The 288,358-nt window shown below is 37.1% G+C and overlaps 9 protein-coding genes and 2 long non-coding RNA genes across 35 annotated transcripts in view; 3 read left to right on the top strand and 8 right to left on the bottom strand.

Annotated features, from left to right (window-relative positions):
* Positions 1-9,737, bottom strand: part of LOC116248338 (uncharacterized) — a 20,466-nt gene extending 10,729 nt beyond the window's left edge. For 6 of the 16 annotated variants that reach the window (XR_007572383.1, XR_007572378.1, XR_007572384.1 and 3 more), the window contains exons 1-7: positions 9,406-9,737; positions 8,133-8,294; positions 7,454-8,010; positions 4,108-4,195; positions 3,911-4,006; positions 2,560-2,651; positions 1-1,987 (exon numbers count right to left, since the gene is read on the bottom strand). The exon at positions 1-1,987 is cut by the window's left edge. This is a non-coding gene — a long non-coding RNA (uncharacterized LOC116248338). Of the gene's footprint in view, positions 1,988-2,559; positions 2,652-3,910; positions 4,007-4,107; positions 4,196-7,453; positions 8,029-8,132; positions 8,295-9,405 lie in introns of all 16 variants that reach the window. The other 10 variants (XR_007572386.1, XR_007572380.1, XR_007572390.1 and 7 more) reach the window with 9 other exon arrangements.
* A 111,794-nt stretch (positions 9,738-121,531) lies between these two features.
* On the bottom strand, positions 121,532-126,221 carry LOC116247931 (squamosa promoter-binding-like protein 16). Of its 3 annotated transcripts, XM_031620392.2 has the most exons (5): positions 125,697-126,221; positions 125,470-125,629; positions 124,870-125,322; positions 122,578-122,705; positions 121,532-122,319 (listed from the first exon to the last, which is right to left on the bottom strand). In XM_031620392.2, exons 3-5 carry the CDS (start codon positions 125,310-125,312, stop codon positions 121,646-121,648), a joined length of 1,245 nt encoding a protein of 414 aa, XP_031476252.1. In that variant the 5' UTR covers positions 125,313-125,322; positions 125,470-125,629; positions 125,697-126,221; the 3' UTR covers positions 121,532-121,645. The 3 variants fall into 3 exon arrangements, with proteins under 3 accessions (XP_031476252.1, XP_049932062.1, XP_049932063.1); XM_050076105.1 differs by having other exon boundaries at positions 125,470-126,221; XM_050076106.1 differs by having other exon boundaries at positions 124,870-125,230; positions 125,470-126,221.
* Positions 126,222-151,493: 25,272 nt separating this feature from the next.
* On the bottom strand, positions 151,494-159,275 carry LOC116248265 (probable DNA primase large subunit). 3 transcript variants are annotated; one of them, XM_031620952.2, is made up of 19 exons: positions 159,076-159,275; positions 158,800-158,861; positions 158,597-158,700; positions 158,415-158,496; positions 158,249-158,308; positions 157,039-157,096; positions 156,258-156,280; positions 156,060-156,143; positions 155,878-155,942; positions 154,952-155,000; positions 154,827-154,874; positions 154,632-154,721; positions 154,483-154,542; positions 154,006-154,065; positions 153,746-153,820; positions 153,579-153,664; positions 152,838-152,931; positions 151,816-151,990; positions 151,494-151,711 (listed from the first exon to the last, which is right to left on the bottom strand). In XM_031620952.2, exons 1-18 carry the CDS (start codon positions 159,206-159,208, stop codon positions 151,859-151,861), a joined length of 1,365 nt encoding a protein of 454 aa, XP_031476812.1. In that variant the 5' UTR covers positions 159,209-159,275; the 3' UTR covers positions 151,494-151,711; positions 151,816-151,858. The 3 variants fall into 3 exon arrangements, with proteins under 3 accessions (XP_031476812.1, XP_031476811.1, XP_031476813.1); XM_031620951.2 differs by having other exon boundaries at positions 151,494-151,990; XM_031620953.2 differs by having other exon boundaries at positions 151,494-151,990; positions 156,258-156,277.
* A 1,993-nt stretch (positions 159,276-161,268) lies between these two features.
* LOC116248498 (SUMO-activating enzyme subunit 1A-like) lies at positions 161,269-171,659 on the top strand. 5 transcript variants are annotated; one of them, XM_031621324.2, is made up of 11 exons: positions 161,269-161,324; positions 161,693-161,781; positions 161,887-161,938; positions 162,270-162,465; positions 162,680-162,759; positions 163,316-163,432; positions 164,161-164,211; positions 169,359-169,425; positions 170,207-170,310; positions 170,394-170,498; positions 171,076-171,659. In XM_031621324.2, exons 2-11 carry the CDS (start codon positions 161,699-161,701, stop codon positions 171,187-171,189), a joined length of 969 nt encoding a protein of 322 aa, XP_031477184.1. In that variant the 5' UTR covers positions 161,269-161,324; positions 161,693-161,698; the 3' UTR covers positions 171,190-171,659. The 5 variants fall into 5 exon arrangements, with proteins under 5 accessions (XP_031477184.1, XP_031477183.1, XP_031477181.1 ...); XM_031621323.2 differs by having other exon boundaries at positions 161,290-161,361; XM_031621321.2 differs by lacking the exon at positions 161,269-161,324 and having other exon boundaries at positions 161,368-161,781; positions 171,076-171,223; positions 171,297-171,659.
* A 19,998-nt stretch (positions 171,660-191,657) lies between these two features.
* LOC116246665 (uncharacterized) lies at positions 191,658-201,085 on the bottom strand. Its single transcript, XM_031618479.2, has 14 exons — positions 200,811-201,085; positions 200,285-200,358; positions 199,524-199,598; positions 197,956-198,034; positions 197,066-197,133; positions 196,117-196,218; positions 193,114-193,203; positions 192,951-193,025; positions 192,810-192,842; positions 192,639-192,719; positions 192,371-192,436; positions 192,214-192,282; positions 192,097-192,141; positions 191,658-192,024 (listed from the first exon to the last, which is right to left on the bottom strand). Exons 1-14 carry the CDS (start codon positions 201,016-201,018, stop codon positions 191,833-191,835), a joined length of 1,257 nt encoding a protein of 418 aa, XP_031474339.1. The 5' UTR covers positions 201,019-201,085; the 3' UTR covers positions 191,658-191,832.
* Positions 201,086-206,692: 5,607 nt separating this feature from the next.
* LOC126409758 (uncharacterized) lies at positions 206,693-209,274 on the top strand. Its single transcript, XM_050075890.1, has 3 exons — positions 206,693-206,748; positions 208,143-208,352; positions 208,944-209,274. The coding sequence occupies exons 1-3, from the start codon at positions 206,693-206,695 to the stop codon at positions 209,044-209,046; spliced, it is 369 nt and encodes a 122-aa protein (XP_049931847.1). The 3' UTR covers positions 209,047-209,274.
* An 11,429-nt stretch (positions 209,275-220,703) lies between these two features.
* Positions 220,704-224,013, bottom strand: LOC116247019 (probable WRKY transcription factor 75). The gene is made up of 2 exons (XM_031618962.2): positions 223,453-224,013; positions 220,704-221,021 (listed from the first exon to the last, which is right to left on the bottom strand). Exons 1-2 carry the CDS (start codon positions 223,947-223,949, stop codon positions 220,844-220,846), a joined length of 675 nt encoding a protein of 224 aa, XP_031474822.1. The 5' UTR covers positions 223,950-224,013; the 3' UTR covers positions 220,704-220,843.
* A 4,627-nt stretch (positions 224,014-228,640) lies between these two features.
* LOC126409833 (uncharacterized) lies at positions 228,641-229,245 on the bottom strand. Of its 2 annotated transcripts, none has more exons than XR_007572642.1 (2): positions 229,001-229,245; positions 228,641-228,900 (listed from the first exon to the last, which is right to left on the bottom strand). It is a non-coding gene; the product is annotated as an uncharacterized LOC126409833 (long non-coding RNA). The 2 variants fall into 2 exon arrangements; XR_007572641.1 differs by having other exon boundaries at positions 228,641-228,897.
* A 19,021-nt stretch (positions 229,246-248,266) lies between these two features.
* Positions 248,267-252,558, bottom strand: LOC116248747 (uncharacterized). The gene is made up of 4 exons (XM_031621709.2): positions 252,355-252,558; positions 251,983-252,182; positions 250,046-250,275; positions 248,267-248,667 (listed from the first exon to the last, which is right to left on the bottom strand). The coding sequence occupies exons 1-4, from the start codon at positions 252,444-252,446 to the stop codon at positions 248,392-248,394; spliced, it is 798 nt and encodes a 265-aa protein (XP_031477569.1). The 5' UTR covers positions 252,447-252,558; the 3' UTR covers positions 248,267-248,391.
* Positions 252,559-253,574: 1,016 nt separating this feature from the next.
* LOC116249107 (sphingosine-1-phosphate lyase) lies at positions 253,575-273,498 on the top strand. The gene is made up of 16 exons (XM_050075889.1): positions 253,575-253,668; positions 259,292-259,601; positions 259,673-259,718; positions 259,825-259,976; positions 260,063-260,122; positions 261,276-261,500; positions 261,583-261,724; positions 261,835-261,885; positions 262,026-262,117; positions 263,295-263,421; positions 271,866-271,881; positions 272,294-272,401; positions 272,576-272,630; positions 272,727-272,873; positions 273,060-273,138; positions 273,233-273,498. The coding sequence occupies exons 1-16, from the start codon at positions 253,575-253,577 to the stop codon at positions 273,353-273,355; spliced, it is 1,827 nt and encodes a 608-aa protein (XP_049931846.1). The 3' UTR covers positions 273,356-273,498.
* Positions 273,499-282,713: 9,215 nt separating this feature from the next.
* LOC116248378 (protein LAZY 1-like) lies at positions 282,714-286,327 on the bottom strand. The gene is made up of 5 exons (XM_031621131.2): positions 286,206-286,327; positions 286,027-286,066; positions 284,792-285,468; positions 283,068-283,371; positions 282,714-282,889 (listed from the first exon to the last, which is right to left on the bottom strand). Exons 1-5 carry the CDS (start codon positions 286,209-286,211, stop codon positions 282,870-282,872), a joined length of 1,047 nt encoding a protein of 348 aa, XP_031476991.1. The 5' UTR covers positions 286,212-286,327; the 3' UTR covers positions 282,714-282,869.
* Positions 286,328-288,358: the final 2,031 nt, after the last annotated feature.

The raw sequence follows: 288,358 nt of genomic DNA, 5'->3' as shown, positions 1-288,358 counted from the left end.
TTACTGATAGGAACCCCTTTGGAAAGTTGAGCTCACCCGATATAATGGTGGGAAGAGTAACATCTCCAAAGGTAGCGGCTTTCTCCTCTAGATGGTTTCACTCGATACAATGGTGGGTAGAGTAACATCTCCAAAGGTGGCGGCTTTCACCCGATACAATGCATAGGCATCTTATACTTGGATCTTGCAGTGTTTTATCTTCCCCTTCTCCGAAGCCATAACAATGTCCACATATCTCGAAAAAATTTGAAAAACAGCGGGAATCAGCAATTGGAAGGGCAATAGTCACTTGTGGAAAGGATATTTTATACTAACTTTAGGGAAAAAATAAATAGGAACTATTCACTATTCAACATCAACAACAAAATAGAAAAAGAAGAACTCATAATATAGTTATGCAAAAGCAGGAAGAATTTTAGTGGAGAAGGAACATTGACAATGATAAAGCGGCACATCTTTGTGGACAAGAAGAGGAAGCTGCGAACATCAATTAATGATGAGATTGAGCAGCAAGTCTTTGTCCAGGAGAAGAGAAAGGAGCAAATGATAGTGCCGAACAATATTAACATAGAGAGGGAAAAGAGGAACTGAGATATGCTGCCTATTGCTTTCAATTGTTTTTTCTCTTCCACTTTCTTAGAGAGAGAGAGAGAGAAAGAAAGAGAAAGAGAAGAAAGAAACTATAGATGCAGACGACAGGACAACGCCGATGCAGGTAAAGGAGAGAAGAGAAGACAATGGAGAAGAAACTATTTGAGAAGAAGATGAAACCTTGGACCTGTCGAACAAGAAAAGCAATGAGATAAGTTGGAAGATGACGAAAACCGAGAAAGGAAACATGAGAGAGAGAAGAAGTAGGGATGGAACACTTACCTCTTCCCCGCACCAATACTGCTTGCCTGGCAGCCACTCTTCCCCGCGTTGAAGCTGCTTTAATATCGACCTCTGTAAACCTCCTTCTCAAGCTTAAACTTCTCCTCCCACAAAATGTAAAATGTACTGTCGAAAGGGGGAAACCTCCCACAAAATAAACTTAAATCCAATAAAAGATCTCCACTTTTATAAATTTCATAAATCCTGGTTACCATGCTCTTACTTATGGGGTAAACACGAGCCGAGTCGAGCCCGAGTTCAGTCAGCTCGAACTCGGCTCAACTAAAGGAAAGCTCGAGCTCGAGAATAGCTCGACCACAACAGCTCGACTCGACTCGGCAGTCATGTGTTGAGCTCGAGCTCGACTCGATTAAGGCTCGACAAACTTGTTTGATACTCACAGTTGCTTGTTGAGCTCGAGCTCGATTCGATTAAGGCTCGACAAACTCGTTTGATACTCATCGTATAACTATATTATGTCATCATGGTGGGGATTTATTTTTTTCCCTTCTTAATCTTCAACTTTTGCTAATCACGTTAAGTCACGGATATGTTATATTCTTGGGGATGCTTCTTTAATATAAAATTTCGCTATATATATATATATATATATATATATATATATATATATATATATATATATATATATGCTTACTGATAGGAACCCCTTCGCAAAGTTGAGCTCACCCGATACAATGGTGGGAAGAGTAACATCTCCAAAGGTGGCGGCTTTTTCCTCTAGAGGCCAGAGGGCCTAGCTGCTTTGTCATTGGACCTTATAAAGGTGCTGGAGATGATCCAACAGTAGAAGACATCAGCTGGATTCCTCGTTTTCCCTTTCAACTGGAAAATGATACTATGACACAAAATTCACCCGTCTTCTCTTCTAAATTAACCTAGCAAACAATTCTCTTCCTACCAACGAATAAAATATTTAAATGCAATTTCTTTTGCACAGAACATCAACTTAGTGGGTATAATAGTGTCTTCGAGCCATACTTCCCACCCACATGTAGATATTTCAGTGTTTCTGTGCTAAGCAAGTTCACCATAAACATAGGCTCTTCTTTTATGCCTCAGCTGGCTTCCACTTGAGACTCCACCTGGAGATAATCTGTTCAGAAAAAACAAAGAGAAAGGCTGATAACAGGAAACAAATAAAGAGACATCAAGAAATGTTGAGATATGAAAATTTGTTGCCTAGATTCATGAGCCCTCAGATTCTGCAAGGAAAACATAATGCTTAGGGACTTCCTAAGTAACAGAAGATATTGTTAAGACCACCAAAGTCCATGAGTCTCAACCTCAGTCCTTGCAGTCAAGACATCCTTAAACTGCTTCTCAAAGGGTGCTGACCAAGCACAGCCATGCATTCCGATAGAAAGTTCAGAAAAAATGCAGGCCCAGCCCTTAGTAGGCTAGAGCTACCCTGCTTTACCAGCATATGCCTGTTCAATTCTGTTACCAAGCCAGGGCCAAAGGCTTGATTGCCAATCAGTCTGAGAGATAGAGAGAGAGAGAACTACATACATGCACACACACAGAAGTTCTTCATGGAATTCAGGGTACGTACATGCATGCACACAAAAGCTCTTCACACAATCATGAAGATTGGACATTAACTGACATTTTTCTTCAACAAACAGATTGAGGAAACAAGTGCTATGGTAAGAAAAAAAGACTCACCAACAGAATCAGATGCCTTTCTTTGGCCACTTGGTCGAGCGCCCTTTGAGAGTGTTGACTCCACTAACTTAAGAACTTCCTTGCCTATAGTACTGCAAACATGTTTAGTTGCAAACTATGTCACATAGGTACGGGTACGGATGCAAGTACGGGTGCCGGTGCACGTACGGGTACGGACTATTTTTAAAAAACTTGAGTGCAGGGTACGTCCGTACACACACATGCACATACATATATAGAAGTTAAAATGAAGAAAAAAGAGGGAAGTGGCACATTAAAATGAGGGTTTCGAAAATTTTAACGTTAAAATGGTTTAAGTTAAACTGTAAAAATCGTTAACATTAAAATCGGACAAATTTGGACTTAGTCAAGTTTGACCAAGTCTGAAAAAGGTAAAAAAAGACCTTGGTTGCGTTGACCGCACCCGGTACGGTCAATGCAGTACCTTGCCATACCCAGGGCCGTAGTACCCGTGCCGTGTGGAGTACCCGTGTGACAGAGGTTGCAATCTAAGTACACTAAAAATAACAGGTTGATTATCCCAACTAAAACAATTGCTCAAATACAAATTTATTTGTTGCTGCATGAACAAATAAGCCTAGACAAAATAGTTGGAATCTTTGAAAGAATCTTTGCAATGAGAAATTAACTAAAAAAGTAGAAAACATAGATGACCAAAAATAAAGTTTATCACAAATGCCTAATTCAAGCATCGGATGCCAGCACATAATGGTTTGTCAACTTCCATATCTGATGTCCACCTAGATTTTGAATCCAATTCAAGCACACAAACCTGTCAAAACTGAGCCTAAATACCTGAAACATTTCATTCCCTGATTGGCAATCTCGCACACACACACACATAGAGAGACAAAAGAGAGAAACAAAGGAGAAAGCAAGAAAGAAAGAGACGGAGTATTGGAATGCAATAGAAATTAGCAGAGATCATTCAATATGCAGACAAAGAAGAAAAGAAACCTTCATCATCCTCTTACCTGCTTGGCCCCTTGCATATATACAGAGGTAGTTTCTATAACATGAACTTGCTTCTTCGGAACTTATGAAATACCTTACTGCTGATTAGAACTTAAATTCTATATCAAATAGAAGTGTGATGAATGACCAAACAGATTCTGACCCACAAAAGACAACATTAGGCTTTTCTATTTTGTTAATCCACACTCTTAAAAAGGAAAATCTCTCCCCGTCTCATACTTGCACATTTACAAATGATCACCAACAGAATATACATCTATCCGCACACATGTACAAACAGTACACCAGAAAAGCACTAGGCTGAATAAAATGCAGAAAGAAAGGAAGAGAGAGAGAGAGAGAAAGAACTACATACATGCACGCAGGAAACTTGCCCTCTTTGCTGTAGGCAGGAACCTTGAAGGCTGAAGTAGAGCTGCCGACTACGATAGGAACCTTGAAGACTGAACATCTATCCGCACACATGTACAAACAGTACGCCAAAAAAGCACTGGGCTGAATAAAATACAGAAAGAAAGCAAGAGAGAGAGAGAGAGAGAGAGAACTACATACATGCAAGCAGGAAACTTGCCCTCTTTGCTGCAGGCAGGAACCTTGTAGGCTGAAGTGGAGCTACCAGCTGCGACAAAAACCTTCAAGGCTGAAGGGGGCAGAGGATTTAGGAGTTAGGTTAGGGTTTGCATTTGGGCACAAAAAGTTTCAAAACGAGAGAGGGAGAACAAGGCACAAAGTTTCAAAACAAGAGAGGGAGAACAAAAAGGAACACTGAAAAGTGAAAAGCAAGTTTCCCACCTGAGACATTTTCGAAAACTGGTTTTTCAATTAAAAAATGAGTCGGTCACATTTTCGAGCCAAGTTGAGCTTTAACCGTTCAAGTTCAGTGAACTCAAACTCGACTCGATTAGTTGAACGAGTCGACTAATAAACTCGAGCTCAACTCGTTCAACAAATGATGTAGCTCGAACTCGCTTACGAGTCAAGTTTAAACGAGTCAAGTTCGAGTAGCTCGACTCGTTCTTCACCCCTGGCCATAGGCCAACATTGTTACAGTGAGAAGACACTATGCAAAGTATTTAACATTATCAAACAAAATTTTCACAACAAAAGGAATGTCATTATTGTTGAAAATAATGTTATGACCTACATGGTAACGATATCTGTGGAGGTAAAGTCACAAACAAAAATAATAATGTTATTATTATCAACAAGGAGGGTCATCAGCTTGGTATTACAAAAAAATTCGTTCGAAATTTCTGTTGGTCTTCCCAATTTGGTCTCTTAAGTTTGAGGGAGGATGGAAATGGAAAGCATTATGCATAATATGAAACATTATTAAACAAAATCTTGCCAACAAATGAAGGTTATTATTGTTTATAAAGATAATGCCGCAACCTATAAAGAAATTATATCTGTAGTGGTAAAAAAACAATTAAAATAATAATAGCATTGCTATCAATAAGGAGGGTCATTGATATGGGGTTGCAAAATAAATAAGGAAAATTATTATAAAAAGAGAGTATAAATATCAGGTCTTGCACTATTGATCCTTGAGGCCAATGGTGGTCTTCCGTAGTGGAAAACCAAGTTAGATCTTCTACTTTTGTTATTTTTTTATTTTATAAGAGCATCCAAAGTGTTGCAGGTAGGTTTTCTTTGTTTTTTTTTAAGCCAAAAAAAAAAACCTTGACTAGTCAATGAAAGTGACATGCCAGCAAAAATGTACTAAATTGCTAGCCACTAGCTTACTTAAGTAGATTTTGACCATGTTGCCTATGCTTTCTAATGCAAACCTACTAGGAAAGAGTTCCCATGCCATTTTATTAAGAGCAAATTAAAAAATAATGTAACTCACTCAGCAGACTCCTCACACAGGCCTATAACAATCAGGCCAGAGAATCCCAATTCTCAGGTAGAGAATTTCAGCAAAGGGGCAAGGATCCTAAATTCTCACGTATATCATATGTATCATATTAGTATTCCCAGTTCAACAATATCATATTAGCATTCCCAATACCACAAGGCTACGATCCTAAATTTTCACTAGGCACCATGGCACTACCACTATGCCAAAAATGTCTTTTAAGGAGACATTCTTGCCGACATGACATGGGCACTATATATTTAGAGAACTTCTTGTAAGGGGGCTGCTATATTGCCAGTTGTTACTATATATCATATCAGCTACCAAATTCATAGAGGATGGTGTCCATCTGTGTCCAAGTCTAATTTCCCCAATCCAAAGGCTAAGGCCAGATCAAATGGTTAAAATTTGCAAGATTGAAGTCTCTAGCTCTTACAATGTCAAGTACCGACTTTAAGAAATCTAGGTAGAGAGAGGTGCTACTTCACAAAATTATTGATCAGATTAAATTGATTCTAAACATGGCAGGAAGCAACTTACCCTAAAAGCACAGCCCACAGCATAGGCATGAAAGCAATCCTAATTAAAGAAAAATACACAAAAAAAGCCTGGTTCCAATTATGGTTTAAGTTTAACTAGGATGCAATGCATAAGAATCATAGATTTCTTTGCAATAAGCAAATGTCCAATATTGCACTGAAAATGTTTGCTGCAAACAGTTTTATATGTACTGAAAATGGTCACAAGAACAAACCTTATTAACACACAGAATGCTGCATTAATAAGAAAATGCACATTAGTGTACATACTGTACATCATTAAGAAAAACAATGATGCTTCTGATTTTACTTCGAGTGGCCTGTGGTTTGATGCCATTTGATTATGTAATGCTTCAAGTATCTTCATTGTTCAGAATAACCTCATATTTTTCCCTTTCTGTTAAGAGTTTGTGGTGGCTATTAAGATGATAATCTAATTTATTGCCTAGTAGAACATGTTATCTTCATTGTGCAGGTTTAGATGATAATCTAATTTGAAATGTACAATAATGTGAATTTTAAATCCCTGTGTTCCTAATTCAAGAATATGCTTGCACGCGTGCACGTGTGTGTGTGTGTGTGGATGGACACTTCTGTACTGCACAACTCTTCAACTAATTTATTGAATAATCATGCGTGGTTCCAGCCTAGAAATATTCACATTTCACAACTTAAGATATGCAAATGCAGCTAAAAACGACAATGAATGTAGATAACAAGGCAAGCCTTTGATTTGAGCCAATGCCCCAAACCTCCCACCACACCATTTTGGTGAATGGTTAATGGGCAGAGATGGCTACTGAGGTTTGGGTATTTCCTTTTCCATCGAAAAAAGCCGTTGGGAGTGTCTGTTGGCAGTGCAACTGCCTTATCCTCCCACTGGAATTTCGAATTTTTTTGGCAACAATGGTGACCGTTGGCAGTGCCACCTACTTTCTGGTTAGTAGTATGCTTTGCTGTCATCAAGTAATTAGGACATTAAAGGCCAATCAAAAGGAGCCACAATTGTGTGGGCCCCATAGCCAAAGGCAGCCATCTCATAAAAAATGTTTTGCAATGATATGTATATGCAGGATTGTTGAATTCTACCGACCAATCATCTATCCAGATGTCTTATACGTGTAGAATGTGCCTCCAATGGACGGGTTGCCAAATGTGTGTATATATATATATGTGTGTGTGTGTGTGTGTACATATATGTATATATATATCCACTGCAAAAGATTTTCTGCTAGGTCAGGAAAGAGTGACAAGGAGGTCATTCATTTATATGCTGATGTGGGCAGATTTTTCCCAACAATTTTGTCTAAAAAACGGAAAAGGTCGGCCAATAAATGTATGGGTTTTGTTACTTGTGTATGTCATATGTGCATATGATGTCCAAAGGTAAGGCAGAGTCATGTCAGGTGGCTAGGTCTCGACCCACAACATATAAATTAGCATACGTGCAACAAAGAAAAGCACCTCAAATTAAATGCTTACGCTACCTAATACTTACTCTGTCTAATATGTCATGCTCATGATTGAAAGAAGCTTGGCGATGGGCTTTCAGTTTTTTCGATTTTTCTTCTGTGCATTCCAGGCGTGGATAAATTTCCATCATATCCATTTGAATTTGTTCTTAAAATTCAACCGTCTGCCTCTTCTATCTCCATAAAAACTTGACATTTTCAAGTATACAGCTAGCCGCTGCTTTGGTTAATCAAACGCCCAAACTCAACTGGAAGCATACACAATCAGTAGCATATGCACCCACAAAGTTGCAAAGCAGGATATTGAATACTAAAAAGCAAGATTTCCCCAAATGAAATGGAAAGGAAAGTCTCTACACTCCGAGTGCCCCATCAATGAAAGTAGACTCAACTACACATATTAAAAGCAATTACCGTGTCCTAGTCCTTTTTAGGTGAAATGCTTTTGATAGTGGACGCTCCTTCCTTCCCCCCTAGAACATCTTCTCTTGTTTCTGCCCTGTACTTAAAGATTCATAGGCTCAATATTGAACTCGAAACCTCCTTCATTCGAGACCCCTTTCATTTTGAGAAGCCAAACCACCTATGCGGGCACGAAGATCTATCATACGTACTGATGATTTCATTCACCATTGTGAAGAAGAGAAAAACAGGAAAAACTCACAACAAAAGCAGAGTGAAAAACGGTGGACCATTTCAAGGTACCTGGTGGCGGTGGCGGTGGCAACAGAGGTGGAGAAAGAACGCTGCCAGATGATATGGAAAAAAGGATGGCTTCTTGAATTTCCACCTTGTCACCGTTACTGAGTTAGCAAAACTGCAAATCTTCTGCCTGATACAAGCCTTTCACCTCGCTCAAGCTTCTGCCTGATACAACACCGATAAAACAACCGTGTTACTGCTGCTATCTCACAAAGCAGACATGGAGGACTTGTATAGCGGGAGTAGTGGGAATCGGAAGACCGAATCGCCCTTTCATGTTGGTAGTCGTTGGGTATTCTCAAATGATAGATTTTCCCTCGAAAGGAGTGTTGAATAAGGCTCGGCACCAGGCCAGCCGCCGCCAGGTACGGGCTCGGGCTGTGCGGCCTGAGAAAAAGGTATTTGGGCTGGCCCGACTCTTGGGCCGGATCATATGGGCCCAATAAGCTCCATTCGAGTTCGGTAATTTATTTTTTTAATTTTTTAATTAATTTATATATATATATACAATATTTTATTATCATTAATTATATTTATGTATTATTTTATATTAAAAAAATATTTTTAAATTTAATCTAGTCGAGCTCAAGTCATAGTCAAGCTTAGATTTTCTGAGTCAGGTCGAGCCTGATTTTTAGATGTAGGGCTTGCCTAATGCCGAGGCTTAGTGTTGATAATGCCGAGGCTTAGTGTTGAGGACGCAAGTAGCTCGCAGTTCCGATCTGTTGGTCTCCTAAACCACAAACCTTTTCTGATTTAGGCCCTCTTAAATGGATCGGACAACACTAGATCCGGTTCATTTAGAAGATTTGGTAGCGGTGGAACTCATACACTAGAATCAGTTTTCTTTGGGCACGAGGACCCTATTTAATAAAATTACATGGCTGTGTTTGTTATTTCCTAAAAAAAGATAGGTACTCATAAAAAAGTGTTTCATCGAATGGAGAAGAGGAAATGAAAAGCCTTTTGCGCCATTTCCTTTTTCTGGAACATGGTCGGCTCCTTTTTCCATTTCACGGTCTTTCCGTGAGGGAGAAGAGCTGGGTACTACTGATTAAGTTTCAAAATATATGTTGATTAAGTTATTACGATCATGATTGTTATATTATGTTTCATAGTTGAAATTCCTCTCCAATCGCCCTTCCCAACCCTCTGCACCCCAAGAAGAAAGAGCCTGTGCTCTTCTTCTGTACAATAGGAAATCATACCCAAGAAACATCGGTCTAGTTTCATGTCATTAACATCAGAAAAAAGAAACACCATGATGAATCTGTACCTCGCTTTCTTTCCGGAGATCTGTTGGAGGCATGTCCGCTTTCTGCTACTGCTGCGGCTGATCCACGTGCTCGTACTGCGATAGGTTGCTTATGGTGATACTTTTGCAAAAGATCTGCAGTCACCACACACACCCCGAAGAGCATGAACCCATTTTCAATGCATGTTCAGCAGTTGTGCCCATCGTTCAGACTAACAACTGTGAGAAGACACTGGTGGTAGAAGCAGCAGCCGCCACAATGCAAACAATGCAGAGAGAATGAGGGAGGTCTAGAGCTTTTTATGTCGATGGTCCTTCCTGTGCTTTTTCTTTTTGTCCTGCCTTTTCTTTTCCCCAAGTTGGCTGCGCGATCGGAAAGGGTGGTTGAGTCTTCTTCACAATAACGATTGCCAAAAAAAAAAAGAAAGCTGATTTGTCATCGTTATCTTAACAACTTGGGAAAAAGACCAAATAGACCCTTTCCCATCGCTGCAGCCAACTTGGGAAAAGAAAAGGCAGGACAAAAGGAAGAAGTAGAGGAAGAAGCCACTCCCTCCCACCATCGTCACATAAAAGCTCTAGACCTCCCTCATTCTCTCTGATTGTTTGCATTGTGGCGGCTACCGCTTCTACCACCAATGTCTTCTCATAGTTGTTAGTCTGGGAACGATGGGCACAACTCCTGAACAGGCATTGAAAATGGGTTCATGCCCTTTGGGGTGTGTGTGGTGACCGCGGATCGTTCCGCAAAAGTGTCACCATGAGCAACCCATTGCACTACGAGCACTTGGATCAGCCGTAGTAGAACGTGGACATGCCTCCAATAGATCTCAGGGAAGAAAGAGAGGTACAGATTCATCATGGTGTTTCCTTTTTCACCTTTTCTTTGTCTAGATATAGATATATGTGGATGTTAATGGCATGGAACTAGAACTATGTTTCGTGGGTATGATTTCGTATTGTAGGTGTACCTTGGACAGAAGATGAGCACAGGCTCTTTCTTCTTGGGGTGCAGAAGGTTGGGAAGGGCGATTGGAGAGGAATTTCAGCTATGAAACATAATATAAAAACCATGATCGTAATAACCTAATCAACATATATCTCATACCCTTTGAAACTTAATCAGGAGTACCAACTTTTTCTCCCTCAGGGAAAGACCGTGAAATGGAAAAAATGAGCCGAGCATGTGCCCCAAAAAGGAAATCCCACAAAAGGTTTTTCATTTCCTCTTCGCCATTCGATGAAACATTTTCTATGAGTACCTATTTCTTTTAGGAAATACCAAACACAGCCATATAATTTTATGAAAGACAGGCCTCTCTAAAGAAAACCGATTCTAGTGTAGTGGGCTGGTGTGAGCAGTGGCTAAGCCTGGGAACCGGGCCAGGCAGATGCCGGGTACCCAGTACCCGGCCTGGTTCGGGCCGAAGCCTGGGCTTGGAAAAATTAGTTATCAGGCTCATTTTATCGGGCTCGGCCCGGCCCGTTACTTTAACGGGTCAGGTTCGGGCTTGAACCTGTTACCGTCGTTGGCCTGATGAACATGACTACCTAAAAAAAAAAAAATAGAGGTCAGATCAAAGGCGGTAGAGAAGGAAGGTTGTGGGGAGGGAGAGGAAGTGGAGGTTTCGGGGGATGAGGAGTCCGCCATAGCCAGCAGAGGTTGGTGGTGCGAAGTGGCAGGTGAAGAGGACGCCGGCGGAGTGGAGGTTGTAGGGGATGAGGAGTGCACTCTGTTCGGATTGGGGTTGGGGTTGGGATTAGGGTTTGGGTTTTTAGAAACTTGTTGTTTTGTGGGTCACAATCCCTTCGGCTGTTTCCTCTGGTGAGTCCTTTGATGATGACTCTGCTTCTTCATCTAACTTTCTCCTCCTTTTATCTCCCATCTTTCTAACAACCAAGAAAAGGGGAAAAGAACCAAGAACACAGAGGGAGAGAGAGGTATGTCTCCCTTCCATCTCTTCTACTTCTATCAAACTACAACAGAAGTAGTGAGTCTCACTCTCAACCGCCAAGGTAGACAACATCCTGCTTTTGTTGTCTGTCTTGCACAACAACCTCACATTGCAACCATATGGCCAACAAGAAACCATGGAGTGTTCACTTTCAAATGAAAAGCGGGGGAGGAAAGAACAACGGAAAAAGAAGGGAGAAAGGTTTGAAAGTGAGACCCTTCACGGCACGGCAGCAGCAGGAGGCCCTTCACGGCAATAGCAGGAGGGAAGCCCTGGCGTGGCCGGACACCAGGCCCATCAATAATCGGGCCGCTCGGCCCGGCCCGGTTAGAAATGGGCTAGGTCTCAGGCTGGCTCGATAGTGTTAAGTGGCCCACGCCAGCCCATTAAAGCTCCCCTTGAAATCCCCTTGAAAAGGAGCTCCATTCAAGGTCAATGGCATGGGTTGCCCATGCCAGACTTCGGCCGAGCCCATACAAGTCTCGAGCCGCACAACGAACAGCACAATTAGCAGCTTCAGCCTCCAGCCGTTTATTATGGCAGTTACGAAAAGCATCCTTTCCCTCTGCCGCGGTTGCCATCGCTTCATCGCTCCATCATTCATCAGGGATTCAGAGACCGGCCGACTCCGACATTGTTTCTCCCACAGCTATGCCACTGAGCCGGGTGAATGTTTGCCCCCATGCCCCAAATGTCGCTGTGCTGCGGTGGTGAGATGTGAGTGCTTCCTCTTCTTCTTCTGCTTCTTTTTGAATCTTGAGTTCATAATACAGTCTCATAGACAATTTCACAAGAGCCAAAGGGTGATGGCCAATGGCCCAATGAATGCTCAGTATGGCTCTCTCCCTCAGTCTCATCTCTCTTCTTCTTCTTCTTAGTTCTTCGTATGATAATTTTGATTTGGACGTTTCTATTTAAACTTTTTGCTTATTGTTTTGGGAGTTTAATTTGCCCCTTTTATTACTAATTTTGGGGTTTGTGGGCACTTGGCAGTGAAATCAAAGGACGGCTAATAATTCTTGCAAACAGAGATTTGATTCTGGCTAACTTCATAGGTTTGTTGCTTTAGTTTGATATAACTAGGTAGCAGAGCAGGTCCTCTTGCTGATTTGTAGTTTGCTGCTTGCTAAAATCTTTTCCGTATGGAAATGTGTAGGGGAGTTACAGACCGTATTGTTGGCCGTTGCCATTATCGAAGCATATCAGCAGAAATAGAGTTCATTTTGAAATCTCTAAATTATCCATTTTTTCTTCAAATTGACTGAAATGTCCCTTACATTAGGTTGGTATATATGGGTGCAGTTGAAGATTTTGCACTACTCTATCCCATAGTAATGGACATAGTCAATCTTTAGTATCTAAGCAAAATTTTTTCACATACTAGTACCCCACGGTCAAAAATTTCTGGCTCCACCATGGGTGCTGTCCAATCCATTTAGGGGGCTAAATCATAAAAGGCTAGTAGTTTAGGAGACGAACTGATTCGAACTATGAGCTACTTGATTCGCCTTGCATCCTCAACACTCCCTTCGAGGGCAATGATTGAGCGAGGTGAAAGGCTTCTATCGAGCATAAGATTGAGCAAGGTGAAAGGCTAGTACCGGGCAGAAGATTTGCAGTTTTGCTAAAATTGATGTTGGATTGATACTATAGAGAGGAGTAGTGGAGGAAAGGGAGGCAGAGTTTGAGAGAGCAGATAAGGTCTCTCTCAGTGACAGTGACAAGCCGGAAATTCAAGAAGCCATCCTTTTTTCCATATCATCTGGCAGCCTTCTTTCTCCACCTCTGTTGCCACCACAGCCGCCACCAGGTACCTTGAAATGGTCCACCGTTTTTCACTCTACTTTTGTTGTGAGTTTTTCCTATTTTTCTCTTCTTTGCACGATAAGAGTAAATCAGCAGGAGACGTAAAATCAGCAGGAGACGTTAAAAATAAGAACGTCTCAGCAATCACGTTCCTTGATGAGAGTAAATCAGTTGGAAACATTAAAAATAAAAACGTGTCAACAAGACGAGAATTTAGGAACTAGATTGTTGGAAGCGTTAAGGTTGGTGACAACAAAGATAAGAATGTGCTAGAAATTAAGGAAATTGCTGGAGACGTTAAGAATGGTGATATTAACAACAAGAACGTTTCAGCAAGACGTGATTTTAGGAATGTGCTGGAAATTAAAAAAATCATTGAAGATGCTGATAACACTGAAATTGCTAAAATAACTTAAAGAGAGATACGGTAGTTTTTCCTTCATCCATTCCACAAATTGTGGATCTTGTAAATATCTTTCTGTATATATACGTGTAACCACTCATTGTAAAAAGTAGTGAGAAAACATTCTCCCTCAGCTATCAATTTTTTACATGGTATTAGAGCGCCGCGATTCTATGGCCTCACAATGCTCGCAGACTGCCTCACTCAAATACCCATATCCTTTCAACCTAAATGTCGCCAATTCCGTATCCATCAAACTGACCCAGTCTAATTTTCTCTTATGGCAGACCCAGGTGCTAGGATTAATCGAAATTCAAGATATGTCAGGCTTTTATCAATGGAGAAACTCCCATGCCTGATAGATATCTTCCTAGCAACAACCACAATGCAAGAAATATTACTTCAGCTGAACAAGGTTTGAATCCAGACTTCAACGCCTGGCAAAGATCAGATCGGTTGCTGTGTGGATGGATCACAGGAACCCTATCAGAAGAAATATTGGGGCTAGTAGTTGGTTTGAAAACCTCCAAACAGGTATGGGATACTTTAAATCGAAAATTTGCTTATGAGTCACAGTAGCAAGAAATGCTCCTTATGCAAAGACTTCAGATGAATCGAAAAGGTAATCTAAGTATTGCTGAATACACCAAAAATTTCAAAATTCTATATAACGAACTTACTGTCATCAGAAAACTAGTTTCAGATCAATCTAAAGTGTTTTGGTTATTGACTGGTCTCGAACATGAATATAAGTCCTTTAGAATGACTTATATGTGTCCACCAACTCCACCATACTTGGAAGTCCTTGCCTTGCTTGAAAGTCATGAGATGGTAAGAAATATGCTTGGAGATATTTCAGGTACTCAGGTGGCTTTTATGAACTAGCGTCTTCAAAATGCAAGGTATAAGGGACATAAAAATCAAACATTCAATTCGAAGGGATGAGAGTTTCGCCAAGCCAGCCAAGGTACTCCATTTAACAGCAACAAAAGAGAAAATCATAATCGGTCCGATGCCTCTCAAAAGGGAGTCGTGACTCGTGTGCCAAATTTGCAACAAGAGAAACCATTTTGCACTTAATTGTTGGCATCGCTTTAATCAAACATTTCAGCCCAAACAAGTTCCTCAAGCACTAGCTGCATTGAAGATTGCGGATGGTTAGGATCAACCATGGTTCCCGGATATTGGAGCAACTGCCCACGTCACATCGGAAGTAGGTAATCGCAATGTCTCAACTAAATATTATGGATCAGTAAAGATAATGGTTGGCAATGGTCACAAACTTAACATCACACATATCACACATGTGGGAAATGCTATAGTTAACGATGGGCAAAATTCTATTCGTCTCAAGGATGGGCAAAATTCGATTTGTCTCAAGGATGGGCAAAATTTTATTCGACTCAATAATGTTTTGGTGGTTCCAGAAATTAAAAAGAATTTAATTTCAGTCAGTCAATTAACAGTAGGAGATGCCTAATTTAGTCATCTCACAACCTACCAATGTGATGACAAAAGAAGTAAACCAGTTTTTTTTTTAAACAAGGCACACAAATATATGTCATTCTCATGTGCACATGTGCAAGTACATAAAAATAGATATGTCATATAAATATTGTATATAAGTGTACAAGTGCAGAAATTACCACTTCAAACAAAGGCCACTAATGCTTCTCAAGTACAAGGTGAAATACTATTCAAATGATAAGGAAACTGGTGTGCTTTTACCAAACCCTACTCTTGCTTTTCTCAACTGCTAATCTTCGTCACATTAACTATGCTACATTTGTGTTGTAGTAATTATTTTATTACTTTTGCTTTTTATTTCAGGTTCCAGCTGAAGATCTTGTTGTTAGAGTTTTGTTTCTTCTCTTGTCAAACAGCAGCTTAAAGTCACAACAGTTGCATGGAAGAAAATCCAGCAACTGTTGTATCTGCTCGTCTAGCAAAATCAGTCCTGAACGTGCTAAGATCCGGCCTCCAGGGCATGATGAAGAAGGGCAAGAACGTAGGAAAATCTGTCGAAAACTTCATCACATGCCACTGCCGCTCCTGTAGCATTAACCACGTGCCATATGCTCCCAGTGACTATGGGTACAGCTGCAATAGCACCCCAAACTACACCTTCGCTTTCAAAAATAGGAAGCGCACACGCCATCACAACTACCGCCATCGCCACCGGCAGCACCACCCTCAGTCTTCAAACGGCGATTATTGGGAGGTTGCCTTCCATAAAGCACTTGAAATGCTGAATTCTGGCAGCAGGGAAACATCATCTTCAGTGGATTGTGATTGCGTTGGCAAGGAACCGAGTAATTCATCACCAGATTTCACGAGCATCTGCGATTGGAATTATGCACAATAGATGATTTGTGAGAAAAACATATGGTGGGATGCAAACAATGGTTCAATGACAAGAATGACTAAAGATCACGACGTACGCAGGGCAGAAGATGACAAGTTCCATATCCGATATTGATATATATATATATATATATATATATATATATATATATATATATATATGTATATTATGAGTGTGTGTGTGTGTGTACATCCTAGTTTTGGTTATATATATAAATGATGCATATATTAAGATCTAAACTCATGTAATTGGATCCAAAAAATCCACTTCTTGTTCACATGGATAGATCCATGGTCCGTCCCTTCCTTTTATATAAAGGGACGTGGGTATCATTTGCAGAGGAGTGTCGATGAAGAAATTATAATTTCAGTGGTTTCGTAGTCCTTTCTGTTCATTTAAGTTGAGTTTCAGTTAATTTTAGAATTAGTTTTAGTAGATCCTAGATTAGTTGTTCAAACCTGCAAGATTGGGATCTGATCACCTTAAGCTTCCATCAAAGCCATATTTCTCTAATGCTTTCTAATGCATATAAAATATAGAAAAAAAGGGAAATTCGTTGATGATAAACCTAAGTTCAGTTGGATCTAGCAAGGTTAAGTCAATATCTGATTTCACAACAAAGCATGTTTTTAGCGGCAGTTAAAACTGTTGCTAAGAACCACAACAAGCCGCTAGTGTTTGGATCTAGATTTGGGTCTGCATCTAGTAAGTTTCATGGTATCAAAGTCTGTGGCCATTAAATGTTGAGTGGCTGGCTGGATGGTTGCTGTAGCATATTCCAAGTCCAGACTTATGGCATTTGATGCTGTGTTCTCCTGAACATATCCAGTTGTTATTCCAAATCTTGGCAGCTTTCTGTCTTGCTGTTCTGTTTAGTTTTGCTGGACCATGAATCTTCAAATGTCCGAATTTGGAAAGACACTGTTTCTCAAGACTTATACAACAAGCTGATATTTCAAGGGAAAGTGGTGGTCAAAGCTAGTTATCCAATTGCTTTTGTGTGTATATATAGCTAGACCACTTGGGCAAGAGATAAGAACCGGACCCATTAAAATTAATTATTAAAATAATTTGTTTGCAATCTAACCTTACAAATATGATCTTCAAGAGTGATTTGGTGAGAAACATATATTAAGTTAGTGTCTTTCTACTTAAACAATATTCTTTAATAACAAAAAATGAACAGATATATATTATACCCTTACAACAGTTTTTTCACCGATTGATTGCATTTTTTTTCTCATTATTTTTATTTTTTAACAATTTAACATTTAAGTTATTTATTTCTAACATTATTAAAACATTATTTTATTAATTTATCTAACTATTTTTTATATTTTCATGTTATTTTTTGTTTATTTTAGTTTTTCCAAATTTTGAAGTTTTTTTCCTAAAAAATTGGTGATTTTTTGCTGAATTGTTTTTCCAAGATTTTCAGCTTTGCTAAAAACTACATGAAAAAAACCTCACCATTTAAAGCATATTTATGATTTATCGTTCGTTATAGTTTTCATTCTTTCTTTTGAGTTTTGCCGCTGCATCTGTATAAATAGGGAGTATTTGTCCCTCTTTAGCTTGTGGTATTCTTTGAAGCGTCTGTGAAATATATTCAGTCGTGTTGTATTTATTATCGCATGATAAAGCACTGTGTATTCCCTCTAGCTCTTTTTATGTACAAATGCTGGCTATTGTCAGGTCATTGTAAAATTCATATATTTACCTTACACTTTAGGTTATTCAGATAAACTTCAGCAGGCCTTCATGTTCCACCTTCCCACTTCTCAGATCTCAACCAATCAAATTCATATTTATACAAAAGGCAAAAATAATTAACTAAAAAAAATGTTTTAAAAAGGTCTGAGGCATTTATTTATTAGTGGAATCATTCTTAAGCTCCGTTGCTCATTTTATTACTTTTGCACGAATTACCAATGTGATGTCGCAACAAAAGTATTTGGTTCCTTTTTAGAGCTTGTTTGGTTAGCTTATATATTTAGAAAAATACTGAAACTTGAAATTCGCGAATCTGATCATGACGGTTGATGTTTGTATAAAACAAAGAGGGAAAATGTTATTTATGGAAAAATTAAAAAGCCAAAAAACTAAAAACGTAATGTCGGTTTCTCAAAATTCAGAAAAAATATAGGTTTTGAAAGTTTGAAACCCTGAATCTGACTCTCTTTCCTCTCCATTTCTCTCGTCTCTCGCCTGTGCTTCTCGTCCACCTATCGTTTTCTCCATGGACAAATTCCAGCATCTTGTTACTCCTCAATTTCCTCAGTGGACTTATCCCCTTCTCCTGCGACAAAACTCCAATCTCTTCTCAATCCTCAACTACATCGTTCTCAGTGGACACTTCCTAAAATTTTTGAAGGTAGCTTGCATCTTAATTTTGCTTTCCATATGGTTTCACATCTATATATACAGACGAGGTGGTACTAATAAATGAATGTTTACAATGCATTTTAACATGCTTTCTCACTTTAGGCGACCTAGAAATGCAAGTTGGAGTTTGGTTGCCTACTACTATTTCTTTTCCTTCTTCAATTTTATTTTCTTAGCGACCTAACTTTAGGCAAACCTCCAAGGAAAGGTATGGAGAATTACCTCTGATTTGATAGTTTCAGGGTCCTATCAGATGCACAGGTTTCTGGTCTAGCAATTTCACAGATTTATAAAATCTATTGCCTATATTATATCATATGTAACACCATACCAGCATCCTCAGAGCTTGAATATTTTAAGTAACTTTAGACATTGATTTTTACTATGTAAACCCCAAAATAAAGGAAAAAAAATAGAGCACAATGATATTGGTGATCAGGATCAGTTACTAAGCTCAAGCTTAAAGCATTGGCATTTTTTAATAGTTTTACTATTGCTGAAGAAAACACAGATTAAAAAGTAAATATTAAGCCAAAAATAGGCTATATATGTTCCCAGGGTGTACCAACTTCCCAGCCCTAGGAGGTGTTGTATTTCAGGTGTTGCAGAAATCTAATATTTGAGTAGGACAAGAAGCACTCCCTCTTTCACTTGATGGACTTTGTGACTAGATCAATTTTTGGATATGAAGCAAATTCATCATCACTTTCAATTGTTACCATGACGCATCAACAAGGGGAATCATTAGTACAATCAGATAAAAAGAAACAAAGAAAAAAGATGGTGTCTCAAAAGATGAAGCTGCACTACCATGGTCAGCCCTGAAACCTACTGCATTTCATTAAACTGCCCTCTTTTGTCATCAGCCGGAGCCAAGTCATTGAGAACAGATTCTTTAACAACATGGGTGTTCAAAAAGTCACAAGAAAATCATTTAGGTCTATCATTTCAAAATAAATATAATATGATATGGACTCAAAAAATGAAATAAAATAGCCAATAAACTAGTCTTCTTTTAGCATTGAAGACGAATCAAAGTATGTGAGTGGCGGTTTCCTAGTGAGTGGCAGTGGAAAGGGCACATGGACCAGAGTTAGTAAGTTCCAATGCCACCTAAAATATTGAATTTACTTGAGTTTTCTATTCACAATAATGGTATGGGTGCCACTAAAAACCAGGATTATTTTGTGGAGGATTTAATGCCTTCATAGTTGAATGAACTTCCCATGCTTTCTCAAAATCTATGACCGTTATCATAGAACATTGGAGAATGCTGAATTGAGACATTTGTACCTATTTAGATAGGAAAACAGCGACTCAAACATAGTCCAAGAACTCCATTGCTAGGTGAGATCCTTCAATGAATTGAAGAACCTTAGATACCATCTTCCTTTATATACTTGCCAGTGTAACAGTAAACAGAAAAACAAACATAATAGCCTGTGACTTGTTTATATTAACTGCATCAGTTTCTACCAAGCACGAGTGATCATTCAAAAGAGAAACAAACGAAGTGTGGTGTCCATACTTGCATCAAGTAGTATAGTGGCATCACTATTTTGAAGAGCACTAGCTAACAACCTATATCAAAATATTTTTCTATAAGCATCGAATTCTTTCTTTTTTTTTCCATGCACAAACACTAAATATGGAGCAGTACCAAACAAAATTAAGCAAACCATGAACTAGAATAATGATTTTCCAAATAAAAAAACTCTGGGAGACTTTGAACAAGTTCTGAGTCATCCAACTGCCTTCCTTAATTATTTTTCACTAACTACAATGAGTTACTTTGTCAACAAAAGAAAAAATGTAGCATGACATTTCGAGTGGTCATACTTTTGGGAGAAAATTCATAAGCAGTTGTGGAGCCATAAATTTTTTACAGGTGACCACTGAAACATTGCAAAATGAAAAAAGAAATAATATATATATATATATAAATCAAAGTTCTATAGTCACAAAAAACACATTATTTTCAATGTGACGTGAAAAACCATGCAAAAAATAAAATGCCAAAAAAAATGGGAAAAATATGAGTTTTTAAATTGAAAGAAACATGTTTTTTTCGTGTTTTTTTCAAAACGTGACAGCTTTGTTGGCGATGACGTCAACTGTAATTTTTGAAAATTTTAAATGCTAGATTTGAAAACAAATGAATAAAACTTAAAAACATAAGAAATTAAAACATTTTCTCGACAAGAGAGGGAAAACGAGTCGACATTCTTATGGATTAAGATTTTCTGATTTGGGGAACATTAAACCCAGGTGGTTTCTAATTTTCGGTGAGGTTTTCGACCTGAAACTCACTAGCAGAGAGCAATGGCGTGTCTTTGTTGGGTGACTTCTATCCAGTGGCAGCGAGCAGCCACATCAAGCCTCCGATGGAAAGGTGCATTTTCTGGCACTGTGCAGACCTCCAAACGCCACATCCTACCAGACAAGGTTTCTGTCAGATTTTTCAGTCCATTTGCATGTATGTTGGATTTTTTTTTTTTAGGTAAGTAATACTGAACCTATGTCAGATAGGTGCCGGCAGGCACGGGTATGAACCATTTTAAAAAAACTTGGGTACATGGGTACGACCGTATATACACACATACACGTGCGCACGCACACACACACACACATATATATATCGCAAAATTAGAATTCAAACAAACAGAATAGCATAGTCATAAACCACGAGACCACCCTCCAATGAAAAGTTCACAGTCTAAGGGAACCATTCAAGTAGAAAAATCAACTAATGCAACCATTCATTGAGGTAACATGGCGGAACCTGATTCATGACCCAGCAAGAACCATGACAGAAGCAAGAACCACGACAGAAATTAAGTATTTCCTTCTACACAAGATACCAATAATCACATATAACCACACTCAATATTTCCAGTCAAAGACATACAATCAAATGGATTCGTAACATTTTTACTAGTAATGTGTTGGTTATAGAGAAGCGCGGCAGCCTTCGGAACCCTTCCATGACAAAATTAGATCCACAAAAAATAGAAGAGGATCACTACAAAATACAAAGCCGGTGAGAAACAAGAATCATCATTAATGACATTGTCTGCTAGTTATGCATATTTTCATGAATGTCAGAGAAGGAAAGAGAAAATATTTAACAGGGCCAGTAAAACCACAAAATCGAGTCCTAATTCAGATGAAACCACAACGAAGAAAAGAAATGGGAACCAACTGGAAAAAAAGCTGAATTGAGCCCTAGTTCAAGTGAATCGAAAGATTGAGTAGGCAAAAAAGGCCCAAATGAAGCAGAAAAATTACCTCTGATAATCAAAGGATTAAGCAAAAAGTGCCAATTGATACAAAGAGAGAGACGATCGTGTCACCTGGAATCCTCGAGAGTCGAATAGAATCATCGACGATGCTATTGAACTTTCATTGAAGGGCCCTTTCTCTGTCGATAACCTATTTCCTCTCTAGGATTTTAATAGGACCAGACTCTTGCAATTTAGTGTGATACTATAAAGATTTATAGGTGTCGCCTTTCACTGGAGAAGTCATCGGTCATTGGAGAAGTCGCAATTTGCTATAGAAGTCATCGTTCGTGGCGTCGAGCTTGCTACTGTCGGTCATTGTCAGTGAAAGGTAGACACCGTCAGGGGTCTGCATTTTATCTTTAATGTCAAAAAAAAATGTAAACCCCAACCTGTGGATGTTTTTGGACTCCATCAACTTTGACCAAATTCAAATGTGGACGGATATGTACTTGGATTTGTGTCAACAAAATACCCATGGCATACCCGAGTGCATAACGGTACCGGTATCGTATCAATACGGTGCGGGTATTGCTTCGGAGTAGTGCTCGTGTTACATAGTACTGAATGAGTAGTTTTCTACTTTCTACTTTTTGTTTTCAGTCGATTTGCATATGTGTGTTACAAACTCTATGCTTAAAAAATTGTGCATTGGATTTTCTATGCCTACTGTTTTTTTCCTGTGCATTAGAAACTTAGACTTAAACTTCAAATATTCAAGTAGAATTAGTATACTAAATTCATATGTTTTGTTTATCAATTTTGATTTCTGCATAATGGGTTAATAATTAATATGTTCTATTTATTTTTGATTTGTAGTTAATATGTTCTCTTTATTATTTAGTTGTAGGTTAATAATACTATTAATAATTAAATACTTAATATGTTCTCTTTACTTATGATTCTTTTAAGTTTTTAACAATCTGATTCACAGACAAGTTGCTCTTTCTAAAAGAAGCTTCTTTGTTAGCATTATCATGTGTGCATGACCTGTTTAATATGAATAAGATCTTTTACTTTTGGTTCTATACCTTGGGGCACTTTTTGTTACACAGTGATGCCTTTTGGATTAAAAAATGCTAGAGCAACTTATCAAATGGTGGCTGCTATCTTCCATGACCAAATGCACAAAATCATGAATGCATATATCAATGATATATTAATTAAATATAAAGCAAGAAAAGATCACATTGAAACCCTTGCCTAGGTGTTTGAGAGCCTCTTATAGTACAAACTTCCATTTGAATCCTCAAGAATGTGTGTTAGGGGTTGAACTGTGTAAACTTTTGGGTTTCATGTTTAGTAAGAGAGAGATCGAGATAGATCTTACCAAAGCTAAAACAATCATTGATATGCTACCTCCTACCAATATCAGGGAACTGTAAAGTTTGCAAGAGCAAATCCAATCCATGAGATGATTCATTTCCAATCTAGCTATGAGATAAGAACCATTCAACCAGTTGCTGAGGAAAGGTGTGAAGTTTGAATGGGGTTTTGAACGCCAATAGTCATTTTAAAAGATTAAGAATTATTTTCTAAAGCCACCAATTCTAAAACCCCCAGTGTTGGGTAGACCAATACTGCTTTACATTACAGTGGCAGCTTTTTAACACAATATGAGGATGGAAGTTGCATCGAGCATGCAATTTATTATATTAGCAAAACGTTTGTCCAGTATGAAAAGAAGTACTCTCTCATGGAAAAAACTTGTCTAGTGTTGGTTTGGATGTATGAGAAACTGAGACATTATTTATTGGCTTGCAAGGTCAATATACTCTCCAAGCTAAATCTTCTTAAGTATATCTTGGAACAACCCATCCTTAATGGGTGCATCGCCAAATGACAAGTTTTGCTGATACAATATGATCTTGAATATGTGACCCAGAAGTCAATCAAAGAATAAGCAATTGCAGATTAGTTAGTAGACTTTCCCCAATATGAGAAAATCAGAACGAATGATGAGTTTCCAAACGAACATGTACTAAGATTGGAAGCGTTTCCAATAGGGAAAATGTACTTTGGTGGATCCAGAAATGTGTTGGGACCAGGTATAGACATTTTACTTATCACTATAGAAGATGAAATGATCTCATACTCTTTGAAACTCGACTTCCCATGTACCCATAACATGACTGAATATGAATCCCTCATACAAGGACTTTTTACTGAGTTTTCAAGTAAAAAGGGTGCATGCTTCTGGCAACTCTCAACTTATTGTCAATCAAGTGATCGAAGAATGGCAAGTCAAAGACGAAAAGTTTGTGTCATATTAAGAGATCGCCACCGCCTTGACCCATCAATTTAAAGAAGCACAACTGGCTCACATAAAAAAAGAAGGCAACTCTATTGTGGATGGCCTCGCGAGTCTAGGATCCACTATCTCCTTTTGAACTAACAATGCAATTCGTTCTTTTGAGATTGGAAAATTAGAATGTTTTGCTTTTGAAGCAGTGAAACATATTCATCACATCCAAGAAGGGAATACGACTTGGTATCATGACATCAAAAGACACATTGAGAGCGAAGAATTCATGACTAGAATGCTCAAAAGGGAACAAAAAGCAATTTAACGTATGTTAGCGATGTACTTTATTTTTATAGGAGTGTTATACAGATGTGGATTTAGTACCAAATACTCTCGGTGCTTTGATGATGATGAGGCAAAGGAAGTCATCAGAGTCACATTGAGAAAGCTATAGGGGTCATGTTGGTTATCAAACTTTCAATAAAACAAATAATTCGAGCAGGTTATTATTGGCCTAGTATGCAAAAAGATTGTTACCAATTCGTCAAAAGATGTAAAGAATGTCAACTGCATGGTCTAATGATCCATGCACCAGCCTCTCACTTGCATTCTGTAACATCTCCTTGGTCATTTTCAATGTGGGCATTTGACGTAGTTGGACCAATATCCCCTGCAACTTCAAATGGCCATAAGCATTTTCTTACTGCAACAGACTATTTTACGAAGTATGTAGATGTCGTCACGCTCAGAACAGTAGAAGAGCATTATGTAGTGTCCTTCATTCACAAACATATTCCTTGCAGATTTAGAGTTCCTCATGACATAGTATCTGATAATAGAACTCATTTAAAAAATGAAAAGATGAGGTAATGGTGCAGCCAATATCGTATCATGCATCATTTTCAGCTCCTTCTTACCCGTAAGGTAATGGGCAAGCAAAGGCCACCAATAAGATCATGATCCGCATCTTGGATGCAAACAATAGAAACTAGAAGAGACTAACATGAGAAGATGCATAATGGTCTGTGGGCATATTGCACCACTATGAGAACTCCAACAAATGCTACTCCAGTAGAGCTAGTCTACAGAACGTAAGTGGTTCTACCATTACATGTACTAAAACATGTTTTGAAGTTCGCTTCTCTCATACAGCTTCCTCTAAATCAATATCAGTAGAAGAGGCTAATGCAACTCGATTTGCTAGATGAAAAGAGACTAAAAGCAGCCGAGCACGTTGAAGCATATCGCCAACGGGTGGCTAGACAATTTACCAAGTCATTTATTGAGAGACATTGCAAAGTGAATGTCTTAGTCTTACGATCTGTGGTATACTTCAGAGGACAACCATGTGGTAAGTGGGCACCAAATTGGGAAGGCCCATATATTATTAAGGAAGCCTTGCCCTGAAACTCATACCGGTTAATTGATGCTGATGGGGTGAAACTTCCTGATCCTATTAACGCTCTTCACCTCAAGAAATTCTACACATAGTCCTCTTGTATTTACTTTCCAATCAATGACAAATATTTTCATTCTCCACATTCAATCTACTATTCATTTTGGATTCTTCTCAATCGTAAAACATAATGATTACACAAGGGCATTTTTTTTATTTTATTATTATTATCACTTAGAACTCGAGAGCAACTCATGCAGGTAAGGGGACGAAACCTGCAATACAAAACAACCCATGTAGGTAAAGGGTTAAACCTGCGATGCAAATCAACCCATGTAGGTAAGGGGTTAAAACCTGCAATGCAAAGCAACCTGCTCAGGTTAGGGGTCAAACCTGAACTCAATCTTATCCAAACCTGCTCATGTAAGGGGTCAAACCTGAACTCAGTCTAGCTCAAATAACCCATTAAAGTAAGGGGTTAAACTTGAAACATCACCCTAAACATGTTTTGTTTGAAAAATCCAGTGTGCTTATCTTTGTCACTAAGCACGACTAGTATCGGCTTAGTAACAAAGAGGGGCATCTGTTATCACCCCAAATTTTTTTGAAAAGACTGCATTTTCCAACCAAACACAAATCTAAAACTCAACTTTAAATGCGAGATTTAAATTCAAAATCCAACTCTCGAATTCAAATAAGATCCAAAATCCAAGACTAGACCTGAATTGGTTATTTTAAACTCAAAATCCAAAACCGAAATCAAGACAACAAAATTTAAATTTATGAGTGCCACGCACATGCACCGACCTTCCCTTTGTTTTATGTTTCTTTCTAAACCCAATCTGGATTTAAAACGAGTCTGGAGTCACTCAAAATGGAGTTGACCACCCTTTTGAAAGAAAAACCAAATTTATACATCTTTTAAATACAAAATGGTTTATGCTTTTATACAATTAGCCTTTTTTATTTATTTATTTACTCTATTTATCATACGTTATTTCATTTCATATTATTTTATTTTACAAAAATATAAAAAAAATTGCGATCACATTGATTGATCGCGTTGCGCGATGTTGCCGCACGCGGTTCACCAAGGCACTAGGCACTGTTGCGCTTGGCATGCAACAACGCCCAAACCAGGTGAGCATTAACCCTGCCTACTCCCCAAAGTGCAGGGCCAATGGCCAATCCAACTTATTCAAAGCCTATTTAGAAAAAAATTAAAATTATTCAAAAATACTTGAAATTCGCATGAAAATCTTGTTAAATTCAAAAGAAATTCAAATTTTTAGTTTTGGCTCCAAAACTCCCTATAAATACTCTCACAATCTTCCCACTTGAACATGGACTAACCCTTAGAGAACCTGTAATGCTCTCTAACTTGAAGATTTAGAGTTTTTTCTTAGCTCTTTTTCTCCATTTTTCTCTTCTTCTCTTCTTCTCCAACCTTGGGAGCAAGCTTTTTCAAGGTCCAACTCTTAAAGGGAGCACAAGAAGATCTCTTGGAGGCATATCTTCATCACCTTGGAGCTTCAGCCAAAACAACCCAAGGAACACCCGAAGTAAGAGATTCATCTTTTAAATCATTATCATTAGAAGTATGTAATCAATATCTCACTCCATTTCTTTTCAGTGCTTCCTCTTTTCTTCGTCTCTCCATGGTCATATAAGATAGCTCTCATAAATTCCTCTTCAGAGTTAAGAAGCTATTTTTTAGTGCACTAAGAGCATGAGAAGATGAAATAACATTTCATTTTAGGAATGAAACATGTTTCTTTCTTCCCTTGAATGTTGCTTTGTTTTGAGATATTATTCATGCATAGTTGATTGATTTTTCCCATTTATATATGAATGGAAAGTGATAATGAGTGTCTGGGTTGGATTTCTTCTCTATTATTATTTTGATTTTGAGATTCAGATTTGTCCAACCCGGGAAAGCCTTTACGAATGTGCATGTTAAAAATACATCTGCATGTCATTCTTACATTTACTTTCTTTCTTAATCACCTGATTAGTTACCCTAATGAGTGCTTTATTATGTTGTTTTACTTTCTCCCATACCCAATGGTGGGAGAAATATATTTTCTTGTAATAAACGAAATAATTGTGTTTTATGTTCATGTATGAAAATACTTGAAATCATGCTTTTCAAAATATTTTTGAAATCAAATACCCTCTCTATGAGGCTTGGAAACTTAGCCTACGCTCTTCCATGAGCCCATGTTCCTCTTCGACCCATATAAAAATCGAAGTTGGATATTTTCAAGTCATTTCTTGATTTCAACCCTCATGAAGACGTATATGTATATGCATGTTATATACGTATATGTGCACATAATCATCTTTCTTTGTCATTCACTCTCTATGGTCCAACGTATTATTTTATAAATGTTTATATACACAAGAATGCATATATATATATATATATATATATATATATATATATATATATATTTCTCTATCTCTTTTCCTCTAAAATCTCTTTCTCGTCAAGTCAATACCTCCTTTTTATAAACATTCATATACATGTATGTATGATAGTATGTACATGTATATGTGCATCTCTCTCTCTCTCTTTTTAAGATCGTCTTTTTTCTTTTAATAAACAGCTACCAAATCCATAGGGGATAGTGTCCATCTGTGTCCAAGTCTAATTTCCCCAACCCAAAGGCTAAGGCCAGATCAAATGGTTAAAATTTGCAAGATTGAAGTCTCTAGCTCTTACAATGTCAAGTACTAGCTTTAAGAAATCCAGGTAGAGTGAGGTGCAACTTCACAAAATTATTGATCAGATTAATTTGATTCTAAGCATGGCAGAAAGCAACTCATCCAAAAAGCACATCCCGCAGCATAGGCATGAAAGCAATCTAATTAAAGAAAAATACACAAAGAAAGCCTGGTTCATGTTATGGTTTAACCAGGATGCAATTTATAAGAAACACAGATATCTTTGTAAAAAGCAAATGTCCAACGTTGCATCTATCTATTTTCAATGATACGAATCCCGATTTAACATTATTAGATATTGTTACAACTAGCACTCCACGTAATACGTTTCATTTATGCATATATTTTTTTATGAAATGATTTTGAACTTACAAAATGATGAGAATATTCCTCTTAATATTAGACAGAGAGAGAGATTGTGTGTGCGTGTGAGTTGAAGTAGTTGTTACTTCGACCACCAGACATCAGCTTCCCGTGGCATCCTGCATGTTTTAAACTTCTTTTTGTATGTTTATTTAAGGAAAACTGTCTTCTTATGTCTTTATGCTAGAATGGCCTTTATCTATGACAGAAATGCCCTTTCTTTCTAGCCTTGGCTTTTTTGTCTTCCTTTCCTTTTTTCTCCCTTCTCTTTTGTGTAGACTGAGAAATTATCATGGCTGTGCTCGAAGCGACAGAGACGAGTCAATGATTGTCTGGTCCATTAATGGTTTTTAATGTGGCATGATCAACCTCTCTGAAAGAGAGACTGCCTTTAAACGTTTTCACTCGTCTAAGAATGAGTAGCTGTTAGGAAATGATATATTAGTCAGAGGCGACAACGTCTTAGTAATTTAGTTTCACAGAAGGATTGAGAGAAGTAACTTTTGGTTTAATATGGTTCACAAACTCCCTTGATTCACACACCTGAATTTTTTGATACGGCAAATGAGGAGGAAAAGCTGCAATGCACAAGAAGGAAATGCAGAGGTGCAGAAGAGAGTACGAGAGGGGCACAAAGAGAGAGAAAAGGGGACCACATGGCAGAGGCAAAAGAAACTTCTCTTCTTGTGGCCGTCACATTCACAACAGGTCGATGCAGCTATATAAAGAAAAACATTATAAAAAAAACAAAAAGCAAAACCTGATCCTCAAGAATAGCAACTTCTGGATCGTGCTTTCCCACGATCCCCTCCACTTTAACTTTTTTTTTACTCACCAACTTTTTTTACTCCCAAGATTTCCTCCACTTCAACTTTTTCACTCCCACTATTTTCTCCATTCCATTTAACTACCCACTATCTTTGAAATCGGTACACACACATGTTCTCCATGATCTCAATACGACAGGAGTAGAGTAACATTCTCCCCTCTAATCTTGGTGTGGCCCGACATCTCGAACACCCAAGAAGTGCCGCATTGTTTCCAACCTTGCCTCCGGCAATGCCTTTGTCAACAAATCCGCTCGTTGCTCATCTGTTAGCACAAAATCCACAATAATCTGTCCTCTTTCGACACATTTGTGTATGAAATGGAATCTTGTGTCAATATGTTTGTTGTGTCCATGGAAAACTGGGTTTTTCATTAATGCAATTGCGGACTTATTATCCACATACAACTTCACCGTTGATTCCTTTGAGGCAAAGTGCCTGACACACCGCCATGGTTGCTGTCCTTATGGATCCTTGTGTAACTACAACCTTGGTTCCATAGGGATTTTAGTGGAATTGCAATTGAACATGCCAAATAAAGTTAACATCTTCTTGGCATAGGCTGCCTGCTTGATCTGGATACCGTCTTCGCCTTGTGCCACCTCGATCCCAAGGTAATAGTTGAGCAGGCCGATATCGCTCGTCTTGAACTCAGCCATCATCTACTGCATGAATGCCACGATTGCCATTGAATCCTCCCCTATTACATATAGGTCATCAACATAAACTCCGACGATGACACCGGTGCGGTCTCTTCCCCTCGTATACATGGCTTGTTCCAGTGTGCATTTTTTGAACCCAAGGTGCTTCAGACTCCGGTCCAGCCGTGTGTTCCATGCCTACTGTGCTTGCCGAAGACCGTACAACGCCTTGGTTAATTTGAGTACCATATGCTCCTTATTCTTCACCATGAAACCCTTAAGCTGGGATACATAGACCTCCTCCTCAAGTTCGCCGTTGAGGATGCTGACTTGACATCGAGATGATGGACTTACCATCCAGGGCTGGCTGCGATGGCAAGGAAGACTCATACGGTGTCGAGCCTCGCAACTGGCGCAAACACTTCCTCGACTTGCTGCTATACATAGCCCTTCACGACTAATCTGGCCTTGTGCTTGGTCACCTCTCCATATGAGTTTTTCTTTAATTTGAAAACCCATTTGAGTCTGATTGCTTTGGTTCCAATCGGTAGGGTTGTCAGCGTCTAGGTCGAGTTTTTCTCAATGGATTCAATCTCCTTGGCCATAGCTTCTTCCCATGTTGGCTGGCAGGCTACCTCTTAGTAACACGATGCCTCCTTTGTTGCCACAAGCATGGCCTCTTCTTCGACGTCTTCATCATCAAGCTTGACGCACTAAGCGTCTCTCATGATGTCATTGATGTGTCTGTACCAAACAGGCCCGTCGTTGCTATCCTCCACCACTAAGGCCACGACAGCTTCGTTTGCCAGCAATCTCCAAGCCGGCGTCACCACCAGAGTGGTTGAGTTTGTCGAGGAGTTTGCTGCTGCGTGTGCTGCAGTCCATGCCGAGTCAGTGTTAAACTCCTCATCAACAATGAAATTCGACGGTTCACTACCTCCTGCATCCATGTTCCATTTCCACTTCAGATTTTCATTAAATTTAGCGTCACGACTTACATGGATTTTCTCACACCGTGGATTGAATAGTTAGTGCGCCTTGCAACCGTCCTCAATGCCAAGATACACCATTGGCTGGCTGCAATTATCGAGCTTCTATGTCATTTTCATGATCATTTCAACTCGTAAAGCTACATTTTTTTCATCTTTAAACTTCAGCAATGACCAAAACCAAATTGGTGGTAACTTAAAGAACTTGCACATACCTTTTTAGGAATAATGTCGGAATATGGTTAGTCATTAGTACCAAAATCTTGTAGCTTTTATAATGACTTTAAAAGAAACATCCAACAATAAGAAAACATCTCTCTCTTTTGGATAAACATCTCATGCAATAGTATTGGGAAAAAATAACAAGAAAATTCAAATGGATATGAAGGAAATGCGCAGAAGAAAAATCGAAAACTTTAACTTTTTGGCTGATGATGCTGTTTTAAGAGTGCACGACAGTTGGTGGTCAGATGAGTGCCTTCTTCTTCTTTTGAACTGTTCATTTTTTGGTCACCTTATCTACTAATATTTCAATTAGGTTGAGTAAATCAAGCATGGCTTTGTTTTGAGCACAGCTGCAGCTTGGTTCATGCAGGGTTGAACTTGAGCCCTGAAACATGCCATAAAAGCATAAAGACAAAACAAGACAGTTTTCCTTAAATAAACAGACAAAAAAAGAAGTTGAAAAAAATATGCAGGAAGCCATGGGAAGCTGATGTCCGTGGTGATCGAATTAACGACTGCTTCAACTCACACACACACACACACAATGTCTCTCTCTGACTGATATTAAGATGAATATTCTCATCATTGTGTAAGTTCAGAGTCATTTCATAAAAATTTATTCACAAATGAAACGTATTAGGTGGACTGCAAGTTGAAACAATATCTAATAATGCTAAATCGTGATTAATATCATTAAAATTTGCAGTGGATATATATATATACACACACATTTGACAACCTGTCCATTGAAGGTGCATTCTACATGTATAAGACATCTGGATAGATGAATGGTCGGTAGAATTCAACAATCCTGCATATACATATAATATAGGGAAACAATTTCGACGAGATGGCTGCCTTCGGCTATGGGGCCCACGAAACTGTGGCTCCTTTTGATTGGCCTTTAACGTCATAATTACTTGATGACAGCAAAGCATACTACTAAGCAGAAAGTGGGTGGCACTGCCGACGGCCACCATTGTTGCCAAAAAATTCGAAATTCCGGTGGGGGGATAAGGCAGTTGCCTCTTTTGATTGTTCCACTCCGTCGATGGAAAAGGAAATACCCAAACGTCACCAGCCATCTGCCCATTAAATGGTGTGGTGCAAGGTTTGGCGCATGGGCTCAAACCAAAGGCTGGTAACACTACTATAGAAATTAAAACATTCCCTGCTCCTTGGTGGGGCTGATCGCCAGCAACGTCTTCTTGAGTGGAAGGCTTTACAAAGGAGCCTGAGCTTTGATTGTTTGGGGTCGTCAACAACTGAATGAGACGCCAACCTGCTTCAGGTTATAAGGTAGCCCTTGCTTACAGGTGCAAGGCTTGCCTTGTTATCAACATTCGCTGTCATTTTTAGCTGTATTTGCATATCTTAAGCTGTGAAACGTGAATATCACTAGGCTGGAACCATGCATGATTATTCAATAAATTAGTTGAACAGTTATGCAGTACAGAAGTGGCCATCTACACACACACACACAACCATATTCTTGAAAATTTTGGGTCCATCTTCAGTAGCTATAGTACTCAAACTTGAATTAGGAATACTGGAATTTAAAATGCAGGTCTTATCTTTGAGTTTTCTTATTAATGCAGCATTCTGTGTTTTAATAAGGGTTTGTTTCGGTGGCCATTTTCAGTACATATGAAACTGTTTGCAGCAAACAGATAGAAGCAATGTTGGACATTTGCTTGTTACAAAAATATCTGTGTTTCTTATGCATTGCATCCTAGTTAAACCATAACATGAACCAGGCTTTCTTTGTGTATTTTTATCTAATTAGGATTGCTTTCATGCCTATGCTGCGGGATGTGCCTTTAGGGTAAGTTGCTTTCTGCCATGCTTAGAGTCGAATTAATCTGATCAATAATTTTATGAATTTGCACCTCTCTCTACCTGGATTTCTTAAAGCTGATACTTGACATTGTAAGAGCTAGAGACTTCAATCTTGCAAATTTTAACCATTTGATGCGGCCTTAGCCTTTGGGTTGGGGAAATTAGACTTGGACACAGATGGACACCATCCTCTATGGATTTGGTAGCTGATATGAGACTTTTGCTAGTCGTTCCCATGTAGGAGATGCCTAATTTAGTTATCTCACAACCGACCAATATGGCCACAAAAGAAGTAAAACATTTTTTTAAAAAAAATGAGGCACAGGAATATATGTTATCCTCATGTGTATATATGCAAGTACATACAAATAGATATGTTGTATAAATATTGTATATAAGTGTACAAGTGCACAAATTACCACTTCAAACAAAGGCCACTAATGCTTCTCAAGTATAAGGTGAAATACTGTTCAAATGATGAGGAAACTGGTGTGCTTTTACCAACCCCTAATCTTGCTTTTGTCAACTGCTAATCTTGGTCACATTAACTGTGCTACATTTGTGTTGTAGTAATTATTTTATTACTTTTGCTTTTTATTTCAGGTAAGCTGAGGATCTTGTTGTTATAGTTTTGTTCTTCTCTTGTCAAACAGCAGCTTAAAGTCGCAACTGTTGTATGGAAGAAAAGCCAGCAACTGTTGTATCTTCTCACGTAGCAAAGTCAGTCCTTAACATCCTAAGATCCGGCCTCGAGGGCATGATGAAGAAGGGCAAGCACGTAGGAAAATCCGTCGGATACTTCATCACATGCCATTGCTGCTCCAGTAGCGTCAACCACACGTCGTGTTCCCCTGGCGACTATGAGTACAACTGCAATAGCACCCCAACCTACACCTCCGCTTTCAGGATCTGGAAACCCACACGCCATCACAACTACCGCCATCGCCACCAGCAGCACCACCCTCATGCATGCTTGGCTTTTTACAGAATCAAATTCTGTGTCCGAACTAAATTGCGACAAACATTTTTCTGCTTAAAAACACATTTTAACCTAAAGTTTTGTGCTTTTGAGAGGAGAGAGAGGGACTAGGAGTTTAGTCCTAGATCAAAAATCTCAAGGGGGTAACCCCCTTCTCTCTCTCTCTCTCTCTCTCCTCTAATAGGGCTTCACCCCCCCCTCTCACCACACACTTTGAAATATTCGTTGAGAAGCTCAATGAGTTTGTAAAGTTTCAATTGGGTACTCAAAAAAGGGGTCCAGATCAAAACAAGTTAATTTAAATCGAGCTCAACTAGGGCACCAGCTTCAGGTAATTTCTTTTTTCTTTTTTTTAATTTACAATCTGGTTCTTTATGCATGTTTAGTTTAGTTTTTGCTTTTTAAGCATGTTTTGTTTAGTTTTCTTTTTGCTTTTAGCATGACTAGCTTAATTTATTTTTCTTAGTTGCTTTAATAATGTTGTAATTGAGAATGTTTTTTTTCTAGATTAAAATTTATTTTAATGTCTTTAGGGTAGACATAGGGTTTAGGTATGTTCCTCCATTGTCTATTTCTTTTAATTTCTTTGCATTTGTATACTTAGTTTTACTTAAAAGCAATCATATAGAATATAGTTTTCTTTCATGCTTCTTTAATCATGCATTGCACTTATATTTTTAACATGCGCTGAATCACATTACACCCACATGCATCCCATGTCTGAAACCAAATTGGGTAAGCGTAGTAGCATATCATGTGTGCATTAACTCAAATATGTGAAAACCTGAATCTAGCTTGGTCCTCATATAAGAACCATTTCAAAACATAATTTTCTTTATAATATTTCAAAATCAATATCTTTAAAATAATTTCAAAAACGCCTAAGCCATGTATGTGGGCTAGGTGTTTTAGCCAAGTTCAGGGGAGAATTTCAGTGAAACAGGATGATGCTACAGTTGATTTAGGCTGTCTGATCATGGAACATGCCCATGAGCCCAATGACTATTTTGCTGACTTCAATGTATAGACATAGTTTGGTGGCTATGGTTGATTTCATTTTTTTTGTGAAGGGTTGGGCCAATCCTTTGTTCTTTTACTGTTCAGGTCGCTTGGCCTTCCCTTGTACATATCCATTTTGTTGCAATAAAGGAAGGGGGCCTAACCCCCAAGCAAGCTTTTACTTCAAACCCAGCCCTATGTAGGTCTAAACCCAATGTAGGCAAGACTGAACCCAATTCTCTTGACCGATCCACCCCTAGCCTTGGATCTTGGATCTCAAATGAAGTTATCAAATTCAAACCAAGAGTCTTTCATGATCTAAACGGACTTCAAATTTCAAATATTGGATTTTAGATCTCAAATATTAGATTGTGGATCTTGGATCTAAAATTTAGGCTCTTAAATCTTAGATTTTGGATTTTGAATTACATTTCATGTATTGAGCCTTGAATCCTAAATCTTAGATAATGGATGACATATTATGGATTTTGGATATCAGATTTTGTATTCGAACCCTAAATTTTGGATCTGATGTCTCAGGTTCTGGATTTTGGATCAGATTTTACACTATGAACTTTAAATTGTCAATCTTAGATTAGTATTCACATAATCATACCCAAATACAAGATTCTTAAACTTGGTATTTATTATATTTGGATCTATCTTTTTAGAAGTTGGATCTTTAAAAGATGCAATCATGAATACAAGATCAGATTTATTGGAACTTTTAACTTGAATTTTGGATCATGAGAATTAATCACATGAATGATATTTTGGCTTTTATAACATCTCTATTTCGAATTTAAAACAAGAGTCCTTCAGATTTTAATCTTAATGTTGGGATTCAGATTAAAATCTTCCTACTGGGTCAATGTCCTATACACTAGTCTTAAGCCCGGGTACCAGGCCGGGCCGCCGCCAGGTACCCGGTACCCAGCCCGACTCGGGCCTTGGAAAAATGATTTTCGGGCTGTTAATTACCGGGCTCGGCCAGGCCCGGTAATTAACGGGTCGGGCTCGGGTCCGCCGTTGTGATCATCGGCAGCCCGAGAAGCCCGATATTTTTTTTTTTTCAAAAAAATGAAGTTAGGCCTTATGGTTTCATTAACGTAGGGTTCATTACGTTGATACTTCCCTGTTCGGTAGTCCCTCTCCTCGCCGTCGAGACTCAACACTCAAGAGTCCAAGACAGCTTCCTCGTCGCCCATCGGCTGCCTCCTCCGGTCGTCACCATCGTCATCGTCCATCGGCTGCCTCCTCTAGTGACCGGTCCTCCCAGTTGGTTGTCGTGGTCTCCATCGCTGTCGCCCATTGGCTGCCTCCTCCAGTCCTCACAGTAGGTCGTCCCCGTCGCCCATCAGCTGCCCCTCCGGTCATCCCATTTGGTCGTCGCCGTCACCCATCGGCTGTCTCCCCGCCCATCAGGTGCGCCACTTTTCCCCTTTCTCCCTGTCTGTCTCATTCCCCTGTTTCGCATCCTTTTTTTTTCTTCCCTATCAGAACTATTTGAGCATACTGTGATTGTTGGGGAATGTTGGTCTTACACGTCATCACGGCCTCAGCAGTCGTTCTTCAGACCTTAGACACGCAGAGATCTACTCGAGGGAATCGTCGCAAAACATGACATCTCTGGGTGATAGCTTCAGTAGCGGGGTGTACCAGACACCTGAGAGCAATAGCTTCAATAGCGTGATGTTTCAGAAGATGCAGACTTTAACTCTAATACCCATTATTGGTATATACTGAATACTAGGTTGCTTTCAGATGCAACAAAAGTTCCAGTTCCCATATGATATATACCATGATTTAGAACTTTTGTTCTGTTCTACATATTTTATTTTCATGTTTATTTGTGTATAAAAGTTTTCATGGTACATTTCTTGATGTAAAAAGAGGACTGGAAAGCAATAGCCCAAAAGATTTACCCAGCCTTCAGTTTCGACTGGTTTAGGTCGTAGTTTATTTCATAGGTGCCTAACGGCCCCAATCTTTCTTGCTTGTTGGCTTGTGACGCTGAACTTTTTTAAATAAATCATCTGTTTTCCTCCCTTTCAATAGCGATGGCTGCTGCATTATATGCCAGATTATGAACGATGGAACTGCAGAACAGAATAGTATTTGTGGCTTCCTCCAATGTTATGCTTCTTGACAAAAAACCATTTGGATCCTCAAACTTTGATGTCTCTTGCTCTGTCAACAACAGTAAACCATGAGAATCAACCCAAGGGATCCCAAGTAAGTCCAGTTTGATGCAGGACAGAAACTCAAAAAGATTCAAAAAGAATGAGAAGCTCATGGTTGAATGAACAAGCATATAATGAAAACCTAGTCTGGTAGTCCTTCATGCATGATACAATTTGAATTAATGTTTTACCTCTACAATGGAATACCACGCATAAAGTGACCTTAGAAATTTAATATTTAAGTGTTACTCTGCTCCCCAACCAGGAACTTCTAGCTCCTCCCGTGGCAAGTTTGTCTCATAAGTTAACTTCTAGCTTCTGTATTGTCTGTGTATCATTTCTTAATACTGAGAAATTTGTGTTTTTTGTCTGTCTATATAAAAAATTATCATCCCATTTGGCTTTATTAGGTATGCTGGTCTTCATGAATTTAATTCTGATGACATTGTAGGTCTTTGATTGTGCCAAAGCCAAGAGAGGAAACATTATCAAGGCACTCAATTCTTGGACCAGGTTGATTTAACTCCTAATTCTATTGACTTGCCAAGGTTACACACTTGACATTTATATATTGATATGGTTAATGGTACCACGTCTGTTTTAGTTGACATGCTTCTCTTTCAGGTCTGCACATAAAGATCATGTTTTCGTATGCTTGTTTCTTTCAACAAGTTGCAACTTATTCTGTCTTAGTCATTGTTTATCAACAGTTTCAATAATCCATTCCTATGATATTGTGCATCTTAATGGTAATTTTTATTGTTTTGGTTATTTACGTGTGTCATTTCAACTTATGTTAGTTATGTCGCCTCGTTCTTTTGATAAAGAATATTCTCCAACTTCTAATATGGAAACTGCTGAATCATCTACCGAGAGAGAAGTTGTCTCCAAGAGAAAAAGGACTTCAACAGTATGGATTGATTTTATATTGGTTACATATAAATGAGAAGAGTTTGCCAAATGCAAACATTGTGAAGAACGACTGAAAGCAAGCAGTGCTCATGGAACTAGCCATTTAAGTCGACATATAAAATCTTGTTTAAGTAGGCGAATAAATGAAGGAAAGCAAAGAACTTTATCACTTGCAGTTAGTGACTCTGGTGCAACTTCTGTATGTATACAAAAATTTGACATAGACTCTATAAGAAAGTTGATGTCAAAGTGTGTAATAGCACATGAGCTTTTGTTCAATTTGGCAGAATATAAATATCATAATAAACTTCTTCAAGCTTGCAACCATAAGTTCATTTCATTTTCTAGAAGAACTTTGAAAAGAAAAATTATGTCAATGTACAAGACTGAGAAAGCCCGACTTGAAGGATTTATAAATGATTCTATATAGCGAGTTTCATTGACATTTGATATGTGGACTTCACAGCAGACATTGGGTTATCTATGTGTGACAGAACAATATGTTGATAGATATTGGAAGTTGCATGCTCGTATGTTCAATTTTGTATATGTACCTCTGCCACATAATGCAAATAGTTTGTGTGAGGTTTTATTAGAATGCATCTCTAAATGGAACATTCAGTTAAAGTTATTTTCTGTTACTACTGACAATTGTCCGACGAATGATTGTGCAATAACTACACTGAAAATGAACTTAGGAAGAAGAAATCTTATTCCAATGCAAGGGAAACATTTGCATATTCGTTGTGGTGCACATATTCTAAATATTACGGTTCAAGATAGTATGCAGGATCTGCATGTTACAATTTCAAAAGTTCGTGAAAGTGTTAAATATGTAAAAGGATCACCAAAGCGGTTACATTCCTTTAAGGATTGTATAAGAACTGTGGACTTGATTGGTACAAAGAAATTAACTTATGTTGTTCCAACTCGATGGAACTCTACATATGTCCTGTTGAGAGATGCATTGTTCTACAAAGATGCATTTCAACATTTAGCTTCTGTAGATCCCAATTATATAAATTTACCTTCTGATGATGAATGGTCTTATGCAACTACCCTGTGCCAGTTTTTGAAGTTATTCTATAATGTTACAAATATCTTCTCTACCACTAGAAACGTAACAACTAATGTGGTTTTTGAAGAAATACAGAAGGTACACAACCATTTGCGTAAACATCAATTGGCAGACAATGATTATATAAAGTCATTAGCATACAAAATGCAAGAAAAGTTTGATAAATATTGGAAAAATGACTACATTGTCCTCTTTGGAATTGCATTTGTCTTAGATCCTAGGTCCAAACTAGGATATTTGAAGTATGTGCATGAGAGTCTAAATGAAATTGATGCAATGGTACAATATAAAAAAAATAGGGATCAATTTTCATGAATTGTATGCTGAGTACAAAAACGTGTATGGTACAACCAATGAAGAAAATGAAAATGCAAACAACGCCATTGTTGATTTTGAAGAAGAGAGGGCTTCAACTTTTCCAAAAGATGCCTTCTTCACATATTACATGAGTTTTGCATCTCCTGAAGTACCTCACACAGATCTGGAAGCATATTTAAATAGAACGATCTTGGCCTAATGAAGACTTCAATATATTATCTTGGTGGAAGGCAAATGAAAGTAAACATAGAGTTTTATCCAAAATGGCTCGAGATATCTTGGTAGTCCCTATATCCACAGTTGCATCTGAGTATGCATTCAGTACAGCTGGAAGAAACATTAATGATTATCGATGTTCAACCACTTCTGAAACTGCTGAAGCACTAGTTTGCACACAGAGTTGGAATTGTAATGAAGATATCTCATGTGAAAGTAAGATGTTTATTGTTTAATGTTGAATTTTAATCATTCATTTTGTTTTTCATTATATACTAACATTGTAGTTTGCTTGTGGTGATGTGTTTTTTGTAGTTTTGAAGATAAGGAAGAATCTTCTGGTGACGAATTAGCATGATTTATATTTCATTAGGGTAAAACATTTCCTTGACATTTTATAAAATCTCCTTGACACACATGCACACACAGGTTGGTTTCTTATCCTATAAACATAATGTTGCACCATATTAGATCAATCTTATTGTCTCTCTTTCTCTCTTTGCTTTCTCATGCAAATGCAATAGGTGTGGTTGTTACAGTGAAAACACAGATGAAGGAGAAGGATGTCACATAACAAAGCTTGATCAGATTTTGCTCAATGGGAAGACAACGTAGATGTTGCTCTTGTTTGCTCAGCCCTCCTAATATATATGGTGGACATAGAGGAGGACTGCAATCATGGTGTACATAAAGGGTTATTCATATTTGTTAGTGAAACATATGTAACCAGGCCACTGATTAAGTGATTTTCATTTGTCTATAGACCCCTTAAGAGGGTTATTCAGATTTGTTAGTGAAACATATGTATCCAGGCCCACTGATTAAGTGATTTTCATTATTCTATAGACCCAGAAAAGGGTTGTTCCTTGTTCATTGTTGTGTCTTATTTGAAGCTTTTTATTTCTATTACTGCTTGTTAAATCACATTGAACCGATGAATGATTTTATATTGCAATGGACTGAGGTGATCAATTCTTTACAGAATGGTGTGATATATGCTCTTTATTAGATTCAATCTCATATATTGCTGACATTTTTAATATATTCAGTTTTTATATAGATTTCATTGGCTAAATGTTGGTAATTTGTTGACAATTTATAGCTTTCATTGGCTAAATGTTGGTAATTCGTTGACATTGTATCAGTCAAGAAATAGGTGTGCCTGGGCCCTGCAACTTCTATTTTTTAAGGATGTGTTGTATCAAACGATAGTATTCTTATTATAGACCCTTGGTTAAGTTTATTAGTATAATTTCTTGCTTTTGTTATTCTCTTAAGTACACATGGTTGTTAAATCGTGTTCATTTCTTGAGTGAGCTAGAGGCTTACAGTGAAAGTCAAGTTTATCTTAGAGGTTGATGAGGACATAAGGAGATTGAAGGGCAGGCCTTGAGAATTCTTGAAGGTGGATCCTAGCAGAATTGCAAGATGAATATTGATTGACAAATGACATGTATCATTGGAGTAAGAAGGCATACCCGCCTCAAAGCCCGGCCCAGCCCACCCGGCCCATTAACAGTCGGGCTGGGCCGGGCCTTGGGCATAAACTGAAGCCCGAGGCCTGATATTACACGAGCCCGGCCCGGCCCATTTAGAAACAGGCCGGGCCTCGGGCGGGCCCGTTTCTAATGCCGGGCTTTGATTTTTAATTTTTATCGGGGCGGGCCAGCCCGGCCCGATGCCCAGCCCTAACTAGTCTTAGTAGAGACCAGACTACATGTCTATATGACTTATTTTTGCATGCCATCTTTGTGAAATTTCCAGTAAGTGAAATCCGACCCATGTAGTGCCTGTGATGCATACACTATCTGTGCGGCACTAGTATACAGTTATGTTAACATGCTATTTCAGATTGTAACTCTTGAATGTGAAAGCATGTTAGACTCTTCTAATCTAATGCATGAAGCATGCTAGTTCAAAATTTTTTTAAAGTTTCAGAGATCTGATATATCATGTTATGCAAAGTTCTATGGTTGTATCTGAGTCCCAAGGAGACAGAGGACAGGGTCGAACTCTAACCTAAGCATGCACAAACATCAAGTTTTCCTTTTTGAAAGAAGTTTTTCTAAAAGAAAATAAGAAAGATGTAATACGAATAAATATTAGAACACTCATCGAGGGTCTGGCATGGAAACACGCATAGTATGAGAGAGGGAGATTACATCTGCCGGTTTTCTCTTTTTGCTTAACTGGAGACCCTGCTCAAACCAAGCAGTAGTAGAAAGGGTTTTTTGTTTGCTTTCCGTCTAAGGCTGATGATTCGCCGCTGCTACCTTTTCCGGTGGATCCAACATATCTTCAGTCTTGACCTCTGTCACTGTTGACAGAGTCTATATTTGTAGACCTATGGCCCAGAGCAATGCGCAGGTAGTCGGATGACCGTGTTCGGCACTGCTCTTGGCAATTTTTTTTTGGCATTGACCCAGACCAAGTTGAGAGGGTTTGAGAATGTCTGTTGCTTAGCCGGACATCTTCCATGCCACAACAACAGATAGCTCCTCTTTTCTCAGAGGCGTTGGAGCTCACTGGTCGCACCTCCAGCAACACCCCAAACCCTTGCAGAGACTGTTTTGCAACACCTACTGCTAGCCGACCGGTGTCCAGTCGTCCTGCTCACGGTTGCAGCAGAGAGACACTCTCTGGTCTTCTTCCTCTTGGTGGTAGTAGAGGCCATCTCCCTCTCGCTGGTAGGAGCGTCTTCCTCGCGCCATAAAACGAGCTAGGCTGGTTGTAGAGGTAGCCGAGCAAAGAGGAAGATGGTCGGCCAAACCCTGGAAGAGCAAGGCTCTCGCAAAAGGAGAGAGAAGGTCTCAAGAAAAAAAAAACTCAGTTCGGGTGCATCTATACGCAATTTTAAAAATTACAAATTTAGTCCATTTTATTAGCAAAATGTTCAAGAACGCTGTCAAATTTTTTTAATGCCACAACATTTTTGTGAAAAACTTTTCAAAAAAAGGCTTGGGAAAGTTAATTTCAATGAAGACCTGAAATTTTATATGAAATTTCGTACAATTACCCTCAGACTTATTATAAATTGCTAAAAGGGGGATCCAAAAAAATTGTTTTGCAATTTCAGTTGAAAAGTGAGATTTTAAAATACAATTTTGTATAGGCACCCAGACTTATTATAAATTGCTAAAAGAGGGTTTTGAAAAATTATTATGCAATTTCAATGAAAAATGAGATTTTATATACAATATGCTCGTACTTATTGAAATTGCTATAAGGGGGTCACGAGTATAGTTTTGAAAATAAAGGACGAAATTCACGTTCAAAAATTTAAAGTTGAGATCTCCTTGCTTTCTAACTGATGTTTTAGAATATTATTGGAGATATCTTGATGTGATATTCTTTATGCTATCTTTCTTTTACATTTCTCTACTTGCCATTAAAATTCAAAATTTATAAATGACTAGTAGAGTGAGAGCCTAAGAACTGGCCAAGACCAGAAAACTAAGTGGTTAGCAACATTGTATTTTTGCTTATGCAATTGTATTATTTTGTGCATGCATGACCCAATGGCAGTATGAACCTAGTGTTTCTACACTAACTAAAATCTTATTTGGATATGGATATTATGTTGAAACACATTCATATTGTATTTGAATTTGATTTCTCTTCAATTATAAAAAGGCGAAACATATTCTTGAAGGAAAATATCCAAATATTTTGCCACATCTTGTGCTGCCATTGAATTGACTTAATGCATGAAGACATTGATAGTTTAGAAGATGTGGCAACTATCACTTGCAAAGCAAGCAGATTGTCAAGTTCATATATAATAAGCAACAAACTTTAGTATAATGAGAACTTATACATAGGTAGAGGAGTTAAGGAGGCCTAGTGTGTCTAGATTTGCCGTTCAATTTATTTTTTTGGGTTTTATCTTAAACTATGTCACAATATATATATATATATATATATATATATATATATATATATATATATATATATATATATGTGTGTGTGTGTGTGTGTGTGTGTGTGTGTGTGTGTGTGTGTGTTATTTGTTTGTATTTTTAAACTTTTTTTTTATCATGGTTACCTTGAATTGATATATCAATGAAAACTCGGCCAAAACATTTTTTAAAACGGCCAAAACTAATTTGATGTTGTGTTGGGCCGCACTAGCACCAGCACTACACCGATGCGGGTGTGCCACCATAGTTGGTGCACCCATGTGACTTAGATCTTGATCTTAAAGCAAAAAAGAGGGCCTATGTTTTATGGTTGTCTCCCATGAATGGAAACATATAGAAAACACTGAAAAGAATGATGCAAAAGAACTTATAAGTCCCAATCAAAATAAAGATTTTTGGAAAAATGAAAAAGAAATAAACATGCTTGTTGAACCATTAGTAAGAGTATTGAAGATGGTAGATGGAGAACTGGTCACTATGGGTTATTTATCTGAAGCACTTGATAGAGCTAAAGAAGCTATCAAGAATGCAAACAATGATAGGAAATAAAAATATATGCATGTTGCAATATTATTGATAACAGACGCAATCGTAATTTGCATAGTTGCAAATATGCAGCAACAGAAGTTATGGAAGGTTTGGACTTGCTAACAAAAAAAATAAATCTTCTTGCTCATGAGGATTATGCAAAAATGGGTCTTGAATTGATCAAATATCACAACAAAAATCCTTCATTATTTCATGATGGGTCAACCATGCGCATTATTGATATTTCTCATCCATGTAAGTGTCACTTTTGATAAATTTTTTATGATTAGTTAAATATTTCAATTACAAATTTACAATTGTATAATTTTCAATTTTGCTTGGTTGTTAACTTTAATACATGTTAGGCACTTGATGGGAGATATTTGGATCTTTTGTTCTTATGCTTCAAATTGTAGCAATTAAAATTTTAAGTCACCTAGTAAACTAGCTTGTGAAAGAAATTGGAATGCATTTGAAGTTGTTGATACGAAGAAGATAAATAATGTTTTACCATCTAGATTAATTGGTGTGGCATTCATTAGAATGAATATGCATTTGCAAAACATAACTACAGAACCACAGAAGATAAATGCAAATCCATCTATATTGATCATGTGAATTTATTTCCAGGAGAAGAAAATGTTGAGGTTAGGTTGTCTTCAAATTTAGAAGAAGAATAAGATAATGAAGCAGATGCAATAGAACAAATGAAAAAGATGACTATACTTCCTGAAATGAAGATTAAAGATTGATATGTTCTTTTTTTTTTTGGTTACTGGATGTTACTTATGTATTTCTTTGAGTACTCGTGACCATTTTTAAATTTTTTTTTTGTTACATACCTTTTTATGTTGTTTTACTAGTTTCTCATTTATTTTATTTTTTCCTAATTTTTATGATTTTTTAAGATTCTTCAAAACAATTTAAAAAATTAATATATATATTTTTTCTTTTTTTCTTTCTTTCTAGCTCACGGTATTATACCCATGAAAAAACTTGCCATTTAAAACTCCAAAACATTATTTATGACTATGAATCAAACTCCGTATAACATGAGAATGTTCGTATGAAATGAAAATGTCTTGAACATCAGGTAACAAAATTAGGAGAATAATAGTTATGCAAACAAATGATGAACCAACTGTTACATGTTGAATAAATCCAGCAAACAGAATTTCAAGGTAAATTCAAACCAAGAAATAAAGAAAAAGCTACTACAAATTGCCCTTTCTATTAAAATCCATATTTTATAATACCTATGCAGTCAAAATTCTTATTACTTAGTACTATCGAAACAGCCATATAGAATCGGCTTGTGCATCAGAATTTCCTTGCCTTATCCGCTAAAAACCAAAATTTTAATTGCCTTATTATAATATTATATAAGGATGCTGAATGGGCTGATCATGCTTAGTATTTGCAAAGTTATTGAAACACTCAGAATCAACCACATTAGACCAAAAGAAAAAATCAAGACACCTCAAAAGTAAAAAAGAAAAAGGCACATTAAAACCGTTGTACGCATTCATTTATGAGAACCTTTTTAGAACATCATTGACTCTTGATTCCAATAATTGACAACATTACCATGGAGAAGTTAATAACAATAATTATAATGAAACTAGTAAAGTATGAGAAACTAATTATTCCCACCACCATTAACTAAGGAACGTTGGCAGAAAATGAGTTACCTATGCTTCAAGTTTTCACAGTTTCTAATATGAGCACTTAATTAAAAGTTTCTGATCAATTTAATTTTAAGAATTTAATAATGTTAAAGAAACCAACTCATCTGACAAAGGCAATAACAACATTTAATAAAATATACATACAAGGCGGCTCCATGTGTCACGATAGAAAACCACCACAAAAACATATGTAACCAAGGATTTTACCATTGTTCTTATGAGGGTTAGGACTAGATTACCATATACTTCGTTCAAGAATCACAGCTTGCACGAGGTTCCACTTTCATACTTCCTTCACATCCAACTTCCGGGTCAAGAAATCTGTGGAATTTAAACAAGCAAGCAACGATGCTAAAAATTTTTGAAGACCAGCAAAAAGCAGGAAAGAACAAAAGGAAAAATTCTCCTTGCTATTTTTTCCCACATTTGCAATAAAAGTGGGTGACAAGTCTAACATAATACCTTGTTACACATTTAAGGCTCACTTTTTTTTTCTTGTTAGACTTCCATTTAAAAATATAAAGGAAAGGTTAGAGAAGCTGGACAAACACTAACAAAAACTGTAATGGTGTAAATTCTACTCATAAAAATCTTTCCCTTACCTTGGCTAAGCAGTCATATATCAGGAAATTAAAAAACAAATCACGAGGAAATCAACAACGAAAGCAGCAACTCTTATTGACAATTGCATAGGCATCTTATACTTGGATCTTGCAGTGTTTTATCTTCCCTTTCTCTGAAGCCAAAACAATGTCCACATATCTGGAAGAAATTTGGAAAACAACGAGAATCAGTAGTTGGAAAGACAATAGTCACTTGTGGAAAGGATATTTTATATTAAAAAAAATAAAATAAGAACTATTCATTATTCAACATCAACAAAAAAAACTTAAAAAGAAGGACTCATCAGATAGTTATGCAAAAGCATGCTCAATTTTAGTGGAGGAGGAAGATTGATGACGATAAAGCGGCACATCTTTGTGGACAAGAAGAGGAAGCTGCAAACATCAATTAATGATGAGATTGAGCAGCAACTCTTTGTCTAGGAGAAGAGAAAGGAGCAAATGATAGTGCCAGACAATATTAACATAGTGAGGGAAAAGGGGAACCGAGATATGCTGGAAATGTTGCCTATTGCTTTCAATTCTTTTTTTCTCTTCCACTTTCTTAGAGGGAGGGAGAGAGAGAGAGAGAGAGAGAGAGAGAGAGAGAGAGAGAGAGAGAGATAAAACTATAGATACAGACGACGGGACAACACAAATATACATGTAAAGGAGAGGAGAGAAGATAATAGAGAAGAAACTATGTGAGAAGAAGAGGAAACTCTAGACCAATCGAACAGCAATGAGATAAATTGGAAAATGATGAATCCCTAGAAAGGAAATGTGAGAGAGAGAAGAAGTAGGGATGGATCACTTACCTCTTCTGTGCACCGATACTACTCGCCTAGCAGCTAGTTTTCCCTGCGTTGAAACAGCTTTATGATCGACCTCCGTAAACCCTCCAAACTTCTCCTCGCACAAAATGTAAAATGCACTGCCGAAAATGGGAAACATACCACAAAATAAACTTAAATCCAATAAAAAATCTCCACTTTTATAAATTTCATAAGTCCTGGTTACCATGCTCTTACGTATGGCCATGGGCCATGGACATGGCCATAGGCCAACATTGTCGTAGTGAGAAGACACTGTGCAAAATATTTAACATTATCAAACAGTATTTTTACAACAAAAAGAATTCCATTAATGTTGAAAATAATGTTGTGACCTACATGGCAACGATATCTGTGGAGGTAAAGACACAAATAAAAATAATAATGGCAATATTATCAACAAGGAGGGTCATTGGCCTGGTATTACAAAAAAAATTGTTTGAAATTTCTGTTGGTCTTCCCAATTTTGTCTCTTAAGTTTCAGGGAGGATGGAAATGGAAAGCATTATGTATAGAATCTACATTATCAAAACAAAATCTTCCCAACAACTGAAGGTTATTATTGTTTATAAAGATAATGCTGCAACCTATGAAGAAATTATATCAGTAGCAGTAAAAAAACAATTAAAATAATAATAGCATTGCTGTCAATAAGGAGGGTCATTGATCTGGGGTCGCAAAATAAATAAGGAGAAACATGTCAAAATTATTATAACAAAAAGTATAAATATTAGGTCTCACACTATTGATCCTTGAGGCCAATGGTGCCCTTCCGTGGTGAAAAACCATGTTAGATCTACTTTTGTTATTTTTTTTATTTTATAAGAGCATCCAAAGAGAATTTAAGCAAAGGCCAGGATCCTAAATTCTCACGTATATCATATATATCATATTAGTATTCCCAGTTCAACAATATCATATTAGCATTCCCAATTCCACAACGCTAGGAATTAGGATCCTAAATTTTCACTAGTCACCATGGGTACTAGCACTACGCCAAAAATGTCTCGTAAGGATTCAGTTGCTGCCTTTTCATCCATACAACAGTTGCGACTTTAAGCTACTGTTTGACAAGAGAAGAAACAAAAATCTAACAACAAGATCTCCGGCTGGAACCTCAAAAGTAATAAAATAATTACGACGGCCTCCACTATTGATATTTAGAGAACTTGTTGTAAGGGTGGTGCTGTATTGCCAGTTGTTAGTAGCTACTTTAGAGATGTGTTTTTTGGCCAACCTCGTACATATTCAGTTACTTTTAATGGATCAGATTTTCCTATACTTCCATTCGGAAAAAGGATTGAATTGCAGTTAATATTTCATGCTCTTGAAATGGAAGTGGAAGAGCAAAAAAAGTTCTTAAATTTAATTTCATCCTTTTAATAACCTTCTTTTTCTACTTTTTTTCAAGATATATGTTAGTGTTTGGCTTTCCCCTTCCTCCTCACCCACCCACAAGAAATAAAGGCTCCGATTTTCTTTTTCCTATAAGGTAGGAGCTTAATCCTCATATTTGAAGACCATAAAATTCCTTATCCCCCTACTCTTCCTTGCAAAATTTTTTTGGGATCGGGTTGGGCCTGTCATAAGTGAACCCAAATCCAAACCCCAACATTTGCCTTTCTATAATGCCACATTTATTTAAACATAAATTTAGTTAGTCAAATGATCGCTAAGGTATTTCTAATGTGAACAACAATATATTATTTATTCAAGTACAATATTTACTGTTTTCACAACTCATAAGAGGCATTCACTGGGATGTCATTTCAGAGCATTCAATCACTTCATTCACTCCATTTTTTCATACTGTTTTTTCCTAAACACTTACATGCAAAATTAAGAAAAATAATATGCATTTCTGAAGCACGTGTTTGGGTGATACCCTTAGATGTTGTTTAATTTAGTGGCAAATATGTTTGTTTTGCCTTCAAAATGGCATTTAAGAATTTTCAAGCTCTCAATACAAAATATCGTATTGATCATGTTAAGCAAACTAATAAACCAAATTTTTTACAGGATCAGGTTTCCAAAAAACTAACATGTTTGAGGGTTAATCCAAACAAAACCTGCCGAGGTCCCTCTACATCACATCTAAGGGATTCATTATTCTAAAACTAGAACACAAACTATGCCAAGACAAAATGAGTTGGGACTATAACTCAGATGGAACCTAAAGCCTACTAAAATCAGAAAATATACTGAAAGTTTTGACGTGACAGACGGTCTAAACAAAGCTCAGAGTTATGTGAAACTCAGACCACAGCTTCTAGACATTAAAGAAACTAGAGAAGCAACAGATTCGACAAACCTCAATGATGTGATGCTACTGCCTTAGAAGCAACCATGCTTGAACAAAAATTGGAGAACTACAAGGTCACTCGTTTCATTAAAATTGTTATACGAAATTAACTAACTAAAGAGAAGGGAGCGAAGGAGGAGAGGAGAAGTTGGGATTCACATAGCGTGGTCTGGTCGCTTTCCGACCGACCTCGATCCCTCGACCTTTCCCCTCCTCCTCCCACTATCTTTATCCCCCACCTCCTCTCTTATTCTCTCTCCCTCTCTCTACTACTACTACTACTAATGTTTGTCCGAAGGGTTTCTTGGGCACCGTAAATAAGAAACTAAAATTAAAAACTAAAAAGGGGCGAGTTTTGCCCAACCTTCCTCTCTCTTTGCCAGGCCCTCCTGTCTCTCTCTTTCTCCTTGTTCTCTCAAGATCTCAGAATATAGAGAGATCCAACCAATTTTTTTCCAGTGGTCTACTTCTGCACTGCCTTTGCTTCTTCTCTCTTTTGGCTCCGTCCAATGGCGTCCTTCGCTTTCTTCGTAGCGTGTGGTTTTTAGTCTTGTCTCAAGAATCTGCTTGCTGTCAAGTTTGTTCTCCTTGCTTGGTGTGTATTTACGATGCTTGGTGCAGGAAACCCAGTGTGTCTATTCCCCCCCCCCCCTTCTGGCGATGTTTCTGGGTTGCCGCCAGATCCTTAGGTGGAAAATCAATATTGTGGAGCTAGGGTTCTTTGTGTGATAACTTTGGCGTTAGGGTTTTTCAGGTTGTCGATAATAGGTATGGGGGGATTTGGTGGTGCTGGTCTCTTTGAGAAAAACCAGAAAGATTTCAAAGCATTCCTTGGGGATTCCTTGGGTTTTCTTTCTTTCTCTCTCTCTCTCTCTCTCTCTCTCTCTCTATTTCTCTCTGTGTTAAACACATTGATGGTCTTCTTAGCTTGTAGCCATCCCTGTTACTATGCCTCCATGAGCATGAGAGAATTGTTTCATTGAATGTTTTTCCATTTTGTGCTCAGAGTTGGCTTTTCTATGTTAATCTTGTTTGATCATTGCATGCACGTCATATTACTGTAAGCCCTGTGGTTTATTGGAAATTTAGTTGTTCCACATGATTGGTATCACAGGGCTTACAGTAATATGACGTGCCATGCAACGATAAAACAAGATTAACATAGAGAAGCCAACTCCGAGCACAAAATGGAAAAACATTCAATGAAACAATTCTCTCATGCTCATGGAGGCATAGTAACAGGATGGCTACAAGCTAAGAAGACCATCAATGTGTTTAACACAGAGAGAAATAGAGAGAGAGAGAGAGAGAGAGAGAAAGGGAGAAAGAAAACCCAAGGAATCCCCAAGGAATGCTTTGAAATCTTTGTGGTTTTTCTCAAAGAGACCAGCACCACCAAATCCCCCCATACCTATTATCTACGACCTGGAAAACCCTAACGCCAAAGTTATCACACAAGGAACCCTAGCTCCACAATATTGATTTTTCAACTAAGGAGACATCAGGAGGCAACCCAGAAACATCGCCAGAAGGGAGGAAATAGACACACTGGGTTTCCTGCACCAAGCATCGTAAATACACACCAAGCAAGGAGAACAAACTTGATAGCAAGCAGATTCTTGAGACAAGACTAAAAACCACACGCTACGAAGAGAGCGAAGGACGCCATTGGACGGAGCCAAAAGAGAGAAGAAGCAAAGGCAGTGCAGAAGTAGACCACTGGAAAAAAATTGGTTGGATCTCTCTATATTCTGAGATCTTGAGAGAACAAGGAGAAAGAGAGAGACAGGGGGACCTGGCAAAGAGAGAGGAAGGTTGGGCAAAACTCGCCCCTTTTTAGTTTTTAATTTTAGTTTCTTATTTACGGTGGTACGGTGCCCAAGAAACCCTTCGGACAAACATTAGTAGTAGTAGTAGAGAGAGGGAGAGAGAATAAGAGAGGAGGTGGGGATAAAGATAGTGGGGGGAGGAGGGGAAAGGTGGAGGGATCGAGGTCGGTCGGAAAGCGACCAGACCACGCTATGTGAATCCCGACTTTTCCTCTCCTCCTTTGCTCGTTTCTTTTTAGTTAGTTAATTTTGTACAACAATTTTAATGAAACGAGTGACCTTGTAGTTCTACAATTTTTGCTCAAGCATGGTTGCTTCAATGGCAGTAGCATAATTGGTTCTATTGATTGCTTGATAATAAAAATCTTATCATTGGTTTGATTTCCATAAAGTGTTATTTTTACTACTGTAAATAGTAGCGACACTACTTTCCAATTGAAGTGACCAAAATTCACCATGATTCTTGGACAGCATCGATGTTTTCATTGCGCAAAAGTGTGAATGAGTTGGCTCTGGGTAGGTGCGTTTCCATGAGGAGCAACAACAACCAAACGCCTAATAATGCATGAGAGGATAAGGCACTAGCTCCAGCTCACAATATTTCTATAAAATCAGGAGCAACTGATAAAGGCAATAACAATGGAAAGCAGATCCGGACGTCGGTTTCTCCTATTCAACAACAAGGGAGAGATTTAAGGAAACAGATTTTTCGAAATTGTAAACCGATAGAATCGGAAAAAGGGGCACCTGATTTCAATTTGAATCTTTCTAAAACTTGCATAAATTCCATTTGAGAAAGGAAACCAGTCCATCTAGAAACAAGGACTAAGATCGTGGAAGTAGGATTATTCTGAACCACGTTAAAATTTTGCCTTTTTGATCCTCATCCTCTTTCGTTGTATCAGAGCTCTAAAGCTCTAGTCTGAGATTGGTTCTAGTTACTATAGTTTGTTTTGTCCATGACGACATCAACAACATCTTCAACAGCTAGGTAGCCCTATCCCTCCACTGTGAGTGTGGCCAATTTCCTTTCTATCAAACTTTCATACAAGAATTTCTTGTTGTAGATAACACAAATTCTTGGACTCATAGAGAGTCATGATTTTCTTGGGTTCATTGATGGGTCGATTCCCATGCCAACTTCTACCATTGAATCTGCAGAAAATGGTGAAGTCTGAGACGACCAAATCAAGATTTGTCTGCTTGGAAAAAATCAAATTGTCTTTTAAGGGGTTGGACAACTGGTTCTCTCACAGAAGAAGTCCTAGGACTAGTCGTGGGACATGATACCACTGCACAAGTATGAAAAACACTGACAGGAGCCTTTGCTCGATAATCAAAAGATTGAGAGATTATGTTGACGAGGTAATTACAACTCTTTCACAAACAAGACAAATTGGTCGGTGGGTATGTCATAGGCTTCAAAGCCATATGTGATGAACTTGCAGCTATAGGAAAGCCTCTGGTGGATGACGACAAAGTTTTCTGGCTGGTCAATGGACTTGGACCAGGATATGAGTCATTTGTGACTTCCATTCTCAAGCCTCCGGTACCATCTCACTTTGATGTTTTGTCCTTACTCCAAGGACATGAAACAATCAAAGACTTACATGCAAGAGAGACTAGATAGAACAGCCAAATGGCCTTTCTCATGCAACAGTCTAGCAGCCAAAACAAAAGAAAACATACAACAACAATTTGCAGAACAACAATAACAACAATATTTGATTCAATTCCAAAGGGCATGGGTTCAATCTGGCAACTCAGACACAAAATCCGCAAGGGCCTACCAATGGAAAGAACACTAATTCCAAGGTATTGTGTCAGATTTGTAGATTAAAAAATCATAATGCCTTCAAATGTTATCACAGGTTTGATCATGCCTATCAGCCTCGTGATATGCCACGAGCCTTTGCTACTGTGAAAGTCGCCGATCCTACTAATCAAGACTGGTTTCCCAATACCGGAGCAAGCTCTCATGTGAACGATGATCCATGTAAACTCAAAAGCTGCATTCCATATAATGGAACAGAAAAAATTATGGTAGAAAATGGTCAACATTTGATATTACGCATATTGGTGCTGCTGATATTCATGTGGGCAATCGTACACTCCCTCTAGACAATGTTCTTGTAGTGCTCGACATTAAGAAAAATCTTATTTCTGTCAAACAAATTACTTCTTCTGTCTTATGTGTTTGAATTCTCTTCAAATTGCTTCTCTATTAAGTTCAAGGAGACCAAGGAAATGATTGCAACACGGTCTAGAGAAGGCGACTTATATGCTTTCAAGCCAAAACCAAAGATTGTGTTCTTCTCAACAAAGTTCCATCAACTCCCTTTGCAGTTTGGCATAGACGACTTGGTCATCCACATCATAAAATATTATACTTTATGGCTACGAATAAGTTGATCACTATGACAAGTAACTCACCTGAATCTTTCATCTGTGCTAGTTTTCAAATGGGGAAGGCATGCAGACTTCCATTTATTTCTTTTGATGATAATTGTGATTCATTATTTGCTAAGGTTCATTGTGATTTATGGGGACCAACTTTTGTTACTTTTTGTTAGAATATCAAATTTTATGTCTTATTTATGGATCAATTTTCTAGATTATCTTGGATATATCTCCTAAAATGGAAGTCTGAATTTTTTGCTAAATTCCTTCAGTTTCACAAAATGATCTAAACTTAGTTTGATGCCAAAGCTAAAGGTATTTCAAAGTGATGAGGGAGGTGAGTTTAATAGTACGACCTTCATAGACTATTTAAAAGAAAATGGCATCAAACACCAAAAATCTTGCCCTAAGATGCCCGAGCAAAATGGAGTGGTGGAGCGCAAGCATAGATCTGTCACAGAATTGAGTTTTACTAGGTTGTTTCATAGCAATCTCCCAACTCAATTTTCGGTCGAGGCCATTTCTACTGTTGTCAATCATCTTCCTTCATAGGTTTTACATATGCAAAATTCATATGAGATTCTTCTTAAAAAAACGCCCGGAATATTCAAGTCTTTGTGCTTTTGGATCTGGATGCTATCCTTATATTTAGGGTTATACCAATCATAAGTTTCAACCAAAGTCTCTACCATGTGTGTTTGTTGGCTATAGCATTCATCATAAGGGGTATAGATGCCTTTATCTTCCCACTCGATGGGTATACATCTCTCGACCTGTTGTCTTTGATGAAGCCATTTTTCCCTACCAAACTCCCACGTCAACCCCTAGGGCCATCACCTCTAATGCTGATTTTGTCTTTTCAGACTTGTCCAAGGACCATCATCTGGAGTCCCAATGCCTAGCACAGATGCATAACTTCAAAGATCCATCTACTATGCATAATTTAGAAAACCCACCTACTACTCTTCCCATAGAGATACCAAACACCACTCCAAATCGCCCAACCTAGCCCATCTCCAGCTTTATCGACATCCTCCTCCTCATCCTATGACCACTTGTTCCAAAGCCGGAGTTATCATACCTAATCCCAAGTATGCCCTTACTACCACATCCATTCCAGAGGAACCATCCCACTACTCCCTTGATCATAAACACCCGGGTTGGCATCAAGCTATGAAAGATAAAATGACTACTTTACAGGCTAATCACACCTAGGATCTTGTGCCCCATACTTCAGACATGCATGTGGTTGGTAGCAGTTGGGTTTTAAAAACTAAAGTCAAAGGAGATGGGCAGCTTGAAAGACTCAAGGCACACCTTGTAGCGCAATGATATACTCAAATACAAGGTCTGGATTTCTTGGAAACCTTCTCACCAGTGGTAAAATTTGCTACTATATGGTTAGTACTCAGTCTGACACTTGCTTTTGATTGGCCTCTCAAACAATTAAACGTCAAAAATGCTTTCCTTAATGGTCATCTATGAGAGCTGGTTCATATTGAGCAACCTATTGGATTTAAAGATCCATCCAAGCTACATCATGTTTGTTGCCTAAATCGAGCTCTCTATGGAGGAAACAAGCACCCAGGGCTTGGTATAACAGATTTGCTCAATTCTTATCTTCTATGGAATTCCTTGCTAGCATGACTGATCCATCCCTCTTTGTTCAACGTCAAGGCAAAACAGTCACTATTTTACTACTGTATGTTGATGATATACTTCTTACAGGGAATTCTACTTCGTTTATAACATCATTTCTACCAACCGTCAGACAATAGTTTGCTATGACAATCTTGGGGATATCAAGTATTTCTTGGGGATTCAAGTTGATTGAACTTCATCTGGCTTATTTATGCATCGGTCCAAATATGCACAAGACATCATCTCTAGAGCACAAATGCAGATCTATAATACTACAAGCACACCTATTTCTGCAGTCTTAAATCTGATGATGGGCAAGATCAATCATATTCAAACTCTAGAGAATACCATAGCCTTGCAGGGGATCTTCAATATCTTACTCTCACTAGGTCTGATCTCTCTTATGCAGTCAATTTCGCATGCCAATTCATCATTCACCATGGTGAAGCATTTTCAACTTTTAAACTGGATTCTCAGATATGTTAGAAGCACTTCTCAATACGGAATTCAATTTTATAGATCCAAAGATTTGACTTTATGAGCTTTCTCTGATGCCGACTGGGCTGGCTGTCCAACTATGTGACGCTGCACGTCTAGATATTGTACATTCCTTGGTACCAATTGTATATCTTGGAGTTCTAGGAAGCAACCAACTATCGCTTGATCATCTTGTGAGGCTGAATACCGAGCGCTCGCTGGAGCTGCTGCATAAATTAAATGGATTACATTCATTTTATAAGTTATTGGTGTATATCTCTCCAAAGCTGCTATTTTACTTTGTGATAATATCTCTGCACTACATACTACCATCAAGCCTGTTTTTATTCTCACATGAAACACTCGGAACTTGATTATCACTTTATGCATGAACATGTAGCACTGGGCAACATGGAGACTCAATTTGTGACAACCAAAGGCCAGCTAGCTGATCTCTTTACCAAGCCACTACCGCAGCAGCGTCCCAACTTTCTAATTTGATGCCTTGGAATACGTCAGACACCTTTCCTTCAGTTGAGGGGGAATGATAACGCACAAGAGGATAAGGCACTAGCTCCAGATCACAATATTTCTATAAAATCAGGAGCAAGTGATAAAGATGATAACAATGGAAAGCATATCAGGACGTCAGTTTCTCCTATTCAACAACAAGGGAGAGATTTATAGAAACAGATTTTTCAAAATTGCAAACCGATAGAATCGAAAAAAGGGGCACCCAATTTGAATTTGAATCTTTCTAAAACTTGTATAAATTCCATTTGAGAAAGGAAACAAGTCCATCGAGAATCAAGGACTGAGATCATGGAAGTAGGATTATTCCGATCCACGTTAAAATTTCATCTTTTTGATCCTCATCCTCTTTCAAGGCTGTCCTCTGTTTCCCCTATCTCTCCCTCCTCCGTCTCATCAACAATGATAAGAAGCGGCTCTGAGGCTAAAACATCTGGGCGAGGGGAAATGGCCATGGCGGAGAAGCAAGAAAGCAAGACCGCCAAGCTCAACCTAGCGCTGCACTTCATGGGCTTCAAGGTCATCATCGTCTCCCAAGAAAAGGTCAGTGGCTAGTTGAAGGTCAAGGAGAACTTCTCACCAATTTTCAGCCCAAGGTCGATACATACCTCTTTTGCCTTCCAAAGTTGCCCGCCAGATCACAAATGCAGTTTTGCAAATTACAACACAGTTTTCTAATGCAACTTCAGCAGTGGTGTCTAGGTCAAAATCCAGCCATTGTTTTTTTATTCTATCACCTCAAGGTGTTAGTTTGATATGCCAAGATGTCGTCCATGCAATTTCTCATGACTTCAAAGTCATCAGGCTGTGTCTATCCTCCTCTGATATGCCTAGGCCCCAACTTCCACAACATCAATTTTGTTTTCTGCTGAGCTAGATATTTAATATTCATTTATTGCAACATAGAGGTTTGTCAAATCTGTTGCTTCTCTAGTTCCTTTAATGTCTAGAAGTTGGGGTCTCAGTTTCACATAATTCTGAGTTTTGTTTAGACCGTCTATCACGTCAAAACTTTCAGTATATTTTCTGATTTTAGCAAGCTTTAGGTTCCATCTGAATTCGAGTCCCAACTCATTTTGTCTTGGTATAGTTTGAGTTCTAGTTTTAGAATAATGAATCCCTTAGATGTAATGTAGAGGGACTTCAGCCAGTTTTGTTTGGATGAACCCTCAAACATGTTAGTTTTTTGGAAACCTGATTCTGTAAAAAATTTGGTTAATTAGTTTGCGTAACAAGATCAATAAGATATTTTGTATTAAGAGCTTGAAAATTCTTAAATGTTGTTTGAAGGCAAAACAAACATATTTGCCACTAAATTAAACAGCATCTATGGATATGATGCAGACCTTCCTACCGTGAGGCCAAGAACCAAGGCCAGCACAGCCGAGCGAGGCCAAGAGAGCCAATCGCCTTCGGCCAAATTTGCGGCCAGCATAATGGAAAGCATAGATGGGCTAAGGGAGGCAAATGCAGAACTTGAAGTTGATGCAGCGGGCGGTGTGGGTGGAGCATCATGAGCGGAAAGCGGGCAGCGGGCTGAAGACTTCAAGGCTGAGCAGGCACGGGAACTAGACCTAGATCCAGTTATAGCGAGTTCGAACCCTGAGTCTAGTCCTGACCCAGTCCACGTGTGGCAAGCCTAAGGCCGAACTTAGGCAGGTTATATGGCTGAACCCGTGAGGGAGAAGCCAAACTCACTGAACTTCCGAGACATCTTGTCTCGATTTCCCTTTCATGCATTTGCTTATAGTCGAGTCTTTATTTCAGCAAGTGTCCCGACCCAAGTAAGGGATCCGGTTCTATGTTTTAGTATTTAAACTCTTTGTAAGTTTGTTTTTCATTATGCAATCAAGAATCTAGTTTCAAATGTGAAATTGTCTCTCATCTCTCTCTTCCTCTCACCGGCGACCGGCGGTGATTGGAGTTCCAACCTTCAACCCATGGCTCTGGTTGAAGAACTATAGGCTGGAAGACGTTCCTTGAGGCCATCGGAAATCCTCTTGGAGCACCTTCATCCTATGCACCACATACCCCGACTGAATTGCAATTCTTCTATCGGTGCAATTCCTTCACTCACGAAAGGGATTGGAGGCTGAAGAAGAAAACCGGGAAGGCTTGGAGGAGAGCGACTCGTGGCTCTAGTCACCTAGTACCAAGCATGAGATTCCGGCTGCAAGAGAAGAGGTAGGTGCCGTTAAATCTCTCGGCTCCTTTCCTACTGAAGCAGAGCAAAGAACTGATTGAAATCATCCCTAGTAGGTCACTTGATCTCTGCCAAAAACAGAGAGAAAGAGAGCCAGAAGGGAGGATCGACACTAGCTCTTTAGAGGGCTGTGTTGAAATCCATTGGTAGACGGCCAATAGGATTTCAGTAAAATCGACCGGTTAATCTCCTTGGAAACTCGTCCACGGCAGCGGCAATCTAACTCAAATCAAACCGTGCTATTGCTGTTGAAATAGGTGTGCTTATTCCCATCGCCGAATCCAAAATCGAGCAAAAATCATGTTCACAGCGAGGCGGTAGAATTTCAGCAATCGGGTAGAAGAAACGAGTGAAATCTGAAGCAACTCAGGCCCTAATTCACTCTCTCGTCAATTCCATTAGCATCACCTAGATCTTAGCAAGCTAGTTGGCAATTCTCAGGTGATTCCATCCATCCACGGCGGAGAACCAGCGCTCAAATGGAATCCTGTCCACGGTACCGGAAATCAGCCCGCTGCTTCTTTTCCAGCGAAACCGATGGGGACCCAACAAATTCCGCCTTTTCCAAGTTTGCCCATGGTCAGAATTATTTGACATTAAGTTAAAATTAAATAGACAAGGGCACCTTCGTCATTCCACCTCCTAAGCGTATTAAGAAGAAAGTGCGAGCGGCGGGCATTACACTCGCCTTGCTCCCGTTGAGCTGCTCATCGTTAAAGAGGGAGTTACAAGTTCCCTTGGCACACTTCACCTCAGCCCTCCCTCATCCACGTGGCGTCGATCCTGCACTCCAACTCCCCTTCATCTCCAACACACGAGCCAGCACCTCCTTCACTTCATTGTGCACTGCACTTTGCCATCATTGAGGATTAAAGAGGTAAGTTACACTCTCATAGCTAGGAGGCTCTTCGCACTCCCTTGCCCCTTCCAATTCTTATAACTGATCCTAGTCCATTAACTCTAGCTTTAAACCCACTTAATCACTCCACCTCGATTATTACCAATCACCCTATGCCATTAGTGAACCCCTTCACTCGCATGACCCTTGGCTTAACCCATCCTCATAACCGACCATACTCATTGGGACCCACTTCTTGTCATTAGTAAGCCATCTCTCTTAGCCTTAATTCCACTCTCTCTCGCACAACCCTTCACCTATCTCTAAGCCATAACCAACCCTTAGCAATTAACCTCCATTTCCCAGCTTACCCAACCTAATCCTTTACTGAACCCCTTGACCGAGTCCACTCGAGCTCACATCTTACACCTAGTTCACCTTACCCATCTCATCTAGACCGAGCCTACCTAAACCTACACTGAGCTCACCTCCTTGCTCTGAGCTTGGCTTGACCCTTGGAGTCTAACAAGTTAGGTTCCAATTCCAAGGATTATCCGTGTTCAGTCTAACACCTCCACTACGGAAGGTCACATCTTCTTGCAGCCTCCCTTGCTGCAACCTTCACCCGAACATCGTCCCAAGCACCAAGGCGACCACGGCCAGGCAGACCGAGCCCCTGCCTCCATCCAGGTGCTCCTCCATCACGTTGCGGTCTCTCTTGGCCGTCCGAGGCCTCTAGCAACCACAGTCCAACCACCAGGCGTAGCCGGCAGCCCCAGTGCCATCCCCTTCCATTGCCCAGACACTCCATCTGTCTCGGCCAGCTTCCACCAGTCCACAAGCCGTCCTAGGCAAGGCGGGCCTAGCCTTCATTCTACCCCCTTGCTGAGATATCCGAGAGTGGCTTTGCCACTGGTTTTCTCTTGGGTCTATTGTTGTTTAAGTCGATCTCCAATCGGCTAGGTAACTTCTCAACATCCTATAGAAGGGGGTTATGGGTGTAATTGTTTTCTAAACCAGGTTCTTGCCAATTGCTAATGTCGACAGTCCCTCCAAGGCACCTTGCCAAGGACACGGCTGCGGGTAGCTAGACCACCAAAGGGAAAGGGCATGTTTTGGCCGTTCTAGGGATTGTATGAATGGTTTGTGAATGAATGTTGAATGAGTTGTGAGAGTTAAATTTGTATCGGTCATGTTTGTACAAGCCTTGATCCCCTTAGTGTTGTAGTAGGATTTAAACCATGGATCTTGGAAAACACACTTGTATCTTTTACCCAGGGTACTATTAAGCCGGGGTTGCTGTCCGGTGGGGATATATTTTGTAAATATAATTTGCTTAAGCATGGACTTTAGGCTCCCACGAGTTGATCCTGGAGTTGGGATCTATTCTCAAGCATAGAAATCGCTAGCCGGGTCTAGGTTCCCACTAGGATATCACCCAAACATGCTCTTTAGAAATGCATATTATTTTTCTTAATTTTGCATGTAAATAGGTGTTTAAGAAAAAACAGTATGAAAAAATGGAGTGAATGAGTAGAAGCATAACTGCCAATACCAAACCCTTTAATGTTTCTTTATTTTATATTTAACATTTTCAAATGTTTGTTCTATTATATACATAGTCCCCTTTTGGATATAAAAGTATGTGAAATAAGTGTTTATCCGAAATTTTTTCTGGTTTGATCACTGTGAATGAGTGTTGTTGACTACAGAGTTATTCATACTTTTGTTGTGAAGGAAGTGATTAAACATTGTGAAATGACATCCCAGTGAATGCCTCTTATGAGTCGTGAAAACAGTAAATATTGTACATGAAAAAAATAATATATTGTTGTTCACATTAGAAATACCTTAGCGATCATTTGGCTAAACTAAAATTATGTTTAAATAAATGTGACATTATAGAAAGGCAGATGTTGAGGTTTGGATTTGGGTTCACTTATGACAGGCCCAACCCGATCTCAAAAAAGTTTTGCATGGAAGAGTTGGGGGGATAAGGAATTTTATGGTCTTCAAATATGAGAAATATGCTCTTACCTTATAGGAAAAAGGAAATCATAGCCTTTAGTTATTGTGGGTGGGTGAAGAGGAAGGGGAAAGCCAAATACTCCTGAAGATCATATTATATATCTAAAAAAAAAGTATAAAAAGAAGCTCAATAAAATGATCTAAATGCAATAAAGAATTTTTTTTGCTCTTCCACTTCCATTTCAAGAGCATGAAATGTTAACTATGATTCGACCCTTATTCAGAATGGAGGTATAGGAAAATCCGATCCACTAAAAGTAACTTAATATGTACGACGTTGGGCAAAAAAAACATCTCTAAAGTAGCTAGTAACAACAGGCAATATAGAAACACCCTTACAAGAAGTTCTCTAAATATCAATAGTGGAGGCTTTCGTAATTATTTTATTACTTTTGCTTATTATTTCAGGTTCCAGCTGAAGCTCTTGTTGTTAGAGTTGTAAAGAGTCATCACCAACTCTCTTGGAAGAGTTGAGAAGACTCAAGAGGCTGTGAAAGGCGATGCTTAATGATTAAAGAAAAAAAATGTAGAATTCAGTGGATTCATCCACCACCGACTAGTCCTCCCTATAATGAGAGTGACTAGCCACTTTGTAAAGCATCAAGAGAGTTGGTGTGTGCTCACTTTGTGAGCTGGTGTGCGAGCTGGTGTGTGAGCATTGAGTGATTATGTGCAAAGGCATTGGGTGCAAAGGGCATGGAAGTGTTTGGGTGCGAAAGTTCACTATGTGAGATTAGGTGAGTTTTCTTGAGTCCTCTTTTGTAATGTTCATTTTGATGAATATAGTAGTTTACATTTTGAGATTATCAACTGTTGGGTTTTAGCTCATTTTGTGAGATATATTCGTTTAGTTATTTAGTTCTTGTTAAGTATACTTTGTCAAGGTTATTATTAAGAATTTTTTTGGACCGAGACTGTACCGCTTTTTCTTCACATAAATTCAGGTTTGGATCTAAGATATACCTATGGCCTAACATTTTCTCCTACAATTGGTATCAAAGCGAGGTTCAATCTATAGGCCGGTTTAATTGTGACATTAATTGGGCTAATTATTATCTGAAATTATGGTGGCATTAGCGGTTGCATTAAATAATATTGAAAAGCTTAATGATAGCCATTATGGCTATTGAAAATTTTGCATGCAAACATATTTTTAGGACATGAATTATTGGACATAGTATTGGGATCAGACACAAATATCCCTATCGACGAGGAAGCTAAGAAGAAATGGATGATCAAAGCATGGAAAGCTCTATTTCCAATTACGATAAAGGATTTATTAGAGCATATACGTGATGCTAAGACTCCTGAAGAAGCATGAGATGCTTTTGCAATGCTATTTTCTTGAGCTAATGACGTCTGCCTACAGCTGTTAGAAAATGATCTACATTAAGTCAAGGAAACATGTTGATAGCAGAATACTTTATGAAGGTTAAAAACATCTGTAGGGAGATTTCTCAAATTGACCATGAGTTTAAGATTAGTGAGGCCCAAAGAATTGTTGTTCGTGGACTTCGCCTAAAATTTAGTAATTTTATAATTGGTGTCCAAGGCTAGCCAGTTCAACCAACTTTGTTGGAGTTAGAGAATCTTTTGATCAATCAAGAAACATTATGAAGCAAATGGCTAGGATTTCACTCAAAATAATGAGGAAGCTTTGTTTAGTAAGGGTTAGCGATCACGATGGCCAACTAAGTCAGTCATTAGTTCTCCAAGTAAGAACATTGACAAAAAGAAAGAGAAAAATATAGAAAAGCAAATAAGAGAAACTACACAACAATGGAGACAAAGGAAGAAGTGTTTTAGATGTGAAAAATTTGATCATTTTACTCGTGACTGTAGAGTTAGAATAAATGAAGGAAATGCAATCATGACAAGTAAACAACATAGAGGAGCTAATGAGACTGTACAAAAAAAAATATTTTTGTACTCAACGGAGGTTATAGAGGATATTAAACAAGAAAGATGTAATTCAGCCTATATAAAACCTGTAAAAGAAAAAGAAGAGAAAATCAATTATCAAACTGATTAAATAATTGATTCTGCATATTCAAATCTTATGACTGGTGATGAGAGTAAATTTGTAAATATGAAAAAATATGACTGAAGTCGAGTTGTTATTTCTAAGAACCCAAAGCTTCGAGTGGCACATATTGGAGAAGCAGAGGTTGTAGCTAACCTTTGTAAAGACTAGATTTTACGAAACATTTATCATGTTTTAAGAATGATAAAGAACTTGTTGTCTATGATACAACTTATAGCTTTAAGTCACTATGTATTGTTCGGTCCAAATGATGTGAAAGTTTATGAAAATGTAGATGTCCAAGGAACTCCCATATTTGAATGAAGAAAAGTTGAGTCAATATATATCCTCTCAGCAGAAACAACATATATTGACAAAACAAAGAAGCATGACACTTTAGATATCTGGCATGAGAGACTTGCTCATGTTGGATATATCAAACTCTGGGAGATGTATAATAAAGAGCAGTTGATTGGACTGTCAAAGCTTGAGGTACGAACAGGCAAAGTATCCTCAGGATGTCAATATGGAAAGGCACACAAGAGGTCATTCAAAGAATCAAAGTATAGAGCTAAAGTGCCATTCGAACTTGTGCATTCAGATGTAATCAGAAAAGTACCAAACCTATCAGTTGAAAGCAAGTGGTATTTTAACACATTTATTGATGATTTTTCGAGATATACTTAGGTCTATTTCATGAAAGAAATGTCTGAAGCACTTGAAAAGTTTAAAAAGTTAGACCAAATGGTGAGAAAAGAACTTGGGTATACAATTCAGTGCCCATGTACAAATAATGGTGGCGAATATACATCTGACATGTTTATGGCATTTATGATGCAACATGGTATTCGAAGGAAATTTATATGTGCCTATACGCCTCAACAAAATGGAGTATAGAAAGAAAGAAACATCATATAGCAGAAACATGCCGAAGCATGATGCATGCAAAGAACATGCCACCAAGATTTTAGGCCAAGTGTGTTAGTGTCGCTGTACATGTAATTAATCTACTACCATTGCCAAGATTTGATTTTAAGTCTCCATACGAAATGCTCCATAAAAAGAAGCTGTCTGTGAGTTATTTTAGAATATTTGGTTGTATATGTTATGTTTTTTTATCTGAACAGCACAAGACTAAGTTCGACAAGAAGGCACTGAGATGTATCTTTGTCGGATATGATCCATATCAGAAGGGATGGAGATGTGCTAATCCTAGCACAAAACAAGTTGATGTTTCTTACGATGTTATCATCGATGAAGCATCATCTTGGTGGTCAGAATAGAAGAAGGTGCTTCCAGATTCTTCAGTTTTTGAGAGAGACATTCGAAACAAATACAATTTGAGATGAATAAAGGAGAACCTAAGCTAGAAGACACAAAATCAAGATGATCAGATAAACAAGTTCAAACACCTAAACATTGCCCAAGAATAGAAGAACAAGCAGATTCATGGAGAATAGGAGTTAGTTCTATTCAACAACGAAGTATAGATGAAGAAAAACCATCACAACTTGAAGAGTCAGAAGGAGCATCTATAATATTAAGAAGATCAACAAGAATACCAAAACCAAATTCCATGTATGCAAACACAGACTGTGCCATCATGGAGGATATCGAGCCAGCTTCTTTTGAAGAAGCAAAAGGTGTTGAAAAATGACAAGCTGCAATGAAAGATGAAATGAAGGCATTGCAGCATAACGAGACTTGGGAACTTGTACCAAAGTCTGTAGGAGTAAAGCTCATTACTCGTTAGCGGGTTTACAAAATAAAAAGAAATGTAGATGGCTTAGTCGATAGATATAAGGCTTGACTATTCATGAGAGGATTTTCACAGCAGTATAACATTGATTTTGAAGAAACTTTTAGTCCTGTTGCAAAGACCACATTTGTATATATTATGATAGCCATTGCTGCAAGCAAATCTTGGAAGCTATGGCAAGTGGATGTGAAAAATATTTTCTTATATGGAGATCTTGATCATGAAATCTATATGGAGCAGCCTGAACATAGAGGTGGAACATCATTTTATCAGAGAGAATGTACTCAAAGGAAAGATTCAGTTGCAGCCAATCGCTTAAGAAGATCAAGTTGCTGACATTTTTACCAAAAACTTGTCAGTACAAACATTCGCCAAGCTTAGAAGAATGTTAGAGGTCATGAGTAGAGAGTTGGTAATGAGGGGGAGATTGTAAAGAGTCAGCACCGACTATCTTGGAAGAGTCAAGAAGACTCAAGAGGTTGTGAAAGCCGGTGCTTAATGATTAAAGAAAAAAAAATGTAGAATTCATAGATTCATCCACCACTGACTAGTCCTCCCTATAAATAGGAGTGACTAGCCACTTTGTAAAGCATCAAGAGGGTTGAGTGTGTACTCACTTTCTGAGCTGGTGAGTGAGCATTGAGTGATTAAGTGCAAAGTTATTGGGTGCAAAGGACATCGAAGTGCTTGGGTGTGAAAGTTCACTATGTGAGATTAGGTGAGTTTTCTTGAGTCCTCATTAATGTTTATTTTGATGAATAAAGAAGTTTACATTTTGAGATTATCAACTGTTGGGCTTTAGCTTATTTTGTGAGCTACTTTCGTTTGGCTATTTAATTCTTATTAAGTATACTTTGTCAAATTTATTATTGATAATTATTTTGGACGTCGAGACTGTCGGTTTTTATCTGCATAGGTTCGGGTTTGGATCTAAGATATATCTACGGCCCAACATCTTCTCCTACAAGAGTTTTGTTTCTTCTGTTGTCAAAAGACAAGTTAAAGTCACAACTGTTGTATGGAAGAAAAGCCAACAACTGTTGTATCTGCTTGCAGAGCAAAATCAGTCCTTAATGTGCTAAGATCCAGCCTCTAGAGCGTGATGAAGAAGGGTGAGTACATAGGAAAATCTATTGAAAACTTCATCACATGCCATTGCTGCTCCGTTAGCATCAACCATGAGCCGTATGCCCGCAACGACTATGAGTATAGCTGCAATAGTGCCCCAGCCCACATCTTCGCTTTCATGAACAGGAAGCACACACGCCATCACAACTACTTCCATCGCCACTGGCAGCACCACCCTCAGTCTTCCAACGGTGATTATTGGGAGGTTGCCTTCCAGCAAGCACTCGACATGATGAATTCTGGCAGCAGGGAACATCGTCTTCAACGAACTATGATTGCATTGACAAGGAAACCAAGGAATTCATCACCAAATTCTATGAGTATCTGCGATCAGAATTATGCACAACACATGATTTGTGAGCAAAACATATGGTGGGATGCAAACAATGATTCAGTGACAAGAATGATAAAAGCTCACGACGTATGCAGAGCAGAAGATGACAAGATCCATATCTGATATTGCATATTGGGATCCTAGTTTGTTAGTTTTCTCTCTCTCTCTCTCTCTCTCTCTATATATATATATATATATATATATATATACACACACACATGCATATCCTAGTTTTGATTATATATATAAACGATGCATATATTAAGATCTAAACTCATGTAATTGGATCCAAAGATCCACTTCTTGTTCACATGGATCTGGATCCTTGGTCTGTCCCGTCCTTTTATATAAAGAGATGTGGGTATCATTTGTAGAGGAGTGTTGATGAAGAAATTATAATTTCAATCGTTTCATAGTCTTTTCTGTTCATTTAAGTTGAGTTTCAGTTAATTTTAGAATTAGTTTTAGTAGATCCTTGATTAGTTGTTCAAACCTGCAAGATTAGTATCTGATTACCCTAAGCTCCCATCAAAGCCTTATTTTTCTAATGCATTCTAATGCATATGAAATTTAGAAAAAAAAGGTAGGGGGGGAGATTCATTGATGCTAAACCTAAGTTCAGTTGGATTGGGTCTACTGAGGTTAAGTCAATATCTGATTTCACAACAACGCCTGTTTTTAGCGACAGTTAAAACTGTTGGTAGGAACCACAACAACCCGCTAGTGTTTGGGTCTGCATCTAGTAAGTTTCATGGTATCAAGGTCTGTGGCCATTAATTGTTGAGTGGCCGGCTGGATGCTTGATGTTGTGTTCTCCTGAACATATCCAGTTGTTATTCCAAATCTTGGCAGCTTTCTGTCTTGCTGTTCTGTTCTGTTTTGCTGGACCATGAATCTTCAAATGGCCGAATTTGAAAGACATTGTTTCTCAAGACTTATACAACAAGCTGATATTTCGAGGGAAAGTGGCAGTCAAAGCTAGATATCCAGTTGCTTGTGTGTATATATATATAACAAGACCACTTGGGCAAGAGATAAGAACCAGACCCATTAAAATTAGTTATTAAAATAATTTGTTTGCAATCTAACCTTACAAATATGACCTTCAAGATTGACTTGGTGGGAAACATATATTAAGTTAGTGTCTTTTTACTTAAACAATACTCTTTAATAACAAAAAATGAACATCTCTTAAAATATATATATATATATATATGTATGTTGTACCCTTACAACATTACTAAAACATTATTTATTAATTTATCTAACTATTTTTATGTTTTTGCTAAAAACCACCTGAAAAGAGCCTCACCATTTAAAACCTTTTAACCATATTTATGATTATCGTTCATTGTAGTTTTCATTCTTCCTTTTGAGTTTTACCACTGCATCTGTATAAATAGGGACTATTTGTCCCTCTTTAGCTTGTGATATTCTTTGAAGTGTCTGTGTAATGTATTCAGACTTGTTGTATTTATCACTAAGAGATAAAGTGCTCTATATTCCCTCTAGCAAATGTTGGCTATTGTGTGGACATTGTAAAACTCATATATTGACCTAACATTTTATGTTGCGGACTGGCTGTGTTAGCCCGGCTAAGCCATCAGTATAGGATGTTGCTTGGTCAGTTTAGGCATTGCTCGGGAAGCATGTAGGATCCGATCAGACGCTAAGTCAAGCAGAAAGCAATGCACATGAAATGTGCAGCGACAAACCATATAAGTGCATAATTGTCATCTATCCCTTGGAAGTGCAAGTCCATCATTCGGGAATCGGATGGGTTCCTCACACGTAGCATTTGGGTGCGCACGGAGTGCATGTGGGTTAGGGGCAATTCTTCCGGTGGACGCATATGTTGCGTCCACAACCACGTAGAGTCACGTGGGAGCAAATAAGTGAATGCTCGTCATCGAGTAGGGCGATGGTCGGCCGCCTTGCTTAATGACATAGAGTCATGAACTAGCTTGGGCTGGGACTTCCTCCCAAGGGAAGTCTACTCCCACCCAGATTTCATATGGAAGTAGATAGTCATATGAAGGAATGGCGATGTTCTGACAGGGCCTCATGGCCACGGCTTGCCGATGGTCTATATGTGGGATAATCCTGGGTGATGGTGTGCCGACTGCATAGCATTCATTGTCTAGTCCACAGTCCCAAAAGATTGATGAAAGCTTCGACTACATGGAGATTGAGTCAGGCTGACCGAAGGATTGGGAAACCTTCGGCGCCGCACGGGCCAAATAGGCTTGAAAAGGTCGGCCTGTGACACTTTAGGTTATGCGGATAAACTTCAGCAAGCCTTCATGTTCCACCTACCTACTTCTCATATCTCAACCAATCGAATTCGTATTTATACAAAAGGCAGAAATAATTAACTAGAAAAATGTTTTAAAATGGTATGAGACATTTATTTATTAGTGGAATCATTATTAAGCTTTGTTGCTCATTTTGTTACTTTTACACAAATTACCAATGTGGTGGTCTAAATTTAGAGCATGTTTGGTTAGCTTATATATTTATAAAAATACTGAAAATTGAAATTCGTGAATCTATCATGACGGTTGATGTTTGTATAAAACAAAGAAAGAAAACGTTCTTTTTGGAAAAATTGAAAAGAAAAAAAGCTAAAAAAATAATGTCGGTTTCTCAAAATTGAGAAAAAAATATAGGTTTTGAAAGTTTGAAACCCTGAAAACTGGATAAAGGTTGACACCTTTTTCTTCCAGCTCTCTTTCCTCTCCATTTCTCTCATCTCTCGCCTGTGCTTCTCTGTCCACCTATCGTTTTCTCCGCCGACAAATTCTGGCATCTTGTTACTCCTCAATTTCCTCAGCGGACTTATCCCCTTCTCCTACGACAAAACTCCAATCCCTTCTCAATCCTCAACTTTGTCGCTCTCAGTGGATGCTTCCTAAAATTTTTGAAGGTAGCTCGCATCTTAATTTTGCTTTCCTTACAGTTTCATGTCTATATATATATAGAGCTGGTACTAATAAATGAATGTTTACAATGCATTTTAACTTGCTTTCTCACTTTAGGCGACCTAGAAATGCAAGTTGGAGTTTGGTTGCCTACTACTATTTCTTTTTCTTCTTCAATTTTATTTTCTTAGCAACCTAACTTTAGGCAAAACTCCAAGGAAAGGTATGGAGAATTATACTCATAACCTCTGATTTGATGTCCTATCAGATGCACAGGTTTCTGGTTTTGCAATTTCATAGATTTATAAAATTTATTGGCTCTATTATATCATATGTCACGCCATACCAGCATCCTTTGAGCTTTAACATTCTAAGTAACTTTAGATATTGATTTTTAATGAGTGCAGACAGGGAAATGAGGAATTTGAAAGGGTGTCAAGACCAAGATCATGGTTGAAACATTGTTATTCCATTGTTTGAGCCTATAAGTTTCTAACCTTAAACCCCCAAATAAAAGAGGGGCGGGGGGGTGGGGGGTGGAAAGAGCACAATGATATTGGTGATCGGTATCAGTTACTAAGCTCAAGCTTAAAGCATTGGCCTTTTTTAATAGTTTTATGATTGCTGAAGAAAACAAGGATTAAAAAGTAAATATTATGCCAAGAATAGGCTATATAAGTTCCCAGGGTGTAAAAACTTTCCAGCCCTTGGATGTGTTGTATTTCAGGTGTTGCAGAAAACTAATATTTGAGTAGGAAGAGAAGCACTCCCTCTTTCACTTCATGGACTTTCTGACTAGATCAGTTCTTGGATATGAAGCAATTTGTCATCACTTTTCCTTGTTACCATGACGCATCAACAAGGAGGAATCATTAGTACAATCAGATAAAAAAAAAACAAAGAAAAAAAATGGTGTCTCAAAAGATGAAGCTGCACTACCATGTTCAGCCCTGAAACCTACTGTATTCCATTAAACTGCCCTCTTATGTCATCAGCCAGGGCAAACCATTGATAACAGATTCTTTAACAACATGGGTGTTCAAAAAGTCACAAAAAAATCATTTAGGTCTATCATTTCAAAATAAGTATAATATGATAGGGACTCAAAAAATGAAATAAAATAGCCAATAAACTAGTCTTATTTTAGCATTGAAGACGAATCAAGGTATGTGAGTGGCGCTTTCCTAGTGAGTGGCAGTGGAAAGGTTACATGGACCAGAGTTAGTAAATGCCAATGCCACCTAAAATGTTGAATTTTCTTGAGTTTTCTATTCACATTAATGGTATGGGTACCACTAAAAACCAGACTATTTTGTGGAGGATTTAATGCCTTCATAGATGAATGAACTTCCCATATCTTCTCAAAAGCTATGACACTTATCATAGAACATTGGAGAATGCTGAATTTAGACATTTGTATCCATTTAGATAGGAAAATATTTTAAAAACTCTCACATCGTCCAAGAACTCCATTTCTAGGTGAGATCCTTCAATGAATTGAAGAACCTTAGATATCATCTTCCTTTATATACTTGCGAGTGTAACAGTAAACAGAAAAACCAACATAATAGCCTGAGAATTGTTTATATTAACTGCATCAGTTTCTATCAAGCACGAGTGATCATTCAAAAGAGAAACAAACGAAGTCTAGTGTCCATACTTGTATCAAGTAGTCTAGTGGCATCACTACTTTGAAGAGCACTAGCTAACAGCCTACATCAAAATATTTTTCTGTAAGCATCGAATTCTTTCCTTTTTTTTCCATGCACAAACACAAAATATGGAGCAGTATCAAACAAAATTAAGCAAACCATGAACTAGAATAATAATTTTCCCAACAAAAAAACTCTGGGAGACTTTGAACAAGATCCGATTCATCCATTCACTAACTACAATGAGTCTCTCTATAATGAAGCTTTCACTTTGTCAACAAAAGAGGAAATGTAGCATTACATTTCAAGTGGTCATATTTTTTTTGAGGTATATTAAGTACTACATAGGATTTCGGTCAGATTTTTCAGTCCATTGCATGTATGTCGAACTTTTTTTTGAGGTACATAATATTGAACCTATGTTAGATAGTTGCCGCTGCGTACAGGTATGGACCATTTTTAAAAAACTTGGGTGCGGGAGTATGACTGTATACACACACACACACATATATATCACAAAATTATAATTCAAACAAACAGAATAGCATATTCATAAATCATGAGACCACCCCTCCAATGAAAAGTTCACAGTCTAAGGGAACCATTCAAGTAGAAAAATCAACTATAGCAACCATTCATTGAGGTAACATGGTGGAACCTGATTCATAACCTACCAAGAACCGTGACAGAAATTAAGTATTCCGTTCTACACAAGATACGAATGGTCACATATAACCACACTCAATATTTCCAGCCAACGACATACAATCAAATAGATTTGTAATGTTGCTATTAGTAATGTATTGGTTATAGAAAAGGGTCGCGGGCAGCGGAACCCTTCCATGACAAAATTAGATCCTCCAAAAAGAGAAGAGGATCACTACGAAATACAAAGCTGGTGAGAAACAAGAATCATCATTAACGACATTGTTCGATAGTTCTGCATATTTTCACGAACATCAAAGAAAGAAAGAGAAAATATTTAACAGGGCCAATAAAGCCGCAAAAATGAGTCCTAGTACAAATGACCTAGTGCATATTTAACAGGGCCTAATTCAGGTGCAACCACAACGAAAAAAAAAACAGAACCAACCGGAAAAAAAAAAGCGAAATTGAGCCCTAGTTCAAATGAATCATAAGATTGAGTAGGCAAAAAAGGCCCAAATAACGCAGAAAAATTACCTCAGATAGTTAAAGGATTGAGCAAAAAGTGCCAACTGATACAAAGAGAGAGACGATCATGTCACCTAGAATCCTTGAGAGTCGAATAGAATCGTCGACGAAGCTATTGAACTTTCGTTGAAGGGCCCTTTCTCTGTCGATAACTAATTTCCTCTCCAGGATTTTAATAGGACCGGACTATTGCAGTTCAGTGTGATACTATAAAGATTTATAGGTGTTGCCCTTCGCCGGAGAAGTCATCGGTCGTTGGAGAAGTCGCCATTTGCTGGAGAAGTCATCGTTCGCTGGAGTCAAGCTTGCTACCGTCGGTCGCTGTGGGTGAATCTGTGTTTTATGTTTAATGCTTTCTCTTTAATGTCAAAAAAACAAATTGTAAACCCAACCTGTGGATGTTTTTGGACTCTATCAACTTTGACCAAGTTCAAAGGTGGACGAATACGTACTCGGGTATGTGTCAACAAAATACCAATGGCATACCCAAGTGCGTACCGGTACCGATCTCGTATCGATACGGTGGGGGTAGTGTTCGGAGCAGTACCCATGTTAGATAGTACTGAGCGTGTAGTTTTCTGGTTTCTACTTCTTGTTTTCAGTCTATTTGCATACATGTGCTACAAACTCTATGTCTTAAAAACTTTGTGCATTGTATTTTCTATGCCTTCGATTTGTTTTTTCCTATGTATTAGAAACTTAGACTTAAACTTCAAATATACAAGTAGAATTAGTAGACAAAATTTATACGTTTTGTTTATCAATTGTGATTTCTGCATAATAGGTTAATAATTAATATGTTCTCTTTATTTCTGATTTGTAGTTAATATGTTTTCTTTATTTTTTATTTGTAGGTTAGCAATATTGTTAATAATTAAGTACTTAATATGTTCTCTTTATTTATGATTCTTTTAAGTTTTTAACAATTTAATTCACAGACAAGTTGCTCTTTCTAAAAGAAGCTTCTTCGTTAGCATTATCATGTGTGCATGACCTGTTTAATATGAATCAGATTTTTTACTTTTGGTTCTATAAGAGTTCTCCAATCTGTTATTGTAGACAATCAACTAAGGTCCGATTGTAGTTCTTTTTGTAAGTTTGTTTTACTTTTATCATTTATGTATGATTTGTTTTAAGATCAATCAGATTTAGATTTTATTGGTTAAGGACCTCAGGTGTTTGATACTTGATAGCTAGACTCAAGGGGGGGGATAAAATGCCTAGATCGAAGGATCCATCTTGGTCACATACAATTCAAAGTGATGAAGGGAAGCTGATTTGCAAATTTTGTTTTGAACATATAGGACGAATTACTTAGTTTGAGTATGATTTAGTTGGAATTCACATCAATGATGTTGTTGCATGTCGTAATAGGCCTGAAATATCAAGAAAGGGGCAACCAATGCTTGTAGAGTTATAGTGGAAAAAACCCATGAAGAAGGAGAAAATGCAAAATGGAAGTGGATCACATTTAAGTATATGTTCATCATGTCTGTTAGCAATATTTTTTATGGAACTTCGTCTGAAGGAGGAGTACAAGAAGGACAAAAACAAACTATTTCAGGAATGATCAATAAAGTAAAAAAGGAATTTGTTGATAAGCTCCTACTTAAAGCTATTGTAATGAATAACTTACTTTTTAACTTGCTTCAATCAATGAATTTTAAAAATTTTGTTGCTTTTGCTTCAAACTTTGGCTTAGGATATATTCTCTCAAGCAGTGAAACAACACAGAAAAAACTACTAGATGAACCAATTTGGAAAGACATGATTAAGGGTGGATCTTACATAAACTTATTGGTGAGCTGCCCAACGAGCATCATATTTTGGAAGGAAAATCATGCAGAAGAAGGTCATAAAAATGCAAAATTTATAATTAAGTTTTTATCTTCTGTTATATAAGAAACTGGGGAAAAAATGTCGTACAAGTTGCTACTCATAATGAAAGATATTATAGAAAGGCAAAATATATTCTTGAAGGATAATATTCCAAACATTTTTTCCACATCTTATGTTGCCATTGAATTGACTTAATGCATGAAGACATTGATAGTTTAGACGTTGTCACATAAAACACGTATCATTCGAAAAAAACATGTATGATATTCGAGAAATAAGTCAGCTGTATAAAATCGCAATTATACTCGTCTTTTTTAAAAAATACCAAAAAATAACAAAACATAAAAATATTATTTTTTTTATTATCTTTAGGATTTATTAAATGTTTTAAATTTTTTAAAAATTTGCTAGGATTTTCTCGAGATATACAATTTTACCGTATTATACCTGAAAATTCTCTTGCCACATAATTCCCATACATGATATATGTGACAAGGGTTTATAACAATATCTAATAATGCTAAATTGGGATTTGTATCATTGAAATTTGCAGTGGATATATATATGCATCTGGCAACCCATCCATTGAAAGCGCATTTTGCATGTATAAGATATCTGGATAGATGAATGGTCGGTAGAGTTCAACAATCCTGCTTATACATATAATAGGGAAACATGTTCGAAGAGATGGCTACCTTGGGCTTTGGAGCCCAAGCAATTGTGGCTCCTTTAGATTGGCCTTTAACGTCCTAGTTACTTGATGACAGCAAAGCATACTACTAACCGAAAAGTAGGTGGCACTGCCGACCGCCACCATTGTTGCCAAAAAATTCGAAATTCCTATTGCAGGATAAGGCAGCTGCCTCTTTCCATCCTTTTCAACTCCCAACAGCTTCTCTCGATGGAAAAGGAAATACCCAAACATCACCAGCCATCTGCCCATTAACCATTTGCCAAAATGGTGTGGTGGGAGGTTCGGCGCATTGGCTCAAATCAAAGGCTGGTAACACTACCACAGAAATTAAAACATTCCCTGCTGCTTGGTGGGGCTGATCGCAGCAACGTCTTCTTGAGTGGAAGACTTTACAAAGGAGCCTGAGCTTTGATTCCTTGGGGTCATCGACGATCGACTGGGACGCCGACCTGCTTCAGGTTACAAGGTAACCCTTGCTTACAGGTGCAAGGCTTGCCTTGTTATCTACATTCACTGTCGTTTTTAGCTGCATTTGCATATCTTAAGGTGTGAAATGTGAATATCTCAAGGCTGGAACCATGCATGATTATTCAAAATTGAAGAGTTATGCAGTACAGAAGTGGCCATCCACACACACACATACGCAAGCATATTCTTGAAAATTTTGGGTCCATCTTCAGTAGCTATAGTACTCAAATTTGAATTAGGAATACTGGAATGCAGCATTATGTGTGTTAATAAGGGTTTGTTTCTGCGACCATTTTCAATATATATGAACTCTTTGCAGCGAAAAGATAGATGCATTGTTGGACATTTGCTTATTACAAAGATATCTGTCTTTCTTATGCATTGCATCCTGGTCAAACCATAACACGAACCAGGCTTTCTTTGTGTTTTTTTCTTTAATTAAGATTCCTTTCATGCCTATGCTGCGGGATGTGCTTTTAGAGTAAGTTGCTTTCTGCCATGCTTAGAATCGAATTAATCTAATCAATAATTTTGTGAAGTTACACCTCTCTCTACCTGGATTTCTTAAAGCTGGTACTTGACATTGTAATAGCTAGAGACTTCTATCTTGCAAATTTTAACCATTTGATCTGGCCTTAGCCTTTGGATTGGGGAAATTAGACTTGGACACCATCCTCTATGGATTTGGTAGCTGATATGAGACTTTTGCTCGTCGTTCCCATGTAGGAGCTGCCTAATTTAGCCATCTCACAACTGACCAATGTGACCACAAAAGAAGTGAAACAATTTTTTTTTTTAATGAGGCACACGAATATATGTTATTTGCATGTGCATATGTGCAAGTACATACAAATAGATATGTTATATAAATATTGTATATAAGTGTACAAGTGCACAAATTACCACTTCAAAGAAAGGCCACTAATGCTTCTCAAGTATAAGGTGAAATACTATTCAAATGATGAGGAAACTGGTGTGCTTTTATGCCCTAATCTTGCTTTTGTCAATTGCTAATATTCGTCACATTAACTATGCTACATTTGTGTTGTAATTATTTTATTACTTTTGCTTTTTATTTCAGGTTCCAGCTGAAGACCTTGTTGTTAGAGCTTTGTTTCTTCTCTTGTCAAACAGCAGCTTAAAGTCGCAACTGTTGTATGGAAGAAAAGCCAGCAACTATTGTATATGCTCGCATAGCAAAGTCATTCCTTAATGTGCATCCGGCCTCCAGGGCATGATGAAGAAGGGCAAGCACGTAGGAAAATCCGTCGGAAACTTCATCACATGACTAGTGAAAATTTAGGATCCTAGCTTTGTGGAATTGGGAATGCTAATATGATATTGTTGAACTGGGAATACTAATATGATATATATGATATAAGTGAGAATTTAGGATCCTAGCCTTTGCTGAAATTCTCTTTGAATGCTCTTATAAAATGAAAAATAACAAAAGTAGAAGATCTAACGTGGTTCTTTACCATGGAAGGCCACCATTGGCCTCAAGGATCAATAGTGTGAGACCTGATATTTTACCTCTCTATTTATAATAATTTTCAGATGTTTCTTTTTATTTATTTTGTGACCCTGATCAATGGCCCTCCTTATTGATACCAATGCTATTATTATTTTAATTGTTTTTTTTTACTGTTATAGATATAATTTCTTTACAGGTTGCAGAATTATCTTTATAAACAATAATAACATTCATCTATTGGGAAGATTTTGTTTGATAATGTTAGATATTATGCATAATCCTCTATCGCACGGATATGTGGGTTTAGCCCACATACCCATATCCGATATGCTGACACATGTATCCAGATATGGGACACGGGTGGGACACGTCAAAAAAATAAACTATTAATTTAATGTTTTTTTTCATTTTATCATTTTTTTTGTGATGCATACAATTATTTCCATGAACAATCCTTTCAAATACTCAGTATTTTTGTGATAAAACAAACTTTCTTATGAGATTGGAAGAGTAAACTATTAATTTAATGTTTTTTTTCTTTTATCATTTTTTAGAATATAAAATTTGAGTATCTGCGTATCCAAAATTTCCAAAATTGTCGTGCCCATACCTGTATCGCCGTACCCGTACCCATATCGTACCAGCACCCATGTGACATAGGCATAACGCTTTCCATTTCCATCCACCCTCAAACTTAAGAGACAAAATTGGGAAGAGCAACAGAAATTTCAAACGATTTTTTTTGTAATACCAAGCCGATGACCCCCCTTGTTGATAATAATGCCATTATTATTTTTGTTTGTGTCTTTACCTCCACAAATATCGTTACCATGTAGGTCACAACATTGTTTTTAACAATAATGACATTCCTATTGTTGTGAAAACCTTGTTTGATAATGTTAAATACTTTGCATAGTGTCTTCCCACTACAACAATGTTGGCCTATGGCCATGGTCCACGGCCATAAGAGCATGTTAACCAGGATTTATGAAATTTATAAAAGTAGAGATTTTATTGGATTTAAGTTCATTTTGTGGGAGATTTCCCCTTTTCGGCATTACATTTTACATTTTGTGAGAGGAGAAGTTTAAGCATGAGAAGGAGAGTTTATGGAAGTCGATCTTAATGCAGCTTCAACGTGGGGAAGAGGTAAGTGATCCGTTCCTGCTTCTTCTCTCCCTCACACTTTCTTTTTAAGTTTTCGTCATCTTCCAACTTATCTCATTGCTTTTCTTGTTTGACTGGTCTAGCCTTTCCTCTTCTTCTCAGATAGTTTCTTCTTTATTGTCATCTCTCCTCTCCTCTACCTGCATCTGCATTGTCCCATCATCACCGTCTGTATCTCTATAGTTTCATCTCTCTCTCTCTCTCTCTCTCTCTCTCTCTCTCGCTAAGAAAGTTGAAGAGAAAAACCAATTGAAAGCAATAGGCAACATTTCCAGCATATCTCGGTTCCTCTTTTTCCTCACTATGTTAATATTGTCCGACACTTTCATTTGCTCTTTTCTCTTCTCCTGGACAAAGACTTGCTGCTCAATCTCATCATTAATTGATGTTTGCAGCTTCCTCTTCTTGTTAGTGTTCCTCCTCCACTAAAATTGTACCAGCTTTTGCATAACTATCTGATGGGTCCTTCTTTTTCTACTTTGTTGTTGATGTTGAATAATGAATAGTTCTTATTTATTTTCCCTGAAGTTAATATAAAATATCCTTTCCACAAGTGGCTATTACCTTTCTAATTGCTGATTCCTGTTGTTTTCCAAATTTCTTCCAGATATGTGGATATTGTTTTGGCTTTGGAGAAGGGAAAGATAAAACGCTGCAAGATCCAAGTATAATATGCCTATGCAATTGTCAATCATAGTTGTTGCTTTTATTGTTGATTTCCTCGTGATTTTTTTTTTTTAATCTCCTGATATATGACTGCTTAGTCAACATAAGGGAAAGAGTTTTATGAGTAGTATTTACACCATTATGATTTTTGTTAGTGTAGGTCAAGCTTATCTAATCTTTCCTTTATATTTTTAAAGGGAAGTCTAACAGGAAAAAAAAGTGAGCCTTAAATGTGTAATGAGGTATTATTTTAGATTTGTGAGTCACTTTTATTTCAAATGTAAAAAAAAATATCAAGGAGAATGTTTCTGTCTATTCTTGACTGCTCTTTGCTGGTCTTCAAAATTTTTTTAGCATCTTTGCCTGCTTGCTTAAATTCCATGGATTTCTTGACCCTGGAATTGGATGTGAAGGAAGTATAAAAGTGGAGCTTCGTGCAAGCTGTGATTGTCGAAAATAGTTCATGGTAATCTAGTCCTAACTCTCATAAGAACAATGGTTGAATCCTTGGTGACATGTTTTTGTGGTGGTTTTCTATCGTGACAAAGGGGGCAGCCTTGTATGGATATTTTAATAAATGTTGTTATAGCCATTGTTAGATGAGTTGGCTTCTTTAACATTATTAAATTGTTCAAATTAAACTGATCAGATACTTCTAATTAAGTGTCCATATTAGAAACTCTGAAAACTTGAAGCATAGGTAGCTCATTTTCTACCAATGTTCCTTAGTTAATAGTGGTGGCAATCATTAGTTTTTCATATTTTTTACTAGTTTCATTATAATTATTGTTGTCACTAACTTCTCCATTTTAATGTTGTCAATTATTAGAATCAAGAGGCAATGATGTGCTAAAAAGGTTCTCATAAATGAATGCGTACAATGGCTTTGAAGTGCCTTTTTCTTTTTTTACTTTTGAGGTGCCTTGATTTTTTCTTTTGGTTTGATGTGGTTGATTCTGAATGTTTCAGTAACTTTGCAAATAATAAGCATAATCAGCCCATTCAGTATCCTTGTATAATATTATAATAAGATAATTAAAATTTTTGGATTTTAGCATTTAAGGCAAGGAAATTTTAATGCACAAATTGATTCTATATGACTGTTTTGATAGTAGTAAATAATAAGAATTTTAACTGCACAGGAATTTATAAAATATGGATTTTAACAGAAAGGCCAATTTGTAGTAGCTTTTTCTTTATTTCATGGTTTGAATTTACCTTGAAATTCTGTTTGTTGGATTTATTCAACATGTAAGAGTTGGTTCGTCATTTGTTTCCATACCTGTTATTTCCCTAATTTTGTTTCTCGATCTTTATGACATTTTCATTTCATACTGTCTCATTTCGCACAGAGTTTGATTCATAGTCATAAATAATGTTTTGGAGTTTTAAGTGGCAAGCTTTTTGAGGGGTATAATACCGTGAGCTTGAAAGAAAGGGAAAAAATAAAAGAATATAGTAAATTTTTTAAAAATTTAAAAATCTTAAAAAATTATAAAAATGTGGAAAAAATAAAATAAATGAGAAGTTAATAAGACAACTTAAAAAAATACATGAAAAAAACAATAAGAAATGAACACAGGAACTCAAAGAAATACACAAGTAACGTCAAGTTTATAGCCCTCTTGGCTTTACAACACAATTCAAGTTATTCTTCACTACAAAAAAAAACATCAATCTTTAATCTTCATCTCATGAAGTATAGTCATCTTTTTCATTTGTTCTATTGTGTCTGCACTCTTCATTATCTTATTCCTCTTCTAAATTTGAAGACAACACAATCTCTGCTTTTTCTTCTCCTGGAAATAAATTCACATGGTCAATATAGATTGGATTTGCATTTATCTTCTTTAGTTCTGCAGTCATGCTTTGCAAATGCATATTCATTCTATTGAATACCACACCAATTAATCTAGATGGTAAAAGATTATTTCTTTTCTTTGTGTTAACAACTTCAAATGCATTCCAATTTCTTTCACAAGCTAGTGTACTGCATGGCTGACTTAAAATTCTGATTGCTACAACTTCAAGCGTAAGAACAAAAGATCCAAATGCCTAACATAAATTAAAGTTAACAACCAAACAAAATTGAAAATTGTACCTTTGTAAATTTGTAATTGAAATACTTCACTAATCATCAAAAATTTGTCAAAAGTGAGACACTTACATGGATGAGAAATTTCAATAATGTGCATGGTTAATCCATCATGAAATAAACCTTCCTAAACTTCTTCATCTATCTTTAAATTAAGAAGATTTAGATAAACTGCTGCTGCATGTTTGGGACTATGCAAATTATAATTGCATCTGTTATCAATTATATTCCAATATGGCATATATTTTGATTTCCTATCGTTGTTTGCACTTTGCATTCTTGATAGCTTCTTTAGTTCTATCAAGTGCTTCAGATAAATAACCCATAGTGATCTGTTCTACATGTACCATCTTCAGTACTCTTACTAATAGTTCAACAAGCTTGATTATTTCTTTTTCATTTTTCCAAAAATCTTCATTTTGAATGAGGCTTGTAAGTTTTTTGCATCATTCTTTTCAGTTTTTTTTTTCCACACCTCAACATTCATTGAAGACAACCATAAAACATAGGCCTTCTTTTTTGTTTTAAGTAGAACCCAAACAACTAAATTGAAAGACAAATCTAGTCATTCCAGGCCTCCTCAACTCCTCTGCCTTTGTATTAGTTCTCATTATACTAATGCTTTTTGCTTATTATATGTGAACTTGACAATATGCCTGCTTTGTCATGTCTTCTAAACTATCAATGTCTTCATGCATTAAGTCAGTTCAACGGCAACACAAGATGTGCAAAAGTGTTTGGATATTTTCCTTCAAGAATATGTTTCGCCTTTCTATAATTCTTCCATTATGTGTAACAACTTGTTCGACATTTTTGCTGGAGTTTCTTCTATAGCTGAAGATAAAAAGTCGATTATAAATTCTGCATTTTTAGGACCTTTTTCTGCATGATTTGTCTTCCAAAATATGACACCCGTTGGGCAGATCACCAATAAGTTTATGTAGGATCCACTCTTAATCATGTCTTTTCAAATATCAGACATAATTGTGCATCCACACTGTGTCCATGCTTTCTTCATTTCATCAACATATGATAGAACATCTTTCTTTGGTTCATCTAGTAGTTTTTTCCTTGTTGTTTCACTACTTGAGAGAATATATCCTAAGCCAAAGTTTGTAACTTCAACAACAAAATTCTTGAAATCTATTGATTGAAGCAAGTTGAAAGGTAAGTTGTTCATTACAATAGCTTTAAGTAGGAGCTTACCAGCAAATAGCCAGGTAATTGACCTATGCTCGCTGGTTTGGAGAAAAGCACATAGTTTCAGAGCTATAAAGCTAAAGGCATCATAAACTGTTGTATTAAAACTGTCGTTATTTATCCTATGGCAACTATTTTTTAGCATCAAATTTTTTATTTTTAACTTGAGCTGCTTCCCACTCTCAGTAGGGGGAGGAGCACAGCTATCAAACCAATTGACCAATAGAAACTGATAAGGAAGAATGAATTCATCAAGAGCAAAGGTGGGGGGTAGTGACATACCATGGTAGAAATCCAAAAGGCATGCATCAGTCCAAGTAGCCAACTGTTACCTCCCTTCCATATATATATATATATATATATATAGCCGAATAAGGTGATCATACAAAAGCATCTAGAGCAAAGGATAGTAAATAACTAGTAGAAAGGGAAAAAAATGTACTTGCCTATATATTTATAATTTATGTACATGTATGCATGTACTGAGTTTCCACAAATACCAACTTGCAGCAAACCTCTTTTAACCAAAAGCAATGGAAAAGATCTTTTTACACATTATAATTGTTCATTAAGTTGGTTAGAGTAGCACACGTTTGACAACATAGTTATATGCAAACTAGCTTTTTTTTCCAAAACTTTGTTTTCGAGCTTTGGATTTGCCTACTTTTGCTTCACATAGATCGCCTCCATCAATCTGTTTACTGCAGAGTGTTCTATTCCAACACTTTCCAAACCGAGCAAATTATTTTAGGAATCCCACTTGTGGCGTTCTGTTCTTTCTTATCAAGCATTTAGTGTATATGAAACATTTCTCTTTCTGGTTATTCTCCACATTTTACCTCAGCCTTTGTATGGTATACTGCAGCTTTTTTAGAATTCCAATAAAGCATATTTCCTGCACATGTATTCCACTTCTTGTTTGGGTTGTAGTTTATGAAATATAAAGTATTGCTAGTTTGTGGTCTTGAATTGTAAAAAAGGTTGTGAAGAGTACGGAGCGTCTCCATCCCATTTCTACTATTTGTCTTCTTGACAAAAGCCCACAAATCATAATATCTTTAAGATCAACAGCAAATTGGAGGGACAAGGTAACAAGGCTCAAAGTTTCCTGCATCAGTGCAGCATTGAGGTTGTACTGTAATTGCATCAACTTAGGCATGTTACAGCAAAATTTCCTGGAATACTCTTTGTTTGGAATTGCTCAAAACATCCTACCGAAAACCTTGATTACTGAAAATTAGTTGATCCCATGCATGTATGAAAAATATGGGTTCCATGATTCATGATCCAAAGAGAGATCAAGAGCTGGGACAAACCAAGCTTAGTAAATGTTCAACTATTTTAGACCATAAACTGCTAAAAGTAGAGCCATAATCGATCCAAAGATCAGATACATATGTGCAGGGTGCTAAACAGTATAATTTACAGTACGAATGACCAACTCAAACTTATTCACTCAAGAGAACAGATGGAACAAAAGTTTCCATATGCGAAAAGGAAAAAAACACAAAAAATTTGATTGATGGAATAGAACCTACTTGGCATCAGCAAAAAGACATAAAGGCAAAACGAATACAACCAAGCAACTGAATATTTGTCAAGTTTGTGAATTCTCAACAAGAACACATTCTGTTTCTGTATGAAGCCAAATGTTAACTTTGGTTTTGCTGGTCATTTTGCTGCTTGGCTAATGAAGGTTGTTGTTGGGGGTGTTTGATGGTAGGTTCGAATTTCAGAAGTGCTCATAAATGCACCCTTCATGCACAATCTTCCCTTTGATCACTACATAAACAATAGCAGTGAAGCCATGTGCTTCTTACAGCCAAGGACTAGTTGGCTGACTGGGACTAGATGACTAGTCGATGACTGAGACTAGATGACTAGTCGCCAGTTTAGGAACTAAAATTAGATCTAGATCAGGTCATTTTTCCCTTGAATAAACTTATTTCCAGTGCTCTCCCATACATGCAATCTAAAGGAACTCAGGCTAAGGATGCAATGCACTAAACACTCCACATTGTATCAGAACCTAATCTGAACAAAGAATACTAGCATCCTGCATCTACATCCAAACATTTGATAAGTTAAGCTAGTAAACAAACCAAGTTGGCCCTATCCAAGCTCATTTGTTTATGCTGAAACCTCATAAGCGGTCACCACAAAAACAAATTAGATGCATCAGAGCTTGAAATTATAACATGCTCTTAACAAGAACATGGACTAATGATAAACCTATGGGTGATTAATTCCACATTGAACCGATAAAATTGATGAAGTCCACCTGCTCTCAGTGGTACACCTACTTCTTGAACTTTATATAATAGCTCAGATAAGTTTCAGGTCACTTTGCCTATATGTTTATGTAGGAACAGGGTTTGTGTTCAATCACCAGGATAGAGCTCTGAACCTCCTGTCTCAGAGAAGCCTCCCAAGATGACATCCGACTGCTGGCTTTCATGGTGTTGTAGTTGTTGTTGCTTCACCAAATCAATAAGAGAGACCAAGGCCAAGGCCAAAAGATTAGGTCAGTTCGCAATATTTTTCGAGTCCTCTCTCAACAGTCAATCATCTTCTTGTTGCAGTGAAAAGAAGACTCAATGCAAAGAAAGAATATGGAACTAATGTACTAAACTCAACTATGTCATTGTCATCCCCCCTCTATTGCATTGAGATATACATTGCAATGGCAGAGAGGGGAAATGTGGGAAAAAGAGGAAGTAGAGAAGAAAGGAAATATGAGAGGAGGAGGAGGGTAAGAAGAAAAAGATGATTATGATGCTCATCTCTGGTGACTTTAGAAATAGATTGTCGATTTGGTTGGGTATGGTCATACTGATGAAGCAAATGGAGCCTCTACAGAAGCCATGCTGGAATGGGTAGGAAGGCTTTTCTGCAGAAGAATTCTCTAGAAAAGGGAAAACACAAGTTAGAGGAAGAATATCAAATGCGAAGGTAGAAAATCATTGGAGGAAGAAGAAAAAGGATGAAGAGGAACTTGAACTTACCATCTACAGAGATACCATCAAGGCCATAAAAAAATGCCATTTCAATGGTGCCGTGTGTGCGTCAGGTAATTCAACATTAACGGCGGGGTCCCACAAGTGCTGCATAAAATCTACCTCTATGGCATCATTTGGCCGACGCCATAAAAGGTCCTCCTGCAATGGTGTGCCGACATTGCTGTGCCACTAAACACAATCTCCTTTCTTTGTGTCGTGTTCGCTATAGATGATTTCACTTCTCTAGTTATCAAACAGGCTCTACAATATGATTTGGGAGAGAGACAGAGGAGAGGGGAGAAGACGGGGGATAAGAACGGGTCCACTTAATTTCATAATGGCACTCTTAATCTCAAGATCAACATTATTCCTCAATACCATCAGGATAACACCCTTTAAGAATCGAATTTAGGACATGGCTATAACATGCCACGCAACCCGACTAGTTGCACAGAGAGAAAGAGAGAGAAAAAAAGGAGAGAGAAAAGGGAGGGTGTTTGCAACCTCAAACTCAACCATCCTAAAAGCCTGGAGGAGCTCACCCTTAGCCCTTACCTCTCACACGGTAGTGTAACACCCTTAGGAATTAAACCTAAGATGTGCTGTTCATACACGGACAGTCCAATCAGCTATGTTATACATGTTTTGGTGAGATAGAGTAAAAAATGATAATAGTATAACGGTGTATAATGCAAAATAAGAGAAGTAACATAACTCATTTAAATTTAAAAGTTAGTTATGCAATGAATGAGCAACCCTATGACCCCACCAAGGCCCCCCAATGGGCAAAGAGAATAGATTTGACATTGAAGAGCATGTGTCATGCTATGATAATGCCAATTCAAAAAGATCCCTCTTGATAGATGTTCCGAATGTGCTACCAGGTGGCAAAGAGCGAAGTTATCCATAGAAACTGCCATGTCTTACTCTAGTGATAATGGGACCAAGCAACAAATCAAGAATAATAGAGGAGTCTGCTATGTCCATGGTGGGAGCCCGCCAATTTACATCAAAAAAAATCTCTTGCATAATTGGACATGTCCAGAACAAATGTGAAGATGTTTCCTCATGAAGGCAGCAAAGATCATATAAGCTGGCAGGTTGGAAGCCAGACCCTTTAAGGTTGTTTTGAACTTGAACTTCGTCATGAATAATGAAGCATGCAAGCAAAGAAGATCGGGTGGTTGGGCCTTGGACATGTATAGGGTCAAATGGAAGCAAGCCTACTCCCAATGGTTGAATAGAGTGGTAGATCTTGGTTACGGATGGGTTACTCTCATACTGCAGAGCAATAGGAGGAGTAATACTACCCAAATAGATGAACAAGTTGTGATCCAAGAACGCCAGAGGTGTGAATGTCTTCTTGATGAGCGTCAGGTTAGTAAGGAGGTCCCTTGCAAATATTTATGTCTAAGAACCGTGATGCAAAGAAAATATGAATGCTGAATGAAGAACCACCACTTTGAAACTAGTGCTGCATTCAATAGATGCAAATTAAGGACCCCAATACCAACTGTAGAAGTAAGTAGGGTGGCTGTGCTCCATGACAGTAGATGTTTCTAGTTTGATGGCTAAAAGTTAAGAATTTGTCAGTAAAAAACAAGAGAGATGATTCCAGTCAAGATGAAATTTGTCACTGTTGAATATTATTACTAAGACACACACAAACTCACACACACACACACACACAGAGAGAGAGAATATATATATATATATATATATATATATATATATATATATATATATATATATATATATATATATATATATATATACACACACACACACACCCCAATCGAGATGAAGTTTGAGGGACAAAATCATCATGATATATCCCCAGTGATAGTTGTTTCACACACACACACGCACAGACAGAGAGAGAGAGAGAGAGAGAATATATATATATATATACACACACACCCCAATCGAGATGAAGTTTCAGGGACAAAATCATCATGATATATCCCCAGTGATAGTTGTTAAGGAAAGTTTTGAATGAAGATCGATGAGCCTATAATTGTGGTTCTAATCAGCAAGAGATTGACAAGCCTATAATTGTGGATCTGATTAGCAAGAGATAAAAACATCAATCCTTCTAAAATATTGGATCTGATTTACGTTTTTATATCTTGCCTTTTTTATTGTTGTAACCTCTCATCAATTGTATTCTATATATACGTTGTATTCTCAATCATACATACAATAGAAAAGATTCCATCCTAAGCTCGTATCCTCTCTCTCTCTCTCACGATATTCTTTATTCCATCTTAAGCTCATGTTCTCTCTTTCTATCGCACGATATTCTTGCGGCTTTTCATGGTATCAGAGCCATCATCTTCTTCCTCTAGAAGTATTATGGCAAACTCATCGTCAACTCAATGGAATGCTATCGCTGCACTTGTCTCTATTAAACTTAACCGATGCAACTATTTGCTATGGAGCTCTCAGCTGAAATCGGTCATGGAGTCCCAAGAATTTGTATAGTTCATAGATGAGACATTCCCTGCTCTTCCAAAAACCATTGTGAAGATGACAAGATTGAAGTAAATCCAAAGTTCACTATTTGGAAGAGGTCTGATCGACTAGCACTAAGTTGGATCAAGGCCACCGTCTCCGAACCAGTTCTTAGACAAATCGTGGCCAGTAAATCAGCATTTGAGGCATGGAATATGCTGAAAAAGTCGTTTAGCTCTCAATCACCACTGAGAATAATGTTATTGCGAAAGGAGTTACATTTCATTCAAAAAGGCAATATGGATATGCAAACCAACTTGGAGTGAATCAAATTTCTTGTAGATATGGTAGCCACAGTTGGATTTGACACTATGGATGGTGATCTTGTACAGATCACATGAACTGCCTCAATTACGTTCTCTGAGTTTTTTGATCTTCTGCTCACACTAGAGAAGAAACTCGATATGTTCAAGTCAGCTATGGTCGATCCTCACAAAATTATCCAAGCATTACTGCAGGCTGAAAACCAGATTGCTTCCAACACTTTTCGAGGGCGCAGAAGAAGACGAGGTGGCTTCAGAGGTCGGCAAGGAGGTCGATTCCAAGGAAGAGGAAATCGACCACATATTCAAACTCAACCACAACAACATGGAGATTCAAAAACAACGTAGGAAATGGAAGTCATCCTCACACCATCATAACATGCTAATACTGTGGACGAAAGTGTCACTCGGCAAGGACATGCTATGATATTCCTATGTGTGCACTCTCGGCTTGAATATGCAAGAATCCACTAGCAAATATTGATATCCCGACTCGGGAGCAACCAATCATGTTATCAACAACGATGAGATGATGCACAACAAGATGGCATATGATAGATCAGACAATATCATGATTGGTAATGGTTCAAGTCTCTATATTAAGCATACAGGATGCAGGGACTTTGTTCATCTTAACAATGCCTTGCATGTGCCCAAAATGGCTCATAATCTTTTATCAGTGGGAAAATTTACATCTAAAAATGGTTGCATTTTTCAATTCTCACCACATGATTTTGTTATTAAGGATCTATGGTTGGGCAAGGTTCTAATTCAAGGACCAAAGATGCATAACGGGCTCTATCCCATTAAGGCTACGAGATCAAACATGTATCCATCAACAAAATTTCAGTATCTTTGAACTATGGCATTGGCGTCTTGATCATGCCAACAAGAAGATCGTCAGTTTTTTAAATTTCTATAGATTCATATCAATAAATTCTCCTATTCCAAAAGGAGTATGTCAGTCTTGTCTGTTGGGAAAGGCACATAAACAACCCTTTCCAACTTCTGATTTTCAAGTCTCACGACCTCTTGAAATGCTTCATATGGATGTATGGGGACCTGCCCCGATCACCTCTCAAGAGGGATTCAGGTTCTTTCTACTCATTATTCTAAATTTTCATGGTTGTTTCCTCTTAAAGCTAAATCTGAAGTTGTTCTATGTTTCAAGAATTTTAAGCCCTTGATTGAAAAGCAGTTAAATGCGCATGTATGCTCCGTTCATTCTTACAATGGCAAGGAATTTGTGAACTCTGACTTAGCTTCATTCTGTGATGAATATGAGATTTTGCATCAATTTTTCATCCTTACACTCTGGAACAAAATGGTATTGTTGAACGGAAAAATCGTCATGTCGTTGAAATGGGATTAAGTATGCTTTACGATGCTGGATTATCCTATAATTTCTAGGTTGATGCTTTTCGCACTGCCATTTATATTATCAATCGGTTACCAACTTTGAAGTTGCAGTGCAAATCGCCATTTTATACGCTGTTTCACAAGGATCAAGAATATTCCCACTTGAGGATTTTGAGAACCACATGCTATCCACTATTGATGCCTATGAATGATTCCAAATTTCAGCCCAAGACTACATGTATTTTCTTGGGTTATACTAGTCATCATAAAGGATATTTATGCTATGACAAGAAATATCATTGCATTCTTATATCTCGGCATGTTGTCTTTGATGAAACTCATATCGATGGGTCCGATTTTCATGAGGATTTCTCAGATGAACTAGTCTATTGTTGGCTGCCAAATACGACCTACGGCTCTCTCTGTAGTCTAGTCGATCCAATGTGTAATCCAACACAGTCCATGACAGCCTCCACTTACACTATGTTACCTCTTCCTATGGCTGAAACCTCTGCCATGACTTCACCTCCTGAGCACCTCAGTTTGTCGTTCAATGAGGCTGCAAATCCTACATCAGCACCGCCATCTGTTCTAGATGCACCAACAACGTCAAATTTGGCTATTGATGCTGCCACCATTAGTCTTGATCCTCTCACTCGATCTCATCCAATGTTGACCCGTTCCAAGACTTTCAGCCATCACAGCACAAGAAGAACCGGGGACTTTTAAAGAAGCCATTCAATCGGCGAGTTGGCATAATCCTACGCAAAATGAGTACTCAGCGTTACAAAAAAACAAAACCTGGCATCTTGTATCCACACAGCCAGATTTCCATGTTATCAGTTCCAAATGGGTTTACAAAATTAAACGTCACCCTGATGGTTCCATCAGACGGCAGAAAGCTCGACTTGTCGCTCGGGGTTTTCTTCAAACAGTTGGCATTGACTATCAAGTAACTTTTAGTCCCACTGTAAAACCCACCACTATCAGAGTGTTACTCTCTCTAGCTGCCCACTTTGGTTGGTCTTTACGGCAACTTGATTTTGACATTGTGTTTCTTAATGGGTATCTTTCTGAAGATGTCAATATGACTCAACCTGAAGGATTTCAAGATAGCACCTTTTCTTATTATGTTTGCTAATTAGATAAAGCACTATATGGGCTCATGCAGGCTCCACACGCACGGTATCATTGCCTGAGTTGCTTTCTTACTGATCTTGGATTTGTGGTGTCTCAATCTGATGCATCCTTGTTTATTTACTCCTGTGATGATCATCAGCTTTATCTTCTTGTTTACGTTGATAATTTGATCTTCACCGGGTTTGCACCAGCTCTCATTTCTCGTTTCATTACACAGTTTGGTTCCACTTTTTCGATTAAAGATCTTGGCCCTTTCACGTATTTTCTAGGCATTGAAGTCAAGCGACAACCCGGGAAGATATGCATGTGCCAACAAAGTTACATGCATAGCATTCTTCGCAAAGCTCAAATGGATAATGCTAAACCCACGACGTCTCCCATGGTGACTACCAAAAGTCTCACAGCCACTGAAGGATCCTTCATTCTGGACCCCAACCGCACGCTATATGGGAGCATGATTGGTGTGTTACAGTATGTTACACTGACACACCCTGATATTACATTTGCAATAAATTGTGTCTGTCAATTCATGCACTCCCCCAAAGTGGCTCATTAGACGATGGCTAAAAAATACTTCGGTATTTAAAAGGCACCAACCATTATGTTCTTCGCTTGACTCAATTACCTTCATTGCAATTGAGCATTTATGCTGATGCATACTGGGCTAGAAGTCTAGAAGATTGAAAGTCGACTGGTGGTTTTGTTGCTCTCTTAGGAAATAATGTTATCTCATGGGCTTCCAGAAAACAAAGGACAGTAGCTCGATCCAGCACTGAAGCTGAATACAAATCCCTAGCCTATGCTGGTGTAGAAATTCTATGGCTAAAGTCGCTTTTGAAAGAATTGAAGATCACCTCACAAGATACACCGGTTTTATGGTGCGATAATATAGGAGCTTTATACCTAGCAGCAAATCCAGTCTTTCATGCTCATACCAAACATGTTAAAATTGATTTTCACTTCGTTAGAGATCATGTCAATAAGGGAGAGATACAAGTGAACTTTCATCGAACCAAAGAGCAACTAGCAAATGGGATGACAAAGGCTCTTGAAGGAACGATGTTCACGATTTTCAGAAACAATCTCAATGTCGTGGAACCGCCGTTCAGATTGTAGGAGACTATTAAGGAAAGTTTTGAATGAAGATTGACAAGCTTATAATTGTGGATCTAATCTGCAAGAGATTGACAAGCCTATAATTGTGAATCTGATTAGCAAGAGATAAAAACATCAATCCTTCTAAAATATTGGATCTGATTTACGTTTTTATATCTTGCTTTTTTATTGTTGTAGCCTCCCATCAATTGTACTCTATATATATGTTGTATTCTCAATCATACATACAATTCAAAAGATTCCATCCTAAGCTCATGTCCTCTCTCTCTCTCTCTCACGATATTCCTTATTCCATCCTAAGGTCGTGTCCTCTCTTTCTCTCTCACAATATTCTTGAGGTTTTCAATAGTATTGATCATAACTGAAGCTAGGTGATATTGGCACGGCTGAATCAGATCAACCAGACGCAATCTGAACTCTAGAATTTATGGCCTGATTAAGCCACGCCTATATCACCTTGGAGCCCCCATTAAACTGTAATTGCAACAACCGATGTATAGGAAGAAGAACAAAAACAAGAAGGAAGGTTGATCGGCTCGATCATAAACCGGTGCAGAAATAAGGAAAGTCGGTATGAACATTGGTTTCTACGTCCTAATCTTCCCTCCCGCAAAGGCAAGAAACCAATAAGTATATTTTTTCTTCCAATTGGTAAGGAAAAAGAATTGAATAATAAAAAACAATATCCTATAATTTGAACCCATTGATTGGGAGAGATGGTTGAAAAGAAAGTAATTTCTAATGCATTATATTGTATTGTAGATTCCCTACATCGTAGCTCCACTAGGATTACATCACATCTTTTATAGAAGTTGCCTATGAAGAAACGCAGCCTGCAGAAGCCTTACATTTAGGTTTTGTGGATTCTTCTTATTGGGACAAAAACTTGGGTAGGTCAATCTGAAATCTGGATTTGGATTTAGATTCAAATTCAATATGATAAACCCAAAATTGGACCCGGATATAACTAACTTGAAATATGTAATTAAGTAACGAGTAAATTAAGCATGGATTTTGCCTTAATTTGGTTCTGTAAAGATGCATCAAACTTTGGATTAGTTTGACGTAGAAATTCCACCAAGAAATCGATCCTGTTACTACCCTTGGAGAACTGCTTTGTTAGTGAATCCCCTACACGGATTCGGATTAATTGGCTTACCTGCTAACAGGATCTGAATTACATAGAACGCTGGCCTGTGTGATGTTTCCTTCACTATCTTGGTTGAGCCAGATGGAACTGTGCAGCAGAAGATTCACATAGAGAGGAAATCACAAGTCATACTGAACCTTGCTCTTGTCCATGGATCCCTTAGGTAATCAAGCAGGGGCAGAGGTATAATTTTTTCATGAGGTGGGTCGAATTAATGTTTTTAAGTTTTGACTATGGCTGAAATATCATTTTTCAAAATTTTTATATAAAACAAGTGAATTCTTTTAAAAATTTACATGTAATTTTTTTAAAAAAAAATTGAGGTGGGGCGAGAGCCCATGCGTGCCAACCTTGACTTCGCCCCTGTAACCAAGGTCCTCTTTCGCTTAAGATTTTGACCTCTTGCTTTAATGAAAAACATTGAAAAACAGGAGCTTGGATTTTGAATCAATTCCTCACCAGTCTCTGGAAAGTAGGAACACTACTGCCCAAAACAAGACAAAATCAGGATCTGTGACATATGTACCACTTAGTTTACGGATAAAAAGCAGAAGCCTTAATTTCTTAATAGAACATACTCTTAAATTCTTATTAGAACATACTAATTAATTTAACATGAAACATGTCTTTATGAAGAATATTGATACTTGTTCTATTAAAATTTTAACATTATAAGAGACATTCATTTTGTGTTTACTAGAAAACATTTATTAAACTGAAAAAATTGATTAACTTATTATGCGTTTCTCATTGAAACATTGTTAAAATCATATTAATTTATACTGTTAGGTTGTAACAGAAAGGGCTTTTTCAATCGATATATTTTGAGGGTATGATTTTATCCCTGAAGTCCTGGAATCTTATATATATATATATATATATATAGATATATATATATATATATGAAGAAAAAAGGTGCGCTCCAGGTCTTCTTTCTACAAAAAAACAAAAGGAATTTTCCGCTCTTTTGTTGCATCGAAATAATAATTAGTTGCAGGTTTATCGGAACCTCTTTGAATTCATAAGAAAGAAGAGAAGTCCGACCCATTTAGTGATTATGTTCTCACTGAATCTGATATTTATAGCGGCAGTAAAAATGACATCCAATTTATGACCAGAGGACCAATTCCGACCCATTTAGATCCTGATTTCCTTGCATGGTTCGATTAAGCCATGCTTATACTAACAAATCTGTGTAGGTCTAAAAAGAATGCCTCTCACTTAATTCGAAGGTGCAAATATACGGTGGAAATTAAGCATAATGCATAAATTTTTCCCATCTCTTCCTCTCCCGTTTGAAACACTCTTTGAAGTAAATTCATGACATAATTTCTCATATATTATTCGTCATCATCATTGAAAGCGCTAGACTCCTTGGAAAAAGTATGAGAACCATGAATGCCATCATTATCACCTTTCACCTTTAAACATCTATCATAAATTAAAAAAATGGAAACCGATAATTGTTAGTCCATTGTTACATAAACTACATCGCATGTTGGTTGCCAGAGAATCTTTCTGAATGCATGTGGACAAGCATGCTCGTTCTCCATGGGAAGAGTTCAGTTCTAAGGATTAAAAGGTTTCAAATTAGTTGGTTGGATTCATTAACAAATGTGTTTCACCTTGTCTTGCAACAAATTTGTTGATGTACTTTCAGAGATTATAATATTCTAAATGCGGGAAGCTTCCATATTACGGGCATTTGTAACTCATTAATGTCATCTTCAGATCTTATGAGGAGCATATTTTATGACTTGTCAGGAGATTTTTTTTTTCATTTTTGAGGATTTTTTCATACAGGTTGGATTATATTTGTGCAACCAAATTCCCTAATCCCATTTTAAACTGTTAATATATGGTTGCAGTTCTCGGTAAACCTAGCATGCCTAGAAACTATATATATATAAAGCCTAGCCAATAGGTCAGGGACAAAAAGCAAACCCTTTAATTTTTTGCTAAGAAATTATTTGAAATAAAATATGAACATCAAACATTCTTTGAAGCAAGTTGTTTTATGAAAATTTTGATGTTATGGGAGCCATTCATTTTTGCTTATAACAAAGTGCTATTAAACACAAAAAATGATGAACTTAATATATATTTTACATCAACTTATATGTAAGATCATATTGGTAAGGTTAGATTTCAAAAAGAAAACACTTCAATTATTATATTTAAAAGCTCTGGTTTTTGTCATTGACCTATTGTTCTGGTTTTAACAACCACTATATATATATATATATAGGGAATCCCCTCTCAATCCATGTTTCCTCTTTCCTTTCTCACACTTAGGCCCTGTTTGGTTCGAGGGAAAGGGAGGGAATGAGCAATCTCTCCTTTGTTTGGTTGACTAATTAGAAAGGAGGGAAAGGGAGAAAGTGTGTTTGGCTGCAAGGGCAGGGAAAGGAAAGGAGAGTGTAGTGTAAATCCAATCCCTCCAAAATTGGAGGGGTTGGAAAGGAAATGAAAGGGAAGGAAGAGGAAGAGTCTTTTTCTGCCCACACTACCCCTTCCTTCCACCCACTTTTTTTTCTTCAACAAGCAAGGAAGAGGGAGGCCTCCTCCCCTGCGCAAGAAACAGGGCTCAATCCTGCTGCTTCTTCTCTTGTTCCAACACCGAGGAGTGAAGGGTCGAAGTTTTCTGAAACAAGGTGCATCTCTCGATCTCTCTCGTCTTCTTCTTCTTCTTCTTCTTTTCATTCTTGTTTTTTCTGTTTTTTTGGGGCCACCATTCTTCCGAAACCTCTCTCTCTCTCCTCTCCATAGGCCTTGTTTCTCCTCAGAGCAACACAGGGGAAGAAAAAAAAGGGAAACGAGAATGCATCTATCGACCTCCCTCCCCAATCACAAAGCCCTTTATCACCTTCCTCTCTCACCTTTCCTCCCCAGCAATTTCCCCTTCCAACAAGCCATCTTGATCTCCACAACCCCACGCTTTTCCACCTCTCTTAATGCTCCTCTTGTTTTACTTCTGTTATCAATACTCCTTTTCCTTTTTGCTTGCGAATTTCCATTTGTACAACTAAATGCTCTTTCAGTTTTACTCAATGCTTCAACAGATTGATTTTGTCATTGTGTTATTATTTCTATGTACCCTGCAGGTAAATATTACTGCAGAAGTGATATACGACCTTGTTGATCCAAGTGAAAACCGGATTTTTGGCACAATTATCGATCAATCACTAGGTGGACAAGTAAGTTGGTGACTCTTTCTCTGCTTTTACGCTACTAAAGAAACGGCATTTTCTTAAAAGAGAGCTATTGAGTCCATGATTCCTTGCACGATGACTACAAGTTCATTGACCCCATATGCGTTTTATTATACCAATGATATATGATAAAAACTTCAATTAATGATTGCCCACTGTAGATTCTTGAGAATTTATGTGAGAGGGAAGTTATGTTAGATTCTTGAATTCCTCCAGATTCAAGCAATTGATTGTTTGATGTTAACTTCTCTTTCATCCGACATTTTTCTAACATAGTTCCTCTAAAACATAGTGGCCTTGGGGTTGGTCATTGTTCTCTTTCCAAAACTAAGAAATACTTTGTAGAGTGGTTAGTTGTATTTTTTGATGAAATGGTTTTTCTAACATACTTAAGTGTGTGAGAGTACTGGTGACACAATAATGAAATGGTTTCTCAAAATCAAGCAGTATTAGAACCATTTATCAAGGGGATGAGTGTGAAGCCCAAGTTGAGTCCAACACAGGTTCATTGTTATAGCGTAAAAGGAGAAGAAGTGCAAATGAAGATGATTTAAAAGACATTGAAATAATGAAAGATGTCTTTGAGAGAGTTGTTAATGCAATTGAAAAAAGTAATGTCGTACCAGAGCCAAGACAGTCAAATAAATATTCTAAAGAAGACATATTTCCAGCATTTGAAGTTATTGGTCTTGAAGAAGAGTTACAAACCGAAGCATGTCTTCATCTTACTGATGATAAAGATAGGATGGAAACATTTTTTGCTGATCCTTCTTTTAAGTGAAAGAATGTTTTACTTAGGATGCTTAGCAGAGCTGCAATTATCTAAGACATGAATGTTATTTTTTATTTTGCTATGTAATTTTTTTGTCTTTAGACAATTATTTTGTTTACCAACATTTTGTTTGATTGATCAAAAGTTATTACTTAAAAGGATATTTCCCTGTTGTTCTTATGTTTTCACTCTCTTTTTATGTAAGTTTTTTATAACTATTGGTGACTATCTTACGTTAAAACCTCTCTCTCGCGAATATATATATATATATATATATATAGAGAGAGAGAGAGAGAGAGAGAGGGGCTTTCATTTTGGGACAATAGAGGATCCAAGCATCATTAGGGTGGGACAATAGAGGATCCAAGCTCTCAATTTTTTAAACATTTTGACTGTTATGGGTATTATTGTCAAGTATTATAAATTCTATCATTTCTTTTCCTTTATGTAGTCCAAACAAACATGATTTTAGTATTTCCTTTCTATCCAAACAAGCTTTTATAATGACCTCTTTCCTTTCCTTTTCATTTCATTCATTTCCCTTTCCTTTCTCTTTCCTTCCCTTTCCTTTCCCTCCCTTCCTTTCCCTCCCTTTCCCTCCGACCAAACAGGGCGTTAACTTTCTCCTTCCACCCGTCCCAACCGTGAAACCTCCTCCTCCCTATCAATAAATTTGATTTGGTTCTGATATCTGAGCAAACTACTTCCAAAAAAAAAATATCAGATATGGAGAGGATTTTAACACCTGATTAAAAAATTAGATTGGATTCAAATTTAAAAATGACATCAATGGGGTTCGGATTTTGATCCAAATAAATGTCTGATTAGATTCAGATTCAAACTTGGATTGGATTTAGTTTTAAATAAATATTCGATATGAAATGTTCATACATTTTAAACCCGGTTGTTTATGTATCGTAATGTGGTTTGGATTTGTTCAAAAGTCAGTTTCAGATCCAGATGTTAATTTAAAAACATTGAATCTGGATCCTGAAGTCAGGTTCAGATATGGCAGACTTTTTTTTTAAAATTTGTGTCAAACTATGAGTATATGGACATCTCAAAAAGTGAATATGATTAAAAGTACATCTGATTCAGATCTGCTTAGTTGTCATCCCAACTTAGCTTCCTCCCTCCAAAAACCTTTCCCTTGCTATTGTTTGTTTGTAATGGATGTAGGTCCAACTTGGAGGCAATGAGATGCAGGCAAAAAGTATATTCCCACGAAACTGTAAATGCACAAAGCCGTGTGTTTCCTTCGTGCTCTTGAAATTTCCAAAGAGATTGCTTGTAGCTTCCAAAATCTTAAGGCTTATTAACGTTTAAAAATTCAATGTGTATTAAATTCTTTTCCTTTCGAGAATTGGTTCTTATTATAAGATCTTCAACACTTTCTGGCAAAGGTCCAGAAAATCTAGATATGTTAATGGACAGTTTTGTTGACCCAGAAGTGTGTGAAGGGTATGCTGTCTTTTGCATTGTAGTTCAACTTCCATTGCGTGTGCAAGCAGAGTACAAAATACAAGGCAAAATACAACGTACAAAAGAATGAGTATTTAAATGTTCAAAAACTAAAAAAGAAAGATTGAAAGAGCGTACTTATTTTTTATTTTATTGAACAGCAGGTGTATCCCATTTACTTGATGATTGTGCACATCCATTTTATCTAAAGGATTCCATATACAAAAACAGGTGTTCTACAACCATATATGCAATATATCTCATCATATATGTGTTAAATAAACAAGGATTTTCATCGCGAAACAGTGACATAGTTACCACTGGTCTTAAGGGAGTTCGAGCTGGGCATTTCTTCCACCTTCGCTGTGAAAAAATTGCTGGCCACGGGCTTGGTTTTTGGCACTTGATTTTAATGTTCTTAAAATGTCTTATGCTTCAAGCATTGAAGAATTATCAACTGCACACCTAGGGATGTCAACAGATTGGATTCGGATCGGATATCCATTCAAATTGCTTTCAAAAATTCGGATATGGTAAGCAATTTAACATCCGATTGAGAAAATCTGATCGGATTCAGATTTCAGAAATAACATCCGATTGGACACGGATTCAGATTCGGTTTTAAATAAATATCCAATTGGATACTAACTATCTTAATGAGTATATTTGGATCTGAACTATAACTTGATATCCAAATCCGAACCGTAAGTTGATATCCGAACTTATAACCTAATATCCGAATCTGAACCATGAGTTGATATCTGAATCCGAATTATGTCTTGACATTCGAATCTGAGCCGGTGATATCTGAATCCTGTAGTCTAATATCAGAATCCGAACATATCCCAATCATGTAGCTTGTGTTGGTGACCCGGATCTAGCCAAACACACTAACTTAACATCATGACACAAAAAAAATATAAATATTTTATATAGGTATAATCTGATTAAAATCTAATGACTTTCATAGAGTTTCATATAATAATATCCCTATAGAAATCATATACACCATTTCACTTAAAATATTTAAAACTATATCCTATAAAACTAATTAATTAAATAAATAATACTGTGTTTAATTAAACATTTTTGTGTAATCAAGCAAACTATTATATTTAATGCATGAATTAAGCAGGATATCTTAAATAATATATTTACTTAATTAGAAATAATAAAAAAACTTCGATCAAAAAATTAAACAAAATGAGAATTATTAAAAATATGTAAAAGACGCTTTTAAAGCTATAAATTTTAATGCACTGTTACGACACATTGGTTCCAAGAATAGCTACATTATATATTTAAAAAATGGCTGGTGTCAAGAAAAAATATTGGCATGTGCGTCACGTATGAAAAAAGAGTTGATAGCAAAAAATATACTTTTTCTAAAACCAGGTTAAAAGAAAATATATTTTATAATAAATAAAAAATCTTAAACACATTATGGTATTCATTTTTAAGTTGAAAGCTTCTTCACAGTGCATAATCTCAAATAAATATATTTAATTGAAAAAAACTGTTGAACTCATAAAACTGTTTTATTTGTCAAATAAATTCTTGTATAATAATAATATAATTACTTATTTAATGAATCAAGTAAATTATTTTGTAAATTATATAATTTATCCAAAAGTCTTAGGTATTTGATATATAACACATAATTCCCAAATTTGAAAACAAAAACCTTTAACTAGTAGCAAAACAACAAATTGTTTGATTTAATAAATTATCTTATATATCATTGGATTAAAGATACAATTTTATGAAAAAAACACATATTGTAATAAAGGTAAGATGACTAATAAATTATCTGATATATCATTGAACACTCTTTGTAGTCGGTCATATTGGACTAGCCAGTTTGGGGTGCTGAAGAATTGAGTAGCCAAATTTGATGATTTGTGATGTTGGAGCTGGAAGTTGTACATTGAATTGTTTGAACTTTGAGACATGAATCTTGTGGCACTAGGCGAACCAGTGCATAAACTTGTTGGTCATTGTGATGTTTTTTTTTATGTCATTAAAATGTATACATTAGCATGCAAGAGAATCAAATTTGGCTGTTCAGACTTCTGAAAGCAAGGGACCTGGTTACTGAAAGCTGCTGCCTGGATTTTGGTTCATTTTGACTGCTTTTTATGTTGGCAATGACATCTCAATACATTCTTATTAGCAAGTAATCGAAAAGAAAATGTTTCAATTGTCTCATATACTAGCCATCTACTAAGAAAACCTAAATTATGCAATTGACATAACTTCTTTTCTTCCTACATTCTGCTTTCTGCTTCCTGTAGTAATTTTTTGTATGACAAATACTTCTAGTACTAGGTATGGTTGAAGAAATGAAGAAAGACATTTTCATGCATTTACTAGTTTAACCTTTTTATTTTAATTTCTCTAAGTTAATTGGAGCAAATTTTAATTTTTTGTATGACAATTACCACCAATCAAGTTTGAGCTAGTGTGATGAGAAGATTGGGTTTCATAGTTCATTTGGTGTTTACTATATATCTTTTTGTACATAAACCAAATTTGGATCAAATTTACATATGGCTTAAAAGTCATAAATCGGATTCAAATGGATTCGGATATAACTTAAAAGTCAGATTCGGTTCAGATTTGGATATAACTTAAAAGTCAGATTCGGATTGAATTCGGATATAACTTAAAAGTCAGATTCGGATTGAATTCGGATATAACTTAAAAATCGGGTTGGGATCACATTTAAATATAACTAAAAGATCGGATTCGGATATGGTATTAATTTTTTTCCATCCAAATTTAAATGTAAGTCCGAATCTGAATATATGAATATCCAAAAAATCAGATATGGTAAAAGGTATATTCAATCTGAATCTAATCCGTTGACATCACTATGCTCACCTTTGATTTCATAAGTCACCCTTTGTGTCTGTGATTTGTTTCTTCAGTTATTTTACCATGAACAATATGGTATTTAGGTAGAGCACAGGCCCCAATGAATTTTCAAAAAAGATGAATTGAAAGGTGAATATATATATATATATATATAAAGAGAGAGAGAGAGAGACACACACACACTCACATAAAACACACACAATTATATGTACACATGTATTAAAAACCAATAGCTAAAAGTAAAAACCGTAGCAAAAGCTTTTAGCAACTATATATATATAGACACACACACACGCTCTCACACAAAACACACACAATTATATGTACACATGTATTAAAAACCCATAGCTAAAAGTAAAAACCGTAGCAAAAAACTTTTAGCAACAGCAACAATAAGCATTGTTTTTAACATTTTTAGCAATGGTTTTAGCCATCATCAAAAAATGTATTTTCTACTTGCGCATATGGTCATTTAGATATTATTAAACAATAAAAACATGGTTTTGGTTTTACCCACATCACATGCAATGATGGGATTTGTGAATGTTATTTATATGGAAAGCAAGAACTTTATTTAATGTCCATGGAGACATCTTTTTACCAACGAAATCTGATCCCTTAGACAACATTAGATGTCTTTGTATTATTTATTAATGATTTTGCTTGTACAAATTGGGTATATTTCATGCCCAGAAGCTCTTGAAATTTTTCAAACGTTCAAATCTTTTTGTGGAAAGGTCAAAAGCTTGCACACAGTAGAGAGAGAATTTTTATTTAATGATTTTTGATATTTTTACAAAAAATAATGAAATTCATAGACAATTGATAGTAAGGAAGACACTCCAGCAAAATGTGTCGGTGAGCAAAGAATGATATTGTGGTGGAAATGTCTAAACATGCTCAGTGAAGTTCAACTTTCAAATGGTTTTTTTGGCAGAAGTAGTAGCTACTGCAACTCATCTATTCAACATCTCATCAATTAAGACAGAGCTAAATTGAACACCCTATGAGACTAAGTGGAAACGCAAACTTGGTGTAAGTAATTTGTGAATTTCTAAATGTATTTCTTGTATTTTAATTAATTCAAGTGAGTACTAAATTAGACAAGGAAGGTGAAAAATGTATATTTGTTAGATATTTGGAATGTTATAAGGGGATATCAATTTTATAATCCTGACACCAAAAAAAACCTTATTGTTCGACAATACGTTTTTTATGAAAGCAGCTTTTGAAAGTAAGATTCTATGTTTACCAATGCAAAATTAACAATAAATGATGCAATATGCAAACTGATGAGAAATTATTTTGAAGTTTTGTTTGAAAAATAATGTACTCACATAGACTCAGCAAGATATTATATTTTCAATTAGTTTGAACTCAAACTACACATGTATTGTCCATCAATATGTCATTTTGAAGGAGAAAATGAATCCTTTGTTACATCATAGCAACAACCAACTATGAGAGTTTGGTACCAATCTAATTCTGATTTTAAGCCAATTGACTTTTCTCATAGTTATTGAGCTGGTTTCGTAGATAACAGAAACAAACGTTAATGAATTTGTCTTTACCTTTGGCTTGGGGTTGCATAAGTGCATGCCAAAAAGACAAGAAACTATGGCTCTATCATCTTCTGAAGCGGAATATGTTCCAACTGCCATATATACATGTCAAGCTATTTGAATACGTAGAATTTCAGGTGACTTGCACCAAAAACGAATGAAGCAATCATACTTTTTTGTGATAATTAAGCGACAATTGCCACAACAAAAAATCCAGTATTCCACAAGAAAACTAAACACATTGAGTTGTGTCACCACCTTATCTGTAAAGTTGTCGCTGATAGAATGAAAATAATAAAAAATTATTCTACAAATGATCAATGTGTAGATGGATTTACGAAAGCACTTGACCATTCAAAGTTCATAAAATTCAGGTCATCGCTTAGAGTATCTAGCTTTAGAAAACATTAGAATATGATGCAAACTTTTGGTTTTACTAAATGTATGAAATAAATGAGTTGTCGGAGTTTTTTTTGCTTCAAAGCCATGTAGTTATGGCATGATAAATTAAGATGATCACCAGGAGTTTTTTATTTTTTCAATGTCAGGTGGTTTTAAAAAAGAAAGTCATGAAGCTTGCAACTAAATAGGCATTTACAAACTAAGGAAGTAAAACAATTAATGTTAAAAAAATCTGATTTGTACATTAGGTTGAAACCGTGGTTGGGATATAGGTATGGCGAGCGGGATGACGAAGATCCCATTGACGCCATTTGTAGGGATCCGAGTTATCTTCTACTCGAGCTTTGATAATGATACCATAAATGAAAAGCAAAAGCACAATATCTAACATGTTTGGTTCGGAGAACTTGTGTCCATGGAAATAAGAAGTTATTGTTGTTAGGTTTGGAGCATTGACGTCCTTTATGTATAACCTGTCATTGTTGTTTATAATATCACCTTAGAATGACTAGTGTTAATAGAAGGACTAATCGGTTAATTCTTTCATGGCCCCCTAAAAGTTTCGCAACTCAATCATGTATGACGGAATTATCAAAAGATTTATCTTATCTAACTCTGTCTATAACTCATACATTTCCTTTCTATTTAGATTGAGTTGTTCTTTTGATCGACTTTTTTTTTTATCTTTATCCACCATCTTGCCTTCTCTGGTAAAAATTGTTACTCTGTTTGCTAATTATTTCCATACCTTGCAACTTATTATTGTCTCATCTCTTTGTAAGTACTGTGTGGATGGTTCCTTACCTAGTACTACTTCTTGCATTCTTTTCCTTTTTCCTATTTTTTGCTATAATTTTTTTATCTTTGAATCAAATGAGAAGAGGCCCTACTTCCAGCTGAATCGTTTCGAAAAAGAAAATCATGAAATTTTGATTTCCAACTAAACAATTGGCTTTTACGAACTGAGGAAGGTAAACAATTAATGTTAAAACTCCTGCAAAATCTCATTTATACATTATATTTAAACCCGACCTGGACAAAAATAAACCAGACCACTTGCTAACATGATAATGATTATTAATTAAACACAAAAAAGCTTTAATTCAAGTTATTTTGACGGAAACATTGTTTTTCCTATTAGAAATTAACACTTTAGTGTTATAGAAGCTATTTCAAATTTTTACAAGTAAAATAGCAAATTAATACCTGAATATCAAACTCTTAAAACCATATATAAGGATAGATTGTGTAAAAATACATTAAATTATATATTTTAGGTAGTCTAATTAGAATATCAAACTCTTAAAACCATATATAAGGATAGATTGTGTAAAAATACATTAAATTATATATTTTAGGTAGTCTAATTAGGGGTCTATGATATATATATATATACATATATATATTACAGATTTTTTCTGCCATCCGGATGCCATTGCATCTCACATATGCAGCCCGATGCAATGGTGTACGTTTATCATTTAGGTCAGAGACAAAAGTAAAACCAATTAGTTCAGACAAATTATTAGTGTGGCAAGTTCATCATTTAGGTCAGAGACAAAAGTAAAACCAATTAGTTCAGACAAATTATTAGTGTGGCAAGTTCATGGTTAGAAATGTAGTACAAACATGTATTTAATTCAAGTTAGTTTTATGTAAATCTATCGATTTTTTTTTTTACTATCAAATTGTAGTATTATAGGAGCCGTTAATTTTTTATGATTACAACAACAAATTTAAAACTCACAAGTAACTAACTTAATATATGAAAATCATATTTATAAGGTTATATTGAAAAAAACCGGATAACAGTCCCATTTTAGAAGCTTTGAATCTCGCTCTGACCTATGTGCTTTGAGATCATGCGGACACGCAGATGTGCACACCTTGTGTATGCCTCATCATGTTTTGAAGGCATATGAAAAGACAAATTAAGATGGACAAAATATCATGAAATTGTTGTCATGACATTGTTAAGACTTGAAATGAAAAATGAAATGGACAAAATATCTCTTGGACTGAAAGCACGGGACAAAATGTTAAAACTTGAATTTCAATTGGGTCGGTTCTTTCTCACCATTAGATCTGGATCTGCCATGATCTTAAGGTGTACTTTACTCTCGCTCAGTATGCCTACAAAAAATTGAAATGAAAAAATGAACAAAAAAATTGCAAGTAAGAAGACTTGGAATGGAAGATTCCGTGACTTTCTTGAAAAACCAAGGCATAGTCGGGCAAAAAACCTTTAAAAATTTGCATAATTTGGGCAACCCAGAGTGTTAAACTTAGATCTATGGAAAACTTTAATCACCATAAAAAGCGATCGAAGCATGAAAAGGAACACTTTATAATGACACATCATGTCCATTATATTTGGAAGTTCATAGGACTTGTCATGTCACTTAAGTGAGAATCCCAAATATCAATATTTCAAAAGCCCAAGATCCGAGCCGAAAAGTCTTCTCGCCAAGAGAGCTCAGTTGTCCTTTCCTTACCACTTCGTTAAGAAGCCACGTCTCTCCTCTTACATGGTCAGACGTTATTAATTTGAGTTTTTACTTTGTTCATACTCGAGCTTTCACAGCCTCACCTCTTATGAGCTCACACGAAAATTGGTCCTTGGTAGAGTCAGACATTTTAGGGAATATTAATTGAAAAAATCTTACAGATTTAAAAGATATAATAAGGCGTTTGCGGGCACTAAGAATAAAAATGAGAGAGACCAATATCTGAAATTGTTGAAGACAACTAATATGTGAAATAAATTTTATGAGACTAGGTATGCACTTACTATACAAGCTCATATATGGCTCTGCTAGCATTTTAATTTTTGCAATAGTGAAAAGAGTGAAATTGAGATCAATTAAAAAGTTTCAGGGTTTGATCAAGGGAGATGTTTGATCAGGGAAAGGGCTGTTAAGAGAGGAACATGAATGGCGATGTGCTATTTGGGAGCATGAAATTATTGTCATCACATTATTAAGACTTGAAATGAAAAATGAAACGGACAAAATATCTCTTGAATTGAAAGCACGGAGCTGTCGAGTAGTATGTGGCATATTTTGGAGTTATTTGGGAGAACCCTCAATTGGGAGGATTGCTTGTCCGTGGAAGGAAGAGCTATTGGTTCATCACTAAAATTTCCGTCACTTCTAAGTCAGGCACTAACTTTCTGTTCCGAAGTTTGAGATCCAAAGGAAGCTTTTTAGATGTACCATCACCAATCAATTGCCATTGTCTTATACTGTTTAACCATTTTCTTATGTTTTATCTCAACGTCACAATTTTTCTCCTCTTTCAAGGCTAAGTTTTGATATGTTAATTTGTTAATATTTAAAATTGAGGTTGGTGTTGGGATGAGGGTTGATAGGCAGTCAATTTCCATCTCAAGTTTTTGAGGTATTGTGAGAATGCCTATTTGGAGACACTAAAAGCAGAGCTGTACCATGGGGGATGGGGAGAAAGGTGGGGCTTTCAGCGCTCATGTTGAGCGGTATGATGAAATACTCCTCTTCAACTGCCAGCTGAATATATTATTAATTGGATCTAACATCTAAACACTATCCAAATAAAGATAAATTTGAAATCATATTGGCAATCGGGTGTTAACAATTGCCAAAATAAAATAAATGAATAAATAGATGCTATATTCTAACATGGCATCTTGATAATCGTACGAGCTACGCCAAAAAAATAAAGCAGCCAATAATATCCCATCATCGCCAGTCATTTCAAAGACCGTGGCAGTTGTTCAACCCCATTCACAAAATGCTTGGATCAACTAATAATTTGACAGCTGAAAGAAACACCCAAAACCGACCAATAATCATCCTTGTTGACAACATTGGCCAGGCCCAACTAAGGTCACCATCGAATGAACTTGCATACGCAACAGGTTTTGTGACTTAATCACATGATAAACTTGCTAATTTGAAATTTCAATCCCTATTATCCTCCATTATTCAAAAAGAAAACACTTCAATTATTATATTTAAAAGGTCTGGTTTTTGTCTCTAACCAAATGTTGCAAAAAGCATAGCGTAAAGCTTATCGGTCGAGCCGACCTATATGCCGTATCGTAACGTATCATAAACGTACTGTAGCGTATCGTAAAATTAATTTTTTTTATTTTAAAAAATATTTAAAAATCTAAAAAATCCGAAAAAAACTAGCAAAAATCAGAAAAAAAAAAAACAAGAAAAATATATTTAAAGGAACATTCATGTATACGAACAACACATTCCAAAATAAGAAATCAGATATTCAAAATAACATAACAAGCACCAGTCTTAGCCTCTTAGCATGCCGCAGAGAATTAGATTGCATAACAATTCATAAGTTCAAAACATATAGTTATCATCTTTCATGATTCAACGATAATCTTCGTCATCTGCATCATCGTCTTCATTTTCTTCATTAATTGCTTCTATCCCCTCTGTTGGAACGTCACCAACATTGCTCCTTCAATGTTCAAAAAAATCAGAATCGTCCTTATCAAGGATTGCAGATGGTTCTTCTTCAACCCAAGAATCTTGAGAGGATCATATTGATTGTGAAGCTTCCTCGTAGATGCTGCTTCTATCTGCCTAAAGTGTAACAAGAGAAAAATTAACAAATTATTAAAAATTAAAATATATATTAGAATTGGGTATTTTGCATAACAAATGTATTTAATTTGCCTTTGTCTGACTTCGTATTATAAAAAACGTAAACAAAGTCATTCAACCTTTTATGTTCCGGCCCATTCTTCTTTTTACTGTGGATGTGTTGAAATACACTCTAATTTCTTTCACATCCAGTTGCATTATATGTTTGGCTGAGGATTCTAATTGCAAACTTCTTTAATTTTGAGCAATCAAGCCCAAACTTGTTCTACCACAAATCTAATAACAGATGGAAAGTAAATACGAAATAGTATAAATATATGAGAAGGTAGAATCAACAAATAAAATAACAACCAAAAAGTATAAAGTCCCTTTTTCTAATACTTGGACGCAAAGATGGCCTGCATCGAATTGTTGTGTCTCTCCCCATGCTACCAGAACAAGTATCATATTTGTTGATCGACACATGGATAGCTTCTTGTTCTCTATAATCACTTACTAGTATCTCAATACAATCTAACATCTCATACTCGACCTATTTGTCATTTTTAAAAGTGGGAAGAAATCTAATAGTAGGATTTAGGTAGTAGGCTGCTGCATGAAGTAGGCAATGAAGTTGTCCTGACCACCTTTCATCTATAATTTTTCATATAGGCATGTACAACTTCTTTTTTCCCTTTATATTATCTCTAATGGCCTCTTTTGTTTTGTCTATAGCATCATATAAGTATTCAATAGAAGGTCTATCTTCACTGCCAACTTATCTGAGGACTTTCACTAGAGGTACACAAATCTTCAATAAGTTCACACATGATATCCAAAAGTCAGCATTGAATATGGTATCCACAATTTTCATGGCCTTTCTTTTATAGGCATATGAATATGCAGCCCAATCATCACTTGAAAACATCTGCCTGAGAGGATTTCTTTGCTTGACTATACCCTACACATTCAAAACATTTCTAGCAACCATGTTTGTGTAGGTCGAATCAATTCAGCCCTAATTGTGAATTTTCTCATCAAATTCAAGACATACACATGATCATAAATAAATTTCATGATTTTTTGACATCTTTGAACTGTCCACTTCATATCATCTTTTTCACCAAAATCCTGAAGCATTAGATTTACACAGTGAGCAGCACATGGGCTCCATGCTGCTAACATTTCACATGCAGCATTATAATTTGCTGCATTATTAGTGATAAATTGCATGACATTTTGAGGCCCAACTTCTTGTATAACTTTATCAAAATCTCGCACAAAACATCAGCAGTCTTAAGAGTATCAAACAATCAACAGATTTTAAGAACATTGTACCTAAAGGGCAATATACATGAAAGTTTAGCAATATTCTATTCTTGATGTTTGTCCACCCATCTGCCATTACACTGCATCATGTCTCTTTCTAGCTCAATTTCAGTTCATCACAATATGCCTTAAATTTTTAACTATATTATTAACAATTTTACCTCGCAATTTATGACAAGAGGGCATTTTGTACCCTTGGCCTATAGAAGCAATCACATCTGCTATAGCCTGAAAATGAAAAGAGTTTGCTGCATTAAAGGAAATGGATGCGTCATAGAATCACCTTCCTATGGTTTCATCTGCTGCTTCAACAATATTCTTTGAACATATGGTTGTACAAATCTCAGGTTGAGAACAAGCAACAGTATAATTGGAAAAAGAATTCTTGATCGAATCAGGCACAATACTCGACCTCATAGTAGGTACTCTACCAATACCAGTTCCAATAGTACCTCTATCACTCCTGCCATGTCCTCATAAAATTGTACTTGCACTTGCACCTCTTCATTTTCTGGTTGCAATTGAAGAAGAACCACCTTTATGCGTGATGTCCTTCCCTTTAGTTGTTCCCAAACTGACACCAACATCTTCTTCTTCGAGCTCAACATCTTCACATTTGCTTCCTTCCTCTTCATATGGGTCCTCATATCCTCATTTGCATCTTGCAATTCCTTTTCAATCTTATTTGCTTTCATGGCATTAATAAACTCCAAACATTGGTGCTTGACATACGGTGGCAATGGGTTCTCTTGGGAGCCAGTGCATTGAGTCATATCATTATGTGTACCAACTATATGGTGTTTAAAGTGAGAGACCCCTCCTTATATGATTTTCATACAAAAAATACACTTAACTTTGAACCTATCTTTGGGATTCACCCTTGTACACCACTATCATGCAGGGCCTGACATTATACCTTCACAAAACAAGTAAAAACATGCAATTAACTATAAGAAATAAGAGAAATGAACGGTTCAACGATGAAAATGAGTTACTTTTTACCTTCTTGGTGTCATAAACCAAAACACCCTCTTTCTCCAAGCTTCTCTTCTCACCGTTCTGTTCCCATTACGAGAAAGCTTCTTCACCAGCTACTAGACTCTCCCAAATCGATGAATCCTTAGTGATTTTTTATGAAAATGGGCAAAATCTCTCCCTCCCACGTCTCTTGCAGCAATTAGAAACAAGAAAAGAGAGAGAGGGGAGCGTTGTCGTTAAAACATAACGTAAAAAGGGGGTCCTCAGGCCCCTTTTAAATTTTTTCCCCATAATGGTACGATACGGGTGTGTATTGTCGTATCGTACGATACAGACGATACGCTTATGATACGCGAGCATATCATGTATCCTAAGTGTATCGTATAGGTTTTTAAAACCTATACGATATGTATCATACGATACATGTGCATATCATACATTATGTGTGTGTATCGTATGATACAGATAACATTACTCTGACCTACCCCCTCTCTCTCCATGTTTCCTCTTTCCTTTCTCACACTTAAATTTCTCCTTCCACCCCTCCCAACCGTGAACCTTCCTCCTCTCTATCAATAAATTTGATTTGGATCTGATATCTGACTAAACTACTTCAAAAAAAAAATCCGATATGGAGAAGATTTTAACATTTGATTAAAAAATCAGATTGGCTTCAAATTTAAAAATCACATCAACGGGGTTCAGATTTTGATACAAATAAATGTCTGATCAGATTCAGATTCGAACTTGGATTGGATTTAGTTTTAAATAAATATTCGATATGAAATGTTCATACATTTAAAACCCAGTTCTTTATGTATCATAATGTGGTTTGGATTTGGATCAAAGGTCAGTTTCAGATCTAGATGTTAATTTTAAAAAATTGAATCTGGATCGTGAAGTCAGGTTCAGATATGGCAGACTTTTTTTTTAATCTGTATCAAACTATGAGTATATGGACATCTGAAAAAGTAAATATGATTAAAAGTACATCGGATTTGGATATGATTAGTTGCCATCCTTAGTCCGCTTCCTCCCTCCAAAAACCTTGCCATTGCTACTGTCTGTTTGTAATGAATGTAGGTCCAACTTGGAGGCAATGAGATGCAGGCAAAAAAGTTTGGGCGAGGGAGACGGAGGAGGAGGGTGAGGGAGAGGGGGAGTGGGAGCAGAGAGGGAGAGGGAGAGGGGGAGAGGAGGAGTGGAGAGGGAGAGGGAGAGGGGGAGCAGAGAGGGAGACGGGCAGGGAGAGGGAGAGCGGGAGCGGAGAGGGAGAGCGGGAGCGGAGAGGAGGAGGGAGAGGGAGAGGGGGAGCGGGAGAGGGACAGAGGGCGGCAGTCGGGCCGGGCCGGCCTATTGGGCCCGGCCAGGGCCAGGTTTTTCCCGGCCCAGATCCGGGCCGGGCCGGGCCAGCCCAGAGGTGGCCAGGCCCGATGCCCAGGCTTAACTTTCATTGAGTGTGCAAGCGGAGTACAAAATCCAAGGCGATATACAAACGGACAAAAGAATGAGTATTTATATGTTCAAAAACTAAAAAAAAAAAAGATAGAAAGAGCACACTTATTTTTTATTTTTTTCAAGAGCAGGAGTATCCCATTTACTAGATGATTGCACATATCCATTTTATCTAAAGGATTCCACATGCAAATATAGGTGTTCTACAATGATATATGCAATATATCTCATCATATATGTGTTAAATAAACAAGGATTTTCAACGCGAAACAGTGAGATAGTTACCACTAGTTTTATGGGAGTTCGAGCTGGGCATTTCTTCCAACTTAAGGCTGCGTTTGATTGCAGGGGGGAAATTGGAGGGGCGGGTGGAAAGTGTACGAGCAGTTGAAATTTCTACCGCCGTGACATGAGAGCATCAAACGCGTGCAAAATTCACGCGAAATATTTGTACGAAGCGGGAAAATTTAACGCAGAAAAAAACCTCCAACTTTTTACCGAGGACAAAATTTTGAGCCGTTAGGGCTCAAAATTTCATCCTCCCAATTTCTCTTTGTTTCCCCTTCCATTGAAGCTCTCGCGTCTCCACCCTTCCGCCTGATGCTCTCGCATCTCCACCCTTCCACCTGAAGCTCTCGCGTCTCCACCCTACCGCTTGAAGCTCTCGCGTCTCCACCCTTCTGCCTGAACCCTCGCAATTTACCTCCGTAGCTGCCTGAAGCTCCCTTCTCCTCTGTCGCTGCCTGAAGCTCCCTTCTCCTCTATCGCTGTCTGAAGCTCCCTTCTCCTCTGTCGCTGCCTGAAGCCCCCTTCTCCTTCGTGCAAGTATAGATCTGACCCAAAAAGCTGGGACAAAGCTCTCGCATCGAGGTTTTCAAGGATTTCTCCGGCGTTCGCTTCCTATAATGGTTCTTCGAAAAGACTTATGTGCGTGCCTCGGTTCAGTGGGAAGTTGGGAGTCATTGGTTGCTCTCATAATCACAGACCACAACAGGATCTTTCTCATATTTGGTATAACGCCATCACTTCCTCCCTTTTTTTTTAAATTTTTGCTCTACAGCTTGTCTTGAACTTGTATAAACCATTCTTTGCTGGAGGTTCGCGCATTCACCGATATTTTGTTTGGTTGGCCATTGCAAAAATCTCAAATCTTTGTAGGTATTTTACTCTGGTTGTGCGCTTTGATGGGAAATGAAACATAGGCCGTGTGTGCTTTCCTGTAGTCGCTTTTTTCATTGGTCCTGATTTATTTTCTTTACTTTGGCATTGCAGTCTTGATTGCCACAGGGCTTCCCTTTAGCTCGTGTTCCTGAATGATTATGTCCATGCTAAGTTGTTATATGTTTCAAAATATGTCTTCAACATATTGTCATGATTCATCAAGAACAAACGTAACACAGGTCCAAGCCAGATCCAGATGAGGATCTGGCTAGCTTTGTGACTAGGCTGTTGCAAAGGAGGCAAGGAAGTAGTATAGCGATTATCTAGCATTTTGGATTTCCGATTTGAGGGTTTTGATTTCTCTTACCTTTTCCTAAGATAGGTTCCGACTTGTTCTAGCATTTTGGAGTATAGCGATTATCTAGATAGGTAGCGATTGTCTAGCATATTGTCGAGGTTTTCAAGAACAAACGTAACACAGGTCCAAGCCAGATCCATATTGTCGAGGTTTTCAAGAACAAACGTAACACAGGTCCAAGCCAGATCCTTATGAGGATCTGGCTAGCTTTGTGACTAGGCTGTTGCAAAGGAGGAAAGGAAGTAGTATAGCAATTATCTAGCATTTTGGAGTTCCGATTTGGGGGTATTGATTTCTCTTACCTTTTCCTAACATAGGTTCCGATTTGTACTTGTTTTGCAGGTCGTGAAGGTTTCATTATTGAAATCATCCGATTTTGGTAAGTGTTTTCAGCACTAGAAGATGTTAACTATGGCCTTCGCTTTTAGCTCTTTCACCAAGTTCATGTTCAAGTGCATTATGCTTATGAAAGTGTGCGTAGAATCTGTATCTTTTGTTTGTTTATAGTGACCTATTGCTAGTAATTGTGGGTTCAACTGCTGAAAATCAATGACCTATTTGTTGACCAGTAATTGGAATTATTCATTTTTCTTCTGTTTGATCATGTCTCTTTAGCATGGGTTTTACACAATTTAGGACACTATATTTCTAGATAATGCCATCCAATGTTTATGATTAATGTCACTAGACTGAGGAGACATGCTGCTTTAGCATGGGTTTGATCAGTAATTTTGGTGTTATGTTTCTGTTATTTAGTGAGGTTGCAAACACTAGACTGACCACATGCTGCTTTCTAAAATGGAATGGTATTGTTAAGCAGTTTATAACCCTGCTGCCAAGAATGAGGTGTCTGCAGCGTTCTAGAGATTTCTGTTTGAGTGTGCACTATTTCTTGTTTGGTAATTGTGCAGTGCTACTTGTATATCTTGATTTTTGTTTGTTGTAATATTGATCTTTCCATCTTACCTATTATGCAAGATTGTTCGAACTCAAATACCTAGTAGTGAAGAAATATTATCCAAAACATTAGCATGGAGGACAGCGGTCCATCAAGGGAGAATTTGACATGGACTGAAGCACAAATGGACTAGCTTCTTGTGAAGCAATCACGCATTCCTGGAATGAAATCTGATGGAGGATTGAAGTCTAAAGCATATACAGCAATTGAAAAAAGTATGATGGAAAGATTCAGTCCAGAATTCAGTAAAGACAAAATAAAAAACAAACTGAAGTACTCAAAACCTAACTTAACGGTCATGAAAGAAATTATGAATACAAGCGGGTTTGGGTATGACCCAATTAACAAATGTATTGAAGTCGACCTCCAAGTATGGAGTGACTACATTGAGGTATGTTATCGAGATGTTACTGTTAGGCTATATGTCTGACATGTCTTTACTACATGTTTATTTGAACACATGAAATTTTTCAGAAATATCGGAATAGGAAAAAGTACACAGGTCCCAAGCTATGGAGATACTTTGACAAGTTCGCTGAGGTCTTTGGTGATTCTCATGCCACTAGAAAACAGTCAGACACATTAAATAGCTTGATACATGAGGACTCTGAACCAGTACCACATACACTTGCATATCAATCCACTCTAATGTACATGAATCATGAATCTTCACAATCCTTTACACAAATGCTTCATAAAAATAGTCCTCCACCACAATCGCCAGTCTTCTAGCGGTCAGGAAAAAAGTCTCTCCTATTTTGTACCATGTGCACCAAATGCAATTAAATTTACCCAGCAAAAACTTACCCTATGCATCAAACACACTTAATTTTACCCTGCAAAAAACTTCCCTACAATCAAACAGGGCCTCAAATTGGAAGTGGGTTAAATTTCATCCTGTTTTTTTTTTCAAAAAAATTTACCACGTTAAATTCTTCCTTAGAATCAAACGCAACCTAACTGAAAAAATGCTGGCCACGGGCTTGGTTTTTGGCATTTGATTTTAATGTTCTTAAAATGTCTTATGCTTCAAGCATTGAAGAATTATCAACTGCACACCTTTGATTTCATAAGTCACCCTTTGTGTCTATGTGCTCTGTTTCAGTTATTTTGCGCCTGGTGAATGCATGAACAATATGGTATTTAGGTAGAGCACAGGCACAAATGAATTTTCAAAAAAAAAATGAAATGAAAGGTGAATATATATATATATATATATATATATATATATATATATATATATATATATACACACACAATTATATATACAAATACGTATTACAAAGCCATAACTAAAAGTAAAAACCATGGCTAAAACTTTTAGCAACAACAACAATAAGCACTGTTTTTAACATTTTTAGTAACGGTTTTAGCCTTCGTTAAAAAATGTATTTTCTAGTTGTGCATAAGATATGGTCATTCACATATTATTAAACAATAAAAACATAGTTTTGGTTTTACCCATATCACATGCAATGATGGGATTTGTGAATGTTATTTATATGGAAAGCAAGAACTTCATATAATGTCCATGCAGACATCTTTGGGCCAATGAAAACTGATTCCTTAAACAACATTAGTTATTTTTATTATTTATTAATAATTTTGCTTGTACAAATTGGGTATATTTCATGCCCAGAAGTTCTTGAAAATTTTCAAACCTTCAAAGCTTTTTGAAGAAAGGTCAAAAGCTTGGACACAGTAGAGAGAGAATTTTTATCTAATAATTTTTTATATTTGTTACAAAAAGAATGAAATCCATAGACCGTTGATAGTAAGGGAGACACTCCAGCAACATGGTGTAGGTGAACAAAGAATGATATTGTGGTAGAAATGTCTACAAACATGCTCAGTGAAGGTCAACTTTCAAATCGTTTTAGGCAGAAGCAGTAGCTACTGCAACTCATCTACTCAAATCTCATCAATTAAGACAGTGCTCAATCGGACACCGTATGAGACTTAGTGGAAATGCAAACTTGGTGTAAGTAATTTGAGAATTTCTAAATGTATTTCTTATATTTTAATTAATTCAAGTGAGTGCTAAATTAGACAAGAAAAGTGAAAAATGTATATTTGTTAGATATTCTGATGTTATAAAGGGATATCAATTTTATAATCCTGATACTAAAAAACTTATTATTCGACAATATGCAGCAGCTTTTGAAAGTAAGATTCTATGTTTACCAATGAAAAATTAACAATAAATGATGCACTATGCAAACCAATGAGAAATTATATTGAAGTTTAGTTGGAAAAATAATGTACTCACATAGACTCACCAAGAGATTATATCTCAAGTTTGAACTCAAACTACATATGTATTGTCCATCAATATGTCACTTTGGAAGAGAAAATGAATCCTTTGTTACATCATAGCAACAACCAACTATGGGATTTAGTACTGATCTAATTCTAATTTTAAGCTAATTAGCTTTTCTAATAGTTATTGAGCTGGTTTCGTAGATAACAGAAAAGAACATTAATCGATTTGTCTTTACCTTTGGCTAAGGGGTGCATAAAAGCATGTCGCAAAAACAAAAAACTATGGCTTGAAGCGGAGTATGTACCAGCTACCATATCTACATGTCAAGCTATTTGAATATGTAGAATTTTGGGTGACTTGCACGAAAAACAAATAAAGTAATCAAACTTTTTTGTGATAATTAAGCGACAATTACCACAACAAAAAATCCAGTGTTCCACAAGAGAACTCAACACATTGAGTTGTGTCCCCACTTCATCTGTGAAGTTATTGCCGATAGAATGAAAATAATAAAAAATTATTTCATAAATGTTCAACTTGTAGATGGATTTACAAAATCACTTGACCATTCAAAGTTCATAAAATTCAAGCCATCGCTTAGAGTATCTAGTTTTAGAAAACATTAGAAGATGATGCAAACTTTTGGTTTTATTAAATGTACAGTTTTTTTGCTTCAAAGCCACGTAGTTATGGCATGATAAATTAAGGTGATCACGAGGAGGTTTTTATTTTTTTTAATGTCAGGTGGTTTTAAAAAAGAAAGTCATGAAGTTTCCAACTAAATTGGCATTTACAAACTAAGGAAGTAAAACAATTAATGTTAAAAAAATCTGATTTGTACATTATGTTTAAACCGGGGTTGGCATATGGGTATGGCGAGCGGGATGACGAAGATCCCATTGATGCTATTAGTAGGGATCCGAGTTATCTTCTACTCGAGCTTTGATAATGATACCATAAATGAAAAGCAAAAACACAAGATCTAACATGTTTGGTTTAGAGAACTTGCGTCCATGGAGAGAAGCTTTGATAATGATACCATAAATGAAAAGCAAAAACGCAAGATCTAACATGTTTGGTTCAGAGAACTTGCGTCCATGGAGAGAAGGAGAAGTTATTATCGTTAGGTTTGGAGCATTGACGTCCTTTATGTATAACCTGTCATTGTTGTTTATAAAACCACTTTACAATGAGTAGTGTTAACTGTTAATAGAAGGTCTAATATAAAATCACTGTACAATTACTAGTGTTAATAGAAGGACTAATCGGTTACTTCTTTCATGGCCCCCTAAAAAATTCGCAAATTCAAACATATATAATGGAATCATCAAAAGATTTATCTTACCTAACTCTGTCTATAACTCATACATTTCCTTTCTATTCAGATTTTGCGTTGTTCTTTTGATCGACTTTTGTTTGTTATCTTTATCCACCGTCTTGCCTTCTCTGGTAAAAATTGTGACTCCGTTTGCTAATTACTTCCATACCTTGCAAGATCCTAATACAGCTATTATGTCTACAACTTAATATTGTTTCAACTCTTTGTAAGTACTGTGTGGATGGTTGCTTACCTAGTTCTACTTCTTGCATTCTTTTCCTTTTTCCTATTATTTGCTATAATTTTTTTTTCGACGAATAAAATGGAAAGAGGCCCTACTTCCAGCTGGATCGCTTCGAAAAAGAAAATCATGAAATTTTGATTTCCAACTAAACAATTGGCTTTTATGAACTGAGGAAGGTAAACAATTAATGTTAAAACTCCTGCAAAATCTCATTTATACATTATATTTAAACCCGACCTCGACAAAAATAAACCAGACCACTTGCTAACATGATAATGATTATTAATTAAACACAAAACAAGCTTTAATTCAAGTTATTTTGATGAAAACACTGTTTTTCCTATCAGAAATTCAACATTTTAGTGTTATAGAAGCTATTTCAAACTTTTACGACTAAAATACAAATTAATACCTGAATATCAAACTCTTAAAACCATATCTATAAGGATAGATTGTGAAAAAATACATAAAATTATATATTTTAGGTCGTCTAATTAGGGTCTATGATATATATATATATATATATATATATATATATATATATATATATATATATATATATATATATATATATAGTGAGTGAACGATGGCTCTGGTTATCTAGAGTCATACAGCCATCTTAATGATGCCGTCCATCTGAAGCAAGTGGATGGTGAAGAGAAAAATAAATGAAAAAGTGTAAATCAATATTTGGTGTCAAAAATGTCATTCACTTTTTTTCTTTGTTTTTAACCGTTCATTACATTGAATCAGACGGTCCAGATTAGATGGCTGGATGACTTTAAGATGCCATTCAATATATATATATATATATATAGATATATATGACAGACATTTTCTGCCATCCGGATGCCTTCTGCATCTCACATATGCAGCCCAGTGCAATGGTGTACGTTTATCATTTAGGTCAGAGACAAAAGTAAAACCAATTATTTCAAACGAATGATTAGTGTGGAAAGTTCGTGGTTAGAAATGTAGTACAAACATGTATTTAATTAGAGTTAGTTTTATGTAAATCTATCGATTTTTTTTTTTACTATCAAATTTTAGTATTATAGGAGCGGTTAATTTTTTATGATTACAACAACAAATTTAAAACTCACAAGTAACTAACTTAATATATGAAAATCATATTTATAAGGTTAAATTGAATAAAACCGGATAACGGTCCCATTTTAGAAGCTTTGAATCTCGCTCTGATCTATGTGCTTTGAGATCATGCGGACACGCGGGCGCGCACGCCTTGTGTATGCCTTATCATGGTTTGAAGGCATATGAAAAGAAAAAAAAAAGATGGACAAAATATCATGAAATTATTGTCATGACATTATTAAGACTTGAAAAGAGAATTGAAATGGACAAAATATCTCTTGGACCGAAAGCACGGGGCAATAATGATCGAGACAATCTGGGCTGTCTAGTAGTACGTGGCGTATTTTGGAGGTATTTGGGAGGACCCTCAATTGGCAGGATTACTTGTCCGTGCAAGGAAGAGCTATTCGTTTGTCACTAAAATTTCCATCACTTCTACGTCAGGCATTAACTTCTGTTCCAAAAGTTTGAGATCCAAAGGAAGCTTTTTAGATGTACCATCACCAATCAACTGCCATTGTCTTACACTGTTTTAACCATTTTCTTATGTTTTATCTCAACGTCGTGATTTTTCTCCTCTTTCAAGGCTAAGTTTTGATATGTTAATTTGTTAATATTTAAAATTGAGGTTGGTGGAATGAACAGGATGATGGTTGATACGCAATCAATTTCTATTCAAAGTTTTTGAGGCATCAACTTTATATTTTACAAAAAAAAAATAGGCATCAACATGCAATTTGAAACATTGTGAGAGCACCTATCTCAAACATTAAAAGAGAGAAAGGTGTGGGTTTCCGCCCTCTTGTTGAGCGAAATACTCTGCCCTCTTGTTGAGCAGTATAATGAAATACTCCTCTTACGTACCCAACTGCTAACTAAATATACTATTAAGTACGAGCGACGCCAAAAAAATAAAGCAGCCAATAATATCCCACCATCGCGAGTCTTTTCAAAGACAGTGGCAGTTGTTCAACCCCTTTTTCCTCTTTCATCACTAGTGCAACAAAATGCTTGGATCAACTAATAATTTGGCAGCTGGGAGAAACACCCAGAACCAACCAATAATTATCCTTGTTGACAACATTGGCCGGGCCCATCTAAGGTCACCATCTAATGAACTCGAACAGGCAACGGGTTTTGTGACTTAATCACACGATAAGCTTGCTCATTTGAAATTTCAATCTCTATTACTTCTTGACTCAGAGACTTGCTTCATATTTCAGGAAACAACAAGAAGGGAACGTGCAAGTAAATATTTTTGTATTAGCATGCTCTTACATGTACATATGAAACCGGATTGTCTTGTTAATATGGTGTATCTAAAATAGTATGCAAAAGTGCAGTACGTTATGAGCATCATTAGGCATAATGAATTTTTTAGTGTGGTACTATCTCTATCCTAATGGGTTCTTGCTATCATTAAAATCCCATCAAGGCTCAATAAATCAATGGCACCGCAGATATACAGGAGGTATGAAAACTGAATGGTCTTATGGTCCCATAACCCTCCTTCCCTCTCTCTCTCTCAGATCTTATGGTCCCATAACCCTCCCTCACTCCCTCCCTCTCTCTCTCTCATGTTTTCTGGATCGAATAGACATAAAAGTCAGTGATATGTGAATCAAATCAAATACGTTAAAATTTGATGTCCTGTAACACTAATAAGTCATCCACTAACAAAAGGCAAGGTTTTAGTTCACATATGTACTCAATCCGTCATGAATTCATCAACATCTCGGACAAAGCAACGTGGACAAAAGTTCATTCGATTAAAAAAAATTGCCCTGAGAATGAATGAAAATAATTGCTCATCGCACAGGCCCACTGTATACCGATCGTTCACTGTTCAACTCGCTATCCCTGTGAACCATATATAACAAGAATCTGTCATGCTCCAGACTGCCCACTATGGAAGTCACGAGGGAAAGTGAATTATGGATCTATTTTCCATAGAAAGGATTGAAGAATGAAGCATGTCTTACTTGGAGGGGGAAAGTCAAACTCGCTATGTTTGTATTTGGTGTCCCTTTTCTGCTTGAAATGCTGCAACCAATCATCCTCCTTTATCCAACTTCAGAGTATCAACTCAAAGAGAAGCAAGTGCAGTTGCCAACACCAGCACTGCTGGTTGGACCACAGCGCTAACAACATTCTAAGCTCCCATGTTGATTGGAAATAAAGCAAGTATCCAATAAGCTCGCATCCTCATCATTCGTAAGAACAAAACTATTATGCATCAGAAAAAGAAGAATGATCAGTAATCCAAAGCACCTACAATTGAGGGCTCACACGATAGGAGAAGCTTCAAGCTTCAGTTTGAATTCCTTATTTCATTGGTATATAAACCTATCAGGAACAGGACTGAACCAGTCATATGGCTACTTTCAGAGTTGGGAAACATATCAAAGTAGCGTTATAAAGCAATCACATTTCTGTGAAATTTTTCAAAAGCACTGCATGTCTAGCTGCTGATATTTCCATGTCTCAGCCCACAACATATAGACAGTATCATAGAAGCTGTTAGCAACCACCAAAAGATGCAACTAGGAATTAACACATTGGATGCATCTATAAGCAGTTCCCACCATCTTACATTTTTGTACTGTATAAGACGTAACAGCAATCATAAGATTGTCATAATACATTTAGCCCACAAACTATCTGCATAGACTGGAATGAAATCCGAACATGCATAAAATACCATCTCAAGCAGTAAAATAAGACAGTTGCAAACTCCAAGAAGGCAAGGCCAGGACTGCAGGCTCACCCAACAAACAACAACCTGGAGATCACCATGGTTAACTGTTTCATGGTGCAGCCTATGATGCTAATGGTAACATGTACAGAGAAAATCCAACTAACTATGTCATCTGCACTTCAACAAAAATGACAAATGAAAGCATGCAAACCATAGGAGAATGAAGACAGTCCGAATGATATATATAAGCTCTTTGGAATAAAAATAACAATAACATCAACATCAATAGTACTAATAAGGCAGTACATTCTTTCTTGGAAGCACAAGTGTGAGAATGCATCAAGAAAATAAAGAATTTGATAACAGAATCAGAAATGTAATACAACCCAGGAAGAAGAAAGAAGTCCAATGGGAAGCAAAATGGCTGTTTATTAAACTTGAACTCCAGCCTATTGCCAAGAGAAATGGAGGGATTGAGGAATCCCATTTCCAGAATTTCCTACATCATTAGCATGTTGCAATGTTCCCTGGGAATGGAATTCAGTATGACCAACATTGGAAACTAAAACCGGTCCTACATGATCATCTCCTATTCCAGTACAAGAGAAACCACTAGATGAAACTCCATCTGAAGAGCAGCAGGTAACTGCTAAAACTTTGTCCGAGGGAAACCGGTCAACACCATTAAATTGCAGACCCTGGACAAGAGGAAGAGCCATGGGAATGTCAATGTTGTTCAGGCCTAATGCAGACGACTGTGTCGATGATGACAGAAGAGAGAGAGCACAATCTGAGTCTATCACTCTGATTAAACTATCCGAAAAGATACTGCTGCTGCTTCCAGGTGTCGTTGTCGCGGTAACAAGTGGTTGGCAAACAGAGGTTTCGATTGGTTTGGTTCCAAATTTGAGATCACCACTTTGTACAAAGGGGTACTGTTTACTTCCCTTGAAGTAGCTAGATGATGCCCCAAGAAATGGTTGCTGCCTACCCATAGGCAGCATCTGTGACTGTCGGTTGTAGACATTTTCATCCTCTGATTTTACAAATCCAGCAGTCCAACTATTCTCGTGAATGACATTTGGGAAGCCCTGCTGATTCATATATGACTGGAACCCTGTACCTGTTTAGAGTGGAGGAACAAGGTTGCAAAAGATAAGAAAATAATTTAATTTAACCTTCTCACCAGTGTTCAGAGTAAGAAAGACCAGCTACAACACTGAAGAACTTAATTCAAAGAGACCAAAATCAGGATTACGAGGATGAGCTTCTCAACCAACTGGTTGTTAGTCCTTTAATGCTATCAGTGAACATCTTCCAGGTATATTTTCCACTAAGCTACCAAAATCCAAATTTGGCATATATTTAAATCGGTACAAACCTTTTATGCTTGAGACAGAGTTCCCTAATGCTGTATCTGGCTGAGACTTCCTACGCCGCTTATTATGTCCATCTAGACGCTTCCTACAACTTCGCTTTACCTCATCAAACTCTGACAGCACATGAAATCTGCCAAAGAAAAGGAAAGAGAAAAAAATTAAAAAGAGGAGACTAGACACTCTTAAATGGGTCCAAAATAACCCATATTTTCATGATGGACTATTCATTGACGTGGAAAATTAAAAATTAAAATAAACTAGCAGTTTCTTGATCCATGCTGAAGTTAGGCATTCAATAATGGAATAAGAGAAGAAACTAAACTTCTGATTACTGAAATTATGAACCAAAGAAGGCATATATTTGCCAAATCAAGACCCAGAATGCATGAATGCCAAAAAGGGATTTATCACAGAAACAAGGCACCATTTCCAGAGAAAATAAGCACAACAACTGTATTAGGCAAGATCTTTTGACATAAATAAGATCAACAACCCTAAGAAGTGCATGAATCTAATGCCACAGTCTTGCTAGATTAGCTCCTAGCAAAACCAAAGCAGGAAATAAAGACCAGGAGTGTTGAAGTAAAACTGCAAACAGTTATGTCCTTTGCTGGCATTAGATTTAAAGAACCGTAACAACCATAACAAGATATTTGCTGGCAGCAACATAATAGATTTAAAGAACCGTAACAACAAGAATTTGGCTCTTGGGGGTAGAGAAAAAATATTAAATAATGATCAAAATGGGGTAAGCATCACACATATTTTAAATTAAAAAGGTAACTTCTACATCCAGAGCAGAAGAAGATTTTCCCTTCTTATCAAATTATATTATTTAACCTATGGTGTGCATCTAATTTTCCTCATCCACTGTTTGTAGCAGCCAAACTGCAAAATGGATATCCGAAAACAAATAACAGAGACGAAGAGCAAGTGCAGCCATTTTATATTGGAAGAATATTTGGCAAATAAATAGCAAGCGTCTCTGTGTCTTTCTGTATGGGCAGCTACAGAATGATCCATTATCCATAACCTGCATTTTCAAATTTGCTGGGCCATCCAGCTTATAAAACTTGTAACAGAAATGAGACGTATGACAATATACAATATATTCTTGGAGCTTAAAAGTAGTATATTTCAGTTTCCATAGGAACATATGCCCTAGCGGTTCTTGTTAAAGTTTATTCAAAAATGAGTGATAGATCGAAGAGAGCTTGCTGAAAAAGGACACTGAAAATTCACCCCCATCTCACATCCCTCATATATATTCTCAGTAACCGACTTCACTAATATAGAGCAACCAACCTCCTTCCAAGCTCCAGATTCTAACTCAAAGATGTGTACCTATAATGATAACAACGAACAAGTACTGTGACACACATGCACAACGAGAGAAAGGGGGAGAGAGAGAGAGTATCAATTTTTTATCCTAGTGAAAAAGTTCACCTGTGAGAAGAAAACCAGTGTCTCTTAGGAAAAGAAAAGAAAAGAAAAGGACTGAGAATCCTTGAGAAGTGTTCGGCCTATAGGATGAAGAAACTTTCAAATATAAACAATAGGCAAAGAGAAAGTGTCCAGAGGGACAATTATGTACCCATCCCCATTTTTCCTTGTTATCTACGTTTCCCTTTTCTGTCGAGATAGATTCTAAAAAAATTGCATGCTCACAACACCTTACCTGTCTGTCAGTTCAAACAATCCAAAAGTATCTCAATTACCAAGGCACTACATAATAAACCAACTTCATGTAAGAGACTGGAACTTTTAAACACCAAAGGAATCTGTCAACAGCAGAAAAAAGTTATCCGCGATGAACGTAATAATGATGGTAGCGCTTCTTTGATGATGACAACTATAAGGAGGAAAAAAGGAACTTACAAGCATGAATCAGTACTTCCAACGAGCATAAATAGAACAAAAGAAGCACCAACCTTTCGATAGAGATGAAATATTACAGAACAAAGCAAGGAAGAATGGTACGTTAAGAGAAACATCAATCGAAGGAGTCTTCACGAAAACCAGGGAGAGAAAGACCATAACCCGCAGATACGGCCACGTCCCTGATCCCCATCCCCAGAACCTCAGAGAACTCGGAATTATAACACGAATGGCAGAAACACCAAGGAAACCAGCAAGCCTAAAATCTTGCCTTCATGAAAGGCAACGGCCTCAAAGTCAAACTAACTCAAGAAAATAAAATAATAAAACAGAAGACAATAAATCAAATTTTGATGCATCAATGGAACAAAAAACGCCGGCTGAAAGTACTGGGAAGGGAAAGAAAGCGACCGAACTTGCTACACTGCTGACAAAATCTCTTCTCGACGCCCTCAACTGTGACTTTAACAGCTTTAGCATGAGCCTCACAGACCCTGTGCCTCTTATGGTAGTCCTTGCAACCACTGAGATCAGCACTGCAATCATCAACCATGCAAGTGGCCACCTGGTTGCCGCTGGATGACCTGCTCCTCCTTGAAGAGCCAGGGGAGACAGCCGCTGAAGCAGCTGCTGTACGGGCCTTTAGATCACTGAACCCATCACCAAATCTCCCAAGCTTCAAGTCAACCAAGCAATTCCCTTTGATCTGCGGCTTCATATCCGCAACAGAGACCTGACCCCTCATGGACTCACTATCCAGGTGACTCTCGCCCCTGCCTGAGAGAAATACCAGGTTTTCAATATCCCAGGAAGGATGATGCTTCACCTCCCAATTCATGACAACCCCTTCCTTCTCCATACCTCCTTTTCTGCTTTCTCCCAACAAAACCCAGAATCAAAAGGAGAACATGAACGGGACACCCATGAAATCACAAAATGATAACTAAAAAAAGAAGCCAACTTTTTTCCCAAACACCCACTAGCATGTTTGACAGTAAAAGGAAAGAACAACCCACCTCCAGAACCAAAGGATAGAAACAATGGGGACCCTTTTCCTTTCAAAATCCCAGTTCCAGAAATGGGCACGTCCTTGCGACTCAGAACACGATCAATAGGATGGTCCTATTGCTTTCTCTTGCCTCTTCACACAAACTCATACAGCAAGCGCAACCATTCCTGAAGAAGACTCATATATAAAAAGGAGATGTAATAATGAAGAGAAAAGGGTGGTTTTTTAACATACAGTAACTGTAGCAAACAGCAGCATCAGACTGAGTCCCGGTTTACAACCATTCATTTCCCTGACAAGAAATAGCTGAAACAACCCCAAGAAATCATGAGCGGGTTTTGTTGGTGTTTTCTCTTCTTTTCCTTTTCCCCTTTTACATGTTTTTCCAGTCTTTAGAGAGAGAGAGAGAGAGAGAGAGAAACCAGGTGACGGAAAGCAGGGGGAAACTGTGTGTGCGCGCACACGCGAGGGTGAGATAGAGAGGGAGAGAGAGAGAGAAGGTAAAAAGAGTTGCTTTCTATGATTACTTCCTCAGCAGTGAAACAGTGGCGGGGGAAATTATTGGGAGGGGTGAATAGGAAAGGTGGTAGATAATGTTGAAAAGTAGGGGAAGCTAAAGTGGTAAAAGATTCACCACCACCATCTTGCTGGTTTGAGGGAAAAAAAAAAAAGAAAAACAAAAGCTAGTGCTTAAGAAATCTGTAGGGCTTCCTCATACTAGGGTTCGAAGACCGGCAGTCGTTCTCCTCAGAGTTGGAGCTCGGTCCATCGGTACTTCCCCCATCTCTCTCCCTCTCCATCTCTCTGCATTGCTTAGGAATTTTTAACTGTTAGTGACAAACTGTCATTATTTTATTCACATCGTTGTTTTCCCCCTCACAGTGCACACCGCCAAAGCGTCTTTCTTTAACAGTTCAGAGAGTTGAAGCTGGGTCGTTATTGGTAGACATCTCTCTGTCTCTCTCTCTCTCTCTCTCTCTCTTTCTTTTAGGGTTTTGAATTTTGATTGGCTATTCTTGTTATTTTATGAGCATTATTGGTTTTCCCCCTCTAAAGCATACATTCACATATATGGGAATTGGAGAAAAGTAAAGTACAAGATGATGTGTTTCACGTTTGATGACTTTTTGCGTTTGCTTCATATGGAAGCGCCCCCACCCCACACTGTGCAGGCCACCAGGCACAAATGGGCAAAAAAAAATTCATCTCTGCCCTTTTCCCTATTTATTCCGCTTTTTCTATCCTTCGTTTTCAAAATGGTAGGCCACAGATCTCCCCAAACCTACCCAGCAAGTAGTTTTTGTTTTACCCCTTTGACTCCCTTAGACCGGAAATCTGGCGTCGCCCTCACAGACTTCCATGATTCCTCCCCCCTTTTCTTTCAGCCAGTTGTGGTTCATCTAGTCACACCCTACAAAGGGTGGCTCGAATTTGACCTGACTTCTGCTGCCAATAATTACTGCGAAACTGCCATAGCCATTTCCCTTCTTGCTTCTGCTCCTGCTCCTCCTGCCGCCGATCATGGATCAATGTTATCGTCTGAATCATGATCGATGGATGTTGAGATTTGATGATTCTTCTATGTACTTTTTAAAAAGTTGGTACAATGGGATCGACTTCCATTGTGATATCAGCTTGGTCTAGAAATCCAGCTTCTTTTTCTCAGAAAATGAAAGTGGGGAAGATTGGTATTTTCGATCTTTCATTTGTTTTCCTTGATAAGAAACGAGGTCAGCAGAATCGTCTAGACTTGGACAGATTCTGTTGATTCCTTTGTTTCGTCGCTTCGATTTGAATCAGCTGATTGAGGTTGTTGATCCTTACGGAGTTTCGCCGAATTGGTCCCACGGATGCTTGATTTCCGGCCCTCCAAAGATGTGGATTGCAGGAAAGGAGCATTTATTCCACATGGGGGACAAGATACTTCACTGTAATTAGTAGTTGAGGAGTTGCATTTATGTTCTCTGCATGTATATGGCGTTTCTGTTTCAATTCACAAGGCAACAGTGGCAGAGGAATCACAACTGCAATTCCTCGATCATCGGCTAACGGCAGCACCGGTATAATTATAAAGTTCAAACGGCACCAAGTTTCAAAACCCAAGTACCCAAGAATCACAAGCTGCTTTTTTTTTTTTTTTTTTGGTTTCTATGGAGAATCACAATAGCCTGTGGGAGTTGGACTTTTATAGAACACTGTTACATGTGTCTGTACTAAGCACCAAATGTCGTTGCATTTAATTTAATCCTCTTTCCGTTCGATTCAAACACATCCGGAGCTCACTCCATTTGGTAAAATTAGCGTTGTTCATGTGATTCTCCAAAAGCGGCGCGCGCCCAACAAAACAAGCCAATCAAAGACGCCAGCATATCCGCCGTTAACTTCAAAAACCTTTCACATTAAACTAGTAAACAACTACTGGAATTCACTGTTATCGAACTTAAGTGCTCATTTTTCCTTTTCTTTCGCCACACTCTATTGAATTATATTTAATGAAAAAGAACAATAAATGAAAGTGTGAGGATTGTCCAATCACAACAGTTCTAAACTGGAAACAACTAAGACAACTCTCTACATTCTCTTTTAATTAAATATTCGTTATTGATTAAAGCAGAAAATTAATTGGCGTAACACCCCAAATCTTTAGTATTTTATTCAAAGATGTTGAGAAACTTATAAAGGAATTATTAAGTGATTAATTGTTCAGGTTCTAGTCTTTTGGGTTAGAACTGAAGCTATTTGAAGCAAGTAGTTTTGTATATAAGATTATGAACAATCTTAAGGAACTTATAAAAGAAGTTCTTGATTGATTATCCTAGTTTTTAACTTGTTTTGGTTTGAACCAAAGCTGCCAGCGACGAGTTGGGATCTGCAAGTCGAAGCATTATAAATGAAGTTATTCCGATGTTGAATCATAAATAATATATATATATATAGACTTCTAAGCATCTTCTCAAGTGTTATTTATCTCCTCATTCAATGTTAAGTGTTTGACATCCAATGAGAAAAGTAGCAGATAGAAAAGCTGACCTTATAAATGTGAAATTCTTGTATTTTAATACAACTAAAAATTTTTTAGGAAATGAAAGAAAGCCTGGTAAAGATCGAGAATTGTGGAAAATCGAGAAAAAAAATTGGGATGATTTATCAAGGGAATAATTTAAATGTGAAAAGAAAATTTTTACTGGGGATGTGGGGACTCTTTTAGGCATTTTCTTGGTATAAAAACAGAACCCATGTGATGTCTTGGAAATAGTCAAGATCCAAAAAGAAAACACCTTGTTTTGACTGCACATTAAGAAGGTCCCATATATTTAAATGTCAGGTGTATTTATGGCCTTGGTTCCTCCCAACGCACTAAGTCGGTTAGACAGATTTCATTGAAATTCTGAGATTTCTTGATATTGGAATAATATCTGTGTACTCGAGGGAAAATCTTTGTTCAAAAGAAAATAACTATATGGCATGGCACTTCCATGTCAAAAGAATGAGATAAACCAGGATATTAAATTGTCAGCAATTCCCAACTTGCCCCCTTTTTCTAGGCAAGTTGGCAGTTCTAAAATTAAACTTGATAACATGGCAACCAGTACATCAAATTATAGAAGGCATTGGGGGTCATGATGGAAATCACCAGTTATAAACTTCTCCAGGGAAATAGCCATGATTTTTTCTTTTTCCAGAGTCCAAGAAATCTTTTCAAAATCTTTAGAAATGTTCAGTAAAATTTTACAAGTGCCAAATGAAGATTTTTTTAACATTACGAAAAATTGATCATTTTTTCAGACGCGGTCATGGCTTCTGTCAGTAAGGCTGAATCCTATGCTCGGTGGCTAATAGGGGAACTCAAAGTCCCACCCTTTCACCAAAGGGATTTTTTTTTTCTTTTTTACAAAAAAGTAGATTTCATTTTTTACCTTACAGAAAGTGGTCTTCTATTTTACCATCAAAGGTTTTTTTTTTTTTTCTTTTTCAATTTCAATAAACAATCTCTTGTTCAAGGCCTAACGTCTAACCTGCTCCAACTACCAACCCTTTGGCTTTGCCTCTGAACTGTTTATAATTCCACATTTCATAATTCCACATTTGATGAACATCTGCACTCATATTAGATACACATTCGCCTTTTTACTATAATTCTCTCTCTCCCTCTCTCTCTCTCTCTCTCTCTCTATATATATATATATATATATATATATATATATATATATATATATATATATATATATATATATATAAAGAGAGAGAAAGAGAATTATCGTAAAAGGTGAATGTGTATCCATACGCGTCTTTCTAGCAACTTGGAGTTTTATACAGACACTAAATTGCTTTTGGACAGACACAAAATACACTAAATTGCTTTTGGACCGACATACTTTTTTTTTTTTTTAGAAAGTGATAAAATGTGGTTGGATAATTTAAATTTCAGAAGTGACCAGTTTTTCCGGGAGAGCCTTTGCTTTTTGGAAAATGGTTTGAGATCTCTTCAATTTAGTTAAATAATGCACATAGCGCTTATGCCATCATATACGCATTACTTGGAAAGGTAAAAATTTTTCACTTACCGATCCGACTTTTGGTCATAATTCTAGAAATGGTCTTCGCACTTTAGAATTCTATATTGGCAGTATTTTCGCCGACAACTTTCAGATAAGTTTTTCATGTGACAATTAAGAAAATGTTGCTGTCTTTTCCTTCAGCCTTACCAAATGTTATCGTGATGCAACAAAGTAATAATAGCAATTCTACTTTTTTACTTGAAACTTTTAAAAATATGGCAAAATGATGAGCTCCTAAAGAAAAAAAAAGTTTCTCCATTTCAAAGGACGATAAATGACTTTCTTGGGGCTTATGTGATAATTACCTATACTGTCTTATAAAATTTATTTATTTGCAGATCGGTTGTCTTTAATCATTTGTTAACGCCTTGCTCCTGAATTATTTTTTTTAAGATTTAGGATTTATTCGTGCCTTTCAACCAAAAGTTTATGGCTCTACCACACTCATGAAATCAGCCCGTTCGGATGGTTTGCACCAGTTTTCGCATAAAAGATGCCACTACTGGTGAACAACAAGTCGTCGTCAAAGCTCAGCTCGTGAACGAGTTTGAGCTTAGTCATTTGTTTAACGAGTCGAGCTCAAGTTCATGAATAAACTCATTCAAATAATCGAGTTGAGTTCGAGTTTAACACATAACTGCCGAGTCGAGCTCTAACCTTAATCGGGTCAAACTCGAGCTCAACACGTAACGATGAATATGAATTCTATTCAAACTAATTTGGCGAACCTTAATCAAGTCGAGCTTGAGCTCAACACGTAACAATGAATATCAATTCTATTCAAATGAGTTTGTTGAGCCTTAATTGAGTTGAGTTTGAGCTCAACATGTAACTGGTAAGTTGAGATACTTCCATCGAGCTATTCTTCTTCCATCGAGCTATTCTTCAGCTCAAGCCTAGTGGAGCTTGAAGTCTCATTAGAGGAGCTGATTGAACTGGGGCTTGGGTCTGCTCTTTGTTCACCCCAAAGCGCCACCAATATTTGGAATTTTTTTTTAAATGCTTGGCATCCTTGAAACACCACCTTTGCTGGAGGGAGACAGCACCAAACACTGCTGGCTAACCAACTACAAGAGCACTGGAATTCGATGATAATGATAGTATTAATGACGGTTACATCACTTTCATGAATTTGTAAGTAATGAAACGGGTGCCAAGTTGAGGAAGAACACAGGACGGTCAAAGGGCAAATTCGGAAATGGGAGAGGTGGGGGGACCGAATAACCGAGGGCGACAGTTCTCGTTCGGACGAGGGAAGCGGAGGCACGGCTCGTCGGCAGAGCGGCGACCCACCCCGCCCTTTCCCTTAGCTGTCCCTGTCTTTCGCCAAATTGACAAAAAGGGGCCCCGAAGCCTGTCCCCGACCTCAGCGGCATGTATTTGAAAATGACCGCCAAGGTTACTCGGAGGGCTGTCATGGCGGCGAAAGTCACAAAGCCGCTCCCTTTTTGGCCAGGCAGACTGTGACGACGCATGGGGTTTTTTCCGCTGCCCTTTTCGGCATTGGATTTTTCTTTTGTCTGCCTGACACGTCATACTTCACTTGTTAAATCAAATTCAAAGCTTCTATTTTCCCTTTATATAAAGCAGTTCGAATTCTTACTTATATATAAATTTTTCAAGAAATTATGCATCTTATATAAAAATAATTGAAAAATAATATTTTCTTTTATCGTTAAAATTTTGAAACTATAATTTGGCCCTCGTCGTCGTAAAAAAATCTCTTCCTCCAACCCTAAACGTCCTTATTATTGTATTATTGTAAAGTAAAATCATGCTCGTATGTATCATTTGTAGGCCTCTGCTTAAACACGAAGGTGGGTCCATATCAGATTTGGGTGACGGTCTATTTGATTCTTGATTGGAGTGTTTGTCAATGAAGATGATCATTGCATTGCTTTTTAGAGTATTATGAGTGAAATAATATCATCTCCGATCTCCTCTGGGTTACAATAAGATCCTTAGGTGTCCCCAATGACATCGGCGAAGATACATGAGAGCTGGTGTGGACCACTCCATCGACAGACCTAAGTTAAGTTGATGACTGCAGTGCCCCTCAACAAAAAATAAAAATAAAAAATCTAGCTTCGCTATTAACCAATAAGCATTGGGCATGTCCGGTGTAAATTATATGTATTAATATCTCATGGACACACTCATCAGTTGCCCATTTCAATTTAAATATTAGTGCCTATTAAACAAAAATTTATAGCTCGCCTACCGAAGGATGAGAAGAATAATAACAGTTTCTTCGGCATAATTATACATTGTGGGCAGTTTGAGCTAAATCGGTTAGATAACTTGTTGTATTTACTGAAAATAGAAGAAAAAGTTGCTGGTGATATGAGTGAGTGGAGAAGAGGGTGGTGGATGTTTTTATGCGTTATGGGTGATGGTGTGACAGGCCCCTCCCCTGTCGGGACTCCACAAGACCAGATCGTCCCACAAGACCGCATTAGCTAAAAGTGTCTGGGCGGTCACCCACCTTTCACCTACACTTACTTTTCTGACATCATTGTATATTTAATTTCAAATCCCTTTAGTTGCTTTACTATTTATCAAGATGCTAATCTTTCTTACTCAAAAAAATTTTCTCTCTCTCTCTCTTTCTATATATATATATATATATATATATATATATATATATATATATATATATATATATATATGGTCATGATATGCTTAATTATGCTTAATCATATTCTCTTTCTTTATCAATTGACTTAATAAAAAGTACATTAAATTAATTTTTATTTGCATAATCAATTCGACTTCTTAAAGCCAATTAATAAAGAATCTTTCTCATAATATTTTGTTTTTTTCGATGGCTTTTGCATGAACACTATAATAGCCAAACAAGAAATGCCATCATCGTCTAGACAAGTACTGTCACGAATGTACGCCCAAGTATCGGAGAATATGCACACATGTTATTGTTGTCCATTGCTGGTATAATGGGATTCCAATTTTGGTTTTTTTATTTTTATTTAAATTTTATATCATTTTAAAATAGTCTAAATTAATTTTAAATTTAAAAATAGGCTTAGCTAGGCATGTTCAAACGTGGGTAGTGTTGCTGGTTGAGTTGACCAGACGGGTAAAAGTCATGTCATTACTTTAATTTCTTTAAATTGTAAATAATGAATGTGCTGCACTTTAATTAACTGAGTAAATCCAATTTTTTTTTTTAAAAAAAAAATCTTACTAAGACAACGGCAACGGGACATATTATTATTATTATTTGGGCAGGAGAGAAATGAAATATTACGACTTGCTAATCCCATTAGGACGCAGGTTACATTTCATTGAATTAGTGCATAGAAAATATTTTAAAAAAAGTTGCATGTGAACAATGATTGAGTATGACTCGAGTGCACTGAAAACGACATAAAAACTACGGATGCGTGTATGAAGAAGTGGCTTCTCTGTGAACGCATGCGATCGTCACCCTCACGATCCAGATATAATAAAAAATTACATTTTAATGCCTTTTGTTTTAAATGGATCAAAATGTTTCTTTTGTATTGTGGGATCAATAGCATACACATCACCCGTAGGCTAAAAAATAGGTCAACATGAAAAAAAAAAAAAATAACAAAGCCAACATCACCCTTACATCATGTCAACTATTCGGATCCGTGGAAAAATTATTGATCTTTTTTCCTTGTAATAAATTGTGAAGAATATTTAGTTGTAAGATAAAACCTACATTCTTTGTTTTTTCATTTTCACTCTCTCTCTCTCTCTTTTATTTTCTCATCTAACAGGTTGGCACCGATGACTAGATGGGTGGACTTCTAAGGCTTCTATGCTAAACTGGAACCAAAATCAGATTACATGTTCATAAGTTCATCTTTACGGATGTCAATGGATCATATTCAAATAAGATATACTCTTAAGTATATATTTTTTCATATATTAAAACAAAATCATATATGAATCCAAACTTGAAATCTGAGTTCACAATCTGAATTTGATGTCACAATCCAAATCTAATGTTTACATTCATATCTAAATTTGAATGCGAATTTTGAATAAAATCTAGCAGTTTTTCAAAATGTAAGAACATTTGGATATATGATATTTATTTAAAACTAAATCCAATCAGGTGTCTTTTCTTAAATCTGAATCCAATCCTCACATTAATTAGATATTAAAATTTTTCATATCTAATTTTTTTTTTTTGGAATAGTTGAGTCGGATATCATATTCAAATCAGATATATTGACATCCCTAGTCATCCTCAGGTTTGATTAATAACGACATTCCCTAACAACTAATGGTTTATATTTGGATTTTGAGTGTAAAAAAGTACAATATTATTGAATTTCACCCTTTTGATTGCCTCAAGGGAGGTGGTATATCTCGTGAAGACAAGAGGTGCAGCCATAAACCCTAGAGGCAAGGGGATGGGAGGTAGATAACTTCATCTCTCACCGGAGCAATGCCGAAGCCTTTTGCTCACCTAGAATGTTCATGTGTGATCAAATTCGAGTTATATATCCTTTGGAGCTGAATGTTATTTGTCTGATTGGTAAAACAATCTTGCAGAGTTTTGAACTTGATTGTAAGTTAGACTCAATTTTTTTTTGCCAAGTATGACTTTTGTAAGATTTGTATTTGGATGAAAATATCAAATAATCTCCAAACTATATGTGTAGCCACATTCTTATAACGCAAAGTTGTGTGGAGTTCACTATATTTAAAAAGTGTCTCTCTCTTCTACGAGGCTAAAGAAACCTTTCCTGTGAAGTGGAACATTTTTCATGGCATTATTTTCTTTGAAGTTTTTATGAGAAACTTGATTACCCCACATAAGACCTGATAATTTAATTAACATGTTTAATTAACATGACAATTTAACATGACACCCAACTTACATCCAGGATTTTAGCAAAATACATTTATAACCAAGAACTATTTAAAAGCCTCATTTTCTCCTCAGTCAATGAATTTACAGTCAAAGGTAAAGGGAGCCTTTTTATGAGATCCATGAATTAAAAATGTAAGAATTATACATAATGGCATAGTCTATGCAATACACATATGCTTGGGTGAGCAGGGACCGAAAGCACTCCATTCTCCCTACCCTCGGGGTCGTGGCCTACATTGAGGATTTGGGTGTGCTACATTGAAGGAGTGTCACAATCATTCGGCCTCAAGGAAGTGGCATCTACGATAATCAAACCAATAATGCACTTCAATATGCTGTCTGCTCGACCAGCTATACTACACCCATTAAGGATTTAAAATGCTTTCCAAAATTATGGATTTGGAAACTTGGGGTACTCTAGGATTTGAAGATCCCATATAACAGGTGATATTATGTTCAAGCTTAACTGAACATCCTCTGGAGTTTTCACCACCATTTTAGATAGGAAAATGAATTTTTTTTTGGGGACAAGATAAGGGTAATTTAAATTTTTAAATAAGCAAGAGCTAGAATAACTGATGATCCAAAAATTCATACTAAGAAAATGGGGGAGAGTGCTAATATAGCTCCACATACTGAAGTAGTAGGAAGTAGATCTTGATAAGTTTTGACAAGAAGGAAATCTAAAGAAATTGCTGACAAAGAGTGAGTGCCCATAACATTTTACTTTAAAACTTGTTATATGTGCACAATAAAAAGGTGTATAGGCCTGTGTGCATGACACCTACCCTTAAAAGTGTGCCATGGGGATATTAAAAGTGGGCTAGAGGTACACATGTCATGAGGGTTGTAATTATGTGGCACCATGAAAAGGTATATAGACTCGTGTGCATGACACCTATCCTTAAGAGTAGGCTATGAGAATCCTAAAAGTATGTTAGGGGTGCACATGTCATGCATCGAGGGATGTGTTTATATTGGGACCATGAAAATGTATATATGTTTGTGTACATAACACCTACCCTCAAAAGTGAACCATGAGGATCCTCAAAGTGGGCTAAGAGTGCACATGTCATGCACTGAGGGTTGTGGTTATATGTGCACCATAGAAAGATATATAGGACTGTGTGCATGACACATAACCTTAAGAGTGAGCCATGAGGATCCTGAAAGTGGACTAAGAGAGTACATGTCGTGCACCAAAGGTTGTGCATGTTGCACTCCAGTACACATAACCATCCCTCATCCAACTTAGCGGCCAAACATTTTCTGTTGTGCTAATCGACGACGACTGACAAGCAAGATGGACAAAAGCCTCTGCTCAACAAACCAGTGGTTGGAATGTTAGAGGGGAATAGTCGTGATCATGATGAAAGAAGAAGGTTTGATACACCCACCATTAGACATTAAATCAAGCACTTTTTTAGACCAAAATGTACATGTTCAATTAGCTAAGATGGTGATGCGTGAAAGAAAAACACTATCAACTGATAATGATGTAAGAAGCAATACCAACCAGCAAAACCCTAGGAACCCTCGGTGATCAGTACAATCATCATCTATGGGTATATTTTAATGAGGAAGTGCTGAATTCAAATTTTGGCGTGACTTCTCTTCTTTAGATGGTGATTGAAGTTGCTAGTCAAATATGAACACCATTTTATATTAAAGATTTCTTACGAGACAAAACAATCAATGGTTGGAAGCTGGAAACAAAGAGAAGCTAGGAAAATAAATTTGCAATCACAAAAGGAAGAGCGAAGATTTAGGCTGGAAGCGTGGAAAATGTCATAGGCAGATTATGTCATAAGCATGTAAAATAACTTTAACAAGTGTATGCCATATTCTAGCTAAGAGTTTAAAGCTTGTGGTAGGGTCCAGGGGTGGAGCCGCATATAAGCTAAGGAACAGAGACAATACTCTCCAATAAGATCGAGTTGCGTGCACCACCCTACCTTCTCAATAAAAAGTAGCGTGCATAACCTCTAGGAGGGTGTTTTCGAGCATACCACCCTAGGTAGTTCACACAACAAATGTGCACCAAAGGCATTTGAGAGGGCACTTTAGCCATTTCTAAAAGAGAAATGGACATTTTTGTAATTTAAAATTTTTCCACTTTCCATTCTTTTGTCTTCATAGGGGGGGCTTCACTTTTGAGATTCCAAGGACATTGTGGTCATTTCACAACTTTTCCACGAAAAAATAGTTCAAGGGATGGTACATATAAACTGCTTCATTCCCCAACTTGCCGGACACTTAAACTTAGGCCTCTGCCACTACTAGTAAGAACATCTCCCTTCAGCTTAAGTTTGAGCAATTATAGAAGACACCTCTTTCTACAAGGTAAAGGAGCGGGTCGGACTAGAGGGCCAATGAAAGTCTGGTTGTTAATTTGGTTTCTAAAGACACTGTAAATGGTGGATGTGTAATACTTTAATTACGATTTAAATCCCAAAGTAACACTTGCACCTATATAAAGCCAATGACAAATCTCATTTGGAAATTGAGGACTTACTGGCCGTGACACTAAGGCTAGAAGCCTAGAGGAAAGGATTAACCTACATTATTGCTCCAGGAGGATGAGGTTGAGGAACCTGATCACCGGAAAAGATGGTGCATGCCATCATGAAAGTCACCTTACTTAGACGTCAAACTCTCTCTCATGCCTTGGACTTTACTCGTACGGAAGACAATCTAGATTTTTTTTCTATTCAGCTATCGACTTCAATAGATGGAGAATTCAAATCTGTTGGATGCCGGAATGTAAAAACTAGTGTTCAAAAAACAGTTACTCCAACGACCATTAGCGATCCAACAGACAAGAGGCGGAGCTACATTGTAGCTGCTCAAAAAAAAAAACTTTATATATATATATATATATATACTTCATTAATTTTTAGTTTTTGTTATATATATGGGTGCTCTTTAAATTTTGTAATTTAAACTTATAATGCTCCTCAGTCAGAAATTTCTAGCTCTGCCGTTACTTGAGGAGAAGAGTCGGTGCCACCAAGCAAAAGTCCATATAATTGGGCGCCATGGCCATGAAAGAAAAGAAGGAAAATGATGAAAGGAAAGGAAAAAAAAAAGGGAACTGACAATCGAACGGGGACAGAGGTGCCTGCAGGCATCTGAAGTCGTCCCACGTTCCATGCTTAGCATCCATTCAATTCCTTTGGTGAATAGGAAGTGAAAGGGCGTTTGGTGGGTAAGAAAAGAAGGAGGTGCTGGGGGACCAGTGCGCAGGGAATGGCCTTAAATGAAGGTACTGCTACCAAATTAAGTGATGCATAGCAGTGTCCAGAAAGAGAGGCCGATGCATTATGGCTCTCAATTCCTTCCCCCACATTCAATGCCATCGCCGGTTGGTGCCCGTATGTCTTCCCTTCCCTCTCTGTCTCTCCTTCCTCATCGTGCCCTACTTCAAACTCCACCACCAACTTCTCCTCTCCTTCAAATTAAATTATACACGTACGTCGGTAAAACTATGACCAACGTTCGGCCGATCATTGATAATAATCCTTACAGATGATGTTCAACAAATGCAAGTGAAGATTATTACCGACGTTTATATCCAATGGTGAACACTATCTACACCCCACGTGTGCACCGAAAATGTCGGTGATAGTATTCACCGACGTCTGGCAGAAACGTTGGCACGTCACTTTTAGCAACGTTTTTTTGCCTTCAGTAGTATACTCATTTTTTGTAGTGAAAGTTGGTTGGTTTTCTCATTCATGTTCTTCTTACAGTGAGAACTTGAACATGCAAAATAATAATAAATGAAGGCAGCCTAATTGAATAATGGAAGTTCATGAGGTGCTTAATAAAAGAATTCACATTAAGAAACTTGTTATTAATTTTCCTGGTTCCTCTCTAAGCATGCTTTCATATTTTTTAAAGGAATTAATTAAGCTTACTTTTGACTGTTGAGTGGGTTTAGTTTACACAAGTTCACACCCTTTAAGCTAATTTGCTTGATTTTTATGTTTTTTTGAAGGGTGAGGCCAAACAACTCGATCGTCTGATTACAAGGGCAAGATTTCATACCCTTCACATTATTTTTCTATCACCTGCTCTATTCATTAGCTCTTCTGTTGACTCAATGAAGACTATCACGCCTCTTTTCTGCTTCATAAATACTAGAGTGTTTTTGCATCGGAAAACTGCCATGAAGCCTTATAATATTCTTCTCTTTCATGAATAAATGATCATACAAATAGTACATAATACTGTAGCCATATTAATTAACAAATATGTACACACACACATATATATATATATAAGATGATCTCTCGTTCTAAGCACCCACATATACACATTTTATGTTGGGAAGACTCTGACTGGTAAATTATTTGAATCTTAATATCAATCCGGAAGTATATATACTGATGAGCAAATATTGCATTCCAGGGGCTTCCAGGCGCCGTTGATTTTCCATCTAAGCGCAATTGACTACTATTAGTGTTTCTAGTAACTACTAAAAAAAAAGTAGCGAAGCTGGTTACGTGCACCAAAAATTGGTATATCAGGATGGAAATGACCAAAATACCTTCATTAAAATCATAAAAAGAAATTCTTTAAAGGGGGTAAAAAAAATTGTAAAAAAGTGGAAAAGTTTAAAATGGCTATTCCTTTATTTAAAAAAAAAAAAATCAAAAATGGCTTTTTTAATGTACATTTGTTGCGCGCACGCAACTCAATCCGAAAAAGTAGTAGAAGGACTTGAAAAAGTTAAAAATCTCCATAGTACTTATCTTTTTTCCTAAAGATACAAATAAGTGGTACAATCATATCGACCGATAATAATTATTTCCTTTTTGTATTGGACCACAACAGGAGGACCAAAAACCTAAAATCCCATGTCAATTCACATCTAGATCTACTCTACCCGAAACGATAAACACGTGCATATAGAATACTGCCATTCTTCATATAAAGAATGGAAATGCCAGTGTAAAAAAACATGCTCAACACCACTTCTTCTTCTTCTTCTTTTTTTTTCCATCTCTTTTTTTTCCTTCAAATTGTATATAGTTTGACTGCATTTAACTCCCTACCTATCATATTAATGTTTACTTAAAAGAAACCATTTTTGATATAAAATCCGCAAGACCATATTCACTAGTGCAGCCATAAATTTTTTCTGGTGAGGGCACTCATTCAATACCTTTAATTTCTTTGGAACACTTACATATATAACAATCAAATATATCAAAACATTAACATATATATTAAACTAATTTTGTAAGGCTGGTGTGGCCAATTGCCCACACCAGCCACCATGTGGCTACGCCACTGACCATATTCTTATATCTCTAAGGTCTTAGCTAAGATATTTTACTTGAATGCGAACTGCTTGCCTGACCACAAGCAAGTTGTGGCGAAGAACTGGTTCAACATGGATTAGTCGCTATGAACCGATTTAGGCCAATTTAATTTGGAGCAGCTTCATGACAATGAATCCAGAGGCAAAGGGAAGGGGGGCCAGTAGGGGCCTTGGTCTCCCCTCATATTTTAAAAGCTTTAAAAATTTATATGTAAATCTAAAAAGAATAGTTTAATATATATAAAAAATTGAAATTTTTTTATTTTTGGCTTTTGTTGAAATTTTGAATATATATATATATATATATATATATATATATATATATATATAATTGAGCTGCCATTAAATCAATGGCGCCGCATCCAATTTTGGCACCTTCTCTTGGAATGGACAGCAGGAGGAGTGTGAAAAAATGCATTCAGCTGATAAGATTCAGTAATGTCTACATCCGAACCAACGTCCATCCCATTGATTTACATCCTTTACATGTAAAGCCCAGGGCGCATGCCGTTGGAATGGTGGTACCTTGTGAAATCCTGCAGCGTCAATCTAGCTAGTCAAACAGTGGATTTGGCTACCCATTTCTTAATGTCAACAAAGCAAGCTGCATAAACCTTATCTTTTCTACAAATTCGGTCAGAATAAGGGAAAACATGGCAAAGCGGACGCTAAATTATATATCTAATTCATGATGAAGTCTTGTTTCAGATCCTTGCAGTGGAACTTCGTTTCGAATTCAAATTCTTCCACGATTAATTATCGGAATTTGTCAAATTCATTCTCACCCACTTGTGATTAATGAATTCATCCTTGATATTTCCTCGCACCTTTAGTTAAGATTTCCTTTTCTGCTCTAGCTTGTGCCAACTATGGTTAAAATTTTATTTACCATCGAATCAAGGTAAACTTATATATATATATATATATATATATATATATATATATATATATATATATATATATATATATATATATATATATATATATATATATATGTGTGTGTGTGTGTGTGTTTGTCTGTGTGTGTGTGAAAAAAGAAAAGGAGTTTGTATGATTAATTAACGAGGGCCCAAGTCTAAATCCCACGAGGGGATTGACACAACATACTGTTGAGGGATTGATAAGCAACTAGTTTCCTTTTTTGAGTTCTCATAACATCTGTTCTTTTTGTTGTAAAAAGAACAGTATTAATATGCAAGTTGAAGCATAGCGAATGTATCATCATAATGGTACCTTAAAATGATGGAAAAACGATAGAATATGTTGAAATGCTCATTTTACTCACCTGAAAGGCCTAAGTCTAGATTTCTCTCTTTGATTTATTAAAAGAAATGAAACAAATGCTAATTTCGAAACCCAAACGAATTTGACTGCTATCTGCAGGTAAGCTATAAATAGTTAAATGAAATAGTTAATTTCTTATAAGGTAAAGGATGAATATAAGAAATGGGAAGAACAAAAAAGAAAGAAAATCGAACCAAAACAAAAAACAGTACACGTTCATTTAATTACATGGTGTTTGTAATTTTGTGAAATGTTTTTCTCATTTAAAAATTGGGTTTGAACGATTTGAACTGAGTTGGCAACGTCACGTTCATCTCATCCTTCCGAAATATTTCATTTATTAATGAAAAAGCAAGTCAAGGACATTCCCACCTTGCTAATTACCAACTGGCAACTGGTGCATGTGCCTCACCGCCGTGGCATTTCTTGTCCTCATGTTTTTTGTCAACCCTCCAAAAACGACCTCCATCCTCCCTTGTTTCAAATTAGTTTGCTAAAATCCAATGAAAATCTCTTCAATTGAATTGAATCAAAGAAATATGTAATTAGCTCACTGAAATCAATATATATATATATATATATATATATATATATATATATATATATATATATATATATATATATATATATATATATATATAATCCGATCCTAACTTCTACAAAATTTTAGCGACACTTTTCTTTAACGTTTTTAAGTACTGGAAGTTTAATAAAAGAGCCAAAAACCTTGAGTGAAAATTCAAATATTTGTTAGGCTTAATTAAGAGTAATATAGTTGTTAAACTTTGTTTTCATCCCTATTTTGAATAAATATGTTGAGGGTCTTCCTCCAATTAGAAATCCTTGGTCAGGTAATTTCTCTTCTCTCTCCCCTATGGAACATAATCATTGTGATCCAGCGGTACCATGTCCTGCGGCCCTTCAACAACAGATTATGGGTGATGAGTGGAAACATTAACCAATATTATTTAATTGGACCAAGGAAAATTGATTGGTGACTTTCACTGTCCAAATTTACTTAATCCATTCATGAGGTCGTCCTATTCATTATGATAGACAGTTGAGAAAAATAAGAGAAAAAAAAAATAACACATTTTCATCGTTTAGTATCAAATTACACATTTTTCTGCTCCTTGTTTTTTTTTCAATCGTTCATCATAATATGACTTTCATGACGAGTTAAATGATTCTACATAACCAAAGTTGTCATTTTCACACTCATGAAACTGCTTACAATGATATTTCCAAGCATATGTGGAGGAAGGAAATTAAGGCAACAAGTATGCACGTCAAGGGGGGTTGGGGTTATTTTCTTTTTTTTTTTTATAAAGGTTATCTTCGATTTTTTTTATAAAGTAATGGGCATTTTAGACTTTTCACATTTTCATAATTTTTTTTACCTCCTTTTACTGAGTATTTGTATTTTAATAAGAATATTTTAATCATTATATACTATTTTTCTTAAACAAAAGTGCTTCATGCAGGAGGCTGGCTAGCCGTCGACTGATTTCAAGATAGCCTCCACGTGACATATCATATATATTTTTTATATTATTTTATTAAATTTGGAGAGAAAAGTTTTTCAAGTTGCTTTTCTATATAAACTAAAAAAAAAAATACTAATAAAGAATGGCAAAAAAAGGGCATGTCCTCACGTCCTGTACTGTAAATATTTCAAAACCCACAAAGGGGCTGGTACCCAGTCACACGTGCCCTAGCAAGCTCCACCAATCATTTTTAACCGGTACTCAAACCCACTTAAAAATCCTACTGCAGAGAGAGAGAGAGAGAGAGAGAGAGAGAGGGGAAGGAAGGGAGGAAGGAAGGTTTTAAGAACATTAGAGAAAGACACACACAACTATTACTCGTCTTGAATGCAGGCAAGTCTTCACCTTCAGCCCCTAACCTCCAATACTGACTGGAATGGAATCCGCTGTTAGTCTGACCAACTAAGCTACACACCACGTTAAGGTGCCGCAAGTCCGACCAACTAAGCTACACACCAAGGGACCTGAATCGTGTTGTTAACCTGCCAGATCCGACCAACTAAGCTACACGCCATTAAAAAGTCTTTGTCTACGCATACCCAGGCTTTTTGGTCATATATGTTTGTAGTGATGAGGATGAGTTTAGATATTTTCTCTTTATACAGGGAGAGGAAAATTTCACCATATATGTCAGAGATGGCCACATGCATCAATGCATGTATACAGATTGGACCATGTGAGGTTGGCAGATCTAGAGATAGAGAGAGAGAGGGAGAGAGTGAGTTTCTTTTCAGTAAAGAAATCAATGCCAGACATATTATTGCTCTGCTAACGAGAGCTGGACTACCTACTCTCTCTCTCTCACACACACTCGCCAGAAAGAGAATATTCTATTGTACCGCAGATGCTTCTCAGTCTCTCGATTCCAAACCTGTGGAGAGAAAAAGGGTGCATGAGAGAGCCCACTGGCCACCAATTGAAGAAGAGGGCCATCCTCTCTCTTAAAGGAACTGAAAAGGATGTGCCAACTACCAATTTCCCACTTATCTTACTTTACTACTGCCTCTTGTTTTTGTTTTTCTTTGATTCTTACAGAAATTCATTCTAAATCCTTTCATAATTCAGATCTAGACTTCCAAAAATGATAATTGAAAATGAATACATTAACTTCTTCATTTATTCATCTTTACGCTTAACAAATTATTTTAGCTTTAAATAAAGACATCTGCACTTAACAAGAGTGTGAATGACCTCGGACGGAAGTTAACATACACTAAAACCATAGGGGAAAAAAGGCACTTTAATTTGAGAAAAACAATAACTTTTGTCGTTGGTTCCTTTTATATATTCTAGATATATGAATTTTTTTTACCCCCGGCAATTTACCTTTGGTGAAAGGGGGAAGTTAAGTTAAAAGAGAAGGTATTGTCCCGTTTAGGAATTCCAAAGGCAGGTTTTTTTTTTTTACTGTCAGAGTTGACCTGAGAAGTAGGGGCTTGTTCTTATCTTGTCACTGGACCTGCAGCCTGTACCTAGAAACGACAGTCCAGTGCAGGTGGTGCCTTCTTGTCCTCTAGTTCTGCACCAAGTTCTTTGGCTTCTTCCTTCTTCTTCCCATGAGATTCACCTGCAAACAAACAAGCTTGCAGTATGTGTATCACAGTTATATATAGGCAAGAAAATGAATGTTTATAATGGTGTTGTAGGTTATATTAAGTTCAAATATGTGGTACCACATAATGATGATGACTAAGTTCTTGGCATGAACTAGCCGTGGGCGGCTGTCTAACCTATACATGCTTTCCAACTCAAAACACGAATACAACTAAAGATTCACATGTAATGATGTCTGACATGCACGTTTCTCAGCTTAATTTCATTCTTCTCTCCACATTTTTTGTGCAACAAAACGGAGTACTGCATTGGTATGACTCCTACTGTTAGCATTTGCTTAAACTAGAATAGCTTAATCTGTACCAAGTTGGTTGTAAGTTTGCAACAACAAGGGCCTGCCTGTAGATCCCTGCCTTGTTTTGTGAGGAGTTGCAGAGGGATCATATTATTACACATGTGATGTGTTCTTCTAAAAATTGATATAATTTTCACAAGAACAAGGTAGTGTTTGATAGCCATGGATCTCAAATCCAAGGCTGCATTAAAAGGTGTGCATTGTAAGACAACTTATAGTGTATTTGCTTCACTGTGGATTTACGGTCTGCAGCGAACTAAGAACACCAAGATTAAATGCATGTTTTCTTTACATGTAACATGAATTTACGAGCTATGCTGTTAATGCAGCTTTGGATATGAAATTTGAGGCTATCAAACACTACCTTAATAGTGTGGATCTTAAATTACATGTAGAAAGCCATGGATTTAATGTCAGATGGGGATGTGTCTGGCCTTAAATCTATAGATATAAGATTGTGAATCTCAGATTCGTAGTGAAACAAACACATCCCAAGTGTCTATCTCAGCTAAAGAATGTCGCGGCCAGTTAGAGGCAGATACAGCTGCATATAGGCATGCCCCCTACTTCTTCATATATGCATGTGTCCATACATATAAAAATGAGTAATTGTATATATGATCTCTTCTAATTAAACTTAAAGTTGCACATATGTACCCCTCTTCTCCGACTTCAAAATTTTCAACTTCTTGGCGCTTCGTCAAGTGATTTGTGCATGAAGTGCGTTTTTCAACAGTAGGTAACGACCGGTCCAACAACAGCGGCTAAATTGTGTAGTTTTGAAGTAGGAAAAAATGGATAGTGTTTCTCTAAGGAATAGCTGATCTTGTTAACTTCACATAGGCATTGGCGAGCTAATCAGTCGTAGGACTTACTTTTCTAGCCTTTGACTTTTAACATCTAGCAAGCAAGATCGAAACAAAATTTGCTATTACAAGCTAAATTATTTTTAAAATAATTTGGCGCTCAACTACGCATATAATATGACACCTATCCTTTTTTAATTCAAAATAAATGTGTATATATATATATATATAACAAGAATGGCCCAACACAATGAGAATATAAAACAAGTCTAGAACTGGATGTCATGTCAATCTCATTCACGATAAAGTTTAGTCTACCTGATTTAAAAACTCACCTCCCAAGGCTAGTCTACACCAACGATTTATTGGAAACATCATCGTAGTCTTCAACTTTCGCTAAGTTCATGTTGAAACCTGAAAGGTTAATTGTATTATGCTCGTAGACTTTATAAAAGTTACCTACTTTTTACCCAATATTGGGTTACGTAACTATCGGCCATTAAATAAAAAAATTAATTACAAGTTACCGACGTTCAACAAAACATGGTAATGACTTTCATCGATGTTAGCTGGACGTCAGTAAAAATATTATCGCGGAAGAATCTTTACTGATGTTTTCTTTACCTCAGTAGAAATCATTTTTCCGATGTTCAAAAATCAGTAAACAATTTCTGTTACTTGAATTTTTTTTTTTACTAATGACCACAAACATCGGTAAAACTTGGTAGTATTATTATACGCTGGCAAGTCATCACTGACGTGTGTTCACGTCAATAAAGACTCTACTAGTTTTCTTCTTGCGGTAAAAAATATGAGTATACTCACAATTTGTCAAAAATTTCAGAACAGTTTTTCCTGACATTACCTTTACCGATGGGTTGTCTTGAACATCAGAAATAATTTCACTAACGTTTTCTTCGCGTCACTAAAACCTGTATTTTTTTTTTTTTTTTTAGTGACGTAGATCCAATGGTGATACGGTAACCTAGTTTCAAATGAACAGAATATGAAGGAGAAAACATTATTTGGATTTTGATCAAATATTTAATCCGGGGCATGCATTTGAAAATTATTTTAAATATATTTTTTTTTACTTTATATGCATTTCTTTTTTCATGAGAAAGTGTTTATGAGCTAACAAAATGCACCTCAAGTTTATTTAGCTTAACAATATGAAATAATAAGAAAACAAAAGCTAAACGTCAAATGCACGGTCAACTTTGCGTGCCCTTTTCTTATTTACTATGCACATTTTTAGTTCAAGGAATTACATATGTGTTAAAATTGAAAATATGATAAGTTTAAAATTGAAACGAATAGAAATTAAAAGGCTGTAAAAAAAAATTATTTACGGGCCATTTTTCTAATTGAAGAATAATTTATACAATATTATCCGATGAATCTGCATCTGCGATATTTATATTTGACATGGAGCGCGTGGGGTGAACTTAGGTAATAGCTAGCCCTTGATTACTTCCAAAGCCAAGTTAGAGATCCAAGATGACTCAATAATAGGAACTCAATTATTGAACAGGGGTACCCTTTGGACGAGCTGTACTCAAACTCCAATATTTATTTATGTATCAGTTGAAGTATATTGTAGCTAGATCACGTTTCACATGCCTCGTCGTCGTTGAAGGGTTGCTGGTCGAACACCGGCGCGTTCTCATGACAATTATTTTAATTTCAATAACTTAATTAGTCACGTCTGGAGGACGTGCCAAACACAAAACCCCGTTATTGAATGGCGTACCACAAAAAAGAATAATTATCTTAAGTTTTGAATGTGTGCCGATAAATGAGATGGACCAAATTAAAGTTTTTAAATTTTGACAGGGACCGAAATATCTTTTCTTAAAATTTTTTATATAGGACAAGAGAAATTTTTTAAAATTTACATATAAATTTAAAAAAAAATTGAGGTGGGGTCAGCGGCCACCCTTAGCACCGCAACACAAAAATCCCATTAATGGTCATCACTAGCACAATGGTACAATTTCAGCTAAGTCCAAAAAGTACCGCCTTTTCTCTCTCTATCTATTCCTTTAGTTTTTGTTTGTGAATGTGCTATCAAAAAAGGCAAACTTGCTTTATATCTCAATTTTGAGTGGGCCGAAGAGACCTACCACCTGGCAGAAAGCAGAAGGCCCCTACCCAACCCTATGTCCCCCTAGATTACATCGACCCACTGTACTTCAACTTGCATGTTGGTGGCCTTTTTTTTTGCAACAAAGAATTGACACCTGGAATTCAAAACGGAGACTAACCACCTACCAGGCACCACTTTTCAACTTGCGCATCGTGGCCTTATCATCTTCATGTGTCAATGATGAGTTTAATACATATTTTTATGTGTGCATGTAGAATAAAGGGAAAACTTTCTTCAAGCCAGGACAGACAGATCAGTACAGTCGTGTAAAAGTTAGATGAGTCGATGAAGATCTTTTGTTTGCGATGATGTAATCCAAATTATGAGGATGAACCAACCATGAGTTGCGGGGCATTTGTTTAGGACGACATTCTCCCGTGAAAATTTTCAGAGTCTAAACTGCAGATAAGTAATAGTAGCACAAGTACGTACAAGCAAAAGAATTATCATTTTCAATTCCATGCAACAGAAAGCTTGCATGTTCCACTATAATTGGAAGCCATGAAGCAAACCACATCCGGATGCTTAAATTATTCAAAGAATTAAAGGAAGGCTACATGTACCTTACCATGATAAGCATGCACTTTTAGCGGCATCTACAAGTGAGAAAGATGCATGGAAGTACACCTTATAAAATTATTTCTACCTTCAACGTCATTCTTGGGGAATTTAATGCCCGATTATAAGACCTGGTTTCTGGGCAGAATTTTACATGTTGGTACACATGTTGCATTATGATCTTTTCATCAGAGCTAGCCATGAGGGTTTTTTATTAAGAAACAGACCTCTATTAAGAACTTTGGTCCTTAAAAAAGCTTCCTGTTCTCCGAAACAAAGAAATGACAGAGGCTTTAGTCATCAATGATCACAGGGGCACTTGGCAGGAGCGGATTCACTAAACTCTGGTTAAGGGGGGCAGTAGTTATAAAATTTTAAATTTTTAAGTATCAAATAAGTTTTTTTTTTTTTCTTTTGTTGATTTGTGTAGGCAATTGCTCACACAATACTCGCATTGGCTCGAGTGTTACCATAAGACTAATTTCAAATCTAAGGTGGTCAAGCATTCAATACCTTATGTGGGTATCTTATATTGGCAGGGAATCTAATCAACCCCAAGATGCAAATTAAAAGAGCATTAACATGATTTAAGCTTCCTAGAGTTTGCTCCATTTTGGAATTAAGAATGCCGATTGCAATTGGGTTTTGTAGACAACAATGCCCAATAATTGATAACAAGTTGGAGGCAAACGCAAATGGATACTTATTTTTAATAACACAGCTGAAATCATGACCATTCTGACGAGTTTAAAATGTAGATTATATCTAGAATGGGGGTTATCTCTGTGACAGAGAGACAACTAATGGCAACTGGGTCTTATCTGGACCAGGCAGGCCCACTAGAGATGCCTATTCAATATTATTACTGACCTAATGAACGGTGAAATATTATTTGAGAAACAGGAAAGTACAAACCATCATTCACACCCACATGGGAGCCTGAATCTGTCTACTGGGTCTTCTTTTTTCTTTTTCTTTTTTTTTTTCCTTTGCTGCAGAGGCTTGAAATTTTCATGTGAGATATATCGTACTTGGTTAGCATTTTAGTTTTTCTGGTGCGAACTCGCTTTTTCTGACAGTAGGCTACTAAGAACCTTAAACTAAAGCAGTTGCTTCTTCGTTGCCAAAGAGTACAAGATCGGTCTTTGACTAAATGACAAATGTACTCATTTTAGTTTCAGCACCCGCTGGCTGACTCCAAAACTGCTTTTTCTAGTTTGTTATTATCAAAATCGCTACAATGTTGTTTTTAAGTTGGGAGGTTGCATTGAAACCCTTAGGATTTGAGGACAGTGGACTTAAGATCAGACTTGGCTACTCTGATCTTAAATCTAACATCTTCTCAGTGCAAAAAGGTTAAATAAGGATTCTAAGTATGAATCTTAGGTCTGACCTAAGATCTTTAGTTTGATGAATCTTGATTTTTACCATATATCTTTTGACATATCAGCAAGACCATTTACATTAGATCCACAACAGATCCATAGGTTTTAAATTTCAAGTAATTAAATACTCTTAGATTAGAAAAATTGGAGATCGTCCCAACCCTCACGTTTAGACAAGCCTCGCTCTTAGATTCTTAAAAAGAGTGAATCCCGTGCTAGTTTTGGGAATTTTCTTTATTTCTTAAAGCCACTATTTTACCATTAGTAAATTAACCCATACAAAAAACATTTGTAAAACTGGAAAATAAATCTCATACTGGTAAAGAAATAAAAAAAAATTGTAGAAAAAAATCGACATTACATCTGGATTAGAAAATATCACTACGTAAAAAATATTATATTTTCAAAATAATGTAGGATTTGATACTATAATGTAAAATCAATATTTCATCATTGATAAACCATAAAAACATGGTTATTTAATTAAAGAAAAAAATACATCAGTGCTCTTTCTCTATCTAAAACAGTGTAAAAGTTAGTAAGCAAATCTTTTCGTAATTTTGAAAACATTAATCGGTTTAAATCTTCGTAGGTTCTAAAGCTTGCCTGCTTCTCTATTGAAACAAAAGTGAAACCCATAAAAATAAATCTAAAAAAAAGTCTTAAAAAGTGTACTTTTTCACCAAAGACATGAGCTGCATCAGAGTTTGTCCTTGGTAAAACAATGCATATCTTTACACAACAGTTTCGAAACCTCCCTCTCTCTCTCTCTCTCTGTGACACATATCTTGACTGAGTTAAACCCAGACCAAGTACCTCCCCAGTTCATCAGGGTCCGAGAAAAAAAGGGGTAAAAATTTTTGCCATTAGGGATGTAAAAGGCTTGGATTGAGTGGTGTAAATACGATAGAGATTGAATTTGGTTAAGGACAACCAGAATTCCCAGGAGCACAGACTCATACGAGAGCAACAGGACATGGAATTGCACAAATATATGTGAGAACATCTGGAACACATTTAGTTCAAATTAAGCATAATAAATTATGCCCAGAAGTAATTTGGGTGTCCAACGTTACTGTTGCAAATGGGTCCAATCTGGTACGAGAGTTTTCATTTTTTATCATGCATGGAGTCTGATCCCAACTTGACATAGCTATCCCAAATTTGAATTCTTTGGCTGCGTCCTTAGGATTCAGGACTCTAGCGCTAGCGTCAGTGGGGCAGCATCATGTGCAAATAGAAATTTTCACCACATTGTCGCCGAGATAGCAAGTGGACATTGGCCACTCTAGTAAATTAAGAGATAATGGGGTGGGATTTGTCTTTAATTTATCATAATTCTTCTAGTAGGACTGCTGAGTTACTGTCAGATCAAAACCAACTTGATCATGCACCACATTGTCTATGAACTAGAAGCAAATCCCTGAAACTAGGCTTTTTATGCACTAGAAACATCTTGTCACAAGAAAACTTTGTTATTCAGAAAACAAATACACACACGCATACATATATAATCAGCATTTTCTGGAGCTGCTCCAATTCCTACATGGTTCTGCCCCACGCTCGGCTCAAGTAGAGCCACATCCGGGCTCTTTGTACCAGACATTCACAAGGTGTGGGCCGAAAGGCATGAAAGCCATAATACACATTCTTTCTCCTAGTGGATACAATACAAACAAGTCACAATGAGTCTCTGCAACCATTGCCTTAACATCTAACTTCTACAATAACCAAGCAAGTTATCGTCCATACAATTTATAACTCGTCAAGTTATTGTACATGGTCCATGCAGACACCAGGCCTTTGGTCATGTTACTATTTGCTGGTAGTCGGTAGGAACTTCCAGTATTCTGCAGGTAGATGAGAAAAGCGATGTGTTCGCATATTTAAACCAAGTGCAGGGTTAGTGTAATGCATTCTTGAGCTGAGGAACAACGTGAGGTTGAACCATAACCTTGCAAGGCTGGATTGATGAACTGAAAGAAGCGAATGACCACTCAAGAACCACCGACAGAATCGGCCTTAGGCTGGAGTATCTTTCTGCTGTCTATGAAGTACTGATTTGGATGGTTGATTCCAGCATCATGTGGACAGGAATGGATTGCTTCAAAAGTCAAAGTGCAGGCTAACTGCAAAGTCATGCGCTTTAAACTTGTCACATGTAACAAAGACCATATAAAAATCTTCTGAAAAGATAAACAGAAAGATTTTACGAGTATCTGCACATTATAGAGTATAAATGAAGCACTACAAAGCCCAAAGAAAGACCATGGCCAAACAATGCATCGCCAGTAGAAACCCTAAAGCAGTGCATAAACAATCTAATCAGCAGAAAAAGCCCACCCTTTTATTTTTGAAAAAATTGTCTAGACGAATGGAACTCAGACTTGTAAAACTCATCTCAAAACTGGCCCGAACACCCAGTATGGTGGATTCCATCCGCCACATTGATCGCTGTAATTCACACCTGAAAAAAGCTATGAGGCAGCGCACTTGGTAGTATGAAAAACGGCTATACAAGCCTCCCATGACTTTTGGAAAATGGAATATTCTCAGGCTTTTTCACACATGGGGGTGTTAAAACTTACTCCACTTAACACCCATTTTCACGTGGTGAAACCCAGTTGTGAATGTTGAACTTCTCACTCATGTCAATTGTAATGGCTCAATCCAAAAAAATGTAGCAAACCCTACCCACCCCTAACCAGCTTCAATTCACACCCATGAAGGCTATGAACTGAAACACTTAGTAGTATGAGATACAAATGTCTAAGCACCTCAAGATTTCTCAAAACTTTCTACGTAAAAATATTTTCAAATTATGTCTCACACGAGGCATTACACTTAAAAAGGGAATGACAAAAGCATTTTTTGATTCTTAACTCTGCAGTGCGAGCAAGTTTTAGTCTAAAAATTCAAGTGCCAATTTTTACCAACTCACGAAAGAAAAGTAGCAATCAAAGATGAATATCTGACCTGGTAATGGCGGTTTTGAACCTTTTCCATTATATCATCAACCGATCGTCCAGTGACACCCATATTACCTAATGCAGCTCTAAGGTTCTCCTCGCTGCCATATGTGCACAAAGGTACAAGAAAAACGAGATGAGAGGGAATTGAGATAAAATACAATGTTATTAAGGCTTCAACTATGTACATCAATAAGTGCAGTCTGCATCTCAATATTTAATTTCTTTCCAGATTTATGATAAGTTTGCCAAGCAATGCATTTCATGTTTCTTTTTCCTTTTAATACTAACAGCACTAACTTAAGAATTAATAGATACAAACAACTACTCCAGTATTGCATTTTTATCTTACAAGTTTTTACATTAATAAAGTAATGCATTTTTAATGAAATGGCTGAAATCTCTGTTCCTAAGGCAAAGCTTACTAATAAAATATCATAACCATATAACAAAAGAGGATGTAAATCAACTTTTGGAGAAAGAAAGGCAGATTTTTGCTGAAAGATTAAGCAAGACTGGGTTTGAATTTAAGCTAACAAATATTTTCACATTAAGCGCAGTTTTATTTGTTAACATCATATCTATGTTCAGAAACGAGTAATTTAGCATGAAAATTAAATTATCCTATTCCAACACGGTTGCATATTGAAGAGTCACATACAATGGTGACTTTGCATCTTTATAAAATCCTGCTTGAAATGACAAGTAAATTAAAATAATGCAATCATGGCGTATAATGCAAGGGCACCTGAAATGACGATATGGACAACCATGATGATCCCCAACACCAGGAGTTGATGTGATAATCCTTTGACATGAATATGGTGTATAATCCTGAACTAGCCAGAAACAAAGGCATTAAGAATCACAAGATGTAACATAGCCAACCAAAAGTTTGTGCTCCACGTCCCTTACCGTTCTTTTTCCCTCTTTCCCATAGTTATGCCTTATATTATATGCATACTCCTTCTCGAACCTCTCAGATCCAACCTGGTGCAGAACTTAACAAGCATCACTTAGTATGAACTATCAACTATGAAGAGCCAATGTCACAGTTATCAAGGATAACCTGTGCATGTATTACAATGTGTGTGTGTTGACAGCGTCAACAAGTGAGACAAAGACATATTTCTAATGTCTAAATGATCAAGCACAAGACAAGGTGTGCAACTCACCTTTTGAGAGAATTCAGCCCTCCAAAATGCCAAAGCATCATCCAACTTCAGACCAACTCCCTAAACCGTTATGTATTTGGTATCATAAAACAGGAAATACCAATTAAAAGATAGTCTTAAGGAAAACTTATCAAGTTGAAGCTCTGAAACAAAATATGGCAAACATAAGAGCAATCAGCACAAGTGTGCATGAAGAGGAGGAACCAATAAAATAGTATGATCTACTCTTTTCACATTTTATTAGACCTTATTTGTCCTCTTTCATTTTAACACGTTTCTTTATTAAACCCTACTCTATTTCATTTTAAAACATCTATCTGCTGCCCTTCCACCCGTCATTGGGTTTGTCTTTGTCTCCTATTTCTACAAAATCAGGTGGGCTTAAGACAACAAAATTTAGAACTTAATGGAACTCAAATGAGCAGCCACAAGGTAGCCAGCATAAGTACTTGAGAAAAGGAATAATAATGCACTTACCTTTAGAAAGAGACCTAGTTGCATCCTTCCCCCATGCTTTAAGTGGTGGTCTTCTCGAAGCTACATATAAGCATGTATTACAAAAATTATCAAAACAATAAAATAGTTAAGCAAGTCTTAACCACTAAAGCACTGATCATAGTTATTACCTTGTAGAACAAATGGCGCATACAAAGGGAAAAGGAACTTCTGGCAATCTGATCAATATCTTTGAGAGATATTTCTGCATATTCTTTTGGCTGTAAAGGATGAGAAGGATTCCGGGAAAATTCAGAATCTGAAGCTCAGATATCCTATGCAAGAATGGTTTTAATTTTAATGCCATACTTGCAAGTGATAAGTACCTGTGAATAGTCAGGGCCTAAATAGCGTGTGCTCAAACCTTCTACAATCTAAAATAAACCAAACAATAATTAAAGAAAATACCAAATTCAACTGACAAAAGTTTGCAAAGCACAATTTCACTCACAGGAGTTAACCTATCCTTCTCAAGTTCCCGAATTGTTGTTGTCCATTTCCTACAAGAAAAATTAAGGTTTATGAACATAAAAACTAACCATAGAGGTTTTTCAAATATTTGAAAAATGGAACTAATCTGCAAGATCCACCCAAATGTCAGCCACAGTCACAGATATCGTGATTCATGAGGTTTTCAAAAATCTCATGATATTTACAAGAAGAACAAGTAAAATGAAAATATCAAGAAGATCTTGCGAAATTTTGCAAATCTCAGCAAACGTGAATATCTTGCAATTTTATTGTGATTTATTCACTTTTTTTTGTATCTACCAGTTTCTCATTTATTTTAGTTTTCTCTAATTTTTAGGATTCTTTATTTTTTTAAAATTTTGCCAATTCTTCCCAAGAATGATATTTGTGACAATGATGTCAACACATGCCAATCACCATCTTTTAGATCAAAATTCATGAAAATGAAATCTATAAAATCCACAAAGCAGGCAATTCAAGTATTAAAAATATAATTTGTAACTACACAAAGTGAACTTCACAAAATGGAGGAAAAATGATTTCGGGGGAAATTATCAAATAACAGTGCATCTCAATTCATATTTTTGGCACATAAATCACCTAGTTGATGAGTATAACAAGTTTATTACTTAAACTATTCATTTCTTCCTCAATGTCTTTGCAAAAGATTCCCATTTCAGGGTTTAATGAACTCAAACCAAGCTAATTAAGATCTTTCCTCGCTTTAAATTCAAAATATGATTAAAATTTAAATCAACTAAGAATTCAATAGAAAAAGTGAACCAGCTTCTCACCTTTAAAAAGAAGATAAAACAATACGTTCATTTAGCAAAAATAGCATCATGGAAACATTATTATTGTGCTTTAATCCTATTTGAATTTCAAAGTTCCGAGTTAGGAGCTAACCTGTTTGTCAATACAAGTGCCTTGGATAGATGGCTGCGAAACTGGTTGGCAACAAGCGAGACTACCTGAGTTCAAAAACCATATCAGTAAACTAAATCATCTAAAGCAGAAAAAAAAAGCATACGGTTCTTATGTTATGTCATTCAGTCATAAGGAAATGACAAGCATTAAGCATTTCTTACCTGATTCACAGCAACATATCCATAACCTTTTCGCAGATATACTGAACGAGCTGCAACTAGTTCAGGGACCTCCTCAAACGGGATCTTTAGTAGATATTTTAATATTAATTACTTAAGCTAGAAAAAATAGAATACATTGTGTTTTTTTCTGTATACAAAAGAAAATTTTCATCTAGAAGAAAAAAAGAAGAAGCTAACCTTGAAAAAGATGCTGTCATCTGCTGAAAAAAAAAAAAACAAAGTGGTTAAAACAGGAAGACTCAAAACAGAAATGCTAAGAAATCCAAAATGTTATAGAAAAACAAAATTAAACATATGCAGGACCAAGTATTGAGAAAAGAAAAAAAGATAACAAAACAATGGGATAAAGAAGAAGCTAATCATGAAGGCATATCACTTCAAAAGAAAATAGTTGATCATTGACAAAAATGTATAAGAATTAAAACCCAAGCTAATATTACACCCTACATTATTAACATAAGGACCATGTAGATGAATATTTGTACTTAATCTACTTTTCCCAATGGAGATATGGATGCTCCATTCTCAATTATTGCATTGCTTAAAGATAGCCATATTAGCATGCATGAAATTCTAGGTGTTAAGCCATCTTCACTGTCTCAGCTGTCACAAATAGCATGATAAAATGATCCATATGTAAATTTATGGGAACAAGTGTCAAGGTGTTGGGAAACTGCAGGATTTTGATTCTAGGTAAAGTTGCCAAGCATGTTGACAAAAGGAATCAGAAATATGTATACCAATACAATGCAAATTTATTTATATTACTTTCTAAAGAATTCAATGGAAAGTTCACAGATTAACAGTCAATAACATAAAAGGCAGTAGCATACATGAAACACCATTTATCTTCTGCCTGTAATCCAAAATATAAGGCTCCCTTTCCTTTTGAGTGGAAGACAAAATAATGGGCAAAAGCATAAACAGGCGATAAATAATCATGAAAAACCAGCTATACCAGTAGGCAAAGGTTGGTTAATTGAGCGTGCAACTTGTCCGAGCTCGTCCTTCACATCCTGTTAAAGCATACATAAAAACTAACTTAAGGAGAAAGAGAAAATGAGAAAAATCTAATCAGTGGAAGCAGAATGAAAAAATCAAGCAACTGAAGCTCGCAATTCAAGCATGTGACAAGACATTGCCAAAATCAAACTGTTTCATCTGGGAGGATAGTGATGACCTCATATAGCCAAAGACAAATTTGCTTACTAAGGTGATATTATCAAATAGTTGCCAACCATACATATTGGCTAATATTGGATGGACAGCCTTTTGTGTGTTCTTCTAATGGATCTAACAAAGGGGATCTACAAAACCCAAAGAATTAAAATTTCAATAACCGAAAGATCTATGTAGCACCCTTCATGGAAGGAAAAAATCCAAAATACAGACTTTCCCCAGTTGAATTAACCAACCAAATTCATGAATCAAAGTGCAGTTTACAGCATTCAGTGGTTCACATGTAAATCATATACAATGGAACTCGAGGAAGCACTTTGAATTAGATGTACATTTAAAAAAGATGCCACACAAAAGCAATAACTATTTTGCATTCAATGAGCATAAAAAGTGTACATACAGCATGAGAAAATAAATATGGACAAGTGCAGGCATAACACTCAAAATGCAGATGTTCATTAACTCAATTAATTGACCAAAATTGTGAATCAAGCAGAGCTTATATTACACAACCTATACACTAACAAACATGCATAGAGACAAAATAACAGACACTACAACTTCTCCAAAAGGTCAGGAGTTGAACCACAAAAAAGGATCCCGCTGAAGAATTACTGAAAATTTGAAAAACAGATCACGCAAGAATTAGAAGTTCTAAAACAGAAAACTGAAAACATCCCTCCAAAATAAAATGTTATTGAGATCATCATGCTTATTAGTCTACTTATGAATAGAAGTGTCCATCGTTGAGATGGTTGTTAAGTTTGTGTATTCAAGCATACCTTTAGAAATTAGAATCATCATCAAGGTTCAAAAATAATAGATGACAAAACATATTTTCAATCATCAAAACCATCAAATGACAACTGACACCATGAATTCGATTTGAATAAAAAACATCTAGATTCTCTTTTGCCATGTCACAAACATCCAATGCGGCAAGCAAAACCCATACAGATAAAAACGAAAAAGAAATACATCTTACACACCTTAAATTCATCGTGGGTGAGTGCCTTGAGAGGTAGCTCACATTCATTCATGAGCATTATCTACAAATTCAACCAAAACTCTTCTTATTAATATGATTACAAGCAATTGCAAAGGAGAATAAATACGCTGCAACCCACTCAATTAGGTGTTTTCAAACCCATTTACCTGAGCTTCAGCACTTGCAAATCTGAACCGGGAACGGAAAAGTGTTGTTTCCATTGACAGAAACCACTTGCGTAGATCCTCGCTGTGATTTACAGACAATTTTTTTATTAAAGGAACTTAGAGTTCAACTATCATCACAGACAGTTATGATGTATGCAGAAAATTTTGAAACGAATGTTTACGTTCTGCAGTAAACTAGTCGCAGTACAAAGTGAGAAATGATATCTTTGTTAATAATTTCCGTAGTATCTGGATGCCGCATGTGCTCTCTCCACAGCTCGCTTACCTGTGATAAAATCAAACAGCCAGAGAGTTTTTCATGAGCATTAAGTAGAAGCAAAATAAAAATTTCACCAAAACCAAACACTATTCGTGAGAAAGCTACCAGATCATCCATCTCAGTAGCCTTCTTTCCACGTGATAATCCATCCGAAATTCCATGAAGAACTGCATCAACGATTTCGTGAACATCAGAACATATGTCTAAACTCAATAAAGATGCACTGGACCACAACTGCGACGGAAGCCCTAGAAAACAGGCGGTGCTCCACGATCGACGACAAACACGAAATTTCGAACATTAAATTGAAAAGGTGAAACAGCAATTTCCGATAATAAACGACCAAGGTGACATAGAAAGCAGGAGCAAACAACAGGGTACCTCGAAGACGATCCATCGCGAAGAGCTCGAAATCCTCCAGTCTAACTTCTAATGGCGGTGCCGATCGATAGAAAGAAAGGGTAGGGACGGGACCTCCGGCGGAACTCTTCCTGTGAGACCTCACGATCTCCATTTCTTCTCGTTCGTCTGTTTCTCCTCTCTTCTTGCTTCTCAGGTAAGAGCCGCGCGTTTTTCTAGTATTTACAGCGTCCGAAGAGTGGAAATGGCGGGAGATCGCAGCCTCGTTTCGTTTATTCTGAATTGACGGACGTGTCCCCAAGTGTTCATGACGAAATTATTCCTCATTCTTTTGCTGAATCGTTGATCCCGTTGAGAAAACCGAGTCACTACGACTCGCTTGTAAGTTGTTCAAGCAGGCGAGTCGGAAGGATATGTTTGTCATTTTCCTTAACACATAGTCTCGTGCTAAGGTCATAACCTACTGATTTGCATATTGATGAGTCTATTATCTAGCAAAATTTACAAAAAAAAAAAACTAACGTTTAATATATTTATAAAATGTGAATTTTACAACATTGTCAATAGTTTACCTGTCTTGGTGAAGTAATATTATGAACTAGCCCTTCATAAAAGTTGGTTGAAAGAAACAATTGAATTGAAGTTAAAATACAACTTTACCAGTTGAAATTTATTTTCGAAAATTTTTCCTACGATTTTAAATTATTTCTCCCCCTCTCTCTCTTTCTAAGTTCACTTTACACTGCCAGCATTCGTAGAATGCCTGTAACTCAAGCAACTATTTGTCATTTCCTGAAAATTAAACAGTTATTTACACTTTTGGGAAAGATAAAGTGAGTTCTTTGGGTTTTTGTAAACACCCATTGTTGAATTGGCTTGATAAACTACAATCGATTCAAACTTGGTGTTGATGGTATAACACCTACCCTCTTCAAGCTCACCAAATTTACTATAAAAGCATGATTTAATGAGTCTAATTGAAAATTAACATGCACCTCCCTCCCTCCCTCCCTCTTCTCTCAAGTTTGAAAATTAACATCCACCCTTCACCTCTCTGAGTTTTTTCAAAAGCTGGGTTTATTCCAGTTTTTCATGTCACCATTAACACACATAAACCCAAAAACCCATTTCCGTGTGAAAGTCACATCTTTCCTTATGACACGCAGCTTTGACTAGTAGAAGCAGAGCCAAAACCTTTTTTTCATGGGACACTAAATATATAATTAACAATGAAGCCCACCCAAGTCTCTGGGGTAGTGATTTGAGTATCGCAGGGTTACCTCATATAATAACTAAACCTAGGTCCACCTAAATTCAACTACAAATTTAAGGTTTCATTGTAAAAATACCACTTATCTATGCCCCTTTCAGTTGGTTATTACATTTGGTTTTAGGAATTTTACAAAGTTGGCTAGTAAAACCATGGCAGGTTAGACCAATGCAGTTAGGACCCTCACAATAACAATTGATCGTCTATAGAAAGAAAATAATGCCATAAAACAAAAAAAAAAAATTATTGCATTAATCAATAACCTTGGGCTTTTGGTCTAAATTAATTAAAAAAGCTTAAATGTGCTTGTAAAATGTGGTTTTTCATAAGTTGGTTAAATTGGGACCAATACTAGGTTCCAACAAGGGATATAGAAAACATGTTTCGGACATCCCAGGTCAGTGGAAGTTATTACAACTAACCTCAAGAAAAAGTGGTGAATGCTCCTGCCATTTTCCTTGAACTCTAAAGTTCTTAGCTGTGTCAGAGTCAACTATGATAATGGTGCACTTGTCAACTTAGGTACGACACCCTACCATTATAGATGTAGACGCACAATGCTCGGGCGAATCGAACTAAAGGTGTACCTCTTACCCCTTGAATTTGATAGTGCCCTCTAACTTGAAGCATTTTTTCTTTCTTTTTGTCTATATAAAACGTGAGGCTACGCCAACCTTTATTAGTTCTTGTAGCCAACTTAATAACCAGATGAATGGGGCTTTTTAATATATTAGTCCAGAACTAAATGGCCATTCAATTGTATACTTTTCGCAAGACTTTGGTGTGCGCATTCTTTCATGACACTCGCGCTTGTGTTGACTCGGCCGGTTCGCGGTGGCGTGAGATGCACTCGGTTTCTCGGCTCGGACTACGACATCCGTAAGGGCATTTCAGTACTTTTATGCACTGTTAGAGCCGCATCCAACTATTTACGAAAACGCCATCGTTGAAAGGGCAAATCGAGTTCCCAGAAGAAAGCGCGCGTTCCGTGCAAGAACTTGTGAGAGTTCCAGTCCCTCCTTGTCACTAACGAAACGGTTGTTTATCAAAATACCTATCTCATTTTACTGATTTTCGCGTCACTTCTCAATCTTGTTCACGTTCTGAATCTCGATTGAATTTATGGAGAATCTTGCTCCTTCCCACGGCTAGGGTTAGGGCTTTGCCGCTAGTGCTTCCTTTTAGGATCGGTCGTTAGGACATCTCGAGCATCCGGTGATAGCTTGCTTGGGCCTATCTTTTGTCTTTGTAGTTTCTCCAATGAAAGTTTCGGTAATCCGCTGAAGTAAAAGGGAGAAAATGGGATTCGTTTTATATGATTCGGAGGTATTTTGATTGTATTTTCGACCTATGTTGATTGATACGCAGAACAAGATGAATGGAGAGGAACTGACCGAGCAAGAAACAGCGTTGTACGATCGCCAGATACGTATATGGGGTGCGGATGCACAACGGAGGTACTAACGTTCACTTTTGTGTTTGATCTTGTTTTAGTCTCTTGTTTAGTAAGTAACTTGATTGGTCTTATTGGTTTTTTTTTTTTTGGGTTATGTGGTTCTCAGGCTGAGCAAGTCTCATATCTTAGTTAGTGGAATAACGGGCACCATTGTTGAGGTAAGAATTATCGAAATTTATTTATTCACTTTTTAAATTTGGTGCTGCGGCGTTGTGTTTACTGGAATGATTGAATGATGAGAAACTTGATGCCGTTGATTAGTTAGTTCTTCTGCCGTAGCTCTCTCCCTATCTGTTGCGCGTTAAAATTGGAAGTTGAAGCAATTGGTTCTGCGTAACGTTGGAAGAGAGGATCAGTGGGTGTTTGGAGGCACTATGTCATGTTTTAAATGTATTCATGTTGCTTTGAATATCCCGTTTTATGGGTTTCTTAAACATCAAACTAGTAGCCTTAATATTTTTTTCCCCCTCGGATTTACTTCTCTTGCAGTTCTGTAAGAATGTTGTCTTGGCTGGAATTGGCAGTTTAACTTTAATGGACGACCGCCTGGTATCGGAAAAAGATCTCTTGGTGAATTTTTTGATCCCTCCTGATGAAGATAAATATAAAGAGAAGACTATTGCTGAAGTTTGTTCTGATTCTTTGCGAGATTTTAATCCAATGGTCAGTGTTTCATTTGAAAAGGGTGAGTCAGACTTGTTCTGCAATTATTGTACACATATTCACACGCTTATATTGCTGTACCACTGCTATTTCTTGATGCCTTGTCTGTTTTCCAGGGTTTGTCTCTTGGAATGACGAAATGCTTAAATCTACTTTTGTTTTGACATCATATTGTTTCTTCGAATGACGAAACAATAAATCTACTTTGACATCATATCCTTCTGTTTTATTCTCAGGTAGCTTATCTGGCTGTGAAGATGGTTTCTTTGATAAGTTTGACACTGTAATCATCGGTAGATGCTCTCTCAATAACAAAGTATGCAATTGTCATACTCTTCTACATATCTTTACAAGCTTAAATGACAAATACTTAGTCAACCTTTTATTGCCACTGATCTAACAGACCATTGTTACTTTCAGCAACAAATCTCTTTTACAACAAATAAAAGGATAGTGAGAATTTTTTTTTGGATACCATTCCCTCATCTCTATTTATTAATCATTCCAGAAGGAATGTGTATTTTCCAACCTGAGAGGCCACAAATGAGTTGACCTGTTTCCTTTCTATGAAAATTATACATCTGGGCTCATTTTATTTTATTTTATTGTAAAATTAGAGCTGAACGACATAATAATCTCTGTCTGATTTAATAAGCTTATACTGTGTTCCTGCATATTTTTGAACTATTTTGTTTTAGTTTGTCGTCATAATTTATTTAAGAATTGTCTTTCCTGAAAATGCTTGTTCTTGGCTCTTAATAGTCTGAGATGTGCAGTGTGATGCCCAATCTCATTGTGGCCTTATTTGTTGAGGTAATTTGAACTTTGAACCTCATAAGTACATTCACTTTTATATACTGATTTGCATGCAGAAAGAGATGAACATCAAATGCCGCAAGCGACAAAAGAAGATTGCATTTTATACAGTCGACTGTAGGGATTCATGTGGCGAGATTTTTGTTGATTTGCAGAGTTGCAAATACCAGAAAGTGTGTTTCTTTTCCTCTTGTTCCTTATCTTTTCCTTTGTTCAACATGATATGATGTGGCTGCCTATGTTGTTCTCTTGTTGGAAAGCATAATGCTTCAGAACATGATGAAGAGTGAAAAACTTTACAACATATAGAAGCATGAATTTCATTTTGTTTATAATTGTATGCAACTGAATAAAACTGGAATGTCAATTAATATATTCTGTTGTCAGCTATTCCAAAATATGAAGCAGATTATTTCAGTACGCATTCAGTTAGTAGTCACGGATGCATCATTTATTTTGGGCATTTGTTGCTGATCATCATGAATGTCGTTTACTGTAAATATTTGATATTTTGCATTTCCATACCTCTGTTCTTATTTTTGCTACTTTATCGATATGAAAGTGTGACATGTAATGCACCACCTTCCAGGGCAAGGTTTAAAGAACTGGCAATACCACATTGAGCATAAGGAAACAAAATATTAAAATAGATATTAAACTGATATGGTATTCCTCAAACATTATTACCAATGTTATAAGAGATCATGTATATTGATATAAGATTTTGATGTATTAGTATCAAATGCAATAAAAAAATGTTAATAGTATAATATCAAGAACAGATAACTATGTTGTATTGTTGTGTTGTTTTGCTTCCATATAAGTCATACTTGGTGTTACTAACCCTAGCCTGTTTGCATCCCTAGTCCATACTGACAGGTTTTAAGCTTTCTTTTGGCAGAAAACTGTGGATGGTACAGCTGAGTGCTTCATGCAGTATCCAAGTTTTGAGGTATGTGTCATACTTTTTTGAACTGCCACTTTTATGGGCCTGATAATCAATGCAGTTGAGTAATGTTAGAATTTTGAACAAGGAGTGTTTTAAAAGTCACTGAGTCAACCAGTTGACTCCGTTTGACTCGCATCGTACCAGGTCAACTCAGTAGGGGGACTCATTTACTAATAAATCTCGGTTTAACTCGTCCATGACTCAGTTACACTCGGATTGAGTTGGCTGAAACTCGGTTTGACTCAGCAGTGTGTTACTAAACTTCATATTGTGCACTTAACTTTTGACATGAACCTTCTAAGTTCTAACTTATTGGAACATAAAATTTTAGAATTATTATAATTCATTTATTACGTTTGCATATGTAAAATGAAAAGCTAAAGCTAATCAGGCTTAACTTCATGTTTCAATTTTTATATCATTGAGCTCTTTGCCTTTTTTAATTCTAAATTTGAGATAATATATACATCCATGTTTAATTTGTTAATTATTGGATAGTTGTAAATCTTGAGTATATTGACTTTAATGTTTGTTTCTTGGCAAGTGGTTTTTCTTTGATATATTGAAACTTGTTACTCACTTATGTTGAAAATGCAACTACATAGTAGTAATAACTATTTCTTGTTATCACAAGTAAATATGACTTATTATTTACTTGATGTGGACTTATTTCTAACTTACATATGTGATCAAGTCATTTTACAACCCTTTTATGTTTAAATGAAAAGTTATATATTATTTTTCTTTTAAAATAGTTAACATAATCCAGCCTGAGCCACCAAGTTGACCTACTGAGTCATGAGTCGAGGACATCAATTGGGTCCCGAGTCACTGGGTTTTAAAACAATGTGAACAAGTAGTATTTGTATTTCATGTTTTTATTAGTTTTGAGGTGCATATCCTACGTATTAATCAAACAAAAGGTGTAGGTGAAGGTTCTCCAAGAGGGACTGCTATATGACTTAAAAAAGGTCTACAGCCAATTGACGAAGGAGAAGTCTGTCACCCTTAGGAACTAATTCACCCTTTGTCATCAGTATACTTCAGTTGAGAACTTGTTTTCACATTGCCAACTCAGTTATAGAAGTGCTTCAACAAGAAGGATGGTGTTGTTCAGGATACCTACTTATGTTGTAGAATCAAATCATATCAAATCATCAATTGTTGCTAAATGTTGTGCTGATATTTATGAAAATTGAAAACAATACTCTTTAGAGGCAGCTGACAATGTTTGAAAATTAGTGACCCAGGAGTCGACTCATTCACTAGAGACTCATGACTCAGTGGTTCAACTTGGCGATTGGGGCCATCTTTTGTTGATGATTGGTTTTGAAAAAGAAATAATATACAACTTGTCATTTAAATATGAAAGATTGCAGAATGACCTGATTAGTTGTATAATAAAGAAAATTAAGTCAAATTAACATTAAGTAAAAGTGTAAAACCATAGCCACAAATATTGATATTAATGAGCATAATGATTAAAATGAGAAAAACCCAAAAAAGATGCATTTTTTTTGAAAAAAAAACTGAAAATAAGTTTACATGTTTTTATCGTGTATCACATTTTCATGTACTTTTTTGTCTTCTTAACATGGGTAAGTTACTTTAAAACAGAAGAACTATGTTCCATTAAAAAAAAAAGGGACCAGAGTCTGTCTTTGACTTTTTGCCATCAGTCCGACAGCAATAGGGGAGAGGGGAGAGAGAGAGTTTTGAGTATGAGGGTTTGTGCAAAAGATCGACACTTCAACCCTTTTATATGTTATATCAGTGTTGTACGTATCGTACGATACATACCGTATCAGTTTAGATTTACGATACGATACACCACTTGTATCGCAAACAGCTAGTGTATTGTATGTGTATCGCATGTATCGTGCGATACACAACCTTTATCGTACAATATAGGGCGATACACCCAGTATTGCACGATACATGTCTATTTTGAAAAATATGGGTTAAAACCACACTTTTTCAAACTAATTTTTAAAACTTGCCTCCCTCTTCATTTCTAAACATATCTAATAGTTGAAGAAGGGGGAGATTGTGGCAATTTTGAAAAGGAATAATAAGTTTCACCATGAAATCATCAATCTGAGGGCAGATTTATGCATGGATGATTGATTCCTGTTTAGATAAAGAGGGTTTATATCTTCTACGAAAGATGAAAATGAGAATGAGATGATAAAGATTATGAATGAAGCTGTTTTCATTTGTCATTTGCATTAACATTGAACAATTTTTTCTTGTGATGTGGTGTATAGTGTACATAAAACTTGGTTTTTGATGTGTTATGGATCTTACGACTTATGAGTTATTATGTAGATCTTCTTATAAGTTATGTTTTTTGATGTCTTAGTTCATGACTTCATGTTGTGTTGCTATATGATATTATGACCACTTATTAATGTTTGTGAAGTAACTTCACAGTTCATACCTATAATAAGCCTGCCATTATGTCTTGATTTATTTGATTTTTCTCTTTTTTTTTCTATTTTTTTGAATTAAAAAAATAAATTTAGGATACACATACGATACATTACGATATGGCGTATTTATTGGCCTGACCAATACGGCTTACGATATGCTTTTTACAACATTGTTTTTTGTCATTTTTGTCATTACTAAGGCATTATTTTTTATCATTTAATACCCATTAAAAGCTTGCTATTAGAATCTGAGAACGAAAACCATAAATAGGTTATTTTTTCGCATGTAACAACAAGAAACAGACAATTAAACTACTCTATAGTTGCATACAATTGATTATCAAGTGTCAATATATCAATAGAAAACAACTGATCAAGAAAAACAAACATTAAAGTCAAGATTTTCAACATTTATAACTATTTGATAATTAATAAACTTAACATGTATGTTATGTATGTGTTATCTAGAAGTAAAAGTACGTTAAAGAGTCCAAATTCTCTAAAATAAGTAGATAGCCATACTTGAACCTGAACAGCTGAACCTAATCAGCTTGAACTTTTATTTGCACATTTAATAGGCAAATGATACTTCTAATTTCTATGTTTCCATAGATTAGAACATTCACCTCAGAAGTTGGTAATTAGTAAGCAATGACCTCGTTGATGACAAGGTATGCAAATCATTACTCTATAACCAACTTTTGGGCGAGTCAAATGGTCTGATTCGGTGAGTCAAACAAGTTCTGGGGGGTACTCACATTTTGCCCGTTTAATGAAATGTCATGACTCACGACGATATCCTCAAAGTCTGAAGTGGCATTACTGAGTGTTCTTAGATTTTAAATTCCAAGAATTAAGTATGCCACTTGCATTGGTAAAATAAACAATTCAACGGTGAACTGCTTGCCCTGGATTTCTATTTAAGTTGCTTGACTTTATCCTTTTCAATGAAGCACATACACCAAGTGAGCCTTAGCAGCATTTTAACAAATGAAATTATGTCTAAATCCTGCATCAATTAGGATTCTGACAGTCCTATCTTTCATTTTGCTAATAACCTGCATGACTCTAGGACTAGTAGCACTTGATACAACATATGGAGAAAGTTTTGGTTTAGATGATTCTTGAACTAATGATATCAACAATGCTTTGATGTCAGACCTTTCATCTTGATAGTCTGATTCATATAATGGCATTTGTTTGCACTTGTTTCTTGGAATCCAGCATTCCTCACAATTGTATCGGTCCTTGTTTTGTGCATGCTTGCATTTGTTCATTCTAGATGCATCGAATAAAAAGTTAATTGCCTCCTGATGCAGCAGTCTCCGATTTCTTTGTTGAATGGTCTATCCTTAGCAAACTTATAATCTCTCAGCAGCTAATTTGCTCTTTTAATCTTTCCTCATCTAGAATTTAAGGAGTCTAACAAGCTAGCAGGCCTTAATTATTTGCACTTTCATACGTAATTTTTCTTTCATTTCCTCAATAAGGGCTCCACAGTGCCTCCTTTGGCTATCCAACCACCATGTGACTCAATTTCTCAAATTTAGTTTGATACTCAATTACAGTTCCTTTGTGTGAAGCCTCATCAATTTGAGATTATAATTTGAGAAGGGGTATGAGCCAAATTGATTACTTAACGTGCAAGAAAATTGCACCCAAAGTAGGTTGGATTACTTTGTTTGACTTGGATCTGTTTCCTTTTATACTTGATTCATTTGACTGCTTTGTTGGACTTGGATTTATGCACCTCATGCACTGGACAACCCAAAGATCCCAAACCCATATTACCTGCTCATTGGTTATCAGTCTGCATTTGCTGTGGTGCAATTGAGGTCATATGACAAGTCCACAAAGATGGGACTGAAAGGGAAAAGGGAAAAGGAGAGGAGGGAGAGACTGCACACACTAAAAAAGAAGGAAGGCACATGCAAAATATAGGTTTGTTTTGTTTCATTTTAGCCATGAAACCAATTTTCTTGTGTTGCAGGGTGGCCCATCTGCATCAGGGCCCTAATGCAGTGTTGTACGTTTCGTACGATACGTATTGTCGCATTTTAAAAATGCGATATGATACACCACCTGTATCCTACAGTTACGATACAGTTATGATACGATACGGCTACGATACGATTACGATACGGTTACGATACAAGTACGATACGATAATTTTTATTGATTTTTTATTATTTTTTGAGAATTTCTTATATTTTTTCTGATTAATTTTTTTTTTAAAATACGATACGGTTACGATATTTTACGATACAACATATCTTAAAGCCAGACCGATACGGCTTACGATACGCTTTTTAGTTTTTACAACATTACCCTAATGTGGCTCCGTCACTGCATCAGAGTAATTGTCATTGGCCAGATTGCACCTTTTCCTGCTTACTGCTCGTGTGCAATCAGATGCATTTCAGTTGCACGTCTTCCTCCCTACTGCTGGTGTAGTGGCCTAGAATCCAGTGAAATCCTCCAACCTGTGGCAAGATTGGATGCATTTCAGTTAATAAACACTGAGATCCTAGGATCTCCTATCACCTTGAATCATGAATGTTGAATCTCAAACATAACCCAGGGCCTTAAGTTCTAAAATCAGCATATGGTGCTGGAGCCTCTAACTTGTGGTTTTATACTTGCTCTGGCTTATTATTTATATTTGATGTATTGATAGTTAATTTCTTACCTTCCACTTTATGTTCTTTTATTTGGTAGGAAGCAATTTCTGTGTCCTGGAGCAGTCTTCCTAAGAATGTATCGAAAATGTACTTTGCAATGAGAGGTTAGTTTTGTCCTTATGGTAATCTTGTTACTCTTTTCGAATCCAGATATATGTGGTATCTTTCATATGAAAAAAGAAAAAGAGAAAGGTGTTTTTTGCTGCTCTCCTCAATATTGTTACTATTATTTTCAGGTTTCTGGGGCTACTGAATCTTGTACTTGGAAGTAATAAATCAAAGCTCTTATAACTTAACCTTGGGCAATTAAGTTATCATTTGCCTTTCTCTTTTCTTGTTTTGAATTTATAGAGATATAAATGGGTTAGAATGGAGATAGGATCCTCCCTGCATGAATTCATGTTGAACAGAATTGGTGGTCATATTCTTTATTGGAATCACATTGATCTGGTTGGCAGAAGGTCCAATTAACTAATTCATGTACATAACTTTGTAAATCCTTTAATCAGATTCTGATAGTCTTGGTGATATCCTGTTTTTGGAACTTTGCTTCTTACATCAGATCAAGGTTGGAAGTTCAATTCAAATCAGAAGGTGGTATTCTTCTTATTGTCAAGTTTATGAAACGTGTCTGATTAGGTCTGATACGGACCTCAAACCGCACCATTCAGACACTTAACAAACTTATGCCTTCGTGCACTACATTTTTGGTCTAGGTCTACAATGATTTTGATAGCTTGCTGAACCGATACATGCCCTTCCATACATTTGGAACTGACTTGAACATTTAATTTAATTTTTTTTTCTTTTTCTAAGGCAACGTGTTGAAGGATTTTACTTTTAGCATTCATTCCTTTGAATACATACCTGACTACTACTTTGCAGTAATTGAAAAGTTTGAGCAAGATGCTGGACGAAACCCTGGTGAGACATCATCAGAAGATCTTCAAAAACTTCTTGAATTCTGGCAAAATATGTGCCAAACGAATGTAAGTTGCAAACGTTTGCTATTTTCTTTTTTTTAAAGTCAAAATGGATTCTTCTTCTAAGCTACATTTGTTGCAAATTGCAGTCACTGAAAGAGTCTCTTATACCAGTAGCTCTTTTAGAAAGACTGTTGGTGTTCACTGAAGAACACCCTCCAGTATGTGCAATTATTGGAGGCATTCTTGGCCAGGTAATACTTTTGTAGTTTCTAGTATGAACTTTCGGATTATTGTGAAACTGGTAGTGTTATTATGAATCTGTTGCTCTCATTTGTCCACCGATAGCTCCTCTTGTGCCTTTGAGAAAAGGTCTGTCCACAGTGCGGGCGAGACAAGTTATCTTTCTCAAGGTTGGAGCCTCTTTTCCTTCTTCCCAGCTCCCCAAAAAACAACTTTCGAGTTACATGTGTTAAGCATGTAGCTAGCACACGTTCTGAGCCAGGATCAAGCTCTTCTTTTGAGGTGGATTGGTGCAGACACAACCCCTTTATAAACTCTTCTCTTAGAAAGTTCTACAGATTTACAGGAGAGCCCTTCATTAGTTCATTCGACTTCTATTTTATGTTTAATCCCATCCATGGTAGAGTCTGACCTACTTGCTTTAGTGTTCAGTACTCCTGGCTGCTAAGCATGTAGTATAGAAAGCTTTTATTTTAGTTATGGTGTCTCTCTTCTACCCAGGAGCAAATTGTGATCTTTGCCTGTTCAAACCACTGAATTTGTAGACTTTGTAAGCCTCCATATTACAAGGCATTTCGAACCTTGCAGGAAGTCATCAAAGCAATTTCAGGGAAGGGAGAGCCACTCAAGAATTTCTTCTTTTTTGATGCTGCAACTGGGAAGGGTACAATAGAAGATATATCCCCTAGAACTGATGGCTAAGACCTTAGGCGAAGTAGCCAAACCATAAGCAACGGTATGTTTCTGAATCTGGAAGGCATCAAATAGTTTCACAGATGGGAATGGTACTTATGTTGTTGTTTCTGAAGGCTTGATCTTAGGGTTTTCGTCCTCGATAACTTTTCTTGATGACCGCTGCTGAATTTGTGGAACCAATCTCTGTTCAAAGTTAACGTATATGTCAATCTGCTGAACTTTGTAGTCACTGAGCCTGAAACTTGTTCTGTAATGTTAACATCAAAATTCCCAAGTACGTAATTGTCTGAGCAGATGAGTTGCATTGCAAGCTTTTCTGTGGCATAATCTGGTGGAAGACGCATCATCAATGTTTGAACTAATCATTGAAGAACTGACTTTTTGTGTTGGTTGGATTGCGTTACCCGACCCAATTTGCATAAACAGTTTTTCATGTATTTATATGATGTTGCCAACATCCATCGAAGATTATTTTAGCGGTTGTTGCTTGGAATACTTTTGTGAAGAATGTCCAAGTTCCTCCCAAATGCATTGCAGAATCTACAGTTGTAATCCTCCATCTGACGGGACAGATATCGTTTGGGTCGTGGACTCTGCTTGGCCGATGCCATGGGAGTCTTGAATTGTAAAAAACCTAGGGCACCTCTGGAATGTTGGGCTTATGTCTTGGTGGCTCTTGGATGGGTTTCTTAACTGGATGGTTTTCCCTAGACCTCGAGTTTCGACCAATTTGGAAAACGTTCATATTGACGAACCCTGATTTTCTCAGTAGCAAAATAAAAATTTAACATGTAGGGGACATTTTGCCCCCAGTCCTGGAAAGTACAAAATAACTTTATGATACAGAGAGTTACTAAAAGAGTGATCTTTATCGTTATAATATTGTCATAAACGTAAACTTAAAATCTCAGGTAAAGGGTTGCATGTGTCTTGACTGTTATTAAATTTTGTTTTTTTTGTTTTTCCTATTTGGAATCACAACCTACAAACGGACTTTAACCTGAGAACTGTTATTGATAATTGTCAGGAGGGCAGTGGTTTGTATCAGGAAATTAACAAAAATGAACCTCTTTCCTTGAACCAATGGGAACCGACAATATCTAGGTCTTGGCCTCTCAAGAGCCAAGGGCATGACGCCTTTTTTGATTTTTTTTTTTTCGAGGATATCTAAAAGTTAGGACAAGCAAGGTAATCGGGTTGGATAATCTTGTGGACCTGCCATGGACGTTCGGAAGGATTCCTGGATATCTATAACGTTGCTAAATGCTAACATGGTTACGATATCCTGTTCCACGCGGGCTTGCCAGTGTAAATCTACAATTTCTATATTTTGAACTCCATCAAATTGGATGAGATTTACATCTGAAGTTTTAGACTTTATATAAAAAGCGGGCCGGGTAAGAATTTTAGTGCCTTTTCGATCTGTGAGTAGTTCCAATTAATGGAAAGTTCCACTTCCACCCATTCGCCAATCTTCTGATTCTTCAATCTCCACTTTTGACTAAATGGATCATGTGATGTCGATCCCATGTACGGGGCCGGATTTGATCCATCACCATGTGGCATGAGTTCGGGTGGTATGACCAAGAAGCATCTTGTGGGTTTCGTAATATTTCTGCTCCTTATCACAAACGAAACTATTTTCCAGTCGTTCACATAAGGGTGCAAAGTTAAAAGTTCAAAACGTGGTCTGGAATATGCGCCCAGAACTCAAATTAGATGGATTTTGGATTTCAGATAGTATAGCATCCGATGCAGAGTGAAATTCAAGCTTGATGGCAACCCAAATTCGAGCATATGTTAGATGATGGGTTCCATGTTAACCTGGATTAAAGTTTTAAAGTTTGGCCATGCAAATCAAGGTCCATCTCTATCTGATAATATTAAGACCATTCTAGTCGGATCCCTCGACTTCTAGCTATGAATAAAACCTGGCATGTGAAAAACGTCTCTCTGCTTCTTGAATGTCCAATTTGCAGAGATGGTTTTTCTACGACTCCAATCTGAAACGAATTTTCTGCTTGCTGCTGCTATATCAGTATATCTATGTCAGTATGAGCTGAATTATATATTTGCGCCAAAAAAAAAAAATCAATATTTCCCTGGAAAATAATTCTTCAAAATATCAAACGGATTTCTCTAACTGGGTTTGTCGTCACAAGAAATTAGTTTCACTGATTATGATCAAATCCCGCATTAACCAATAATTGTAACCGCTCTTCATTTTTCTCACTTCCTTCGAGAGAGAGAGAGAGAGAGAGATCAAATCCCACATTCACCAATAATTATAACCGTCCTTCATTTTGTTCACTTCCATCGAGAGAGGGAGAGCGCACAATCCTCTTATCTCCAACCGCCGACATCCTCGTGAAACCCATCTCTTCTTCAACTTGTCCTTCCCCGCTCTCCCCCGATCTCCAATTTTCAAATTCCCAAACTTCCAGAACCACAACATCTCCCATCTCCATCGCCATCGAAGCACACGATCTTCGAAAAGAGACGTAGGAAGAAGAAGAAGAAGACGATGACAGTCGAAGAAAGTGGAAGAGGGGAAACTGAACTTGAGAAATGCTACAGAAAACTCGAACAAGAATGGGTGTCCCTAAAAGCCTCCAGATCGCATCGCTCTCGTTGCACCAAAGACCACATTATCTCACTATCCGCCATAGCCAACCTCCTCGATTCCTCCCCAAGGCAACTGTTTGCCTCCCTCCAGGACGTCGAAGACCACGGTAACCCCCACGCCGAGTCAAAGGCCGCAGATGGCATAGCCCTGATGGGTGACACTACTTCTGAAGGCAGATCAAGAGACGCCATAGACAGGAGCAGGTTCAAAGGCAAGAGGCTACTGGAGTTGCTGGACGATGCTGCTGAGACAAGCACGGAGGAGGAAGTTCGCAGCGTTTGCTCTTCTGTGTTGGACCAGGAGAGTGTTGAGTCGAGATCCTGCAAAGGGCCCATGGCAGCGACAGCACCGGATATTGCAGGGAGAGGTGATGAGGGTGGGGAGGCGGTGGAGGTTAGGACAACAAAGGGCGGTGATCTGGGGGAGAAAGTGACGTGGGAAGGTGGTGGTGGAAGATGGATGGAGAGTATGGGATGGCTTTCTGTGTTCATGCTGCTGGTGGCTCTGGGGATCATATGCATGGCTGGGTTAGATGGTGTCGACGAATATGATCATGGTTTAGTTCCCACTTGAGAAGTTCTTTTCTCTTTCTTTTTGTTCACTTATTGCTGCTGGATGTGTCTTCCTTTTTCAGTTCTATCTTTTGTAGTTAATGGGGAAAGCATATGTTGATTATGATGATGGAACATCTACTTTCTCTCTTTCTGTTTCTCGCGCGTTTTGATCTCTGGCACATGCATAAAAGTGTTTCGAAAGTGTTTGTATGCATGCGCTAACGAGTGAAAAGTTCAACTAAGAAGGCGTTTTCTTATTTTTTTGTCCTCTTATTTACCTTTTGTAGGAGATTCATTCCGTGTTCCCTTTTAGTTTTTCCGGCACCTGCACCACAAAATCTGCAGTTGGTGTTCTACAAGGGATCGATTCCGGGGTTGGGGGTGATGACTTGGTACTTGATCGGAGTGGTGGGACACGTCCAGTTCATCTCCCTCCTACTAGACAAATGACTAATCAAACTCGAAGCACATACTTAGTATGCACACCTTGATCATGTTCTTCCCTTATGAAAATTTTACAGAACCACACTCAGAGAACACCCTACTGGAGGTTAGGCCTCCAAGAAATCAACAGAAATGAATAAAACATCTAACAATCGAAGAATCTCTCAGAGTTCAAGACAGCTTAGGGCATCAGTAACAGCTGTTAGCTTGTTACCTCCTTTGGGTGAGTCGGGATTTGTCAACTCGGTCACTCGGCCTGATTTTGATATCTTTATTTTTTGCATAAAGTATAAACTTTATATGTATAAAATAATTTTGTTAATTTCATTGACATAATGCTATATATGAATACATAAAATACAAATTTCAGTCACATATTTGCTACAACGGTTTACACACACGCGCACACACACACACATATATATATATTTTGATACCATTTACAAGTATATTTATATTTATATAATATATATTGTAAGATCGTATCCATAGAAGACTTGGTTAAACTCTAATTCGAAGACGACTTGGCCTGGTCACCTTTGGACTCAGGCCAGTATTGACAATCTAGTTTTTCTATTTTTTCGACCAGGTTGAGGATCGAATCAACCTGAGTCAACTTGGTTGACTACCTGGGTTTTTCCTGGTCTAATTTTTTCACTACATTTATTTGTTTTAAAAAAAAGTTTTTTTTTTTTCTTAATTAGAGGTATTATGGAATCTAGACATTATGCAGTGGACAAATTTTGTGCACGAGAGATATAACTCGTGATGTCTTACTAACTGCCATAAGTCAAAGGACAAAACACCACTCCTTTTTATTGGAGCTGGTTAGCGCGGGTTGGTGAAGGGACAGAGCGAGAATTTTTTTTTCAAGGGTGGGTCAAATGGTTCAACAAACTTATCCGGATAGGGCCAAATTAAACTCAAATCCAAAAAATACATTAAGCAACTAAATTTTTTTAATTTTTTTAACGTAATTTTTTTTTTCAATTAGCTTGGGTGGGGCCACCGCCTAAGCCCCCCCTCCCTCCGCCATTGGGTTGGTGCACAATTTTTTTTAAGTCAATATGGTTAATGAACAAAATACCTCCAATTAATAGAAAAAAAAAGAATATTTCAGACCAAAATGAAAAAAAGATAAAAGACTAAAAAACACATTTCCCTTTAAATGATTTCTGAATACCCGCACTCCTACATTTTTTTTTTGGCATACATTGTCTTGCATGTATTGAGTGATGCACACAACTCTCTCTTCACGTCCATTCAGCATAAGGTCATTAGGGGTATCACTGACATGTCTCCAGCTAGTAGATCCAATAAGCAGCTGCCTCAAAACATGAGCGACGATGCGAGAGTTCATCATCTCGCAAATTCGATCATATCTTTGCCACTGGTTAGATGATGGGGGCAATACTCTCCCCATTGATCCTGCGATGACTTAATGCTACCTCTCTCATCTTTCTAACACAACAAGTCCCTAATGATCTCCCAGCCCCACCAAGTTCCTTGGGATGTTGCTTCACTTTGTGCGTGTTTTTTATCAGGGATGGACAGGGGGTCGGCACCGGCCTTGGCACCCCCTTCAATTTTTGTTTTTAAAAATTTACATGTAAATTAAAAAAAAAAATCTATATAAAAATTTTAAAAAATTATATTTCAACTCTTGTTAAAATTTTGAAACTATAAGTGGGTCCCCCTTATGAAAAAACCCCGGCTCCACCCTTGGTTTTGAGGTATTGACCAATGTAGTAAAAGCACCATGAAGATATCTTAATGTGCTTAGTAGTCCATAGGCTATGGAAGCATACGTATTTTCTCTGAGTCAACTCGAACCAGTGTCTATATCGGATACACACCTTCAATGCCACCCCTGCCAAGAGAGCCGTCTTGGTAAATGTCTAGCATGAGCCCTCTTTCCACTGCCACTTTCACACATAGGAAGTTTGCCATTTCCACATTCAACTTCTTGATGGCTAGGGCTCGAAGTTTGAAAGCAGAACATCAAAATCTAATACTATGAGCAAGGACAGGTTTAGTTAAGCACATCCTCCCTTACATATGAAGGAAGATACGAGACCCTTTCCATGATGCAAAACATTTGTTGTAAGGTCTATCATTTTTAAATATATGCAATTGAATATGGTTGTAGGGATACATATACTTATATATGTAATCAAATATACCCAATATAGTAGTGGGCCTAGTTAAACCTATCATTAAGGCATAATCAAGCAATTATATAATGGTAATTAAATGCATTAAAGAGGAGATTACAACTTTGTCATGAAAAGGGAGTTGACAAAATACATTGATGAGTGCATTAAAAAAAAAGGATTTAGGGAAAATTGAAAAGTCGTCTTTCTTGTGAGGGGCTACAAATTCGATGGCAGTTTTGGAGGCCTTGAAGAGGGTCTATTAACCTTGTTTTGCAGCAAATAAACTTTCCTTTTACTGCAGGCATAGAGGAGAAGGTTTAGCAATAGAGAATTTGGGAAGAGAGAGAGAGAGAGAGATAGGTCCTCATTTCTTCTCTCTTTTTCACTGAGATCCAAGTTAGTGACTGCTTGAGAGAAACAATAAGCATAGAGGGTTGTTGATAAGAACTCAAGGCTGCTTCTAATATGAGATAACATTGGTAAGTGTTACACTCCATGAAACTTGTTTATATATATATATATATATATATATATATATATATATAAGTCTACGAGCTTGGGTAGATTAAAAATTTAGACTTGTGTATATATTGCAAGGGAAGAAAACAGACACAAGACAATCATAGAGAACAATGAGTCTCCTAGAAGTAACAATACAACAAGCCATCGGAGTGGAACTAATTTCTAACCTGACTAGTATGGGTATATCTAGAAATAAGTGCAACATATAGTTCTTGTATATTCTGCCTGGTTGCCTAGAAATAAATATATATGAATGTGTAAGGTGTAATTACATGTGTGCAGAAATATAAATGGGTTATATTTAGGGTAATGCATGATCTGTTTGTGAGATAATAGATGGAATATGATACTATGTTCAAGATATAGTTACATGAATCATGTCGTGGCACCCTTGTATTGAAATTGTTTGTGACATATGTTTCTAGTTCCATGGAGGTCTAAGTATGTTACAATTGATGGTATGTGCACATGACAACTGTACATGTTCAGTTTGAAGAATGAAACACATTGAAATCAAATGTTTTGGACAGTAAATTATATCAAGGAACGGACTGTCATGTAACAAAATTATAGGTTACCGTTTGATTGATATAATTCTACCTGAATACTTATTTTAGATATGAAGAATTCTCATGTTGCAGAAAACTGTAACGAGATTTACAACAATTCATATCTCCTTATGCTTGAACATATATCTTTAAGTATCCAACAGTAACAAGGGATCTATATCAATGACACTGTAAAAGAATAACTAAGGTTCAACAAATTGAATCTATGACATTGACATATTAACTTGTGTGAAAGTAATGGATTTGTGAACTATTGGTCTAAGCATGCTCAGCCATTTGTGAAGCCTAGGGTTCATATATTTTCAAGGTACAGTATGTAGGTAACCATATGCATGTAAATACATAAATAAATAAATAATATATATATATATAAATATAGGTGTACATGTGTATTAATATACATGGATATAAGCATATGCACAGTGCTACTATAAGGGTTGATGCTGATAATGAATACAATATGTGGACATTGAGACATGGTGCATCAAAGTGTCATTGGATGGAACCCGCTGACATTGCAATGCAACAGAAATGTAAAGTGAGATCAGTTTTTATGAAAAGACAAGAACTTTTATATTTCATGAAGCATATGTTCATGTGTCTTTACTGAAAAGATTTTGTGGTGGTAGGCCTCTGCTTGAGGGACTAAATCTATTGAACTAGGAATGCATATGGTCTCCTTGTGATTTGTTTTCTTCACTAGTAAACTCTATGAAAAGCTGCATATGAAACATGATCAGCACCCAACCAAAAGTACACCTTATTTTATTACATCCCTATGTTACGATCATCATGACATTTCTGAAATCTATATCAGATTAAGACAAATCAATTCTACAATTCTTGCATGATCCAAAAAGTTACTCAAAAGGGCCATCTTATTGATACAAAACATGGCATGTAGAGACCATGGGTATGACCTGGGGGATTATGGATATTTATTGTGATTATACATAGATATTGGAAAACGATACTCTAAAGTGGTCTGTGAAATTACCATGCTGAAAGTAACCTAGTGCATTGAATCATGAGTTGATAAAGTTAGGCATGGTTGCTTCTAGACTAAAATTCTGGTACAAATCAAATTATAGAGTTTCTTAGTTTTATTGCATGAGCATAGTGATGTGATGGGAGAAAACATGTGAAGTATGAGTTGCTTAACAACATTATGAAGATGAATTAGAAGACTGCATGTCGTGACATGAGGATTGCTTACACTGAGTGTATAAATAATTTTTCATGAACAATAGTAAATTCTGATGAAAGGGGAACATACCACAGACTAAATGAGTTTAGTAAGAAAAGGATAATATTTGCTCATGTCGATCCTACCCTTAGTTTTGTTACAAGTAAGAGTATCACTAAAGTGCAAGAAATCTGTACTAATACCTATACCAGATTGTACTTTATGATGACAAAACTTACAAGATTAGGAGAAATATGTACATGTAATTTAGAATTATAAATGTGATAAAGAAAGTGTAATATTGGACAACTTAGCCATCTTCTAAGTAAAGTGAGAAGCATGTGCATTTCTTTTCTTCCCCCACAACATAACTACATCCCTATTGGTATATTTATGTATATTTTGATGCAAGCTCATGTACAAAAACTGCAGAAATAAAGATGTGGTTATCTAGTTGAGGTTCATGACTAGCATGGTACCATATCATGTATTGTACATTCATTATATAAGTATGAGCTTATATTGAAAGTAGAAAAATGATAAATACATTACATTATGATAGAAGAAAATATATACATATATTTGCTTAGACTCTTATGCGTTGAGTGTGCACATGGTATGTATAAAGGCTTGCACATCGGAAGGTTGATGGGAATTGTGTACGAGTGACTTCTGATGTGTGTGTTATGTTGGTGCATACTAGTCCTACTTGGGATTGTTGTTATGACAATTGTTAGGTAGGAGTTGTAAGTAAATGTCTGCCTGTATATTTTGGTGACTCAATCAAGTTTGGTATAGTAAGTTGGATAGGTTTACCTAAATACAATCTCTTTCTTCATTTGAAATCAAAACATCTAGAGAAATGAACTTGTGACATTGAAGATGGATGCATCCCTAGATGAGTATATAAATAAGAGTGTGGCTTTGATGGCATTGTTAACAATAAAAGTTGAAAATAACATATTGAAAATATGAACATATATAAATATATGTATATATGTATATAGGGTTGTAGGTAAGTGTTAAACCTCAAACTACGATGGTGCGAATATGCTCACTACAAGTAGTTGCACATCAATTTACTAATAAAGAATATTGCATAATGACATTCTTAAAGCTCATATTTAACAGATGACTTCTACAACGTTTGACCCTAGTGTCCTTGTAGATGTAGTGGTTTGCAAACGAAAATAGTCTTGGGTTGTGCACCCAAGATATTGGCCTATGATGGTTATCAAAGCTATGGTAGATCCTAAAAGTTGATGCATAATAAGAAAATACCAATCACATTTTAACAATGACTGACAGGAGTGTAAGTGCATCTAGTGGTTGGTTTTATCTTAGGAGGTAATAGTATAACATGAGATCATTGTGGTTGCACACCCCTCCATCTACACTGGACAGCCCATAGGGTATTGGGCAGTACAAAGGCCCGAGGTTTTGTTAAACTTTTGTTTGGAGAGAAAGGCGTCTCCTGGTTCCTCAACTCGGGTGCTTAGAGGGGCCGGCCTATCATTTCAGGTAATATGTTGGTTAGACCTTGCTACTGTGGCGGTGATTTAGGATATCTCAGGAGGTTTCACTACTAATTATCCTAGATTTATTTGGATCGCCTGGTGAATACATGTTTTGTGCTACCTCTGACTTGTGCCCACAGGGTTTCTGTTGTTTGCTTGTCACGATGACCATGATCATTGTTAATGGACCACCATTGAAATTTTACAAACATATGGAGGTCATACACACTACATCAAGTCTAGGCCTTGTAGATACATTAGTTGTTTGAGTCTAAGTGTCCTTGTGTGGGATCAAGAGGGGTGTCACTTAAAACAATGTTTGATGTTTTATTTATATTTTATTTGGTTGTATTTTGGTCATTACTCAAGTTTGCTTTGTTAGAGTAAGACTCAGTGTTTGCTTCTGTCATTATATATATATATATATATATATATATATATATATATATATATATATATATATATATATATATATATATATATATATATATATATATATAATTCACGTCAAAAAACTTGGGTCATGACAACTTTGCTATTAGAGCAAAGTATCTAAAGTTTTTTTTTTTCTAAGTTTCAAAGCTTTAAAGTAGTCTTAAATGTCTGCTTTATTTATAAACACAATAGTTATGTTTTTGTTTCCCCCTTATGGTGTAGTTTAAATGGTGCGCACTAGAGGAGGTAGTACTATTGGAAGAGACAGAGGCCCTCGAAACACTAGGAGTTGAAATGTTGGAACTCATCCTTCGATCTGGGACACTAGTTGGAAGCATCTAATAACAACAGGAGTTCATTATGAACACCCTGCATACCATTATTTGCTTAATGCATGATTTGGTGCAAGCTGCTCCTTCAGGTGGGAACAGTGCATATACAAACAAGACGAGGGACCATGATACAAGAGACATAACTCATAAACAATTTATGAATTTGCATCCGCCAAAGTTTCATGGGAAAGACACAACTGATGATATAAAGGAATGGATAAAAGAAACTAAGAGGATTTTTACTACCTTGGATGTGCTCAATAGCGAAAAGGTTCAATTTAGAACCTTTATGATGAAAGGAGATGCTGAAGAATGGTGGCACACACAACATGAAGAAAAGTACACTAATCAAGAAACAACTTGGGAAGAATTCAAAGAGGTGTTCACACATACTCTCATACCAGCCTTCACACAAGAAAGTGCATGCAAGAATTTTTTGAACTTCAGTAGAGAAATATGAGCCTACCTGAGTATTGGTCAAATACAGACATTTGGAGAAGTACTGCCCTCATGTGTATACTTTAGATTATGATAGAGTAAAAAAAAAATTATTAGACTCAAAGACGGGTTGAGGAGTAAGGTAATGGGTAGTGACCCAAGAGATCTAGATGATGTGATCATGACCACACGCTTTAAAGAAGATTGGAACATGACTCATGGAGCAGGCAAGAAGAATGAATTTCTACAGCCTAAGTCAAAGCCTAACATTTTCAAGTGGAAGCACGGTGATAGGATAAATCAGAGGGACAAGTTCAAGAAACAAACACCTTCATCATTCAAGAAGGACGAGGAGTGCCCCAAGTGTCATCGCCAGCATCCAGACAAACCATGTTATAGTGATATTGGGGCAAGTCTTTATTGCGAGACTAAGAGGCATTTTATTCGGGAATGCCCAAAGAAGAAAGAGGCTAAATAGAAGCATGGTGCTACCAATCAGCTAGCAAAGAAGAAGATACCTGGGAGAGTTTATGCGACCACAGTTTAGGATCGAAAATCCACTAACCTGATTGAAGGTACACTCCTAATACATTCTCATTGGGCACATATTCTCTTTGATTTTTATGCTCACATTCATTTATTTCTAAGAGATTTGTTGAACTCTTAAAGATATAAGAAAAAAACATGCCTTATAAATTGTTAGTTACTACACCCATGAGAAACAAAGAAACATGGAAAACATATAGAATACGTCAAAATAGAGATACATAAATATTTATTACCAGCACAACTTGTGGTAATAACTATGATGAGGTATGATGTAATCCTAAGAATGGATTGATTATACCACCATTATGTGATTATAGATTGTAGAAGGAAAAAACTGAAGATTTTCGTGGAGAATGCTCAAAAGATACAATTTGAGGTAAAAACGCCTCAATACTAAAGAAAGTTAATTGTCTCAGCAATTATGATGAGGAGATATGTGGAAAACGGGTGCACTGCCTACTTAGTTAGTATGAATGCAACTGACCTACAATTAACACCCATCAATGAAGTGCCTATGGTAAAGAACTTCATAGACGTGTTTCCTAAATATTTACCTGGATTGCCTCCTGTACGAGAGGTAGAGTTTGGTATTGAGTTGATACTGGGAACGACACTCATTTCTAAGGCTCCATATAGAATGGTACCAGCAGAACTGGAAGAATTAAAGAAACTAATTCAAGACTTGGCCAACAAGACATTCATATATCAAAGTGTATCACCATGGGAAACACCGGTCTTTTTTGTGAAGAAGAAAGATGGGCTAATGCGGTTATGTATTGATTACCAAATGTTGAATCAGATTATAATCAAGAACAAATATCAATTACCTAGAATTGAAAATCTATTCGATCAATTGAAATATGCAAATGTGTTTTCCAAGATAGACTTGAGATCAGGATAACATCAATTGCATATTAAGAAAAAATTATTCCCAAAACAGCATTCCGCACATACTGTGGGCATTATGAACTTTGATTGATGCCTTTCGGACTGACAAATGCACCAGCAGTTTTTATGGATCTCATGAATAAGATATTTCATGATTACTTAGACCAATTCATCTTAGTGTTCATTGATGACATGTTAGTGTACTCAGAGTGTGAAGCATCACATGTGGTACATCTCAAGCTAGTGCTAAAAATATTGAGACAAAATCAACTTTATGCTCAATACTCCAAGTACGAATTTTGGCTAGACAAAGTAAACTTATTGGGACATATAATCTCTAAGGAGGGTGTCTCTGTTGATCCGGCCAAAATAAAAGCTGTAAAATAATAGAATGCGCCAACCAATGCAACTGAATAAGAAGTTTCCTTGGTTTTGTAGTTTACTAGAAGAAATTCATTAATGATTTCTCAAAAATTGCAACCCCAATAATTAAACTGCTACAAATGAGAGTCAAATTTATATGGACAGAAGACTGTCAGAAGAGGTTTCAAATGTTGAAGGACAATTTGACAAATGCCTCAAGTCTAATGTTATCAAAAGGAAGAAAGGGGTTTGTGGTATATACTAATGCGTCAGGAACAAGTTATGGAGCAGTGCTTATGCAAGGAGATAGAGTCATAGCATATGCCTCTAGGCAACTAAAATCGCACGAGAAAAACTATCCAATGCATGATCTAAAATTAGGAGCCATATTATTTGCACTAAAGATATATAGACATTACCTCTATGGTGTGGAGTTTAAAATATTTTTTCGACCACAAATCTCTAAAGTATTTGTTCTCACAGAAAGAATTGAATCTAAGACAGAGAAGGTGGCTGGAATATCTTAAAGATTACAACTTTGAGATGAAGTACCATTCGAGAAAGACCAATGAGGTAGCTCATGCAGTCAAGAGAAAGGTCCCTGCTATAGCTGGTGGACTGTTGGAAGACCTTGCACATTGGCATCCGTTGCAAGATTGTAATGGAAAGGTGAAGTGTGTTGCGTTAATTAGAGATAAGTTCCTTGAGAAAATTATTGAGAAGCAAAAACAGAGTTCTGAATATGCAAAGTTGGTGCGTGAGTGTCAAAAAAAAGGAAATTCATTATTACGAAGATGATGATGGATCCATATGATTTAACAATAGATTATGAGTTCCAAACGATCCAGAAATGAAAAACAAGTTACTAGAAGAGGCATACAAAACAAAATACACTATACATCTAGAAAACAACAAAATGTATCAAAATATAAGAAGAAACTTTTAGTGGCTAGAAATGAAGAAAGATATTGCCGAGTTCATCTTATGGTGCTTGGTGCGTTAATAGGTTAAAGTGGAACATCAGAAACCGAGTGATTTAATGCAACGAATGGAGATTCCTCAATATAAATGAGAAGACATCACCATGGATTTCATAGTGGGGTTACCATGTACTCGATGAGATGCTATTTGGGTAGTGATGGATTGCCTAACTAAATCTGCACATTTCCTTCTCATTAGAATTTCACAATCACTTGAAAGTCTGACTGATTTATATGTTGAAGAGATTGTGAGGCTTCATGGAATCCCTAAAACCAATAATCTCAAATAGAGATCTTAGATTCACATCCAGGCTTTGTAGAAGGTTACAAGAAGTCTTAGGAACAAAATTAAAACTAAGTAGAATATTTCATCCGCAAACAAACAGACAATCTGAGTGAACCATCCATACCCTTGAGGATATGTTAAGGGCTTGTGTTTTGGAATGAAAGGGCGAATGAGATAAACATGTAAAGTTAGCCGAATTTGCTTACAACAAGAGCTATCACTCTAGCATTGGAATAACTTCATTTGAAGATCTCTATGGCTGACGTTGTAGATCACCATCGTGTTGGACTGAGACAAGAGACAACATGGTTGAGGATCCCTTAAGAATCTAAAACTACATTGACCAGGTCAACATGAATAAAAAAAAACTTTTGGCTGCTTAGAGTCAACAAAAGAATTATGCAGACCAACGATGAAGAGAGCTGGTTTTTGAAGTAGGAGACCATATATTTGTTAAAGATATCACCCACCAAAAGTGTTTTCCAATTCGAAAAGAAGAGAAAATTGCGCCCAAGATACATTGGTCCATTTCGAGATTCTAGAGAAAGTTGGAGAGGTTACTTATCGAATTATACTTTCTCTCACAATATAGCCATGCTCATCCAGTGTTTCATGTGTCGATGCTAAAGAAGTATATACTTGATCTCTCACATTTGATAGATTATAAAGAGGTAGATTTGCAAGAAGATATCACAACAGAAGAAAAACCACTTCGGATCATAGACCGAAAGGAACATGTGTTGTGAACGAAGACCATCCCTATTATTTCTAGTGGAATGGCAGCATTATGGAATCAAAGTATGTACGTGGGAGCCAGAAGAAGACATGAGAAAGAGTTACCCCATTTGTTTCAATAAAGTATGCTCAAATTTCGAGGACTATTTTTTTATGGAAAAAGATGTAAGGTCTATCATTTTTAATTATATGCAATTGAATGTGGTTGTAGGGATACATATATTTATATATGTAATTAGATATACCCAATATAATAGTGCTCCTAATTAAACTTATCATTAAGACATAATCAAGCAGTTATAGAATAGTAAATTAAATACATTAAAGAGGAGGTTACAACTTTGTCATGAAAAAGGAAGTTGACAAAATACATTGATGTGTGCATTAAAAAAAAGGATTTAGGGAAAATTGAAGAGTCATCTTTCTTGTGAGGGGCTGCAACTTCGGATGGTAGTTTTGGAGGCCATGAAGAGAGTCTATTTAACCTTATTTTGCTGCAAATAAACCTTCCTTTTGCTGTAGTCATAGAGGAGATGGTCCAGCAACAAAGAATTTAAGAAGAGAGAAAGAGAGATAGATCCTCATTTCTAGTCTCCTTCTGGTTGAGATCCAGGTTCGTGGCTGCTTGAAAGAAACAAGAAGCGTAGAGGGTTATGGATAGGAACACATGGCTGCTTCTAATATGAGATAACATTGATAAGTGTTAAACTCCATGAGGTATGAAAATTGTCTCTCTCTGTATATATAGGTTGCATATAGATATATAAATAAGTCTACGCGCTTGGGTAAATTATAATTTGGACTTGTGTATATATTACAAAGGAAGAAAGCAAACACAAATCAATCTTAGAGAACAAATGGTCTCCTAGAAGTAATGGTACAACAAGCCCACAAAGATAAACTAATTTCAGACCTGACAGTTATGGGGATATCCAGAATTAAGTGTAGCAAGTACTTCTTGTATATTCTATCTGGTTTCCTAGAAATAAATATATTTAAATGTGTAAGGTGTAATTATGTGTGTGCTAAAATATAAATGGGTAAATTTAGGGTAATGCATGAGCTGTTTGTGAGATAATAGATGGAATATGACACTATGTTCATGGTATAGTTATATGAAGCATGTTGTGACTCCTTGTGTTGAAATTGTTCATGACATATGTTTGTAGTTCCATGAAGGTCTAAGTATGTTACAATTGATGGTATGCGCACATGACAATTGTACATGATCAGTTTGAAGAATGAAACACTTTGAAATCCAATGTTTTGGACAATAAATAACATAAAAGAAGAGACTCTCGTGTAACAAAATTATAGGTTACTGTTTGGTTGATATAATTCTACCTGAATACTTATTTTAGATATAAAGAATTCTCATGTTGTAGAAAACTATAATGAAATTTACAGCAACTCATATCTCTTTATTCTCGAATATATACCACTAAGTATCCAACAGTAACAAGGGATCTATAACAATAAAATTGTAAAAGCATAACTAAGGTTCAACAAATTGAATCTATGACATTGACATATTGGTCTAAGCATGCTCAGCCACTAGTGAAGCCTAGTGGTTCATGTATTTTCAAGGTACAGTATGTAGGTAACCATATGCATAAACAAAAATAAATAAATAAATAAATATATATATATATATATATATATATATATATATATATATATATATATGTGTGTGTGTGTGTGTGTGTGTGTGTGTGTGAGTGTGCATGTATATTAATATACATGGATATAAGTATATGCACATTGCTATAAGTATATCAGATCAAGACAGATCAATTTCACAATTCTTTTATGCTAGAGCTTGCAGGATCTATTACCTTACTCAACAAAGCCATCTTATTGATACAAAACATGGCATGTAGATACCAAGTGCATGAAAGTTAGGCATGGTTGCGGCTAGACTGAAATTCTGGTACAAATCAAATTATAGAGTTTCTTAGTTTTATTGCATGAGCATGGTGATGTGATGAGAGAACACTCGTGAAGTATGAGTGGCTTAATAACATTATGAGAGATGAATTAGAAGACTGCATCGTGACATGAGGATTGCTTACACCGAGTGCATAAATAATTTTTAGTGATCAACAATAAATTTTGATGAAAGGGGATCATGCAACAGACTAAATGAGTTTAGTAAGAAAAGGATAATATTTGCTCATGTCGATCCTACCCTTAGTTTTGTTACAAGTAAGAGTATCACTAAGGTGCAAGAAATCTGAATTAATACGTATACCAGATTGTACTTTATGATGACAAAACTTATAATATTAGGAGAAATATGTATATATAGTCTATAACTATAAATGTGATAAAGAAAGTATAATATTGAACAACTTAAGTGAGGAAGCATGTATATTTCTTTCTTGCAACATAACTACATCCCTCTTGGTATATTTATGTATATTTTGATGCAACCACATGTACAAAAAGTGTAGAAAATCCGGTCGAGCTTCATGACTAGCATGGTACCATGTCACGGTATGTAGCTGTTGTACATTCATTATATAAGCCTGAGCTTATATTGAAAATAGAAAAATGATAAATACATTACATTATGATTGAAGGAAATATACGTATATTTGCCTACACCCTTATGGGTTGAGTGTGCACATGGTATGTATACAGGCTTGCACTTCGGAAGGTTGGTAGGAATTGTGCACTGAGTGACTTCTTATGTTTGTTTTATGTTGGTGCATCCTAGTCCCACTTGAGATTGTTGGCATGGAAATCATTAGGTAGAAGTAGTAAGTAAATGCCTGTCTTCATATTCTTGACTCAATCATGTCAGGTATAGTAAGTTGGATAGGTTTACCTGAATACAATCTCTTTCTTCATTTGAAATCATAACATCTAGAGGAATGAACTTATGACATTGAATATGGAAGTGGCCCTAAATGGGTATATAAACAAAAGTGTGGCTGTGATGACATTGTTAACAATAAAAGTTGAAAATAACAAATTGAGAAGATGAACATATATAAATACTCATACATATGTATATATATATATATGGATATATATAGGGCTGTAGGTAAGTGTTAAACACCTAACTACGATGGTGCGAGTATGCTCACTACAAGTGCTCACATCAATTCACTAATAAAGAATATTGCATAATTACATTCTTAAAACTCTTATTTAAGAGATGACTTCTATAACGTTTGACCCTAGTGTCCTTGTGGATGTAGGGGCTAGGAAACGAAAATAGTCTTGGGCCTTGCACCCAAGATATTGGCCTGTGATAGTTATTTGAGCTATGGCAGATCCTAAAAGTTGATGCATAATGAGAAAATACCAATCATGTCTCAACAATGACATAGAGGAGCGCGAATGGGTCCAGTGGTTGGTTTTATCTAAGGAGGTAGTGGTATAACATGAGATCATTGTGGTTGCATACCCTCTGTTTGTTTGGACTGGATAGGCCATAGGGTATTAGGTTTGCACAAGGGCCCAAGGTTTTGTTAAATTTTTGTTTGGAGGGAAAGACATCTCCTGGTCCCTCAACCCGAGTGCCTAGAGGGGTCAGTCTATCACTTCAAGTAATACTGATGGTTAGACCCTTGTTGCTGCAATGGCGATCTGGGATATATCAATACTATAGGTTACCCTTGATCTATTTGGATCGCTTGGTGAAGTCATGCTTTGTGCTACTTGTGAGTTCTGTCTACAAGGTTTCTGTTGTTTGCTTGTCACGATGACCATAATCATTGTTAATGGATCACCATTAAAATTCTACAAACATATGGAGGGCATGTACACCTCGTTCATGATAATAAGATATAACTCTAAGGTGCATTATGAATTGATGACTTATAGATGTCGACCATAAAGTCCTCATATGGATTTGTTTGACATAATTATAACTTATTTTGTCGGACCATGTTCCATTCATGGCTGAATCTTATCATACTCAACAGAAACTGACCATTCTTTTTATCCCTACAGGTAGTTCTTAAGAGATCGTGGGCTACTGGATTGACATCCTTAGTCGTTATGATGGATCAACATTGGTGATCTAGACACTACATCAAGTCTGAGCTTTGTGGATACGTTAGTTGTTTGAGTCTAAGCATCCTTGTGTGGGATCAAAAGGGGCGTCACTTAAAACAATGTTTGATGTTTTATATTTTATTTGGTTGTATTTTGGTCATTACTCAAGTTTGCTTTGTTACAGTAAGATTCAATGTTTGCTTCTCTCTTTCTTTCTCTCTCTTTCTCTCTCTCTCTCTCTCTCTCTATATATATATATATATATATATATATATATATGCATTAAAATTTGGGTCGTGACATTTGTTGACCTATTCTAACAGCTCCACACACAACTCCACCTTTCAGAAAACTTGAAGAAAGGGAAGACATCAAGAACACTTATCCGTCAAGTTTTGTGATGTGTCAACATTTTAATTATAGATTTTAAGTTATAAAGACCTTTCTGTTTGTAACAAATAATATTTTAGAATATGAAGATCCAACTTTATGTTCTAAAAAACAACATATTAAATACCCAATACGGGGTTTCGGTAAAGACTTTGTGAAACCAGCCGATGGATTTGTCAAGTCAGATGTTTTTAGTTTCCATGCCATAATTCTGAAGTGCGTCCATACGTAATTTGGTTAACTAATTAATCACACGGAACCCTGTTGGCCTTGCAAAACTTTTCTACAAATTAAAAAAAAAAATTGGGGTCATTCCAGACATGAAATCCACATATGTAGTATGTTCTGGTTAACACACACACACAAATGAGAAATGGGTTCCTTAGAGATGCATTTTTCAGGTTTCCTTCGGGCTGTTTGGGAATGGTATGTTACTATTTTTATGTATGTGCATAAAAAAAAGGGAGATTCATGAGACAAAAAGCGTCAAATGAATGTAACCAATCTTTGAGTTTAATACATTAAGATAATGTTTCTGCTCCCAAACGACCCTTTTTGAAACAACATAGGGATCTAAACTGTTAGATGTGTCTATCATCGATCACCATCAATTACCTGTTGACTTCATGTACATATTAGCCATTTCATTGCGAACTTGTCATGTCCCATGGGTCGAAAAATCAATACTTAGACTATAATACAATTTTTGAGTGAAAAAATTCAAGGTCTGTCTCCTCCAAAATTGGAGAAATAAAAATATTCTACCGGGCTTTAGGAAACCACTACCCTCCTTTTGGAGTTTTGACAAATGAGGAACCCTTCTCACATAAACTGCCAGCCACGAAAGACACGTTCAAACATACCCTGGACGTCCATTACGAGCTATCATATGATTACGTTAATGATGATGATGTTCATCGATTTTGTAAACATTCGATTGGCCAGACAAGCAGTTCTTCCCTCCAATGTCAGATAATAAGGCCACCTACCTGAGAAAGATGGGTATTCAAATGCACAAGGATTTGATCCCGTCATCAAATCATGGTAGGTATGAAGAAGCTATAGGGTTCTCTCTCTCTCTCTTTCTCTCACCCCCATGATTCACAGTACTTGCATCGGGACCTATTAAGGTCCAATTATTCAACTTGAAGCTTTCCACGTAAGAGAACTGGATGTGTTTGTTTAACTTGTCTTGTCGAACGTACAGTTGCCTCCCTGAGAATGAAAAATTCTTAGCTGTACATAACGGTATATAATAAGAGCTGAGATCCTTGATCATTGGCCAGAAAAAAAAAAAGGAAAAAGATTAAAAATGACCATCCTGTGTTGGCCTTTTTCTTTCAAGACTATCAAGATGATGATCATGCCATGAAGATCTCCTGGTCAATGAGCAAAAGGAAATAAAAGGCGTCGTAAAATTGCCGTGAATCACCGCATATTTTCTTATCATTTCTGCCTTTTCCTTTATACCCTTTCAAGGTTCTAATTCCACATAATTATGGACATGCTAACTTAATTACTCATTTTTATATCATAAATTACCACCTCACTAAATGAATAGCAAATCTACAAAATTCAGTGCTGTACCAACAGAACAGCATTTTTTTTTTTGGGCCAACTACTAGCAGATGGAAAGGATAAACATAATTGCTCACCAAATGTGCCACGGCACTACTTGAAGGAGTACGTAGCACTGTGAGTTCTTGTAAGAAATGACACATTTAACCCGGGAAGCCTCCATCTGGAACGATCAGAACTTGAGGATGATGTTGATGGTGTATCTGTACATGATTCTGAAACAAGGACCTGATTAGGAGTTTCCAACTCGGGTGCCTTTGTCAACTCTGATATTCCTTGTAAATCCTGCATGCAATGTGAAAATTAACGAGATGGTATGTCAAGAATGAAAAATGAAGACTTCGATTTTATGCTAACCTTCAGGCCAGATGCTGAAGCTGCAGAATGCAAAGGCCGAGTGACCTGAAAATAAACATACATCAATAACACTGTCCATGAGAAGTTGCATATCTAGGAAATAGGTAGGTAGTCAACCTTAGGCGTTTCCTTAGAAGTTGATGGTGATTCAAGTGCCAGAGTTTTTGCTGAGGAAAACGATATTGTCTAACAGGCAGAAAAACAGATACAATAAGAAAATTTTGGCATGAGAAAAAAATAAGATGGCAGCATTGATATATCAAACCAATCTTACCCTAACATTTGACGTGAGGACAGGAGGAGGCTCAAGAGAAGGCACTGAGGAGCAGGAAGGCAGTACCTACAGAGTTCGATAAATGTATTAGAAGGAGGCCAAGGGACACCTGAAGTGTCACCATGTCAGGAGTTTTATTCTCCAAAAACAAATTGACCAATGTGCTTTTTCTACCATGCAGACACACCAGGCCAGACCTAACCTAACGCACATACACATTTAAGAGCGATATCCTCCAAGGAACTTTCCAGTGAGAAAGATTCTGTACCTGATTCAGTTCTGCATGTTTTCTTTCTTCCAACTTTTGCACAAACACACATAACTGATGTACACCATCGTTTGTAAAATCCTGATCCATATTTAGCATGGAAGTCAGCACAAAGCATTACTTCTTAATTCATACGACGTAAAAAGTTACTTGGATGAACAGAAAGTAAACCTGTTTTTCTTCTATTCTCCCAATCTTTGTTTCCTAATGAAATGCCGAAACAAGGGAGAAGAAAGAAAGAAGAGGATCAGTGTGATATTTGCCAATAAAACACTGAAACAAGCAAGTAGTACGTGGAATGAGGAGACTCACCAAACATTGGACAGCACGATGAACAGATTCAATATCCACCACAAAGGTACTTACATCACCTCGTAGTTGAGATACCTACAGGTGCAGTGTATTGGTCATTAATCAATATAATGAGAAAAGAGTAATACAACTGATTTCAGCAGAAAACTTTTGGGCTTCAGACCTCATCTCTGGTAGCAGCAGTTAGTTCAGCACATTCATCTAAATTGAGATCAACACGATCAATTCTTGAGGATAAGTACTTCTTTGCTGCCTGAAAGCATAAGGAGAAATGCTAATAGGGTTAGTGGCAACTGGCAAAATGAACAAAGAAGTTCATCTGAGAAGGTTTTTCTGTTTTGCATTATATTCTTCAGAAGGAAACTGATAAAGATTCTAACTCAAGAAGCAAATTTGTGCTTCTTATTTTGAAAATAGAATTAATTGATGCATCAACTATTTTTTGCAATTTGTTACATTAAGACATAGACAATGGATGAGGAAGAGCTGGCATGAAAATAGTGTTCTGTGGTGTAGGACGTCACCATACATTTTCGTCTTGCAACAGCAACAGCTACTCAATCCATCTTTGTTTAAGTCTGTTCCATTGAAAACCTTAACAATAGAGTGCTCCAACATTCTTCATGCAAAACCTGTTTCTCATTTACCTTAAATACACAATATTTTGACATCTCCTGTGACAGAAAATAACTGATCCAAAATTCAAAGGGTAGAAAATGCCAGGCTCAAATTCTCCTTTCTAGCACCAGCATCGAGAAGACCTGGATGCACATCATATTTCACTCCAAAGCTTTTCTGATATGATTAAAAAATTATCAATCAGCTTGAATGTCATATTTTTCACACAAAGTCAGTCGTTCCACACAGGTGGCATAAGAAACTTAGAGAATCCTGCATTCCCTTCAGATAGATTTCACTCCAGTTTTTACTTCAACCTCCTAACTACCAAGTTCCTTCCTTGAGTAAACAGGTCCTTGATCAAACTCTCAGCTGATGTGGGTATTAGGTATTTAGAAGCCCATCTAGGAATATGGATCCCGTAATGGAACAGTAAGCACCATCACTTGGAGGACGCTCGCAAATCATCAGCACCATAGCATCTCCAGGTCATGAATCCATTTGAAGACAATGCTGCACAATCTTTCAAAACACCATTCTCAGCCCAGAAAAGGCTCTTATCTGTAACAGTTGCACCACTATCGCAGTATGAGACTCTATGTTACACGGTTGCAAGTACAAGTGCAATCGCGCAAAACATTTTGAGAAAACTTGGGTATGGGGATATAAGTCACATGGATGTGAAGTGCTGGTAGGGCTGAGCATTGGGCCGGACTGAGATGGCCAGAAGTTTGGCAAAGCCAGGCTCGAGCAGGCCTACTGACAGCCCAGCCATGGCCCTCTTAGCTATCAGGTGGGACCTGCCAGGGGCCTGGTCTAAACAATTTGGGGAAAAAATAAAAGGATTGCAGGATAGAGAAAGATGTTCCCAATGACAATCGAGGGTCTCAGCAGAAAACAGATGGTCAGAAAGCCTTGGCAACCACCGATGATTTCAAAAGATATTGGGAACCCCTTGTAGTCATCTAGTATTTGAGGGAGAGAGAGAACATACTTGCAGAGAGTGAAACGAAGGTTGCAGGGGGTGTCCGGAAGAAAAGTCATTGGGGGGCTGCAACTGGTTGTATGGCGGCGAGTTGCATTTGATCCAAGGCATGAGAGGATGCATGTACGTGTGTCCACGCATGTGAGAGAGAGAGAGAGAGAGAGAGAGAGAGAGAGAGAGGCAGGGGGTTATAACAATGTACAGGCTGAGTTGGGCCCCAGAACTTGGCCCAGTCACAGCCTGACTCTGCCTGGTGGTTATCTCGCCGGGCCTAGTCCAACCTTTTTTGGCCCATGGGCCGTACTTGCAGCCCACGCCCAGGTCAGTGGTCACCTTTAAGTGCAGTTGCAGCCGATAATATATAGATGTGTGTGAAAAACTTTAAAGTAATGAAGATTTTTTTTACAATACGCCTCTTATTGGCATAAAATAGAACTTGGGAAAGTAAGATGATAAAAATTTAGAAAAACAAGACTCTTTTGGAAATAATAACAAAGAGGTTTAAAACCCAAAAAGTACATAAAAACCTAATATGACTTCATTTTGTCTTCAAAATCCTGCTGCGAAGTATGTCTCCTCCTTCTTCTTCCTTTCTTCTTCCTTCCTCCTCCCTCGTCCTCCTCTCTCCCCCTCTCTCCCCCTCTCTCCCCTCCTCCTCTGTTTTTCCTTTTTTTGAAGGCACCCTCGCAGCACTCACACTGCAGGCAGCATCCACGTTGCATCTATGTGGGTGCAGCACCCAATGTACCATGACCTTGTGACATAATATATATAGCAAAAAATAAATTTTTAAGCAAACAAACATATATATTAATTATTTAATATATATATATAATTTACATTACTAAATAAAAATAGATATACCAAATAAACATAAAATATGAGTCTACCGTGTCCAAGCCCCATCCCATACATGCGACCAAGTCTTGTTGTGTCTGCATGGGTACGTTGCCCTTCAGGCATACTGGTGCTGACTGTGTCCATTGTCCTAGTGTGTCACAGACCTCTGCCATGCCAATGAGGATTGCAAAAAACTAACTAAAGTCACGAAAGTGATATGGACAGGCTATACAAGTGTGACAGTAGACTAAATAATCCACAAGGGAAAAGCGACAGGCCATACAAGTGTGACAGTAGACTAATATTGAGGACTTCAGACAAAGAACATAGTGGGTACTGCTGCATTTCTTATTTTGATGAAATCAGGATTTTCTTCTTTTACCATATTAATGGTTAAGGAATCTGAAATCTGATTCTGCCCCTACTGACTAAGGCAAGAAGTTTGGGGTTGGGATATTACAGCGGCAGCCAACCATTTGATTTATCCATGAATTAGCTAGACTAGGTCAACACAGAATAGCACTCATTAACAGGAACTAGCTGAATATGTGAAAACTGAAATGCTATCGAGATTTTTTTTGGATGACAATCAAGCTGCATCACCCGTTAGGCACAAATTATACTTACATTCTGTAGAGAAGCACATTCAAAGTACATCAAGAATTAAAATAGTCTCCACATTCTAAGACATGGATTCTCAAGATTTAAGGAAGAAAACATTACCGAAACAGATAATGATACTTGATCAAGTTGCTTAGCTATGGTTGTACAAGCATCCTTAAAGCTGCGTCTCGTAGCAAACATCAAATCAGACAGTCGCCAGCCCTGCAGAAATATGCACAAGCAAGACATAAACAAAGGGAAACAAAATGTTGGAGCCACAGAGGAGCTATCCGTCAGCCTGCCTATGCAAAGAGAGGCCATAGCTTGAGTTTGGTTCGAGCTTGAGTTGAGCTTGACTTGACCAGCTCGAGCCGTTCGAGCTAAAAAAGCTAAGCTCGAACATGGCTCAGTTAAGGTCGAGCCAAGATTTGGCTTGAGCTTAGCCGAGCTAGTTAATAAAAAAACTTACTTTTAACTTGAATGTTAACAAAGAGACCTGAGCATAGGACCTCAAGTGTGTAAGGCACATGGAAAACCCATTTGCACCACCTTTCTTTTGTGAAAATACTGTCAAACATATTGTACATATTCTCATCACGACTCATGAGCTTAATCGAGTTCAAACGAGCTGAGCTTTCCTTGCTCGAACTCAACTCATTTACTTGACCGAGTTCATTTCTCAACTTAAACTCGACCCATTTATTAAATGAGTCAAGTTTGAAAGGTGAGATTGAATCGAGCCTGAGTTGGCTCAACTTGCTGAACACCCTTACCAAAAGAAATCCAAATTCTTCAACGAAAGACAGTCCAAGCCCAAAAAGGAGAAAGGAGAAAAAGACCAAAGTAGTCACATGAAAGATAATGAAATAAAAGGTGACAACAAATTTACCATGAATATCAGGTCTCAATAGATGAGGAAAACACAACATTTTGTGTGAGTGCACGTGTCAAGGTACATGGTCCAAAAGAAAATAACACACATTCAATTTGTAAGCATGTGCTGAAAGAATGGGAGAACACACATACAAGCTGGTGTATGCACACATGCATGCACATATAAAATTTTTACCTTCCACCAGATATAGCCATATCCAACAACTCCAATGACAAGGACAGGAACAGTGTATGACTGAGCACCTGCAAATCAAATGAATTATATTACCCAATCTTGTAAAACATATAAACACGAAGAAAGACAAAAGAACACAGACATGCGTGCACACACATGGTCAGCAATGCTGTATGCATCTAAATGTACCAAAAATGCAAACAATCTGGGTTGATATGAGTGAACTACATTTTAGACTGCCAGCCATGACTCAACTCGAATAAACCTGCCTCAAACTTGGTGATGATTTGCCATTTCAAGGGAAGCAAGGGACAGATGTGTCAATGAGACAGGTCTATGAGGACCAAAGTGCATTCAAATTTTCTAGTATGCATTCTGGGGGTACTTTGAACACTGAGCTACAGTTTTAGCCAGAGTTCCATAAAGTCCCAACATCCAAAAGACCAACAGCATGCTGCAAGAGAGGTTTCCCACATAATTATTGCAGCTGTTAACATCTGCATATGCACTTCCACCCTCCACATTTATGAGAACACATGAATATGCTCTTCCAAGCTTGCATGTAGACATTTAAGTACACATATCCATGCACATACACAAAAAGAAAAATGCTAGTTTCTTACGATAGTAATTTTACTTCAATTTTGAGTCATTGAAAATGATTGGGTGATGCAGAAAATTTTGAAACACCAATCCATGGATATTAAATCAGACATTTTTTAAACTACTGAACTCTTTCTATTTAGAATGAAAAAATAGCTGGTATTTTTATGGAAGCATCTACATTGTCACTTGATGTGTACCAGGTGTGCGGTTACAATGATTAAGAGATAGGACACAGAAGTCATAATGCAATAAAGACATCTGTTGGGATAAATAAATTTACTCACCTGATCTAGAATTTCGAGTTATAACTGTAACTGATCTTGATGATGCAAACTGCTGCAACTCTGCCCTTAAACTATCTACCTGTGGAAATAATAAAAATTTCTGTAATAATTAGGTATATTTCTCACTTCTCAGCAAAAAAAGTAAGTGAAAAACGATTCAGCAACAACATGCAGGTAATCAGGGAAGGAAAATTCCATAAGATTCTACTACTTACATACATTCAGTACCAAATCATTTTACAGAAAAACCTTGGTATATTTCAAAGCCAGCGCGAAGATTTGGTACTCCAGGCAACCATGGCAGAAGAGACAACACACCATAACATAGTGGCGGGAAACAACATTCGAAATATTTAATAGTAAGATGTCAAACAAAACTTCATCATCTAAACACTTTCAAGTCATTGACTGAAAGAAATACCATCTTCTAGTCAATGGAAAGATGCATCCAAATGTTGCACTATATATCTTCAACGTCACCAATCTTGGTGAATCGCGTACTAATAAAAAGGAAAAAGAAAAAAGACTAACAAATGCACTCAAAGACAAGAAGCCTACCTAATCAGTCAAGTCCTCATGAACCATGGCACAGTAGGCTAGATGATTGCAAAGTAGTTGGTCGGTTACCAGCTAGGCTGAATAGCCATTTGCTTGACAACAAAGGCATCAGCCATTAGTTCGTTAACTTCATTTCACTTGTGGGCTATAGTTCATTAACTCTATTTCACTTGTGGACTATCACAATCATTAATAGTAAATGATATAGACTCCATCTTGGACATCCAATGCACAAATCCATGATTTCAGCTAATCTAAGACCAATTTTGATCACACCATACTATGCTTCATTTTTGTATATTGACCCCCATATTCATGAACGAAGATTTGAGTTTATGACAACAAATTTCTAAACTGACTTAGACCTAATCTTCTCGCACAGTGTCTGAATATGCAAGAAGCTGTAATGCCTGAATTGTCTCAAAAGATCACCTAGACTCAAACTCCAGTTTAGCATCTAGCAATGGGTGATCTAATACACTAGAAAAGGGTAGACAAAATTGGATTAGTGTATCAATAATCATTTAATTACTTAGCATAGTCTGTGCCATTAGTGAATTGAGCAAGATAGCAAGAAAACATGTAAAAAAAAAATTACAGCAATTACTGGTACATTTGTTTTACATTTTATTTCTTTCTTGGGTACATAAAAAAAGGAATGGTCCAAGCATATAAAAGAAGCTAACATTTATATTTTATACCAAGACCGTTTGTCAGATTATCATCCTTGTCAGACAAACCATAAACTAGATTTTATCCTTTAAAAAGAAAAAACAAATGAAATGACATAAACCAGGACCATATTGCAATGTCCCGTAGATAAAAGCATATTCTAAGCTGAAAACAACATTCACAATGTTTCATTATGCTTCTCACACAGCACCACAAGGAAAGCTTGAAGATTGTAACTCGCAAGACTATTATTATAAAAGTCAACCAGAAATATAAGAAAGAGAAGGGGAAAAAAAAGAGAAAACTATGGAATTCAAAAATCACAAATAAAATGGAACCTGGGCCATCAGCATATCATTTTGTGGCTTGCTCTTTGATGTCGAACTATCCTGCTGAAGATGCTTGAAGACAATCTGAAATCAACATACATATTAATTTGGAAAGGGTTTGTCCAAAGGTTTGCTTCATGGTTAATTAAGTAAAGTAGAAGTTACATGTAATGGAGTGCAAAGAAATTACATGTGCTGAAGTATCCATAATGCCTCTACAATTGAGGAATCAATATGGAAAAGCCACATACACAAGCTTAATTTCTACAAACTACTTGTGCAACAAAAGTAGAAAATGCTAAGAATGACAAGTACTGCGAGTATACAAACAAAATGTTAATAATCATAAATATAAGTATATAACACATAGTCAAGTTTGAAATAATTCTCCAAACCATATAGATGGGAAAAAAAAAAGATCACAAGTATCCAGCATTATGATTCATGAGAGGTGACTGCCTGTCAATGTAAATATTACAATAACTAAAATAGCATCTCATCCACAATAGGTCCACTTCATAACAAAAAACCAACTCTTCCATAATAAGAACAATCAATCCAAGACATGCGAGCCTATCAGATTTAGAGTTTAATAACGGTTAACCTGACATGCAATAAATTGAGACAATAGAAAAGAAAGCCTACTCTTAACAACAGCCACATAAAACAATGTGGCATGTTGTGAATAGACTCACAAAATTTTCGATCCTACAAAAAGCACAAGAAGAAAAAAATATCAGGCTTAGAAGTAATCTAATCAGATCGTATACCTTCAGGGCCCCCGAAAGGAAGTCAGAAACTTTTGAGGCTCCACCATCGTTTGCAAGCACTGTCCCAAGAAAGCCTACAAAAATATTTGTGCAACATTTATTTTCCCACCAGCCAAAGGAAATCAAACGAGGTTAACCATTTCCAAATTAATATAAAAAGAGAAAAGGTTGCAATTTGGAACCATCATGACCAAAGCGACAAACTACACCAAACAAAGTAGGGACCAAAGACTCAAAGAATCAACGGCTTATGAAGAACTAATAAACTTCGAATTAGAACGGTTTCATCAGGCAACCAAACGAGGAATTTGAGATAACAATCAAGTAGTACCGAAAGAAACCCAAAACAAGACTACGAGTGAACATGTCGTCAGACAGTTCAGTGACACTAGGGTTTTATGCTCTCCATAAGTTTACCAAACCCCCCAGAAGCACTGATAAGACATCAATGAGAGAAGCAGTAAGATGGCCACAGAACACCCTGAGGGGAGAGAGAGAAAGAGGAGAGAGAGAGAGAGAGAGAGACCTGCTCCGACGATGATGGTGAGCTTGCCCAACGCGACGGCCATCGCACCTTTCACGATGCAGAGAATCAACGCACCATTGTCCTTTTCCTTCTTCGGCAACGGAGACGGAGAGAGAGAGAGAGAGAGAGAGAGAGAGAGAGAGAGAGCAGCCTCTGTTGCGGAGGGCTGACGGCTAGCTGTTACTATTTCGCCTCTCTCAACGAGCATTGCAGAGATACGTCAGACTGGGGGACACGCGTGAATTAGCGTTCGCCCCTTCCAAAGGAATCATCTCCGACTTATGCACATATGGTTTATTCTGTTCCTTGATCACAGATAGATTTCTAAAAAGGCAACATTTGTATCAATAACTAAAAAGTAGGCGTCGAATTTTCGGAAATAAAATAAAAAAAACATGTTCTGATCCAATTTTATTAAGATTTTATTTTCTTGGCTGATAAAATTCGATGAAGATATTGGATGTCAATCCTTTTCTTCACATTATTTAACATTTCACACACCTAAAAAAGCTGCTAGCTTTGGGTGAATTTTACAAGAGAAGACTTAAAAAAACTGCTAGCTTTGAGAAAGGGCACTCCTTTTATCGGGGCAAATAAAAAAAAATATTTTGATGTTCATTAAAGCCATCTTGAGTTGTAAGTAATTTAGTAATATCCTGCACCGATAAAAAAATATTTTAAAAATATGAATTCAGCAATTAACATCGTCATTAAAGTCACATAATAAAAGTAGCTATCAATGCGACCAGGCGAGTGGCTGGGTTTGGTTTTGGTTCATATGGCTCGTGCTTTGCTACGTCACGACTCACCAGCCCACCTCATTACCCATGAACCAGCTCTTGCTAGTGGGCCTACCTTTTAGGGGCGGAACCAAAATTTTTTGATGAGGGAGATCAAATTAAATTTTTTAAATTTTGAGTAGGGCCGAAATATCATTTTTCATATCGTTTTTTAAAATTTTTATACAAAACAAATGATGAGGTGGGACAAAGACCCAAGCGAGCCTACCTTGGCTACACCCCTTCTTTGATTATTCCTTCTTTTGACCTTGTTCCCAAACTCGGGTCGGTGTGGTCTTGTGGTTCTCGTTCCTTTGCATGGTCTTCCAAGTTGAGGCTCGTGGTGGATCGGGTCGGGTTGGAGTTAGGCCAGTGTGAATCGACCGAGTTTTATCTGATTGCACTTAGGGCTCCTCAAGTTGGTTCACCCGAAAAAGAAAAAAAGAAGGATGCCGTTCGATATCTTCATGAGAAACTCATGTTTGCTTAGTGATCCAAGATCCAAATCCAGTTGCATGGACATAGTTGGATCCGATTGGAGCTGTGAGTTTATGAGCAGATTGAAAAGAAGAAAAAATCAAATCCTAAAACTTCACTTTGTTTGTTAAAAACCTATTTCAAAAATTATACACGCATGGGTGAAATCCAATTTCGCACTAAATGTACTGCGTTTGATTGCACACCGGCCCTGATTTAAAGGGAAACTTTACTAGGGAAAGTTATCTTGATAGAGGGTGGAAGATGAGTAGCTTCACCTCATCCTAAAATGAAGGTGTGTTGATAAACTAGAAGAAGTTTTGAGTGGAGAAATTTTTGGGTGTTGGCTGATTATGAAAAGCAGCTGTACTTTTGGATTAGATTTCCCCAACCGTTTTACAACGTTTTTCTTTGATATAACCATTGCATCCATCACAAGCATGCAGTAGCTTTTCATATCACCATTGCAGACATTTCAATCTTGAGAAAAGTACAGAAGTAGAATGAATAAATAAAAGTACTTAGATTGTGGTGTTCAACCAAGGTGGTTGCATTTATGCAAGCGAATACTTCATCGTTGACAAACAAGAAGAACAGTTAGTATAGTGATCAGAAAATAAGCGCTCAAAGCAGAACACCTGCAATTCATAAGCAAGAGATCATTAAAAATTATAACTACAATAGAACATGCAATTTCATCATCAGATACATTCTTCAAACTCCGTAAGAACATGTAACCCTGTCAAGAATCACAAAACTCGAGCAGCAATTATGCAAAGGTGGCTTCAAATCCAGGTACTAATCTGACACATCGTTCAGATAAGCAGAAATAGAACCGCCACAAAGAAAAGAAAATATTCTATTCCTAGAAAAAGCTAGATTTTCATAAAATTTTCATTTATAAATTAGAAACGATTATGTATTTTTTAGAGAAGACGTAGAAACGCTTTTCATGTTTTTATTCAAAACCTGGTTGAATATTGATGTTTGTTGTCAATTTTTGCTCCTAAATTCATACAACTTGATGACAAAAGTATTGGAAGCAAAAGACCCAAATAAATCCAAACAGAAAATCAGATTTTGTATAGAAATAGTTAATTCACTACTGCAAAATGGAACACAACTGGCAAAGAGTTTTGATTCAAGTTCGATCAAATGCAAGTTGCTTCAGGTTGAATTTTTATGTCAAATCCTTATAGACTCAATCATATGACATCTTAAAGAAAAATCCCCATCTAATCCAGCTGAAAAAAACGTATATTTTTCAAACAAAAATCAAGCAGTCACCACTGGTCGTAGAAATGGCAAAACCCAATGAAGCACCAGGCAAAGTCTTCTCTCTCTCTCTCTCTCTCTCTCTCTCTCTCTCTCTCTCTCTCAGCCATCAGCAAAGTCTTAAACAAACAGATGCAAAGTCAACAAGAAGAGTACGTAGTGGGAACTCTTCAACGTTGTAGCATCACTGTAAGATCACTGGTGATGACAACAAACTATGCATCACCCAGTCTCCCTCTCTGGCCTGAAATGGCCGCCGCAAGATTCAGCCTGCCAGAAAAAACTGCAAGACCATTAGAGAAAACCCTCGAGCACGAGAAGATAGAGAACATCCGATGAAAAATGAGGAAAGACCCACTAAATGACTACATACACCTAGGGATAGAAAATTATAGAAGTGCCCTTAAAATTTTAGCAGTTTTAAAAGAGAAACTTATATTCTCTTGTTCACTATTTTTTTATTTTTTTGAAATTTTAAAAGGGGTTCACTTATGACTGTACACGAGAATAAGTTTAAATGAGTCGAGTTTATGAAACTTGAGCTTGACTACTTTAACATCTCAAGTTTTAATGTAAGCTCGAGCTTGACTCGTTTGTTAAATGAGCCAAACAGGAGCCGATTTTAAGTGCGTGCGTGAGTTCAATCGAGCCTGAGTTGGCTCTATTTATTGAACATCCCTATGACAATAGCTGCCCATTGTGTATCTCCAGGTTAAGATGGCTAACGGCACTGTCATGTGACTGAGTGGTGTATGGACATTTTTCTAAACATAGTATATCTGTCACTGTGAAGGTGAAATTCTCTAACAACTCATTAGATAATATGGCAAACTAAGTAGTGTCACTGCAGGATGACTAAAGCACTACTTCCAACTTGCTCGTGTGGAAGAATTGAATAATGGCTTGGACATTAATCATGGATGTGAAATTCGTAATGGTTTCACAGGCAATATATTGGATGCACTCTTGGAGTGAGTTGCAAGCCCAGAGCTTCCACAAAAATGAATCCATTGTGGCGCAAATGCAAATGTTGCTCCTATTACTCACTGGGATGGAGAATGGGAATCAAAAAACTGTTTACCGTAGTAGATACTAGTAATAAGTACAACAAAATCCGGACAAAACCACAAAATGTGTACCAAGATTGTTATTCATGTGCATATGCATAAAAAAAAAAAAAAGTATTTTATTCTTTTTATTTTATAAAACCAGGTTTCTTTTGCTGTTCACTGGTTATCATGCTTTTGAGCAAGTGGCAGATAGCGTTAGATGAGGAATATCTTGAATGAGGTTTTGAATCCTTATCTAATTGATTAAAAGAAAAAAGGATCACACAGAGAGAGATAACTGAGAGAGAACACTTACAAAAATGAAGAAGAGGATTGAGAATAAACAGTGAGTAGGAGGATGAAGGAAGAGGAATTATGTAACGCCTCTATCTATCTACAACCATACAGCCACCCCATTTGTTTTAATGAGAATGAATTGAAAACCTTCATCAACTCACAAAAAAGAAAAGATATACAGAAATTCATAAATCGAAAACCTAAACACAGATACCCCCACCCTTCCCCCGAAAAGAGAAAACAAGATAAATGAAAGAAAGGAGAAGAGTAGGTCGAAAGGAGGAGAGGGCAAACAAGAAACAAATAGAAACTGGGACAAAGACAAGAAAAAGAAGAAGAAGCAGAAGGGAAGACAGATCCGACAATAACTAGCAGCCACAAAGAGAGAAACAGAGGTACCTGAGACGGAGATCACCACCAGTGGCCGCCAGAGAATGAGAGATCATTTCTGGACCTAAGGTATCGGGAGACACTTCACACTCTCTACCTCAATCAGATGCTTCAACTACTGCCTGCAATGGGGGCTTGCCAAAGAGGGTGTAGATGCTGGTGCACGAATCCCTTTTCTGAGGCAGGATATAGAATTACTCTGCCGATTGAAGCTTCAAGTCTTCGAGAGAGGTTCAAACAAGAGTCTTCAGCCTCCACGTTGTTATATCGAGGAGATAGATTTCACATGAAATTTATAATGCGGGGAAAGACGTTGGTGCGAGAGTCGGCTCAAGCGAGTCGGGTAATCATCCCAACGACCCATACCGTGCACAGAGTGCATTGCGGATGACCGACATTGTTGTGGTGTATAAATAAAGGACAACTTTAAGTAGTAAGAGCACTAGCTAGTGGTGTTTCTAGAAGGAAGGAGGCAAATAAACTGGATTTGTTGTTTTAGATATCACTTGTAGAGATATTAAATGAAGATAACTAAAAAGTTTTTATTATACTTATTTTGCAAGTTTAACAAAGACCTTAGGTGGAAAATAAGAGCCAAGATTGTCTCAACAAAAAAAGATGGACTTATAATATGTACTTAATAATTCGCATGGCAGAGCTAAAAACAGATGATCATGGAAATCATATAACATTTTGATTTTTAATTAATGTCAATTAACAAGATATGGTCAGTTGAAAAGTTTCATCACACGTAAAATATTTTATATACTTTTACATACGTACAGGAAACCCACAGCTAAAAGCTAAAAATTGTAACAAAAGATTTTGGCCACAAAAGCATCAACCATAGTTTGTAATACTTTTATTAATGGTTCCATGCCAGATACAAACATTTAGTCATAGTTTTTAAAGTTGTCGTTCAGAACATATCTTCATGTTGCGAGATTTGTATGCATATGTGTCAAACGGATGAAGGCCGAGGTAAATCAAGACCACTTGAATATAGTTAACTTCCAAATTAAGCTCTAGGTAGACTTTACTCTTGTTTTATCTATGAAAATCAAAATCATGAATAAAAAAGGAGGAACACAACAAACATATGAACAACAATAGCGAATACCTATTGATTCTACCTTATCTCTCCTTCTCCTTTTCTTTATTGGACGATCTATCTTACCATCTCGAACAATTGATAGAGAGAAAGGTGGAGGATGTGTGAGGGTGTCAAGAGAGGGAATCAATTCAGGTAAGGCTTTTAGGATTTTAGAGTGGGATGAAGGTTGTAACATGACAAAAGGCTGTAGGTGATCTGCCTTAGGATGTGGATAATGGTAAAACTACATGCACAAGGCTTTAAGTGTTGGGAATTGATGCATGGGTTGTAAAGTTTGTTTTTAAAAACTCAGTGGATTAATTAGGAATGGGATCCAGTCATGTGCTATTCTAAATTTAACAATTGTTGTAGTTCTAGTTGTACATATATAGAAATAATAACTGTGATTCCATATATGTAAGGGCAGAGATTCATGTGACACCTTTAATGATGGTGTGCAACATTTTTTGTTGCTTTAGATTTAAAAAGTTTAGAATTAATTAATTTAACTTAGATATCATAATGGGTGTCAATAACAGCTTTGTTCATCAGGTAAATCTTATTGATGGAGCCATCAAGTTTGTGGAAAGTTTATTACACAAGTTGTCATTACAAGACAAAAAAAAGGTACAAGGAAGTGATCATAATAAAATGTCATTCATCTTGAATAAAACATACAAGAAGAGTCCTTACTGCATACCAGCAAATTCACAGTGCTTTCTGTTTGACAATCAAAGGCATGTGAACTATCTTCTTGGTTGTGTTTTAGTTGCTTAAATTCCTTTTGGAAGTGCGACACAACTTATTACATTATTTGGTTCTTTTTTATTAATGGAAATTGGAATATTGTTCTTCCAATCTTGATTAATCATGATGACGCCACAGTTGTAGTACCAATTGTGTTCACCTAAAGGAAAAACATAATAGTTCAAAATGCTCCTAGCTTTATGTAGCTAGGGATTTGGAAATTCATTCTCTTAGTATCTGTGATCGCATTACTTTGGAATAGTCATTCTATCATTAAGGAAAGTGAAGTCATTATCTTGCAATTACTAAGGAAATTGATCCAAAGAAGATAATGTTGAAAATTTATGAGCAATATGTTGCTGCTAATGACATTATTAATGCTTCCACTATCAAGGAGATTGAGAAAACAGTCTATTGTGATCAAATCTGAATGTGATTATATAAAATCTAGATTTAGTGCTGGTCATGATGATAGTGCCGAGCAAGTAACAACATATAAATATTGAATTTCTATCATACTATTGGCTAAGGTCGATGGTGGCCTCCTGTGGACTAGAAAATATTTCAGCCACATTAATTTATTATTTATTTTCATCTTTGTTTTTATGTTCCTTTGAACAGGTACCAAAATAGGAAAATCTCCACATCCCATTCCAAAATATGGTGAAAGAAAATAGGATTAATCTGAACTTTGAAACAAAGTCCAAGTATGACATATTTGGCAACAATAGAGAATGAAAAGCTGCTTATTGAAGATCTAGGCATATTGATTAAGAGACTGCTGTCTTCTTCATTAGAATTTGCCACCTTCTTCATCAAAGAGGTAATCCCTGATTCATGTTAAAGAGATCTTTGCATCAAACTGGACTTGGCAAATAATTCCTCGTCCAATTTGAGGAAGGATGAACTAATAGTCATGCTATCATTAAGTCAAGCCATTATCTTGGAATTGTTGAGGAAAGTGATAGGCAAGATCCAAACCATGACCCAAGTGCGGTAACGAACCTCGCTCGCAAGATTGGTGGTTGCCATTTTCACTATGATTGACCCAGAAAAATACTGTTCACCCAGAAAAAAAATTCAAAATTTCAAAATTTTTCCTGCGTAACAAACGCGGAAAAAAATAATCGACCGTTGAAGTCGATTCCGGAAAATTTTTTCCAGAAAAAAATCTCCACCTGGAGAGACGGAAATAATTTTCCGGAAATTTTTTACGGACCGTTAGGGCACGGTCGCGCGTATCGCCTCTTCCCTCAGTCGCCTCTCGCAGCCGCAGTCCTCTTCGTCTTCGTCCTCACGCAGCCCTCTTCGTCTTCGTCCTCACGCAACGCATACTCTGCGTCCTCACGCGCCGTGAAGCAGGAGGTTCATTTCTCCCACGGCTTCTCTTCCACTCTCGGTGCGTCGGGCATGTATCGCCGGCCGTCGGTGAAAGGTACATCCATTTCTCTCTGTTTATCTCTTTCCGGTTGTTCTCTCTTTTTTTCTCGCTCTCTCTCTTTCAATCTCGCTTCCTCTGGCACCCTTTTCTCCATTCTGCCCATGACCCTGCGCGTCAAAGCATGTTGGTATTGCTCCGCTCAACCAGGCGGAGCAGCTCCTCCTCCTTCTCTCTCCGCCATGGATTCCTCCTCGTCTTCCTACCCCTACTGGCCGGAAGCCTTCCTCCTTCCTCTCTCCCTCCCCCGGTCTATCTCCATACATCACCTGCCACGCTCCCCAAGATCATTCCCCCCTTCCTGCCGCTGGGTCCCGTCGAGCGGAAGAAAATGGTCGATTATTTAGTGCATTTGCTACTGGGGATGGTAGGGAGGTGTTACCAATACTTTCGGAAAATTTGGGAGAGTTAATTGAACAGCTTTTCCCTGTCAACAACCATCACGTACAACATGTTGCTGCGTGCTCTTTGTAGAGACGGAAAGGTTGACGATGCCTGTAATTGGGTAAACAGAATGAGGGAAAGCGAACATCCTCCCAACATGTGGACGCACGACATACTAAAAAATGGTTTTCGGAGATATGGCAGGCTTAGGGACGCTGAGGTATGGATGGATGAAATGCTTCAGAAGGGATATAACCCACGTCTGATTGATTCATATAGGAGATACAGAGTACTGGATCAGCAGTAGCTATCTTGTGGTAATCATACTCTGAGATTTATGCTGCTATGGGGCTGCCACCCTTCTGTCTAGTCAGGTAACGGCTATTTATGAATGTTTTTGTTTTTCATGTACATGTATCTCTTCTAATTTTATGATCATTTCTTTTTGCAATTCCTGTTTCTATAAGATGATGCAGTCAAACTTCTTTTTCATTTTGTTAGGCATCAATCTTTTCACTTGGTTCTGAGTTCTGTTTCTTTCATGATCTCTTGAATACCTTTTATAACCCCTTCGATGCCTGTCAGGGGTTTTCTTAGATCTTCCATTATGCTTTTGTCACTAGTTGGGTAGTTGTCGTTTCTTGGCTTTCTGCTTCAGGCAGAAATGCTGCAGAAATTGTCTTTTTTACTTTGCACTAGTAGTAACCAAAAACAATAAATCAGATTTCCTCATAAAGGTAAAAATTGCACCTGCACTGTTCACATTCAAGTAACCAAAACCTCTACTTGCTACAGGTTTGATTGCATCCCAGCATGCATTTAAGATAACTCAAACATACAGCATATGTTTGAAGCATGACTGGTTAATATAGGAACCATCGTCTCCTCCTTTTCCTGTCAGGTAAAAGTGGCTGCAAAATGGCTGATATTACTGCTTCTAGCTGCAGCAAGATCCAACCGTCGTTTAGCTGACAAATGGGTAGAATCGGCTGAGAAGACACCCAACTGAATACTGAGTTCTTTCACACAAAAAAGAAAGACTTCAAGTTTGGGCTGGCTATGAAAGACTTCAAGTTTGGGCTGGCTATGTTCGAGAATAGGTGGTTTAGTAATAATAAAAGGTCCATGATTTTGCCATTATTTAAAACTGACTACATCTGCAACTACAATAGCACCCATTGAGCAAATATCTGTTTTATGTTTCCTTAAATTGGATAATTGTTGGCTGAACTTTGCTGACTATCCATATGAAGCTCATGCTTATGCTAGTTTTTAACATTTTTGAGTGGATGATAGTATTGTCCAGTTTATGGTGTGAATATTTATTATGAATATGTTGGAACTTTTTAACTCTTGTTCTTTTTCCGGAAGGATTTGGAACTGATTAAAGCATGTTCTTTTCCACAGACGATGCGAAGAAAGCTCACATGCATGAATTGGGCAGTTATGGCCCTGAACCCATGGTCTAGCATAAGCATGACCAACAAGATTTGTGGGTTTGTAAATCCTGAGGAAGTTAAGGCTCTGAGCAGAGTTATATATGTGGGTTTGTAAATCCTGAGGAAGTTGACATTTTTTCCTTCCCATTTAAATGCTTCAATGATCAACAACAGCGCCATTGCAAGTACTCTGTCAAATACTCCAGTCGCTCCCCTCGTATTCTTCAGCCACTGCCTTCAAGATTAACATATTTCCATTGAATGTATTTGAGATACTATTGAATACGCGATATGATACTGAGGGAGGTGTACTGCTTTGGTTTCTTCGACTTAATAGGATAGCCCTGTAGCCTTCCTTTTTCCACTGGGTTGCATATCAGGGCTGATTTTGTTCTGTAATTACTGTTTATCACAAGTCCATATTTTTTTCAGGTTTACAAGAAGCGACTTTGTATATTCACACAATGTTGGACGTGGATCATGCTACTTATTTGCTTTTGATGTTATCCTTCTTTATGTTGTAAAGCTGGAGAGCTTGATGCGTTGATATGTTCTTCAAATTTTACTGCAGATATTTGTGTTCTTGCAGGAAAAAGACTCGCAATGGAGGGTTATTTATGTATTTGGTGTGGTTATTTATCTAATTTTTGTAAATCTGGACAAATGTTTCCTTATCATCAAACTAAGAATTAATTTTCTGGAAATCTGAAAATATATTTCTGTACCATCAAACTCAGAAATATAGAATTGGAAATATATTTCTGAGTCATCACACACACACCAAAATTGGAATTGGAAAGATTTTTCCCATTCCATTTTTCCATTTCTTATATTTCCAGAAATATATTTCCAAAAATATATTTCCAGGCCATCAAACGGCCCCTAAATGAAGAAAACTGAAGAACGTGTGGTGAGAATGGCAACCAACATATATGAGAATATATCCATGCTAAGAATGAAAGGGAGTGGTTTTATTTATGGGTGGTTGATTGTGATAAGGATAGTGGATTTTGGCATTTTCTAAACTTTTGAGTATGTTGTCCCCGTTGAGGCTACTAAGTTGATCTTCATCCGCTATCTTTCTGAGTTAACCAAACTATTAACTCAGCTGAAATACACTGCAAAGAAAATCAGAATACATAATACAATCTTAGATGCATTCTAAAATATTTCAAGTATCAGACGTTGTATGAAAGATCAGAAGTGGCCACACATGCTGGAACTTGTAGTGGAGCAGAGCAACAATTATTTGTTATTCTCTTAACAAATTGAGATATGTATGTAACGGGTCCTCTCTAGAATATTATTTCGTTCATGATATAAAGCACACTTGTGCTCATTGTAAAGTGGCGTGTAACAATAAAGTGTGAGAAGAAATAAAGAAGTTTCATCTTTCCTATATGGTATCAGAGCTCGAAAGAGCAGCGTCCATGGCTTCTTCCACTGCAGCAGTAGCAGCAAACAAAAGTTCTCCTACCCGTCTATGCTAAATGTGGCAAACTTCATGTCCATAAAACTCTCCCAAACAAATTTCCTTCTCTAGAAGTTCCAAGTTCTTGGTTTGATCGAGAGTCAAGGTTTGCAAGGATTCATCAACGGTGAAGTCTCTGTTCCTGATCAGTACGTTATCAATAGAGACAGGCAAGAGATTAACCCATTACTATTTGCAATGGAAGAAGTCGGACCGACTCTTGCATGGGTAGATCACAGGCACCTTATCTGAAGAGGTCCAAGGGCTCATTGTTGGTCTGAAAACATCAGTACAAGTATGGAGGACACTTGAAGAGGCATACACTTTGGGCTCTCAAGAAAGAGAATGTTGTTTGCTACAAAAATTTCAAACAAACAAAAAAGAAGAATATGAACATGGCTGATTACATGAGGATTTTCAAAAATACCTTCAATGAATTGCAGGCCATTGGAAGACTGGTGGATGACCATACAAAGTTCTTTCTTCTTCTCAATGGATTGGGACCTAAGTATGGATCGTTTGTGACATTAATGCTAAAGCCCCAAGTTACAAGGGCATTATACCATTGCTACAAATCCATGAAACGTTGAAGTCACTTAATTAATATGAAGGAAAAATTTAGCATCAATCTGTGTTTTATGCCTAAAGGCAAACGTTCTATGGTCAACGTATAGGAAGAGGGAGATTATCTTCTCAAGGTAGGGGGTTTTATCCATATAACCGTGGACAACAAGATAATCAAGGAAACGTTGTCAAGACTTCAGCAAATCAACAAAAATTTACAAATACCAAAGGAAAAGCCACGATGAACAAAGAAAAAGGTATGGTATGCCAGATTTATTTTAAACCGAATCACTATGTTTTTAGATGCTGGCACAAATTCGATAATGTGCATAAGGTGAAGAGGTTGTAGAACCTTCAGCAGCAAAACTATGGCTGATAACTAGGACCACACCTAGTTTCCAGACTCTAAGCGACTTTGCACATAACATTGAACTTAGGTATGCTTCTGAACACATCCCAATACAGAGGTACAAAAACAATTATAAGGGAAATGGACGCTCTCTTAAGATTACACGTATTGAAGAGGCAAAAATTGGCTATAACCAAAATGGATTAGATTTGAAGAATGTTTTAGTCATTCTTAAAATTAGAAGAAATTTGATTTCAGTAAGTCAACTGACAAGAGACTTACTAGTGGATTTTTGTTTTTCCCATTATCATTTCCAAATTAAGAACATGGAAACGAAGCGAGTCATAGCTGAAGGACATTCATCAAGGTGATCTTTACGTGCTTGAAGCAAGAATAAAGGAGGCCTGTGTAATCACCCTAAATTTTTCAAAATTCTATATTTCACATTTTTCGAACATTTTGTGATAATTTAACGGTAGCTTTCAAGGATTTTCGGCTTCAAGCACTTCAAATTCTCTTAATTATTTATTTTATTTTTTTATTTGACTATCAACAATATTTGAAACTTATTCAGATCTAATTTTAGACTTTGGACACAAAGCCCAATCTCAATTTAGACTTATTCTATAATTCAAATTGGTATTCAGATAAAAAACTCATACAGAAGCCTAAAACAAGTCCATAGATCTAAATCAGGATCCAAAGCCTAGCTCCGTATCCAACACAAAGCCCTAAATCCAAATCCAGATCCAAATACTTACCCCAGATCCAAAACAGATCCCTAAATCTAAACCAGATCTAAAATGGATCCAAACTCAAATCCAACTTTTAAAACTGGATCCACAGCAGAACTTTTGATGTAGACCTTGATCCAAATCTCAATTTTGGAATCATTTGATCCCAATTTGTGTCTTCAATAAAATTCAGACCTGGTCCAAACCCAAGATCCAAAGTCTAGATCCATATCCTTGTTCAGATCCAAATTCTTCATCTAGATCCAAATTTAGATCCAAGTTTATGTTTTTACCTCAATCCAGATCTAAATCTGAGATTTAGAACCAAATATGAATTTTAGATCCAAATTTAAGATCCGAGTCCAAATATATTATTTTTGATCCATTCTAAGCTCTTGATCCAGATCCAGCTCCAAATCTGAGAGCTAGATCTATTTTTAGATCCGAACACAAGTCACAAATCATTTCCAGTTCAAGTTTCGAGACATTATGATCATTTTTTAAATACCAATAACTTCTAGTTCAAAATTCTCAAAATACCTTGATTTTTTGAAAGTATCATTGAATTTCTCAAAAGGCCCTTGGTTTTCTCGAAATATCTTTTCTTTTCCAAAATAACCTCATTCTTTACTCATCTCTTTTTCATTTTAATGTTTATTTCTCTCATTCTTAACTTTTCTCTAGCATTTTAACTTATATTTCTGTCATTTTAATTTTTTATCTTTATTTCTCTTTTTTATTCTTTTTTTATCATTTAATTTTTTCTCTATCAAATATCTCTCTCTTATTCTCCCTCTCTCATATTTATTTCTCTCTACTTATTTTTGTTTTTCTCTTTCGCTCATTTTAATTTTTCTCTATCTATTCTTGCTCTCTTGTCGTATATCTATCTTTTCATTTCTCTATTTAATTCTCTATTTTGATGGTTGAATTGTTTGTGGATGTATATTACGATGTGAAGATTTGAAATGGGTTTTTTTTTATTGTTATTTTGAGGTTGGAACATGTCCAACCTCTGAGACACAGTAAACACACTTGATGTAAATGTCAATTTGCATTGAGCATTTCATTTTCAATTTTTCAAATTGTAAATCCATCTTTCATATATATATTTTCAAATCATTCACTTCTTTTTAGCCTTCTATTCCCTACTTATATTTTCCGTATACCCTTGAATGACTCACTAGATGAAATCTTACCTTTATTGATTTCCATTTTTTTTTTTGGTTTCCCCATAGATGTACGTTATGATAAGAATGGTTTATTTTTTATTAAGCATATAGAATTTATGTAATCATGTATACACAATCACTTATAGGACTCACAAATGTTTACAAGCACATCTCTAAAAAGTTTGAGTATGATAAGATCAAGTCTTAATAAACTGATAATCAAATTAAGGTAAAATCTTGAAACTTACTTAAGATTCAAAGGAAACTCCCTAAAAATTATAATGTTTTCTTGTTTTAAATATCAAATCTTTACTATTTCCAATATATTATTTTGATATTTGCAATATTGCAAATCTTTCTCTTTAGCCTTATGATGAACAAGAATTATGGTCATCGTGCATCTATTTTGATATCTTATTTTTCAAATAAAATTTGAAAAAGTTGCTTTTGCAAAACATGACAAATTGAAGTCATGTTTTGCAAAATAAGTAATTTACAAGTTTGTTCCTAATTATATTTCTTCAAACAAATTGAAAACTTTAATTTTAAAAACTATCTTCAAATATAAGTTATCTTTTATTTGAGTTATAGTGACAATATTTGAAGAACTCAAATGATCCTACAAATGTCTCTTTTAAACAATTTCTTTTCTGTACTATTCCGCTATTCCAATAATTCAATCTTAAGTTTCTAAAGTTACTAATTATTTAGGGTTCATTAACCATTAAGACCCAAGTTCAAGACCTGAGGGTACTATTTTTTTTTAAACTAAACCATATTTTAATTATTTCAAAATTTGTCTCAATATTTTTAAAAATTTTATTTAGACTTGAAAACACATGCATATAGGATTTAGAATAACATTTTAAATATTGGAGTGTGCAAAGTAAGAGGTTAGTTCTTTGTTGAGTTAACCTCAATAAAGGCATTGGAAATGGCCGGACCTTGTACTGGCAGGCGAGTCCTTTTCTCTCTCATTTCAAAATAAAACCTCAATTTTCTGAAGCACTCAAAAAACAAATAAATTTTTGGGATGCAAACAACATGTTTTTCAAACAATCAAAACATAGTCAGTTTAGAGATATGGCGCAGAAGCTCATGTTAACTATGGTGTTTTGTGATTTCTAAACAAAGAAAAACAAATACGTAGTTTGAATGTTAAAGAGAAATATGCATGTGTTGGATATTCTATGGCAAAATCCTCTCATTAACCATTCTTTATTGCAGATAAACAAGAGACACAACCTTTTGATATGCTTCATTGTGATTTATAGGGCCATCACCAATAGTTTCAATACAATTGATCAGATAATATACAATTTTTGTTGATGATTCCACAAAATATTGTTGAATTTTTGCTCTAAGAGAGAAATCAGAATTTGTGTCTTGTTTTGAGAGGTTTATTGCATACATGAAGAATCATTTTAATAAAATGATCAAAATCTTTCATTGAGATGGTGAAATAGAATTTGATAACAATAGAATGAAGAACTTTTTTTTTTGATGAGAATGGAATTCATCATATAATGTCTTTCCCATACACGCTACAATAGAATGGGCAAGCTGAATGAAGACATCGAATTGTTATTGAGCTGGGTCTACTGATGATATTCTATGCTAATTTACCCCCAAAGTACTGAGTGGATGCGTTTAATACTACTGTTTGGGTTCATAACAGAATTCCTACAACACTCTTGAATATAAAATTGCTTTATGAGAAGTTGTTTGGTATCAGGCATGAGTATGATTACATGAGAATGTTTGTGTGCTTATGCAACCCATACTTGAGAGTTTATACCAAACATAAGCTAGAATCAAGGTCATTACCTTGTATATTTTTTCGGTTATAGCACATTGCATGAAAGCTACATATGTTTGCACCTTAAATCAGGATGAGTTTACATCTCCAGACATTGCATATTTGATGAACACAGCTTCCCATGCAAGAGTGTGGTAGACACAAAGGATGAAAATGTTAAAATTCAATATGATGCTTGGTTTCCTAAAGATGAAAAAAATAAAGAAATACTTAGCACCAAGGCACAAGAACAAGAACCCATTATGTCAGAAAGTGAAATAGTCAAGATGCATGGAACAAAGAAAGTGGTTGATGGTGAACAAATCTAAAATATTCCAATCTTTCACATCAAAAGTTTGAGCACTAGCGAGCAGGAAGATAGCCAATCACATGAGACAGACGCATCTGCAAATGAGCAAATAGAAACTACATCACGTGAAGTAGGCACAACACCAACTCCCATACGACAGATTGAGACACGTTAAATGCATGGAATAATTAAGCCAAACCCATGATATCTATGTCATGCACATTACTTCCTAAAGAACCTGATTCTATCAAAGAAGCCTTATCACGTATAGGTTGGGCAGCTGCCATGAAGAAAGAGATCGATGCTCTTAAGGACAGGTTTGGTGGCACATCAACCACTAAACTAAGAAATCTCATTATTAAATTTGACTCATATCGTAAGCAGCACCAACATACTATGAGTGAGCATCTCAAGGAGATGGCTAATACAATCATAGAGATAAAGTCAACAGAACACACTTTTATAGATGAACAACAAATTCATGAGGTGATAAGGTCACTAACAAATAATTGGAAGCACATGAACATTAATATGACACATAACAAGAGTATCAAAACTTTTGATGGCATATCCAGACACCTGGATGTAAAATAGGAGCGCTTGGAAGCTACCAAATCTAGTGGTTAGGCTTTCATGCTGAATACTCCCAATCATAAAAGAAAGAGGGGTGATGTTCCTAATGGTTTAAAAATAAACATGCAAAAGATTAGCAAAAGAAAAAACAAGATTGAAAACAGAGACACCACAGGAACCACGGTGGGAAGAAGGACAAGAGTAAGGTGAAATGCTTCAACTATGGGAAGCTTGGCCATTTCGCTCGGGAGTATAGCAAGTCAAAGAAGGTGCACACCTCTTTGACCTTGAGGCATTATTCTTTTGTTTCAAGTTGCACTCTAATTGCAGAATCTCATCCTTTTTTGGATTATAGACTCATGAGAAACAAATCATGTAATGCACGATCATAGTGAATTCATTGAATATCAAAAGTATCTAGTAGGGAAAAGGTAGTTGTTCTTGAGAAACAATAGTCATGCAAAAGTACTTGGGATCAGCACTTGCCAATTGGCTTTGGCAAGTAGACGAGATCTACTGTTGCATGATGTGCTTCACATCTCAAATATTTGATGAAATTTAATCTCTATTTCTGCTTTGATGACATTTGGCTATAAGCTTACTATGACAATTATGTTGAGATATTTTCTGCAAACTCAATTGGTTATTTTAGTGTGTGTTAATGAATGGTTTCTTTGTTTTAAATACCTATTAAAATTCCTACTATGTGAATGATGAATGCTTTAACATGCACGTTAAAGTGGATGCATGTACTTAGCATGCTTGCCAAAGACATATTGGGCAAAATAGAATGATTAGACTAGCTCGTGAGGGATTATTAGGGTTTCTTATAAACATCGATATCTGTGAACATTGTCTAGCAGGAAAAACAACTCAAAAATCATCTAGAAAAAAATTAGAGCTTCCGTTCTATTACAATTAATCCATTCTAACATGTGGATCAATGAGTGTGGCATCTAGACACGAAGCATCGTACTTCATCACTTTCAATTATGATTGCACTCGATATTGTTATGTATATTTGATCTCCCATAAGTCTAAAGTGTTGGATTGTTTCAAACATTTCATGAACTTGGTAGAGAACCAGCTTGATTGAAAAATCAAAGCCCTTCAAACAGATCGAGGTAGAAAAATACTTATCTGATCAATTTAAGAAAATGTGTGATGAAAATGACATAGGTAGACAATTGACTACTCCTCACACATCACAACAAAATGGTGTTGCTGAGAGAAGAAATCGAACATTGATGGAAATAGTTAGATCAATTATGGCACAAGCATTGCTGCCCAACTGCCTTTTGGGGTGATTGTTCATTGACTATGACATATATCCTTAACCAAGTGCCCACAAAATCCATCTCATCAACTCCATATAAACTACAGACAGATAGGTGGCCCAACTTTAGTCATTTGCAACATATGTTCACAATCCTTCCCACCAGTATGGTAAACCGAGACCAAGGAGGAAGACTTATATCTTCATTTGATATTGTGAATACCCCAAAAGTCATGTCTTTCTAGGTGAAAATACATATAGGAGTGTGACCGAGATAGATTTAAGGGATGCAACATTATTGGAAATCAATTTCCCTAAGAAAGGAGATATAAATGCAGATGTTCAACTATACAAATTGGATTACCTAGAACATGTAAAGAGGAATGATCAAAAGACAATGATACAAAATGTATGGTCTCAAACAGTTCATGATAGTGGGTATGAACTACACGAGGGTCAGAGTCTAAATGTGGTGTTTCGTCAGAGGATAAGAATTCCATGATGTAGATTTGAGATAGAAGGTGAAGTTATGATGGTAGTACCTGATGACATTGATGTCTCAAAATCTATGCATGACGCTATCTCCGGTAGCAAGCAATGGAAGAGGAAATGAGATCCATGAGCAATAACAAGGTTTGGAAACTTATCGATCTTCTTCCTGAAAGGAAGACCATTGGGAACAAATGGGTTCTCAATGTCAAAAGAAATACAAGGGGATCTATTGAAAGATTGAAAGCTTGATTTGTGGTAAAATGATACACACATAAAGAAGGCACTGACTATGATGAGATGTTTTCTTCAGTTGTCAAAATGACTTTCGTTTGCCTTATACTAGCTATTGTTTTATATATAGACTTAGAACTACTGTTAAAAAGGATCATGCAGTACTTAAAAGGCACTAACAACTTTGCACTCTGCTATCACGGTGATGAGCTGTGACTTAAAGGTAACACAAATAAAGATTGGGAAGGAGACCCTAATAAACATAAGTCTATGGTTGGATATGTACTTATGCTCAATTGTTGGGCGATATCTTGTTGTAGTAAGAAACAGATGTGTGCAGCTCTATCTACTATGGAAGCTAAGTTTGTAGCTGCGTCTATGGCAGTACAAGAGGGTGTTTGGTTGACGAGATTTTTCAGACACCTTAATATTGTCTTGGAAGCAAATGCTTCGATTGAAGTTTAGTGCGATAACGAAGCTGTTATAGCTTTTGCTAAGAATCCCAAATTCCATGGTAAAACTAAGCATATCGATACTAGATGTAGGTGCCTGCGAGATATAGTATAGAAGGGAAAAGTGTCACTTAACTGCATTTCTACTCATGAAATGGTGGCTGATCCTCTTACTAAGCCAATTACTGTTGATGTATTTAAGAAACATGGAAGGTCTATAGGACTTAATAAAATATAATTTTTTTATGAAAAAAAATCCTATGACTGAATTCATGTATGTCACACATTTATATGTAAGTATCCAATAAGGTCTTGATCATTGCTTACATAAACATATCACCTCAGGCACTTAGTGACGGGTGAGCTGAGCTGAGATGAACAAAACACAATTTTTTTTTAAAGAGGTACATGTTTTGTGATCTCAAATGTCATGCATGAAATGGTGACATTGTGTACGAAATTTTTTATCGCCTTGATTGGATCAAGATGAGGTCTTATATTATAGAACTTAAGGACCGACATGATCTCCAATTGGATCAAGATGAGGTCTTATATTATAGAACTTAAAGACCGACATGATCTCCAAAAATCATGTAGACTTAGTAGCTAGATCCGAGGGCTTAGATCATCTTAGTGTGATTAAGAGGAACATCTTTCAAGAACTCGAGTCAATTCTACATATAGAATTGGACTTTTGGTGATGTGTACAATAATGAAAGCTTCTTCCAATGCTAACATACACTCATTGAACATGAGTTGATATGTCATAATGCGTGAGACATTTCACGTATGTTGCACTGATAAATAAGTCGACCAAAATGGGAGATAAAGAATTATCCCAGATTCTTCATTGCGTTAGTCCTAACAAATACATGATATAAAAATCATGTATATACTTGAGTGAGTGAGAGAGAGAGAGAGAGAGAGAGAGAGCAATGTTGATTTTTAGCATGAGGGTGAAAATTGGTAAATTTGAGGAACATAGGAAACTTGACAACCAACCACTCGTATGGTTCTAGGTGATTGCATTATCTTCAAATATGAAGTTTAATAACAACAAAGTATTTGCTGCGTACATTTTTCTATTCGTAGGTGGCTTTGCAGGAAACATATGGGATTTGATGATATCACATGCGGGGACACAATCGTTCTTCTGAAAAAGCATCACAACGGATGGATGCTCTATCTAAGGTGCGTCCATTTATACATAGATGAGGGCTTAGGACGATGCCGGCCAAAATTCTTAGAAGTTGCCAAAAACTTGCATCTGGCTTAAGATAGACTCAAAGTTGTCTCTTGGTTTCTCAATTAGGTGCATATGAATGCCCTCGTAAGTTGTGACCACGACCCCTTCATCCTTTGATAATCGCTGAACTTGTTTCTTCACGTTGCAGCCATGGTGGGTGCACCGATAATAGCTTCTGCAGTTCAGAAAATAGAGCTAGGCGATCTCAGAGCATTGATAAATATGATAAAGTTCTATAATTGACTACAACCAATATTGCATGCTCTGGATGAGCAAATATTTTTAGTACTACGTCTCTCGTTCTTGTATTTTGTATTATTAATGTAATGTTGTTAAATTAACATTGTTCTTGTTTTTAATTATCATAATCTACATTACCATTGTTGTCAATATATAATAATCAAGATTCTCATTAATTTGAACGGTTTTTTGCTTTTAATTTTTTCAAGAATTATTACATATGCATGGAATACAATCTGTGCAGCTTCCAGAGCGAGAATGCAGAAAGAGGAGGAGGAATATAAAATCAAAGTAATTAGGAAGAGGCCATTCGAATTTTTGAAAGAATGGGAAGCAAGAAATTAGTTACAGTAGTAGTGGATCGATGGCATATATGGCGAACTATTAAGGGATATGGTGATGACATGCTTAATGCTAGTAAAAATTGGTATGTTTTTATAGAATATATATTGAATGTAAGAAATGATATTCGACTACAATTGATCAAGTAAAATCGATAGAAGGGAGTCAGACTTAAGAGTTGGGATTCGCAATCTATTCACTTCCAATTCCAAGAAACCAGGATTCCTACTTTAGGTGATTCTGACAATACAGCTGTGTTTCTGTCGGCATAACACAAAAATGCATGCGCGCAACAGTAAAAACACACGCACGTTTATGTGTGTGTATGTGAGAGAGAGAGTGTGTTCATACGTATCATGGAGAGAGAGAGAGAGAGAGAGAGTTTTGTACGCAATGCCAACTTGAAGAAGATGCCGAATTGCCTAATACAACAACATGTTTCCGTCGGTCTCATCGTCTCTCTTTTACACTTTCACTACTTTGAGCCCAAAACCACGGTATTTCATTCATGGTTTATTCCAAAATTCCGGGTAGTGTTGGCACCATAAAGTTTTTCAGCAAAACGCCCGTAAAATATCAAGTACTAGAGCAATATTTGCCTTCATTTTCATAGTTTTTATCTCACAATGAATTCATCTATCTTAAGTAGCCTCCCAATCACTCACCAAGATTAAATTAGCACTTAAGACATCTTCTCTATCATATTCGTAATTTGTAGGCTGGTGAAATGTAAAGTGCTTTGTCTGCTCGAGTCTCTAAACTCACAGATTGGCTCGAGCTTGAGTCGACTGGCTCGAGGCTTGGGATGAGTTGAAGAAAGCTCGGATTTGGCTCAACTAAGCTTGAGCCGGAATCTGGCTTAAGCTTAGGCAAGCCATATATTGGAAAAAAGTTTTTCCACGAGTGGGGGACAAGGAGACTCTTGCAAGTCCCACAGAAGCCCACTGAGGCAACTTTTTTTCTTGATGAAAATCTGAAACATGTTTTGCATGTTTTTTCCCCACAAGTTTAGTCGACCTGAGCCTATCTAGCTCGAGTTTGACTCATTTATTTGCATCAGTGGAGTTCTTAACTTGAACTCGACTCATTTATTAAACAAGTTGAGCTGAAATCAAGGATAGCCAAACTAGTTTGAGTCAAGCCTGAGTTGGCTATGAACATCCTTAACTACAAAGGAGTTATTATATGTGGTCAAAATGATGAAACCATGATAGGGGATGGCCAACAAGGAAGACAAGTAGATGAGAGTATCAGTCACCATGCACTAATTACTTCCTTACTTATCCGGTCATAGCTAATGAAACCAAAGTTGTAGCCTCTTTATTTGGTGATGCGTCAAGATCACAGATCTTTTTCATGGCTTAATGTAAATCACCAAAAACAAAGAGATGCAGCACACCCATCAAATACCAATAAAGCCAAAAGTGTAATTTCAACCTCATGCTTGCCTACGCTATCTTACCATAAACATGTTGACACCTAATGACAATCTTATGCCACCACACTCACTAAAGAGAAATAAACTAAAGAAAAATGGAAAACCAAAAAGCAAGGATTCTCTAACATCAATGGTGGGAACTCATTCAATTTTAACATTTCTATAGACCAGTCATAATTAAGATCGTGTTTCGTTGTCTGGATAACCATTTACTTCATGTAAAGGTTATCCTCACCGTATTTGTTGATCAAAATCAAACAAACGGATCGGACTTTGATCAGCTTTATTGCCATGCACCTTCCATCTTTTTAGCCTTGAAATTTATTAATTATTGAATAAATTAGTCTATGGGAGTGAAATTCTGTTTAATTTTCTTCGGTCGCTTTTAATTGAGTTGTAATTCTGAATAATCGGGCACTATATATCGAGACAATCAAACATGCGGCCAATGAGTATTTTCCAAGTATATATAAAGGAGTGCAACCAGGTATTGGATCTCCGGTGCAGCTTCTCTGCATAAAAACTATAGCAACAAAAGCAGCAGTAATATTGATAGTAAAGATCAATTAATAACAAGAAATTATACCTAGGATGCTTGTTATTCTTCACTGCCTTTTGCCCATACTTCCTCCACCGATAGCCATCGTCCAGTATGTCTACTTGACTTCTTGTCTGGAAGGCGTACCTCGGCCTCCGCTCCTTCTTCTCACCCTTCTTCTTCTTCTCCGGTGTTGGTCCGGCGGCTTCGACTTCCACAGATCCAGTACTGGCCGCTTCTCCTTGTGAAGCGCTGGGATCTAAATTCCTAGCAGGTGCAGCCTCCGTCTTAATTAACCCTAACAACCCACTTGGATTTTGGTGCAGATCTACTGGAAAGTTGTGAGAACTTAACATATGTGAAAGAGATGGTGGTGGTGCAGAAGGATGGATTGGAAAATATATGTCGTTGTGTTCAGCTGAAGAGAAGCAAAAGTCCTCCATGATAGAAAGAAAGAGAGAGTAAGAGAGAGAGAGAGAGAGATGCTTCAAGAGAAGAGAGGAAAAGGAAGCATAAGAAGAAAGAGAAGGAATAAGAAAAGGCATAAAAAGGGAGGGAGAGAGAGAGAGAGAGAGACGTCTGTGAGGCGGCCGCTGTGGACTGAGTGAAAGTCTGAAGGGAGGATTCAATGGCAACTGTCCAATTTCTTTGTGCGGGCGAGCGCACCTTAACGAGTGGCGTGGACGGCACGTTATGTCATTTGGACCAATGTTATGTCTTTTTAAACGATGTTGTACGACAATGACATCGGTGCCCTCTCGGTTCGGCTTGTTATCGGTTCGTATCCCCTTATTTTTTGTTTTCGAATTTAAAAAATAATTGAACATATTTCATGTCGTATCTGCCCTCTGTTTTTTTTTTTCACTACGAGTAACTCAAATTTGAAATTTGTTGGATATCAGAGGCATAGACAGGGTTAAAAACCAAAAACTATGTTAAAAAGCAGTTGCCAAAATAGTATCAACGACAGTTTATAAGTTTGTAGTGCAATAATGGGTTATTGTGGACACATATAAAAAAAATCAAACTGCATAAGCTATCATTAGAAACACCATAAGCCATTTACTACATTATTAACCATTGTTAATGCTTATGCGGAATGGAGGTTTTAGTATGGCTTTTAAATATTTAATTTTCCATCAACATCCAGCAGCATACAATCCCCATATGTTTAAATATATATTTAAAACCTATAACTAAAAGCACCATAAATAGTCATTCACAATATCATGAACCTTTCCTACGTTACAAATTATTGCTTTGTTCTTGTGGCATGATACCTTTAGTGGTGGTTTTTATATATTTATTTATCTCGCATTATATTGGGCGAGCTCGAGCTCAACCCAAGAATACAACACGGAGCACAAACTTGACTCCTTTATCTCATTTATGTTAAGCATGACTCATTTCTTTTAACTTACTAACACCTTTACTTGTTACTTGTTTAACTATTCACTCATTATAATTCAGCATTCATTGTATAGTTAAGCTGAGTTGTGCCGAGTCGAGATCTTATAACCAAACTAGACTCATTTAACATTTCAAGCATGCATTTGAACTCGAACTCAACTTATTTATAAACGAGTTGAGTTTTGACGAGTGAATTCGTGTTGAGTTCGAGCTGGCTTGGCTCGTTGTGCTGCTTTATTTAGCAACATATATATATATATATATATGAAGATCGCTGGTTCCTTTTTGGATATGAGCTGCCGCAAATACACGCTCGGCTTCTCATGGGCGTGTTAGCTAATGACTGGTTAACTTGCTAATCCCCAGCTAAACTTTCAAGGAGCTCATTCATATTATGGAAAAAATTGTACTTTCCAAAGTGATTTATATATAAATTAAAGAGGAGTGATACACAAAATGTATAGCTTAACGGTATATGTACAGAAGGATAAACAGGCATACACGCACACGAACTGGGTATTTTCATGTGATCCATAGAGGAGTCAAGCTGCGAACTGTTCATTTCATTTTCCATCAGTACTACTCGTATGATACTATTGGTTCGACAAGAATGACTTTTCTCCTCCTTTTATTATTATTATCATTAATGAAAAAGAAAGCTTTACATGCAAGAAAACATAAAGAAAGCGACTTCCTTGACGGTAGTTCTAGCAGATGGCAGTGGATTCAAACCCACATGGAAAATTAGTTTGACGAGACAACAGAAAGATCGTTTCCTTTTAACCCCAATACGCGTACCGTAGATCTGCCAGAAATTGCATTATTGAATTGGAATACATACAATACTAAATGCATGAAATATGAGATTCATCTTGAGAGAATTTCGGAGCCATTAATTTTGCAATCCCTCAGTTAGTCAAAGGCATCTTATGTCATATGTCACACATCATGGCTGAGGTGGGTTTTGACCGCCGAATTCAATATCTTTCAAAGTTACCCATAGTATTACTTTGTTATGCTTCTAGAAACAAATTTTAGACATTCAGGAACTGCGTGTAGTGGAACTCTGAAAAGGTGTACAAATTTCTCCTTTCATACATCTTATGTGTATACTTTTTACTGATGTGACAAAAAAATGCATGACAACGTCCATGGTTCATCAAACCAAAGATCTTATAATCAGACATAAGATTCACACTCAAGACCTTTATTTTACTTCTTTAAATTGAGAAAATGTCGGATTTAAGACAAATCCGAGACTATCAAACAACTCCCTTACTGGGGTATAGCTTATACCTTCACTTAGAACACACACACATATATACGTTTTTTTTATATGTTTTTAGTCTCCTAAAAGCATGGTAAGAGCTGACGATTCAAGTTTATTAATAACAAGCTAATAATTAATTAATGGATGTGCTTTTTAAACTTTACAGTGATTCTCAATTTACAATTAAGCCTAACAAAAAAAACTTGGGTCGTCCGTCCACGTGTTTTTCTCCCCTTTTCCTTACTCATTCATCAAACACCAAAAAAAATGTCTGCAGTGATTATTTTCCTGCTTATCAAACACATTTTGATGTTATGGAGAGTTAAAATTTCCCCTCTTCCACCTTCTTCAAAGGGAACTTTATCTAGAAAAGTTTTCCTTTCAAACGAAAGTGACGCAATCAAACGCTACCTTAAGTTGAACGCGTGGACAAACGTAGGCACGTGCAACAAGGTGGCTGGTAGAGTTGAACAAAAGGGAAGACGGATCGAGCATATGGTCTTTTGAGCTTGGCTTCTCTCCCAAGGCAAAGACTGCCAGTGCCCCCTGACTGTCACCCTACCTGCCCCACCCTGATCCTCATCCATCAACGTAGAAATTTTTGACAGAGAACTCAATAACAATAAGTTGCAGAACAAATTGGAAGTTGACGGAGATAGTTTGGAAAAATTAATGCATTCCAATCTTCAACCCTCACGCGAAAAGGTAGATTAGACTCCAAGTGACCATTTTTGGGACCCTTACTGCTTTTTTTTTATGGAAAGAAAAAAAATAATTATTAAACTCAGTATTTATTTTATCAATTATATATATACATATATATATTTATTTATTTATTTTCTTGGTTTATATGCACATGCTTGTAAGTGATTTTTTTTTTTTGGGCCTGTGAACTGTGATGCTGCCGCGTAATGATTGAAAGGTTTTAGGATAATGACATTAGCAATGGCAGCTGCCGAATCAACTTAAAACTTAAAAGATGTAACTGCTCCACCGTCTTTAATACATAGGGAAATGATATCAAATGCCATACATTAGAAAAATTTTGAAACTGTCTTCTAGATAAATAGCATTAAAACATGGAAGACAAAACGGCCCCATTGTCTTCAACGTGTAGGAAAATGATACCATGCACTATAAAAAATTTGAAACTGTCCTCTATGAATTATGGCGGGATCACCCACTAGTCGTCTAGTTTCGCTCCATGCCGAGGCATATTATTATTTAAGTTAAGAAAAAACAGACACGTGCACTATCGTAGTAACCTGAGAAGAGCACAGACACCTCCGAAGCCCCGAAGATCTGTTTGATCATCGCTGCCGCCATCGCCGTTGGATTCATGCTCAAAGTTTACTAGCACAATAAACATGTATTTCCTTTTCCCAAATCTCCATTCTTTGTTTCTCGTAGTCGCCCCAAACCCTAGTGTATTTGAAAGATGAGCACATTTGGCTGCTATTCACAGACATGATATTGTCTTGTTCCCCGACGCACACTATGTGCAAACGAAATCCCACAAGCAGAAACATAAGTATTCAACACAAGGGTTTTCAAGAAAATTTTAGGCGATTGCATGAAATATCACACTTGTTCTCGCATATAGAACGGCACACAATATTTGGTGCGATAATGTTTTTTGGTTTCTGTTTCTGCTTGAAGATGGCTCCCACCGGCTTTCCGGGAATGCACACACTTAGGCTAAGATGGTGCCTAGTTGGGGCGTGATTCAAAGAATTAGTTGAATCTCAAAAATTGTTGAATAAAGAAGGCATCCTTGCTGAGGACGGGGACGCACTATTGTTGCAGAATGCAGGGGTCAGTCTAGTTGAAACTCAATGACAGGAAGAGTTACTGAGGTGGTAATAGCGAAAATAGAATGCGTAGATGAGAATCTAAAGTTTGAGAACGAAGAAGCAGAAGATGAAAAGAAAAGAAAGGTAGCAGAAGCCGACTGATGCAGAGTAGAGGCGGTGATGGAAGAAGACGAATGTTACAAGAATTTGGACAAACGGATACGGGAGAGTAAGTAGATCAAATGGTAGGTTCGACCCCTTTGTAGCCCTTATTGCCTTTTTTCTGAAAAAAAAAAAGATGAATTATTAAATACAATACTTATTTTATTGATCAAATTTTTTGGGTATATTTCTCTTGGTTAATTTTTTGTGGGAGGGTATTTTCACCACCACCTAAGACGTAGGAGCGTTTAGTAGCAGTGGGATGTAAACTAAGATTCTAATAAAGGGTTTGTCGGTGGGAGGAAGAGGGAGTTAGTTCTCAATTTCCTTAGCTCTTGTTTCTCCTCTCTCTTCTGCTTTCATGTTTTTTTTTTTCTTCATTCTCTTTCACTTTGTTGATCGGTGGATTAAGTGGCTCTTTTCATGCGCCAAAAAGTTACGTTGATCCTCCTTTGGTTTGTCTGTTTTGGCACTATCCGTCCATATGCATGTAAATGACAGATATTAAAATGAATGCTTGAAAGATGTTTGTGCACATGGTATAAGAATAGGTGACCTCTGGATGTGCATATATGATGTTTCTTTAATAGAACATCATGAATTAAACTCAAATCTATTTTATTTCGGCATATGTAAAAGATACAACTAATATCAGTAATCATAGTGATCAGAGATAAAGTCGACAACCTCTGCCCCATCTGCAGGAGGCATCAAAGCCTTCTCTGCTCGGCCAATTAAATGCTAAACCAACAATAGAGAAAAATATATGTGTACATTTACAAAAATGCGTAAGAATAGAAGCCTTGAGAAGTGTTTCCTTGTTCTCCTGCTTTATTTGTGCTCTCAGACTGCTGCGTTCTTCTTCCTCGTTATATCAATTCTTGGTGAGAATTTTTTGCATGAAACATACAGAAAATAAGAAAATAATAATAAATGAAATTAAAAGGACAAGGAAACGCACTCCGAGATTTGGTCGATGCAGTGCTGCTGGTGGCCTCGCTCCTTGCCGCAGGTGGCCCCTGATGGCCGACGCTTTCCGGCCATACCCAAAACCAATTACAACCTAGTTAAATAAGTAAATGTATTAGAGAGAGAAAGAAAAAGAGGAAGAAGCTGACTTGGGCTGTGTGGTTGTGGCCGCCGATGATCAGATGTCGCCGGATCCGTGGGACACCCGAGATGGCCGGAATTGAAAGTTCACGGTCGGAGAAAGGAAAGCTGAGGAGAGAAAAAAATTGGGGGGAAAAATGAGCAGGTTTTGGCCATTTATGAGATAATTCCAAAATTGCCCCAAAAGTTTTACAGATTTTTGGAAATAGTGTTATAGTTTAAAAGTTTATCTCGCATCATTTTCAAAGTCTTATTTGCGGAAAGGGGTCCTGAGTTAAGGGTCAGGCCGGCTCCACCCCGCCCGGTAAGAATCAGGGTTGACTCGATGTCTGAAACTCAGCTTCAGGCTCGGGCTTATACCGGAAACCTAGGTCCAAGCTTAAAATATTTTTTTAATGTAAAATATATTTTTAATAACAAATTATATATTATTAATAATAAAAAATAATTTTTAAAAAGTTAGCAAGTCGGATCGGGTCTCATCGAGCCTATCCGGCCCAACCCATTAGGCCTGGGCCGGGTCAGGTTTTCTGAGCCCGAACCCAAACCCATACCGGACCGGGTACTAGGTACCCCGCCGGCCCAACCTTATTCTTGGTTTTCAATCTCATGTCTAGGAAACGGATATAGGTTTCAAACTCTAGAAAGTTCAACATGCCCTAAGTTTTAGAAATTCTGAAAAGGCACTTTAAACAAGCTTTTTGTCAAACCAGAGATACAGCTAAAAGGGGTTTGAGCTTGGAAAGTCCGTTTCACCTCAACTTTGGTTTAATTAAGAAGCTGCTCACCTTTTTTTTTTTTTTTGTAAACTTGGAAATATAGTTTTTCCTTTAAATTCGTGAGATATTTTTTGTTAGTATTTTGCCTCTATTAGAATCCATCGTAATGGGTTTCTGATAGATGGAGTCAACCTAAAGCATTGGTAATTATAAAGCAGCAGTTTCATGCATCAATTTATTGATTCCGACTGAATTTGGATATAGATATAAATCTAGATCCACTTTGGAATTTTGCTAAACGATGTAAGCTTACACTTATTTTTGTAAGTTAGCTTCATAGATCCTAATTTTGAAATGAACTGTGATGAAAGACCTGCAATATCATGAATCCAATTATTGGATCTAGACCTGATTCGTTTTAAAATAGATGCTTTAATTGTGGATACGTTTTCGATGGGTTCAACCTTCATTATTATATTATTTTAAGGAAAGTGTTGGTCTCAATTCTATTTCCTTTGAAATGTGATGTAAAATAGATCAGAGCTAGATTTCATTCGGTACTATTTACAGTCCAGTTTTCTATTCTTTTAAAGCGTGTTTGATGAGGCTGGAATTGTGGAACTATAGAATTAAAATTCTAATTTTTAATGAAACGAGTTGCATTATCAAACAAAAAATTTTGATGTCAGAATTATAGGTTCATTCTTGAATCAAATTCCAGAATTATGGTTCTACCCTAGGGAGTGGAATTATAATTCTAGAATTTTAGGATTTTTTCATCTCTTTTTAGGGCACATTTCATGAAGGCTTTTAATTCTTGAATTCTAGAATTTCTGTTCCCATGTTAGCAAACATTTCATTTTCAATTCTGGAACCAAACTCCAGACTATCAAACACAAAGAAAAACTGGAACTGGAATTTTCATTCCAATTACCATTTGAGGAGAAATTTTGTTTCTAGACTTTTAATTCTAGAACCAAAATTCAGGGTTGTCAAACATCCCCTTAAGTTTTAGCATTTCTTTAGAAGGACCATGATCATATGTTTGAAATCCAAATAGATTTGGATCCAGTTCCAAATTTGCCTTGGAATGAAAGCTTTGGCAGTTTCAACAAATAAATCCATATAAGTATGTATTTTAATTGTTGTAAATGGACTTTACAATGAGTTCGATTGTTTTAAGAATATATATCTATATATTTAGCCAATGTGATTGGATTTCAATCTCAGTTTAGTTTGCTCAAAGTTTATAACTTTAAGTTATGAGATTATCTGGATTCGAATCCAAATTGAGTTTATGCCAATGCTATGCATAACAATGGCCATCACATAGCTCGAGTTTGAATTGAAACTCGATAATAGTTGGTTGTGATGGCCATTGTTATGCCAATTAATGCAATTCAGTTTTGCTATGTGTGAAATGTTTATATCTGATGACCATGCACTAAATGAATCACAAGAGCAAAGTGAATATGTTTGAAAACATGCTTACATATGTGAATTAAATATGAATGCTCATAATGGTTGGTGCATAATCTGGTCTGATCGTTTGTGGTCTGAACTGCTCGCTGGGCAGGGTGACATGATCTCTTGTGGTAGGAGGTAAGAGTAGGGGTTTTTCCCTTCCACCTGAGTGCGGCTGGGCAGGCTAGTGATTTTCCATACAGGCCATTTTATTGTTTTGCAGCAAAGTCTACCTGTGTTTTGAGTATACTCATTACAAGGTACCCTATTCCTCTGCCACAAAATTTGGAGAACAAAGATAGTGACTGATTTGTAAGTCTAGTACTAGCACATGCTGTTGTTGATACCTTGTAGGTGCCATTGGTTATTCTTTTGGACAATGTAATAAAAATGTTGTGTGAAAATACAAGTGCCGACAAGAGAAACTTAATTATGTTTGCAAGCATGCAATATATAATAATTATTGCATGTATATACATTTATTAAGTTCATATGATATTGTTGTTCCAGGTACTTGTTATTCTTGAATATATCATCCATATGCATATAGAATATTGGAACCATGCATTGACTTCATGCAATAGTAAGGAAAGTTTTATTTTGGTATATATATGTATATATCATAAGCCAAGGGTAGACATCATACTAAGACCTTTCCAAAGCTCTCACACCCAATTTCCATTCCAGGTGATCGTGAATAGAAGAGATTTGATGAGGTTGTTGTACTATCATGATGATCTAATCTGCCTCACTAATCTATTTTGTGAATTGGATTTTGTAAATTTAAATATTTTGGGATACCATAAACTTTTGATACTTTATGCTTTTATGAAACATTGTCTTTGAATGTACATTTTTTCCATTTATCGTTCAAGTGTTGGTAGTTTGAAATCAGTAAGTGATTGATGCAAGCACTGCTTGCAGAAATGACAATTCAGAACCCTTTTATAGCTCCTACTTGTTCGAAGTAAATGTAAAATACAATAGCGACAAGGTAGTAAACAGGAAACTAAATGTGAGAAAGACAAAAGTGTTAAAGAAGAAACATATACTTTTTTGTTTCTTTAATAATGCAACTAATGACAAATATATTTGTCGCTCATTTATATGGACGAATGAAGGTAACAGGTCAAGTCCTGAACACTTAACCTGAATCCAAATGAATCCAAACATATACAAACTGAATATAAGTACATAATGGATCCCAAAACGATATATAATTCAAAGTCACAAATCAAGTAGTTTAAGCTGACAAATGACTAAATATGTGCCGTGGTTGTCCCTTTGTGCACCTTGTGGATCTATGCAGAGGCACCTCATCTCGACTGTGCTCCAAATCTATAGAGAATTCCATTGCTGAGGTCTCATGATTTGCACTGAAACTTGAAGCTCGGTTTTAAGGCATAGAACTAGAGTCCGGAACATGACGGGTCTGGTCCTGCTCTCGATCATTCTCCCCTGATTGGAGAGAAATGGTTTCTTACGAATCATTGTCACCAGAGTAGGAAAATAGATCAGAGGCATTGAAGATTGGAGAAATTTGCCAATCCTCGGGAAGCTCAAGAAAATATGCATTATTTTTTAGACGATAAAGGATGTAGAAAGGACCATATTTCTTTGGACTTTTCTTACTATAGGTACCGATAGGATGTCATGCAGAACACAGGTAGACCCAAACTTGTTGGCCTACTTCAAAGTTGACATCTCGATGATCCCAATCAACAAGGGACTTGTAGGTTTCATAGCTCCTTTGAGCTTCTTGTTAACCTGATTATGGAAATCACACATATACTCAATAACATCAAGTGTTGCAAGTGCATGTTCTCCAACACTGAGTACTGGAGATAAATCAACAACATGGTTTAGGGACCGACCATACACTACTTGGAAAGGAATCTTTATAGTAAATCAGTTGACTCAGTTGTTGTATGCAACCTCAGCTTGTGATAGCACCAAGTTCTAGGTTTTGGTGTTTACCCTACACGACACCTAAATAAGTTTTCTAGAGTTCTATTGACTACCTCGATTTGGTCATCAATCTAAGGGTGGTAAGCGCTATTGAACTGAAGTCTAGTATTTAGTAGAGACCATAGTGAACGCCATAAATAACTTAAAAATCTCGTATCTTAGTCTGATGTGATTGAACGAGGAAGACCATGAAGATACTTAAGTGTCTTGTACTCAATATACAGAACAAATACATTGTATATTAAATAGTGTCTCCAATACCAAAGAGCTTGAACAACAGAATATAACTCCAAGTTGTAGGTAGAATATTGACATTTTGCTCCATTTAGTTTCTTGTTAAAGAAAGCGACATATCTCTTGTTTTGACTAGGCACGGCTCCAATCCCAACCTTGAAAGCATCACATTCTATCTCAACCCTAGTGAAGTTTGGTAAAGCCAATACTAAAGCATGAGTCATAAGATCCATGACAGTGAAAAATGCATTCTCAGTCGTTGGGGTCTACCTAAAAGTTTCACCCTTGAGACACTCAGTAATAGGAGCCATGATGGTTCTGAAATTTCAGATGAATCTTCGGTAGAAAGTGGCTAGACTATGAAAACTCATGACATCACCTACTATTTTGGCATTGGCCAATCTACGATAGCTTGCAATTTAGATGAGTCAACTTGTACTCTCTTTGATGAAACAATAAACACCAAGAAGACGAGGTTCGAAGTGAGGAAACTACATTTTTTGGTATTGACGAACAATTTTTCCTTATGCAGGGTCTCTAGGACCTGACGTAGATCACAATATGATCAGAAACCATGACACTAAAAATTAGAATGTCATCAAAATATACTACAACAAACTTTCCAATGTAAGGCTGAAGGACTTGCGTTCTAACGCTCATGAAGGTGCTAGGTGCATTAGATAGACCAAACGGCATGACTAGCCATTTGTAGAGTCAATTTCGTGTCTTAAACATTGTTTTTATTTATCTCATTGAATTCTTATATGATGGTACCCACTTTTCAAATCAATCTTTGAGAACACTCGAGTTTCTGCTAACACATATAACATATCATCCAATTTGGGAATGGAAAAATGGTACTTAACGGTAATCTTGTTAATAGCTCGACTATCCACATACATTTGTTTTTACCATCTTTCTCTTTGGAGTCAGTAAAAAAGGAACTATATACAGACTTGCTTTCGAATGTGACCTTTTTGCAACGATTCATTGACTTTCCTCTGCAATTCAACATGCTCAATGGGGTTCATTCGATAGGTTGGTAGGTTGGGTAAATTGGCTCTCAAGATAAAGTCTATAGCATGTTGAATATCCCGGTTTGGTGGAAATCTAAGTGGTAGATCATATGGTATAATATCTTGAAACTTAAAAATTAGTGGTGCTACCTCTTTTGGAATGCTAGATGAGATGGTTGATACAAATTTACTAATTAAAGCGCAACAAAATCTATTTTCTTCACATTGATCTAAGAACTCTTTACAAGATAATCCCCCGAAATTTGAAGGTTGTAATGGATGCCCAACTCTTTGTGTTGTGCTTTCTTTAGTGGGTAGCAAGACGACTTTCTGGCCCTTAAGCTTTAATGATTTAAGTATTCTTGTGCCCATCATGAATGGTCTTTCGATCAAACTGCCAAGGTTGACCAAGAAGAATGTGAAATGCATTCATAAGAATCACGCCGCACCACACCTCATCTAGGTAGCGTGGCCCCATAGAAATTTTTATTGGACACTATTGGGTGATAGGAACCTCTTCTACCTTCTTAAACTAGGCCATCTTATAAGGTTGAGTGTGTTTCTCAGGTTTCAGACCTAAGGTGGAAACTATATCTTGTAGAAATAGGTTCTCACATGCACCATTGTCAATGAACGTCACAGATATACTCCTCACACTTGTATCGAGTCTTGAAAATATTACTTTGCAATAACGAAGAATCTGATTTTCTCTTGGGAGCAGTCATAACATGTTGAATCAACAAAAGGTTATGTATGTCATCACTATCAAAGTGTACAATGCCACCTTGATCAGAACTTGCTTCAGATGAGACACTTGAGCTATGGACTTCCTTCTCGTCATATAATGGTGGTCCTTCTATAGTCTCTACTAAATGTTTTTTTTTTGTGAATTTGAGCATTTCGAAGGTAGGTGACCTAACTCATGACAACAACAGATGGGCTGGTCTGTACTATGGGTTTTAGATCAAGTGTTATAGGCTGGATCAGATCACTTGCCTTTAACCAAGGAAGGTGGCACAAGTTTAAACTGGATATGATTCAAGGAGCTAGCTCCCTTGGTTGGAAAACTCGACTTATGGTGGTGTGAGGTGTCACCTCCTGACACTCGGGTTTCATGCTTATGTTTCAAAGTTTCTTCTACATTCATTGTGTAACTGCTTGCTTGATCTAGAGTATCTACTATGATACAATTAAATTCATTAGAAATAGAGGAATGAAGACTAAAAATCTACCTGGTAACTTGTTGATGCTTAGTTTTCACAATCTGGATGCACATTGACAACCAATAAAACTCTGTTGTACAATCTCCTACAAATGTCGAGCACTATCGCAGATTGAGATACTCCTTATATGCCCTCAGTATAAACTTGGCTTGCATCAGCCACTGCATCCCGCCAAAGACTTGCACGTCGTTGGTATGATCTTTGTAGTTTGAACCACCAAGTCTAAGCAAGTCCACACAGCCTATTTGCAGCTAGTGGTACCTTGTAATTCTCTTCCACCTGATGCTAGTCAAAGAAGAACTGGACTGCATATGCCCAATCAATACTCATGTGTGTTGAATCACCCAACAAACTCTACAAGGCCTAGTTTCACCCCATATTGAGCGCGATGATTCGAATGATCAGTAGTATGCCTATGTTGATGATCAACTGGTCCTACTAGATGTGCATGCCAAAACTCATCATCATCCTACTCATCTAAATAGTCTTAGTCGCTATCGTTCATGGCCTATGCATAATGTCATTGCTACTGTCAGAGGTGGCCCTGAGCGGGCCTGATCTGCAAGGGATCCCGCTTGCTAACACCTCTATTGGAGAGCCTGAGGAGGTGGCAGCTCCATGATGGCACTTGTACAATACGGACCCGGAATAGGGGCTTAGAGGTCGTTTGATAGATGTACCGTAGGACAGAACAGACAAGACGTCCTGTCTATTACGCTACTGTTATGTCCATCCTGTCAATGTTGTTTTCTGTCCATTGTTTGACAGTTTTAGGAACGGACATCATGTTCCTTATGTCCAGCGTTTGTTTTACCTTTATCTGTACTGTCTGTCTTGTTCGTTCTGTCCAATGTTTGTTTATTAGAGTCTCTTGTTTCATTGTAAGAATACTCAAAGAAAGTATTTGAATAGCGAAGATAAGCAATAGTTTTCTCTTTTATATATATATATATATATATATATATATATATATATATATATATAGAGAGAGAGAGAGAGAGAGAGAGAGAGAAGATAGAGACAAAGAGATCATCAATTCATGAAAAAATTATTTTTGCTATTTATATAAAAACAATTACATTGTTCTTGAATTATCAACTCTTCATAATTACATGTATAAGTACAAACAACCTTTCAACCATTTCCTACTCTCAATAGTGGTCTCCCCATTTCTATACTCTTTCTTTCTATAATAGTAATGTGACCATCAAGAGTCAGCTCATCATTTTCATTCATCATGTAAACTTGATTTGGGCCATGTATTTGCTTCCTGCAAACCATAAAAATTAAGCATTTGCATGTCAATTTAATATTAAAAGGTGAAATATAGATAAAGTAAGGAGAAAACAAATACAAGTGGGGAGAGAGAGAGAGAGAGAGAGAGAGAGAGGAATGAGAAGAATTAATTTTGGTAATTTGTCATTGATATAAGGCACAAGAAGAATTTTCGATCCGTCAACAAACAAGAGCAGCTGAATTCAGGCGAAAGGGGAAGCCTGCCGATTCCATGTTATTCCACTGATGAGAGATTTCCAAGTTAAACCGGCCGGCCTTGTCTAACATTTCAGGCTCACGATCTCACCCCAAGTATTTCATCAACCATCAGGCCAAAAATTGAAGACGTCAGCCAATGTATCAACAGACCTGAAGAGGGCCAAAAATTGAAGACGTCAGCCAATGTATCAACAGACCTGAAGAAGAGAACGTTTACGGTTTATCTATCCGTAAACACGAACAACCTAGTTTGCTGATGAAAAATTTTTCGGAGGAGAAGTGGCTGGAGGACGTGAGAAAGCTGGGTGAACTAAATAGTATTATAGTTCCCTTTTCCAGCCTGTAGGAACTAAATCCCTGGCCAGCCGCATCATCGTATCAGCTACATCTCATGGCAGACAGACAAATGAACATCAGATGTACCAAGAACAATGATAAGAAATCAAGACAAAGCTTAATCCCCGAACAATCGACGCAAAAAAGGAAAAAGAACAATCGACGCAAAAAAGGAAAAAGCCCTAAATCCAGTAACCTAGTCGTTGCCATTTTCAACAAAGCTCAAAATCACACAATCCAAAAGGGGATTTTGATACCATTGATAATAGAATCGAACAATAGAGAGAAAGAGAGAGAGAGAGAGTGAGAGAGATGGGAATAGACAAATGCAAATGGTCACCGAGACGTTGGAGATGAATAGAAGGCTGGAATACCGGTCGGCAACAGGCAGGGGCAGCAAGCGATGCTGCGGCGGTCACCCTCCAGCGGAGACGGAGGAGAAGGAGAGAAGACGGGGATGCTGTTGGAGATGGATTGAGAAAGAGTTGCTCGGGGAGGGGGAGGGGGAGGAGAGGAAGAGATGGGGCGAGGGCAAGCTCGGGGTTGGGGAGGCTGTCGGGAGAGGCTGTTCCGTGCTGTTCCGTGGTTTAGCACGGAACGCGGTGGAACTCTTGAGCCTTTTATACCCCTTGTTCTTTGTCCTCCCTGTCCTGAGAGTTCTCTGTCCAACGTTTGTGTCAATTTTACCAAAACAGAACGCGTCTATTCTGTTCCGCGCTGTTCCAATGCAATCAAACGACCTCTTAGGTTACATGAGTAGTCGGATGTGAATATGGGTAGTTCGGTTCGGAGATAGGATAAAGGTTTTGATACATGTATAGGTTTGGATGCAGGTATGGGTTGGGATGGCAATTCACATAGGGATTTGCATATGGGTTTAGGTATGGATTTGGTTAGGGGTTCAGACCTAATTGTTTTTTTATCAGGTTTATTCCTGAATTATTTGTAGAATACGCTAGGTTTGAACTCGATCCAGAATTCCTAAGATGATGGTTCTGGTTTTGATCCGGTCCATAATGCAAAGGGGGTGGGTTTTGGGTCCAATTAGGATCTAGGTTAGCACTTAGGGTAGGTTCGGGACAAGGAATATATGTCTGAATTCCGTTAAGGGGCACCCCTAAACCAGTACCAAGTTGAATAGACGGTCCAAAATGATTTGGACCCAGATTCGGATTTCTATACTCGAGAATCAAGTGATACAGGCTCGAATCAGGTCCAAACCCCGATTTTGTTTGAATCGGTCCCATAAGGGACTGGCCCGAACCATTAGACAAAGGCAAAATGGGGAAACGACTGAAGGAGGGTGGGCACCCACTGCTTCCCACCCTTGATAATGGTGGGTGAATAGCAGTGGAGGGTAGGCCTAGGCGTCGGGCCGGGCCGGCCCGTTATGGGCCGGGTTCGGGTCGAGGATTTCCGTTATCCGGCTCAACTTGAGTGAGCCCTGCCCGGCCCGACGGCCGTTAGGTCAATCTCTTCGTGATTTCTTTCCTCCGCCGCGCCCTCCCTCTCCTTTCACATTTTCCAGTTCATCGTTTTCTTGGATCAACTCAGGAGATGAAGAATACTTCATTTGGAGTATGTCTGTGAAAAACCAGAGGAAAAATATTCTTTGTTTTTTGTTGGGCCTCATTTCTTTTAACTCAACCCGTCTGCCTTTGCCATCTCTACCGTTGAGCTGAAGCAGACGCCCAAACGACTGAAAACCAGTCATCTTCCTAGTGCGAGGAGCAGAGATCTCCTCTTGAGGCGACTTGGGTAAAGGAGGAAGAGTGGAAGACGGCGTTTGACGCCTGCAGAGTGCAGACTTTCTCCTAACGTTCCTTTGGGTCTGCCGGTGCTGGGAGATGGTCATCCTCACAGCGGCAACACAAAAAACGATGGCAAAGAAGGATGAGGTGGCGGCCAAAAGCTCCGGACTCGGCTCCAGCCACCTTCTGTGCGGTATAATGGAGGAGGTCGCTCCTCTCTCCAGTGGCGGTGATGGAAGTTGGGCAGAGGCAACCTTGGAGGCACGGGAGACAAATCGTGTGCTAGGGTTTCGCGAGAGGGACGGAGAACTCTCGCGAGGAGAGAGAAAATGAAAGTGAAAATAGGAGAAAAAATCTGGCGAAAAGGGCTTTTATAGTCGAATTTTGAACATTACAAAATCAGTCCATCATTTATGCATTATTTTCGAAAAATGTGTTAAATTTCTTCGAAATTAATGCCGCAACAAAAACGGGCCGGGCTGGGCTCGGGCATGGTCGACCAGGCCCGGTACCCAGCCCGGCCCGTCAAATAATCGGCCCGGGCCCGGGCCGGGTCTTGGGCCCGACAGGCTGGGCCGGCCCGGCCCGGCCCGATGCCCAAGCGTAGTAGAGGGCAGCCGTCCCTCAGCCCATGCTCGCCGACAAGTGGCCAACCCATGGAGGATCAGATGGCAACGCCTCTAGGTTTCCTGGCCCGGCCCGATGCCCAGGCCTAGTGGCGGGCGGCCGCCCCTTAGCTCATGCTCGCCGACGGACAAGTGGCGAACCCATGGAAGGATCAGATGGCAATGCCTCTAGGTTTCGTCGTGCCTCTTTTTGCATACCCAAAGTGATAGAAAGACCCAGCACCGACAATGCTCTCTTCAAACAACACAATTTTTCCTGCTCACTGGTGGGCAGACCATCGAATATCGAATCCGTCCTTACCCTGTCCCACTTCGACAGTGGCTCAATGTTCCTTCAGCCATGGGTCTCGACGACCACTCTACCGGTCGGAGGAATGATGGCTGGATTACTCGCTTCCAGTCTACCGATGGCTGTAGATTCTACCTGTCGATGGGAGGAAGACGAAGCAGTTGGTTCCCTACCTCCTCTAGATGAATCCAGGGGGCCCTTGTGGGGAGCCTCGACAATGGATCTGGTTTGCTGGCCGGTGATGGAGCTCCGACGGGAACCCCTTCCAATGCAGCCTCAACTAAATCATGGCTCCACATTCCCCCCAAAATCCCGGCGCCTCCCGTAATGTAATCCAACTGCTTGCCCCTTCCCATTTAACCTTCTAATGCACAGATGGTTGGATGGTCATTTACAGCAAGAAGCCCACCAAGATTTGTGTGTTATGCAAAACCAAGCAGAATATCTCTCTGAATTCATTGAGCTTTTGTGTGATAAAATCTACCTTCCTAGTTGTAGCAGAAAAATCCTGCTAGATGTGAATGATCACATATTCATGTTTCTCTATGGTTTGTTGTACGTGATCTTGAAAGTTTTCTTTTTCAAACTGCTCAATTTCCACTATTACAACTTTTTCATTTGCTAGCTCTACAACTTTCTTTTTTTGTAACTACATAGTCTTTTACTTTTTCTTTATATTTTGTTGTCATGCACACAGTTGGGAAGATGAGATTGGAAGTGCTACCTTGCTCTAATACCAATTGATGCAAGCTCTGCTTGCAAAAATGATAATTCAAAACACTTTGACAGCTCCTACTTGTTCGAAGTAAATGTAAAATGCAATAGCAACCAGGAAAATAAACACGAAACTAAGCGTGAGAAAGACAACAGCATTAAAGAAGAAACGAAACATTTACTTTTTCTTTTTTTCAATACTTCAACAAAAGATAAATAAGTTTGTCGCCCATTTATGTGGATGAATGAAAGTAACGGGTCAAGTCCTGAACGCATAACCTGAACCAAAAAACCGAAACATATACAAATTGAATATAAGTACAAAATGGATCTCAAAATGCTATATAATCCAAAATCACAAATCAAGCTGACAAAGGACTATATGTGTGTCATGGTTGTCCCTTCGTGCGCCTTGAAGATCTACATCCAGTGTATCCTTGAATATATTTTCTGTTAGTATAGAAGCTTCGATTGTTCATGATGATAAGGTTCAAGCACCTCGTGATGATGGTGATCATTTTGATAAAGGAAATAATTTAAAGTAGTAACAATATGAAATGTTGCTTGCAGTATTAACAAGGATGTCACATATTGACATCGTTAGCAATATTGTGGAAAATGAAAAGGTCAAGGGTGGAGACAGAAACAATATTTATAAGGACGATTTGCTGCCTTAAATGAATGTCTCCTTTGTGTTCAAATTATGTCTTCTTGTATTGATTGTGGGTGTGGAAAATTAATAAATATTGGGTTACATTGCCATGGACATAGACGTAACTGTTTGAACCACATGTTTAGTTTGCTTTTATGGTATCAGCGCCATCATAAACACATCGTCTACAACAATCTTGGCATCATCTCATTCTACAATGTCCAACATCAATACCAACAATTCTTTGGGAATGTTTCCAACAACATGCTCTTTATTGCAATATCCAATGGCCTACAACAATTGATTGCAATCAAACTAATGACAGAATATATTGAAAGAGCAACTTACTCTCATACTCTTTTGATCTAATGCAACTTATTAATAGATAGAAATTGTCACTCTCTATGATAAAAGAAGGTACTAATGAGATCAATGATCAATTCAACATTGGTTGGATTCAATGAGATAAAGTTTCATTATGTTTGATCGAATTGTCATTATGGAAAGAAATTCACACACAACTTATTGGTTTCAAGCTTTTAGCAGAAGTTTGGAATTTATTGTGGTTTAACCGGTCAGGCTCAAGCACTAGACCTTCATATAGTTGGGCTGCACTTCACGTTAATGTTGGCTATGCACCTTTTGCATCCGATGACTCAGTTCATAGACCTAGTCAGATAAAGGAAGGAGGCAGATGGCCTCCCTCCTCCTAGTACCCTGACTCGGGCTTCGGTTGTTTGTCTTTTAGGCCGAAGAGGGCACCTGATGGAGCAGAAATACACATTCCCAGTGTCTCGATAGCTCCTAGGAAGCTCGGACTGAGCCCTTTGAGCTGCGCAATCATGCTTCTTTCACCCGATTGACTGCATATCTCAACGAATAGATTGAAGAAGTCAAGTGGTTTGGTTGTTGCGTGCCGAGTTGCTGACGAGGGGTGCTGTACGCTAACGGTAATGACCTCCTAGGAAGGGAGCCGCATCAAAAGAGACCCTAAACAGACTCTATTAGAGCAGCAGTCAAACTCTCATGTCCGGTTCTGTAGAATCAAGGTTTCACATACAACAACTTATATGTCTGTTGTAAGATCTTAAGAAAGTACCAGTCTTTTTTCTGCTTATGCAAAAGCTAATTTGAAAGGTCAAGAACATGATGAACCAGCTATTGAATCATTTATGCTAACTATCAACACAATAACCAAACAGAATTTTCTGCAAAGACTAGCCTGCACTAGGGACCATGAGTGAAATAATCAAGGAAAAATATAAAATTTTGAGTCTAAAACATATCAAAATATATGAGAATGTTGGACATGCTGCTAAACATTTTTGGTTTTATACAAATTTACTCAAAGATTATCTCAGAAAGCTCACAAGATTATAATAAAATTTTGTAGACAACAATTGGTGTCCTGATTCTGTGGCTACACATCATATTGCAAATGATAAAAATAATATGTCAATATATGTTGGATACTAAGAAGAGATGAATTTAAGATTAATAATGGATCTTGTTTGCAGATATCTAGCATTGTTTCTTATAAATTAAAGGTAAATACTTTATCATGAATGATACTTTGCATGTCCCAAGTATTAGTCAAAATTTGCTTTTAGTTCAAATTTTTGCTAGACAATCATGTCTTTTTTGAATTTCATCCAAATGTTTGTTATATTAAGGATCACGATAAAGATTATTCTATAGCCTAATCAAGAAATCTACATGCTTCATTTATCAAAGAAAAAAAGGAGAGCTACAATGTTTAGGAAGGAAACATGTCTTCATGGTAGAAGAGGCTCGATCATCCTACCTTCTGCTGTGGTTAAGCATGCACTTGATTCCTTAAGCTTGCCTTGTGATTTGCTTTTTTATGTCCGTTTGTGAAGCGTGTGGAAGAGAGAAAAGTTATCAATACATTCCTATAACTCGAAACATAAGTTAACGCCCCTCTTGAGATAGTCTATTCTGATATTTGGGGGACAGCCTTTATGACTAGCATAAATACATTCAAATATGATATCCTATTTGTGGATGTTTTGTCAAAGTATATCTTCATATATTTTCTGAAAACCAAATCAAACGTCTCTTAAGTCTTCTTAGCTTTTGAAATTTTTGCTGAAAATGTTACAAACCACAAACTAAAACTTTTACACTCAAATTAGGAAAATATCAAGTCGTAAAACCATACCTTTTGGAAAATAGTATTGAACATATAATTCCTTGTTCTCACCCCCACCCCCAACCCCTCCCTCAAAAATAATAATAATACTAATAATGGATGCTCAGAGATGCCACATACATATATCTGAAATAAGTTTTACTCATGAATGAAACTAATATTGATATTGCACAAATATTTTAGTCTTATACATTTACTATTACAGTATCTGTGATAAATAGAATGCCCACAAAACACCTTGGCTCTGCTTCTCAATGGAAAGGCTTCTCCAAGATTTGTCTAATTATAAATTCCTAAAGGTGTCTAGGTTTGCGTGGTATCCACATTTATGTGCTTATACAAAATACAAATTAGATTTTATTTAAAAAATGTGTCTTTTTTTGCTATGCTCCACAGTATTTTTATTTCTCAACATGTTTTTTTTTATCAGTAAAATTTTCCATTCAAGTCTCGAATAGGCAAAAATCTTCATCCTAAAGAAATCACTCAAAACAAAGTTATGCTTTTAGATCATCCAAATGTTATCTTGAGTTATACATCTTCTCCTAAACCTAGTGAAAACAGCAATATCCAATCTAAGAATTTTGATTTTTCAAATAAACATTTGACCAATAATCATGAAGAAGATGAACCAGAACAACCTAGTAACTCACGTTGTCATCCCATGGTTAACAAATAGAAGTGGTAAAACCTAATGTTCCCAAGTTTCATGATTTCCAAACTTGTTTCTCTAGCAGACCCTCCTTTCTTATGGCCCATGCATTTACTTTTCTTGAAGAAAGATAACCTTACACTATACAGAAGCTCTTGAGCATGATGAATTGAAGAGCCATGGAATTTGAATATTAGACCCTTGTTCTTCTTTTTTTTTTTTTTTTTTTTGCTTGGAAACTTGTTCCCGATCAACTGGTCATACATGTCATTGGCTGTAAATGGGCGTTCAAGATTAATCGAAAGACTTTGCAACTTTAGAAGGATACAAAGCTCATCTTGTTACCAAATGATACAGCCAACAAGAGAGTATTAAGTGTACCAAGGCCTTCAATCCTATTCTGAAGTCAATTTCCGTACACGCAGTATTATCCATTGTCTTAATGAAAAAACTAGAAAATTCATCAACTTGATATTTATAATGCATTTTTCACATGAACATTTAATAGAAGAAGCTTGTATATTGCAATCTCCTAAATTTGAAAATTCAAAATTTCTCAATCATGATAAACTGCAAAAGGAATTATATGAATTTGATACAAGCACTACGAATTTCATTCTCACATCTTAATTCATTTCTTTTCACAATGGGATTGGAAGATGCTCAAATGGATACATCCCTTATCATTCTTCAACAAGATAATATCTGCCAAAATGAATTGGTCTACGTTGATCACATTATTATGACATGTATATTCTTGAAGGTTATTGCTAGTTTTAGTTTAGAATTTGCTATTAAAAAATTTGGTGAACTGTTTTATTTCGTGGGTATTGAAGCAAGAAAAAGCAAAAGAGATCATCCTCGCACAACAAAAATTATATATTTGATCGTTTTAAGAAAGCTAATAACATGGAAAAATCTCAAGGCATTTCTATGTCCATGATGACATCTCTAGCTTAACGACCAATGCTGGATTAGAATTTCATGATCCCAATCTTTACAAGAGTATTGTAGGAACTCTAAAATATGTCATGATGACCAACCAGATATTTCATTTCCAATTAATAAAGTTTGTGATCGTATGCACTAGCACACCAACACTCACTGGAGTGCACTAAAACTAATGCCGAGACATTTGAAGCGTATCATCGACTATGGTTGTCTTCATAAAACTAATTAATCCTCAATAGAAATTTTTTGCTTATAGCTGTGTTGATTGGGATGGGTGCCCTAATAATAGAAGATCCACAAGAGAATATGTCATTTATGTTCGATCTAATTTTATTTGATGGAGTTTTTTTTTAAAAAAAAGTTATTTCAAGATCTAGTACTAAGGCTGAATAGTTGGCCATTGTAGCAACTACTACTAAAATCATATCCATCCAATTCCCTTCTTGAAGAGCTTGGTATTGAACAACTTTTGACTTCTAATAATCGAGTGAGACACAAATTGTTTGGCTCGGGTCCCCTAGCGAGAAAAGGGCGAAGCATAATCAGGATCTGAGCGAGTCCTATCCAACGGTGGTGGGGATTTCATATATCCCACCATTATCCAAGAAAATTCATATTTATTGGCGAAGAGGCGTTACAAGTTATAGTGCAATAATGTCAGATCATCATATTTATTATCTCATCGCATGTTTGATCAAGGCGCAAGCTCATAAAGATCGACCTAACTTTGTTCAAGTTCAAGAAAAGATTGCCAACTATGAGTGATTATCAAATATATCTCAATAAAGGATTAAGTTGCAGATATCTTCACTAAACCACTGTTAAAATAGCAGCACTCCATCATGATAAGTGCTAAGTTCAATCTAGTCAAACCCAATCTCATTCAAAATATGATGAGCTTGAGATGTGATGTTAATCTAGAAGTTTCTATCATTGATGAAGACAAGGTTTTCAAGAACCTCCATGGTGATAGTACTTAAATTGAATGGAAGAATTTAAACCAGCAACACAGGATGTCAGTTGCAATATTAACTAGGATCTCGTGTTCAAGTGCTATGGGAGATGGAAAGGTTGAAGGTGGAGACCGACACGGGTGACCATTACTACGTTAAATGAATGCTCCTCTCTTACGTATGGTTGACAAGTTCGTGTATTGATTATGAGTTGGAAAATAAATAAAAAAATTTTGGCTGCACTGTCATGGGCGTATACCCAAATGATTGAACCATGCATGTAAAAGTTGTTTCTCCATGTATGTTTCGTTTGTTTTTACTTTCACCATTCAAATTCTGTCGAATTTTGGATCAAGTTCGAGAAATGTAGTTTACATGGCTCAATTAAATATATGAACTCGAAGAAGAACAAATAAGGAAAGCCGGAGGGGTAGAGGTGGGTGTCGGCCCAGCCCTGCCTGATTCAAAGTCTAGCCTGGACCGACCCAGTCCCCATTTTAACAGTTGGGCCCAGGCCCAACCAACATGGACTGGGCTTGGGACTGCAACGAGCCCTCAGCCTGGTGCCCAGTCTTAGCCGGAGGTATTGTAATGCCCCATGTTGGTTCAGTGTAAAATAACAACTGCAGTATGGACCATGGTGATTAGAAGATTCAGGAGAAGATGAATTCCATGGATGGAGTTTCAAACTGAACTACAGGCCTGGAACAGAGTGAAGATTCAACCTAAATGGCTCTCAAGGTGCTGAAAAACAGTATTTCACATAGTTTGCTGGAGTATCTAGTGGGGCAGGAATAGGAAAATTCATGGCAATTGGAAAGACAAAGATGAGAGGAGCTTTCCTTTGATGGCTGGCAAGTTGCCAAGAGGCATTTTTGGCCCACTGAAATGGCAACATCATGACAGGGAAAATGTGCAAGTCTGGCTGAGAACATGTCCGATTTGTATGGAGTACACATGCTAGATGGAACTAGTCAGAGCTTATACTTGATCTTCATCAAGACCAACATGAGGAGGATTGCTTTTGGAGAATTGTTAATGCAAGGAAACCGGGAATCAACTGTCAAAGGAAGAGAGGCCATAGAAGGCCGAAAGGATGACGCGGCCGCTAGAATGGAGGCTGGCCATATAGATGGGAACAGGGAGGGTCTGGTGGTTTCTGACAACCTTGGGCGGCAAAGAATTCGAGGAGTCCTTGAAGAAAGAAGAAGATGGCCTACCAAACGACAAAGACGGAGGCAGTGGAGTTAATGCATTCATATTCAAAAGGTTATAGATCAGTTTTATCAGAGGGTGCGTTTGATCACCTGATGCAATGCATCCAGCTATGTTTTTAATCATGTTTGCCTGATGCAATGCACCACACCGTTGTTGTTAGATGGAGCCAAAAATAGCTGAAAGATTTCAGCTCCTAATATATATATATATATATATATATATATATATATATTGATTGATTGTAAATTGTTTAGTACATTTTGACTGAATGCAAATCGCCAATGAAAACTTGTATTTAAAGAAAATGACAAGAAAATTGATCTAATCACTCATTAATCAATTTGCATAGTATTCACATTTACTCAAACAGACACATGCACAAATTTTTCATGTCATTTAATACCATTATTCTCTTGCTTCTCATAAATAACTATTATTTACATTAAAATAATATTGAATTACTTATAGGCCATTGAGCTCATAGTTCCTCATGTTTAAAACCAATAAAAAGAAGATTTAGTTGAAATCTCTCAGGTCAAATTGTTTTCACTTAGTTTAGTGGCTCACGGATGCTCAGCGTGACGGAAAAACTCAGTTAATTATTCAATTTGTGTTTTTCAACTTTTTATTGGGCACCGCAGTTTGAACTATTGATATTGGGATTACCACAAAGAACCTGGAAAATTAGATACCCGACTTTCGGGTTATTCATTCCACGTACATCTTGTCCGTCATCTGAAACAAGTTTCTTGATTTACAAGACCATCTAACAACACACCGACTTGCTTTTATTACCAAAACTGCTCCAATTATATAAAGGAGCGCATTCGAGGCCTAACTATGGATTGCCCACCATCCACGTAGTTGATGGAGCCAGTCATATAGCGGGAGTCGTCACTGACCAAATAGAGAACAGTTGAACCCAAGTCATTTTCTGCATCTAGCCACCTCTGCAAGGGCATCAGATCCTTTGCAGTTTTCCCTTTCTTCTCCTTCTCTGTTACTATGTATTCGTCGTGAGGATGCAGGCCACGTGTAACCGCGTTCACTCTTATCTTGTACTTGCCCAGCTCCAAGGCAGATGCCTACAACGCAAAAAACCAGAAATTAGCACCAAAATGATTTTATCTTTGTTGATATGCATTTACTGAAGCGCAACTTCTTTGATTCCGAATCATGAAAAGTTCACGGCTAGCTTGTCAATGGTGGTAAAACCATCATGAGCAATGGCATTGGGAGAGCCTTCCTATCACCAATAAATTGTATTTGGGAAAGATATTGAACGAGACACTCAGATGCCAATTTCACTCATGATCAAGAAAAAGACAGCAGCCTTTTGGGACAGGAAAATGGATGAATCAATGTAAAAGCAAATTCTAATGAAGAAAAGGAGTTCCTTCTCATAGAATGTTCAACGGGGACAAAATGAAAGCATGCTGGAGGTGATCAAAAAGCAAACAACTTAAATGTCTCGGTATGAACTGTGGATCAAGGATTGGCAAGTTGAGTGAAGCATATGCCACCAGATTATCGCAACGGACATCCCAGTCTTGAGCTCTTAACCTCTTTCAACTGAACGGCTTAAAATCTGACAGACTAGCCAAGACAGAGCTCATTTAGATCTTTTTTGGCTTTGTTATGAGGACAAAGAGATCATTTTCTACAGAACAAGAACGAGTAAGTAGAACGATATGCATCATTAAGTCATGTAGCTGTAAAAAGAAGCCACAAACAAATGATTCTTGGATTGGGTAATGGGATGCAAAAGAATGCCATGGCAAAATAAGGATTTGACAACAGACAGAACCATCATTGAAAAGTACATCCAATTTGTCCTCCAGACAAGGGCCTGGTATGCCATCTGGATTAAGATCTGAAGAAATCTTGACCAGAATTTGTGGTTGGAATTAGGCTGCACATGATTTTCATACACTAATTATAGCTTTAATTTAAACTCAGATGCTTCTCCACAATGACCTTTTCATTTCTGAAATCCTGAATCAGATCTCATAGAGAAATAAAATATTTTATGGCACCAGAATAACTCAAGCCTCGCCTAGAGCAAAACAATGAAAATAGGGAAAGAGAGCAGAAGCCATAATCTTATCCATATTCAGGTTTGGTCTAAGTCTATAGACAAACAATTTTTACACGATTGGTAATAACATGCTAGTCAGTTGGCGCAGCTTTCTGCTATAGCATCTATGTGCAGCTATTTACCAGTTGAAGAAGTAAAGAACCTAGAGATCCAGAGAAGATCCTCATCTATTTCAGTGACCGAAGCTTTGAACCACACAATTACATCCTATTGAGCTGCTGGTTTTGTCCATCATTACCAAGAGATTAGGGCATGAAGAATTCAGTTGAAAGTTGGAAGCCATAAAATATGCATAGTATCATTAAGGCAACTTATCAGGAAAGAGAAAATCTGAAGTGAAGCATCGGAAGCAATAAAATAGATACCTTAACAAGCTGATGTATTCCAGCTAAACAAGAACCATAAGCGGCAGCTCCAGGATAAAGTCCCCTTTCTGCACCAATAATTGAGGTCAAGAAAACAAATGATCCCCCCAGATTACTAGTTTGCATTCTTTTACTGACAGCCTTTAAAAGAAACCATGGTGCAGAGAAGTTGATTGCAGATATTTTCTTGAACTCTTCTTCAGATAGCTTCAGAATCTCCTGTATCTTGCCTGTTGGGCATTAACATGTGGCTGATTAAACAACACGGCATGGGACAACTTGCAGCCAATGACCAGTTTGTTTATTGCACTTAGCACCATATAGTAAAAAAAAAAAAATCAAGTCTACCGGTAAGACTAAAATCACATAAACAACCAGTAAATAGCACACATACAGCATAAACCTCTGAGAAATGAGAACCCATAATACCACCTTACTAGTTAGTAGTCAAAATACCACCTTGTCGACCAGGGTGGGGACCTAGGCATCTAAGTTAGAAAAATTGTCTTCATTTTTTTCTCTTCTTCTTATTCTTCTACCTTTTTTCATTTTTTCCTTCCGTTTTCTTTCATTTTCCTTCTTTTCCTTCTCCTACGCCTGCTCCTTCATCGTCATTATTTTTTCTTTCATTTACTGTTTTTGGTTGCCTAGGCTTGCCTCGCACTTCCATTCTGAGATTTTGACAAGCTACATCATGTAAATATGAAATTTATCTAAAATTCTATTAGATAAAACCTGATAGAAAATCAAACTTTACCGTACCATAAAGGCCTACTGCCATTCACATCAAAATCACCCCAAACACTAACAAGCCACTTCAACCATACATAATTAAGTCTATAATTAAATAGTTCTGCAGAAAGCAAGAATGTGGGATTATAAAATAGCAGTATCGGCCAAAAAATAAAGGCCAAAGGCTGAAGACAAAAAATATTCCATGAATCCTTGGACTCACAGATGCTGATGCCTTTTGACGCCATTATCATTTTATAAGTGTCAAGCTAAATATAATATGTGAGGGTGGAGATCACGTGAAGAGTCCCTTGGACGCCCCCCATCCACCCAGATGAAGGGCATTCAAGGACCATTCATGGATTCCTTATGGTTTGGATGGTCCACATAAAGATCTAGAGCAATTGATGCCAAGGCGAACTGCATCCAACACATCGGAACAGATAGCCCAAGATTACAGGGCCCCTGAGTGTCTACAGGTAACAAGTACCTCTCAACTCATTCCTACTCGTTATTCAAACAATTCATACACGAAAAGGACAAGAGAAGGATATCTGAAGCAGAAGAAGGCAATTACATTTTTAAAAATTATTATATTAGCATAGGCGACGGGATTCGTGGATACCAAGTGTACCGGAAATTGAATCAGATGCAAAGAAGAAAAATTAAGAAAAGGAAGCAGGTTCCCAGGGTAACTATAGGAGACATTCATTAGCAGAATCTAGCTCGTTTCAGAAAAGAAACTAAGAAAACAGAAAGGGCAGTATCAATAAATTAAATAATAACACGGAAACAGAAAAATCAGTAACTCATTGCTTACTGATGAATCATGTGATCCATGTCTTGCCAAAGAAAAAACAGTACTTTGCAGAAATAAAAAAAAAATTAAAAAAAAAAGGAACCCGATGGAACAGACACTACATGATTATGGTACCAAACCAGCATTTAAGCAAGCAGACAATGAGCAATTCCATATAAAAGCACCAGGCGCATCAAGATCAAATGATCGACAACTCAAACGTCAAGTCAACAAGAAGGAAGTGACGGCACAATTTCTCCTGCATGTCCATGGACTCATCAACAACAAGCTGCCATTAGCAATTTAGCACAAAAAAAATTTAGATCTAGCTGAACAAGCATCAAGAATAGAACCTCCACAAGATCCATGATGGCAACAATTACGCACTTCAGAGGTAAACATGTACCTTCATATGAATAACAATTAACAAACGCATCCAACTGGCCGAAGCAATTCCACGCCCTATCTACGGCGCCATCAAAGACCGCTTCCCTCCCGTCTTCCATATCTAGATGGACCACTTGGATGGCACCAGTCCGCTTCAGATCATTCGTTATGGTAGCTGCCATCTGTGAGAGGACGCCTGGATCTCCCATTAACACAAGCCTAGAAGAAAAGCAACCAGTAAGAGGAAATCCAAGACAAGAAAAAAGAACAAAAATGAAGAACTGCAGTTCAACCACAAACCCTCAACTGAAATCCATGAAAATGTAAGACCAACGAAGCAAAACCAATTCGGTCTCAGTTAAAATGAACGGCAAGGGAACAAGTAAGAAACCTGCAGCCATATTTTGCTAGATAGTAAGCGATACCGCGGGAGACAGAGTCTCCATTAGAGGTAAGAAGCACCCTCTTTCCAGAAATCCCCATTTTCGATGACTGCTGGGTTCCGAAGTAATCCGCAGTCCACCCTCTTCTTTTTATAGAGAAGTGGGGAAGAGAGAGAGAGATCGAGCGGTGGACCCTGGCACAGAGAGAGAGAGTATGGAAAGATCCAAGAAATAATTCGCCCTCAGAAATGAACTTTTAGCAGGTAAGTCGAGCTTTTCGTATTAAACGACATTTCATGTATCAACCTGTTCGGGTAGTAGTCGGACACAATGAATGAAAGCCTTTTCTATTCACGTGACGCTAAGGCCACCTGAGGAAACCAAGAGTAAACTAAAGTTTTCTAATAGTAGTTTTGTTGTTAAAAGTTTATAAAAAACACACTTAAACAGTCGTAAAAAGTCGTAAAGGGTTTCCGTACGTCTTTATTGTTGTTGAATCTTTTGCGGGGTTTCTTGAAAGTTTTTCTAAAGTTAAAAGCTAACATTAGCATTAGCTTAAAATTTAAATGGTTATAGAGCTAGGGGTTATAGTTTTTTTATTTTTTTTTACTTTGGCTTATAGTTGTGTCGTATTCAAGGGTAGAATCAAAAATTTTTGTGAGGGAGAGGGGCCCAATTAAAAGTTTTAAATTTTGACAAGAGCAGAAATATCATTTTTTAAAATTTTTATATAAGACATGTAAGTTTTTTTTAAAAAAAATTAAGATGGAATCAAGCCTGACCCCTTCTTCACTTCGCCCCTGTGGATACTAAGTAGTGAAATAATTTTATACTTTAACTTGGAAGTAGACTTCATCTATTTATAAATGTAAGAGTATATCCCAAAGGTATCTGACCTTTGCAGGGAAATCTCACTATCACAAAGACAAAGTGTAGAATTCACCTATTTATAAATGTAAGAGTATATCCCAAAGGTATCTACCTGCTTTGAATGTTCGCAGTGAAATCTCACTATCACAAAGACAAAGTTCATTGTCTAAATTGACACGTATCCACAAATAGACAAAGTTAAATGGCTCATACGCAGGCCAGTATAAACCAATATATTAATGTTAAATTACTTAAAAATGACTGTCAATTTTTTTAGGTTGGCTTATTTTGTTCCGGATGTGGATTTGTTTGAAGAGAGAGAGAGTTTTTTTTTATTTTATTTTATTTTATTTTACCGATGTTGAGAAAAGGTGTTGAAGATACCGCTTGCGGAGCTGCGGGTTTCAGGAAAACCGTTGGAGAATTTCCGAGTAATACAGAAAAGGATGGAGGTGGTTTTAGGAAAAGATCTATTTTCGAAGCAGCTCTTCGTTTTACTTTCTCTAATACGGCTTTACTAAACCCACCGGAACTCGACTCATCTGACCCTAGTCTTTTTTTCACTGTCAAAATTTGTATAACCATAGTTTTTTTTTTCTTCTTTTTAAATGAATGTTTTCTCATAAGCCGTTAAATTTCGAAAATGTCATTTTAAGGCTTGCCCTTATGTTTATTACGCTTTTAAATGCGTGCGGATTCTTTTCTCTAATCCAGGACCTTATATTTCTAACCAATGTCAACAAGAGGCCTCCACTTAAGCTATCGCATAGGAGTGCAATTCTTTTCTATTGCTGGCAGTGCCCTTTTAAATCAAACAACTTCCACATTTTTCTGTGAAAAAGGAAAGGATTGGAATAAGTTTCCTTCATGATAACTTCCATTTCAAGGTGGAACTTCCTATAGTATATAATATCCTGCAGTGTACCTTAAGAATGACAGCAGGAATGTGATAGCTCTAGGGGCGTTACATTTTTTGCATTGCTTGTTGGAGTAATGGAGGTAGAGCTATTGACTAAGTCTAAAGGTGTGGTCGAGGTGATTTGTAACAATGGGAGTTTCATCAATCGTTGCTGCAAAGAAGATTTTTGTACAACAGGTTATGGGGTGGCTCCCCAAATACAATCTGGTTTGTCTTAGAGATGACCCAGCACTTGAGGTGAGGTGTTTCATCAGCTCAAAAGAGTGCATAGTGCCCACTGTCTGTATGACATAATCATATTTTTGATGTAATTACTCTCACATTTTTTTGTCAATAAATTTCGAGGTAACCCCAGCATCAGTTCTCCGAAACCTGAACTAGAAGGTAATGGTGAATGTATGGCTTTTGATGGAGGTGGTCTTCCCGAGCATAACCAGGTCTTCTCATATGTTGATTGTAAGGAATAATTTGGTATCCATTCAAATGAATGGCTGGTGGATGGATGGATGGATGGTGAACAATTCAAAGGGCTACTTGAAAAAGTAGTAATCTGTAATCGGAGTTTAAATTTAAATTTTCTAAAAAAAAAAAATTCTAAAAAAAAGTAGTAACCAGGTCAGACCTAAATTTAAATTTTCTAAAAAAAAAAAGCATGTGCTTTGTTAAACGCTAGATTTTAATCCTGATATTTAGCTAAAAACCAAGATTTTGATCTTGAGATTTTGGTGGCATTTGTTATACCCCACAAAAGATGTTCAGTGACACTTGTTGAAAGCCACTAAAAATCATATATTTTGTAGGGACAGAGAGAAGGGACTCTTGAAAGTAAAGTGGGAGAGAGGTAAGATGGGTTGAACGATAGGTCATGCGTTTGATAGGTGATTTCTTCCTCACCTAAGTCCTGAAACAGCCGTAAACCTCGAGGTAGAAAGAAAAGGCTTTTGCCTCTTCGAAGTATCTTCCCCAGCTCCCACTTCATCCCAACTTCTCACATTCTATAAAACCTTTCATTTATTATAATGATAACAGCATTTAATTAGATCAATCATCAAATGTGTTGGTAGAGGCCATTTATTTGCCAACACGAAAATAGGTGTTCCAAAAAAACAAGGTGTTGTTGCTTCACGTTCTATGTACAAAAAGGCAATTGTTCTTGGATTGGAGTAATTCTTGTGCTTGGATAAACTTATATCATAAAAACTGCTTGGACTGGACAAATTCTCGTACAGGATAATCTTACATCGTGAATCAATTAATTAAGCTTCCAAATGCGACTTCAGGGAGCCTGCATTAAACAGTGGACTTCTCTTTGAAATTCAATGGCTCTCTGACTCTCTCATCGCTTTATTGAATAGAAAAAGGACAACCGGCGCTTGTATCTGATGGTGGCAGACAGTTTTAACTCTTACCGGTCCTCTTCAAAAAGAGAAAATGTCAGCACATATGAAGTGAAATAACTACGTGAGCCAATTTAAATAATATGATTAGCAATATAAAACAATCGAGTAAATTTTTGTCGTTCGGTATCGCGACTGAAGCACGACGCTTTGCTAAAAGTATCATAATAAAAGATAAAAGAGATGTTGATAAATCCATTATATAATATTACCAACGAAAAGCTTCATCTCCGCCATACTTCTATTCTATGAAGTCCCTTGCGCCGTTCATCTGGGGTGATCAGCCTCAGCCTCAGAGAGAGAGAGTTATTTAATCCATGGAGATTCTCTCTCTTTATATATTTCCAAGTAGTTAAAAAAAAAAAAAAGAGGAATCTTCTTCTTAAATAGCTTAGAATTAAACAAAGTCGATTCCAGAAATCTTTCCAACTCATTACCTTGCGCTCTCTTTTGGACAACAGCGACCAAAGTTAAAACTTGAAGACTCTTTGAATTACAAGACATGGAAAGAGAACTAAAAAAAAGGAGAGATGAATAAATTATTAGGGAGGCGCAAGTATTGGTAGACTGAAATTTGTGGGCTAAAGGTAAAACCCGTGAGTCGAGGGAAGTCGAATCCAACTCCCCCTTGAATTGCTCCGGTGTTGTTTTGCAAGCCATGACGTCATTTTCAGTCGGTGCGGCGCCCGTCACTGGTCCCATGTAACCCATGACGTCATGTTGTGGGGTTGCTGCTTCGGTCGCCTGCCTACTTCCGCGGGCGCCCGCATAAACCAGCGTTGCGAATATCGGTGCATCTGGTGTGCGGCCTCGCTCGATGGATGGCGTGGCGGAGAGGATGTTAATGTATTTGATTTGAATCAAATAAATATATTTGATTTAAATTAAAAATGACAAAAAAAAATTTATCTGATTAAGAAATCAGAAATTGGATGCAGAATTAAAATAACAATCGGATTTAGTTTACATAAATATCATATATATACAATGCTTTTACATTTTGAAAGTCAAGGCAAACTTTGATCCAAAATTCAAATTTGAATTTAGATATAAACATAAATTTTATCAAGTTCAGATGACATTAAATGATGACTTTTCCTTAATTCATTTATGGGTATATCCGATTCAAATCAAATCCGATTCATTGACAATTCCTATCCGTTTTGACTGGGTGCAAAAGATGGAGCGACATCAATGTGCAAGTTGAAGCATGATAAAAACATATAATTAATTCAAAATGTAAAAATTAATTTAAAAATTAGTTCAAGCATTGACAGTTTTTTTTTTTTTGTTAGAGGGTAAAAATTAGTTTTTAAAATAGCTCAAGTAAAAAGTTAGCAAAATTCATATAAGACCCTATATGATTTAATGTATATGAAATTGAAATCCAATTAGCAACTGGATCCAAATTTCTTTATCAGATCTTGCTCAACACATTCCAATTCATGAGATGGATGATTGGGTATCGGATTCAAATCAAATCCGATTCATTGACAATTCCTATCCGTTTTGACTGGGTGCAAAAGATGGAGCGACATCAATGTGCAAGTTGAAGCATGATAAAAACATATAATTAATTCAAAATGTAAAAATTAATTTAAAAATTAATTCAAGCATTGACAGTTTTTTTTTTTTTTGTTAGAGGGTGAAAATTAATTTTTAAATAACTCAAGTAAAAAGTTAGCAAAATTCATATAAGACCCTATATGATTTAATGTATATGAAATTGAAATCCAATTAGCAATTGGATCCAAATTTCTTTATCAGATCTTGCTCAACAGATTCCAATTCATGAGATGGATGATTGGGTTCATATGTTGCCAACATGGCCAGGTCTATTTGCGTGTATACTCCTCTGCTTGTTTTTTCACGAGTCATTGTAACCTCGGGGGAGGAAAAACACCCATTTTTGCCAATTCAATGAGCAATTTAGTACATACAAAAATTTACATATAACGTGTAATAAATAGAAGACAAACAGATTTTTTACTACTGTAGCATACCTCCTTTCTTATCTTGAGATTTGGAAGCACAAAATCTAATAATTTCCTTTAGCAATATAAATATGCCTCAAGGGCCATAGAGCAACCCGGCAGCAAGGCAGTTCACAAATTTCAATCTTATGGACACTGTTATGTTCGCTATACTCAATTTGAAGGATACACCGTAGGTCTAGTTAGGCTCCAAAGTAAGATAAAACCTTGGAGTCATAAGGGTATGGTCTTAAGGGTTTTATACATAAGGAGATTTCCCTTAATTAAACATTAAAAAAATATAACGACAAATTAAGAAACATGTCTTCATGGACAATTACAAGCTCCAAAACAACAAGGTATTGCTTCCTTCCTTCTAAAACACTATAAAACCACCTTCCCTTCCCAAATTGCTAATAAGTGTTGAGAAGGAATCAAAATTATTTTGAACCATATGCTCCCGCAGAGTCACTTGTAGATAAAAGCATGCATCTTGGTGAGCCCCCATATATAAAATTCCTATCCATGTTCATAAACAAACATGAGCCAATCTAAAGTTGGAAATAATTTGAACCAAATACTTCATTATCATCCTATTAGCCCCTGCACAGGTAATGTAAATTTTCTTTCATCCCAGGCTTAATAGGCTCTCTTCCTAATGATCAACCAGATCCAACTGAACGGGTTTGAAACTGAATCGGGTTGTGAGCAAGGAACGCAATCTGTGCCGAAATGTCGTGTTGTGCCCAACCTTGACAACAGTGTTACGCATCGTTGATTGTATCCGGCTTAGCCCGATCTCCCCTTGATCCAATTTGAACTTCGGATTTAGATAGAGACCTGCAACTCTAAAGTGGATCTCGTAGTCGATTTTGAACTGGGTCACCTAACCCTTGTGCCAACTTCCAATAGTTCTAGTGTTTTGTGAATCTTCATTGGACACTTCGGGAATATTCTTGTTGTTAAGAGATTGCATACTAGAAGGAAGACCCACGCTTTATAAACAAAAAATATAATAGTTCATGTTTGATATTTTTAATTATGAGAAAGCATAGCAGAGAATATGAACTTAGAGTATCTAAGTTAGTTGCGGGTAATGCCTTTGTTTAAGGAGAAACACGCCACGAGTCCTGCAAATGTTTTAAAAGGCAGCAACCATATTTGTCTATCACCCGAATCATCATCATCAGCTAAGCTTCTTAAAAGGTAAAAAGAAATAAATCAAAATGCTTAAATCATGTCACTCTCGAACGAGCATACTTTGCGGGCACGCTATCTAAACTGGCGTACGTAATCGTGATTGACCTTGAAAGGGAACTACCAATTTTTCTTTCTTTGACTATGGGGGCATTGTGTAATGAATTTTCATTTATAAAGCTAGCACAATATATATGTAAATAAATAAATAATTATAAGACATTTATGTAAAAATAAATAAAAATTTTGTGGCATGTAGCTCCTCTAATGTTTATAAAAACCATATTTTAATGTAATGTATTCAAAATGCTTTTGTCTCTAACCAAATTGGCTAGAAGATTTTTTCGTCTACTTAAATTATTCGAATTCGAATGTTAATTTACACCTTCATACATGAAGCCTCAAATAAAACTCGCGATATCTATTGATCCAAATGGTTCAAAACAAAAGACTCAAATATACAAACAATTTTTCATATGATCATGCGGATATTGAAAATATCGTGCTAAGCACGCTATTCTCAAATTACCAAGCATGTTCTTTTGCAAATTTAAAGATCAGCAAGCAATAGAGGGATGCCCACGTTAAGAAAGACAAGGAAACCGCCAAAAGGTCCCAGTGTGGCAGGACGTTCGAGATTGCGTTTCTTCCCTTCTCTCTCTGTATCCCTCTGAACCTGCTTTCTCTCTCTCTCTCTCTCTCCCTCCAATGGAAGAGGGAAGGATTCTCCATTACAGAAACTCTGCTAACGATTTCTTATCTCGGTTCGAGCCAATCGTCCTCCTCGTGTCTCCGATTCTTACTCTCCTTCTTGCTCGCTTCGTCCACCTCGTCTTGTGCTTCGTGCGCGAGAACGGACTCCGGGGTCCCATCGTCCAACTGGGTGTGAAGGCGATCAAGTAAGAGCTCATGTACAGGTTTGACTGCTTATTTCGTAACTTCTGTTGCTGAACAGATTTGTTCTTCGCAGATTGATCCCGAGCGTGAAGAAGTACATTGAAGGAGAGAAGAAGAAGGTTGGATCGAAGATGCGCCCTTGGGATTTCTTTCCATCTTATAAGATTTTTCTTTCTTTTTATATTTTCTTTGGATTGATTTCTGGGTTTTGTTGGAATTTCATAGGTCGTTGAGAAGCTTAGTGCGAGTGTGAAGTCTAAGAAGGAGAGCTGGAGATCGGAACTGCCAAGGGTTGGGTTGGGGAGTGGCGTTATAGAGGAATTGGAGGCCGAGAAGAGGAAGGACGTTGCATGGAGAGAGAAATGCTCCGGCACGGTGTATGTCGGCATGGAATGTTTGCTTTGGTCATAGCTGCGGTCATTTGGACGGTGGGGAGTTTGAACTTTTGTGTTTTGAGTTGCAGGTATATTGGTGGTCATGAATCAGAGGGCCATTTTGCGCTGACGAACGATGCGTATTCGATGTTGGTAGCCCTTTCTTTTTCTTCTCTCTTATATCCTATTTCTCTCTCTATATATTTTTTTGGTCTGATGCAGTGATGGTCTGCAATGGTTTCGGTTGTGGGAACATGTGAAGTAATGAAGTAGTGCTCATGCCAACATAGGATACGTGAAATTGAACTACGTATTGTTCGTATTATCTTGTTAGCTCTTCCTTTCCGTTTGTCATGACTCGTGCCATTAATGTATGTATCTGCTCTGAATGGTAAAATAGTTGCATGTCTTTGTCTCATTTATGAGGCGTCTGTATGTACCTACTTTTCTAGTTGACTGACATAAATATAATATCCTGCTTCGTTTGTCCAAGTTTTTGCTTCAAATGCTTAGCTCAAGAATCTCGAACACCTCTCAAAGGATGCTCTGCGTGGAGCTAACGGCAGCTGTTTGGAACAAAAGCGTTCAGATGGCGTTTCGACGCTCAAGGGGTTTTTTAAGATTTTACTCCTTTCCAGCAGGGAGTTGGCCAATTCTCCTCCTTATTCTTGTCAATTACTGGAATTGGGTGTCTTCTTTTTTCCAACAACCCATGTAACTCAGTTCTATTGCTTTCGACACAGCTTTACTCCACCCATCGTATGGTCGAAATCCCTGCTTAAAATATGGTTTACCCACTTATCTGCAGTGCTTCAGAGGCGAGTTTATTCCGATGGGAGCGAAAGGATGCTCTTGTACGAGCATTTTCTTGTGCTTTAATTGTTAACATGTTGAAATGGCTTGTTGCAGCACTTCCAATTCTAGGCATGTCTTAAAGCAGGCCTTGTGCTGCATGTATTTCATTTATGCTGAGTGTGACGTTCTTAAACTTTCTCTAGTGATACGTATTGAGCTATGCTTTCTTGAATAGTCCGAATATGTGTATGACGTGAGCTCATTACTCCTACTCAGGATTGTGAAGTGTACGCTTCTGTTTGGCTAAGCGCTATGGCTCTTATTTTATGGATATGGTTTAAGAAATAATAACTCCGATGATGCAGATCATGTGGTTAGTTGATATGCCTACTTTCACAGGGAAAGTATTTTTTGCTTCTGGCCGAATCCTAAAATGGTTGTTGGTGTCCATTACTTGAGTTTGTCTGTGTATTTGGCTTCCTCACCAATCTCCTTTTGGATTTTCAGGTTTGCACATACCAATCCTTTACATGTGGACATATTCCAAAGTGTGGCCCGATTTGAGGGGGAAGTGATATCCATGACAGCTTCACTTCTTGGGAGTAGAGAGAAGGCTTCTGGAGGACAGATATGTGGTAATATGACATCTGGTGGCACTGAAAGCATATTGCTTGCAGTGAAGACATCACGTGATTATATGAGAATAAAAAAGGGAATCACATGCCCGGAAATGTTGGTTGAATTTCAACTCCTTTATGACTCTAAAGATATAAAGCCTGGATCTCTTTTTCATGTCTAATTGTTTTTAATACAGGGTGATTCCTGAGTCTGCTCACTCTGCATATGACAAAGCTGCTCAATATTTTAAAATCAAACTTTGGCGAGTCCCTGTTAATGCAGAATTCCAGGCTGACGTGAAGAAAATCAAACGCTTTATAAACAAGAACACAATTATGGTACATATTCAATGCTTTCCTTCTTTCTCTCAACCTTTTCTCCAATAGATTTACATTCTTTCCAGAGTTATTAATACAAAAATAAAGTTGTTAACTTTTGTTCTCCACAGATTGTTGGTTCTGCTCCTGGGTTTCCACATGGTATTATTGACCCTATTGAAGTATGTGATTTTCCAGTCAATTGTAGTCTTCAGAATTGTGATGAATGTCCTCTGATATGATATGATGTATGTTAACAATTGCTAATAAAATTTTCTCTTTCCAAATTGATATGCATCATGCCTGTTGCTGACTTTCACAGGAGCTCGGTGATTTGGCATCTAAGTCCGACATTTGCTTTCATGTGGACCTTTGTCTTGGTGGCTTTGTGTTGCCTTTTGCTCGTAAACTTGGGTATGCTTCATGATTTGCATCTAATTTACCATTTAGTAGAAAAATGAGAGGCCAAAATGTCCGCGGACCTAATTGTGCAAGGAGACTATAGACTTTTGAATTTGTGCTCTATGTATATTGACCTGCTCATAGATGGATTTTGCTTCTCCAGTTTAGGTGTTTGAATCTACCCAACTTATAACACTGTTATGAAGCTGTTCTTCTGCATATATTATTTATAAAATGCAATCAATCGGTTTGGACTGTTGGCGCATTCAGTATGTGCATAAATTAGCGTAGTAGCTAGACCTGTGATTGTTAGCCTATGTCATGTGGGGTGGGTGCAGACACTGGTGAGGGTGCACGACCCTAATATATATGTATAGGATTTGTGGATTTCTCCATCCAGATTTGGACGGGAAAATCCTTTGGCCTCTCAAGGCAGGCTGCTGCCTTGATTGGATGGAGCTCAAGATGGCTGGGTGGATTTCAGCTCCTCTCTCTCTCTCTCTCTCTATATATATATATATATATATATATATATATTATAAGCAAAGATAAGATTTTAGGCAAGCAAACATATGTCTGATTGTTTATATAAAATATAAAGGACTAAATTACCAAAATAGAACAAAAAAAGACAGACTATGATTTTGCTGTGTCGCTGACACAGAGCTATTAGTGTTTATATATATATATATATATATATATAAGCAAAAATAAGATTGTAGGCAAGCATCCATATATTTTGATTATTTATATAAAATATAAATTACTAAAGTACACTGAAATCGACCAAAAAAATGCAGACTATGATTTTTCTGTGTCCCTGACACAGAGTTATTAGTGTTTTTTTATATAATTCTTTTATTTAGATTATGGATCTTGTCATTGGATCCAACATTCAAGACCAGCCATATTCAAAGGATACATTCTCTCTTCTGGGGATTAGCATGTTACTAAGAAACCTAGGTTTGATTAATTCGTTTGTTCCTTCCTTTCTATTTTACATAATTCTTTCCATTCTATTATTGTTTGGTGGGATTTCCGCGATGATTAGAGTTTGTCCTCTAATCGCTGTGCCAGTTCCACAACTGCATCTGTCCAGCTGTGTTGACATGGTGTGGTTTCCAGGATAACTAAGTCAACCAGGCATTGATTATTTCTTTATTCTTTGTGCTCTGCGTTTCCCCTGCAGGTATCCAATTCCTCCTTTTGATTTTTCTGTGGAGGGAGTGACATCAATTTCTGCGGATGTGCATAAATATGGATTAGGTCCAAAGGGTACAAGCATTGTGTTGTATAGAAATCGTGAGATCCGTAAGGCAAGATTCCCTCTATAGACCATGCATTGGTTTTACAATAAATGTTGCTGCTTTTTTTTCAGGTTGTTTTTTTTTCCCAATAATCCATACTATTGATTGGATAAGTTTGACTTCATGACTAAGTGGGTTCTGGTTGGCCCATAAAAGGAGGGGTATAAATGGATTGAATATATGTGATTATTGAGGCAATTTTGAATCTGTGCAGTAAAATCTGGTAAAGAAATCCAGCTATTACTAATGGATCCAGAATCAGTATACAGTTTTATAACCGAATGGAATCCGGGTCCAATATCAAACTGGGATCTGATAAAAATGACCAATTGCATACGAAGATAGGATCTTATGCTAGTTGGGTCGGGATTTGGTTCTAAAAGACAGGGTTTGAATCTGAGACCAAATTTGAATCCAATTAAATGGAAGCTGATTAGTCGAATTTATTAAAAGCTTGATCCAACTGGAATCCAGAACTGCTTACATCCCTACATAAAATGTGTTGGTAACATGGGCATTAGAAAAAGTTGTCCCTTTACTGCACACTTAGTTGTCAAGGCAGCCAGGCGCTGCCTAGGCTCCAGGCATCTAGGCTCGCCTTGCCTAAAAAGCATCCAAGATGTTGCTTAATTCGGTGAATTCCACCATGCAACACCCTCTTACATGTCGCACGCGTGACTGCGTTCATGTTACTCTTGTTTGTGCAATAGGCCCACCACCATGTAGGCTCAGCTGATTTTGGAACAAAGACATTATTAGGCCATGGCTGCTGCTGTACTTGATCTTCACCTTCACTTGTATAACCATGTGCACTGCTTGAACTTCCTTGATCCATCTGTCTGTAGATTTTAGGTAAATACAAAAAAAATGTAATAGTTATATAAGTAATATATAACAACATATATATAGTAAATTAAAGATGTACATACAATATACAAAATATAATAGTGTTATGTAATATAAAGATGTACATACCGACCATACTAAATATAATGCTAATAGTGTTATATATGATACGATATATAATCTAAAAATTTATATTACAATATAAACACCCTCGTAAAGATGTTCATGGCTTCGATAGTTTGATGGGGCATTCACCTCACTATGGATGACTGGATATATAGAAATTATGAATTTATGATTACTATGGATGACTGGGTATATAGAAATTATCAACAAGAACCAAGTTCAACTCGAATAAGTGCATTTTATTGCCATACCGCCATACAAGACTAGCTTGTTTCTCTTTTTAAACCTGTTTCCTTCTCTGTTCATCCCTCTTAAATCTGTCTCAGTAATACTGTTAGTCCTCAATCCTCATACTTAATGTGTCTGATCTTTCTTCTCCTTTTTTGTAAAGACAGATCTGAAACTAATTTTTGGTCTGCTTCATCCTCTCTGAAATCTATTCCTGGTTTACAATTTTCATTGTTCTGCCTTTCTCGTCCTCCTTTAATCCAATTTTGCAGATTTTAGCATTGACATCAGGTATGGAAATACCGAACCTGACACTACATTTGATATTGAAATAAATCTGCAAATTTCTAAGTCTGTCAAGGGCACACAAGGCTGCTGTATCAAAATACGTCTGTGTAATCCTTAGTGTGCAATGTAGATGAAAGAGGGTAAGCTTTTCATTGCATTCATTCAATCCACCCTATCTCAGGAAGTGAATCTCTAATTCAAACTTCGAAAACCTAAAAGCCTAAACTAAAACCTAAAATTACTAATCTAATTAGGAAAAAGGGAAGGAAGTACAAGTTTTCAACAATCATGCCTTATGTTTTAAATATCAACATTGCCTTAATACATTGCTTGGGCCCATAATTAGAACCCTGATAAACAAGATAAACGGTCAGGTTGATTAGGAAACACACACACACACACATATATATATATATATACCTATATACATACATATATATATACATATATGTATGTATGTATGTATATATATATATATATATATATATATATATATATGTATGTATGTATATACATAGCAAATGTTTTTGTAAGAATGTTGGCTAGGCAACATTATTCCATCGTGCAATTGGAGGTCAACTGCGATAGTCAGTTACTGAAGTTGCACCAAAGTAACAAAAGTGAACTGAAGTAGATATTAACAGAGAGAAAACCACATTTGTGAGGGAAGGCCTGGCTACATCTAGCAGATAGATGGCTAGTTAAAAACAACAATATGCAGAAGTAGATACAAAAGTAGACTGAAGTTGCATCAACCTTAGAAAAATTGCTGCTGTATGCAGTAAAGAATTACAACAAATAACATATTAGAACATATAACCCTAGTGTTTAACCTATCAGTTTTCACAATAGATAACAGATTCCTTCTTATTCCAGGTATTGAAAAGCACCAAAGAACAATTAAGCTGCTGAAATATTAAGAATGCAATGGAGGATGAAATCGAAAAGAATACAACAAAAATCTCACAGAAAGTAACTGCAGGCGGCAGATTGATTTTATTCTACATAACAAGCATACTAACAAATCTGATGATTCATTCTAACAGAAAGTAACTGCATTCGTTTGACTAAGAAAATATAAATCATGCACAGCAGCACAGGTTAAGCTAAAATCTATATGAGTAACATATAACAAGTAGTCTAGTTACATACCTGTTTTTTTGGCCGCAGCAGCAAGCAGCAGGTGGCAGAAGTTGTTCCACGATGAAAGGCAGAAAAGAGTAGCCCCTTCATATAGCCTATATAATATATTTTTTGGATAAACATGCCTTCAGATTTTGAAACTGTTTCCAAGTTTATCTTAATCAGTTTCCAAAACATTATCTTTACTAATTCACACGTTTATCTAAAGGTGATAAGTCACCTTCCAAATGTACTAGGCATGCCAAATGGACTAGGCGACAGCATGCCTACGCCTAAGTGATGGACTTAGGCATGGGATTGTAAGATTTTGAGATATAACGCCAAACCACTGGATGAAATCTTTTGTAGATGCAAGAGGAGAAGAGGAGGAGGTGACTACATGTGCAATAGAGAGAGAGAAAAGAAGAGAGGGCAGCAATCGTGGCCCTTCCTCCTTGTCATTAATATAACTTAATTTATGTTACAAGTAAATACAGAAAACAACAAGTATTTACAAGTATACCACTGCCCATTATGTTTGCGTGTGGGGGCAAGATGGATCAGATCTAGGCAGACCCGATCCAATTCGTACAATCTTAACAGCCCCCCCTCAAGTTGTGCATGAGGTTTGATAATACACAACTTGTTCTTCAATTCCCAGAAATGGTGCCCTGTGATCCCCTTGGTAAAAAAATCAGCTACTTGTTGAGATGTAACTATATAAGTAGGGACAATCTCGACTTCCTCGACTTTTTGACGAATGAAGTGTTGATCAATCTCTATATGCTTAGTGCGATTATGTAGAACATGATTGAAAGCAATCTTGATCGCACTTTGGTTGTCACAGAATAAAGATGACTGAGCAATGGGAAGGGAGAGTTCCCCAAGCAGATGACGTAACCATGAGACTTCAACTGTGTGTGCAACCATTGCCCTATATTCTGTCTCAGTGCTAGATCTGGCAACCGCATACTGTTTCTTGCTACTCTAACAAATAAGATTGGAATCAAGGAAGAGATAGTAACCTGAAACTGATCGTTTATCTTCTGGATCATCTGCCCAATCTGCATCAGTGTAGGTGGAAATGTTATGTCCATTCAAAATAGTTGACTGTCTTGTGTAAATGAGTCAATCCCCAATAGTAGCCTTAAGGTAACGCAAAATGCATTCGGTAGCATCCATATGCCCTTCTGTAGGGGCATGCATAAATTGAGATACTTGATTCACTGCATACACTATGTCTGGACGTGTAAAGGTGAGATCTTGCAGCATGCCAACTATACTCCGATAGAAACTAGAATTTGAGTATGCATCACTCCCATCAGAGGCATTCAGTTTTGTGTTGAAAACACTAGGAGTATTGATGGGCTTGCAATTTGTCATACCTGCTCTATCCAGAATATCAAGAGTATATTTATGTTGCATAAGAGTTAATGTGTCACATTTTCTGTCAAGCTCAACACCCAAGAAATACCGTAGTTCGCCAAGATCCTTCATCTTGAATTCTTGTTTCAATACCTCCTTAACATGAGATATATGACATGAAGAATTTCTAGTAAGAACTATGTCATTTACATATATGAGTAGCCAAGTGGTAACTTCACCCACATGATATATGAATAAAGAATGATCAAGTGAACTTCGGAGAAAACCAGCCTGCTGTATATGAAGAGAAAATTTATCGAACCATGAGCGAGATGCCTGCTTAAGCCCATACAACGAGTTTTGTAATTTGCACACCCACTGAGTTAGATCATTGGTAGCATAACCTGAGGGTTGTTTCATGTATACCTCTTTCTTTAGAAAGTCATGAAGGAAAACATTTTTAACATCCAACTGATATAAAGTCCATCTATGTGAGACTGCAAGAGAGATGATAACACAGATCGTTCCCATCTTGATGACTGGACTGAAAGTCTCATCGCAATCTTCCCCATACTGCTGAGTGAAGTCTCTAGCCACAAGACGAGCCTTATATCTATCAATGCTGCCATCGGGTTTGTACTTGAGTTTGTAAACCCATTTTGAGCCCACTACATTCTTACCATCTGGACGAAGAACAATCTCCCAAGTTTGACATTCATTCAAGGCAGCCATTTCTTTGTTGATGGTCTCGACCCAATATTTGCTTTTGCATGCATGCTCATAGCATTTTGGCTCCACTTTTTTGCTCAATTCTGTCGTAAAAAGCTGAAAATCCAAAGAGAAATTATCATAACTTACCCATCTATCAATAGGGTGCCGCACACGTTCTGATCTACGTGGACAAGCAGTGACAGTTTTTGGAGCAGTTGCTGAAAATGATCGAAAATAATCGTCGAGTATACACTACTCTTGAAAACCGAGTAGGTGAAGACATGTTGGTTTGAATAGATGAAGGTGTGCTGTCCAACTGAGTATCTGTGGCTGTCTCGAACTCATCAATAATTCTGTCACTTTGTGCATGGAATGTATCAGCCCCTTGGCCTAATATTTCAACATTCAGCCATGAATCATATACATCATCTCTTACATTAAGTGTTGCCTGTGGCTCCTTTAAATCCTTCAACCTGAGCTCATCAAAAACAACATGTGGTGAAATATACACGCACCCAGTCTTTAGATTGTAACATCTATGGCCCTTATAATTTTCTGCATAACCCACAAATCTGCACATAACAACTCGATCTTGAAACTTATTTCTCAAGGAAACATCAACATGTACATAACAAACACACCCAAAAAGACATAGTTTATTTTAATTCGGTTGTTCTTAGTGTAAAATAAAGAAAAGAGATTTTCCTTCAAGTAGAAACAATGGTAGTCGATTAATGACATGAACAACAATATGAAAAGCTTCAGTCCGCAAATTCATGGGCAGATCTGTGTCATGCATCATACTTAGTGCACTTTCAACTATGTGTTTATGCTTTCTTTCAGCAATGCCATTCTTTTGTGGTGTATGTGGACAGAAAGTCTGTTTAGTGATTCCATGATTTAGTAAATACTCAGTAAAATCATTTGAAATGAACTCACCACCACCATCACATTGGAAATGCACGATATTACTAGAGTATTTGTTTTGGACCAAGGCATGGAATTGAGTGAACAAGCGGAAAACCTCTGATTTTCTTTTCATGAAGTAATTCAAGTGTAACGAGAATAAGAATCAATAAAAACAACATAATGTCTACTTCTGAAAGAAGAAGAAATAGGAGCAGGTCCCCAAACATAAGAATATATGGTATCAAATAACTTCGAAGCTCGCTTATTTATTGACAGAAAAGGGAGATTATGACTCTTATAAATATGACAGCTTAAGCACATGCTAAACTCATTTACTGGAATTAGACTAGACTTTTGTAATAGTCCGTCTGCAACAAGACTTTGAATGAAAGACCGACTACAATGTATTAAACGACCATACCAAATGGATGACTTATCATACTCTACTATATTGACTTCACTATGACTAGGAAAAGATGAATCTGAAACACAAGACTTGGACACATTTGGAACTTCTTCAATGGCGTACATGTCTCCATTGTGTACACCCTCAACGAATGTCTTCTTGGTTCGAGCATCATTGACATAAACAGAAGAAGGAGTAAACTCAATAGATGAATAGTATCATCAATAAGCTTTGACACAAAAATGATATTTTTCTTGATGTTTGGAACAACAAGAACAATCTTTAAAGGTATGGAGGAATGAGCCATTGATATGTGTGCATTTCCAATATGTGATATTTTGTGATGGGAACCATCTCCTGTGACAATTGAGCCTTTATCTAAATAAGAGAGAGCACTAGAAAGCTTACCTGCATCACTAGAATCTACATACCATTGTCCTTCTTCATTTTGCTTAAGATTAACTTTAGACAAGGCTGTCATTAAAATCCGTTGCACATCAGTAGGAATGTTCGATGCTGCAATCGTGTTCGATATAGTTGACCCTGCTGCCTTATTGTCGCGCCTGACTTGTTTTCTCTTGTTTTGAGGGTTATGCCAACATTCTGATTTCACATGACCTCTCTTATTGTAATAAAAGTAAGTAGGTATTCTTTTTGGTACATTTGCCTGAACATTTGTATTTGGCGTTGGAAGAATACCTCTCCCCATGCCTGCTTGTGAGTTCCAAACCCTAGGACGGCTTCCTTGAAGCATGGGTCCCAATGACTTAACATATTGTGACTGCCAGAAGGAAATAATTCTTGTCGCTGTACACGACTCGCTTCATGTTGAATCAATTTTGCTTTGAGGTCTTCAAAAAGAAAGAAGAACATGTAATACCTCTAAAGCAGTGCAGAAAACATCAAAATCTGAACCCAAACCACTCAAAGCCTGCTGTACCTTGTCCTTGTCACTGCCTGGGTGCCCAATGATTGCAAGCTGGTCACTGACATTTTTTATTTCATGTATGTATTCCAAAACTGAACGTGTTCCTCGCTTGATATCTTGAAATTGTCTCTTGAGTTGTAGAAATCTTGCTTCCGATACTTGAGAATACGTGGTAGTAGTACATTCCACAACTCTAGTGTTGAAAGATCATCATCAACGCCCGCCAAAACTTCTTCTGATAATGTGGAGGTGATATATGCTACAAGGGATTGATCATGTGCCATCCACGTTTTATATTCAGGATTAATTTCAACAATGGTTTCTTGAATTTGCCCTGAAGCATTTTTCACCTCTCGCATGATCCATTCGGGTGGCGCAGGTGTGGTGCCATTGAGATGCCCGTAGAGACGGCGACTCTTGATGAAAGGGACTATTTGACGTTTTCAAGTCAAATAGTTAGTGTGATTCAGCTTTTGGGAGATGAGTTGAGAGAGGAAAGTGGGACAATATGGAAGAATTGCGGATGTGATGGTCCATGGTTGATTTTGAGGCTAAACGTACAAGGATGAAGGCTTACGGTAGGTACTAGGGTAGACGATAGCAACCAGAAAAACTGAGAATTTTAGATTAGGGCAAACATCAAGAACAAGAGCAGAGATCAAGGATTTTAGGGTTAGGTCAAAGATTTTAGGGTTAGGGCAGAAAAACAGAAATTTGGGCAGAAATTTTAGGGTAGGGCAGAAAATAGAAATTAGGGTAGAGAATAAAACTTCTTATCGGACAATCTCAGTGGCAACAACCTATCTCTGATACCATGTAAGATTTTGAGATATAATGCCAAACCATTGGATGAAATCTTTTGTAGATGCAAGAGGAGAAGAGGAGGAGGTGACTGCACGTGCAATAGAGAAAGAGAAAAGAAAAGAGGGCAGCAACCGTGGCCTTTCCTCCTTGTCATTAATATAACTTAATTTATGTTACAAGTAAATACAGAAAACAACAAATATTTACAAGTATGCCACCGCCGATTATGTTTGGGTGTGTGGGCAAGATGGATCAGGTCTAGGCAGACCCGATCCATTTCGTACAATCTGAACAGGGATGTGGACTGACGACTAGTCCACGACTAGGCATCGCCTAGGCGATGCCTTGACAACTAAGACTGCACCTTGATCATAATCTTTGGGTGAACGTCAGTCTCTAGATGCAAATGAAAGCCCAATCCACCTGGCTAGAGGGTTGTCTTAAGGCATTCAAGTTGAAAGAGGTCAAGAACTTGATAACCTCTGTGCGTCTGTTTTCATATTCTTGTAGGGGTCTGTCTAAAGTATAACCCAGTTAAAGAAAGAAGAAAAAAGTTCCAATCTCCAGAGTCATTTTTCTCATTAATTGATTTTCACTTTTTGTGCAATCTACTTTCAGTCTGTATCTGTCCTTTGCTTGCAATTTTTAAGGGTTTCTAATTTCTTTTTCCTTGTGACATTTTTGTTGGCGCTGTCGACTATGCTCTTTGCAATTCAACAGCATCAATTTGTCGCTGGTAAGTTTATCTATTGATGCCCTTCATGGTTTCTATTAATTAAATTCTTTGCACAGGAGATACTTCAATACATTTTGTCGATTGAATCTTCTTCCTCCTCCTGGGTGTCAAAACTGCATCGCTATACTGCTCATGCTAAAGCTTATCTAAAGCTACTGAACTTAATGCCATCTTTGCATCCATTATCTCTCATTTAGTGTGCATTTCAGTGATACTGTAGCCTTGGTTCAGTTCCAAGAACCACATTACTGTCTATGGTGTCCTTTTGGTGATTGGGACGTACCTGGATCTTTCGGTGAAAAGTTATAGGTTTTCTCGAACAGTTTCTTCTTGTTGCTCTGATTTTCTGTATGGTATGGATCACTAAACGTGATTGTGCGGCATCTGACTATTGGTTCCCTTCCTTTTCCAGTTACTGAATGGTCTGGTGGGCTTTATGTTTCTCCAACTGTAGCTGGTAGCAGGCCTGGTGGTTTGATCGCTGGAGCTTGGGCTGCTATGATGTCATTGGGGTTAGAAGGTGAGTGGAAGTATGAATAATCTGAACATCTTTATGGAAAAATAGTCAGTACTTTTACATAGTTTTTTTCTTTCATTTTTTTTACAGTCTTTTCTTTCATTTTTTTTTCCTGTATCAGTTGTTGCAGTTCTTTGTTACAAATTTCTTTTTATTTTGTGTTTCTTTTGATTGTAGGATACCTTGAAAATACACGAAAAATCATGGAAGCTTCAAAGAGCATACAGAAAGGGCAAGTGTTCTTGAACCTTCACATTCCCTTTAAATAATAGATGGAAGGAAACTTGATTTATTTATCCCTTAAATTTCTTTTATTCTTAGTTTTCAGGATTAAGGAAATACCTGAGCTATTTATCGTTGGAAGGCCAGATATGACTGTTGTTGCTTTCGGTTCAAATGAGATTAACATATTTGAGGTGAATGATATTATGTCATCTAGAGGATGGCATTTGAATGCATTGCAGAGACCAAGCAGGTCAGCTTTGTTATGTCCTTAGCTTTGTGGGATTTATAAGAGAGCTCTCTCTCTCTCTCTCTCTCTCTCTCTCTCTCTCTCTATCTCTATCTCTCTCTTTCTTTCTCTCTGTGTGTGTGTGTTGGGGGTGGGGGTTGGTTGTGTCTGTGTGTGTGTATGTGTTAATAATTTGTTTATCTGTATCAGCATTCACATCTGCATCACCCTCCAGCATATTGCAGTCGTTGAACACTTTTTAAGAGATTTACGACAATCTGTAAAAATTGTGAGCTTCTATGTCCATAATCACTGTATCCTCGTATCTCGTTATTTTTATATTCAATCAGAGTTTTTATTGTGGTGTTCCAAAATTTCTGCAGGTAAAAGAGAACCCCGGTTCACTTGATGGTGGCCTTGCTCCCATATATGGTGCTGCAGAGAAAATGCCTGACAGGGGTATGGTGAAGGATCTTATTATTGCTTACATGGATAATACTTACTAATTGCTTGGGGAACACAAGGCATATTGATGCAAGAAGCATCAGCGTACATTCAGCAAGCCTTTGCTGCATTACTCGTTTGCATTATTAAGCACTTTTCTCTGTAATTATATTTTATTACCATTTAATGAAAAGTGATTGGTTCATTTTCTCGGACTTCATTGATTGGCACCCTTGTTGGCATGGGCTTGCTGTTGAATGAGGGACATCCTATTGTGAATAGGTCAGTATACTAGACCTCTTTGAAGCAAGATGAGGATCACGTATGGAAAATGATGCTCGACTGTAAGACCATGCTGGTTAAAAAAAAAGAGGAAAAGAAATCACCTGCTGGTTCTGTTAGCACGAGTATAGTCTTGCACAATTCCAAGTTCATTATTGCTTTTATAATCCTTGAGTAAATAAATTATTTACTAGTGTAACTGACAGAACGTGGTTTACAATTACCGTTAGTTGAGGCTCATTGTCCTGAGTCTCCTGACTGACTGCCCGTGGTCTGGTTCTGTCATATTTCAGTCTGGCTTAATGCGCGTGCTATATGTGAGTAGCCTTAGCAACAGTAACTGATGGGATGAGTGAGACATGTATAAATGAACAATTTCTCTCCATAATAACAAAAGCTGTGGCATACTGTTTGGCACAAAGCGATGGGAACAATCTGAAGTGCAAAATAAAGAAGCTGGTCGCTTAGAGCTAATTGGGACTGAGAATTCCAGCAATGTTGTTGAAAATGTCAGATTATTTTTGAGGTAAATCCAGGATCAAGGCCGCATTATCAATTGATATCTAGCACTGTCCAAATAGTGAAGACTGCATGAACCAGACACTGCTCGTCAACTAACTACATGTAATAGAAACGACGGTACGCGCTTGCTACCTGCAAACAGTTCAGTCAAGAATCTGTTAGGTTCTTTGATGCCTTTGCTGTTCACGATTGCTTGTCAAAAGAAGTTATTACTTGGTACTACTTAAACTGTGGCACTTGTAGCGACAGTGTGGACTAAGTGGCGCTTGGACTTGTGTTGAACCTAGACGTTATTGAGGCCGACAGCGGTCTGGAATTGGACACAAATGCTATTATCCCGCCTCACACCCATAGGGAAAACGAGAACATCATTGGATTTTCACCATCACAACTTCTTGATCGCAAAGCGAATATTTTTAACCTCTTAGTGAAAGGTAATTGTCTGATAACTTCCTAAATACTTGTGAACCATAAAACGAGAGACATCAACAAGAGAAATGTCTTTCACTAGGAACAGGAACTTATCTGAAATTGGTAGCGTCCAGGATCTTGCTTGCATGAGCCTCTATTGAGTTCCAGATATTCTTAGTACTTAATTCTGAAAAAAATATGAGGTCTCGTGTTCAGGTTGTTGGAGGGCGTCCACTAACAGAAAATTTAAAAGGCTCTCTCTTTGACGTGCACACAGAAGTAGCCTCACATGAGTAACCCTGTAGAGTGCGATTCTTCCTATCTCTATCCTTAAACGGTGGTTCTGGAGAGAACATGCTACTTCAATTAGGTATATCAACAAATTGGATTTGAATCAAATATACTCTTAAACATATCTGTTTTTTGAGATATTTACAATATTCGGATTGAATTCTACATCGAATATGAATATCTGAATCTGAATACGAAACCCGATTTCGCAATTCAGATCCGATTGGAATCCAAATTTTAAATTCACATCTGAATGAAAATTTTAAATTGAACCCGTCCTATTTTCAAATGTAAGGGCTTGAGTATATGATATTTATTTAGAACTAAAGATGAATTCAAATACGATAGGATATTTATGTATATCTGAACATGATCAGATGTCATTTCTTAAAACCACCCAAAACAGAGAAACAAAGTCCAAACATACTCTCTTTTTGTAATGCTCAGGTAACAATCACTCTTTGTTGTTTCTTGTTCGAAGAATTCATTTGATCGCACAGGTCCAACAAATTAAGTTGATAGAAGGCATGCATTATTAGCTGCAAGTAGAGTTCATTTTAGTGCAGTGCAAACACGTGACAACCTTGGAATTTAAGTATTGATTATTATGTATTGCCACTTTTTTTTCATGTGTTTTTATAGACGTTATGGCAAGTAGAGTTCATTTTAGTGCAGTGCAAACACGTGACAACATCAAATGATCTAGATGGTAGTAGAGGAAACGGACGATTAGTGGCACATTATGATGCATCGCCGAGAATTGGACAATCAATGCCACAATGTCTGACATCATGCCCAGGTTGGTTGCTAGCTTGGTGATGCATTCTAGGATCACAGCTTTATGTTAATAAGGATTGTTCCTTTATTGATAACTATCAGTGACAAACCATCTACATCACAAATTATTAATGCACAATTCTTTTGTAAATGTTTGTTCCTTGAGTGACAAAGTTTTTTGTGCGGTTTCGCATCATTGATCGGTGATGTTTAGTAATGCATATTGTGCACCATCAGATGTTATTATTCCTGTAGTGATAATAGGTGCAAACTGTTTGTAACATGGAAGGAAGAATATGCAACATGCGCACCAACTTGACAAATTAGGTTCACCCAGTTTAATGAATCCTACTATCTAAAATATAGCATAAGCAGCCTACATGGGGATATATGAGCGACTATTTGGCTCACCATCCGAAGAGTCCATAGAGTTGAATAGGCTAGCAGTCATGAAAGATGAGGCTCATCATGAAAAGATTTTACTTCATTTTTCTTCCCTTTTTTACAATTACAAAAGGTGATCAAGTAATAAAAGATTCCAAAGCTAGCTCAGTTGCATTTAGATGTGTTCTTTGTAGGGTCCTTCATCTTCATGTACATGACTTGGCAACTCCCTCTCATCGGGGACACCAACATCTTCCAACTTGGTCAGCATCATCCATTCCAATCATTAGGTAAGCGACTTTATTCTTTGGCTATGTCATGCATGCCTAAGATCTGAAGCTTGAGAATAGAATGATTTTTCCTTCTTGTCTTCAGTAAGATGCGAGTCTCTCTCTTGGATTCAGATTCTTCCGGCTGACTCACTCCACTATCACCAACAATCTTAACAATGAAGTAGTTAGACAGCTCCCTAATGTGATTACAAATGTTTCTTGTAGTGGGTTGTGCCATTGGGTACCCCTAGGAGACCCATAGAGTTGTGTCCACTTACTCTTGTAGGAGAATAGTGCAAATGGGAACCTCTTGGAGTATCTTATAAATGAGGGTAAATTAGTTTCAAAGAATGAAAGCTCATTCCTCCTTATACCGGTCCTAGAGGAGGAAATTCAAGTAGTGGTCAAGAGTTAATTTAGATGGACATAGTGAGGTAGCACTTGAAATCTTCTTGGATTACTTTTTCCAAGAAGAAGTGAGAGGTGATTAAGGAGGACAGGAATAGAGCAATTTGTCTTTCTTTAGAATGAGGGAGATAGTCCAGAGCAATAACCACATGAATATCATGCCAATTCCCAAGCATGGAGGGGTAGTTCCCCTTAGCTATTGCACTTTACAACAAGATATATAAGACGAGACCAAAAGTTATGGCCGTAAGAGGTCGTTTGACACTTGGAACACCATGTAAGTATGAATATACCCCAAAGGTTGGACAGGTTCATGGAATACTAGAACTAGGTGTCTATGAATCTACCCCAATCTTTTGGTAAAAGTACAAAGAGTGCTTTTTAGAATCATGAAAGGAAACTTCACTTGATGGCATGAAAAAATTTGGAATGCCACCAAAGTAAGACGGGCTGGAGAGCAATGGAGACTAAGTTTCTAGATATGTGGAGTCTTATCTAGATCTGGTTAGTTTCTCCACTTGGCATGCAAGGAAGGGCTTCCCATAATTGACAAGCTGAAAAGGGAATCCAGTGGACTAAAGATGCCGCTGTGTAGGTGAGAAAGAGGAACTAGATAAGCGGGTCCTCATTAGCTGCAATGGGACGAGAACAGTCTGGGACTAGATCGTGAGAAAGTTTGAATATTGATTGGCTGGAAGGAGTTCTAAAGCATGGAGATTAGTCAAGCTGGACTAGCATAACTACATACATGGTGGCGCGTTTGTTTCCGCCAAACCTGTTGGAGACTTTGGTGAATCAATAAGAAGGTTATGCACGGGACAATGGCCGTGGAAGGACTAGAGAGCTGAGGGAATTGTTTGGAAGCATGTCTAGAGGCTAGTCATCAGTGTTTAGGCTAGGAAAAAAAGGGCATGGATAAAGTTGCATTAATTTGTTCAAACTCTGCTTTATAATTTAGTTAAACGAGATACTAGTGAGTTGTTCAGCGCATGACACGCACATTTGTAGATAAGATGCTTGTAAATTTTGACATTCTTGGCAGGTGTCTCATGTCTGCTAATTAATTTAGCAATCATAGGTGAAACAAAGTAAATTATACATATTGCATATCATTGTTCAATGAGAATTAATGATACTAACTGGTAAAGAGATCAGACGATCGAGTATGCTTGATTCTAAAGATGTGACATCTTTAGAGCTTCGTGTGGAGAGAGAGAGAGTGTGTGTGTGGGGTGGGCGCAGCTCAACAGCATCATCGATTCATTGTGTGATAGTTGCTTAAATCCAACTCGTATATGAAGTTTGACATGAGAGCTATTCACGAAGAAGATGTCAGGCGGGCTGGTCAGTTGGGTTGCATGTTCAAACTCAGTTTAGTAATTAAATAAAGTAGTTCAAACTCAACTCGGTTACTTTCTGTCATAATGCAAGCCTGACTCATTTGACAATTGATAAGCATGACTCATACAAACCATAACAACAAACTTTCTCTAGTTTTAAATGGCAATGTTTTTCTAGGATAGAATACAGTGAGCTTAAAAAAAAAGAAAAAAAGATTTTTTTTTAAAAAATTAAAAAAACTAAAAATGAGGAAAAAATAAAAGAAGCAATAAATTAATAACACAAATATAAAAAGGTAGATTTGCAACAAATAAAAATTAGAAAAAAAAAGTTTGGAATTTAAAAAAGTGAAAAAATGAAATAAGAAAAAACATAATTTTTCAAGTTTTTTATTTTCATTTTAACATTTTTAAAGTTTTAAATGGCTAATTTATTTATCACGTTTCGCGTCTTTTTCTTGGAAAACATGTTTTTTTTTATGGCTATGGTTCAAACTAATTTCCCTATGAACAGTTTGATTTATATAGGAAGCTGAGTTAGAACTTGATTGAGCTTGATATTGAGGTTGTGAGGATGTTTTAACCATCATGCAATCATATAAGTTCAATTTAGCCTTAATTTTTTTTGTTTTTGCTTATGAGCCTATATGAGTGGACATAATTTTAAATAAGCCATAAATTGAGTTATAAATTCAAAATTACTTACTTAAATGAACAACATATAAATGCACGAACGTGTAAATAGAGAACATACATGAATCGTGCATTCCACTTTCTACACCTACTTTACTCATTCTTTTGTTTAAAAGAAGGAGGCATAGAGTATCAAGGACACAATCAGTGACTTTTCTTTTACATATATATTGATGTTGACTCTACCAACCTAATCACTAAGTCTATTTCGTTAATCCTCATCCAGTATTTAAATTAAGATATAATAAAGAGAACAAAAGTGAAAGTTGTTGGGTTGTCTAATCTTTGTTTGGCTATTAACACATATTACTACTCATAGGTAATTAGTGCACCAATCAACTAAGCACACGCGCAGTAATTTTCTTCCGACCGGCATTGTGGCTATAAGCAAGGGGCCACTGGAGGCAGTAGTACTCCATTGAATTCGACGTTGAGCTAGACAGCGGAATTGATCCAAAGTACATGTGATAATCACATGTACATCACACCATTCTCTGCAATGGAAGGAACACAATTGAGAAGGCATAGCCGCAACTTTTTTAATGCGATGACAGGAATTGGTGGTGAATATTAGAGTTAGGGCCACTTTGGCGATCTGCTTAGTCACATTCTTAAAGTGATTTGACATCCTACCTATCAGGTGGTGTCGTCTAAACATTCTTTAAGAGCAAGTCCTGAAGATCAATATGGTTCATCATCAACCTTTATTGTAGTCACTATTCATTGCGAGACCGAGTGGTGGAGATTCAAAATCACTTTAAAATATCATTTAGCTATTCAATATATATCTGATGATCTGCTGATCGCCTATGGTGAATCATATTCTAAGGGCTGATGCATAAGCTCTGACTCTCCTCCATATCTCCGCTTTCTTTTGCATTGAACTTTCTCCTAATAAGCTAAGTTGAACATGGTAGCTGTGATAAACACAAGGCTAGAAGAAGCTGAGCAGGCAAGCAAGAGTTACTTCTTAATATGATCACCATTTACATGATTTAGCACGTAAGAGTAATTGGCTGCTAATTAGGTGAAACTCAGCTTCTCCCAGCACTTTTGGAACTCTACAACTTTTTGAATGAAGCAAATGTGCATGTTGCAGGTCAATCGATCGGTTTCAAGTCATTTGGAAAGTCATTTGCATGTCAAAGTCGCATGATTAAGCAAAAAAATCTGATATGTGTCTTAATCACATGATTTAAAAAGGCACATTTCATAGTGAGCAAAATAGGTGGACCACAACGGGGAACAAACATTCAAAGAAATGGAAAAAGGGATACAGTGATTAATTTTGTTAATTAGTCTGTGTGTGTGTGTGTATGAGCTTGCGATGTGTCCACTCTTTGGTTTCTTGGAGATCAGATGCTACCCAATAAATCATGCAAGGTTTTCTAATTATCACTAGGAATTATTTTATTGAAACAATAACATTTATTTATGTCGAAAGTAGTGGAGAGAATGTGGTCCCTTTAAAGAAAAATACTAGAGTGAGTACATTGATGGTTTAGTTGGGACCTGATAAAGCAAAAGGAACTTGGGACTTGAAGGGTCTTGAATGAGTACGTATTTTATGTTGCTTCCCCTCACCACATTTCTCTAGCTGCAATGTTGGCCGCATGAACTTAGAAACCTTATGTGAAAGTAGAATTGCATTTATCATTTTCAAATATGATTCCTGAAGGTATTATTGCCAATTATATATACTCTCAATTAAATATCCATCTCCCTCTTGCTCTAAACCAAGCATAAGGCATCACAAAAAATGAGCAAAGTTTCATTTTCGGTGCAGAAATAAGAAATTCATGTAAACTTGCAATCAACTGGACCATGTGAGATGTTGCACCTGAACATCGTTCCCCGCAATATCTTTGATCGGCAAATGTAGAGCAAACTAGCAAGACCTTGTGCTCTCTATACACGCATAACATAGTTGGCAAACTCAAGAATCGGACTCAGAGCAGTAGCCAATAACATAGTTGGCAAACTAAGAATCGGACTCAGAACAGCAGCCAATTAGGACAGCGAGTCAGTGGGTTGAGTAGGCTGAGCAGCAGCCAATTAGGACAGCGAGTCAGTGGGTTGAGTACGCTGAGTCAAGTACTAAGAATCAAACTATCCACATGCAACCGAGTTAACAGACTCTAGTTGTCTCTTTCTTTTTAATTTTTCCCCAAATTATCTAATTAACTACTCGGTGCTTAAAGACTTGGTGAAATCATTAAAATATATAAATAAAAGATATGTTCTCTCGGGTGTTGGGAGGTCACTGGTGACCCAACTTCGGGGTATCAACGAGAGAGAGAGAGAGAGAGAAAGAGAGAGAGATGACAAGGCTGGTTTAGAGTTTTAGTTTGGGGGTTGTTCCACCCTGCATCATAAAGATGTACACACACACACACACACACACACACACACACACACACACATATATATATATATATATATATATATATGACCAACTAATTCAGCTTCCTTTCTGTTTTAGTCTTTCCATACCGATCCAAGAAAAAAAAACTGAATCAAAATAAAATTTTATCATTAATTTTGCCAAAACTCAAATTGTACTTGACTTGGGCCGAGTTAGACAATTCTCGGCCGAGTCTTGGTGTGGATGGCTTGGGTCCGAACTCTTGACCCAATAAGTGAACGACCCCGATCTGACTCAGGCGATTACTTAGCCGGATCATCGGGTTTGCTAACTAGTAGGCAACAAATTAAAAGAAGCAGCCTTTGAGGTACTTTTTTTTTCTTAACCAATATGAAGAAATTCTAGCATTATCAATAACTAAAATAATGACAGGAGAAGTTGGTGGCACAGAGTAAAAGAAAAATCAGATGACTTACAAGTACTAACGAGCAATTTAACAAATCTGTCTCTGACACAAGTGTATATCTCCTACATAGGATTCTATGGTGAGGGAAAACTAAGCATCAAGTCAATGTCACTAGGGGAATGAAACGTATTATGACGTATAGTAACATACCTTTTCCCGTTTGGTTGCATCTTATAGGAAAAATGTATTTACATATATAAGGTTTGTCTCTCCTTCTTGTTTTAACTTGTACATATTTCTATATATGAAACAATTATTCAATCATCCCCAGTACGCTACATTGCAGGAAGACATTTTTTATTTCTTTCTTCTGTAGGAGCTGGATTAGTGACTGGACAATATGACCTGTCTGCCAAGCATCTTCACCATAATCTCTAGTGTTCATGGCCTGCGGCGATTAAGTTCAAGCTAGCAAGGCCTAGTTTCCAACTGAATCGAGAAACCCTACAATAAAAATTTGTAGGGGGTTGTAGCTAGAGTATGGTAATTAGGAAAAGTTGGTAAATAGTCTTCCTATATATAAGTAAACCTCTTTGTTTTTGGGAGCAAAGGTTTACGAACCACATAAATTTGTCTTTAAATTAAATTGATTCTGAAGAGATACATTATCAATAGCTTTTAATATATAGGATTTTTTTTTTTGGGGTTCTTTCAATGCATGCATCAGGCCTCTTGTATCAATAAAGTAGGATTTTGAACCTTCTTATTGTGGTAATAGAGCATTACCTAGGTTTGCGGATTCTCAGGCTCCTCACAGCATTACTCGACCAAGCAAGCAGAAATGTGATACTACTCAGTACCCACCTTCCAATCAAAACAGTACAACAATGTGCATGTGTGACCAAGTGCTATGTGGCTTTATGTATGTGTGCAAAATTGAATGGTAACTCTCTATTTAAAGTCATTCAGCTCACTCATGAGGGCTGTTCGATCCATGGTGATGAACAATTAAAATTAAAACAAAGACGAAAAATGTCAACTAATACTAAATAATGAAATTGCCAATCACTTTTTTTTTTCCTTGTTTTCCATCAACTGTCCAACAAGATGGATTAGGCAACATTATGAGTAAGCTATGAGTGAACTGGGTGAATCTAGATAGCTAGAGTAACCATTCACTTACTACACACACACACACACACACACACACACACACACATATATATATATATATATATATATATCTTGAGAGAAGGTTGTGGGAGAAGATTTCACATCATTCTAAAGTGGCATATATAACATTATTTATGTCCACTTGACAAGTCTCTACACTCTTAATACAAGCACACATAGACATGGATTACAAATCATTCATTCACTAATTAGTCCTCTGATCTCGGCAAAAGTCACAGCTATGTCCTCCTTCTACAGCTCCAACACGAGAACTGCACAAATGCCAAAAGACACCACAGTAAGCATTATCAGTCACACCTCCAACAGCATCATAAATAGTGCAAAACAGCACAAAAAAGAAACAAAAAACCATGTATTTTCCCCAAAAAGTGGGGGAGAGAAAAACTGATAATTTGGTCAAAGACCATGTAATTAAGTTGTGGTGCTTACAATCTGCATCCGTCTTTATCCAATGCTCTCTGTTGCCATTAGAATCACTGCCACATATAGGAAAGTCATGAGGAGGACTAGACTGGCCCTTGCATGGCCATCCTTTCTCTTTGGCAATGGTGGGATCAGCATGCATCAGTCTCTCTTTCCCACCCACCAAATTATTGTCCTTTGCACACTTCATGATGTATGGGTTGGTACCTTTCTTGGTGGCAGAGGCAGCGGCAGCATCTGCTGTGACGGCGGTCGCAGTGGCGGTGCAATAGTCAGATGGATGAACTTTACGGTTGAACATGTGAAATAGCTGAAAAGTGACGAGCAAGCTTATGTGAATAGACATCCTTCTATTGAAAAAGGCAACGAAATATGCCATACATATATGATATACATAACATCAAATGAGTCCACCAAATACCATAGTACTGATATTGAGTAAGAAAAGGCTGCAAGACTTACAGTCAATTGAAGTTCCAAGGGCCACTGTTTTTTTAACATAGAGCTACTAATGCCGACCTAGTGCTTGTTCTTAATAAACATAAAAATTAATGACATCATACCAAAATATAACATTTTTTTGGGTAGTTTGACCACGAACAAAGGTTTTTTCTTTTAAATACATGAGATCTATGATAACAATGGAGAAAATACATTTTTGCACTTGTATCTGATGCTTGGTAGCGATAAGTGACAGCTCCAAGGGTACATCTCGCATCATGTGAAAAAGTGACCAAGTTCGTGAACTTGGAAATAATTGGTCCTACTGGTGTCAGTCGTGGCACAGCGCGCAGATAACTAGCAACTGGCACCAGCAAACGTCCAAGTTCCTTAACTTGGTCGGGCATTTCCTACCATATAGTTAATAGTTCTTTCTATAAAGAAAAGATAGGTAGACTCACACACACATATATATATACATATATATATATATATATATAGTACGACATGGTCCAACATGTATCGGGTAACATACCGTGTCGGCAAAGACCGACACATATATATTAACTGGCATTCTTTCCTACGAGGCAGCTTGATAAAAATGCTCTCTAGCTACTTGGGCACCACCCAAGTACAGGACAAGCAATGTCACTAAGTCTAACATTATCACTGTTTGTGAGAGGTCATTTGGCAGCATAATACTTTATGAGTGTTGCATAAATATATAGTTTTTTTTTTTATAAATCTATCTTAGTAAGTTAAATTCTCGAAAAATTCACAAAATATGCCTGCTATCAAACGACCCCTAACAGATATATTAATACCATGACACTTTAAAACCATCCAAAAACGATTATTTTCAACCAGAAACCGTGTTGTTCATTGAAAATGTACCAGCTTGTTAAAGAAAAGTATGTAAAAACTAAGAAAAGAATAAATAAATATTGTTTAAGTATCATGGTAGAGTACAAGAAATCCAATATCAACATTATTCTATAACTTCGGAAAAACTTGTTTTCTGTCTTTTTGTTTGGCATATATGTTCTTGTTTGGAAATATCACGGCGATATTTTAGAAAATCTAGACAACAGGTGATAATACTATGCAAAAAAATAAAAAAAATCGAATTAAGTGAGGCACACATCCCGAAAAGCAGCCAGAACCACAGCAAGACCATGCTTCTGCGCGCATTTGTTTGCAGGGTCCAGCACTAAAGGGTTCCCCACTTCATATATATATAGGCTACTTGACCAGTAAAAGTTTTGGAGTTAAATGGTTCAGTCAGGTACCTTATTAATCTTGTTCTCAGCAGCAACCTGATCTTTGGAACCAGAAGCCTTCGAGGATCCAGTACTCCGTCGCTTCAGAATTTTCTTGATGATAAGTTGGACGGCCTTGGCTCCATCCATCTTTCCGGCCTTGTTCTCCGGCCGGCCATTCTCGTCCGAAGCCTTCAAGTTCTTTGAGAACAGATCACGAAGGGAGACCCGGTCCTCCTTTTCTATCAGATTCAGGGCCTTCTCCATTCCCGATCCAAATCCACCAACCCGTGGGTCCTGAATGTGTGGCGGGGCTTGAGCTTGAGGGTTGACCCCTTCAGTGGCCGTCTGCGGATCCTGAGCACCTGCGTTGCCGTGACAGTCGTTTGGCAGTACTTCGTCTTTGTGGCTGCCCTCGGCAGCGGCGATCTTCTCGAGGAGGCCAATGGCATCTTTTATGGCGTCGTCGCCCTCCTCATCCTCTTCCTCCTCCGAGGCTGGGAGAGGACGCTCCACAGGGTCAGCGCCCAGGGTGCCAATGGCCAGGAGGCCCTGGTGCCAGTGGGTGAAGAGGTCGGACAAGGTGTCGTCTTCCTCCTGCCCCTGACTTTTCACGCCGAAAGGCTTAGTGTAGAGGGCATAGTGATCACTTGGGTTGCTCCCTGACCTGGAGAACGGCGCCTTACATTCCTCTTGACAATTTTTTCCTGCAAGAAGTTAATAGAACCAGCCTCACATTTTCGCCCTTCAGACACGCTTAAATGTCGTGGTGTATCATATAAAGAAGTAACAGTGACTACTCCACTGCAGTCGACTACTCTTTCCCTCTATAGAAACATAGCCATGTGGTAGGTCCAGCAGGTACTTCACCCACTTGTGTGAAGCACATGGCCGTGTTTTATAAGAGGAGCGGGTGCTCCGCTTTTTCGATCCATCCCATATACTCAAAGTACTGCACATATGTATATATAGTGTTGATTTCTCTATCCAGGTTTGCTCCATTGTAATGCATCAGTTGGTGTTTAATCACCTTGTATAATGCATCAGACAGTCATGATTGAATGAAGAACTTGATGGTAAAAAATTATATATATATATATATATATATAACTTAGATTTCTTCTGGCAGGATTCTGCGGACACTCATACAAACAGTCCCACCAGAAGGATTATAAGAATGATTATGCATATATATACATACACACACGTGGAGAGAGAGAGAGAGAGAGAGAGAGGTAGCAATATTGAAATCTTGAGAGAATCACCATTGTTTAGTCGAAGCTTGCGGTGCATCCAACCGAGTATCTGAAGAAAGGAGAAAGCATGAAGGACATGAGTATGAAAGAGGATGAATCAGTATTAATCATAACGTTGATCCTTGGAACATGGTAAGCATGTAAAAAGCAAGAATGGGAGTTGCAGGTTGAGGAAGCTGGCTACTTACCCTCATCACCTTTGGTTGCAAGAAAGAAGGAGGGAGCTAGAGTGTTGGTGGGGAACTGGGGGAGAAGCTTGAGCTCGAGAGGAGTTGGGATGGGCAGAAAAGATGGGGTTGATGGAGGAGAAGAGGAAGAGGAGGGAGCTATAGAGGGGTTGGCAACGCATACAACATAGAGAAGGGTCCAAAGGTGTTGTTGGAACCTACTTGTCAATATCAGGGTTTATGTCTATGACAAGGGATCGGGTAAAGGACCTCTCATTGCCAATTTGGCCCCACTCTTTACCGTGACACGCGTGAAATCTCGTCTTGTTGCACGTGTAGGGATGATAATCAATCTGAATTTTTCAGTCAAGGAGTAGAGGCAGGTGTGGGCAACACGTGGGCAATTGCTTACACAGGCACCACAAAAAATACTTATTTTTTGTATTGATACCTTAAAGCAATTTTTTCCATTTATATGTTGATGTCATTAAGAATAATCACTAGTACACCCTGAGTCAGAAATTTTTAGCACTGCTTCAGTCTTTCGTTGCATAAGGTTTTTTTTTTTTTTCTCTCTTTCTCTCTATAAATTTTTTAGGGGGAGAGAGGAAGAAGATATCAAATAAAATTGCATGGCTTCACTTTTTCCAGTTGGAAGATAAGGATGAAGGTGAAATCGAGTATAAAACTATAGGTTGTGAAGTTAATTACATCTAGAAAACACTTTCTTTTAGCTTCTCTCTTCAAAAGAACTAATGCTACAGAAGCAATTCATACTGCTTGATTTGGTGCAGTAGGAAAGAAGAATTCATGTTGACTTCTCTTTCAGACCCAAAAAGAAATGAATAGTGGACGAGGAATGGATCAGACAAAGCAAGACTGCAAGCACAAGGACATAATCGGTTTTCATTAGCAGGTCGAACTGAGGACCTTGCTAGATTCAGTGGTTTGTTTAGAGTTCTTTATTTTTTTTTTGGGCGCAAACAATGAATCTCAATTGTGCATCCAAATGAAGTGGTTTAATCACAGAAATTAGCATTTTAAACATGAAAAATTAACTTTTGAAACAGCTTAATAATTAAAGTGACTCGAAAATGTTAATTGCAGAAAAAAAGTATTTGGTTAATGTGCACATCATTCCACCTTCTTCTGAAGCGCGCTCTCTCAAGTTAGGAATCGCGCTTCCTTCTGACAGGGACGGCATGCACTTTTTACTTGCTTCTCACGTCGATCGCTTTCAAGTGCTCCTTTCCAGTTTTCACTCATCTTCCTTGCTTGTTACGTCTTCTCATAATTAGTATCTTATTGTCGCCTTTTACTTAGCAAATCTTACATTCGATAGCATGTTATGTTTCATTAATTTTTCTAGTGTTTTCTCTATCTCATCTACCACTATCTTATTAGTAATTACTTCATGATCCTTACTCATGCGCGCGCGATTTGTATATCTCGGTACTGCAGGTAAAACATAAATCCATGATACTGAATGACGGTTATCTTATATTTATTCCAGGTGATGAGAACGAATATTTTATACTACTAACATCATCTGACTGAGAGATAAAGCGACTACCTCATATTTATTCATCCGCTCTAAAAAAGACTTTGAGGTCAAAACTTTCTAAATATGGTCATTAGTTTAGGCTCTCAAATCTTCAGCTTGGATATTATATCAAAATCTCTCAAAGGCTATGAGGTCATCTTGACAACAGATAAAAATTAACAATTGGTTGGAGCTTGTTTGAGCACCGTTGGATTAATGAAGAGTCGGAAACAAATTGTCCACGCACTGGATCTGCATTCAAACATGGAGGGCTTCTAGAAGTTAAACCAGATGGACAATTGAGTACAATCAACTTTTCCTACAGTGTGGGTGTGGGGAGGGAGATGCGTCAGCTTAATGGATTTCCCTAGTGAGCAACTAATTAGCTGCACTTGGTCGCATGCCATCTTATCAACTTCCACCTTGAACGAGGTGTTGGTTAATAAAACTGTGGTCTTGGGAAACCATCAAAACCGGCTAAGTGTGAACAACCAGCATATATAACGCCGCTTGCAAGCAAACATCCCATGATGCCAGGCAATGCGACAAAGGTGCATTTTTATGTAATACCAAATGGTGCACAGATTTCCATTCGACGGAAGGATGGATTCAAATAATTCAGAAATAAATC

This window comes from Nymphaea colorata, chromosome 2 (assembly GCF_008831285.2).
Source record: "Nymphaea colorata isolate Beijing-Zhang1983 chromosome 2, ASM883128v2, whole genome shotgun sequence".
NCBI classification, from domain to species: Eukaryota; Viridiplantae; Streptophyta; class Magnoliopsida; order Nymphaeales; family Nymphaeaceae; genus Nymphaea; species Nymphaea colorata.
This window is presented reverse-complemented; position numbering and strand designations above follow the sequence as displayed.

What these genes read in the sequence shown, in the direction of transcription:
- LOC116247931 (XM_050076105.1), bottom strand. Translation starts at nt 125,312, where the DNA reads ATGGAGAAGGAAGGGGTTGTCATGAATTGGGAGGTGAAGCATCATCCT. An exon ending in TTTTGTCAGCAGTGTAGCAA is followed by an intron (nt 122,706 to 124,869) that starts GTTCGGTCGCTT and finishes TTTCTTTGGCAG; the next exon opens with ATTTCATGTGCTGTCAGAGT. An exon ending in CTCTGTCTCAAGCATAAAAG is followed by an intron (nt 122,320 to 122,577) that starts GTTTGTACCGAT and finishes CACTCTAAACAG; the next exon opens with GTACAGGGTTCCAGTCATAT.
- LOC116248265 (XM_031620951.2), bottom strand. Translation starts at nt 159,208, where the DNA reads ATGGAGATCGTGAGGTCTCACAGGAAGAGTTCCGCCGGAGGTCCCGTC. An exon ending in TCACCCACGATGAATTTAAG is followed by an intron (nt 157,097 to 158,248) that starts GTGTGTAAGATG and finishes ATGCTTTAACAG; the next exon opens with GATGTGAAGGACGAGCTCGG. An exon ending in GCACTTGTATTGACAAACAG is followed by an intron (nt 155,001 to 155,877) that starts GTTAGCTCCTAA and finishes TTTTTCTTGTAG; the next exon opens with GAAATGGACAACAACAATTC.
- LOC116248498 (XM_031621321.2), top strand. Translation starts at nt 161,675, where the DNA reads ATGTTGATTGATACGCAGAACAAGATGAATGGAGAGGAACTGACCGAG. An exon ending in GATGCTCTCTCAATAACAAA is followed by an intron (nt 162,760 to 163,315) that starts GTATGCAATTGT and finishes ATTTGCATGCAG; the next exon opens with AAAGAGATGAACATCAAATG. An exon ending in TTGGAGGCATTCTTGGCCAG is followed by an intron (nt 170,499 to 171,075) that starts GTAATACTTTTG and finishes CGAACCTTGCAG; the next exon opens with GAAGTCATCAAAGCAATTTC.
- LOC116246665 (XM_031618479.2), bottom strand. Translation starts at nt 201,018, where the DNA reads ATGCTCGTTGAGAGAGGCGAAATAGTAACAGCTAGCCGTCAGCCCTCC. An exon ending in ATGGCTATATCTGGTGGAAG is followed by an intron (nt 196,219 to 197,065) that starts GTAAAAATTTTA and finishes ATATTTCTGCAG; the next exon opens with GGCTGGCGACTGTCTGATTT. An exon ending in AACATGCAGAACTGAATCAG is followed by an intron (nt 192,437 to 192,638) that starts GTACAGAATCTT and finishes CGAACTCTGTAG; the next exon opens with GTACTGCCTTCCTGCTCCTC.
- LOC126409758 (XM_050075890.1), top strand. Translation starts at nt 206,693, where the DNA reads ATGGGTGTCAATAACAGCTTTGTTCATCAGGTAAATCTTATTGATGGA. An exon ending in CTTATTGATGGAGCCATCAA is followed by an intron (nt 206,749 to 208,142) that starts GTTTGTGGAAAG and finishes ACGGACCGTTAG; the next exon opens with GGCACGGTCGCGCGTATCGC. An exon ending in TCGCCGGCCGTCGGTGAAAG is followed by an intron (nt 208,353 to 208,943) that starts GTACATCCATTT and finishes GAGATATGGCAG; the next exon opens with GCTTAGGGACGCTGAGGTAT.
- LOC116247019 (XM_031618962.2), bottom strand. Translation starts at nt 223,949, where the DNA reads ATGCCTTTTCTTATTCCTTCTCTTTCTTCTTATGCTTCCTTTTCCTCT. An exon ending in AAGAATAACAAGCATCCTAG is followed by an intron (nt 221,022 to 223,452) that starts GTATAATTTCTT and finishes TCTGAACTGCAG; the next exon opens with AAGCTATTATCGGTGCACCC.
- LOC116248747 (XM_031621709.2), bottom strand. Translation starts at nt 252,446, where the DNA reads ATGGGGATTTCTGGAAAGAGGGTGCTTCTTACCTCTAATGGAGACTCT. An exon ending in CTAGCAAAATATGGCTGCAG is followed by an intron (nt 252,183 to 252,354) that starts GTTTCTTACTTG and finishes CTTTTCTTCTAG; the next exon opens with GCTTGTGTTAATGGGAGATC. An exon ending in GAATACATCAGCTTGTTAAG is followed by an intron (nt 248,668 to 250,045) that starts GTATCTATTTTA and finishes TTTGCGTTGTAG; the next exon opens with GCATCTGCCTTGGAGCTGGG.
- LOC116249107 (XM_050075889.1), top strand. Translation starts at nt 253,575, where the DNA reads ATGTTGAGAAAAGGTGTTGAAGATACCGCTTGCGGAGCTGCGGGTTTC. An exon ending in CTGGGTGTGAAGGCGATCAA is followed by an intron (nt 259,602 to 259,672) that starts GTAAGAGCTCAT and finishes TGTTCTTCGCAG; the next exon opens with ATTGATCCCGAGCGTGAAGA. An exon ending in TAAACAAGAACACAATTATG is followed by an intron (nt 261,725 to 261,834) that starts GTACATATTCAA and finishes TGTTCTCCACAG; the next exon opens with ATTGTTGGTTCTGCTCCTGG.
- LOC116248378 (XM_031621131.2), bottom strand. An exon ending in CAAGCTTCGACTAAACAATG is followed by an intron (nt 285,469 to 286,026) that starts GTGATTCTCTCA and finishes AACTTCTTGCAG; the next exon opens with GAAAAAATTGTCAAGAGGAA. An exon ending in GATAAAGACGGATGCAGATT is followed by an intron (nt 282,890 to 283,067) that starts GTAAGCACCACA and finishes GCATTTGTGCAG; the next exon opens with TTCTCGTGTTGGAGCTGTAG.